The 239845-nt window shown below is 41.8% G+C and overlaps 11 protein-coding genes, 1 long non-coding RNA gene, 2 other non-coding genes and 1 pseudogene across 35 annotated transcripts; 8 read left to right on the top strand and 7 right to left on the bottom strand.

The window, feature by feature from the left end:
- Window positions 1-16043: 16043 nt before the first annotated feature.
- On the bottom strand, window positions 16044-18689 carry hce23 (High choriolytic enzyme 1). Its single transcript, NM_001165111.1, is given in 9 exon segments — window positions 16044-16308; window positions 16497-16621; window positions 16789-16870; window positions 17233-17411; window positions 17579-17696; window positions 17925-18077; window positions 18163-18240; window positions 18448-18481; window positions 18587-18689. Coding segments are annotated over 9 exon segments (864 nt in total). The 5' UTR covers window positions 18656-18689; the 3' UTR covers window positions 16044-16282.
- A 6626-nt stretch (window positions 18690-25315) lies between these two features.
- LOC110506334 (mitochondrial carrier homolog 2) lies at window positions 25316-35579 on the top strand. Its single transcript, XM_021585886.2, has 13 exons — window positions 25316-25493; window positions 26498-26582; window positions 30785-30891; window positions 31215-31241; window positions 31364-31420; window positions 31742-31799; window positions 31922-31973; window positions 32067-32126; window positions 32392-32485; window positions 32905-32952; window positions 33269-33336; window positions 34629-34704; window positions 34846-35579. Exons 1-13 carry the CDS (start codon window positions 25407-25409, stop codon window positions 34930-34932), a joined length of 906 nt encoding a protein of 301 aa, XP_021441561.1. The 5' UTR covers window positions 25316-25406; the 3' UTR covers window positions 34933-35579.
- On the top strand, window positions 33062-33137 carry trnaa-ugc. Its single transcript has one exon. It is a non-coding gene; the product is annotated as a tRNA-Ala (tRNA).
- Window positions 35580-35856: 277 nt separating the features above from the next.
- On the bottom strand, window positions 35857-62795 carry LOC110506332 (26S proteasome regulatory subunit 6A-B). 5 transcript variants are annotated; one of them, XM_021585882.2, is made up of 14 exons: window positions 62718-62795; window positions 61632-61637; window positions 60814-60934; window positions 43376-43456; window positions 43063-43188; window positions 42788-42892; window positions 41394-41456; window positions 41126-41263; window positions 40887-41030; window positions 38979-39127; window positions 38752-38848; window positions 36589-36734; window positions 36363-36444; window positions 35857-36137 (listed from the first exon to the last, which is right to left on the bottom strand). In XM_021585882.2, the coding sequence occupies exons 1-14, from the start codon at window positions 62744-62746 to the stop codon at window positions 36027-36029; spliced, it is 1398 nt and encodes a 465-aa protein (XP_021441557.2). In that variant the 5' UTR covers window positions 62747-62795; the 3' UTR covers window positions 35857-36026. The 5 variants fall into 5 exon arrangements, with proteins under 5 accessions (XP_021441557.2, XP_036820472.1, XP_036820471.1 ...); XM_036964577.1 differs by lacking the exons at window positions 60814-60934; window positions 61632-61637; window positions 62718-62795 and adding exons at window positions 43982-44220; window positions 44563-44673; XM_036964576.1 differs by lacking the exons at window positions 60814-60934; window positions 61632-61637; window positions 62718-62795 and adding exons at window positions 43976-44220; window positions 44563-44672.
- An 18102-nt stretch (window positions 62796-80897) lies between these two features.
- On the bottom strand, window positions 80898-82637 carry LOC100136233 (CD59-like protein; the record flags this gene model as incomplete). The annotated part of the gene is given in 3 exon segments (NM_001124497.1): window positions 80898-81868; window positions 81957-82061; window positions 82556-82637. Coding segments are annotated over 3 exon segments (360 nt in total). The 3' UTR covers window positions 80898-81668.
- A 6534-nt stretch (window positions 82638-89171) lies between these two features.
- Window positions 89172-91123, bottom strand: LOC110506330. The gene is made up of 3 exons (XR_005039669.1): window positions 91084-91123; window positions 90621-90694; window positions 89172-90501 (listed from the first exon to the last, which is right to left on the bottom strand). It is a non-coding gene; the product is annotated as an uncharacterized LOC110506330 (transcript).
- Window positions 91124-98155: 7032 nt separating this feature from the next.
- On the bottom strand, window positions 98156-105557 carry LOC110506331. Of its 2 annotated transcripts, XR_005039667.1 has the most exons (6): window positions 104803-105557; window positions 101328-101484; window positions 101126-101155; window positions 100764-100941; window positions 100224-100329; window positions 98156-99353 (listed from the first exon to the last, which is right to left on the bottom strand). It is a non-coding gene; the product is annotated as an uncharacterized LOC110506331 (long non-coding RNA). The 2 variants fall into 2 exon arrangements; XR_005039668.1 differs by lacking the exon at window positions 100224-100329 and having other exon boundaries at window positions 104803-105556.
- A 2097-nt stretch (window positions 105558-107654) lies between these two features.
- LOC110506328 (synaptotagmin-13) lies at window positions 107655-125152 on the top strand. The gene is made up of 6 exons (XM_021585877.2): window positions 107655-108108; window positions 110447-110669; window positions 113161-113298; window positions 118337-118638; window positions 124489-124609; window positions 124794-125152. Exons 1-6 carry the CDS (start codon window positions 107935-107937, stop codon window positions 125102-125104), a joined length of 1269 nt encoding a protein of 422 aa, XP_021441552.2. The 5' UTR covers window positions 107655-107934; the 3' UTR covers window positions 125105-125152.
- An 8842-nt stretch (window positions 125153-133994) lies between these two features.
- On the top strand, window positions 133995-138431 carry LOC110506323 (zinc finger protein 408). 7 transcript variants are annotated; one of them, XM_021585867.2, is made up of 5 exons: window positions 133995-134013; window positions 135499-135719; window positions 135817-135884; window positions 136023-136291; window positions 136434-138431. In XM_021585867.2, exons 2-5 carry the CDS (start codon window positions 135507-135509, stop codon window positions 138344-138346), a joined length of 2463 nt encoding a protein of 820 aa, XP_021441542.2. In that variant the 5' UTR covers window positions 133995-134013; window positions 135499-135506; the 3' UTR covers window positions 138347-138431. The 7 variants fall into 7 exon arrangements, with proteins under 7 accessions (XP_021441542.2, XP_021441541.2, XP_036819097.1 ...); XM_021585866.2 differs by lacking the exon at window positions 133995-134013 and adding an exon at window positions 134084-134216; XM_036963202.1 differs by lacking the exon at window positions 133995-134013 and adding an exon at window positions 134173-134216 and having other exon boundaries at window positions 135560-135719.
- Window positions 138432-139479: 1048 nt separating this feature from the next.
- On the top strand, window positions 139480-145462 carry LOC100136077 (prothrombin). The gene is given in 14 exon segments (NM_001124384.2): window positions 139480-139619; window positions 139789-139949; window positions 140135-140159; window positions 140475-140546; window positions 141860-141965; window positions 142059-142192; window positions 142372-142680; window positions 142819-142929; window positions 143036-143162; window positions 144086-144253; window positions 144425-144598; window positions 144710-144888; window positions 145060-145130; window positions 145232-145462. Coding segments are annotated over 14 exon segments (1869 nt in total). The 5' UTR covers window positions 139480-139543; the 3' UTR covers window positions 145388-145462.
- A 125-nt stretch (window positions 145463-145587) lies between these two features.
- Window positions 145588-152225, top strand: LOC110506325 (rho GTPase-activating protein 1). The gene is made up of 13 exons (XM_021585874.2): window positions 145588-145895; window positions 147295-147492; window positions 148523-148618; window positions 148718-148805; window positions 148971-149102; window positions 149353-149439; window positions 149528-149626; window positions 149776-149883; window positions 150007-150083; window positions 150304-150381; window positions 150517-150645; window positions 150812-150915; window positions 151225-152225. Exons 2-13 carry the CDS (start codon window positions 147354-147356, stop codon window positions 151393-151395), a joined length of 1308 nt encoding a protein of 435 aa, XP_021441549.1. The 5' UTR covers window positions 145588-145895; window positions 147295-147353; the 3' UTR covers window positions 151396-152225.
- Window positions 152045-164730, bottom strand: LOC110506324 (autophagy-related protein 13). 5 transcript variants are annotated; one of them, XM_021585869.2, is made up of 17 exons: window positions 164587-164730; window positions 164083-164162; window positions 163889-163969; window positions 163662-163781; window positions 163483-163529; window positions 163223-163363; window positions 163064-163104; window positions 161325-161421; window positions 161055-161153; window positions 160820-160910; window positions 158662-158757; window positions 156568-156701; window positions 156287-156407; window positions 156063-156140; window positions 155834-155947; window positions 154552-154680; window positions 152045-154304 (listed from the first exon to the last, which is right to left on the bottom strand). In XM_021585869.2, exons 2-17 carry the CDS (start codon window positions 164152-164154, stop codon window positions 154227-154229), a joined length of 1539 nt encoding a protein of 512 aa, XP_021441544.2. In that variant the 5' UTR covers window positions 164155-164162; window positions 164587-164730; the 3' UTR covers window positions 152045-154226. The 5 variants fall into 5 exon arrangements, with proteins under 5 accessions (XP_021441544.2, XP_021441547.2, XP_021441546.2 ...); XM_021585872.2 differs by having other exon boundaries at window positions 158662-158730; XM_021585871.2 differs by having other exon boundaries at window positions 164469-164716.
- Window positions 164731-165343: 613 nt separating this feature from the next.
- LOC110506327 (putative nuclease HARBI1) lies at window positions 165344-168033 on the top strand. The gene is given in 3 exon segments (XM_021585876.2): window positions 165344-165388; window positions 165390-165987; window positions 166112-168033. Coding segments are annotated over 3 exon segments (1020 nt in total). The 3' UTR covers window positions 166489-168033.
- Window positions 168034-169048: 1015 nt separating this feature from the next.
- On the top strand, window positions 169049-170986 carry LOC118944411 (annotated as a pseudogene).
- A 28-nt stretch (window positions 170987-171014) lies between these two features.
- On the bottom strand, window positions 171015-222800 carry LOC110506321 (PHD finger protein 21A). 7 transcript variants are annotated; one of them, XR_005039674.1, is made up of 19 exons: window positions 222538-222800; window positions 214650-214705; window positions 210059-210157; window positions 208861-208893; window positions 208014-208079; window positions 184854-185027; window positions 184492-184746; window positions 184061-184144; window positions 183081-183401; window positions 182446-182568; window positions 182021-182072; window positions 180304-180383; window positions 179963-180023; window positions 178600-178766; window positions 177892-178047; window positions 175919-175994; window positions 175715-175818; window positions 174661-175596; window positions 171015-174562 (listed from the first exon to the last, which is right to left on the bottom strand). XR_005039674.1 is itself a non-coding variant. In XM_021585856.2 (18 exons), the coding sequence occupies exons 2-18, from the start codon at window positions 214689-214691 to the stop codon at window positions 175207-175209; spliced, it is 2283 nt and encodes a 760-aa protein (XP_021441531.2). In that variant the 5' UTR covers window positions 214692-214705; window positions 222538-222800; the 3' UTR covers window positions 171015-175206. The 7 variants fall into 7 exon arrangements, 6 of the variants coding, with proteins under 6 accessions (XP_021441531.2, XP_021441532.2, XP_036819327.1 ...); XM_021585856.2 differs by having other exon boundaries at window positions 171015-175596; XM_021585857.2 differs by having other exon boundaries at window positions 171015-175596; window positions 222555-222800.
- Between the last annotated feature and the right edge of the window lie 17045 nt (window positions 222801-239845).

Here is a 239845-nt window from a genome sequence, read left to right as displayed (position 1 = left end):
ATGGGTATAACCAATGAGTAGATGGCACGTGGGTACCTGCTTCTATAAACCAATGAGGAGATGGGAGAGGCAGGACTTGCAGCGCAATCTGCGTCAGAAATAGGAATGAGTTCTATTTTAGCCCTTGGCATCACAGACGCTCGTTGCCGCCCGCGAGCAGTGTGGGTGCAATAATTGAATAACATGGATTTCCAAATTTATTTTGCAACGCTCGCGTCCGGTCTGGTCAGCATATTAGAATACTTATGATGAGTAAAGCATGTTGTATGGACACATATTTGGAGAACTGTATTGAAATGGAATTATAGATACAGATGAAGCTTTTGATTTCAATTGATCAGAATTTTTATTGTGATTATTAGAGACAAATTACATTAATAGTTCTACCACTAGAGCTCACTCCACTCCTTCAGCGGAATGATCTTGAGATTATTGGAAGTGAGACCACAGGTATCCAACTGTTTCTATTGGGGGAGGTAAGGTGAAAAAATAGTGATTATTTAACCATACACATAAAGCTATGTCCAGTGTGATATATTCTCCCACCCTCAATGTCACAATTCTTACATTGTTATTAAGCTCTAGATATATTAGAACTGGGGAAGAGGTGTCTAGGGGGGCAGAATGAGGAGGTTTGATCTGGTCACGCATCCTTGGCCTAGATTTGAATCATCCAAACCCATGTACAGTAAATTGTTCAGTGTGGCAGTACTCTCAGCAGCCATACAGCCTGTTCAGCCTGTCGATGTCGTTCTTGCTCATCTGGGTGGCCTCCCCAAAAGACACGTTGCTGTCGGGGAAGAGCACCGTGGTGGGGTGGTTGTTCTTGGAGAAGGCATACAGTGGGGAGAACAAGTATTTGATACACTGCCGATTTTGCAGCTTTTCCTACTTACAAAGCATGTAGAGGTCTGTAATTTTTATCATAGGTACACTTCAACTGTGTGAGACGGAATCTAAAACAAAAATCCAGAAAATCACATTGTATGATTTTTAAGTTATTAATTTGCATTTTATTGCATGACATAAGTATTTGATCACCTACCAACCAGTAAGAATTCCGGCTCTCACAGACCTGTATGTCTCACAGAAACATGAGCAATGGACATTAGACTGGTGGAAATCTGTCTTTTGGTCTGGAGTCCAAATTTGAGATTTTTGGCGGTGTGGGTGAACGGATGATCTCTGCATGTGTGGTTCCCACTGTAAATCATGGAGGAGGAGGTATTGTGGTGTGGGGGTGCTTTGCTGGTGACACTATCTGTGAGTTATTTAGAATTCAATGCACACTTAACCAGCATGGCTACCACAGCATTCTGCATCGATATCCCATCTGGTTTGGGTTTAGAGGGACTATCAATTGTTTTTCAAAAGGACAATGACCCAACACACCTCCAGGCTGTGTAAGGGCTGTTTTACCAAGAAGGAGAGTGACGGAGTGCTGCATCAGATGACCTGGCCTCCGCAGTCCCCAAACCTCAACCAAATTGAGATGGTTTGTGATGAGTCGGACCAGAGAGTGAAGGAAAAGCAACCAACAAATGCTCAGCATATGTGGGCACTGCTTCAAGACTGTTGGAAAAGCATTCCAGGTGAAGCTGGTTGAGATAATGCCAAGAGTGTGCAAAGATGTCATCAAGGCAAAGGTTGGCTATTTGAAGAATCTCAAATATAAAATATATTTTGATTTGTTTAACACTTTTTTGGTTACTACATGATTCCATATGTGTTATTTCATAGTTTTGATGTCTTCACTATTATTCTACAATGTAAAAAATAGTAAAAATAAAGAAAAACCCTTATGAGTAGGTGTTCTAAAACTTTTGACCAGTAATCTATAACACAGGTTTCTAATCATGACCCTCCATCTTCACCTAAAACGCAACGCATCATCCTCCAGTGAATCCAGGTTTAATGTTGCTAAACTACAGTTCCCTGTTGTAAAACCCACCTTCCACCTTAAGCTGCAGAACCGCTTCTCTGTTCTCGCCCACAATATACCAGCCAATCCAGAGAAGATCTTCAAGAACGACATCACTAAAGCAGCTGGAAAGATATTTGGGCACAAAATAACAAAGGAGGACATCTCAGGAGTATACGTGAGGCCAGAAGAGTGTACTGTGGCGTTACAGCAGGTCAGCCACCATTTGGAGACTTGTTGAGGCCTGGTGACAGACGGTGTAAACATCACGAGGCGATGGCCCCATCTGCTGGACGTGCCAGGTCTCGACGGGCTCTCTGCCCAGGACTAATTGGGGCTGATTGGGGAGTTGGTGAGTAATCAAGGGCTGATTGCTCACCACCTGTACAAGCCCCATAAAGCTGCCAGAAGGGCAGCACACAGGAGAAGACTGGGGGAAGTAAGGTGACTTCTGTGTAGTTGGAGACGGTTGTGTGCCCGACAGGATACAGCAAGACCCGGAGCCTAGAAGACGGTATCCCGCAGAGGGCCTCATGGGGGAGACCTTTCCTTTTCTTGTGATTATTATTTAATAAACACCCTTGAAGCCGAGCTAATCATACTCTGTCCGTGTCTGATCTGTGTAAAAGTCTTGACAAAACCCCCTGGTCTGCCAGAGTACATAAATACAGAAGGCTGAACTCCTTGTGCCAGAAGTACAAACAGAAGTGGCATGACACCCTTGCTGATGAAGCCAAGGCTGCCTCTAAGGCAAGCAACTATTGAGCTCTTTACAAAACCCTCCGGGTTGTCACTGGGAAGACTACAATTCAACACAGCCCACAAATGTTTCTGTTTTGGGTTACTGTGAAGATGTTCCATAGTTGCTGTAATACTTGTTCAAAGCATTATTATACTCATGTGGAGTAAAGCGTGTTGTATGGACACATTTTGGAGAACTGTACTGAAATGCAATGATAAACAGATTAGCTTTTGATTTCAGTTGATCAGATTTTTATTGTGATTATTAGAGGTCGCACTGCCTTGATGTTTAGAAGCAAATGTCATTCTAATAGTTCTACCAGCGGAGTGATCTTGAGTCCATCGGAAGTGAGACCACAGGTTTCTATTGGGGGGGAGAGGAGAAAAAAAAGAGTGATTATTTAGTCATACACATAAAGCTATGTTCAGTGTGATATATCCTCCCACCCTCAATGTCACAATTCTTACATTGTTATTAAGCTTTAGATATATTAGAGCTATGTTAGCTCGGGGGAAGAGGCATCCGAGGGGGTGGAACGAGGAGGTTTGATCCGGTCACGCAGCCTTGGCCTAGATTTGAATCATCCAAACCCATGTACAGTAAATTGTTCAGTGTGCCGGTAATCACAGCAGCCATACAGCCTGTTCAGCCTGTCGATGTCGTTCTTGCTCATCTGGGTGGCCTCGCCGAAAGACACGTTGTTGTCGGGGATGGGCTCCATGGTGGGGCGGTGGAAAGGACACTGAGGAAGGGATGGAACGTTACGTGTAATAGGAGTTCATTCCAGAAATATTTGTCAGTATCAGAAAGACATCACATAGCTGACCTCTCGTACTGCATGACAGAGTTGAAGTCATAGGGAGTACCTTGGTTCAGGGGGGCGATCTTGTGGAAGTGGTACTTCATTGTTCATAGAGCTGATAGGCTGTGTTTCACCCCACTTTATGAGCAAGATCAATCAGCTGCAATATTACATATTTATGAACAACAATAGATAACGGAAATGAACAACTCTATGTCTATAGATGACTCAATCAGCTACAATATTACATATTTATGAACAACAATAGATAACGGAAATGAACAACTCTATGTCTATAGATGACTCAATCAGCTACAATATTACATATTTATGAACAACAATAGATAACGGAAATGAACAACTCTATGTCTATAGATGACTCAATCAGCTACAATATTACATATTTATGAACAACAATAGATAACGGAAATGAACAACTCTATGTCTATAGATGACTCAACAGCTCATAAAACAAAAAGCAGATTAGCTGACAAGTATTAGGCAGCCCCCAAAATATACAATTTAACAAATCCATTGTCTTTTGTTAGAATTAGCAGGCAGTTTCTTATCGTGTAAAGTGGACGTCAATTAAAGGCAAACAGGATAAATGCATGGTATCGACCATCAATTATGTTCTCCCAGTAGACATGGTTGTACGGTCGCTGTGGGTCTGCTCGTGCTTAAAGCCTAGGGCATGGAGCGGTGCTGTGGTACTGGCAGCCCTGACGGGCCAGAGACACAGTCTGGGCGTTACCCTAAACGGCCAACATAGGAGTAGCATCTGGGGAGAAGAGCAGAGCAGAGGGTCAAGGTGCACTAATCCAATGCCAGAAATAGGGCCTACCCTAATCATCTAGTTTATTGTAATGGTTTTAGGAAACCTCCGGGTAATGAGTTCATAAGAGATAAAAGTGGTGGGGGATCACCTGACAGTGCAGGTTTGCAAAAACAAACATTTGCATGGATTATGATCCTCAAAGGGAAATTCAACGATGTATGTATTGATGTGATATTCGAATTGTTTAATCGTGTTATTGAAATTTAGACTCAATGCTGAGGTAGTCCCTCTCGTTCTGGCGCTGGAAGAAGTGGACCTTTTTTTGTTTTTATTATTTATATGCTTGGTAATGTGAGATAGTGCCGAAACAGTTTTTTCTCACCTTCGACCTTTGGATGACAACGTGAAAAAATACAGACAATGACGAAGGAGAATACATATAAAATGAACATAGAATATATGAACTCATGAAGAACACAATACATGAATAATACATTGAGCTCCAAAAGTATTGGGACAGTGGCACATTTTTTGTTGTTTTACACCAGCATTTTGGATTTGAAATTATACAATGACTGTGAGGTTAAAGTGCAGACTGTCAGCTTTCATTTGAGGGTATTTTCATCCATGTCACAATTAGTATACCCCCAAGACATGCTAACTTCTCACCATTACAATAACGGGAGGCTAGCATTTTTGTGGGGGTTATGATATTTGTGCGTCTGTAACTTTCTTACTTATCATTATTCACGATTCAGGTCTATCTTTAACCATGGTAGCATCGACATTAATGTAGAAGTGTTTAGAAACATATTATATTCTTATTTACAATAAAAGTGACTCCAACATGACACAATACATTATTTACCATTCATTTCTATTGGGCACAAAATTATCTGAAACACAACCAAAACAAACAGAAAATGCATGCAACAAATCACACGCTTCACAGTGTGCTAGGAATATGGGACCAAATACTTATTTAATACACATAATAGACATTTGGACAAAAAGTGCTGTAAATTCTAAACGGTTCCCCCGATATGGATGAAAATACCCTAAAAGGAAAGCTGACAATATGCACGCTAACCTCGTAGACATTGTATCATTTCACATTCAAAATGCTGGAGTTCATAGCCAAAACTCTAATACCTTTGGAGCTCAGTGTATTTATTGTGTGAAGTATTTTTAAGGTCCCAATGTTACTGGGGTCCAAGTAGGTCCTAGTGTTACTTTGAATATGCGTTGACTGGTCGATTGAGTTTAGCAAAGCAGTGATCTTATGGCATGGTAGCTTCGTATCCTGTGTCACTCACCTCAGTCAGTTCCTCAATCCAGGCAGAGGACACCAGCATCAGGGTCAGGAGACCCACAGTGAACTTGAACACAAACATGGCAGCAAAAGGACTGTAGGATAAATACAACCATATAGGGAAAATCATTAAAACCAGCCATAGTGTTGGTCATTGACAATCACACACATACAGTATGAACACTGAGCACAGTGCTTACCTTAGAGCTCCGAGAAGGAATGGGTGAAATGGAAGTAGTTAGTGTCGTTTTTACACTCTTTCCTCAGGAATATACACGGAGATAGATAACAGACCCCCAAATAAGTGAATATGGGCACAAAAACATGCTGACAGGTAAGGAAATGTCATATTGAGTCGAGGTTGCTGCACGTCATGTGGAAATTCTGCAGGAAATCCTTGAAACGTGTGTGAAACATGACATGTGTGAGGTGTGCATGTTAACATTTTGTACCATATCATGTATCATATCATGGCTAAATATGTTTGACCTTGACGATTTGCAAACAGGTTTGCCCTTCTCTGTGTGTCGTTCTACCTTTTCAGGATGCGTATAAGTAATTCAATTAATGAAGCCTCTTATTTAAAGTTAGATTTTTTTTCCTTTTTTCATTGCATTTTTCAAATTCAGAAATAGTAGCTATACGTTGAGGTGTGACAGGAGTGTTACAAGTGTTAAAATTTATTGATGGATTTTTTAAAATAATTTTCTCATTGAACAGAATTTTTAAAAATCGAATACACGTTGACAATCTTCAAAAGGCCCCTAAAATTACTTTTTTACATTTGAGTAATTTAGCAGACGCTCTTATCCAAAGCAAGTTACAGAAGTGAGTGAATACGTTTTCGTTCGCAATGGTCCCCTGTGGGAATCCAACCCACAACCCTAGTGTTGTAAGTGGCAGAAAAACCAACTGAGCTACAAGGGACCACAATAACATACTGTGAAATCTTCTCATGTAAAATCTGCTGCTGGGAAATCTTTGTTGGCAGCCCACATACTTCATTACGTGTCAGTGGGTTCTCTCATTCAACATAGCTATTACATTAGCTTCATGAAAGAGGCACATGTTGTGCAGATCAGAATAGGGCTTATAAAGTATGGATGGGGGCTGAAAGTAGCTATATCTCCTTACTGTTGTGTTTATATACTCACTCTATCTCTATGGTGGCCTGGTTTAGTCATTTGAACATGTGCATCAAGAACAGACTGGATAAGATTGTGCAGGTTTCCAGCAAGGTCATAGAAGAGCAACCGACCCAATTATCAGAAGTTTTTAAGAAATTGACATAAGTATTGAATTTGTTTTTAACACTTTACAATAAGATTCCATTTATAAAGGGTTTATCAAGGATTTGTTATTCCTTTATTAACGGTTATTTAATCATTCTCACTTTTGTGTGTGATGAATTGTTGCTGTCCCCAGGAACAGAAATGGTTGGTTTTCAGACCAATGGTCAACTCGCATGACGTGCCTTGCCTCACTTTTGAAACTCTGATGATGCATTGGTACACTTATTTGTTCCAGGAATGAAGGCTTCAGCTGAAGATTTCAAGCCATAATATTGGTGTGGTTTGCTGGTTTCGGAGAAATTCCCCCGAATTTGTGAGATCTGTCCATCTGAAGGAAACCTGACACAATCCCTACGATTTTTTTATTTATTTTATTTCAACCTTTATTTAACCAGGTAGGCAAGTTGAGAACTAGTTCTCATATAAAACTGCGACCTGGCCAAGATAAAGCAACGCAGTGCGACACAAATAACAAGATAGAGTTACACTTGGAATAAACAAAACATACAGTCAAAACACAATAGAAAAATGTATATATACAGTGTGTGCAAATGAGGTAAGATGAGGGAGGTAAGGCAATAAATAGGCCATTGTGGTATAATAATTACAATTTTGTGATTAAACACTGGAGTGATAGATGTGCAGAAGATGAATGTGCAAGTAGAGATACTGGGGTGCAAAGTAGCAACAAAAAAAAATAACAGTGTGGGGATGAAGTAGTTGGATGAGCTATTTACAGATAGACTATGTACAGTTGCAGTGATATGTGAGCTGCTCTGACAGCTGCTGCTTAAAGTTAGTGATGGAGATATGAGTCTCCAGCTTCAGTGATTTTTGTAGTTCGTTCCAGTCATTGGCAGCAGAGAACTGAAAGGAAAGGTGGCCAAAAGAGAAATTGGCTTTGGGGGTGACCAGTGAAAATTACCTGCTGGTGTGCGTGCTATGTGTGGGTGCTGCTATGGTGACCAGTGAGCTGAGATAAGGCGGGGCTTTACCTAGCAGAGACTTATAGATGACCTGGAGCCAATTGGTTTGGTGATGAATATGAAGCGAGGGCCAGCCAATGAGAGCATACAGGTCACAGTGGTGGGTACTATATGGGTCATTGGTGACAAAACGGATGGCACTGTGATAGACTGCATTCAATTTGCTGAGTAGAGTGTTGGAGGCTATTTTGCAAATGAAATTGCCGAAGTCAATGATCGGTAGGATAGTCAGTTTTACGAGGGTATGTTTGGCAGCGTGAGTGAAGGATACTTTGATACAAAATAGGAAGCCGATTCTAGATAAAATTTTGGATTGGAGATGCTTAATGTGAGTCTGGAAGGAGAGTTTACAGTCTAACCAGACACCTAGGTATTTGTAGATGTCCGCATATTCTAAGTCAGAACCGTCCAGAGTAGTGATGCTGGTATGGGGATGACCTCGGCAGCTTTCCAATCTTTGGGGGTCTCAGATGATACGAAAGAGAGGTTGAACAGGCTAGTAATAGGGGTTGCAACAATTTCGGCTGATAATTTTAGAAAGAGATTTTCTAGTCCTGCTGATTTGTAGGGGTCCAGATTTTGCAGCTCTTTCAAAACATCAGCTATCTGGTTTTGGGTGAAGGATAAATGAGGGAGGTTTGGGCAAGTGGCTGTGGGGGGTGCAGGGCTGTTGACCAGGGTAGGTGGTGGCCAGGTGGACAGCATCGCTAGCCGTCGAAAAGTGCTTATTGGAGTTCTCAATTATTGTGGATTTATCGGTGTTGACAGTGTTTCCTAGCCTCAGTGCAGTGGGCAGCTGGGAGGAGCTGCTCTTATTCTCCATGGACTTTACAGTGTCCCAGAACTTTTTGGAGTTTATGCTGCAGGATGAAGCATGGTGGTGGCAGAATCATGTTGTGGGGATGTTTTCAGTGGCAGGGACTGGGGGACTAGTCAGGATCGAGGAAAAGATGAACGGAACAAAGTACAGAGAGTTCCTTGATGAAAACGTGCTCCAGGGAGCTCAAGACCTCAGACTGGGATGAAGGTTTACTTTTCAACAGGACAATGACCCTAAGCACACAGCCAAGACAACGCAGGAGTGGCTTCAGGGACAAGTTTTTGAATGTCCTGGAGTGGTCCAGCCAGAGCCCGGACTTAAACCTCATCGAACATCTCTGGAGAGACCTGAAAATAGCTATGCCGCATTGCTCCCCATCCAACCCGACAGAGCTTGAGAGGATCTGCAGAGAAGAATGGGAGAAACTCCCCAAATACACATGTGCCAAACTTGTAGCGTCATACCCAAGAAGACTCGAGGCTGTAATCACTACCAAAGGTGCTTCAACAAAGTACTGAGTAAAGGGTCTGAATATTTATATAAATGTGATCTTTCAGTTTTTTTTGTTTTTATAAAAAGCTAAAATTGTAAAAACCTGTTTTAGCTTTGTCATTATGGGGTATTGTCTGTAGATTGATGAAGGAAAAAAACAATTTAATCAATTTTAGAATACAGCTTTAACCTATCAAAATGTGGAAAATGTCAATGGGTCTCAATACTTTCTGAAGGCACTGTATATGACTAGGCACTGTATACAACTATCAATCACTTGGATCAAGCATTTTCAGGCTCAGGGAGCAACTGCTTTCTATCACTCTCAATCGCCTGTTCTTTCTTCTCTCAGTCTGTGTTTGCTCCGCAAAGACAGGACAAGTTTAAATCACAACACAATATGACAACAACATGCTAGCAACACAACCTGGCAGCAGCCCAACGTGGTCGCAGCACAAAACATGGTACAAACATTATTGGGCACAGACAACAGCACAAAGGGCAAAAAGGGAGAGACAACAATAAATGATGCAAAGCAGCCACAACTGTCTGTAAGAGTGTCCATGGTTGAGTCTTTGAATGAAGAGATCCAGGTAAAACTGTCCAGTTCGAGTGTTTGTTGCAGCTCATTCCAACCCGGGGATGCGTGTGCTTTGGGGACCTTTAACAGAATGTGACTGGCAGAACGGGTGTTGTATGTGGAGGATGAGGGCTGCAGTAGATATCTCAGATAGGGGGGGTGAGGCCTAAGAGGGTTTAATAAATCAGCATCAACCAATGGGTCTTGCGACATGTATAGAGAGATGACCAGTTTACAGAGGAGTATAGAGTGCAGTGATGTGTCCTATAAGGAGCATTGATGGCAAATCTGATGGCCGAATGGTAAAGAACATCTAGCCGCTCGAGAGCACCCTTACCTGCCGATCTATAAATTACATCTCCGTAATCTAACATGGGTACAATGGTCATCTGAATCAGGGTTAGTTTGGCAGCTGTGGTGAAAGAGGAACGATTACGATAGAGGAAACCAAGTCTAGATTTAACCTTAGCCTGCAGCTTTGATATGTGCTGAGAGAAGGACATATAGCCATACTCTCAATACTTGTATGAGGTGACTACCTAAAGCTCTAAACCCTCAGAGGTAGTAATCACACCTGAAGGGTTATAAGACCCATCCCCCACTACATTTATAGGGTCATAGACTACACATTAACAATATAGATATTCATTAGAAAGGCTTAATATTGTTCCACAGTCTTTTCTGTTCTCTGCCTCTTATAATGAAACAGTCTGAGAGATGTGTGAAATATTGCATGGGGTCTGTGAGAAAGCACTTCAAAGATAAGCACAGAACCCGCAGAGGAGTAAAAGAGATAAGAGACTAGTCAGACATACCTCTATAAATCAACTTGGGGGAGTGGACATTTACTGCTGAGCCCTTAGAAAACACTAGAACTATTGTATCTCTCTTGCAAGTTTGTATAGCTGTGTATGCATGGGCTTGGTCTGATGAGTAGAAGGTAATGACGTATGCTGTGACATCACTAGGGCTGAACTTCAGGCTTAATAAAATAACTTGGGACTTTTACTATGGGGCAGAACTCAGGAGAGACATCAGTTGTATGTGTGATATTTGATCTTTGACTTCTGTCTACAGCTGTTTTTTGATTAAAATAGTTATGATTTATAAGTGCACATTTTGAGTGTTCCTTATTTGTTAATTAAATGAAACGGAGCACAGAAAAACGGGAACCAACAAGAAGAAAGTGTCTAAATCATCTGACCCAGATGTTTTTTGGGTCAGGTTTAGGGAGCTCCTTTAGCACCTCGGACTCAGTGACGGCCTGCAGGGAGAAACTTTGTAGCGGGGCAGGGAAAAAAGAGGGAGGAGCATCGGGGCTAGGCACATTAGAAGGGATGGGGGATTGGGACATTTTGGACGGTCAAGGAGGCATGACTGAGTCAAATAGGAATCCTGACTTTATGAAGTGGTGATTAAAGAGCTCAGTCTTGTGCTCCTTGTCAGTAGCAACCACGTCATCAACGTTAAGGGCTGATGGATTGCTGGTTCGGGTCTCTGTTATTGACCTTGTGGGAGATCTGTCGACGTACCCTTGAGCAGGGCATTGACCCTGGTTGCTTCTGTGTGTCTCTCTGGATGGGAGTCTGTTAGATGACTAATGTGATGTAGTTGTTGAGCGGCTTCACTGCAAGTATATGTTATGTTTAAATATTCCATTAAAAAAAAGGTCATTCATAAAAAACATTAAGGGACATGACCAGCTATGAGAAGAAGGGTTTATTCTCCAGGTCTTTAACCATTTTCCAGAGCTTCTTGGGGTTAGACCCACAGAGAGAGAACTGCTCCTTAAAGTAACTAACTTTGGCCATCTGGATAGCCTGAGTGCACTTATTTCTCATTTTCCTGAACGAGAGCCAGTCAGCTTGAGTATGCGTGTGCCGAGCCAAATGGAATTCTTGAGGTGGAGTAACTATGAAAGATCACGGTCGAACCAGGGGAAGAACCTGTTTTTAATTATCATTTTCTTTTTGGGGGCGTGTTTGTTGACAATATCACTGAAAATATCAAACAAGATGGTCGAAGCATCTTCAACAAAGGGGATCAAGCTGATTCTATACCAATTTACAGAGGCCAGGTCATGAAGGAAGGCTTGCTCATTAAGGTTTTTAGCAAGTGTCTATTACAAATCAGGACAAGTTGTTTCACTGAGTAGTTATGTGAACACAGGCGGTAAAACAGTGATCACATTACAGAAAACACAAGACTGATACCTATCAGGATTATTTGTGAGGATAACATCAAGGAGAGTAGCCTTTTCTGGGTGTTTGGAGTCATACCTTGTAGGATTGGTGATAGTCTGAGAAAGATTCAGGGAGTCCCATTGCTTTAGGACTTGTTCAGGTGGTTTAAGCTTGTCCCAGTTTTGGTCACCTAGCAGGACAAACTCAGACTTAGTGTACGGGGCCAGGAGAGAGATTAGGGCAGGTGGGGTACAGGCCGGTGTTGATGGAGGACGATAATAACACCCAGCAACAGTCAACAAAGAGCTATTTGAAAGTTTAATGCTTAAAACCAGAAAATCAAATTGTTTTGGTGGAGACAACCGAGCACTGAAGGTGTTCCTTGGTAAAAAATTGCCACTCCACCACCTTTGGAAGATCTGTCTTACCGAAAAAGGTTATTTTTCGGTAAGTTTTCGGATCTGTCTTACCGAAAAAGGTTATATACTGTCACGCCCTGACCATAGAGAGCCCTCAGGGTTCTCTATGGTGCTTTAGGTCAGGGCGTGACTCGGGGGTGTTTCTAATCGTTAGTACTTCTTTGTTGGTGTGAGTATGGTTCCCAATTGGAGGCAGCTGATGATCGTTGCCTCTAATTGGGGATCATACTTAGTTTGGTTCTTTCCCACCTGCATTTGTGGGATGTTGTTTGTTTGTGTTTCAGTTAGTGCCTATGTGCGCTCTGTACTGGATGTTCGTTGATTCTTTGATGTTTTTGTTAAGTTTCACTTTTGTAATAAAGTATGTGGAACTCTATTCACGCTGCGCCTTGGTACGCTTATGTATACGACGATCGTAACATAAACAAGCAAGTTCATATTACATCGCACAGTTCAGGCTTCATCTGATTTATCTATACAGAAACTGCACATCAAGCTCACTGAAAAAGATTTAACCTATGTCAGTCAATAAGTTGTTTAAAAAATTAAAAATAACCAACGTTTTGGTTAATCGCTCAGCACTACAGTACACTAGTGGTTCCAATTTTAACACTAACTTACTAGCTAGTGTATTAGCAAAAATTGTGATGACTAGCTAACCCCTTTAATCTGTGGTATCTAGATATTAGTGTTAGCAAGTAATGTTAAACAATAGCTAGATATTATTAATATTATTTTTATTAGCTAGCAGTGGATAACATAACTAGCTAAGACTAACTTGTATAAATCCTGATAATGAGGATAAGAGTTATGTGTAGCTGTGCTATGCTAAATTGTCATATATTCCTCTTCTCTCCCACATATTCCCATAAGGTCTCAGACTCCAGGATGGGAAAATGCTTAACAAGAAAGAAACAGATGAAGACACAGAAGGGGACCATGAGACCCTATGTTAGTGTTGTATTTTTAAATAGTTAATCTGTTGTCAATTTATAGTCTGACTTGTAATGTTAAAAATGGGAGAAAAAGACACCCCAATGTTGGTCTGAATTAGCTAAGCTACTCACTACCAATGACAGGCTACAGATTGAGACACCGCAATTGAAATCATTTTCCCAATGTATCCTTCTATTAAATTACATTTTGTTCTTACTATGTATTGCATGATTGGGGAGTTTATATGCTGTTATAAATATTTGCATCTCATTCATAAATGGTCAGCAGGTTTCCACTTTCTTTAAAAGTAGTTTTTCAGTAGTTATAAATGTTGGTAACTCATTTGTTAATGGTCAGTGGATTGCCACTTTAAAATAAGTTATACTTTTAGCAGTTATACATGTGGGTAAATCATTTACAGATGATTTGAGAGTTCACTCAGAGCTGAGACAAACAGACACACTTACACATTCAAGTTTATTTTCTTTATCGTTACTATTTTCTACATTGCAGAATAATAATGAAGACATCAAAACTATGAAATAACACATATGGAATCATGTAGTAACCAAGAAAGTGTTACACAAATCAAAATATATTTTATATTTGAGATTCTTCAAAGTAGCCACCCTTGGCCTTGATGACAGCTTTGCACACTCTTGGCATTCTCTCAACCAACTTCATGAGGTAGTCACCTGGAATGCATTTCAATTAACAGGTGTGCCTAGTTAAAAGTTCATTTGTGGAATTTTTTTCCTTCTTAATGCGTTTGAGCCAATCAGTTGTGTTGTGACAATGTCACGTTCGTTGTATGGAGGAGACCAAGGCAGCGTAAGATGAATACATACATTAATGAAGACGAAGAACACTTAACAAACTATACAAAACAACAAACCGAACGTGAAGCTGTAACAATACTAGTGCAGACACAGGCAACTAGACATAGACATAGACAATAACCCACGAAATACCCAAAGAAGATGGCTGCCTAAATATGGTTCCCAATTTGAGACAATGATAAACAGCTTCCTCTAATTGAGAACCAATCTAGGCAACCATAGACATACATAAACACCTAGATAGTAAACAACCCCATAAACCTACAAAACCCCTAGACAGTACAAAAACACATACATCACCCATGTCACACCCTGACCTAACCGAAACAATAAAGAAAACAAAGTATACTAAGGTCAGGGCGTGACAGACAAGGTAGGGCTGGTATACAGAAGATAGCCCTATTTGCTAAAAGACCAAGTCCATATTATGGCAATAACAGTCCATCAATATTTTCAGACATGAAGGTCAGTCAATCTGGAAAATTTCAAGGGCTTTGAAAGTTTCTTCAAGTGCAGTCGCAATAACCATCAAGCACTATGATGAAACTGGCTCTCATGAGGCCCGAAACAGGAGAGGAAGTCCCAGAGTTACTTCTGCTGCAGAGGATAAGTTCATTAGAGTTACCAGCCTCAGAAATTGCAGCCCAAATAAATTCTTCACAGAGTTCAAGTACCAGACACATCACAACATCAATTGTTCAGAGGAGACTGCATGAATCAGACCTTTATGGTCAAATTGCTGCAAAGAAACTCCTATTAAAGGACACTAATAATAATGGGCCACTTTGAAGAATCTCAAATATAAAATATATTTTGATTTGTTTAACACTTTTTGGTTACTACATTATTCCATATGTGTTATTTCATAGTTTTGATGTCTTCACTATTATTCTGCAATGTAGAAAATAGTAAAAAAAAAACCCTTGAGTGTGTAAGTGTGTCCAAACTTTTGACTGGTACTGTAAATGAGAAAAGATTCAACACTTTGTTCAACATATTTCGTCAATGAATGGTGGGTATGAAGACCAAAACATTCAACGTTGTGAGAAGATACCCCCTCCGCTGTTTCACCAACCAAAGGCATTACAGTTACCATTTAACACCAGAGCGTTCGCCACACGTGGACTATCACTGAGCAGTGGTAAGTGTGTTGATATAATCTGGTAAGGGGTAATTTATTAGGAACGATAATTGAATAATGTCCTGGATGTACATTTGGCCAGGTCATCATTTATACCAACCTCTTCTGTTCCTGGGATAGAGCATCAATGCATCACACCCACAAGTGAGAAAATAACTATTGTTCAACTGTGCAACTATTGAAAATAAGGTTGCATAATGATACACAAGGGTTCATCTTATAAGCGTGTGTAAGTGCATTTATAACGTGTTAATAACTGTAGGTAGATATTGGCTCACTATTTGGCAAACACTGACTAGTTATTGCACTATTTTGACCAATGCGATACAACTGTTTATTAATGGTTCATAAATGCATTTTCAAATTATTTAAATAATGATTCATCATGTAATTAGAAACCCTTTATAAACCCTTTACAATTTCAACCTCTTGGTTAAGTGTTACTGAAGAAAATGAATAGGCTACTATCCTTGACTGTACTGGACACTCCCTCTACAATGTTTTTTAAGCTCATGTCATTGTTTCAGACTTCCGAAATGTAAAAGTAACAGAATGTAAAATGATTTTGTTGTCCTGTGTAATAAAGGATTTTCTGTGCATGTGGGAGTTTGGGCGAGTGTTATTGCTGTAGGCTTTGGTGAGATAGCCTTGTTAACTCGACCTAAAAAATACAAAAGGTTTCAGTTTTACTCACGAAACCACTTAGACACCTATGCACATTATATGATAATCACCATCAATGTACCATTTGCAATCAGAATAATAAACATAAGCCCTCAAAAAACAGAGACTATCAAATACACATTACTACACATGTTTATTGTGATAATGTTTCAGTAGTCTGCAGTACATTCTTTTGCCATACCAATGTTCTATCTATGATAAGCCATACCTGATATACAGAAAACAATGCTTATCTACGTCTCAATTCATGCTTTCAGCATAACGTATAGTTTGTTTATTGAGTTCATGTTCAAAGTTGAAAAGCAAGCTATAACTGCAGTTCCAATCCTCAGCAGACGCTCTACCATCGCACTTGTCAAATCAAGTCTAACTGCTGTCCCGCTAGTAAAAGAGAAGGGAAAGAGAAAATACAATTATAATTAGAATACATACTTCATTTCAAATACTATATTCCCAAATATTTGTCATTGATTGAGCAACGGTGGGGTGAAGCTTACAGGCAGGTACAATAATCACAACTTTTATCCTTCACAGTTATAATAAACAGGTATTCCTAAAATAGAACTTACTGCAGTTGTAGAGACGATTGATCCGCAGAATATCAATGGGGCTCATCTGAGTTGCCCTGCCAATAACTGCATTATTGTCAGGGATTGGAAGAATGGTGGGCTGCCTGTTCCTGGAGAAGGCAAACCTGGAACCAGACAACATAGGACAGAAAGCTCTGAAGCTATCAATTGAAATTAGAGGATGACATGAGTAGACTATGAAAGGGGAAAAGGATTTCTCTTATTTTAGCCATGTAACATTCCAGCTGTTATCGCAGTTAAGAAAACCTTTAAATGAATTTCTTTAATTTACCTTGAGTAGTGCATGACAGAATTATAGTCATAAGGAGTCCCCAAGTTAATCGTGTTGATCTTTCTGAAATTGAATTCCATTCCTAGGATGGAAAATGTATGATAAATCCTTTTCTTACACAGTATAATAACATTCACTCTTGTAAAGAAATGTTTTACAGATGATTATGAATAGTGTAAATGCATATTAATTGTAAAGCTTATAATTCTGCTCAATGTTTCTACATGTTTACAAATAATGAAATACTAATGTATTATTATTCTATTCAAATAGTAGTGCACTATAAATAGTTTAATAAGGCTTTCCCATTAAAGTTATAAAAGTGTTACTAAGATTTCTTACTCAAAAGGGTCAGGAAGAATATTGTGCACAATCTAAATTATTATTTCCTTATGAAATTATGTTAAAAAAAAAAAGTATTATAAAGCATTATAAAGCACTAACCAGGAATAATGTTCTCCATCAGGATTTGAACATTGCTATCGCGGTCACTGCGTGTTTGCTCATGGTTGAAGCCCAAGGCATGCAGCAGTTCATGCTGCACCACAGACAGAAAGACACATCCGTTCCTACTCAGAGACACGACCTGGCCATTGCCCCGGCGTCCAATAAACGAGAAACAGCTACAAACAAGGGTGCATACGGAAGACAAATGTTATTTCTAAAAGTGATAAAGTATTATCTTTATGCAATAAAACAGTCAAGTAAATTGTCACGTAAATACTAAGTAAATAAGAGTGGCAAAAGACAAGTATAACAGGCCTAGTAATGGAATGTGCAGTGGTCATACCCTGACTGAGACTGGATGTCCACAAAGTCCCTCTGATTGGTTCGGGGAAAGAATCGGATGCAGGTTGATGCAGCAAAGGTTTGCAGCCCGCCTTCAATTACGGACCTCTCCCGGGCTGCTGCTCAATGGAGCAATAAGAAATAAGAAATCAGAAACTCTATAATCACAGGCACACACACACACACAGACTCACACACACAGACTCACACACACAGACTCACACACACAGACTCACAGACTCACACACACACACACACACACACACACACACACACACACACACACACACACACACACACACACACACACACACACACACACACGTTTCAGAGAACAAAATACTTACAGTATTGATTAGAGATCACAAAGGGCACGTAAACGTTCCCATCAGAGGACTTCTGCCACTTGCATCCGCGAGCTGTGCAGGGGTCAGCGTTCATGAACCCAGTATCTACTGCAATGTCCCCAAACATGACTAGTGGCTCATCAAGTCTTTGTCCTAGAAAACAACACCAAGTGAAGGTTATCTGCTATCCATTCTTGATGCCATTAAATACAGAGTAGGAATGTACAGGCTTCCGTACCAAGATTTCTGTTGGCCTTCTCAATGAGCGTTGAAACAGAGTATTCATCCTCCTCAATGCTGTTGGTGCTAGTGCCGTCTGTGGAATGGAATAAAAAATGTGCTTAAATGCAACTGTGTCCCTAATAACTCACATTTTAATAAGATAATATATGTCATTTACATTATAACAATGAATGATTAATAAAAAACGGATTTCGTTTATGAAACACGATATTTAGATGATACAATGTCCAATACAATGTCATGCAATAGCTCAATGTTTATAAATACAGGATGAGCATACCAATGTCCTCTTCACTCCATTCATATGACGCTTTCTGTATGGCAAAACAGCAGAAGGAAATATGTACAAATGTGTTTAAAACGCACATAATTCATCATCATGCACAGCCGTTTCTCAATAGTCTCGGATGGACCCTTACCCCTGTAGATCGGCCCTGAACTGAGCAGAGAACAGCGATGAAAATGGACAGCACAAAGACAGGTGCCATGGTGAAGGACTGCAGGATGGCCCAGGATCAATCTGTTGTCAACATGATAGACCTGCAGTTTATATAATGTCGGCTGACAGACGCTGTCGTTGCTCAGAATACTGGTAAATTGCAAAATAGCCGTAGATGTTGACCAATTCAACCAAAGTCTTGCTTCAAGATGTTTAAAAAGAAGTGTTTCTCAAATTTTGGGGACTGTGGTTTTGTGATGTCTTGCATACATGTCATGGGTAATTAATAAGATAAATACAATACAACTGTACTAGAACGGAAGGGTGCCATTGAACTAAAATATTGAAAACAATTAAATAAGAGCTTGCATAAAGGAATAAGAGCACTTTTTTTTTATTTATAAAGCCCTTTTTATATTAGCAGATGTCAAAAAGTGCTAAACCTCAAACAGCGAGCAATGCAGATGTAGAAGCACGGTGGCTCTGAGGGGTGGCCAGTCCTCTTCTGGCTGTACCAGGTGCAGATTATAACAGTACATGGCCATTAAGGCCAGATTGTTCTCCAAGATGTTCAAATGCTCATAGATGACCAGCAGGGTCAAATAATAATCACAGTGGTTGTAGTGGGTGCAACAGGTCAGTACATCAGGAGTAAATGTCACTTGGCTTTTCATAGCCGGGAATTCAGAGGTCAAATCAACAGGTTCGGTAGAGAGAGTTTAAAAAAGCAGGTCTGGGTCAAGGTAGCACATCCGGTGAACAGGTCGGGGTTCCATCGCTGCAGGCAGAACAGTTGAAACTGGAGCAGCAGCACGACCAGGTGGACTGGGACAGCAAGGGGTCATCAGACCAGGTAGTCCTGGGGCATGGTCCGAGGGCTCAAGTCCTACAGGAGGGGAAGGAGAGGGAGAGAATTAGAGGGAGCATACTTAAATTCACACAGGACACCAGATACGGTTGAAGTCGGAAGTTTACATACACTTACATTGGAGTTATTAAAACTTGTTTTTCAACCCCTCCACAAATTTCTTGTTAACAAACTATAGTTTTGGCAAGTCGGTTAAAACATTTACTTTGTGCATGACACAAGTAATTTACATAATTTGAGTCAATTGGAGGTGTGCCTGTGGATGTATCATGGGAAAATCAAAAGAAATCAGCCAAAAAAATGTAGACCTCCACAAGTCTGGTTCATCCAAGGGAGACATTTCCAAATGCCTGAAGGTACCACATTCATCTGTACAAACAATAGTACGCAAGTATAAACACCATGCCGTCATACCGCTCAGGAAGGAGACACGTTCTGTCTCTTAGAGATTAACGTACTTTGGTGCGAAAAGTGCAAATCAATCCCAGAACAACAGCAAAGGAAATTGAAGATACTGGAGGAAACAGGTAGAAAAATATCTATATCCACAGTAAAATGATACCTATATCGATATAACCTGAAAGGCCGCTCAGCAAGGAAGAAGCCACTGCTCCAAAACCACTATAAAAAAGCCAGACTACTGTTTGCAACTGCACATTGGGACAAATATCGTACTTTTTGGAGAAATGTTCTCTGGTCTGATGAAACAAAAATAGAACTGTTTGGCCATATTGACCATTGTTATGTTTGGAGGAGAAAGGGGAGGCTTGCAAGCCGAAAAACACCATCCCAACCGTGAAGCAGGGGGTGGCAGCATCATGTTGTGGGGGTGCTTTGCTGCAGGAGGGACTGGTGCACTTCACAAAAAGACACAAAAAAATAAAAGCTGAAATAAATAATTCTCTCTACTATTATTCTGTCATTTCACATTCTTAAAATGAAGTGGTGATCCTAACTGACCTAAGACAGTGATTTTGTATTACGATTAAATGTCAGGAACTGTGAAAAACTGAATTTAAATGTATTTGGCTAAGGTGTACTGTATGTTAACTTCCGACTTCAACTGAAAGACAGGAGAATTACACCAGATATTACAGACTGACCCTAGACCCCCGGCACATAGACTATTGCAGCGTAGATACTGGAGGCTGAGACAGGGGGGGGGGTCGGGAGACACTGTGGTCCCGTCTGACGATAAGGCCAATCAGGTAGGATATAAGCCCATCCACATTGCTAAAGCACAGCCCCCTCACACCTAGAGGGATATCAACAGACCAGGCTGTGTATAGCCCACAAAGATGTCCTCCACCGCACGAGCCCGAGGAGGCGCCAAACCAGACAGGAAGTTCACGCCAGTGACGCATCAAGCGATGCACCCCTCCTAGGGACGGCATGGAAGAGCACTAGTAAGCCAGTGACTCAGCCCCCATAATAGGGTCAGAGGCAGAGAATCCCATAGGAAAGCGCAACCGGCCAGGCAGAAACAACAAGGGCAGTTTGTCGGTCCAGTGCCTTTCAGTTCACCTTCACACCCCTGGGCCAGACTACACTCAATCATAGGACCTACCGAAGAGATGAGTCTTCAGTAAAGACTTAAAGGTTGAGACTGAGTCTGCGTCTCTCACATGGATACAGTAACAAGATTTTTCTCGGGTGGGCATTCCATATGCCCCATGTCTGACATTTGCACTTGGACAGAAGAACCAAAGTTTCTGAGGATGCTTGTGGAGATGTAGTTTTGAAGCAGTGAAGTGGGCCATGCCATGAAGAGCCTTGTATGTGATTACACATATTTTGTAGTATATTTTGATCCTATGTTTTACTGGCAGCCATATTCGTTTTCAAGAACTAATTATGGGGTCTCATTATATGGTCACTTGAGAACTTGGTCAGTAACACCATATACAAACTCTATTGCAGTCCAGTTTGGAGGTTGCATAGGTATCAGTGAACGTTATGCAAAAATGACAGATGCAGATGGCATTTGGCAGGTTGAGCCTGTTATGCAAACTCCCAGAAAGTGGTTTATGTTATGAAATCCATGTTGAAATACTACCCTAAATGTTTGTCTTTGTGGAAACTGTTGCCTAATGTTAACAGCAAGTCTGAGCACATAGTTGCAAAGGCATGCAATCTGGCCATAGGTATTTTCAAGTTAACAATACAGAAGGGAAAATATATTGCACATTATGGTGTCATCAAACCTCTACCATGTGAGAGATAGCAAAAAAAATGCAAGTGAATCTCTTCAGTTAATTGCACATTGTTGTGGTTTCATTGCACACCCACATGAATAAACTAATTCAGACAAAACTCAGGCTTTACTGTCCCGAGATTCTCTTGATCTTGCACAAAAAAAAATATATTAAATGTAAAAATAAAAGAAGATACATTAAAGATCAAATAAAAAATCTATTGAAAACAGTTACGTTTAGCTTGTTAAATAATGCTGAAACCTAAAGTGTTGAGTATAAATGTAAAAAATAAACAGAACTGTACATAAAGTAATAGTCAACAAAATATACATATTTGAAGCTATTTTCCAATGGTCATAACTTAGCTTGATGACTTGATGAGCCACTAGTCATGTTTGGGGACAAAGCTTGTCTTTGTGTTGGAAATGTATCTGCACAACTACACACATTTGGATTGGCAATTATCCTGTTTGCTGCGAACAATAATTCCCTAAAGGAACTAAAACATCAATCTAATAATCAACCCACAGGTAGGGCTTTTATGAATTGTTCTCAATCAAAAATCCATTGGAAGTACATAGTTGTACACTTTCAAATGGATGGGCAGTGTTCCACCTCAACCCCTTCACAAAATCCCTCCCCAACTCCAACCTACATTCTCCAAGCACTCAGGTGACCATTTTTAAAAAAGCATATAATTGTGAGCAGTTCCTTTAGAATCTCTGAGCAAAACAATAAGAAAGTTGTTACCTAACAGCTTGTTAATGTCTAACTACCACATCAACACTGAGCCATTTAGTGTATGTTTGATTTACAACCATAAGCCTATCAAAGCCACAATTGCATCATGTCTGAGTTTTCGTTCATTATGCAAAGTGAAGTAGATAATTATGTAAATGATGTCACTGTGGTTAAAATAACCGTTTCCATTTGAATGTCCTTCTGTTACATTTTTGCATTACATTTAGCCGACGCCAATGGCAACAGCTAGTCTTACTGGGGTCCGACACATAACGAAAAATACATTACAGACCAAAGACTTTACAATTGACATACATTTAAAAACATGAACATGTAGTGTGTCTGTGCATCTATCAGTTACACATACAGGTCAGTACATACACACAACAAGTAGGTCACATCAACTTTAAGGCACTGCATCTTAGTGCTAGAGGCATTACTACAGACTCCCTGGTGTGAATCCAGGCCGTATCACAACCGGCTGTGATTGGGAGTTCCATAGGGCGGTGCACAATTGGCCCACCATTGTCTGGGTTTGGCCGGTATATGTCATCATTGTAAATAATAATTTGTTCTTAACTGACTCGCCTGGTTAAACATAAAAAACATGGGGGCATTGTGAGGTGTTGCTTTATTTGTTTTTTGAAACCAGGTTTGCTGTCTGTATAATACTGTACGTTTCCCTGAATTTGTTCTGGACCTGGGGACTGTGAAAAGACCCCTGGTGGCATGTCTGGTGGGGTAAGTGTGTGTGTCTGTGCTGTGTGTAAGTTGACTATGTAAACTATTTGGAATTTCCCACACATTGTTTCTTATAAAAACAAGAAGTGACACAGTCAGTCTTTCCTCAACTCTTGGCCAAGAGAGACTGGCCTGCATAATATTAATATTAGCCCTCTGAATACAATCAGATGTGCTGCTCTGTTCTGGGCCAGCTGCAGCTTAACTGTGTCTTTCTTAGCAGCACTTAACCATATGACTGGACAATAATCGAGATAAGATAAAACTAGAGCCTGCAGGACTTGCTTTGTGGAGAGTGGTGTCAAAAAAGCAGAGCATCTCTTTATTACGGACAAACCTTGACCCTTCTTTAAAACCATTGAATCTATGTTTTGACCATGCATGACAGTTTACAATCTAAGGAAACACCAAGTCATTTATTCTCCTCAACTTGTTCTGTTAATTAAATGTTTACAGTGCTTTCTGAGGCTACTGTCTGGATTGGATTATGGTTCATAAAATGTGTAGAGTCATTGTAGCCTATAAAATAAATGTAGCCTACAGTGTAGTAGCAGAAAAGCTAGAATAGAGCACAGTATAATAATAACAATTAACGGTTAAGAAAAAATCTGCATAGAGAAAATCCTGTCACCCAACTGGGGATCCCACCCCTAGACTTATGATCAAACCTTGTCATTACAGTTAGTTCCAACACTACCACCTACTGGACCAATTGAGAACAGGGTTGTGTTCAGTATGGAGAAAAAGTTTTGAAACAGTGTGAAATGGGGGGGGGAAACTGAATTTGTCCAATAACGAAGCAATATTCTACAGCAGGTGGCCCAACATAATTGTATTGCTTTTGTATTGCTGGCGATCAGGCCTACCACTGTCATGTCGTCAGCGAACTTGAAGCCAGCAAGTACTCCGCATATGTGGGAACTCCTTCAAGACTGTTGGAAAATCATTTCAGGTGAACCTGGTTGAGAGAATGCCAATAGTGTGCAAAGCTGTCATCAAGAAAAAGGATGGCTACTTTGAATAATCTAAAATATATTTTGATTTGTTTAACACTTTCTTTGGTTACTACATGATTCCATATGTGTTAATTCATAGTTTTGATGTCCTCACTATTATTTTACAATGTATAAAATAGTAAAAAAAATAAAGTAAAAGCCTTGACTGGTACTGCATATCTTAATAAATTACTGCATTTTCAAAAATATTATGATATAATCATCAAGCCCATTCAAAAGATTAGGGGACAGAACCCAGAAGTATGATGTAGGAGGACGTCACTTGCACATCTTATTGAGGCCAAATTCCCTCATCTATGCTGGCAAAGATTGATTTGACTTCTTCATTGAAGTAGCGAGCAAGGGAGGGTTCTTTATCATCCCAGTGAGCAGGTCAATGTTGACGTGGTCGCAGTCGGCTGGTCAGCACTGGTCTGGTCAACAGGTGGTTAACGCTGGTCTGGTGAGGTGGCTCAGCTCTGGTCTGGTCAACAGATGGTCAATGATGGTCTGGTCGGGTGGCTCAGCACTGGTCTTGTCAGGTGGCTCAGCACTAGTCTGGTCAACAGTCAGCTGGTCAAAGCTGGTCTGGTCAAAGGTCAGCTGGTCAACGGTCTGCTGGTCAATGCTGGTCTGGTCGGGTGTCTCAGAGCTGGTCTGGTTGACAGGTCAACACTGGTCTGGTCGGCTGGTCAACGTTAGTCTGTTCTACAGTCAGCTGGTCAACGCTGATCTGGTTGACGGTCAGCTGGTCAGCCAACTGGTCTGGTCGACGGTCGGCTGGTCAACGCTGGTCTGGTGGACGGTCAGCGGGTCAGCCAACTGGTCTGGTCAGCTGGTCTGGTCTGGTCTGGTTGATGGGTCAACTCTGGTCTGGTCGAAGGTCAGCTTGGATACTGCAGAGCTGATGGTGGGTGAGCTTTTTAAAAACTTTTATCTTCATGGTCTTCTTTTCACCTCAAGATTGTAAGACCATAACACTATTCCTTCGGATGTCTAGGCCTACTAAAAATGTATGTGTATGCGCTAAATTGATATAGCCACTAATCTTTCAGAGAGGATGAAAACAAATTATTTAAAACGTCTATATTCCAGCACAGTAGGATCCTATGAAGTCTTCGACAAAGTCATCTGAAGAATCTGCGGCCTGTGCGGTCCCTTCTGTGTCATGTGAGTTGAGTTACTAACCTAGTGAAGCTTCCTTTCCTTCCTCTCTTCCCGGTTGGTGGGAGGAGAAGAATCCTATTAGTTTGCTCCATAATGGCGGACACGTGTGGCCAAGTACTTCTGGGGTCTGGATTAACAGTCCTTTCCCACCCCCTTATGTACATCAAAGTTCTAGTTCAGGTAAGATCTATATATATATATTGAGATTAAACAAACCAGAATCTTTGATCCTGCTAGCTTTACGTCGAGGCCGGTTCTGTAACTGACAGGCTACTGTAGCTAACGTTAGCTACAACAACAGCCATAACGAATAGCTAGCTAACTATAACTAACGTTACTTTCCATACTCCACACAGCTGATAAATTCAAACTGATCTCATGACAATATATTATCTAAACAGCAGTTTACTTATCGTTTCAAACCTTATGTTTCTATAGCTAGCTAGAATTAGTAGCTAGGGGGTTGACGCCACGCAAAGGTTAAGAGCTAAGCTACGTTAGCTAACTAAGGAAGTGGTTTCGACATTTTTGTCGGTTTTGTCGCAGATAAACAATTACATTGTTTTACAATTATATCTAGAGGTTTTGTCTAGGAGGGATGCAGCTTTTGTCAAATTTGACTTTAAGTAGCAGGTTGTGAGAAACAATGACATCTACTGTAACAGGTTGGGAGAATTAGGTTAAATTTAGCGAAAGTGTTAGGGTTAGCTAAAATGCACAAAAAAACAACTAATTTGTACCTAAATTTGACAGTGTCCCAACTAGACATGACCCTATTTAGCCAGCTGTCATGTTAATTTGTGTGACATTATCAATACCTTGAGTAACGACTGGCTAACGTAACTAGCTCTCATTCAAAACGTTCATGACAGGATGGGTGCCCTTTGGCCCACTCACCCGAGTAACGCGGGCTAGCGTAAGGTTATAACACAACCGGGTACTTCGCTGGATCATAATGCATTACCGTGTGTGCTGTTGTCAGATAAGATGTATGGCAATTGTACTGTGTCAAATGTTCGCAAAGAAAGTCAAACATGTATCATATTGTTAATCTAGCTAGCTAGCCTAGCAAATGGTACTAATTCTAACTATAACTGACTGACATTTGGCCTCGTTCACTGCAATGTGTTATATAATTACCCAGAGCCTAATAAATGGCAATTGCACATGTACTCCTTTTCCAGGTTGGACATGAACCTCTCCCTCCGTCCATAGGAAGAAACCTGTTTGGTAGACAAGTGTACCAGCTGCCAGGACTGTTTGCCTATGGTGAGACCCGAATTCCAGTCTACCCACTTGCAAAATGAGTTAGTTGAAAGTGGGTCGTAAACTCTACAGGCCACCTTGGTATTCTTTTTGGTATTGACTCGCGCATAGACAACACTAAAACAGCTGTTGTGAAATATGAAAGATAGTCCTGCTCCCTACTGGGCGTAGTTTATACGCCCAGTAGGGAGCAGGTGTAGGGTGTTAAATTGGTGCGATCTTAAATGATATTCACAGAAAATACTAGCAATTACATTTTTCAAACGTATGTGAGCTCCGTGTTCATATTTCACAACCGATTTTTCGAGTTGCCAATGCGCGAGGCAATAGCAAAATAATACCAAAGACAGTACAGAATAGGGCTGGGCGATATGGCCAAAATATAATATGGTATTAAAAATAAAGACTGCACGTTTGCTTTTATTAGTAGCGCGAGACCGATCCGAGGGTGCCAACAAATACTGTTGACTAACCCCATTCCGGACAAATTTTCGCCACCGCGGCATTCAAATGAGGCTGCAATGAAAACTAATGCGACTGTGTTGGCATAAAAATATGGGGTGTGAACTACGTTTCTATTCAAGCTTTGATTTACATGTTAGTTTTGGAGAAAAGTTTAAAGAAACGGACCGCTCTGACGCCGTACGTTAAATCATGACATAATTTTTTTTTTAAGACCGAACGGAGCTCATTGCCTTCAGTCAAGGTCTCGTCATTGATTTTGCTGGAAAGGGGAGAAATTGACCTGGAAGTATTATGCTTTTTGGGCACTAAAATAAGGTTGATTGTATGTTACAACGCAAAGTATAAAAGTGCGTTAGCTAACTATACATTCTAATTGATTTCAATGGGTCTTTCTATATTTTGATTGTTTTATACTGTTTAACTCAACTTCAACCAAAAATACATTTCAGCATTTATCAATTTCTGCATTTCCTGCACTCATTTCAAATAATTTCCACACTGCCACATAGGGCTGCACGATTTGTGCAAACAATCTAGGCATTTTGACCAAATGTTGCAATTGAAAAAGCCTTCCCAGAAGAGTGGAGGCTGTTATAGCAGAAAATGGGAGACCAACTCTATATTAATGCCCATGATTTTGGAATGAGATGTTCGATGAGCAGGTGTCCATATACTTTTGGTCATGTAGTTTACTGGAGCAGTGCAGAGCTGTTGTGAAGGAAGTTGTCAAGGAAGTGAGTTTCTGTTTATACAGGACCTCCCACCTACTGTCAACCAATCATATCAATCCAGAGCTATACGGATCTCTTTGTTACAAAATTTGGGAGGCCTACGACATTTCAGTACAGACTACGGCACTCAGTTTGGCCTCTGGAGGCTCCGCAATTGTCACACCCTCCATACGGAGCCTCCGAACACATTTTCAGATCAAGCATAATACACTGCTCAAAAAAATAAAGGGAACACTAAAATAACACATCCTAGATCTGAATGAATGAAATATTCTTATAAAATACTTTTTTCTTTACATAGTTGAATGTGCTGACAACAAAATCACACAAATTATCAATGGAAATCAAATTGATCAACCCATGGAGGTCTGGATTTGGAGTCACACTCAAAATTAAAGTGGAAAACCACACTACAGGCTGATCCAACTTTGATGTAATGTCCTTGTAAAACAAGTCAAAATGAGGCTCAGTAGTGTGTGTGGCCTCCACGTGCCTGTATGACGTGCCTACAACGCCTGGGCATGCTCCTGATGAGGTGGCGGATGGTCTCCTGAGGGATCTCCTCCCAGACCTGGACTAAAGCATCCGCCAACTCCTGGACAGTCTGTGGTGCAACGTGGCGTTGGTGGATGGAGCGAGACATGATGTCCCAGATGTGCTCAATTGGATTCAGGTCTGGGGAACGGGTGGGCCAGTCCACAGCATCAATGCCTTCCTCTTGCAGGAACTGCTGACACACTCCAGCCACATGAGGTCTAGCATTGTCTTGCATTAGGAGGAACCCAGGGCCAACCGCACCAGCATATGGTCTCACAAGGGGTCTGAGGATCTCATCTCTGTACCTAATGGCAGTCAGGCTACCTCTGGCGAGCACATGGAGGGCTGTGCGGCCCCCCCAAAGAAATGCTACCCCACACCATGACTGACCCACCGCCAAACCGGTCATGCTGGAGGATGTTGCAGGCAGCAGAACGTTCTCCACGGCGTCTCCAGGCTGTCACGTCTGTCACGTGCTCAGTGTGAACCTGCTTTCATCTGTGAAGAGCACCTGTGGACGTCGGGCCCTCATGGAGTCTGTTTCTGACCGTTTGAGCAGACACATGCACAGTTGTGGCCTGCTGGAGGTCATTTTGCAGGGCTCTGGCAGTGCTCCTCCTGCTCCTCCTTGCACAAAGGCGGAGGTAGCGGTCCTGCTGCTGGGTTGTTGCCCTCCTCCACGTCTCCTGATGTACTGGCCTGTCTCCTGGTAGCGCCTCCATGCTCTGGACACTACGCTGACAGACACAGCAAACCTTCTTGCCACAGCTCGCATTGATGTGCCATCCTGGATGAGCTGCACTACCTGAGCCACTTGTGTGGGTTGTAGACTCCGTCTCATGCTACCACTAGAGTGAAAGCACCGCCAGCAAGTGACCAAAACATCAGCCAGGAAGCATAGGAACTGAGAAGTGGTCTGTGGTCATCACCTGCAGAACCACTCCTTTATTGAGGGTGTCTTGCTAATTGCCTATAATTTCCACCTGTTGTCTATTCCATTTGCACAACAGCATGTGAAATGTATTGTCAATCAGTGTTGCTTCCTAAGTGGACAGTGTGATTTCACAGAAGTGTGATTGACTTGGAGTTACATTGTGTTGTTTAAGTGTTCCCTTTATTTTTTTGAGCAGTGTAAATAAACTGTGCTGTAGACTACAGTCAGATGGCAAACCATTTTTGTTGACGGGGTGCAAGATTTATTTTGCCTAATTTTTAAGATATGTTGGTGCTTATAATTTACGACATTTTGGTAGGCTATTCGGTAGTCAACTTGTCTAAATTTGATACATGCAGCTTATCTTCTGTCATTATGTTTGCCTAGAAGACTAAATAAGCCCTTGCTCACCAGAATGTCATAAATTGTTACAATGAATGCAATCTTGTTGACTTCAGAAAACTTTTCTGCCATCTCTGCTTCTTTTGTGGAGCAAAGACAATTAGGGACTGGGAAGAAAATGCAATAAATAACAAGGAAAGATTTGGCTAACTTTCCAAATTACATTAGTTTGACTGGTTGTAAGGAAATGGAAAGCTGTGAAAGATTTAAGTTAGGCTTGGATGCATATTTTGTGGTTAAAATACAATCAGCTTTTATGATGCTGATAAAGATATCTCTACAGATGGCATCTAAATGTGGATTTGCATGCTCTCAAGATGATGAAAGAAATCAACCATATTTCTCCACTCCTGTTCCCGAGTCAAATGTGTCCTTCACTTGGTGTATAATTTTACTGCAAGAAATGCTTAGTTCTGCAGGAGTTCATATTAAGGCGATGTGAGAGGTTATAGACCTACAGTCAGTGTCCAGATTTCAGCTTTCATTTTAACCCATCTGAACAGTAGGCTACAGTTCTCTTGACATGCCATAGGTCTATTTGAAGTCCCTGTCTTGACTGTCAAATTTTTATAGCACCTCACAATCATCACACACAACATAGCCGGCACTGCCATCATCCTCTTTTACCACTTCACCAAATCTTTTTCAACTCTCCATTTCGTGGCTTTTCTCTGATTGAATTCAACTCCGACATTGTCCTTTTTGCCTCCGTGGATCGATGTTAACTCTTTCTGCCCGTTCGCAAAAGTGTTTTGACGGTTGGCGTGTTGCATATTTGGCTGTTGTACAATTAGGCCCTAAAGCTTATATGCATAGGCACTAATACCAGAGAGCATAAAATAATGAAAGAAAAATATATATTTTGTCTATAGATACATTTTTTTTTTTTAAAGGTATTGTTTTCTCTTTATTCAACCTGGCCTTCATTCACGCAATATTTCATGATACTAAACCAGCCTGCCCAGCGGATATAACCTGCGCAGCACTACTAGTGATGGATTTAAAACTAGACTTATCCTGGTGTTAAACTCCAACTAGTAGGCTACCGGAAATAAGACTGGCCTATCCGTACCATACAGTCTGACTAATGAACATATTTTCTGTGTCCTTTTGATCCTCTAATTTCTGTCTTTTAGCAAAGCACATCATAAAGATTGATGGCAAGGCAGGTCTCTTTAATGGCCTAGCCCCCAGGCTCTGTGCAGGGACCATCGGCACCCTTGTACACAGCAGAGTCTTGCAGGTGGGTCTAGCTAACAAGCTGGCTTAATGTAGCTTCTTAAATAAATGTTATCTGATGTTTCCAGACCTCAGCAGTAGTCTAGCCTCAAACATAAATAAATGGGAAATGTGATCGCATTCTGTATTGAAAGTCATGCTCGTCAGAGAATAAGCTATATGCTGGCTTGGGAATTGACTCTTGACTTGAACTGCATTGGCCTTTCACTGTCTTAGGATGGTGAGTGTGACAAATGCTATTTGTTTCTAAATTCATAAATGGCAATGTGTCAACACACCACTATGGAAATGGATCTCTGTTGAACTAATCATTGCTGTCTTTAACAGAGATGCCAGGATGCAGGCAAATATGAGGTAAATATTTTGGCCTGGTTATGGATTAATTGTATAATTGTCTCTTTTATTTATTTTATTAAATCTTTTATCTTTTAAATGCAGGCTGTGGATATGGGTGGTCAGTTTTCAATCTTTTTTAGGTCTCTGGAACCAGTCAGAAAGCTGAAGAGGGATCCTTGCAGCATGTTGTGAATGAGGTATGAATTCATTTGTTCAGTAAAGCAGATGGTTTGACAGATGTCTTCTTTTTTTTTAGCATGTTATTGCTTTTGACACAACCAAGATCAATCAAAATATTCAGATTTGTTTCACAGTTCTGTAGGACGTGGCTTGAACAGACCTTATTCTGTAAATTGTCACTTAGCTGTCTTTTTTTCACCATACGCAAGTAAGTTAATATCTGGAGCGGAGCTGGTTCTTGGTGTAAGGGGAATTATCCCAAGCTTAAGCTGTCCAAACTGGATTCATGGTTTCTCCCAAATTCTGCATCTCCATTCTTTCTGTTTTTCTTTTACTAGACAACCAAAGAGATGATAGCCCGCTCCTGTGCCACGATCGTCACGCACCCCTTCCATGGTAATTGTACTGTTTGTGTCGAGCAACTTTTGTCATGTCACCCTTTGCCTCAAATGTTCTCATAGGAGAATGACTACTGCATGGATACTGGCTTAATGGTTTATGGTATGTTTGTTCCAAAGTGATCACCTTGAGATGCATGGTCCAGTTTATCGGTAGAGAAACCAAGTACAGGTGAGTTTTTCTTAACCTAAGTTCAATATGTGTTTATACGATTTTATAGCCATGTAATACTGAATATTACAAATGTTTCTTGTTTTCTTGCAGTGGAGTGTTTGATTCCATCGTCACTGTCTACAAGAATGAAGGAGTTCTGGGATTCTTTGTGTAAGTATGATCTTCCTTTGGATACATGACCAATGTTTCATCAAGGGCAACCTTTAGTCCTGACCTGCTAAATTACTAGAATACATTTGACCTCAGTAAATTCAGTCAATCCTTTTTGAAGTTATTTTTAAAAGTAGGTTTATGCTTGCTCCTGAATCTCGCAAATGAATTGTTGTCTAGAGGCCGTTTTCTCTGGATGTCTGTACCATGACCTCTTTTTTCCCTGTCGTCTTAACCTCTGACTAATAGCTGTGCTCTCATGCAGAGGCCTTATTCCTCGTCTGCTGGGTGACGTGCTGTCTCTGTGGATCTGCAACATGCTTGCCCACCTCGTCAACACATACGCCATTGACGACTCAGTAAGTCAGATGGATTTGGAGATTTTTGGCACTTCTTTAAAGGTCCAATGCCGCCATCTTTATCTCCGTGTCAAATCATTTCTGGGTAACAATGAAGTACCTTACTGTGATTGTTTTCACAGGCAGGCCAAAACTCCATCCCACCAAAACAGGCTGAACATTCAGGCGGCCTTTTCAGACTGTTCTTACACTAAAAGGGCATTATAATTTCCACAGTATTATTCCAACCTCAGTGTGGTATTCTATTTTTTATTTTATTTTAAACATAGGAAAACCACATTTTTGACTGCACTGGGCCTTTAAAAGTAGATGTGGACCTCACATAAAAAAGTGATCCTGTACTGAAGTACATTGTCAGTGTAGAATGCATGGGTAAGTGATTATTCATTTTTTATTTATTTTATATCCTTTCCTCACAGATGAGTCACACAGGAGAAATAAAGAACTGCTCTCAGGCTGTGACTGGGGTAAGTGTACAGCATTTGTTTTAAATCTATCATTTATCAATGTAAGGCCATAACACAGGCAACTAGTAATACCATACAGGTAATAAACAGTTGTTGGGATTTTTATTGGGGTCCAGTGTGGCTCAGTTGGTAGAGCATGGTGCTTGCAACACCAGGGTTGTGGGTTCAATTCCCACGGGGGACCAGTACAACATTTTAAATAAATGTATGCACTCACTACTGTAAGTAGCTCTTTATAAGAGCTGCTTAATTACTAAAATGTTAATGTATTTCCTTGGTTGCTGATGTCAATTTGTATCTCCCTCTCGTGTTCCAGTTCTTCGCCAGTATGCTCACATACCCCTTTGTTTTGGTGTCAAACCTCATGGCTGTCAACAACTGCGGGTAAGTAGCTGCATTTGGATGTTTTTTTACACCAACATCACCAGTCGGTGTAAATTCATAGACCAATAACACAAAGCCTTTCAAATAGGTCTGGGCGATTATATCAAATTAATTTGTTTTGGGGTAATATTCTAAATATCTGTATCACAAGAATCCAAGTTTGTTTTTAGGAGCATTTGTCCCCTTGATCTCGTTTCGGTCTCGTCTCCTTCAATCCTTCTGTGCTGTGTATACCTTCCCATTTACACCAGAGATGCGTATATAATGACGAGATGCTCATGTCTCTGCCCCAACAATGGGAGGGAGTCATTGTCCCGAAGGCAGGCTAAGGTCCAAAATAAAACCCATGGAAACGCATTGGTTTGGCGAGAGTGAAACCTCACGCTTTGCATCTTTCTCTGTTTACACACACCAAACTCCTCCCCTGCCACTCACAACAACATAGATGAGATCACTTCTTCCTCTCTGACAAGTGGATTCAACTCTCTATTTGCATTTGAGGTTTGGTTGAACAGAATCGGTCATATGAACACCAAAACAGTTTACTGTAATAGAGAAATTAGCCTGTCTAACAATACCCTTTGTCTCCACTCCTCAAATTGGCTCAGAGCAGACAACTAAAATGGGAATATCGATTCTCTAAAATTAATGATCAGTTTGTTGCACGGTATTGCAGTACTTTAGCCAAAGACTGTCTAGTCGGTTTTCTAAATGTGCAATAAGCTTAAGGTAGGTCACTTGATTTCCAACATCTGACTAGGATGCTGTTCAAACAGTATTCCAAAAAAGCATGTTGAACTAATACAATTATTAGTGGAATGCTTATTTAGCCTATGTATAATTTCATAAGCTCTGAATTCGTTAATTATTGCTGACTGTTTGAAATGTAGTGTATTTTACCTTTTTTTTTAAAAATTGTACAACAAAGCTTATTTGGATAACCTTTTATTTTGGGGGGTTGATAAATTGTGAAACAGCCATAACTAAAGAGAGGTATGTTTGTTAGGCCATATTGCCCATCCATCATTTCAAACCTCTGCCAATGATGGCTAGTTTCCAGGTTACATATCCCTTTGCATATAAGGCTCGTCCAAATAGGTCCCTCACTCATACCACTCCAACAGTCCTAGGAAAACTCTTGCTTGAGACCATTGACCATTTTAAAAACAATTACCCAGAAATCATTTGACAGCGATTTAAATTGCTCCATTGGACCGTTTTTAAAGTTTCCCTGTAGTGAGTGGTTTATGTCTGAGGCTGGCTGTCCACGTAAGCACTCCTGTCTTTTACAGTCTGGCTGGCGGCCTCCCTCCCTATGCTTCAATATATCCAACCTGGGTGGACTGCTGGAGGCACCTGAGCCTAGAGGTAGGTTGCTGCTACACAAAAATACAGATGTAACCATAAGATCCTTAGTTATTCACGTTGGTTAACGTGTTAAATTGAATTATGGATGAATGTGCTGTTTAAGCTGTTCCTGTTTTGTGTTTGTATTCTCTCTATTTATAGGGAAACATGAGCAGAGGCAACAGTTTATTTTTCCGGAAGCTGCCTGTGGGGAAGACTTATGCAACCGACCAGAAGAGATTTTTTTAAGTCTTGAACTACCTGCATAGAATCTAATTGTAATAATATAAATTGACATTGCCTGAAAGGGGGTGGATCGCTGGCATCTAATCCTTTGTATGCACTTGTTTACAAATTTTTTTTTAAACAACCTGTCCGAGTCTGTCATCAAGTAAAGATAAAATTGCATTGTTTTACAGCAATGTGCTGCTTTGATTGGAAATGTGAAGAGCTTTATTTTATTATATAGAAATTTGTAAAACTGTACTGCAGGATAATTAAATGGAGCCGTTTCACATAAATCCAGGAATAAACCAGATTGCAATAGTTCCCAGTTCTTCTTTCTGTGATGGGAGACTAAATTGTATGTCACCTATTGCCAATATACAAACCATCGGAATACCCTGTATATCTGGCTGGCATTGAGTGGAGGCCCTCCCTGAATATAAGATGGAAGTTTTAGCTAATCTGCATGTAATGTTTAATTCAAAAGTTATTGAATTGGGACCTTGTATTGATGTATGTAATCATGCGATAAATGGATGCGTTAAGGTAACTTGGGGCCACACTGAGCTATGGAGAGTGAGTTGACATGTCTATGGCCTTGTCGAAGCAGTCAGGTGCTTGTATTAACTCATTTTTGACTGATCCAAATAAAGATGCTTTTTTGGACTTTTTGCTTTCTTACAGCATTTTGCTTTTGATTTCATTCTCCAGTGTGTAGCTAGTCCCCTGAAACATTGACTCAACTTGCAACACGAATAGAATGGCAATAGGCGATTAGTTTCACAGAAGTACATTGGCCCTCCATCGGAAGTACTCGCAGGTAACAGCCCCAATATTGTGGCAAAATGCCCCTTTCATAATATTTGTAAATGGTAACATCTGAAATAATGTGGCGATGTCTTTTCCACAGCGTGTTAATTGTTTCCATCTAGACAAAGGGCAAATGTATTAATGAAAAAAGCTTTTTTTATTCTTTCATGGACCATTGGTACAATAATAAACCAAAACATGTCTCCAGCCTCGCACCAAAGAGTGAGAAGTGGCAATTAGTGCTGTACAGATTGGTTCATGTTTTGGATACAACTGGAGAGTATCACACACACTTCCCCTGAAGAGCCTTAGGCGTAGTACTGCAGGTTGGCCTTCTTTTTAGCTTGTACTTCCAAGATGCCTTCCATGTAGTCCTCATGATTGAGCTCAGTTGCCCCCCTGCGAAGGGCGATCATACCCTGGGGGAAAGAAAGTAAAATCCTTGTGTGTGCTTGTCGTTCCTAAATATATTGATATAGTTTAAGAAAAAAGGGCAAATTAAGTCTTAATCAAAACCTTGACACACAGGTGACTGAACAGTATTTCACCGGGGGAAAGGAAACAACGTAACTGTACTTTAATTAATAGGGCTGGTTTGTTCTTTCACAAATTTGTGCATGTTTAGTGTGAGAGGTATGACTCACCGCCTCCACACACGCTGCTTTGCACTGGGCGCCGTTGAAGTCATCAGTGCACCTGGCCAGCTCCTCGTAGTTGACATCAGGGCTGTGGGGAAAAGAAAAAAAAAAATCAGATTCTGAATAATGCATGAGGAACCTGTGTATAACTTTGAGCTAGACAGTACATTTAATCATAACCTGCATATCAATTTGGCTAATGTAGGATGAAGCATAGTGGATTGGTCCGAACCTGACGTTCATCTTGCGTGAGTGAATCTGCATGATGCGGGCTCGTGCTTCCTCATTGGGCATTGGGAACTCAATCTTACGGTCCAGACGTCCAGAACGCAGCAGTGCGGGATCTAGGATATCCACCCTGTTAGTGGCAGCGATAACCTGGCAGAAGAGGATCAGAAATTCAAGGTGTCTGCATAAAGTACAGTAGTCTGGCTGACACCTAACTCGAAGTCCTCCTGACCTCAGTTTGGAAATACTTTTGATGTGGCTGATAATGAAGGGGGCTGTGCTTTTTACTGATAATTTCTCCTCTGTGTCTTTCTCACTCAAACACCCACACACAGCCCCCGATCACCAAATCAAAACAATGAGAGGTCTCAACCTCCCAGGAAAAAATAAAACATTTGAGCGTGTTTAAAATAACTTCTCAGTCCTCTTTAGAAAGTGAACTCTGTGGTAAAAGCAAAAATAACATTTTTTTATTCACACTGCCCTTGCTTTTGAATGAGGACTCCGACTCTTTTGCCAGTTCACTTCACCTATTTTGTGGTCCCGAATCCTCTTTGCATTCACATTGCTATGTTTAGAAAGGAACTAACTTCCACTCAATGCACTGGGTTTTCACAAAGTGCAGGACCAGCCATTCCAACAAAACGTGTTATCGTACAGCTAAATATACCTACCTCACAGTTTGGAAGCTAGATTGGATTTAGTTAAATATTAACATAATAAATTGAATAACAATAACTAAAGACTGAATAACGCTGTAATTAAAAATTGTACACCCAATCTGCCCCTTTATTAACTAGCATTGACTTTGTACCCTGTGTGGTCTTCTCACTATTCAAACCCCACAATCAAATAAACAGCTAATGAAACTCAGCCTAAAGTAGCACTTCACTTTATCCTTTTCATGGTTTGAGTGCGAAAAGCATAGTAGGAGTACCGGTAATTCTATTTTATTGCGGCATACATTACAGCTGGAATTTAATTTTTCGAATGAAAATGACTCAACAGAATGAAATCTTCAAAAAGGTTTAACAGGCTCGGCCTATATTGCAGCTATTACCAACAAAGGCGATTACTTACCGTTGGCCTACCAAACGACAGCAATAGGCTAATTCTATAACAAACGTATAATAATTATTAGTGACTAAACAATGAATAATACATTTAAAAATAAATAAATGAAAAGGTATACAATTGTTTCAAACTTGAATAGTGAGTTGCACACAGTCCATTTGGCCGTGCCAACGTTCTTCTCATCTTTGTCCACAACAACATTAATTTGTCCCTGAGGACAACCCCCTTGTCAGCTTCTTTTAGCTATACTCTTTCTCCTCTCATTTTCCTTCAATGAAAAATAACTCCATCTTCGCAATGAACAGTAGCCTAGTCCAAGGCTCCCATTACTCTCCTCAGAGGTGAGCAGCTGGAACCAGTTTCAGCTGGACATAAGCTATACTTTTATTGAGTTGCAATTGGCTGACATAACAAGCTCATGCAGTTATCACACAAACAATAAATTAACAAAAAGGTCGGTAAATCAATTTTACCCAAGACAAAAGTCAAAATTTAGAACACAGACCTGCTCTGGGTTTCAGGTCTGTTAGAATTTCAGATCCGTTAGACCTGTGAAGACCTTTAGTCTAAAGATCACATATTGCAAAAAAAATATATCTGAACATCGTGTCAGTATAAACTCCAGGCATTTTGTAATGTCTGTGTATCCATGACAATCGCTAATCAATATCCAAAAACAGAACACGTCATCTCTCTTTTGTGGCACCCATGTGAGGGGTTATGGCAGGGGAAATGGTGCATTGTGTTCACAATTCCCTAAAAATTCCAACTTAAGTCAGACTGCCTCTCGAGATGGTCTCAGTTTGGTTCGCTTTGGGGGCTTTTTTGAGGGGTCTGAGTTCCTTTGGAGTTCACACTGCACACAAAAAAATTCAGCGATGAGAACCAATCAATAATGCATTTACAACGGCCTATCCAGACCAGTGCATCACCGCTCTCCCTGCGCTGAGTCACGCGAGTCGCATCAGCCAGGCTAACAATATAGGGCCTTCCTCATAGCATAGTGAAACAGGCATTTCTCCTTAGGTACCAGGTATCTTGGGTACCTCAAGTACAGCTGATTAAGAAAAACATGTAAAGAACCGAGCAATACCTTAACTTGCATCTTGGACTGGAACCCGTCCAGCTGGTTGAGGAGCTCAAGCATAGTTCTCTGTACCTCCCTGTCACCTGATTTCTCACTGTCAAACCTGGAGAAATGAAAAAAGGATCAGAGGCGTGTGTCGATGCTATTAAACAGCTATGGAAAGCAACTGTGAAACCTCTCGTGAGTAGCTGGTTTACAGTGTAGGACTCATACAATTTAACTGCACCACTCACCGTTTGGTTCCAATGGCGTCCAGCTCGTCTATGAAGATGATGGAGGGGGCCTTCTCCTTGGCTAGGTTAAAGGCGTCTCGGACCAGCTTGGCACCATCACCAATAAACATCTGGACCAGCTGTGGGCCAGCCAACTTGAGGAATGTGGCCTGTAGAAGGATGAAAAGTACAGTTGAAGTCAGGAAGTTTACATACACTTACGTTGGAGTCATTAAAACCGTTTTTTCAACCACTCCACAAATTCCTTGTTAACAAACTACAGTTTTGGAAAGTCCGTTATGCACAAAGAATATGTCCTGACACAAGACATTTTTCCAACAATTGTTTACAGACAGATTATTTCAATCACAATTCCAGTGGGTCAGAAGTTTACATACACTAAGTTGACTGTGCCTTTAAAAACAGCTTGGAAAATTCCCAGAAAGAGATGTCATGGTTTTAGAAGCTTCTGATAGGCTAATTGACATAATTTGAGTCAATTGGAGGTGTACCTGTAGATGTATTTCAAGGCCTACCTTCAAACTCAGTGCCTCTTTGCTTAACATCATAGGAATATCAAAAGAAATCAGCCAAGACCCCAGATTTTTTTTTGTAGACTTCCACAAGTCTAGTTCATCCTTGGGAGCAATTTCCATACGCCTGAAGGTACCAGATTCATCTGTACAAACAATAGTACGCAAGTATAAACACCTTGGGACCACGCAGCCATCATACCGCTCAGGAAGGAGACGCGTTCTGTCTCCTAGAGATGAACGTACTTTGGTGTGAAAAGTGCAAATCAATCCCAGAACAGCAAAGGACCTTGTGAAGATGCTGGTGGAAACAGGTACAAAAGTATCTATATCCACAGTTAAACGAGTCCTATATCGACATAACCTAAAAGGCCACTCAGCAAGAAGAAGCCACTGCTCCAAAACTGCCATAAAAAAGACAGACTACGGTTTGCAACTGCTTATGGGGACAAAGGTCGTACTTTTTGGAGAAATGTCCTCTGGTCTGATGAAACAAAAATAGAACTGTTTGGCCATAATGACCATCCTAATGTTTGTAGGAAAAAGGGGGTAGGCTTGCAAGCCGAAGAACACCACCCCAACCGTGAAGCACGATGGTGGCAGCATCATGTTGTAGGGGTGCTTTGCTACAGCAGGGACTGGTGCACTTCACAAAATAGATGGCATCATGAGGAAGTACAATGTGTATATAATGAAGCAACATCTCAAGACATCAGTCAGGAAGTTAAAGCTTGGTCGCAAATGGGTTTTCCAAATGGACAATGACCCCAAGCCTACTTCCAAAGTTGTGGCAAAATGGCTTAAGGACAACAAAGTCAAGGTATTGGAGTGGCCATCACAAAGCCCTGACCTCAATCCTATAGAACATTTGTGGGCAGAACTGAAAAGGCGTGTGCGAGCAAGGTGGCCTACAAACCCTACTCAGTTACACCAGCTCTGTCAGGAGTAATGGGCCAACATTCACCAACTTATTGTGGGAAGCTTGTGGAAGGCTACCCGAAACATTTCACCCAAGTTAAACAATTTAAAGGCAATGCTGCAAAATACTAATTCAGGGTATGTAAACTTCTGACCCACTAGGAATGTGATGAAAGAAATAAAAGCTTAAATAAATCCCTCTACTATTATTCTGACATTTAACATTATTAAAATAAATTGGTGATCTAACTGACCTAAGACAGGGACATTTTACTAGGATTAAATGTCACGAATTGTGAAAAACTGAGTTTAAATGCATTTGGCTAAGGTGTATATAAACTTCCGACTTCAACTGTAAATAAATCAACCTCTGCCTGTCGACACAATTGTACCTAAAGCAGAAAAGGAGTTGACACTCCCACACTAACAAATAACCCCTTGCTAAACTGCAAGCCAGAAGGTCAGTGTTTTGTTTTACCTTGGTCTGGGCAGCACAGGCCCTAGCCAGTAGGGTTTTCCCTGTGCCTGGGGGGCCATACATCAAAACCCCCTTAGGTGGCTGAATACCCAGGTTCTCAAACTTCTCCTTGTGGTTCATGGGTAGAACAATTGCTTCCACCAGCTGAAAGTCAGAAGAATAGCACCACGTAATTGCAGTTTTAGTAACATTCATATAGGAGTTTCTAAAGAGATAAGATACAAATGATAATATCGGACCTCCTTGATCTGTTTGTCTAATCCCCCAATGTCACTGTACTGTTCAGCAGGGCGCTCGTCCACCTCCATGGCTTTGACTCTGGAGTCGTACTCCGCGGGCAGAGTTTCCAGGATCAGGTATGAGTCCTTGTTTACCCCCTGATCATCACCACAGGGAAAGAGAAAAATAAAATGCGACACTCAAGCATGGCCAAAAAATAAATCCTTAGCTTGTTGAGCAGAGGGAGCTGCTATTCAAGGACACTCAAGTGAAGGTAAAGGGGCTTACCACGAGGTCTCCCGGCTTCAGTTTCTCTGCATCCACCAAGCCAATGACCGGGAGGAAGTATGCCTGCAAGAGCACAAAAAGGGGCAACCGCTGTCAACTACAACTGCTGAATAACTCCTATTAATAACTGTTTAAATTTACTAAGAATGACACAGGAAAGGTACTGATCAAAATGCAGTTGAACTTGTAAGTAGATCGGACCAGTATTTCCTCTGGGAAAATGTAGCGGAGGGGCTGATTTATTTCATTTTGTTCTAGTGAATTTTAAAAAATACATTTTTGTCCAAAATGAATGCAAATAAAATTACGCTGACATCATCTAAAATATAATTTCAACCTCCAGAAATGAATAAAATAACATATTGGTCAAATTATTTTTTACAATTATTTTTTACATATTGCTAATAGCATATTATCAGGTATTGTCTGTAGCCCAACTGATGAAGAATAGTGGCTAGAAATAAATAGGCTGAAGCATTGGGTTTCCTATCTGCATTTACCCTATTGGGCTAATCATTAGAGTCCTGCATTGGGTCGGATGCCCATAGTCTTTCAACCCGTGGGTCGGCTTACGGGTCAGAACAATTACATGATGGTCGGAAACATTTTTAATCGAGATAATACACATTTTAAAAACCCAGGAGTTTGTTGTGTTGCAAATTCCATTCGGTGAGCGGCGAGACAGACATAAGGCTACCAGCCATGCACCCATTGAGTGTGTGGAGCCGGGAACCGTCCCTTGTGGCAAGCAGGTAGGCCTATTTGATTTAGATAATTCAGTTCATTATGGGCGGCAGGTAGGTTAGAGCGTTGGACTAGTAACCAAAAGGTTGCAAGATTGAATCCCCGAGCTGACAAGGTAAACATCTGTCGTTCTGCCCGAACGAGGCAGTTAACCCACTGTTCCTAGGCCGTCATTGAAAATAAGAATTTGTTCTTAACCGACTTGCCAAGTAAAATAAAGGTAAAAAATGTAATTATTACATTAATTCAGGCATTAGTTCAGTAGACCAGAAGCAGGACATATAAAGTGGTGCGGCTGGTAAAAGTTTGTGAGTAGCCTACTAAATAAATATAGCCTATATTCAATTTTGGGACTGGTAACTTGAATGCGCCTCAAGAGGATTATTCATCTCACATAGAACACAAAACAAGGTAAATAGATAAACTATTATGTGGGTGTCAGACATTTCTATGAATTACTTGTTTTGTTTGCAGAGGAAAAGTACATGTGGACTGTTCCAGCATCTTCAAAGTGCGCCTTGGAATAAATAGTTTTTTCATGTTCCATATTTTGTTGGCATGGCGGCAACGATTTGGCCGTCGCGCAGCGCCACAGCTAAATGACTGCTGAAGAAAACACTGGATTGGACATACTCCTAGTTACTACTTACCTGTCTTGTAGATGTTTTGATGACAGCACATTTGCCCTTCCTCTGGGAATCTAGATCTATATTTGCTCCATCCTCCTCCTGGTCATTTGGGTCCACATCCAGAAGCTGCAAGAGTTTTAAGACATCTGAAACTTAACCTGTGATGACTGTTGTATGGTCATAAACACCCATCACAAAAGTGAGCTCCACAATAATTGAGCTTTACTAAACTGTTCAATACAATAAAACAATGTGACATTGAGACAAAAGTGTACATATTTCTTCATTTCTCCTACCTCAATGACATTGGAGACCAGGTATGGCAGGGTCTTGTTCACTTTGATCTTCTCTGTGTTTTCTTTGATCTTGTCCTTCATGGCCTGCAGCTCATGGGTTACCCTCAATACCTCACTCTTCATGATCTACAACATAAGAGTCCAATTGAATGTATAGACCTAGGCACAACTTATTCATATCGTCATTTCAAAAACGGAACGGTCAAGTATATGGGAGACATAACAGGTAAGTAGCTGAAGAAAATAAAGAATAGTGAGGGCCATCTATTACACCAATAACAGCTAAAATTAGTAGTTAGCTATCTAACGTTACCTTTATTTCATTGTCCAGAAGACGTGTCCGCTGAACGATCTCTTCAGGGGACATGTTGAGGACTTCTTTGCCGATCCCATCCTATTGTTGACAAACAAAATTGTAATTTTGATACAACGTAGCTATCTTACTACTACCGTTAACGGTAACGTTATACAGTAATCACGATACCTAGCTATAAGCTAACTATCCAAACTAGCTAGCGGCTAATAAGACAAGGAAAATAGCCAGGCTAACGTTAGCTAACAACTTGCAGATAGGTTTACGAATCTGTGTGTGTGTAACGTTAGTTATCAGCTAACAAAGTTAAGTGACCAAAAAGTCGATAACTAGCGAACTACCTTAACAGGCTAAACACCAAGCCAAACGTGTGTTTTATGTAACCAAGCTAACGTTAAGAAAAGTTTCCTGTGTCACTCTCCCATCAATTTAACAGGCTAGCTAACGTTAGCTTGTAGCTATGCTAGCTGATATAAGGATCAGCTCTTTAGTTTATTGGATACATGTTAACTTCATCGTGACGATCATATTCAAATAATAGATGTTTTAATCATAATAAATTGATGAACACATTCAAATCAGTTAATTCAAGGAACAAACCTCCACCTCATCCCAAACTGATCTGTCATTCAGCGACGCCATCTTTTCTCTTTTTCTTCTTCTTGGTAGTCGCTTATATACCTTTCTTTGAGGTTTATCGGCAGACTACCACCGATACGGTGTATTGCCGCCCCTTCCCTCCATTGCGGGAATCGGGAGGTAACACATCATATACAATACATTTTAAAAAGCATCCCACTCCTTCAGTCATAGTCCACATCACAGCCCTACACAGGCTTAAGGGCCTGAGAAAACAAAACATTCGTCGACAGGATTCAGGTTAACATTTGCAGGGCCGCAGTGCCAAACGGACTACCAGGACTCCTACTCAAGAGTCCCCGTGCCCAAGAACACCAAGTTAACCTGCCTAAATAGCTATTATCCCTTTAGCACTCACATCTATAGCCATGAAATGCTTTGAAAGCATGGTCATGGCTCACATCAACACCATCATCCTGTCTGGGATGATGGTGTTGATATGAGCCCTGGATCCACTACAATTATACCGCCCCAAAATATCCACAGACGACGCAAACTCTATTGCACTACGCACTTCCTTCACCCACCTGGACAAAAGGAATACCTACTGTATGTAAGTATGCTGTTCTTTGGCTACAGCTCAACATTCAACACCATAGTCCCTTTCAAGTTCATCACCAAGCTCAGGACCCTGGGACTGAACACCTCCCTCTGCAACTGGATCCTGGACTTCCTGAGGGGTTGCCCCCAGGAGGTGAGGGTAGGCAAGAACACATCTGCCATGCGGACCATCAACACAGGGATCTATGCTTAGTACCCTCCTGTACTCCCTGTTCACCCACGACTGTGTGGCTACACACGACTCCAACACCATAATACATTTTTGCTGATGACACCACAGTGGTAGGACTGATCACCGACGGCGATGAGGTGTAACCGGTGTGAAATGGCTAGCTAGTTAGCGGTGAGCGGTAGTGGCATTTCAAATAGTGATGTCACTCGCTCTGAGACCTTGAAGTAATTGTTTCCCTTGCTCTGCAAGGGCAGGGGCTTTTGTGGAGTGATAGGTAACCATGCTTTGAGGGTGACTGTTGTCAATGTGTGCAGAGGGTCCCTGGTTCAAGCCCAGGTAGGAGCGAGGAGAGGGCCGGAAGCAACACTATACAGAGGCAGCCTATAGGGAGGAAGTCAGAGACCTGGCTGTGTGGTGCCAGAACAACAACGTCAGCAAGACATCATGGACTACAGGAAACGGAGGGGCAAGCACGAAGTCATCCACATCGATGGGGCTGTAGTGTAGCAGGTCGAGAGCTTCAAGTTCCTCTGCATCTACATCACTAAGAAATTAACATGGTCCACACAGTTGTGAAGACAGCATGACAGCACCTCTTCCCCCCCAGGAGGGTGAAAATATTTGGCATGGGCCCTCAGATCCTTAAAGAAGTTCTACAGCTACACCATTGAAAGCATCTTGACTGGTTGCATCACCGCTTGGTACGGCAACTACAACGCACCCAACCTTAAAGTGCAAGAGGGTGGTGAGTTCGGCCCAGTACATCACTGCATTGTCCCTTTTTTGCACTAACTCTCTTGCACTGACTCTATGAAAACACTGGACTCTACTCGCACATACTTAGAAACCCAACTCACACACACACTTTTTTGCACCAACTCTCCTGCACTGACTATACAGTGGGGCAAAAAAGTATTTAGTCAGCCACCAATTGTGCAAGTTCTCCCACTTAAAAAGATGAGTGAGGCCTGTAATTTTCATCATAGGTACACTTCAACTATGACAGACAAAATGAGAAAAAAAAATCCAGAAAATCACATTGTAGGATTTTTAATGAATTTATTTGCAAATTATGGTGGAAAATAAGTATTTGGTCAATAACAAAAGTTTATCTCAATACTTTGTTATATACCCTTTGTTGGCAATGACAGAGGTCAAACGTTTTCTGTAAGTCTTGACAAGGTTTTCACACACTGTTGCTGGTATTTTGGCCCATTCCTCCATGCAGATCTCCTCTAGAGCAGTGATGTTTTGGGGCTGTTGCTGGGCAACACAGACTTTCAACTCCCTCCAAAGATTTTCTATGGGGTTGAGATCTGGAGACTGGCTAGGCCACTCCAGGAATTCTAGTAATTATATGTACGCACACCTACACAGACACAAGCACTACAGAGGGCTGGTGGGAATCTAGTCGGGAGAGTGGCCCACGGCTAGACATATGCAGAACGGCACAAAACATCAACTTGCTAAACAGGTGTCTGCGTTCTGCCCAACTCACCCCCAGTCCCCTGTAAGCAATAAATAAATTGTATGGTAATAAGAATAATGTAAGGATTGTCAAATAAATAACGAAACAAAACAAAAATGGGGGAATATAAGTATATCCATTCGAAGGTGTCAGTGATCAAACCTGGAAGTAAAAATATGCATCGCTCTGAGCACAGCCGGGATGAAAGTGAATTTAACGTTAAATGAGAGCTCTGACCGCCATCCATTGGTCGGCTCAGCGTCTTACATGTTCGGTAGCCCTTGTTGAGCCCGTTTACCATAATGGGTGAAACCGTATTATAGTATGGATTCGAGTCCATGAGCAGACCCTAACACACAATGATAAGGCACTCTAACCTGTACGGGGGATTGGCGTATATTCCCAGATAAACTTCTCTGCGTCTAAAACCGAGGAGAGCCAAATCTTCTCACCGGAAGGCGGGGTAATTCTTAGTCTTGTAGGGAAGAAGAGTAAGGCTGGGCAAAGATGGAGTTTGTAGAGTTTGGTCATGATATCTCTGTAGTCGGCGCGATGCTTTGCCACATCGGGCGCATAATCCTCATAGACACGGAATGGGTGCCCTTTATGTGACAGGTTGCCCCTCATTCGAGCTTCACGCAGGATAAGATCCTTGGTCTTGAAACTGTGACAACAGATGATTACTGGGCGAAGACGTTGGCCCGGTCCAGGCACTGGGACAAGGGAGCGATGTGCACGGTCCAGCTGGGGATCCGAAGCCAAAACATCCAATCCCATTGCATCCTTCAATAGCTTGGCGAAGAAGTCGGTGGGGCGTGAGCCCGCCTCCACCCCCTCTGCCAGACCAACAACGCAAAGGTTATTATGTTTGGATCGGCCCTCCAGGTCCACCACTTTCACAAAATGCCTCTGCACACTATCCTGCAATGACATGCATAGCTTCTCTAACTCGTCGATCCTACCAGCGTTGAATTCAGAAGCTTTCTCAAGGTCCACAATACTCTGGCCATGCGAAGCGACCGTTCAAATGATGCTCTCGATTTTGGTGTCCAGTTCAGCAATAGTGGCCTTAAGATTCTCAGCTATAGCAACACGTAGCTCCCCCAAAGCCCGGGTAAGTTCTGTAAGTGTCACGTTGTTGCATGTGCCTTCCGCCATGTCTCGTTGTTTAGTGGGGAGTAGGCCTCCGCTGTGGATTTATTGTCCTTTGGTCGCTTATTACTCAGCATTTTCATATAAAAAGTTACAATTTTGTATTAGAAAGAAACGTTTGTTGTAAAAAGTGCCATAAAGTAGGTTAAATTAGATTATTTCGCAAAAAAGTTGCAGGAGCCTCTCACACACAGCCGTTCACTCCAACATGCTAGCTCCGCCCCACCAAATTATTGTATTTTTCTTGTCTATATTGAATACATAATTTAAACATTCACAATGTAGGTTGGGAAAAGTATGTGAACTCGAAGGGATTTCTGCCCTAAGTTCATACAAGAGATGACAGGAAACTTCTTTGATCAGAGGTTAGTTTGTTTAATAAGGATCTCAAGCCGGATTGCAACCCGGAGTATACACTTACAGTAATTTGCAAGTAACACACTCAGTTCAAAACATGGTCTTTCCCCTTTTTATCCCCTACTGAGGTTCACCCCTCCCAGGGTGATGTCCCTTAACTTTAATACCATATAAGCTCATAATTAATAGTTTCTAATACAAAGATGTTAGATGTTGCAGTTAGTTTCAAAGATGTTGCAGTTAGTTTCCCAATCCTTCTTCCTTCTATTGCTATCATGTGCTAGCAGATGTAAGACTGGAACATAGTATCAACAGGAGACAGCAGGGAGCCTAGTGGTTAGAGCATCAGGCCAGTAACTGAAAGAATGCAAGATCGAATCCCGAGCTGGAAAGGTAAAAATCTGTTGTTCTGCCCCTGAACAAGGCAGTTAACCCGCTGTTCTTAGGCCGTCATTGTAAATAAGAATTTGTTCTTAACTGACTTGCCTAGTTAAATAAAAGGTCAAATAAACAGGAACTGAAAGTATAGTTCACAGGCATATTACAGTTGACCTCTTCATGGACTTACAAAGTGTCTACCACTGATTCTTAACCTCAAGATTAAGCAAAACATGAATCATTGTACTTTTGTAATTACAGGTGTTCCTATAATGGACAGATATAACATTTCTTTCAACCCCTAGGTTAATGACTTCTCCAAAAGCTAATTGGAGTCCGCTAACCTGGAGTCCAATCAATAAGACGAGATTCGTTGACTTGACAAACTGTCAACAGACAAACAGAGAACACAGGTATAAATACACAGGTTGATAATGAGGGAAATGGGCGACACCTGGAGGGGGATGGAGACCCCTAGCCTAGAGGTTCACATACTTTTTCCAACCTACACTGTGAATGTTTAAATGATGTATTCAATGTAGACAATAAATATACAATCATTTGTGTTCTATTAGTTTAAGCACACTAATGTTTGTCTATTGTTGTGACTTAGATGAAGATCAGATCTGTCACACCGGTCTTTGTGATTGTCGCCCATCTCCCTCATTATCAACCTGTGCGTTTATACCTGTGTTCTGTTTGTCTGTTGCCAGTTTGTCAAGTCAAACAGCGTTTTGTTCTCAGCTCCTGCTTTTCCCAGGCTCTCTTTTTCTCGCCCTCCTGGTTTTGACCCCTGCCTGTCCTGACCCTGCCTGCCGACCTGTACCTTTGCCCCACCTCTGGATTATTGACCTCTGCCTACCCTGAGCCTGCCTGCCGTCCGGTACAGTTGCCCCACCTCTGGTTACTGACCCCTGCCTGCCTTGACCTGTCTATTGCCTGCTCCTGTTGGATGATTAAACCATTGTTAATTACGTGTCTGGATCTGGGTCTTACCTTCATACCTGATAAATTGGTCATCAAGTTTGATTTTATGTAGAACTCCAGGTAATTCCAAAGGGTTCACATACTTTTTCTTGCCACTGTATACACTCCTGTATGCCATATAACAGGAACCTATAATTCAGGGGGTGTACGGAATCACCATCGATCAAGCAAATACGAATCTAGTCTTTGACAAGATGACTATGTACATAAAGTAACTAAATGTACATTTTTACAAGGCTTACCTCAACACCGGAAGATCGGGGTCTTCTTCTGAACTTATTGAAAACTGACTTCAGTGATGATAGCCTGTTCCCATATTCCACTGAAACAACTCTCCTGTCTCAGGACCTTTGTGTCCAGGCTTGGAGGTTGGAGCAACGAACCACCCTTGCTGTCTCTGCCTGGCCGGTTCCCCTCTTTCCACTGGGATTCTCTGCCTCTAACCCTATTACAGGGGCTGATTCACTGGCTTACTGGTGCTCTTTCATGCCGTCCCTAGGAGGGGTGCGTCACTTGAGTGGGTTTGAGTCACTGATGTGATCTTCCTGTCTGGGTTGGCGCCCCCCCTTGGGTTGTGCTGTGGTGGAGATCTTTGTGGGCTATACTCAGCCTTGTCTCAGGATGGTAAGTTGGTGGTTGAAGATATCCCTCTAGTGGTGTGGGGGCTGTGCATTGGCAAAGTGGGTGGGGTTATATCCTTCCTGTTTGGCCCTGTCCGGGGGTATCATCGGATAGGGCCACAGTGTCTCCTGACCCCTCCCGTCTCAGCCTCCAGTATTTATGCTGCAGTAGTTTGTGTGTCGGGGGGCTAGGGTCAGTTTGTTATATCTGGAGTACTTATCCTGTCCTATCCAGTGTCCTGTGTGAATTTAAGTATGCTCTCTCTAATTCTCTCTTTCTTTCTCTCTGAGTACCTGAGCCCTAGGACCATGCCTCAGGACTACCTGGCACGATGACTCCTTGCTGTCCCCAGTCCACCTGGCCGTGCTGCTGCTCCAGTTTCAACTGTTCTGCCTGTGATTATTATTATTTGACCATGCTGGTCATTTATGAATTTGAACATCTTGGCCATGTTCTGTTATAATCTCCACCCGGCACAGCCAGAAGAGGACTGGACACCCCACATAGCCTGGTTCCTCTCTAGGTTTCTTCCTAGGTTTTAGCCTTTCTAGGGAGTTTTTCCCAGCCACCATGCTTATACACCTGCATTGCTTGCTGTTTGGGGTTTTAGGCTGGGTTTCTGTACAGCACTTTGAGATATCAGCTGATGTACGGAGGACTATATAAATACATTTGATTTGATTCACAACCTCTCCTTTGGGAATTCACCACCATAACTACTACAGCTATTTCTAAACTATCTTAAAGTAACATGTGGGTTTCTTCAGGGGGACTAAGGTTAAGAACACCTTTGAATGGTCTACAAAGCATGCCCCCAGGTAAAAGTTGTCTTTTTCAGAGAATGTTTGTATTGTTACTCCTCAGCATAATATATTATCACAACTCTATTTAAAGTACATTCGAAACAAGCCGTCACGTCATTCTTGCTATTTGATGGGAACTAGCCTCTGTCCCCCTACATACCTCATTTGCTCTTTCAGGCCCACAAAGACAAGAAAAAAAAGTTACCCCATTAACTGTTCCTCTGGGATTTGAACTCTCAAACCCTCACTTTGGGGATCAACCACCATAACATTTTGACTCTGTCTGGTAGAGTAGTGGTTAAGGGCTACTTGAAAATGCACACAAAGACAGAGGTTGGGGAATGGTGTGGGGGCTTGCACTTCTTGGTTCAACCATTCCTCAAACTTCTGATGACTACAAGCATAGATTATGAATCTTCAAAACCTACACTATAGGATGGATGTTTAGGAATGGGGGACGAAATTCAAAAGGTACGCGTTTCCAATGACCAGCAAATAGAACGCCAGAAATGTTATACCATCATCTTATTATTGTACCTTTTTCCCTTAATTTGCCTACTACTGTTTCTAAGCTATCATAACATGTGGGTTTTTTTCCCATGGGGGACCAGGTATCGGAACCCCTTTGGTCTACAAAGCATGCCCCTAGGTAAAAGTAGCCATTTGCAGAGAAGGTTTGTATCAAATCCAAATTAAAGTTAGTTACACCATCACATAATCTGATGTGTCATTTCAATAGTGTTGTGATATGTTACAAGGTGACTGGAGTCGTCGCCCTTTCTCTGACACCGCCTAGTACAGTGGGGCAAAAAAGTATTTAGTCAGCCACCAATTGTGCAAGTTCTCCTACTTAAAAAGATGAGGCCTGTAATTGTCATCATAGGTACACTTCAACTATGACAGACAAAATGAGAAAAAAAAAAATCCAGAAAATCACATTGTAGGATTTTTAATGAATTTATTTGCAAATTATGGTGGAAAATAAATATTTGGTCAATAACAAAAGTTTCTCAATAGTTTATTATATACCCTTTGTTGGCAATGATAGAGGTCAAACGTTTTCTGTAAGTCTTCACAAGGTTTTCACACAATGTTGCTGGTATTTTGGCCCATTCCTCCATGCAGATCTCCTCTAGAGCAGTGATGTTTTGGGGCTGTTGCTGGGCAACACGGACTTTCAACTCCCTCCAAAGATTTATGGGGTTGCGCACGTCGGCTATGGAGAGCATGATCACACATTTGTCCGGAACAGCTTCATGCTCACTTCAGTGTTGCTTTGCTCGAAGAGAGCATAAAAAGGCCTTTCCACCTTACTCCTGCTTCGATTCTCTTTTGCTAGTCCTCCCATTTTTTAAATTTTTTTTTACCCTTGCCCGTTTCCTGGACTCCTTACCCCACCTGCCTGACCATTCTGCCTGCCTGCTACTCTGTACCTCCTGGACTCCGAACTGGTTGACCTTTTGCCTGTCCACAACCATTCTCTTGCCTAGCCCTTTTGGCTTGTTTAATAAATATCAAAACTCAAACCATCTGCCTCCCGTGTCTGCATCTGGGTCTCGCCTTGTGCCCTTACACTAAATCTGTTTATACTTTGACATTGTTCGCTATTGTGTGTAGACTGATGAGAAAACCAATGTAATCAATTGTAGAAGGCTGTAACATAACAAAATGTTGAACATGTCAAGGGGTCCAAATACTTTCTGAAGCACTGTAAATATTGACAAAGTCACCTTGTACCAAATATTTTTTAAACCATATAGTTAAATTCAGAAATGGTAAGTTGAGACTAATACAGTCGGGATAAGTTATACTATCCTATCATACCCAAGACATTTAGCACAGTCTTTCAATACAATGAAGAGTCAATGACTTTATACCATTATGGTAATTAAGGCTTTTTAATGTCACTGATGGTAAACACCAACTGTGTGCAAATTCCTTTTTCCATCAATATAAAATGGTTAATGTTCTCTGTAGAAGTTGCAGAAAGGAAAATACCTACTGTAGCTATGTTGGCTTCCTGCCAATTGTTACTCAAAATAAAAAAAATAGGTCATTTAAATTCCAAATTAAAACTAGCATGTGCATTTCTCTAAGACCCTAGAGGTTCTTCAGTCAGACAACTGAAAACAAAACATAAGTTCGCTAAAATCCACTATCATTTGCTTATGCCAGCTCAACCATAACCCATCTACACAGTTCAGTATTGCAATATGACATTATCAGGGTACTGTTACTTTAATTACATTTTACTATATAAAAAAAATAACCTACAAGTAAAAGTATCTAAAAACTCAGGATGTCAAATATACTATTAACATTACAAAAAAGGACACTTAAATCAGTTTTACCTAAATTCTATCAGCATGTTAAAAATGCGCAACTAGAGGGAAACAAATTCTAGACCACCTTTTATCTACACACAGAGACGCGTACAAAGCTCTCCCTTGCCCTACACTTGGCAAATCTTACCATACTTAACCGGTATATACCCCCTGTATATATATATATATATAAAATATAATATACACACTGCTCAAAAAAATAAAGGGAACACTTAAACAACACAATGTAACTCCAAGTCAATCACACTTCTGTGAAATCAAACTGTACACTTAGGAAGCAACACTGATTGACAATAAATGTCACATGCTGTTGTGCAAATGGAATACACAACAGGTGGAAATTATAGGCATTTAGCAAGACACCCCCAATAAAGGAGTGGTTCTGCAGGTGGGGACCACAGACCACTTCTCAGTTCCTATGCTTCCTGGCTGATGTTTTGGTCACTTTTGAATGCTGGCGGTGCTTTCACTCTAGTGGTAGCATGAGACGGAGTCTAAAACCCACACAAGTGGCTCAGGTAGTGCAGCTCATCCAGGATGGCACATCAATGCGAGATGTGGCAAGAAGGTTTGCTGTGTCTGTCAGCATAGTGTCCAGAGCATGGAGGTGCTACCAGGAGACAGGCCAGTACATCAAGAGACGTGGAGGAGGCCGTAGGAGGGCAACAACTCAGCAGCAGGACCGCTACCTCCGCCTTTGTGCAAGGAGGAGCAGGAGGAGCACTGCCAGAGCCCTGCAAAATTACCTCCAGCAGGCGACAAATGTGCATGTGTCTGCTCAAACGGTCAGAAACAGACTCCATGAGGGTGGTACGAGGGCCCGCTGTGGAGAACGTTCTGCTGCCTGCAACATCCTCCAGCATGACCGGTTTGGCGGTGGGTCAGTCATGGTGTGGGGTGGCATTTCTTTGGGGGGCCGCACAGCCCTCCATGTGCTCGCCAGAGGTAGCCTGACTGCCATTAGGTACCGAGATGAGAGCCTCAGACCCCTTGTCAGACCATATGCTGGTGCGGTTGGCCCTGGGTTCCTCCTAATTCAAGACAATGCTAGACCTCATGTGGCTGGAGTGTGTCAGCAGTTCCTGCAAGAGGAAGGCATTGATGCTATGGACTGGCCCGCCCGTTCCCCAGACCTGAATCCAATTGAGCACATCTGGGACATCATGTCTCGCTCCATCCACCAACGTCACGTTGCACCACAGACTGTCCAGGAGTTGGCGGATGCTTTAGTCCAGGTCTGGGAGGAGATCTCTCGGGACACCATCCGCCACCTCATCAGGAGCATGCCCAGGCGTTGTAGGGAGGTCATACAGGCACGTGGAGGCCACGCACACTACTGAGCCTCATTTTGACTTGTTTTAAGGACATTACATCAAAGTTGGATCAGCCTGTAGTGTGGTTTTAAACTTTAATTTTGTGTGACTCAAAAAATTTGATTTCCATTGATAATTTGTGTGATTTTGTTGTCAGCACATTCAACTATGTAAAGAAAAAAGTATTTAATAAGAATATTTCATTCAGATCTAGGATGTGTTAGTGTTCCCTTCATTTTTTTGAGCAGTGTATATATATATTTTTTTACTGCTGCTCTTTAATTACTTGTTACTTTTATCTCGTCTGTATTTTTTGTAACTGCACAGTTGTTTAGGGGCTCATAAGGAAGCATTTCACTGTATTCAGCACGTGACTAATACAATTTGATTTGAATAAACAGTACAAGGCAAGCAGGGGTCAGTAACCAGAGGTGGGGCTACGGTACCAGACGGCAGGCAGGCTCGGGTTCTGGGTAGGCAGAGGTCAGAAACAAGAGACCAAGAGCTGTGAGACATGGATTAGACTCTACTCCGGGTTAGACTCTACTCCGGGTTAGACGACAGCGGCGGACAAACATCTCAGCAGTAGGTATGCCGACCTCTTCCTCCTGCTCGGGGAAGAGCGGAGGCTGATACCCCAGTGAACACTCGAACGGAAATAGGCCCATGGCAGAGCAGGGTAGGGTGTTGTGGGCATACTCGAACCCACACCAGCTGCTGGCTCCAGGTGGTAGGGTTGGCGGAGACCAGGCAGCGCAGAGTAGTCTCTAGATCCTGGTTGGCTCGCTCCAACTGGCCATTGGACTGGGGGTGGAACCCAGAGGACAGGCTGGCCAACGACCAAACGAGGGCGCAGAATGCCCTCCAGACTCGGGATGAGAACTGAGGCCCCCGGTCGAATACCATGTCCACGGGCAGTCCATGGATCCGGAGAGACTATATTTCTCTCTTCATTACTCAATGCCTAGGTTTACCTCCAATGTACTCACATCCTACCTTACCTTTGTCTGTACACTATGCCTTGAATCTATGCTATCGTGCCCAGAAACCTGCTCCTTTTACTCTCTGTTCTGAACGTGCTAGACGGCCAGTTCGTATAGTCTTTAGCCGTACCCTTATCCTACTTCTCCTCTGGTGATGTGGAGGTTAATCCAGGTCCTGCAGTGCCTAGCTCCACTCCCACCACACAGGTGCTCTCATTTGTTGACTTCTGTAAACGTAAAATACTTGGTTTAATGCATGTTAACATTAGAAGCCTACTCCCTAAGTTTGTTTTAACCACCAAAAACCTTGACATTTCCATTCCTAACTATAACGTTTTCCGCCAAGATAGAACTGCCAAAGGGGGCGGTGTTGCAATCTACTGCAAAGACAGATAGTAATGCAGAACTCTGCAGGCTAAGTCTGTACCCAAACAATTTGAGCTTCTACTTCTAAAAATTCACCTTTCCAGAAACAAGTCTCTCACTGTTACCGCTTGCTATAGACCTCCCTCTGGCCCCAGCTGTGCCCTCGATACCATATGTGAATTGATTGCCCCCCCCATCTATCATCTGAGCTCGTGCTACTAGGTGACCTAAACTGGGACATGCTTAACACCCCGGCCATCCTACAAACTAAGCTTGATGCCCTCAATCTCACACAAATTATCAATGAACCTACCAGGTACAACCCCAAATTAGTAAACACAGGCACCCTCAGATGTCATTCTAACTAATTCGCCCTCCAAATACACCTCTGCTGTTTTCAATCAAGATCTCAGCGATCACTGCCTCATTGCCTGCATCCGTAATGGGTCTGCGACCAAACGACCACCCCTCATCACTGTCAAACACTCCCTGAAACACTTCTGCAAGCAGGCCTTTCTAAATCGGCGTGGCCGGGGTATCCTGGAATGACATTGACCTCATCCCGTCAGTAGATGGTGCCTGGCTATTCTTTAAAAGTGCCTTCCTCACCATCTTAAATAAACATGCCCCTCAAATTTAGAACTAGGAATAGATATAGTCCTTGGTTCACTCCAGACCTGTCTGCCCTTGACCAGCACAAAAACATCCTGTGGCGTTCTGCATTAGCATCGAATAGCCCCCGTGATATGCAACTTTCAGGGAAGTTAGGAACAAATATACACAGGCAGTTAGAAAAGCTAAGGCAAGCTTTTTCAAATATAAATGTGCATCCTGTAGTATTAACTCAAGAGTTCTGGGACACTGTAAAGTCCACTGAGAATAAGAGCACCTCCTCCCAGCTGCCCACTGCTCTGAGGCTAGGAAACACTGTCACCACCGATAAATCCACTATAATTGAGAATTTCAATAAGCATTTCTCTACGGCTGGCCATGCTTTCCACTTGGCTACCCCTACCCCGGTCAACTGCCCGGCACCCTCCACAGCAACCCGCCAAAGCCCCCACCATTTATCTTTTACCCAAATCCAGATAGCTGATGTTCTGAAAGAGCGGCAAAATCTGGACCCCTACAAATCAGCCGGGCTAGACAATCTGGACCCGCTCTAAAATTATCTGCCAAAATTGTTGCAACCCCTATTACTAGCCTGTTCAACCTCTTTCGTATCGTCTGAGATTCCCAAAGATTGGAAAGCTGCTGCGGTCATCCCCCTCTTCAAAGGGGGTGACACTCTAGACCCATATCTATCCTACCCTGTCTTTCTAAGGTCTTCGAAAGCCAAGTTAACAGATTACTGACCATTTAGAATCCCACCATACCTTCTCCGCTATGCAATCTGGTTTCAGAGCTGGTCATGGGTGCACCACAGCCACGCTCAAGGTTCTAAACGACATCATAACCGCCATCGATAAGAGACATTACTGTGCACCTCAGCCACGCTCAAGGTTCTAAACGACATCATAACCGCCATCGATAAGAGACATTACTGTGCACCTCAGCCACGCTCAAGGTTCTAAACGACATCATAACCGCCATCGATAAGAGACATTACTGTGCAGCCGTAGTCATCGACCTGGCCAAGGCTTTTGACTCTGTCAATCACAACATTCTTGTTGGCAGACTCGACAGCCTTGGTTTCTCAAATGATTGCCTCGCCTGGTTTACCAACTACTTCTCTGATCGATTTGACACACTGAACTCTGAGGGACTGTTGTCCGGACCTCTGACAGTCTCTATGGCTGTGCCACAGGGTTCAATTCTCGGGCCAACTCTTTTGTATACATCAATGATGTTGCTCTTGCTGCTGGTGATTCTCTGATCCACCTCCATGCAGACGACACCATTCTGTATACTTCTGGCCCCTCCTTGGACACTGTGTTAACTAACCTTCAGACAAGCTTCAATGCCATACAACTCTCCTTCCGTGGCCTCCAACTGCTCTTAAACGCAAGTAAAACTAAATGCATGCTATTCAATCGATCACTGCCCGCACCTGCTCGCCCGTCCAGCATCACTACTCTGGACGGCTCTGACTTACGTGGACAACATGGACAACTACAAATACCTGGGTGTCTGGTTAGACTGTAAACTCTCCTTCCAGACTCACATTAAGCATCTCCAATCCAAAATTAAAATCTAGAATTGGCTTCCTATATCGCAACAAAGCATCCTTCACTCATGCTGCCAAACATACCCTCGTAAAACTGACCATCCTACCGATCCTAGACTTCGGTGATGTTATCTATAAAATAGCCTTCAATACTACTCAACAAACTGGATGTAGTCTCTCACAGTGCCATCCGTTTTGTCAAAGCCCCATACACTACCCACCATCGCGACCTGTACGCTCTCGTTGGTTGGCCCTCGCTTCATACTCGTCGCCAAATCCACTGGCTACACTGGCTCCACTGGCTTATCTACAAGTCTCTGCTAGGTAAAGCCCCGCCTTATCTCATCTCACTGGTCACCATAGCAGCACACACTCGTAGCACGCGCTCCAGCAGGTATATCTCACTGGTCACCCCCAAAGCCAATTCCTCCTTTGGTCGTCTTTCCTTCCAGTTCTCTCCTGCCCATGACTGGAACGAATTGCAAAAATCTCTGAAGCTGGAGACTCGCATCTCCCTCACTAGCTTTAAGCACCAGCTGTCAGAAGAGCTTACAGATCACTGCACCTGTAAACAGCCCATCTATCTACCTACCTCATCCCCATACTGGTATTTATTTATTTAGCTCCTTTGCACCCCAGTATCTCTACCTGCACATTCATCTTCTGCCGATTTACCATTCCAGTGTTTAATTGCTATATTGTAATTACTTCGCCACCATGGTCTATTTATTTCTTAACTTACCTCATTTGCACTCACTGTATATAGACTTTGTTTTCTTTTGTTCTACTGTGTTATTGACTATGTTTTGTTTATTCCATGTGTAACTGTTGTTGTATGTGTCGAATTGCTACGCTTTATCTTGGCCAGGTCGCAGTTGCAAATGAGAACTTGTTCTCAACTAGCTTACCTGGTTAAATAAAGGTGAAATAAAATCTAATTAAAAAATTTTAAAAATGGCCCAGCCCATGGTGTAGCACGTCTCCCTGGCCGAGGGTAGTTTGGGGAGAGGAATGAAGTGGGCGGCTTTGGAAAACCAGTTGACCACAGCCAGGATGGCAGTGTTTCCCTCAGACATGGGGGAGACCGTGACAAAATCCAAGGATATGTGGGAGCAACGACGGTGATTGTGACAGGCTAGCCTGGAGGAATTGGCCCACTCCAGGACCACTGAGCGGACAGCGTTAGGCACGAACATCCGGTTATCTGATCCCCCTCCCCCAAGTTTCGGCTAGGACTGCTGGACCGCTGCGCCTCACAGACCTCAGTGCTATCGCCAGGCACGAGGTAGGAAGGATCGTCTCAGGTTCCGGGGTGGTAGCCGCAGGTTTATAGCGGTGAGACAAAGCATCCGACTTGACGTTCTTGGACCCCAGCCAGTAGGAGAGGGAAAAGTTGAACTGGGTAAACAGCGCCCATCTCGCTTGCCTGGAGTTGAGGCAATTGGCGGTGCGGAGATACTCCAGATTTGTGTGGTCCGTCCACACAATGAACGGATGCTCTGCCCCTTCAAGCCTGTGCCTCCATTGCCATCTTCACCGCTAGAAGCTCCCGATTCCACACATCATAATTCCTCTGTGGCGTTGAGGTGGTGGGAGAAGGCGGCCAGGGATGCAACTCCCAGTCCAGGGCAGAACTTTGCGACAGAACAGCCCCCACTCCAACATCAGAAGCCTCCACCACAAACTGACGGGAAGGGTCCGGATGAACCAGATCGGAGCTGTGGTGAATCGCGATTTTAGGTCCCAGAACACCTGGTGGTTTCCAGTTTACATAGTCAAATAAAGCTATTTCAGGGCCGTCAATGTTTCTGCTTGGGGGGGGGGGGGGGGGGGGGAGAATATATACGGCTGTGATTATAAATCGAAGAGAATTCTCTTGGTAGATAATGCGGTCGGGATTTGATTGAAAGGAATTCTAAGTCAAGTGAGCAAAAGGGCTTGAGTTCCTGTATGTTGTTATGATCGCACCACGTCTCGTTAATCATAAGACATACACCCCCACCCATCTTACCAGAAGGATGCTTGTTTCTGCCGGTGCGATGCGTGAAGAAACCAGGTGCCTGTACCGACTCAGATAGCGTATCTCGAGTGAGCCACGTTTCCATGAAACAAAGAAAGTTAGTGTCTGATGTCTCTGGAAGGCAACCCTTGCTCGGATTTCATCTACCTTGTCAAAAGACTGGACATTGGCGAGTCGTATGCTCAGGAGCGGTGTCCCCATCTACGGAGCCTGACCAGAAGACGATCTGTCTGCGGCGCCTTTGTTTTGGGTTGCCGGCTGGGATCCGATCCATTGTCCTGGGTGATGGACCAAACAGAGGATCCGCGTCAGGGAAGTCGTATTCCTGGTGAGTTGACGGTGCTCTTATATCCAATAGTTCCTCTCGTCTGTATGTAATAAAACCTAAGATTTCCTGGGGTAACAATGTAAGAAATAACAAAAAAATACTGCAGAGTTTCCTAGGAACGCGAAGCGAGGCAGCCACCTCGGTCGGCACCTGAAGTTCTAGAATAAAGGACAGACAATGGGAAAAATATGTCTACCATCTATAGGGCCATTGGGAAATATAAGATGTGAAAGCAGGCCTCCACCTGCCTTGTCATGTTAACAATAGTAATAATTTGATTCATTGTGATATTCTTACACTTTGGAAAACCTTTGTTTCTTGGCTGTAATCATGAAAACAAGGCAGCACACTGGTGATGTTGAAGCTCCACTGATTTGATGATATTACACCAACATTTCATTTAGAGTTTGTCACATAGCAACCAAGTTCCCTATTGACCTGGGTCATATTCATTAGTGGACACCATAGGACATCGGTTAGCAACAGAAAAAAATGTTTTCTTCTTGAACACATACACATGGGTCCCTTCCTGTTCCAGACCATTTTCTTAGGCGTGCACATGACAGGTGTGAAATGTATACTAATTTGTTATGCTAATCTAATCCTTTCAATGGAATGACTTTGGCTAAACCCTCAAAGATCTCTTCATGTGAACATTGGGTGCATTTGCTATTGACCCAGTTGTGGGTGTCCTACCATTAAAGGCTACCCACAGATTTCTAACATAACAGATTTGCCTACTGAATTATCCTGGGAACTAATTAGCATATGAACTCACCAGCAGCACATAAACGCCACAATTGTAGACGTCGCTTTGCGGTATCGTTGTCGCCTGCCAGGGAACATTGCTGAACACAGATTCTGTCCCAGTTCTGCGGGTTCGTTCCTCAAACCAGTATCTGTTTGGGGAGGAAAACATAGTTTTTACATAGGCCATGACATTCTCTCCTCCCTGTTATACTTCCAACATTCATACACCTGCATAACACATGAATGGCTGCTCAAGATTGAAAACGGCATGCCTGAACAGAAATCAATAATGCTTCATAATTCTCTTCATAGCATACAACATTCATAACATGAACACATAGGCTAATTGAGTCAATATGCAACCGGACCATAAATGTAAAAGTAGTCTCAACATTGACAGGTCAACATGCCAGATATTGGAGAAATGGTCAAATAATATTTTTGCCTGACTATACAATAGATGTACTCAGTGGTGGAAAAGTACTGGGGTGGAGAAATCAGAAATAGCTAAGTAACATAGATAATTAAGATGTTTATGAGAATATGCTTTTATGATTGAACTGTTGAACTCGTCATTAGAATGTCTCCTTTCCGACTCTGGTGTTGGCAGCTGCACTGCCTCCCTCATATGGGCCTCAGTCACCTGGGGCCCAGAGAGGGGAGAAGTCAGGCTTGCTTGTCTTTCACATGTCCTCTTTGCTATGCAGAATATCAGCAAGGAATATGGCAAAGGAGGTAAGAAGGAAACATTGTTTCCATATGTGAACTGTGTCTTTATTGCAAACCATGTGTGGCTTGAGTAATGGGGAACCAATCACTTGTCTCCACAGTGTGTGCACCAGTCACCTCCTCCTAGGGGGAGAGAAAACAAAGGGAGAGAAAACAAATTAACAACATATGTCCTAAGTTCTTAGTACTCCACAAAACAAGTTATTGGTATGGCACAGGATGTGTGGGGTTAGTGTTTGGAACCATTGTACGGCATCGGAGGTTGCACCTATGCTGAGATCGCTTCTGGGTTATATACTAACTTCACTCAGTGGGTTCTCACTATATCCACCTTGTGTGGGTATCCCTTGTCGATAAGTTATTTGAATAAAGAGTTACACTACCGTTCAAAAGTTTGGTGTGACTTAGAAAAGTGCTTGTTTTTGAAAGAAAAAGAGCTTTTGTCTATTAAAATAACATCAAATTGATCAGAAACAGTGTAGACATTGTTAATGTTGTAAATTACTTTTGTTGCTGGAAACAGCAGATTTATTATGGAACATCTAAATAGGCGTACATAGTGCCATTATCAGAAAACCCATTTGGAATTATGTTAGCACAGCTGAAAACTGTTGTTCTGATTAAAGCAGCAATAAAACAGGCCTTCTTTAGACTAGTTGAGTACCTGGAGCGTCGACATTTGCGGGTTAGATAACAGGCTCAAAATGGCCAGAAACAAATAACTTTCTTCTGAAACTCATCGGTCTTTTCTTGTTCTGAGAAATGAAGGCTATTCCATGCGAGAAATTGCCTAAAAACTGAAGATCTCTTACAACACTACTACTCCCGTCACAGAACAGCACAAACGGCCTCTAACCAGAATAGAAAGAGTGGGGGGCCCCGGTACACCACTGAGCAAGAGGACAAGTACATTAGTGTGTCTAGTTTGAGAAAGATGCCTCACAAGTCCTCAACTGGCAGCTTTATTAAATAGTAGCCACAAAACACCAGTCTCAACATCAACAGTGAAGAGGACTCATTTTTCTGTCATCTAAGCATTCAAAATGTAACAAGTACTTTCGGTGTCAGGGAAAATGTATGGAGTAAAAATAACATATCTTTAGGAATGTAGTAAAGTAAAACTGGTAAAAACAAAATAAACAGTAAAGTACAGATACCCCAAAAAACTACTTAAGTATTTTTACACCACTGGCTTGACCATACCTGATGTGCTTCACCAGGTTCTCACACATATGGCTCTCTGCGTTAGGGGAACCAGTGGGGTCCAGGACAATGGCAGAGTGGGTCCTGCAATTGACATCCTAAACGCAAGCGGTAATTTCAAGTCAGTATATCAAAATGGCCTCAAACATAACATATTCAAGAATAGTACTGTCCAATCTCTCACTAAAATGGTCAATCTTGTGCAGTTTACCAAGAGTATCCAGTGGTAGTTTCCCACGTTGCAAACTCCAATCCAGCAACTGTGCTGCTCCAGACTGGTCTACAGGAATAGGAGTGAAGATACATTTATACAGTGTGGCTGGCAATATTTTGTCAGGAAGGTGGCAGCTCTCCCTACATTGACCCCTCTAGCCTCTTACTTAGAACCATGACAAAAGCAACTCTGCGGACATGCCTTTACCTTTGACAAGGTGTTATTGCGCATCGCCAGCCACCTTATCCCCATGCAGGATAATCCCTGCCACAAAGTGATCCAAAATAAAAAACATCCCCCTCCACTTGAAGGTCAATCCTCTTCAGTTGGAATTAGAAGTCAATTACCTACAGCAGAATGACATATGGTTGGTCAAAGTTGACATGATGCCCAGGCAATACAGTCAGCTCAGTCAACAACTCTAATTGTACTTTATACCAACTGCACGCATGGAAATGTCATACAATTCAACCATAACATGTGGGGGACCTTAACATACCTCCCCACTAAGCCACTCATTGGACTTCAACGTAAGGAAGGTGCAGGATGGCAAAGGATCCCTCCAACAAAATTATTGCAGTTGCCCTGTCCACTCCATCCGACGATTGCCCACACTTGCTTCACCTTCACCTACACTGGCTTTACTGGGGCTCTCTCATGCCGTCCCTGGAGGAGGTGCGTCACCTGAGTGGGTTGAGTCACTGATGTGGTCATCCTGTCTGGGTTGGCGCCCCCCCCCCCCCCCCTTAAGTTGTGCCGTGGCGGAGGTCTTTGTGGGCTATACTCAGCCTTGTCTCAGGATGGTAAGTTGGTGGTTGAAGATATCCCTCTAGTGGTGTGGGGGCTGTGCTTTGGCAAAGTGGGTGGGGTTATATCCTTCCTGTTTGGCCCTGTCCGGGGGTGTCCTCGGAGTGGGCCACAGTGTCTCCTGACCCCTCCCGTCTCAGCCTCCAGTATTTATGCTGCAGTAGTTTATGTGTCGGGGGGCTAGGGTCAGTTTGTTATATCTGGAGTACTTCTCCTGTCCTATTCGGTGTCCTGTGTGAATCTAAGTGTGCGTTCTCTAATTCTCTCCTTCTCTCTTTCTCTCTCTCTCGGATGACCTGAGCCCTAGGACCATGCCCCAGGAATACCTGACATGATGACTCCTTGCTGTCCCCAGTCCACCTGACTGTGCTGCTGCTCCAGTTTCAACTATTCTGCCTTATTATTATTCGACCATGCTGGTCATTTATGAACATTTGAACATCTTGACCATGTTTTGTTATAATCTCCACCCGGCACAGCCAGAAGAGGACTGGCCACCCCACATAGCCTGGTTCCTCTCTAGGTTTCTTCCTAGGTTTTGGCCTTTCTAGGGAGTTTTTCCTAGCCACCGTGCTTCTTCACCTGCATTGCTTGCTGTTTGGGGTTTTAGGCTGGGTTTCTGTACAGCACTTTGAGATATCAGCTGATGTACGAAGGGCTATATAAAATACATTTGATTGATTGATTGACCTATACAAACAGATGTTGGGCATCAAAAAAATGGGGTCCAAACTGCCTGACAGTACAGATGTGATCAACATGCAGTAGGAAAACATGCAGAATGTAACCAAAACAGTCACATTCCACTTACTCTATTCTCCAATTCGTCATCCCTGCTGGGGTGTTTGTCAGACAGACAGGTGACCCTATTGAATAAACGGTGACAGTTCAGTTTGGGACAGATCTGCATTTTGTGTTTCCAGATATACATAAAACCCATGAGGACCACATGGCATACCCAAATAAGACATGTAACTAAACAGCAACACATAAGACCAACCTGTTGATGAACGGTCGATTGTTCTTCCTGGTGTTTGGCTCCCATCTGGACATGCTCCTTGGTGGCACACTTATGGCCAGAGCGTTTTGCAGCCAGATGCCTTGTTCTCAGCTTTATTGGCATAGGGTGGTACACTTCCGCCAATGGCCAGTACAACTGCCCGTCAGCGGACACACCTCTGGGAACTGTCAAATGCAGAGCAGGAGCACGTCTCCATTGGCAATAGAGTAACGACATGCTGCTTGTCTGAGAAGCCCTGGTAGAGGAACCAGGAGGATACGTCCTTTTTGACAAAATCATCCTGGCTAAGGCTGCTACTCCAAGTTCTGCCATGACAACCTCTTCCTTGTGCCACACAGGACTGGATGCCTTCAGCAAAATACACCATGTCTTCCTCTGACATGTGGTAGGGGAAACTGGTGGTGAGCATTCACCTGGAAAATTGCTCATGGCACTCTGGGGTCAGGTAGAAATTCCCTAGGTTACAGTAGCCCCGCTGCACCTCCCTCAAGGCTTTGGTTTGGAGTTGGTAGAGTAGATAAACCACTGTCTACTCTGACCTTCCATCCAACTAATGCCTTGAGGACAGCATTGAAGCTCTCTGAGCAGTTGTTGGTAATTTCATCTGACTGGATGCCCAAGCTGTTGAGCACATATTGTGCACCCTTGTCCATGGCGTCAGAGAGCAACTGATGGAAATAAGCCTCGAAATCAAGGCTCCAGTGGAGGCACACACTCTCCAGTGTGCATTCGTAGTCACTCCTTGATTTCGAGGCCAAGAGCTCTTTGATGGCCTGCTGGTAATCGGCCACACCTTCGGCACCCTCTGACCCCCATCTTCTGCTTCACATTGTTCGAGATGTGGTTCCAACAATTGACTATCCTGGCTTGCGGCAGCACAGACTGGATTGTTCCCTCAATAGCCGCCTCATGGTCTGTGCAGAAGATTGAAGTTGATAGTTGGGGAATGAATGAAAGGATGGTGCGAAAGAACTGTGGTTTTCCATGTGCCGGGTGGTGTGAATGAGGAATGCCAGGGGAAGGACAGGTACCTCTTGAAATGTTACATGACGGAAAACAAGGGGTGAAACAAAAATTGCCGAGGTCAAACGCGGTGTCATAGTGAAAAATGCGTGCCCCTTGGTGTTTACTTTTAATAACTGCCTTGGCCTCTTCAACCATTTCTGGTGCTACCACTACCAGAAGGGTTGCGGGTTGAGTCCCCATATGGGTGACAAATCCAGGGAGAATGTCACCCATCATATGTGTTGCCACCAACTCGTCCCGGTCCAAAACAGTGACGTCCCTTGCTCAACGAATTGTGTTCTTCACTTGTGCCAAGTTGCGAGGTCGGTAAACTGGCATGAATGATGCATTTGGGGGTGGTGGTGGGTTATTGGTCATATCAGAGTATACTTTGCCAGGTGTTTCAGTCTTTCGCCGGGACATTTCATCTATAATTGAGGTAGCTGATCGGATGAAATCCCTTGCTTGCTGCTGTTGGCGTGGGTTGGGGGCATTGGAGAGTGCCTCTTCACCAAAGTAGTGAATTAGCACAGGAGTTTCAGGCTGGTGAAGCAACTCATACTCCCTTTTTTGGCACCCTGGTGCTTCCTTTCCTGCATAGTACCGCACCCTTAGTTTTGGTGAACGGCGAGGAAGGCTGTGAGATCCCTTCTGAATCCATCTTTTTTGGTCCGCCTTCCAGTTCTCACATGACGAGGAACTACCTGCAAACAGAAAAATGTATCCAGGCTTGGGTTGGAGTGGTGGAAGGTGGGATACCTTAGCGGGATCAACCGTTTCAGCTGCTTGTGCTGGTGTTAAAGGCAGCTGCCACGTGGTGTATACTTGCTGGGGTAGTGATTGATGGGACCTGGGGGTAGTGAATGGGAAATCTGGGAGATGGAGTGGGGTTATGCATTGGCCATCCTTCCCTTACTCCACATGTCGTATAGTTGACGGCGATAGCTGAGGGTGTTAGACCTTTCCAGTTCAATGACCATCACAGAAAATAATAAATTTTCCTGATGGTCGCTCGCTGCTGTAACTTCCTCTGGTGAGAGGCCTAGCCTTTCAGCAACTGAGGCAATGTCATCAAAAGTTGGGGCCCTCTTTCTCTTTGGCATTCTGACAAGGAAATTTACATTGGTATAAGTATTGAGATTACACTTAGTTAACTGTCTTAAACTTGTCCTAACTATATGGAATGTTATGGAAAAATATCCCGAAGTGCATCAAATAGTTTACCAAGCCAGACTCGGGTACATTCAGAATGAAATTGAGACCTGTTACATTCTACATAAATTACATCATTTTCAATTCAAATCTGCATGCAGAATTTGACATTGAAGGTAAAGGAAATGGATTTAAAGTGAATTCTATTCTTTGAAAAAAATGCAACCATAATCAATGATCATTTCTAAATACATGACTTGCCAAATCATGTCTAAGCAATGATTACTTCCAGGGAGGATGGAATTACGCTAGCATTCATAACCAGTGGGCTGCAGGTATAAGCGACATAAGCAGTAGCTAGGGGGCCACCTACCAATATTATTATGATTTATTTTTTAAAGAATTCAGTCACTTACTATTGTATTAGAGTAGTAAAATACACAAGGTGAAATTGAAATTTGGTTATGAATCAGCAGTTGGTTATCAAATAAAAAGTTTGTCACATACACAGTAATACCTAACAAAACGTTTGTTTCTAGCTCCCACAATGCAGTAATACCTAACAATAGAAAACAATCTTTAAAATGTATATAATAAATATCAGAACAAGTTGTGTAAGTCACATGTCAGCTACAAAAATGTAGATTGTCTAGCCAGTTTTCTAAACTTCTAGTAATAAAGGCCCAACACCGATTTTGTTAAGTCACTCTCACTCAGATATGGTTAACATACATAAGTCTTGACAAAACAGTGTAGAATTGCAGGAAATTCCCTATAATACTGCTCCATGGCAAACTGAGTCTAATTGCATGACATGTATTCTAAATGTCTATTTCTCTCCACTGTCAGGGGGAGCTAAAATGTTTTGACAGCGAGGTTGGGGGGCACCCCAACAAAATCTCAGTTAGGGGCCCCAAAAGGCATGTTAAGATCCAAATGAACATCCGAACATGGACAGAGGGGGACGTGGGACTTCATCCACAAATCATCTCAGAGTAATTGCAGATCTAGGATGTGTATGAGTCTATAATCTTGTTCTTGTTGTAAACTGTAAAACTGATCCGAGAGGAACACTTCTACTCTGAGACACTTGATACGTAAGGCCCCAGGTTAGATTGAATGTTGACACTTGGCCCCTGGGTTGAGTGGGGTCATATGGGTATCAAACTTCATGCTAATGAATTTACCTGGAGTAGGAGTGATGAGTTATTGCTGATGTGGATGACGCAGAGGCTCAAGTGTCTCCACTGTACGAGATATCTGTGGAATGGTACAGACAGTATACATGTCAGAGGTCAAAAGTCTATTATATGCAAATAACACGATTGGGATTTCGAGCTGACAATAGTGGCTTGCTCAATCTTTACATATACCCCTCCTTTCTTCCTCCCTAAATGTAATCACTGATTATAAATAACTAGAAGGGTTGTAGTGGAGTGCATGTAGTGGAGCCCTTGGTTTGACCTGCCCAATCCTGTCTAAGCAGTGACTGCTTCATTGAGGGAGGAAGGAGTTGTGCAGTAATTAGTGCCAAAATTCTCAGTTCTCCCAAAGTGCACCCATTAAATTCTCAGCATGTAGAGGAAATATGGTGCAAACTCATTTTAGCCTAGCATATGCCAATCTAAAACTTTTACATTTATGGAAAATAGTGAATAATATTATGTGCGCCCATCTGCAGAAGTGAGTGTTTGATGTTATTAAACTAAATTGAAATCATGACCATTAATTATTTCTTACACAGACATCCGACCAAATGATTGAAAAATATTTACAGGCCACTCAAAACTACAAATTAAGAAGACTAGAAATAAATGCTTCACCCACGTATTAAACATGTTCAAAGTATGTCGCCATGAACAAATATAGCGATGTGCAGAAAATATTTGCCATTTCAGTTGTCATTGATTGGCATTTCCCCTCATCCCAATTCACATGTCATGGCTACATCTTGTTGAACCTTTCAATTTAACTGCATAATAGGCCAGCCAACATGGGACAAGTGCTGGGGGAAAAAAAACAGTCACATGCTAGATCAAATAGTGAAATACCAACAAAGTTTGGCATGATGTCATCCAGAATGTGGAAATTTAAGACCATGTGCAAGGGGTCAAAGGTCACAATTGGGCAGAATGGGTAGTATCACCAATAACCAGAGACTGGATGCATTATTAGTATATTTGTATACAGTTATGCATAAAGACAGACACATGCACAGAAAAGACCCGGTTCATTTTTCACCCGTTAGATGGAATTTCTCTACCCCAAACTGTCAGATATAGTTTTAGTAGTTCATGAAGGTCTTCGAACAGGAAAGTTGTGGTTAGTTAATGGCCCACTTTCACCAAAATGGAGAAATGGCTTGTTTTTTGTATAAAAGCAAAAAGTTACATATTTTCTGATAGGGTCTACTACATCATAGGAGAATGGTCCTTAGTGGTGCTGCAGACCACCAAGGTAGCAGACCCACTTTCAACATTTGTGTATTTCCATAACTGTAAAGGCAAAAAACTATTAGGGTAATGCATGCATGTTTGTCTGATATTGACCAGAATGACTGATTGCATTTACAGGGTATTTCACCTGCTTGTGTTACTAGTGCCATTCTGGGCCTAAAGATATATTGGACCGTGGACCCCTTGAGTATTCTAAATTCCGGATGTCCTCCACCCATATGGTGTTCGTCACCCTATCATTTCATATAGCCTGGATGACTGACTGACTGCAACAACCCTTTTTCAAACAGTTTGTCAGTGGCTGATCTAATATCCATTCAAACACAGGAATAGTCACAGAATTAGAGCAATCCTATTTCAATTCCTATTGTGCCCCAAGGCCCTCAATAACCTACCACAGGATTTTCAAATTCAAGATATGTAATTTAAGGGACACTACACTCAAATAAAATTGTGAAATGTTTTCATTAAACTACTTTTGAAATGTGAAGATCAATCTAAAAATGTAAGACTTGAGGGTCACGTCCTTTCACGTCAATTAGATGGTTGATGTGAAAGCGCTGGCTTTGAAGGAGTCTGGTTGAGGCACAATGGGACGTGACATTGGTATGTGTATGTTAAAATTATCTTTATATGAATTTTGGAATGTCTTGTGTAAAATGTGATGCTAGAACAAATAGCCCTTACCAGTCACAGCGGTGTCAATTAATTGTTGGAGGCACGTTCCACGTTGCAGACGACTTTTAAGGCGAGTCGAGACTGATTTAGATTAACCTCGATTTATAAATAACCGCTTAATATTATTTGCAGCTCAGTAATTCAGTCACAATTCACCCTTGATCGATCACAGTCTTGACGCTCTTGAACACGGCAAAGGCGTCAATCTATGATTTCAAGCACTTATAACGAGCACCTAGACGACAGACACCTGTGTAGCATTGACGACACTTCAACTTGCAACAAAGTGTGGTCATTAGACATTAACGACCAGGAATGACTAGACACCTTGTAAATATTTGACTTAACCCTTGTGTAGTCTTAACATCCTGTTTACTCAAAAATGACTCACCTTCACTAAACCCTGAAAATAAAGCAGCTTAATTGAATTGTAAAGGCCAAATCTATTATGCATGAAGAAACAACCAGTCATTCATCAAACTTTATGAATATCTGGGTTTTCCAGAAAGACTGCATTTAGTCAGTGGACACCACTAATTTTTTATTACAACACACCTGTCATAATAGTTTTCTTCACTAAAGTAGAGGTTTCTTATCATTGCTAAAAGGTAATGCATAGGTATAAACATGTTTTTTTTTTCAAGAGATAGCACTTGTATAGTGTAAAAAAGTAGCAGAAATGTGCAGAAAGTATTTTTATTAAAGGGAAACAATAACAGTCTTGAACTTTTTGGGCAACATAGTGATATGAAAGTCCATGGAGAATAAGAGCACCTCCTCCCAGCTGCCCACTGCACTGAGGCTAGGAAACACTGTCACCACCGATAAATCCACAATAATTGAGAATTTCAATAAGCATTTTTCTACGGATGGCCATGCTTTCCACCTGGCTACCCCTACCCCGGTCAACAGCCCTGCGCTCCCCACAGCAACTCGCCCAAACCTCCCCTACTTCTCCTTCACCCAAATCCAGATAGCTGATGTTCTGAAAGAGCGGCAAAATCTGGACCCCTACAAATCAGCCGGGCTAGACAATCTGGAACCTCTCTTTCTAAAATCTGCCAAAATTGTTGCAACCCCTATTACTACCATGTTAAAACCTCTCTTTCGTATCGTCTGAGATTCCCATAGATTGGAAAGCTACCGCGGTCATCCCCCTCTTCAAAGGGGGAGACACTCTAGACCCAAACTGCTACAGACCTATATCTATTCTACCCTGCCTTTCTAAGGTATTTGAAAGCCAAGTTAACAAACAGATTACCGACCACTTCGAATCTCACCATACCTTCTCCGCTATAAAATCTGGTTTCAGAGTTGGTCATGGGTGCACCTCAGCCATGCTCAAGGTCCTAAACGATATCATAACCGCCATCGATAAGAGACATTACTGTGCAGCCGTATTCATCGACCTGCCTAAGGTGTCACGACTCCAGCTGAAGTCGGTCCCTCTCCTTGTTCGGGCGGCATTCGGGGGTCGACGTCACCGGCCTTCTACCCACCGCCGATCCACTTTTCATTTTCCATTTGTTTTGTCTTTGTTTTACACACCTGATTTCAGTCCCACAATTACTGTTTCATTATTTAACCCTCTGTTCCCCCATGGATTTTTGTGAGTGATTGTTTATTGTATTTTCGGTCTGTCATGGTGTGCGTGTATTTGTTGCTTTGTATATTTGACATTTTGAGTAAAAGTATGTTGATTACTCATATCTGCTGTCCTGCGCCTGACTCTCTACACCAGCTACACATAGGACCCATTACATAAGGCTTTTGACTCTGTCAATCATAACATTCTTATTGGCAGACTCAACAGCCTTGGTTTCTCAAATGATTGCTTTGCTTGGTTCACCAACTACTTACATGCTGCCATCCTGCCCTGGTTGTCATATGGTGACAAGGACCATGTTCTTTAGCTGTTCTTTGAATTTTTTGTATCTCTTTCACCTTGGGGGGTTTCTTCTTCATCTGAAGATGATGCATTGTACTCTGGGTTGTATTATTCTCCTTCTTCAGATTCCTCTTCCAAATCATTGTTCTATTGATCCTCCTGGACAGTTGAAACAAACATATCTACGACCTGTTGGGGACTGAAACGTGAAAGAGAGCAAAGAGAGAACTGGGGGGACTGTAATCTGCGGCACCTTTATAGCCTCTGACTGCATTCCCCACCAGTAAACAATGAATGGTTTTATTTCAGACCAATAGACTTAGTTTATTTTGTCTGATTTTTTTTACATTTTGTCTGTGACTCGTCTGGGGTCGTCTGGGGTCGTGGAGGGGAGATGCTGCACATGCACAAGAAAGTTCTAGTTTTGTCTGAGTTAAATCAGTAGCACACAATCTAAATGTCTCATTGTGTGTCTGTGTGCGTGAGAGAGAGTCTTTGTGGTTTTTGTGTTGTGAAAATGATTGTATAAATGCTGTGTGAAAAATGACCATAAGACAATCTTTGTACTCTGGTGGTGTACAGTTTTCATGGAAATATTAACAAAGGCAATGTTTCACTTTTTCTAATGTTGGGGTCACTCTAGGAAAAGTAATCAAATATAAAGTTGAAAAAACATGATTTAGGGGGTTCTCTCTGCTGTTAAACATAGTGGATCATTTGTTTTACCCTTAAGACAACACAAGGGTTAAGAGGTAGGGTTGGGGTGAATTCCATGTCACTCATCAATTCAGGAAGTACAATGAAATTCCAATTGACAACATCTTCAATGCTGTCAATAAGGATTTAAAAAAAAATGGAATTGGAATTTGGTTTACTTTCTGAATTGAGCGGAATTAAAATGGTATTGAAACCAATCTGGCAGGAATACAACCCTTGTCTGCAAAAGACAACTTTTACCTGGGGGCATGCTTTGTAGACCATTCAAAGGGGTTCCGATACCTGGTCCCCATGAAAAAACCCACATGTTATGATAGCTTAGAAACAGTAGTAGGCAAATGAAGGGAAAAAGGTACAATAATAAGATGATGGAATAACATTTCTAGCGTCTAGTTGCTGGTCATTGGAAACGCGTACCTTTCGAGTTTCGTCCCCCATTCCTAAACATCCATCCTATAGTGTAGGTTTTGAAGATTCATAATCTATGCTTGTAGTCATCAGAAGAAAATTGAGGAACGGTTGGTGGATCCAAGAGGTACAAGCCCCCACACCATTCTCCAACCTCTGAAATGTTGTCTTAGGTGTGTGCATTTTCAAGTAGCCCTTAACATTTTGATTCTGTCTGGTAGAGTAGTGGTTATGGTGGTTAAAGGAGGTTTTGAAAGTTCAAATCCCAGAGGAGCAGTTAATGGGGTAACCTTTTTTTCTTGTCTTTGTGGGCCTGAAAGAGCAAACGAGGTATGTAGGGGGACAGAGGCTAGTTCCCATCAAATAGCAAGAATGACGTGACGGCTTGTTTCGAATGTACTTTAAATAGAGTTGTGATAACATATTATGCTGAGGAGTAACAATACAAACATTCTCTGAAAAAGCCTACTTTTACCTGGGGGCATGCTTTGTAGACCATTCAAAGGTGTTCCTAGCCTTAGTCCCCCTGAAGAAACCCACATGTTAGTTTAGAAATAGTTGTAGTAGTAGTTACGGTGGTGAATTACCAAAGGAGAGGTTGTGAAATAAAATTCTTGCAAGAGCATGCCAACTTGCTTTTGTTGCCTTGACAGAACAATGTTGAGGTGGTGTTCCGGAAGGACATTAGACAGCAAAGGAAATTGGATTATAAAATGTTAGGTTACAGCAACTGGTGTTGAGTAGGAGTGCTGATCTATGATCAAACTCACCCCTGTCCATATAATCTTATTCCAAAGACTGATTCAGTATGGTCTAGGCAAAGCTGATCGTAGAACAGTACTCCTCTGTACGCATTTATGAAATGTCTCAGGCTAAGAATGCTGAACTGGAATCAGTACCCCCCCCTCCCCCAATTACCTCGACTAACCGGTGCCCCCACACATTGACTCTGTACCAATACCCCATGTATATGGCCTCCCTATTTTTCATTTTACTGCTGCTCTTTAGTTATTTGTTACTTTTACTTCTTATTTTTTACTTAACACATATTTTCCTGAAACCTAAATTGTTGGTTTAGGGTTTCTAAGTCAGCATTTCACTGTAAGGTCTACACATGTAGTATTCGGGGCATGTGACAAATACAATTTGATTTGTTACACATGAAAACATGTTGTGAACCTGGTGTGATATTATTGAAACTGTGCTGACACCTAGTGGACATCAAAAGGAACTACATCACACACTATAACCTTAAAACAAATGGGATGCTTTATATACGTTGCTCTTTTTTATTAGACGCTAATATATATGTCCAATAAACAGACGTTCAAAAGTCGGAATGTGAAGCACAAACGACTGGAAATTTATTCAATAGCAGCTGTAGTGAATCAAGCATCTTGAGGTTACCTGAAATAGGTCAAAGCATATATTTGAAATGTTCTAATTTATTTCATCTTTATTTAACTAGGCAAGTTGAAGTCAACAACATCGACACAGACACAAGTTACCTGCTATATTTGGGAAACAGGTTTAACACAGAGAACTTGTCAAAATACAATGTATGTTTCTGTAGTACGAGTAGGCTGGTGTATGCAGTATCATCGGTAACAATTGTGTACAAGCCACCTAGCTAATAAAATACTGGAGCTAGCGGTCATTAGTTACATTTCAACCATAGCGATTCCCTAATCGAGGCGCAACAGAGTTCAGCGGCGAATGCCGGAAATAATAACTAAACGGACGACAAAATGGTGGAGGCTACCAGAATGAAGATACATTTTTCAGAAAAAACGTGGTGAGTGAAAAACGTAATGACATAGCTCACTCCCAAACCAGTATCTCATTCTACCGTTATACGACTTTGTATGCGTTGTTTGTTGGCAACCTTGATATTTACGTAGTATTTGGAACGGATTCCTGTTGGAACGTTCCACAAATTATACCCTCCCGTTGTACGAAGACGCAAAGCGTTTGATGAGGTGAAGGCTCGACTCAAGAGAATGAAGATGGACTACGCACTGCTGTAGCCAGACAAATTGAAGATTATGGTCAACGGTTCGCCTAATAAAACTCCACACACCTGAAGATGCTGCTGTGTTAGACTCTCTCGGGTAAATAACTGTAAACTGCTCCTCCGCAGCATTGGATAACTTTTTTATTTGAATCTGATCATGAAGCAGTGGTGTGAGTTCTCACGTGCTCCTGTTCAGTAATATTCGTATCGTTATTCTTTTTCTTGCTAAAGTAACTGCCGCTTTTAGCTCAGACTGAGATATGTGTTAATCTATATTGGTGCCCAGGCTTGGTTTTAGGTGGAAGATCCTCAATCTTCTTCTATGGATTTTCATTTCATTATATATATATATATATATATATATATACTCCTAAAAAAATAAAGGGAACACTAAAATAACACATCCTAGATCTGAATGAAAGAAATATTCTTATTAAATACTTTTTTCTTTACATAGTTGAATGTGCTGACAATAAAATCACACAAAAATTATCAATGGAAATCAAATTTATCAACCAATGGGGGTCTGGATTTGGAGTCACACTCAAAATTAAAGTGGAAAACCACACTACAGGCTGGTCCAACTTTGATGTAATGTCCTTAAAACAAGTCAAAATGAGGCTCAGTAGTGTGTGTGGCCTCCACGTGCCTGTATGACCTCCCTACAAAGCCTGGGCATGCTCCTGATGAGGTGGCGGATGGTCTCCTGAGGGATCTCCTCCCAGACCTGGACGAAAGCATCCGCCAACTCCTGGACAGTCTGTGGTGCAATGTGGCGTTGGTGGATGGAGCAAGATATGATGTCCCAGATGTGCTCAATTGGATTCAGGTCTGGGGAACGGGCGGGCCAGTCCATAGCATCAATGCCTTCCTCTTGCAGGAACTGCTGACACACTCCAGCCACATGAGGTCTAGCATTGTCTTGCATTAGGAGGAACCCGGGGCCAACCGCACCAGCATATGATCTCACAAGGGGTCTGAGGATCTCATCTCGGTACCTAATGGCAGTCAGGCTACCTCTGGCGAGCACATGGAGGGCTGTGCGGCCCCCCAAAGAAATGCCACCCCACACCATGACTGACACACCGCCAAACCGGTCATGCTGGAGGATGTTGCAGGCAGCAGAACGTTCTCCACGGCGTCTCCAGACTCTGTCACGTCTGTCACATGTGCTCAGTGTGAACCTGCTTTCATCTGTGAAGAGCACAGTGGCGAATTTGCCAATCTTGGTTTTCTCTGGCAAATGCCAAACGTCCTGCACGGTGTTGGGCTGTAAGCACAACCCCCACCTGTGGACGTCGGGCCCTCATACCACCCTCATGGAGTCTATTTCTGACCGTTTGAGCAGACACATGCACATTTGTGGCCTGCTGGAGGTCATTTTGCAGGGCTCTGGCAGTGCTCCTCCTTGCACAAAGGCGGAGGTAGCGGTCCTGCTGCTGGGTTGTTGCCCTCCTACGGCCTCCTCCACATCTCCTGATGTACTGGCCTGTCTCCTGGTAGCACCTCCATGCTCTGAACACTACGCTGACAGACACAGCAAACCTTCTTGCCACAGCTCGCATTGATGTGCCATCCTGGATGACCTGCACTACCTGAGCCACTTGTGTGGGTTGTAGACTCCGTCTCATGTTACCACTAGAGTGAAAGCACCGCCAGCATTCAAAAGTGACCAAAACATCAGCCAGGAAGCATAGGAACTGAGAAGTGGTCTGTGGTCACCACCTGCAGAACCACTCCTTTCTTGGGGGTGTCTTGCTAATTGCCTATAATTTCCACCTGTTGTCTATTCCATTTGCACAACAGCATGTGAAATTTATTGTCAATCAGTGTTGCTTCCTAAGTGGACAGTTTGATTTCACAGAAGTGTGATTGACTTGGAGTTACATTGTGTTGTTTAAGTGTTCCCTTTATTGTTTTGAGCAGTGTGTATAAAGGATGAGGCTATAGAGTGGCAATGCAGACTTAGAGTCTACATTGGAAAGTTGAAACCCCCCCTTTAAGGTCTTTACATGTTTAATTTTCGTGTTTCGTATAGTTCGGGTTCAGATCGTTTGTTTATACTAGGTGAGATTGAAGAGTTGAACACATGGGGAAAGGTACCACCCCATTTTTACATTCGGATTCAGTCTGGATATTGGTTGGGTTAAGTGCAATGGCAGGTAACAGACTGCGTGTATGTACATGGAACATTAGAGGGAGCCAAAATCCCATGAAAAAAAATGTTTTTTGATTTTGCAAGAAACTCATTTGGATGATAAGGAGCATCTGAAATTACAACATGATGACCTCTTTGGTCAAGTGTTTTTCTCATCATTTACATCCAGAAGTAGAGGTGTAGCAATTCTTGTGAAAAATAACTTACCCCTTAAGGTGTTGAATTGTGTGAAAGATCCATTAATTATTACAAAATGACCAAATGTTACTTTACAAGGGCAGAACATTTCCATAATGAATATTTACTCCCCCCCCCCCCCCCCCCCCCCCCCCCCCCCCCTGATTTCCTCACTAAGGTATTTATAGACTTCTCAGAATTAAACTCAGACACTGCAGTGATTTTAATTGTTTGTTGAATCCCCTTATTGAAAAGTTTCCCAGCAGTATAGCTTCACTCTCTCCTCAAGCTAAGTCACTTAAAGCTATTTGTGATCTGGGGTATTCTGATGTTTGGAGAACCTTTCATCCCTCCAACAGAGAGTTCACTTTTTTCTCTGCACCTCATGGATGTCAGACTAGAATAGATTACTTTTTTTATGCCCAGGACATCTTTGCAGTCTGTTTTATCCGCTAGGATAGGAAGCATAATCATATCTGATCATGCGGAGGTGATCCTGGACATAACTCAATGGGGCATCCAATCTGTCAAGACATTGGAAGTTGAATATAACCATTCTTAAAGACCATACATTTACATCATATTTTATTACAGAGTTTAACTTCTTCAGGGTAGGGGGCAGTATTTAGAAGTTTGGATGACTGAGGTGCCCAAAGTAAACTACCTGTTACTCAGGCCCAGAAGCTAGGATATGCATATCATTGGTAGTATTGGATAGAAAACAAAATAAATGTCTGAGTATAACAGAACTGATTATTATGGCTGTCTATGGGAATATATAAGGGATACCTCCCAGATTGCAGTCCCTAAGGCTTCCAGCAGATGTCAGTCTTTAGAAAGTGTTTCAGGCTTGTTGTTTGAAAAAAATAGCTAGAATTTGTAGTTTTTGTAAGTGGCTCCCATTTTGGCTTTAGTGTTGTGTGTGTGTCGGCGAGGGCGCGCACTTTGTTATTTATCTCCGGTAATGAATATACTATTCATCATCTTAAATATGATAGTTTATTTACATATTAGGGTACCTGAGGATTGATTAGAAATGTTGTTTGACTTGTTTGGATGAAGTTTATTGGTAATTTACGGGATTCATTTGTATGCATTTTGAACGAGGGAAAACGGTGGATTACGGAGTCAAGCGCGCCAACTAAACACTTTTTTGGGATGTAAAGGGCTTCTTTATCAAAGAAAATTACCATTTGTGATGTAGCTGGGACCCTTTGGATTGCAAACAGAGGAAGATCAAAGGATGCTGGCCAGATGGGACGCTAGCGTCCCACCAGCACCAAAGAGGTTAAAGCATTTTTCTCTAACTCTCAATCAACAGATAACCCCTCGCTCCTTTGGGAAACCTGTAAAGCATACACCAGGCAGAAAAAGCATGAAAAGCAAAACAACTTTAGAGGGTGAATTAGAAACTAAAGAGAAGGACTACATTAAAACTGCCCTATTAAAAGGAAATATCAGTCCTTAGATCAACGTTGGACTCTCTCCTAACACAGGGTGCTGAAAAGAAAATGAGATTTGTCAGGCAAAAGCGATAAGCCAGGAAAGTACTTGTTGTACCTAGCTAAAAAGAGAGCTGGCTCAGGGAATTGGTACTATTACTGATTCTGATGGCAATAATTTATATGAAAAATTGATAAATGCATGATCATATGTATATATACAGTGGGGAGAACAAGTATGATACACTGCCGATTTTCCTACTTAAAGCATGTAGAGGTCAAATTTTTTTATCATAGGTACACTTCAACTGTGAGAGACGGAATCTAAAACAAAAATCCAGAAAATCACATTGTATGATTTTTAAGTAATTAATTTGCATTTTATTGCATGACATATGTATTTGATCACCTACCAACCAGTTACAATTCCAGCTCTCACAGACCTGTTAGTTTTTCTTTAAGAAGCCCTCTTGTTCTCCACTCATTACCTGTATTAACTGCATCTGTTTGAACTTGTTACTTGTATAAAAGACAACTGTCCACACACTCAAACAGACTCCGACTTCTCCACAATGCCCAAGACCAGAGAGCTGTGTAAGGACATCAGGGATAAAATTGTAGACTTGCACAAGGCAGGGATAAGCTACAGGACAATAGGCAAGCAGCTTGGTGAGAAGGCAACAACTGTAGGTGCAATTATTATGAAATGGAAGACGTTCAAGATGACGGTCAATCACCCTCAGTCTGGGGCTCCATGCAAGATCTCACCTCATGGGGCATCAATGATCATGAGGAAGGTGAGGGATCAGCCCAGAACTACACAGCAGAACCTGGTCAAGGACCTGGTCAATGAAAACCATTAGTAACACACTACTCCGTCATAGATTAAAATCCTGCAGCGCACACAAGGTCCCCCTGCTCAAGCCAGCGCATGTCCAGGCCCGTCTGAAGTTTGCCAATGACCAGCTGGGTGATCCAGAGGAGGAATGGGAGAAGGTCATGTGGTCTGATGAGTCAAAAATAGAGCTTTTTGGTCTAAACTCCACTTGCCGTGTTTGGAGGAAGAAGGATGAGTACAACCCCAAAGAACACCATCCCAACCGTGAAGCATGGAGGTGGAAACATCATTCTTTGGGGATGCTTTTCTGCAAAGGGGACAGGACGACTGCACCGTATTGAGGGGAGGATGGATGGGGCCCATGTATCGCGAGATCTTTGCCAACAACCTCCTTCCCTCAGTAAGAGCATTGAAGATGGGCCGTAGCTGGGTCTTCCAGCATGACAACGACCCGAAACACACAGCCAGGGCAACTAAGGAGTGGCTCCGTAAGAAGCATCTCAAGGTCCTGGAGTGGCCTAGCCAGTCTCCAGACCTGAATCCAATAGAAAATCTTTGGAGGGAGCTGAAAGTCCGTATTGCCCAGCGACAGCCCCGAAACCTGAAGGATCTGGAGAAGATCTGTATGGAGGAGTGGGCCAAAATCCCTGCTGCAGTGTGTGCAAACCTGGTCAAGAACTACAGGAAACGTATGATCTTTGCAAACAGGTTTCTGTATCAAATATTAAGTTCTGCTTTTCTGATGTATCAAATACTTATGTCATGCAATAAAATGCAAATGAATTACTAAAATCATACAATTAGATTTGTTTTAGATTCCGTTTCTCACAGTTGAAGTGTACCTATGATAAAAATTACAGACCTCTACATGCTTTGTAAGTAGGAAACACTGACGATTGTGCAGCTTATCAAATACTTGTTCTCCCCACTGTATATGTAGCAAAAAAAATGCAATTTTCACTTATAAAATACACAATTAGTTCACCACTAGAGGGAAGGAATCCTAGACTGGAGATAAATGAATCATGGTAATTATGCCAGTCTGCACAGCTCCTTTCTAACCAAAGATGCTGAGGACTTTTACAAAAACTCCATTCGTCAATACTAATATTAGTGTAGTCCACGTTCAAACAATGCTAGACATTCCTGAATCAAAACATGTAGGTAAACAGAATAAACACAAACAGCCTTCTGACAAATATGGCTTTTTGGTAATATTTTATTTATTGTCCAGAGAATAAATATTTCACTTCTTCCCCTTCATTTGAATCCTAATAGGTCTATACTGTGCCCTTTAAAAAAGACAGATTGGTTTAACATACCTATAAAACAGGCAAAGCAATGCTATGTACCAGGGTAAGCCACTACACAGTATAAGAGCGGTGAAGGCATTGTATGTGAACAAATGTCTCTCCCAAAATGATCAACATTTAGTTCCAAATTCCACATCATTAATTCTGCAGTATTTGCATTTTTAATTATACAATCAATACTTTGTCCACTCAATCACAGACCCACAAACATTTCTCAAATTATCCCTTACATTTAAGCACATTATAGTAACTTTGGGTCAACAAACTATAGACAACCTATTGGAGCAATACTTGGTCATAATTCTGAGCAAACCCCCTTAGATGGAAATTGTTAGTCTATTTTACAAGCCTCAAAATAGGATTGGTTGAATGATATACCTTTTCCAAACTCATGACCTGTGAGCACATTTCCTATTTTCAGCCCTTGGGCTGAAGCACAAAGCATTGGTAATCAACAAATAGGTTATCATAGAAAGCTTTAAAATCCAATTAAGTGCAAAGTGTCAAATTCAATATTGCAAATGTGCAGCAGTAAGTCAGGCAAATAAGGCAGAATTTCAGCATGAGCTTTTAGATCATATCTTCCTGTTGCCGTTCCATCAGTGGCTTCTGTTGAGTCGAATGGCAGCATTAGAGCTTCTAAGATGTAAGTGTGAGGAGAGGTTACTGCATACACCACCACATCACTGCCAATGAGGCAAGAAGGCCCAGCAAGGGCTTGCCAGTGCCAATGGATGTGGCTCCGTTGCATAGGTGACTGCTGCAACAATCGAAGGTAAATTTTGGTACAGATGGAAACATCTGGGCCAATCGATTGAAGTCGCAGTCAGAGACCTTGATGCACTGCCGAGTTGTCTGTCCCCCTGTGCCAAATAACATACGAGTTACAGGGTAATGCAGAGAAATGGGAGGATTTTCATAATTTGATTCAGATTACACATTTTACGGCACCTCTCTCAGCTAGTGTCAGGCAGGCATCCTCATCAACACGGCAGTCCTGTGTAGTTGTGCAGCTCCCGGTGTCATCCTTGCATTTGACACAGCGGATGGCAGAGCCTGAGAAAACCAGGTGAGACACTTAGCCCTTCACATGACTCAAATCATTCCACTTCCATTTTGATTAGCTACTGTGACTTGGTCAAATGTGAAATGCTCCATCCTTGATTGCGATACAGTTTTAGAAAACTTGAACTCAACTTGAATATCATCCAAAAATAACTTTACATATACAAATGTCCACTCATGTTTTTGTTTCGGAAGCTTTTCTTTCCTCCTGAGTTTATTAGCTCAGGAAGTGCAATGCAAAATAATTCTGTGAGAATCTGTTAAAACGGCACACAGTAAATATATATTTTTGTATTTGTAAAATCATTTTTGGGTGCTATGAACGTAGAGTGCGGTTTCCAAAAATGTATTGTATGCAGTGATTAACGGTTAGACAGAGCATTGTAAATGTGAACCATGTGGCTATATGACCTTCAATTTTCAAGCGCAAGGCGAGACGCAACAGTATCAAAGAAGCAACTTTAATGGCAGAAATTATTACTTACCCAATCCAAATATTGCAAAACAGAACACTAAGCACATCCCAGGATAATTATTCATGATTTGGATTTCTGCTGACTGTCACGTCTGGATAAAAAGAGACAAGAATCATTTAAAGCTATAATCCCTAGTTGCTAAATCCATTTTTGGGCTTGTAAATTAATGATATATACCCATTAATTTTTGAAGAATAACTTCAATGCCTCAAGCTTATTTCAACTGTTGTATCCCATCAAAGCCCAAAATATAAACTTGTTTTAATCTAATGTATAGCCTCAAAACATAGTTTTAACCATCATTTTGATAGCAGTTTATGAATTAGAGTTACATTTCTCCAGGCCCATCCCTCAGCGTTTTACCAAAACAGGGTGACTTATTGTTTCAATGAAGGACTGGCTTTAACTAGTGATGGGGGTAAAAACCTATACAGTTACATATCGGGATATGTTTGACGCTATATCATATCGACAATATCGCAATATACAGTTTGCGCTAGTTGGCTGTACCGACACCAACACTCCTGTTAATCCTTCATAGTTTGTTCTCCATCTTTTTAAAATAGGGAGCCTTTGTTTTCAGCACTTGTATTTCCCTGACTGATCCAAACTAGTTCTCATGGCTCTCTTGTCCCTAGGCAGCAGACATATGGGGAGATATGTTTGAAACATCGAATCACAATACATATATTGGCACCGGCTAAGTAGTGTGACAATGGGTGCGTTCGTAAAGTCACTCTGGCCATCTACTCCGATTTCAGAGCACTCTCGTCTGAATATACCAGAGCGCAGAATAACTGATGAATTTACAAAAGCTCAACACCCGTTGAATAAGACCGGTGTAGGTAAACGTTGGCATAAAAAAAAGCGTAATTAAATTGTTGCCGGCAGCAAAGTTGCAGTCACCAACGCTCTGCATAACATGAAAACAGCACAACCAGCTCTGCAAGGGCGAGTAAAATGGTCAGTGCTCTCTCATTTGTGTCTGGAAGTAGCTAGCCAACGTTAGCCAATTAGCTCGGGTGCTTGACTGCCGTTGAGGTCAGAACGGCCAGAGCGTCCAGTGTGCGTTCTGAATGCTCCTAGGGCAAAACTCTAAATCTACGAATGGACAATGTGACAACGCTCTGAATTTACGAACGCACAGTTCTGGCACTTCATATTTAATTTACGAACACACCAAATCGTGAGATCACTGGCAAATCACATGACTAGGTAAAATCCAATGACACCACTTTCCGGATTACGTCCAAACGCATTCCTCAATGAAAGACATGACACATTTTTAAACAATGCTTTTTTTCCTGATAAAAATGAGTTCATTGCATCCGCCGTGGAGCCCAGTTTCATAATATTACCTACCATATGTCCAAGCTGCCTGCCATAGTTTAAGTAATCACGAAAAAAACACCTTATTTTAAGGCCTTTTTCACGCTGAAATATCCTATTAGTTAAGGCCTTCAGAACGTTATATTCCCAGTTTACTGTTCTACTTCACAATGCTTGCTTTGCTATTGTTGGCAATGAGACCTACCCACGTTGTTTGTAGTTAAAATTATAAAACAAATTACTAATGGAATTTCCTATAGGGAAATCTAGGCATGTCTGTCTCTCGCAATGTGTATATTTAGAAAAATTATTTTGGGACATTTTAATCATGAGAATCCCCTCTAATTATTTAAGGCTGGGCAGTGTATTACGCTGTCAAACGCTAGACCAGAAAGTGTCAGAAGTTGCCATTTGCTACTTCTCGTTATGCAGACATAAACACACCACTGAGGTGCGGATGTTTACTTTCTGCACAAGTTGGTATTATTTAGTTTCGTCCTAAGAACAGATTGTTGTGGTAAAATAAAAAGGGATACATATTTTGGTGCCATTTAGGTTCAATGAAATTCTATGCATCACTCCAGTCAAAACAGGGTTTGCGAACGTTCCATTCGTTTGCTATGGGTTAGTGTTCCAGCTTAGCCAACGTTATTGTGCCATTTTCCAGCTGTATCTCTCTATATGCATCTGCCATGGCTTTGGTTTACAGTAACCTGACCAACACGGTAATTAGTGATGTCCCAAAGAGTCCAGACTTGGTCAACTGGCAGGACTAAGGTTACGTTAGCTACAGTAGCTAACATTAGCTGTGTAGCTAAAGCTATGCTAGATAGCCAACCACACCACATTAACTCAAATAGTTACGTTAGTTCATACAGTGAACATTTTTGACTTACCCTGATTCCTCGAACAACGAAAGCAAAATGGCAAGCAAGTGCTTAGGAACTCAGAAATATCAACCATGGCCCCTCCCTTTCAGAAAAATAAACAGCCGACTGCTGGGGAACGTAGTTTGTGATGACACCAACCTATTAAGTAAATTCAGTATTATTTAAGGTGTGGTGTTATATTCAGGGTACAACAATTTACATTTCATAATACTGTATGACGAAGCATTCATAATTTAATGACTGATTAATTCCTTAATTCCAAATACAGCCTGGTTCGAATCCAGGCTGTATCACAACCGGCCGTGATGGGGAGTCCCATAAGGCGGCGCACAATTGGCCCAGCGTCGTCCGGGTTTGGCTGGTGTAGGCCATCATTGTAAATAAAAATGTGTTCTTAACTGACTTGCCTAGTTAAATAAAGGTTAGATTTAAAAAAAAAAAAATACAATAATTAATCGACACATGACATGAGAGATACCAAGTTGGAGGTTGAAGTGCATTTCAAAATGGCCAACTATTTGAACTGAAACGTATCTTCAGGTAGACTAACTGATTACCCCACAACTGCCTACACCGGTTTGTTTCAGAAAATGAATGTCAGGGCAAAATTTAACAGCTGGGTTTAACAATGCATCCTTGGAATGTGCTATATTCATTGGAATAGATAACTAAATGAACTGAATTGAGAACTGTAATACAGTTGTCATAGACTGAATGCTAGTCATAAATAAGACCAGCTTACTGCACCCTACTTTACATTAGTTATCATGACATGAATGGGTGAAATGAGGCTATTGGTTTACACCAGTAGGCCAACACAACTCAACAGCTGAACAAAGGAACATTGGTCAGGCTACAACAGAGGCCACTTTTTTATTATTTTAAAAAATCTTTAACTAGGCAAGTCAGTTATAATACATAACAGCACACATCTTCCTGGCAACATTGTCAAAGAAAAAACATCTCTCTGAAAAAACTGAATTTGCTCTGCTAAGCCAGGGTATTTTCATGTCCAGTTACGTACAGTTGAAGTTTACATACACCTTAGCCAAATACATTTAAAATCAGTTTCTCGCAATTCCTGACATTTAATCATAGTAAAAATCCCCTGTCTTAGGTCAGTTAGAATCACCACTTTATTTTAAGAATGTGAAATGTCAGAATAATAGTAACGAGTGATTTATTTCAGCTTTTATTACTTTCATCACATTCCCAGTGGGTCAGAAGTTTACAGACACTCAATTAGTATTTATAAGCATTGCCTTTAAATTGTTTAACTTGGGTCAAACTTTTCAGGTAGCCTTCCACAATAAGTTGGGTGAATTTTGGCCCATTCCTCCTGACAGAGCTGGTGTAACTGAGTCAGGTTTGTAGTTCTCCTTGCTCGCACACGCTTTTTAGTTCTGCCCACAGATTTTCAATAGGATTGAGGTCAGGGCTTTGTGATGGCCACTCAAATACCTCAACTTCATTGTTCTTAAGCCATTTTGCAACAACTTTGGAGGTACATTTGGGGTCATTGTCCATTTGGAAGACCCATTTGCGACCAAGCATTAACTTCCCGACTGATGTCTTGAGACATTGCTTCAATACATCCACATAATTGTCCTTCCTCAATATGCTATCTATTTTGTGAAGTGCACCAGTCCCTCCTGCAGCAAAGCACCCCTACGCTTCACGGTTGGGATGTTCTTCAAAAGCCTCCCCCTTTTTCCTCCAAACATAACAATGGTCATTATGGCCAAACAGTTCTATTTTTGTTTCATCTGACATTTCTTCAAAAAGTACGATCTTTGTCCCCATGTGCAGTTGCAAACCGTTGGACTGGCTTTTTTATGGTGGTTTTGGAGCAGTGGCTTCTTCCTTGCTGAGCGGCCTTTCAGGTTGCGTTTCGATATTGGCCTCATTTTACTGTGGATAAATATACTTTTGAACCCTCCAGCATCTTCACAAGGTCCTTTGCTGTTGTTCTGGGATTGATTTGCACTTTTCGCACCAAAGTACGTTCATCTCTAGGAGACAGAACGCGTCTTCTTCCTGAGTGGTTTGATGGCTGCGTGGTCCCATGGTGTTTATTCTTGCGTACTATTGTTTGTACAGATGAACGTGGTACCTTCAGGCGTCTGGAAATTGCTCCCAAGGATGAACCAGACTTGTGGAGGTCTACAATTTTTTGTTTTCTAAGGTCTTGGCTGGTTTCTTTGGATTTTCCCATGATGTCAAGCAAAGAGGCACTGAGTTTGAAAGTAGGCCTTGAAATACATCCACAGGCTAATTGACATCATTTGAGGTGTACCTATCAGAAGCTTCTAAAGCCATGACATTTTCTGGAATTTTTCAAGCTGTTTAAAGGCACAGTCAACTTAGTGTATGTGAACTTCTGACCAACTGAAATTGTGATACAGGGAATTATAAGTGAAATAATCTGTAAACAATTGTTGGAAAACTTACTTGTGACATGCACAAAGTAGATGTCCTAACCGACTTGCCAAAACCATAGTTTGTTGACAAGAAACTTGTGGAGTGGTTGAAAAACTAGTTTTAATGACTCCAACCTAAGTGTATGTAAACTTCCGACTTCAACTGTACATGCTGAGATGAGTGATACACTTGTACTCAAAGCTGAGATAATATCCATCTAATGACCTGAAATTGCATCAGAAAGCATTATAAAACATAATATACACTTCCCACCGTATTTACTTAGACAGTCAAGCAACATTTTTTAAATGTGGCTCTATACTCCAGAATTTATTATTTAAGATACGTTTAATATGAGGCGACAGCACAGAATGTCACCTTTTATTTTAATACATCTCTTTGACTGTTTAGAAATGAAATAACTTTATGCATCTTTTTTTTTTATTCACTTTTATTGTATCAAAGTAGTCAATAGTTTAGTATTTGGTCCCATATTCCTAGCATGCAATGAATACATCAAGCTTGTGACGACATAGTCATATGAAAAAGTTTGGGCACCCCTGACAATTTCCATGATTTCCATTTATAAATAATTGGGTGTTTGGATCAACACTTTCATTTTGATCTATCAAATAACTGATGGACACAGTAATATTTCAGTAGTGAAATGAGGTTTATTGAATTAACAGAAAATGTGCAATATGCATCAAAACAAAATTAGACAGGTGCATACATTTGGGCACCCCAATAGAAAAATCACATAAATATTTAGTAGAGCCTCCTTTTGCGAAAATAACAGCCTCTAGACACTTCCCATAGCCTCTAATGAGTGTCTGGATTCTGGATGAAGGTATTTGTTTTTGAAGGTATCCATTTGGGGCGGCAGGGTAGCCTAGTGGTTAGAGCGTCGGACAAATAACCGGAAGGTTGCAAGTTCCCCTGAGCTGACAAGGTACAAATCTGTCGTTTTGCCCCTGAACAAGGCAGTTAACCCACTGTTCCTAGGCTGTCATTGAAAATAAGAATTTGTTCTTAACTGACTTGCCTAGTTAAATAAAGGTAAAATAAATTTTGGACCATTCCTCCAGCCCCGGTGTAACTTCAACTTTGTGACTGATTCTTCAACATTTTCCCAAGAATCTGCTGATATTGAGTGGAATCCATGCGACCCTCAACTTGAACAAGATTCCCAGTACTGGCACTGGCCACACAGCCCCACAGCATGATGGAACCCCCACCAAATTTTACTGTGGAGAGCAAGTGTTTTTCTTGGAACGCTGTGTTCTTTTGCTGCCATGCATAACATCCCTTATGACCAAATAACTCAATCTTTGTTTCATCAGTCCACAGCATCTTATTCCAAAATGAAGCTGGCTTGTCCAAATGTGCGTTTGCATATCTCAAGCAACTGTTTGTGGCGTGTGTACAGAAAAGGCTTCATCCGCATCACTCTCCCATACAGCTTCTCCTTGTGCAAAGTACGCTGAATTGTTGAACGATGCAGTGACACCATCTGCAGCAAGATGATGTTGTAGGTCTTTGGAGGTGGTCTGTGGGCTGTTTTTGACCGCTCTCACCATCCTTCGCCTCTCCGATATTTTACTTGGCCTGCCACTTCTGGCCTTAACAAGAACTGTGCCTGTGGTCTTCCATTTCCTCACTATGTTCCTCACAGTGGACACTGACAGCTTAAATCTCTGCAATAGCTTTTTGTAGCCTTCCTCTTAACCATAATGTTGAACAATCTTTGTTTTCAGGTCATTTGAGAGTTGTTTTGAGGCCCCCCATGTTGCCACTCTTCAGAGGAGAGTCAAAGAGAACAACAACTTGCAACTGGCCACCTTAAATACCTTTTCTCATGATTGGACGCACTTGTCTATGAAGTTCAAGGCTTAATGAGCTCACCAAACCAATTGTGTGTTCCAATTAATCAGTGCTAAGTAGTTACAGGTATTCAAATCAACAGAATGACAAGGGTGCCCATATTTTTGCATAGCCTATTTTTCACATCTGATTTAATTTCATACAACTTAATATTGCTACACTAAAAATCTTTGTCTGGACAATACCCCAGTACTCAGCTTTTATTAGAAAATGAATGGCATGCCACTGTGATCATTTTCTGTGACGACAGAGTAAATTATTATGCAGCCTCAGAGGGGTGCCCAAACATTTTCATACGACTGTACTTGTTGGATGGATTTGCAGTTTGTTTTGGTTGTGTTTCAGATTACCTTTCACCCAATAGGAACTGAATAGTGAATAATGTATTGTCATTTTGGAGTCACATTTATTGTAAATAATAGATGTTTCAGAACACTACATTAACGTGGATGCTTCCATGATTGTGGATAATTATGTATGAATCGTGAATAATAAAGACTATGAAAGTTACAGAAAAACAAAGTTCATACCCCTGCAAAAATGCTAACCTCCTCTGTTAATGGTAATTGTGAGAGGGGAGCATTTTGGGGGGTATTATCTTTGTTCCTCTAACTTTCTCTCTCTCTTGTTCTTCCTCTGTAAATTCTTTGAATTTGTCCAGTCTTATGAGGGGGAAAAAACAAATAAGTGAACTAGATACAATGCCTTCAAAAAGTATTCATACACCTTGACTTATTAAAAAAAATGTTTTGTTACAGCCTGAATTCAAAATTAAATAAAATATATTTCTCACCCATTTACACACAATAACCCATAGTGAAAACACGTGTTTAGAAATACATTTACATACGTATTCACAGTCCTGAGTTAATACATGTTAAAATCACTATTGTTTGTACAGATGAACGTGGTACCTTCAGGCGTTTGGAAATTGCTCCCAAGGATGAACCTGACTTGTGGAGGTCTACAATTTTTTTTCTGAGTTCTTGGCTGATTTTATTTTCCCATGATGTCAAGCAAATAGTGTAGAGGGTGGGTCCCAAAGACAGTCAACTTAGTGTATGTAAACTTCTGACCCACTGGAATTGTGATACAGTGAATTATAAGTTAAATATTCTATAGTTTGTTAACAAGAAATTTGTGGAGTGGTTGAAAAATGAGTTTTAATGACTCCAACCTAAGTGTATGTAAACTTCTGACTTCAACTGTATGATGAAAATTACATTAGTAATCCGTTAGCTGCAAATCATTCTTAGATCGTAACAGGTTTTTGTCCACTGCTACCAAAAGGAGACAACTGAGAATGAAACATTACGCTAAGTCCACAGAATCATCTCTAGTCTAGTCACCTCCTCCACATTCACATTAGCATTGGTGATCTTCCAATAACGACAAGCATTCTCAGGGAGGGCATCATTTGCCATTTCAATCCTGAGGGTAAAATGTAATGTATAAGGTTAGGGAAGTTATGACAGCTGTAGTATGATCTATTTACCCATATCATTTTAATCATGATCAGGAGCTGAAATCAGTAGAGGAAATAGTGGTACCTGCGGTAAGAATGAGGTAGACACTGAAACAGTAATATCCCGTGGCAGAAACACACTGCTTATCATGGACGTACCTGTGAATAGGGACAAAGCTTAAACCTTCAAAATCTTTTGGAAGCCTTGATTTGAATGCATGTTAACTACATATTAGTGGTGTCCCCACCAAAAAAAAAAAAAACTTGGTCAAGAGTTGTCTCTTTTCTTTGAAAAATAATGTAAACATTATTTTTCCATTTATAGACACATCCTATGTGTTTTAATCAAATCAACTACAGTGCATTCGGAAAGTATTCAGACCCCTTGACTTTTTCTACATTTTGTTACTTCTAGACTTCTAAAAATGATAAAATAAGATTTTTTCCTCAATCTACACACAATACCCCATGACAAAGCAAAAAAAAACAGGACATTTTAGTAAATGTATTAAAAATAACAAATACCTTATTTACATAACTATTCAGACCTTTTGATATGAGACTCAAAATTGAGCTCAGGAGCATCCTGTTTCCATTGATCATTCTTGAGATGTTTCTATAACTTGATTGGAGTCAACCTGTGGTAAATTAAATTGATTGGACATGATTTGGACACACAGTTGACAGTGCATGTCAGATCAAAAACCAAGTCACGAGGTCAAAGGAATTGTCCGTAGATCTCCGAGACAGGATTGTGTCGAGGCACAGATCTGGGGAAGTGTACCAAAAACGTTCTGCCGCATTGAAGGTCCCCAAGAACACAGTGGCTTCCATCATTCTTAAATGGAATAAGTTTTGAACAAGCTGGCCGCTTGGCCAAAATTAGCAATTGGGGGAGAAGGGAGGTGACCAAGAACTCAATGGTCACTCTAACAGAGTTCCAGTGTTCCTCTGTGGAGATGGGAGAACCTTCCAGAAGGACAACCATCTCTGCAGCACTCCACCAATCAGGCCTTTATGGTAGAGTGGCCAGACAGAAGCCACTCCTCAGTAAAAGGCACATGACAGCCCACTTGGAGTTTGCAAAAAGGCACCTAAAGACTCTCAGACCATGAGAAACCAGACCAGAACAGTAAGAATCTATACATCGACGGAGGGAGGACTCCAAGAAGCGCCAAGAGGCTGGGACCCACCTGAGCGCCTGCGATAGGCTGAGCAAGTCTAAACCACGCTCAGCCACTACTGTGATAGGTTGGAACAATGTCTATCACAGTATAAGAACACTGTTTATGTACATCCTATCAGTTCCCTGTTCTGCCCTGCGTGGTATTACAGTGAGCCCGTATATACGAAAGTTGCATTTGCCATTTATTACTTAGCTAATAAAAAATACATAGTATACAATCGGTGACTCATTGTTATATTTATCCTGATACCAGATTCGAATTTACGAAACTCTAACAGTATCCACCTCCGACCGGTATTCCCCAACAAAAACTAGCCAGCTAACTAGCTAACAGTCAGCTAACCACTGCTAGCGGTCATCAGCTAACCTTTAGCTCAGAAAGCTCTTGCCAGTTTGTACAACGCGATTCAAAAGAGCATACCGGACCTATTTTCTCTCCATATCCCCAGTTTCCTACCGCAAGCTCTGAACCTCTTCACCTGGATCACCACAGCTAGCTAGCTGCAATCCGAGTGACTATTCCTGGTTTAAAAATTCTTATGGATAGGGGGCAGGATTTTCACATCCGGATGAAAAGCGTGCCCAAAGTAAACTGCCTGTTACTCAGGGCCAGAAGCTAGGATATGCATATAATTAGTATATTTTGATAGAAAACACTGTTAGAATAATGTCTGTGAGTATAACACAACTGATTTGGCAGGCGAAACCCTGAGCACAATCCATCCAGGGAAAAAAGTTTGAGGTCATTGTGTTTTCCAATGCTTTTCTATGGGAAACCTGATTTATTAGGGCCCAGATTGCAGTTTGTGGTGGTTAATTTCCTTACTATCAAATGAGGAGAGAAACTTATTACACAAGCCAGAGTTATACTTAAACTGCATTTTTAATAATAAGAGCTTTGCAATAGCAATGATTCTCAATGATTCACCATTTCTAATGATCCGTTGAGAGTGATAAAATAAAAGTACAAAGGTCTTTTATAGCCAAGATACACCCCTTTCAAACTACATGACAAACAACAGATACATAGAATGGTCACAAGGTCAAAAGTCTTTAAAAATTGTTCGATGTTTTTCTTTTGAAAAATGAAGTAGTGCTATTCTTTCTACGTGTCACTCAGAAGGTCTCTAGTATTTTGTTGCGCGTAAACAGGAGCGCGCTCCGTGTTGTTTTTCTTCTGTATTGGAAACTTCTTAAATTTGATAGATTATTTACATTTTAGGATACCTGAGGTTGGATTAAGAACATTGTTTGAAATGTTTGGACAAAGTTCACAGGTAACTTATTAGTCATGTTGGAACTGGTGTATTTTTGAATCAAACACGCCAATTAAATTGACATTTTGGGGATATAAAGAAGGAATTTATCGAACAAAACGACCATTCATTGTGTCACAGACATTTGAGATTGCAAAAAGATGAAGATCTTCAAAGGTAAGGCATTTATTATATGGCTATTTCTGACTTTCGTGTTGCACCTGCCTGGTTGAAATATGTTTTTCATGATTTTGTATGCGGGGCGCTGTCCTCAGATAATTGCATGGTGTGCTTTCACCGTAAAGCCTTTTTGAAATCTGACACAGCGGCTGGATTAACAAGTTAAGATTTATTTTGATGTATTACACATGTTTTCATGAATGTTGAATATTTATATTTCTGTAGTTTGAATTTTGCGCTCTGCAATTTCACTGGATGTTGTCAAATCTATCCCGCTAACGGGATTCGAGCAGGATTCGAGCTTAAGGGATCCCTAAGAGGTTTTAACGGCACGTCCCTGTCCCGAAGCTAGCACCAATCAGCCTGGAGCTAGCCCATGCTAGGCCCATATCCCGGCTAGCAGAAGAAGCCCAACAGCGACTCCTGGGCTATAATACCCTTTTTGCCAACTGGCCCGGACCCCCTTCTACTGCCGGTACGGGGCATGGAACCCCGCCGATCCTTCACGACTGGACTACCGACGAAAGCTGCTCAAATTGGCTCTGCGGCTAGAACTGCCAAAGGGGGCGGAGTTGCAATCTACTGCAGAGATAGCCTGCAGAGTTCTGTCTTACTATCCAGGTTTGTACCCAAACAATTTGAGATTCTACTTTTAAACATCCACCTTTCCAGAAACAAGTCTCTCACCGTTGCCGCTTGCTATAGGCCACCCTCTGCCCCCTGCTGTGCCTTGGACACCATATGTGAACTGATTGCCCCCCTATCTATCTTCAGAGCTCATGCTGCTAGGTGACCTAAACTGGGACATGCTTAAGACCCCGGGCCATCCTACAATCTAAACTTGATGCCCTCAATCTCACACAAATTATCAATGAACCCACCAGGTACAACCCCAAATCTGTAAACACAGGCACCCTCATATATATCATCCTCCCCAACTTGCCCTCCAAATATACCTCTGCTGTTTTCAACCAAGATCTCAGCAATCACTGCCTCATTGCCTGCATCCGTAATGAGTCCGTGGTCAAACGACTACCCCATCATTGTCAAACGCTCCCTAAAACACTTCAGCGAGCAGGCCTTTCTAATCGACCTGGTCCGGGTATCCTGGAAGGATATTGACCTCATTCCGTCAGTAGTGGATGCCTGGTCATTCTTTAAAAATGCCTTCCTCACCATCTTAAATAAGCATGTCCTATTCAAAAAATGTAGAACCAGGAACTTGGTTCTCTCCAGACCCAACTGCCCTTGACCAGCACAAAAACATCCTGTAGCGTTCTGCATTAGCATCGAATAGCCCCTGTGATATACAACTTTTCAGGGACGTTAGGAACTAATACACACAGGCAGTTAGGAAAGCTAAGGCTAGCTTTTTCAAGCAGAAATTTGCAACTCAAAAAAGTCCTGGGACACTGTAAAGTCCATGGAGAGTAAGAGCACATCCTCCCAGCTGCCCACTGCACTGAGGCTAGGAAACACTGTCACCACCAATAAATCCACTATAATTGAGAATTTCAATAATAATTTTTCTATGGCTGGCCATGCTTTTTTATGGCTGGCCATGATTTCTCCTTCACCCAAATCCAGATAGCTGATGTTCTGAAAGAGCTGCAAAATCTGGAACCCTACAAATCAGCCGGGCGAGACAATCTGGACCCTCTCTTTCGAAAATTATCTGCCGAAATTGTTGCAACCCCTATTACTAGCCTGTTTCAACCTCATGTCGTCTGAGATTCCCAAAGATTGGAAAGCTGCCGTGGTCATCCCCCTCTTCAAAGGGGGAGACACTCTAGACCCAAACTGCTACAGACCTATATCTATCCTACCCTGCCTTTCTAAGGTCTTCGAAAGCCAAGTTAACAAACAGATTACCGACCATTTCGAATCTCACCGTACATTCGCCACTATGCAATCTGGTTGCAGAGCTGGTCATGGGTGCACCTCAGCCACGCTCAAGGTCCTAAATAATATCATAACCGCCATCGATAAGAGACATTACTGTGCAGCCGTATTCATCGACATGGCCAAGGCTTTCGACGGCCAATCACCCGATTCTTATTGGCAGACAACTGCCTTGGTTTCTCAAATGATTGCCTCGCCTGGTTTACCAACTACTTCTCTGATAGAGTTCAGTGTGTCAAATCGGTGTGTCCGGACCTCTGGCAGTCTCTATGGGGGTGCCACAGGGTTAAATTCTCAGGCCGACTCTCTCTTCTCTGTATACGTCAATGATGTCGCTCTTGCTGATTCTCTGATCCACCTCTATGCAGACGACACCATTCTGTATACTTCTGGCCCTTCGTTGGACACTGTTAGCTAACCTCCAGACGAGCTTCAATGCCATACAACTTTCCTTCCGTGGCCTCCAACTGCTCTTAATTGCAAGTAAAACTAAATGCATGCTCTTCAACCGATCACTGCCCGCACCTGCCCGCCAATCCAGCATCACTACTCTGGACGGCTCTGACTGAATATGTTGACAACTACAAATACTTAGGTGTCTGCTTAGACTGTAAACTCTTTCCAGACTCACATTAAGCATCTCCAATCCAAAATTACATCTAGAATTGCCTTCCTATTTCGCAACAAAGCATCCTTCACTCATGCTGCCAAACATTGCCTTATCTCCCTTATCTTACCTCATTTGCACTCACTGCATATATACTTTTTGTTTTATTTTTTTCCTACTGTATGTTTGTTTATTCCATGAGTAACTCTGGGTTGTTGTATTTGTCGAACTGCTATGCTTTATCTTGGCCAGGTCGCAGATGCAAATGAGAACTTGTCCTCAACTAGCCTACCTGGTTAAATAAAGGTGAAATAAAAAATAAATTACTTAGGATCATCATAATAACAACAACAACAACATCAAACAAATGTAGTATTATTATAATAATATTTTTCTGACAATTTGGAGTACTGTAGACACTAAATCGATTATAAATAATACAGGAGAGGCTGTTCTAACAAAATAAAGTGTAAAGCCTTTATCACAGCAAAGCAAAGATTTTAAAAAGCTGAATTTGTGAAATTGTTTACTTGACATGTCGTTGCATGGGGCGGCAGCGTAGCGTAGCTCTAACTATTAACCGAAAGGTTGCAAGGTTAAATCCCCGAGCTGACAAGGTACAAATCTGTCACTGAACAAGGCAGTTAACCCACTGTTCCTAGGCAGTCATTGAAAATAAGAACTTGTTCTTAACTGACTTGCCTAGTTAATTAAAGGTAAAATAAAAATTTTTAAAAATTAGGCTTGGTGCTCATGGAATCAGTAGGCTATTAAACAAACACTCAAACAGGCAACAGAAGCAGGATCTGTCTTATTTCTGTAGATAGAGGAGCAGCCAAAAGTTGACACATCTACTCAATAATTTTAATATGTAAATAACAATTGTAGAATAATTGTTTAGACATCAAAACTATGAAATAACACATTTGGAATCATGTAGTAATGAGAAAAAAAAAGTTAAACAAATCAAAATATTTTATATTTCAGAATCTTCAAAGTAGCCACCTTAAAAGCTTTGTACACTCTAGGCATTTTCTCAACCAGCTTCAAGGTAGTCACCTGGAATGCATTTCAATTAACAGGTGTATCTTAATTTGTGTAATTTATTTCCTTCTTAATGCATTTGAGCCAATCAGTTGTGTTGTGACAAGGAAGGGTTGGTATACAGAAGACCAAGTCCATATTATGGCAAGAACAGCTCAAATGAGCAAAGAGAAATTACAGTTCATCATGACTGACTTTCATGTGTTAAAGTAAATGCGTAAAATTAAGAACTTTGAAAGTTTCTTCAAGTGCAGTCGCAAAAACCATCAAGCGCTATAATGACACTGGCTCTTATGAGGACCGCCACAGGAAAGCAAGACACAGTTACCTCTGCTGCAGAAGAAAAGTTGAATTACTGAAAAGAAACCACTACTAAAGGAAACCAATAATATGAAGACTTACTTGGGACAAGAAACATGAGCAATTGACAGACCGGTGGAAATTTGTCCTTTTGTCTGATGAGTCCATATTTGAGATTTTTGGATCCAACTGCTGTCTTTTTGAGACGCAGAGTAGGTGAACAGATGTCTGCATGTGTGGTTTCCACCGTGAAGCATGGAGGAGGTGGTGTGATGGTGCTTTGCTGGTACACTGTCTGTGATTTACTTAGAATTCAAGGCACGCTTAACCAGCATGGCTACCACAGCATTCTGCAGCGATAAGCCATCCCATCTGGTTTAGGCTTACTGTGACTATCATTTGTTTTTCAACAGGACAATGACCCAACACACCTCCAGGCTGTGTAAGGGCTATTTGACCAAGAAGGAGAGTGATGGAGTGCTGCATCAGATGACCAGCCCTCTCTACAAATCACCCGACCTCAACCCAATTGAGATGGTTAGAGATAAGTTGGACCACAGAGTGAAGGAAAAGCAGCCAACAAGTGCACAGCACATGCGGGAACACCTTCAAGACTGTTGGAAAAGCATTCCAAGTGAAGCTTGTTGCGAGAAAGCCAAGAGTGTGCAAAGCTGTCATCAAGACAAATGATGGCTACTTTAAGATTCTCAAATATAAAATATATATTTTGATTTACCACTTTTTTGGTTACTACATGATTCCATATCTGTTATTTCATAGTTGTGATGCCTTCACTATTATTCTACAATGTAGAGAAAAAATAAATACAATTTTTTTTTAACTTGAAAGAATAGGTGTCCTACATTTTGACTGGTACTGTATATATATATATATATATATATATTTTTTTTTTGCCTGTGCTCGACTAAAGAAATCTCAGTCAGCCCTACTACATATTGTAGAGTTTTGCCATCATGAGACAGAAACTACGACCTCCCTGCATGTGCCATTTAGGTATTTCAGAAAGGGAAAGTTAATGGAGGTTACCTGGAGGTCTGATCCCAGATGATGTGGTATTCTCCTGTTACCACATTATGGACGTACGAGGTAAACCACTCAGTAAAGCTGGACCCTGAGGTGAGAAATTAGAGTGAGAGGAAGAAAAATAATGAGTAAGTGAGACACTGCATAAGTTCAAATCCATTTATGTTGAGGAACTAACATTGAATATCAACAAATATTATTTTAGCAAATAATCCAGACTTTCATTTTTTTTATTCCATTAATGAAGTGCTATGTTGCAATACAGCAGTTTATATTTCACATCTCCCATCATGCAGTTAGTCCACAACCTCAAGAATGGGAGCAATGCCAGAATCCTCTGTACCTTGAAGAATTCCTGGACTTACATAACCTAGTTGTTAAGCATCCAAATAAAAGTTGCTTTTAAGTTTGCTTAACTTGCAGTGAGATGTCGCCATGATACATCTTCACACAACCTAACTGAATATTTTTATAATATATGTAATGTTAGAGTTGCGTAAATTCGAATCTGGTATCAGGATAAATATAACAATGAGTCACCGATTGTATACTATGTATTTTTTATTAGCTAAGTAATAAATGGCAAATGCAACTTTCGTATATACGGGCTCACTGTAATACCACGCAGGGCAGAACAGGGAACTGATAGGATGTACATAAACAGTGTTCTTATACTGTGATAGACATTGTTCCAACCCGTCTGTTGGCCTATCACAGTAGAGGCTGGGCGTGGTTTAAACTTGCTCAGCCTATCGCAGGCGCTCAGGCAGGTCCCCGCCTCTTGGCGTTTCTTGGAGTCCTCCCTCCGTCGATGAAAAGATTCCTACTGTTCTGGTATCACCCCCTGGTTATAACAGTTGCTCAGTTCCTGCTATTGTGTTGTTCAGTATTTTTCCATCTCAGTTAAACCTCATGATGACCACCCCTCCCTATGCCTGCTTAACCGCAACTTTGTAAGATACAGCAAGTCACACCATGTGCTCAATATTGTTACATACAAACACAAGGACAAAGCATCTGCTGGGCTGTTATCTACAGTTTTGCAACATGTAGGTCACACCATGTTACTCAGTTCTTGTCACACACACAAACAGGCAAGTAGCAAGCAGTTGTTTAATCTCATAATGATGCTCCAGTGCACAAATGCAGATACCTCACACAACCAACATCAGATAATATTTAATCATATATATGCTAATGGCTATAATGTAAAATACAGAATCCCTCAGTAACAAACTAATATCTCATCATACCTGTGATGAACATGTCAATTGCAGATGGATCTTGTGCCATTTGATCCTATAATAGAAACATTTAGAACAATCATATTAGTCATCCATTAGTGTAAAGTACTTCAGTAAAATAATTTAAAGTTGTTTTTTGGGGCACTTGTACCATTTATATTTTTTTATAACTTTTACTCAAGTACATTCCTAAAGAAAATGTACTTTTTACTCCATACATTTTCCCTGATACCCAAAAGTACTTGTTACATTTCGAATGCTTAGCAGGACAGGAAAATTGTCAAATTCACACTTCTCAAGAGAACATCCCTGGTCAGGCCTACTGCCTCTGATCTGGCAGACTCACTAAACACAAATGTTTGTTTGTAAATTATGTCTGCGTGTTGGAGTATGACCCTGACTATCCGTAAATAAAAAATAGAAAATCATGCAGTCTGGTTTTCTTAATATAAGGAATGTGAAATTATTTTAACTTTTATTTTTGATACTTATGTATATTTTAAATCAAAGACTTGTATACTTTTACTGGGTGACTTTTACACAAGTCATTGTATATTAAGGTATCTTTACTTTACCTCAAGTATTACAATTGGGTACTTTTTCCACTACCGCCATTAGTTCATTTCCATTATTCAACATTTTCTCCTGCCTGTGGTGAGATACCATAGCTAGAAAAGGGCTGCCCCCAGTGGCAAAGAGTTGTCCTTGCTCCAATTTATGAAACGTAAACACTGGAAGCTGTTTGCAATTGACGTGGTGAGAAAGCTAGAAAATGTCTCCCCCCAGATGCAGTGAGTTGTATCTGTCAAAAATAACTTTCAGTATTTAGCTTTCGCCAAACCCACTGGCTCCAGGTTATCTACAAGACTCTGCTAGGTAAAGTCCCCCCTTATCTCAGCTCGCTGGTCACCATAGCAGCACTCACCTGTAGCACGCGCTCCAGCAGGTATATCTCTCTGGTCACCTCCAAAACCAATTCTTCCTTTGGCCGCCTCTCCTTCCAGTTCTCTGCTGCCAATGACTGGAATGAACTACAAAAATCTCTGAAACTGGAAACACTTATCTCCCTCACTAGCTTTAAGCACCAGCTGTCAGAGCAGATCACAGATTACTGCACCTGTACATAGCCCATCTATAACTTAGCCCAAACAACTACCTCTTCCCCTACTGTATTTATTTTGCACCACATTATTTCTCTCTACTTTGCACATTCTTCCACTGCATATCTACCATTCCAGTGTTTTACTTGCTATATTGTATTTACTTAGCCACCATGGACTATTTTGCCTTTACCTCCCTTATCTCACCTCATTTGCTCACATTGTATATTGACAAATTTTTCTACTGTATTATTATGTTTGTTTTACTCTATGTGTAACTCTGTGTTGTTGTATGCGTCAAACTGCTTTGCTTTATCTTGACCAGGTCGCAATTGTAAATGAGAACTTGTTCTGAACTTGCCTACCTGGTTAAATAAAGGTGAAATAAGGGCCATGTATTGGCTGAGGCCTGTGTGGAAGCAGAAGGTGAGGGGCAAACATGGCCTCATGACCTTGCGCTGCTTAAAGCCCCCTGCTTCCGTTTCATTATCCAGCAGGTCCTCTGAGCGCTAGTGGTTAGACAGGGCCATGCTTCCCATTAAACTGAAAGAAAATAGGGGTAGGTAAAGTATACTTGTGGTAAAAAAATTATGTACATTTGTTAGTGTAAATTCATCTTATTCAGCTCAGCAGCACAACAAACATTATCATAGCCAGGAACAACCAGCTTCTGCCCATTGTGTATCCGGTATGAGCACCGGTAGTCATTTGAAATCTTGCAACCCACCTGCGCCTCAATGCCATCCAGCTCTTCTTCCTTTGCTCAGGGGAAATCATAAAATTGACTTTGGCAAACAAATCAAATTTTTAAAATCCATCAACATATTGGTTGAGGGTTTTATGATAATAAGGCCTAATTGTGAGATGGAACCATCTCACTGCTATCAAATCCCCTAAAGTGGTGATGTGTATGCCTTGTGGAGGCTTACCTTTGACAGAGGCGATCATCCTGGGGTCAAGGTATCCCTTCAGGTCATCCCAGGCTTTATTCAGGGTGCCATTAGTGATCAATGTAGTGACCCAAGTCAGTATAGAACTCGAGGAAGAGTTCCTTCCAGGTTTGAACCTTTTTGGATTTTGTCAGACCTGCTCAACAACAAAATATTAGCTAAATAAAAAACGTATCAATACTATTCAGTTTGCCAAATAAACACATTGAGTAATCAGTACAAACATTCCTGATTGATACATCAAATGAGAGATCAAAAGAATGTTGGTACAAGCCATTTTGAACCTTTTACAATTTGAAACGTTTTTATGTGAATGTTTTGCTGTTACTCTTCACCACAAACCAGAGGAAGTGAACTACAACTCTACTCTTTGCTACAGACAAGATTCTAATACACAGGCTTTGAACTGTTCATATGCTGATGAGATCACATATCATACAGGGGAGAATCATTTGAGGGTTATAAAATAACGGACACGGATGAGCATTAGCTAGCTCGGACGCTAATAGCCTGGCAAATAAGTAGCTCTCAAGAACCCAAGGGGTAGACCAAAGGTGATCGATATACTGTCAATATACATGTCTCTCCGCCCTAACAATATCCACAAAGCGGCACGGCGGGCTGTGTTGCAGGGATGTAACTTAAATGTCTTATCAGTACACTACGTAACAATATAAGCTTTACCAAACTTCTATTCGATCAAATAAATCTCACGTAGCAAATAAGCCATTCGTTTTATTGTTGAACAAATTCGACACGCTCACTGACAAAAACTCCATGCTTGGTGGGCTAAACGAAATAATAAAAAAAACACCTGCTGGAGGGGAAAGATGTTCAGCCGAGTTGGGTCTCTCTCTTCCTCTTTGGGTATATCCAGTTTACCCAAATAAGGTTTTGGAAAGTTTTGGAACTTAACTTTCTTACTAGCGAGAAAGAATCTTTCAAATACAAAATATACACTTAATATGCGAAGTTTTTTCATGTAAATTCATCTTATTCAGCTCAGCAGGACAAAAACATTTAGACAAACAATTATTTGGATTCAAGTACTATCATACCCAAGAAGGACCAGCTTCTGCACAGTGTAGCTCTTTTTCACGTGTTCCCTCCCTACAACTCACACTTTTCTTCGATTAGGTTTAACGGCGGTTGGCATCCAATATGTTGCATTACCGCCACCTACTAGATTGGAGTACAACTCCCTTATACTTTGCTTGAAAAATAAATATAAATACCCTACCATCTAACTGTAAAAAAAATAACACCACCCTACTCCACTATTTAAATCTATTTAGTCCTACCTCATGCCAACAACCTGAAAGGATGTGACATCACCACTTAACACACGGGCTCCAAAGTGGCGCAGCGGTCTAAGTCACTGCATCTCATAGCTTGAAGCATCACTACAGACCCCCTGAATCGAATCCAGGCTGTATCACAACCGGCCGTGATTGGGAGTCCCATAGGGCGGCGCACAATTGACCTAGCGTTGTCCGGGTAGGCCGTCATTGTAGAAGTCTTTGCTAGGTAAAGCCCTGCCTTATCTCAGCTCATTGTTCACCATAGCAACACCCACCCATAGCACGTGCTCCAGCAGGTATATTGCACTTGTCATCCCCAAAGCCAACACTTACTTTGGCCGCCTTTCCTTCCAGTTCTCTGCTGCCAATGACTGGAACGAATTGCAAAAATCTCTGAAGCTGGAGTCTTATATCTCCCTCTCTAACTTTAAGCATCAGCTGTCAGAGCAGCTTATCGATCACCGTACCTGTACACAGCCGATCTGTAAATAGCACACCCAACTACCTCATCCCCATATTATTACTTACCCTCTTGCACCCCAGTATCTCCACTTGCACATCATCCTCAGCACATCTATCACTACAGTATTAATGCTAAATGGTCATTATTTCACCTCTATGGCCTATTTATTGCCTACCTCCCTACTCTTCTACATTTGCACACACTGTACATAGATTTTTCTATTTTTATTTTCTATTGTGTTATTAACTGTATGTTTGTTTATGGGTAACTCTGTGATGTTGTTTTTGGTCGCACTGCTTTGCTTTATCTTTATCTAAATGATAACTTGTTCTCAACTGAACTACCTGATTAAATAAAGGTGAAATAACATTTACAATAAAAAAAAAAGTAATAAAAAAAAAAAGATTGTTCTTAACTGACTTGCCTAGTTAAATAAAGGTCAAATAATAAAAAGTAAAAACACACCCTGTAACTCTTCTGATGTCAAGTCTCGCACACCCAGATACTTCTCTGCAGCTGCCACCACAACCTCAATTTTCTGCGACTTACGTGCCATCCCTGCAGTACAGTTGATAACCATTGCAATAAATGCTAAAAATCCAATCTTACTGAAACATATATTACTTGTTGGCCTATCCCTCTGTACTGGTACAGATCTACTACTCATACCACTCCTCTCATGATCCCTCCCCCTTGATCCATCTTCCTCTACTTTCTTCACTGCCTCGGCATATGACAACTTTAAAATAAAGCATCACGAAGGCCCGCGGTGGGTGTTGACGCAATTTGATTTCTGCCCAGTGCTCTAAATGTCAAAGTGAAGAAATTCAATGAAGCGTGGGTAAACGACGGGAGTAACTTCTGCACTACTCTAACCCTGGAAAACTCAAACTGCCTCTCTCGCACGGTACATTTCTGATCCCCAGCCCCATGGGCACCCCTACAATTAACACATACCACTACTTTCCCCAATGCTACACATTCCTTTATCTCATGCCCATCTGCACACTTCTCACACCTAGGAACCTCTCTCCTACACGCTGCTGCCACATGCCCATAAGCTTGACATCTGTAACAACGTAATGTATTTGGTACAAAAGCTCGTACAGGATAACTTATATATCTTAACATCACTTGTCGGGCAAAGACTCAACATCAAAACTTAAAAGAACAGACAATGACTGTCCTCACTTTGCACGCACATTTCCATTGGACCATTCCATTCCACCTTTCCTGTTTCTCAGCCAGGTGCAACTTTCCTAAACTGCATACATTAAGTGTATCGTTTGCATAAATATAAACAATATTTTTTTATTGTTTATATTAAAGTTAAAGCTGCAATATGTCACTTTTTGGGCTATGACCAAATTCCATAGAAAAGTGAGTTGTAGATCTGTCATGTCGTCTTTAAAGCAAGTACAAGAAGCGGTAGATATGTTCTATGCATGCTATTTCTATGCTTCCCCTTCCTAAATTTCGTTTTTGAGTCTTTTACTTTTGTATACCAGGTTCAAACAGCTGAAAACACAATATTGTTGGTTATTGAAAATATATTTCACAGCGGTTTAGATTGTACAATGATTCTCAACACTATGCATTGCTTGGGGAAAAAACTATGCATTGCTTGGTTTGTCACACAAACAAAAAAATTGCAACCAGGAAATGGCGGCGCGAAAACTGCATACTGCACCTTTAAGTTCCAAACGTTTAAAACATTGTATCTCGTGCTGGGCTCTTTTTGTTTAGACTACGTCGGAGTGTCTGCAAAATCTCCCCAGGCAGCTTTGTGAATAGACACTGTATAATGTTTAATAACATTTCCCGTCTAATCTGAATGGGACAGCGGATTAGTAACGTTAGTTAGATACAACAACAAGGATTCTGAAACCAAAACAAACTATTATGCTGCATTCATATCCAAGTGGGAAGGTGGTATTTACCCGTTGGCGGCATTCAAGCTCTTTGAACTCGCTGAAAAACACTGTACATTTTACTGCCAAAAATGCTGTTATCGAGGTTATTTCTTAGTAGGTGACGTCAGAGATCAGCATGTGGGAGATGTCGGAGAACATGAATAATAGACACGTTTCTTTATGTAACTACTAAATACCACCTTCCCACTTGGTTATGAACGCAGCATTAGCCTGGCGATACTAAATTAGCCAACGGCTAATTGGTAGTTACATTTTATGCAATAAATATTCCTGAAACTGTCAAATTAAATAAGACCCATGACCAAACAACCAGGAAAGATTAAAACATGTCATGCGATAGCATGCTAGCTAGTAAACAAAATTTAATTATTTGCCTTGCTAGCCAACAAATAAAATTAGATTTGAACAACATATTGAGAACGTTAGCTATAGCTAGCTACTGTGGCTAAGCATAGTTCTATTACACAGCATAACGGTATTTTGTGCACAGGCATTTATCCATCTGAAGCGAGTTATACATACCTGATCAAATCTCTAAAGTCAAGAAAGAATAACATTAACAGCAAAGGATCGGAGGACAAATTGTTCAAATTTAGCTCCATGGACAGTGCCATTTTGGAACCTGGAGTTTTGATTATTATAGCTGGTAGTGCAGTGTTCATACTATGTATGCTTGCTTGTTCAAGCCACCTGTTAAAGCAGGAATCAGCAGTTGCATCCATAGACAGAACTATGGATGCAGGGACTGACAATCCATGATATCAATTATCATTTTCAAATCACATTTTATTTGTCACATGCGCCGAATACAACAGGTATTACAGTGAAATGCTTACTTACAAGCCCTTAACCATCAATGCAGTTTTAAGAAAATACCTAAAAGTAAAAGTAACAAATAATTAAAGAGCAGCAGTAAAATAATAATAGTGAGGCTATATACAGGTGGTACCGGTACAGAGTCAATGTGGCTTGGGGGTAGAAGCTGTTTTAGAAGCCTCTTGGACCAAGACTTGCCATGTGTTAGCAGAAAGAACAGTCTATGACGTGGGTGGCTGGAGTCTTTGACAATTTTTACCATGTTTTGAGGCTATATAGTGTTTGTTTACATTTACTTTGTTTATTTACAAACATTGGAGTAAAACAATCTTATATTTCGGGTTCTGATGGGATACTACAGTTGAACTAAGCTCACGAGGCATTTATAAATTGTATTCTTCAAAAATCAATGGGTACATATCATTAAGTTACACATCCAAAAATGAGTGTAGCAACTGCATGTTGCCCCTTAAAACTGCTTATAATTTAGGCCATCCTCAAGATGGCATCAAAGATTAGGCCTATATTCTACATTGGGTTATCCTTCAATTCACATATTGTGCTCTTGCATGTTCAATTCACATTCATGAAAGAGTATTGTCTTAAAAGGGACTTCCCTCACTGTCTGAAATAATAATACTGTACTTATTTATTTAACCTTTATCAGTCAGTTAAAAACAAATTCTTATTTACAATGAAGGACTACCAAAAGGCAAAAGGCATCCTGCGGGTTTAACACTGGATGTACATTGCTGGATACATGTAAACCTATAGAATGCTATCTTTTTGTTTCAATTGTATAGATGAGCTGTGTTAAAAATGAGAATTATGAACCAGTATTGCCTTCTGAATGAAAGCGGCCAGGAAAACCAAACTGAGGCAGCATATGTCATACCTCATCACACAGTTTGGAGAGATGGCCACTGCCCTGGGGGAAATTTCAGGATGTGATTCATCTAGACATGGGGATGGAATGTAAAAGAAGACTAAAGTGTTATTAAGTTATCCAGACAGCCATGGTGATGGCTTTCATTATACAGCATGTTTCCAGAAGAGCTTGCAAAATGGAACTACTTGCAGTCAGCTACTGTTGTTAGTAAATTAGCCTTTGAGACTTTTTATTTGTCATGTTCAAGTGCTGTACTTTTGGTTACAGCAGTGCTAAGAACAGTGCTTGGCCTCAAGATGTTTTTACAGGTTTTGGGGGTCTGTTTGTACTGTGGGTTATGTTGTTTCCATGGAAACTGCATATGAAGGCAAGGTTGGGGGACCAAATATAGAATTTGATGAGCGAGAATATATATTTTTTACTGTTCATGTGGCTAAATTAAATGTCTTCATACTCTAGCTATTTCAGATTCAGAGATATGTTCAATTCACAGAGATATACTTTGCCTAGCCATGAGGAATAAACATAAATATTGTGGTGGTGCACATTCTCATGGCTGAACAGCATAATGGGGATAGTGCATTGAGAGAAGGGGAATGAGTTCAGCTGGGGAGTTATTCTGGGGAGCAGGATTTTTTCAGATGTCAGACATGGATGTGTCTGAGGGCAACAGGAAAGTGGTAGTGGGGAAGAGAAGGAAGGAAGAGAGAGAAACTTAGAGATAAAAAGCAAAAGAGAGACAGGGAAGGTAAGCATAAATGAAACAGACATAATACATGAAACAGACATATTCTGTCCTAACCAGCTAACCAGACAGCCAGCCTGTACCCTCCCACTCATTTCTCTCCCTTTGTCATTAACCCATCCCTCCTCTCACTGAATATATGCAAGTAGACAATGCAGACTGCCTCTCTCTTGCGCCATTCTCTTCTGCAGACAGGAACATTCTCCCTCTGTCTCTGGATGAGGGAACTGCAGATTGAAAGTGCTTGCAACCAACTGCTGGTACCCGAATGAAGTGTAGCCTGTCTCCTGAAAAAGCATCCTATTTTTGTGGGACATTTGCTGCAGACTAACCAATCAGCATCTTTATTTGTAATGCTGCCTGAAGAGTAACTTGGACATTTTTAGTTTCCTTCCTTCTTCCTTTTTATTTTTTCCTGTGTTGCCCTTCTTGACCAGCATGATTTTCACCACAGCTGCTATCCTTGGAGCTACGCTGGGCACTGCGTCAGGCATCCTCACTCTCTGTGGGCTCTCACTGATCTGCAGGTCCTGTAAGAAAGGCAAGTCGGAAAGTGGTGAAGATGCAGACCCAGAGAAGGCTAAACCCAGTGTTCTGCACTCCTCAGAGAAGGTGAGCTGCCCTACTACAGTACTTGGACATGGACTCAGATCTTAGAGAGCTTACTTTCCTGGGAGGGTAACTACCATCACCGCAAGGGACTTGGTGAATCTGTGTCACTAGGTTTATGTGGCGTGGGACTGGAGTGAATGCCATGGTTATTGAGTGATAACATTGACTAAATGTCATATCACATGTAGAGCTGTTTTAAAAAAAATATCTCATATGTGATCTATAATTGTAGTGCAAAAAGCTTTGTCCTGTATGTTTGATTTGAGCAACTACAGTTTCACTGAGTAGTAACTACTCTGAGTGGTAACTAACTTACTTTGAGTAACTACAGTTTCTCTTGGTAAATAATATAGCTAACTACAGTTGTTTAATACACTGACACAACAACTACTCTTGATTTTTGAACAGGCTAAGATGATTACAAATATCTGCTTATGCCTGCCTTTGATATCTCCCTTGACTGATATTAAGATTGTAACACAGGAAATGCAGAAGTAAAAAAAAAAACATCAGATAGGGGTTACATTACAATAAAGGACTGCGTTAAGATAGAGCCCTTCAATTGGCTCCTCTGATGACCATTTGTTGTAGTCTTTTTACTGTCATAGGCACTGGAGTACAGTTAGTATAGCACTCTATTCTTGTTCCTATGGGCTGCAGGAGGCTTAACCTGTGACTTGGCTTGTGGCATTGTATCACAGTTCTGCTCACAAACAGTGTCCTTTCTGTGGGAAAGGTTGATTGTCTGTTGCAGTCCCCTTTACAGTGAACCCACCCATCCTCTCTCTGAGCCAAGCGAAAGGTGTTGCACGTATGTCCACATTTGACCTTGAGTAATTAGTCATAGAGTGAGATCCCACAGCTTTGAAGCAGACTTAACACCTCAGCAACCACTTTGAAGAGCGACAGTGTGTTTAAACAAACTACAGTGTGTTTAATTCCTATGGCCTAATGATCTGTGTAGTGTTCCTGAATATGGGTCTCATTTGAAGATGGCTAAATAATGGTGTTAGAAGCAGATAATGTATTTTTTTTAAAGACACGCATATGTTCGCACCCAGCAATCCGATGAGTTTGTAGGACGAGGGGATGAGTGATTCAGAATCTTTCAGAACGGGAAAAAAAAACTGCTAGGACTAGCCTAATAAAGAATGCATGGGTTCCCTGCACATCTGTGTCAGTGTAATTTGGGGAGCAGGATACCCCTGCAGCTCACGCTACAACCTGGAATCAGGCGTAGACTTAATATAGTAAATGTAAATCTGGGACACTCCAATTAGTATTGTATGTTAAGTTTCGTTTGGTATGTATTCATTTCTGGATGTCGATCATCCATTTCGTATGATATGTTAAGAATTACAATTGGTTGTGGCTAACGTTAGCTAGGTGGCTAACGATAGCTAGGCTAGGGGTTAGGGTTGAGGTTAGGGCTAGGAGTTAGGTCAAAGGATTGTTAGGGTTAAGGTACGGAGTTAGGTTAAAGTTAAGCTAACATGCTAAGTAGTTGCTAATTAGCTAAAATGCCGAAGTTGTCCGTGATGAGATTCAGACACGCAACCTTTGGGTTACGAGACGTTTGTGTTAATCCTTTAACCTAACTCCTAACCTTTGTCTTATGTAACCATACCAAACGTGACATATCATTCTGATTTGATCGTCCCAGATGTACATTTACTATGTTACGTCTAGTCTATGCACACAGCCTTCCTTTCCTCAGCGTACACAAGCCCTCGCACATGATGCGTGCACCAGGGGGACACCACGTTCCAGTCAGCTTGCTTTTTGCAGCACTTCAACTGTGCTGCTAAGGAGGTGAAATAACACTTGTTGGGTGGATAGATTTAGTCCTCCTCTGAATTGTTTATATCCCATTATGGAATGTAACTTAACGATGTGCAATTTATTCCACAAGCATAAATAAAGTTCTATACCTTAAAATAATAGCTTCCAGTTACCAGTCAATGTTATCATTGAGAGTTTGATTTGGGAGAGTAATGATGCATGCCCAGGAGAATCGATGGAAATTCTTAGCAAGCATAACCATAACTCACCCATCTGAGTGGCCCACATTTAGCTGACTGTCAGAGAGTAGCATTCACTGTAAATTGGTGTTCCATGTTTTACAGTGAATTGCCAGACTGCAGTGATAATGGACTGCTATGGCCTTAATGAACCCCTCTGGGATTGATAGCATACAGCAGGCTTGCTGTCTTTGAACTGCACGACCAACACTAAATCTTCATGAAAGCAGTCTACAAACTAGCTGTGATTTCTCACCACACCTTGTATCATAGTACAGTATTATTAGCCTGTGTTTAACCATCTCTTCCTCCTCTAGTTCAGTGTGGAAAAATCCACAGAGCCCATCCAACCAAGGACATTGTTGAAATTTCCTAAAATATACAAGCCCAAACCATCTGTGACCTCATCTGAGGTCATCAGCTACCCTGATCATGCCTCAGAGAAGGGGGGCGAGCCCTCTCCCGAGGGACCCTCGACTGAGCCTGATGCTGGTAACCAAGCAACTGACAGCTCTGACACATTCACGATCCTCAGACAAGGTAAACCCCAACCAATAACATACACCCTGAATTAAACAAGATAAATTCCTTTATCATTTCCTATTCTTTTCACAGCTACTATGCCTCCATCATATACAATGCGTTATACTCTTCAGTTATTTAGATTCAACATTTTACATGTGAATTTTTGGACCTAGATTGAAACCACTTTTTCTCTGTAAATCCGGAAAAAAAATCTTGGCAGTTTCTTGGCAGAAACAAATGGTGTTGCTAATTACTGTAGTCAATCACTTCCTTCTATTGTATTAGAGTTACCACTCACTCAGTCTAGATAATTGTGTTTGAGTTACTTAACTCTATTGGGCTCCCAAGTGGTTCAGCAGTCTAAGGCACTGCATCTCAGTGCTAGAGACGTCACTACAGACGCTAGTTAGATTCCAGGCTGTATCACAACCCGCCGTGATTGGGAGCCCCATAGGGCAGCACACAGTTGGCCCAGCGTTGTCCGGGTTAGGGTTTGGTCGGGGTAGGTCGTCTTTGTAAATAAGAATTTGTTCTTAACTGACTTGCCTAGTTAAATAAAGGATAAATACAAATAAACTCACCTCTCCTCCTGCCAGAGCATTGATCGAAGGCTTTGCCCCACTCTCCCTTCTTCCCTCCCTCGTCCCTACACTCATCCACTTAGTGTTATTGATGTGTCCAGTCAATGGAACCTAATGCATGATGGATAGGACTGGTCCCAGAAGGCTAAGATCTTCCTACTGCTATTCTTGGTGCTTTCTTACAACTGAATGCGGTAACTGAATTCTTACAACTGAATTACGGCAACAGACAGTTTGGCTATACATAGTTTCTGAAATAATTGTTTAAAAAAAAAAAAAATGTACGATGCACTGATTTTCATGGTTTAGTTGATGCACACATTTACCATTCAATGTCCCCAGGAAGACAAGCAGACGGTAATTTCCATATAAAAGGACCCATGAGCACCAACCTCTTAAGTTCATAGGAGCATATCAAATTGGGTGTCAAATGAAAGCTAAGGGTCTATATTTTAGAGAAATGAAAATGTATATACACAATTTGGAATGAGCAAAGCCTTCGATTTCTGGTCAAACAGATGGAAAAGGGGTCTTAGGAAACATCTTACAGAAAGTCTGAAAAGGAAGTAGAAATCAATCAAAACACAATAATGTTGGAAGTAAAGATCCCTGCCAACTAATATCAAAACTTATATTTAGTTTTGCGAAATTTTTCTGCTGTCTGTAAGTTTAAGGAAAATTGCCTTGTGCCTTGATATTACGTTACCAAAAACCCATACATCTTTAATATATTTTTAAATTTCTCTTCCTCTCATGAGAAATTACAAGTACAAGTAACAAGTAAAGGTAGACCTATCAATTAGTTGTAGTATTTTTACTGATACCAATTTTGTTCATGAATTATTAAGTGATTAAAACTTGAAATTGTGTTACCAAATCGATCATTTAATTTCCGAAACATCGGTAACAGAATTTCTGCAATTGAATTGGCTACAATGGGAAATCATAGTCACAAACCACAGTTGGGTTCACAAGTTTGGAAAGTACGGTACATTACAGTAGAGTACAGTACAGCAAGGAAAATTAGAGTACAGTTCAGTACAGTACTGGGGTAGAGTTCAGTACAGTACACAGTAGAGCACACTAGAGTAGAGCACACAATAATGTACTGTATTGTACTGTACTGAAGTCTACTGCACTCTACTGTGCTGTACTGTACTGTACTATGCTGTACTGTACTGAACTATACTGTACTGAACTCTACCCTACTGTGCTGCACTTCGATTTCCAAACTTGTTGAACATAGACGTCTATGATTGGTTCAGATTTGGTCTGGTCTGGACCAAACCAATTTGGTCTTGTCTGGGGGCAGAGCTCATTAAAATAATAGCCATTGTGAAGAATAATACCCAAATATGCAAAGGAGGATATTGCATATTTATACCTTTGTGTACCGATTTAGGATACATCACCATGAAAATAATGACATTCATATGCATAATTATGCATTTCTGTGTAGTACAGATCACAGACCCATGAATAAATTCCATTAACACAATTCCGTTACCGGGTGTAAATCCACTTTACTTACTGTAGTTCAATAACCAAAATAAATGTTTTTTTTCAAAGTCAATGTATCATGTCATAGCTGACACCCCATTCTTTCTGCAGACATTGTTAAGACTTAATACGGAGCACATGTTTAACAGAGTTTTTGGAAAACGTGGACACATAAAACAATTGAGGGAGATTTTACCAAAATTCTGTTACCAAACTTTGCATCTGCATATTTCTTCCAGTAAATGTGTTTTTTTTTGTCAAATGTTCAGTGTAAATTGTTAAAAGTAGTCCTTGTGCATGGAGTTGTAGCGTTTGTTGAACTTTGAAATCAATGGTTTTTGTTTGTCATACATTTTAAGTGAAAAATCTCAGCGCAATTCCGTTACCAAGGAATTGACCAGCCCTAACGCCGTCTCCTTTCCCAGACTCAAAGGACAAAACCCCCTGTGCAAGGGCTCTAACCAATGGGATGACAACAAGCAGCTCCATCCTCCACCCTAAGCTGCATTTCTCTCTCACCTATTATACAGACCAGAACGAGCTACACATCACTGTGATAGAAGGTAAGGCAACAATCTCAACAGTATGATCTGCCAGTATGTCCACTTCATGGAAGTTATGAAGGGTGAGGTATCACTAAACATGATATTGACCCTAGTTTACCTATTCAACATACAGTTGAAGTCGGAGGTTTACATACACTTAGATTGGGGTCATTAAAACCTGTTTTTCAACCACTCCACAAATTTCTTGTTAAGAAACTAAAGTTTGGCAAGTCGGTTAGGACATCTACTTTGTGGATGACACAATAAACTTTTCCAACAATTGTTTACAGACAGATTATTTCACTTATAATTCATTGTATCACAATTCCAGTGGGTCAGAAGTTTACATACACTGACATACACTAAGTTGACTGAACTTCAAGGCCTATTGTCACGAATATCACCATCTAATTGTTTTCACCTGTTCCTTGTTGAGTTTTTTGGTTTTAGCCCGTTTGTGTGGGCTTGTTGCTGTGTATGTAAGAGGTGTTTTGTTTATTGTTGGGTTTTCGCTGTCCGGGTATTACCAGTGGTTCTTGGGTTGTGTTTGCGCCTGTGTTTTGGCTTCACCCATTTGTACGTGTTCCTGGTTTTTGGACATTAAAGCGTTTTTTCCCTCGAATCTTCTACTTTGGTGCGAAAAGTGCAAATCAATCCCAGAACAACAGCAAAGGAAATTGTGAAGATGCTGGAGGAAACAGGTACAAAAGTATCTACATCCACAGTAAAACCAGTCCTACAGTGCCTTGCGAAAGTATTCGGCCCCCTTGAACTTTGCGACCTTTTGCCACATTTCAGGCTTCAAACATAAAGATATAAAACTGTATTTTTTTGTGAAGAATCAACAACAAGTGGGACACAATCATGAAGTGGAACGACATTTATTGGATATTTCAAACTTTTTTAACAAATCAAAAACTGAAAAATTGGGCGTGCAAAATTATTTAGCCCCTTTACTTTCAGTGCAGCAAACTCTCTCCAGAAGTTCAGTGAGGATCTCTGAATGATCCAATGTTGACCTAAATGACTAATGATGATAAATACAATCCACCTGTGTGTAATCAAGTCTCCGTATAAATGCACCTGCACTGTGATAGTCTCAGAGGTCCGTTAAAAGCGCAGAGAGCATCATGAAGAACAAGGAACACACCTGGCAGGTCCGAGATACTGTTGTGAAGAAGTTTAAAGCCGGATTTGGACACAAAAAGATTTCCCAAGCTTTAAACATCCCAAGGAGCACTGTGCAAGCGATAATATTGAAATGGAAGGAGTATCAGACCACTGCAAATCTACCAAGACCTGGCCGTCCCTCTAAACTTTCAGCTCATACAAGGAGAAGACTGATCAGAGATGCAGCCAAGAGGCCCATGATCACTCTGGATGAACTGCAGAGATCTACAGCTGAGGTGGGAGACTCTGTCCATAGGACAACAATCAGTCGTATATTGCACAAATTTGGCCTTTATGGAAGAGTGGCAAGAAGAAAGCCATTTCTTAAAGATATCCATAAAAAGTGTTGTTTAAAGTTTGCCACAAGCCACCTGGGAGACACACCAAACATGTGGAAGAAGATGCTCTGGTCAGATGAAACCAAAATTGAACTTTTTGGCAACAATGCAAAACGTTATGTTTGGCGTAAAAGCAACACAGCTGAACACACCATCCCCACTGTCAAACATGGTGGTGGTAGTATCATGGTTTGGGCCTGCTTTTCTTCAGCAGGGACAGGGAAGATGGTTAAAATTGATGGGAAGATGGATGGAGCCAAATACAGGACCATTCTGGAAGAAAATCTGATGGAGTCTGCAAAAGACCTGAGACTGGGACGGAGATTTGTCTTCCAACAAGACAATGATCCAAAACATAAAGCAAAATCTACAATGGAATGGTTCAAAAATAAACATATCCAGGTGTTAGAATGGCCAAGTCAAAGTCCAGACCTGAATCCAATCGAGAATCTGTGGAAAGAACTGAAAACTGCTGTTCACAAATGCTCTCCATCCAACCTCACTGAGCTCGAGCTGTTTTGCAAGGAGGAATGGGAAAAAATGTCAGTCTCTCGATGTGCAAAACTGATAGAGACATACCCCAAGCGACTTACAGCTGTAATCGCAGCAAAAGGTGGCGCTACAAAGTATTAACTTAAGGGGGCTGAATAATTTTGCACGCCCAATTTTTCAGTTTTTGATTTGTTAAAAAAGTTTGAAATATCCAATAAATGTCGTTCCACTTCATGATTGTGTCCCACTTGTTGTTGATTCTTCACAAAAAAATTTGGCAACAATGCAAAACAATGCAATGCAAAACGTTATGTTTGGCGTAAAAGCAACACAGCTGAACACACCATCCCCACTGTCAAACATGGTGGTGGTAGTATCATGGTTTGGGCCTGCTTTTCTTCAGCAGGGACAGGGAAGATGGTTAAAATTGATGGGAAGATGGATGGAGCCAAATACAGGACCATTCTGGAAGAAAATCTGATGGAGTCTGCAAAAGACCTGAGACTGGGACGGAGATTTGTCTTCCAACAAGACAATGATCCAAAACATAAAGCAAAATCTACAATGGAATGGTTCAAAAATAAACATATCCAGGTGTTAGAATGGCCAAGTCAAAGTCCAGACCTGAATCCAATCGAGAATCTGTGGAAAGAACTGAAAACTGCTGTTCACAAATGCTCTCCATCCAACCTCACTGAGCTCGAGCTGTTTTGCAAGGAGGAATGGGAAAAAATGTCAGTCTCTCGATGTGCAAAACTGATAGAGACATACCCCAAGCGACTTACAGCTGTAATCGCAGCAAAAGGTGGCGCTACAAAGTATTAACTTAAGGGGGCTGAATAATTTTGCACGCCCAATTTTTCAGTTTTTGATTTGTTAAAAAAGTTTGAAATATCCAATAAATGTCGTTCCACTTCATGATTGTGTCCCACTTGTTGTTGATTCTTCACAAAAAAATACAGTTTTATATCTTTATGTTTGAAGCCTGAAATGTGGCAAAAGGTCGCAAAGTTCAAGGGGGCCAAATACTTTCGCAAGGCACTGTATATCGACATAACCTGAAAGGCCGCTCAGCAAGGAAGAAGCCACGGCTCCAAAACCGCCATAAAAAAGGCAGACTACGGTTTGCAACTGCACATGGGGACAAATATCGTACTTGTTGGAGAAATGTCCTCTGGTCTGATGAAACAAAGATAGAACTGTTTGGCCATAATGACCATCGTTATGTTTAGAGGAAAAAGGGGAGGCTTGCAAGCCGAAGAACACCATCCCAACCATGAAGCAGGGGGTGGCAGCATCATATTGTGGGGGTGCTTTGCTGCAGGAGGGACTGGTGCACTTCACAAAATAGATGTCATCATGAGGCAGGAAAATTAATTGTGTGTATGTAAACTTCTGACCCACTGGGAATGTGAAGAAAGAAATCAAATCTGAAATAAATCATTCTCTCTACTATTATTCTGACATTTCACATTCTTAAAATAAAGTAACTGACCTAAGACAGGGAATTTTTACTAGGATTAAATGTCAGGAATTGTGAAAAACTGATTTCAAATGTATTTGGCTAAGGTGTATGTAAACTTCCAACTTCAACTGTATTTAAGTACTTACATGACAGTGCATTTCTTTCTGTCAAACCTCATTAACATTATCAAAGAGGTCAACATGCAGATAGATGTCTTCTGCAAATGAAAACAAGGATAAAGGAAAAAACTAAGAGGCAGTTGTCTGCAAATAGAATAAATAAATGTGAGGCAACAGTTAATCAATAGTGACAAATAGATTGAAACTGTAAATGGAGACCTCACAACCCAATCCCCTCAGTGCATCATGTCTTGTGGAGCAATATTCCGAAGCCAATAGAGTGGCAAAGTGATGACGCACCAACACTGTCACACTGGCTTAATCTATTTCAATATTCTACCTTGCTTTTTTTATGTCCTCCATCTACAAAATAATTGATTTCATTTGTGGTGAGACAAAGCAATCCACCGGCCTCCCCCCTTCATAAGACTGTGGGGGATTTGATAAGGGGTTGAGTAGCTTGGACGCCTTTGCATTTGCCCTCTATTGGCTGGTCCCCGTATGTCGATGCTTAGCGACTAGATGCTGATGCGTCACCCAATGAAAAGGTCAACAATGCATCTACTTTGCCTGGCGGGCGGTTGGGTGGGTGGTAGTTGGTGGTGGGGTCCGGGTGCAAGCTGTCACATTGTTCATACCAGCATCATACGCCTATGGAGATATGCTAACGGAGGACACAGGTTCTCTGCAGGCCAGCTATCTGCGAGTCCTGCCTCTTTGGTTTGTTTATCACCTGCCGAGTGCTCAATTATATCTCATTATATCCAAGCCTTTAGCTTCATTAATTACTGTTTTTATTCAAGGTGTAGCGTCTGCTTTGCTGTTAGAGAAACTGTTGGGAGAGACCTATGCCGGGTCTGCAAAGTGCTTCTGCATTGTTTATCATAAACACATCTACTAGACATGCGCATTCTCTCCTTATAAATACATAGCCTATAAAGTTCTAACTTCAGTGAATTTGACATAATAAGATATTTTGCAGACCTGGTATTTTGCAGAATTGGGAACAGCTAATGAGATTCTCTCCTCCGCACACTCCACTGGCTTCGAGTCGAAGCTCGCGTCTGCTACAAGACCATGGTACTTGCCTACGGAGCAGCAAGAAGAACTGCCCCCCTCTACCTTCAGGCTATGCTCAAGCCCTACACACCCAACGTGGGCATTTCGTTCTGCCACCTCTGTTCTCTTGGCCCTCCCACCCCTACGGGAGGGCAGCTTCCGGTCAGCCCAGCTCTTCTCTGTCCTGGCACCCCAATTGTGGAACCAGCTTCCCCCTGAAGCTAGGACAGCAGAGTCCTTGCCCATCTTCTGAAAACATTTTAAACCCGATCCTCTTCTAAGAGTAGCATCTGCTAAATTACTAAAATGTCAAATGTAAAAATGTAATTAAAACTACATCAATAGACTGCTATTCTCAGGGTTCGCTCCCCCTCTCTCTGTTGCCTTCCTTCCCTCTCTGTCTTCCTCTGTAGCGGAGCATTTGAGTGTGGGGTCAGGCTGTGAGGGCTATGTGGCCGGAGTCCTGACCTTAGCAGCAGGACAGAGGGAGGCCCAGACTTCGTTGCGACGCCTGACCAGCCACACCCGCTGGGAGGAAGGCCTGGTGTTCTCCCTACCAGGGGGGTATGAGGTGGAGGGCGAAGTGGCTCTCTCCCTTCACAGTTGTGACCACTTCTCCCAGAACACCAACCTGGGCGTCATGAGGTTCAAGCTGGTTGATGTGGGCATGATGTCCAACGCAGACTGCTGGGTCGACCTACAACCACCAAAACAGGTAGGCTACCCTGTTCTTATCATTGATATATAGTAGACAGCATTGGCCGCAAAGTTAAAGAGCAACTGCTCCTAAAAATGAACTAATCCTTTTGAAAATGGCCTATTGGCAGAACATTTATTATATTGTCAAAATTGACTACAAAGTCTAAATAGGGTCATTTTGGTCATAAATTCAGTTTGGAACTGAAGGGTGGGTTTGGATTATAATTATGTCAACAAATCCTGCCCCGTTTTGCCAAGCTCCACATGCAAATCATCACTCCTCCCACTTCGCTTCCCTTCTTTAAATGGGGCTCCGTTGTTTAATCGCCCCCAGCCAACATGTTCAAAGGATCACGGCCGTTTGAGACTGAAAATATCTATATGGATTGACCATGCAATGCATGCGTCCAGCAAGAAGCATAGCCAACAACTATGGTTTGCATGCCCTGCCGAAGGACCCTAATCATGCGGAATAGGTGGTTGGAGTTTGTTGGTCCCCAGTGGTGGTGAGTATACCGGTAACTAGACCATAGACTGCTGGTTATGTATCTGGTTATGTTTACTGATAATCATTATCACTATCATCGCTAACATAGCTGATGTTAGCTAGCTAGCTGGCTAGCGTTAGCCTACCTAAATCCAACTCAGATTTGGCATGGAGAAACGTTAACATTTCAAAAGAAGGCAAATAATTAGTAGGAAAGCCTTTTGTCATGACTGATGTTCTGAGATTGAGGGGACCACCGTATTTTAGTTAGCTAACATTAGCAGTGCTAGCTAATTTTTCTTTACAAACTTTGCTCGTAACAGAAATGGCAACATTGCCATCTCTCTAAAGTTGATTTGACGACACCATACTATGGCAAAGTTGTATCATACTAATTATTTGGTTACTTTAGCGATGTAATCATATTTCCATGCCACTCTAAGTTAGTGTCCAGGTAGGGCACAAATAAATATGGTTGTTCCAGAGATGTTAGGTTTGCAGCCAAACATGCAGCATAGAGACCAGCAAGAGGGCCCTCATCAGCATCATGCAGACTTGCCCTCGCTGTGAGCATTCCTATGGCAAGTATCCGGCCAGCAACCTTCACCTGTCGGCGGCAACAGCTTTCACAGGCTCATCATTTGTACAAATACAGAAGGTAACCCGTTTCGTTACTTTGATACATTCTAACCCAATTGTGAAACATAATTGATGTAAACTGACATTACTTGTTGCTTATTTTCTACCTTTTTAGATGCATATAATGTCCGGGGCATAAGCGATCTGAAGTGAAATAGAAAGATGAACCCAGCGTTCAGGTTGGATCCACCAGGCTAATCATAATCAGTGCTCTGTGTGTGTGTGAACGACCAGTATCTTTGATGAGGGGCCAGGAGCTGATCTACGCTGCTATGCCCATCAAAGGGGCTCTGGCAAAGACCTCACCTCCAGCCTCACCTCTTGCCTGCTCACCAACGGTCGTTGATAGAGAGAACAGAATTAGGTAGGTCTAGTCTGACTTGTTCAAACTTCAACATAACACCCGTTTGTGTGTCAGATATTACCTATCCTAACTGCCATTGGTAATAGAACAGTGACTATGTGCATGTGTTAACAGAAACATGAATGGAGCCAGCACATGAAGACTTGCAAGATGATGGGATGAAGTCCAGACTGACAGATGAGCTTGATACAGATGTCTCTGAATGGAGAGAGATCTTGCACTCTGCATAAACATTTTACTAGAAACAACTTTTACTTGTATCGTCTTTTTTTAAATGACTGAATTTAATGGTGTCAGTCAATATGGGGAGGGAGAAACCCTGTGTATTCTGCATCTGATCAGGGAACTCCTGTTGCATACGGGATATCACACAGGAAGGTATGACCACTCTGACATGTTTGCCAAGGTAGCCCCACTACCACTTGACAGGCTTATAGGCACAGTATCTGTATCGACTGGGAATGACAATGAAAGGTGCTCATTGTTATGTTAGCAGAACACTGCTTCTACGGTATTATGTAAAGGGTTGTTTATTCTACATGGAACTGTTGCTACATTTTAAACGTTATCAAAACACTTAGTTTAAAATGTATACATGCATTCAGCAATTGCATTCTTCTCATTATTACTCTGTAGGCTACTGACCTATTCAAAGTTTTCTCCGTCATCTCCTCACGCATCTGTAGTTATTCAACTCAACCTCCGGGAGGTTTGTTGAGATTGAGTGGGAGGAAACGGCTGCGGGCAAGGTTCTGACAGATGGTTGTGTCCTGGTGGTGGAAAGGGCCCACGTAAGAAACACCCACATCAAACCACACCCCCAAGCCAACTCAAGTTTGTTTTCTGTCATAGCCGCAGGCATTTCTTGAGGAGTGTCACGAATACGCGGGGAGTCAGGAAGCAGGTGCAGAACGTGAGTTTAATAATGATAAATGCAGATAAATAAAACAAGTGTACAGAACGTGAATCAAATCAAACCAATACTGCCTGATGACTGAGGCTACCGAGGGCTAAATAAAGGGACGGTAATCAAGGTGATGAAGTCCAGGTGTGCATAATGATGGGGAGCAGGTGTGCATAATAATGGGGAGCAGGTGTGCAAAATAATGGTTGCCAGGGCCTGTGGTTAGTTGACTGGTAATGTCAATCACTGGAGAGGGTGAGTGGGAGTATGCATGACAGTACCGGGCCCCTCCCCCTATCGGTCCTGGCAGTGACTCCTTAAGAACCTCCCCAGCTCCTGGTCGGTACTCTCCACCTGCCCGTTGGACCAAGGCCGGTACCCGAATGCGAGGCTGGCCATGGCCTCCAGCTTCTCCATGAAGGCTCTCCATACCCGCGATGTGAATTGGGGGCCATGGTCAGAGACGACGTCCTACGGAAGACCATAGTGCCGGAAGACCTGCTGGAACAGTGCCTCTGCCACCTGGAGAGCGGTAAGGAGACCAGAGAGAGGGATAAAACGGCAGAATTTGGAAAATCTGTCCACAATAACCATAACAGTGGTGAAACCATCAGATGGGGGGGAGATCAGTAACAAAGTATATGGACAGATGGGACCAAGGCCGCTGAGGCAGAGGAAGGGGAAGTAGTTTCCCTGCTGGAGCGTGCCGGGGAGATTGGTTTGTGCGCATACATGGCCGCCCCTCTGCCATAGTGGACCCTGGGTTGGAACGCACCAGACACCACTGAAGCTGGTGCCCCTCCTGGCCGCAATAGGAACAGAGCCCCAGCTGTCTCCGGCAACGCCGCTCTTCCGTGGAAAGGTGTGTGGCCCCTACCTGCATGGGTTCAGGCTCTGCCTCAGGACAGCCAAAGCAGGAGGGCTAGGAGAGAGGTAGGTGCTGGTTATCCAGACGGATGGCCATCTCCGGCTCATTCCATCTGCTGGAGGCTGACACAGTCCGAAAGGTGAGGGCATACTCCACAGAGGTCTGGGCACCCCACTGGAGAAGTATCTCCCCTCCCTTTCTGCCCTCTGGGATGATAGTCGAAGACTGCCTTGAACAGAGCCATGAACCTCTCAAAGGATCCCAGCTCCTCCTTTCCTCTCTCCCAGAAGGCCGCAGCGAGCCATAAAAGGAGCCAAATCAGCACGTGCAGTTTCTCTTTTAATATTATTATATTTTTGTAAATTGAATTGTATAGGACTGTGTTCCTCTTTGAGACCATCATAGATATAGTTTGAGTACTGTAACTGTTTATCTTCTTTTGAAGATTGGGTGGTATGATGAGGGATTCTGAATTGGGGTGAGATGTATTGGCTGAGTCACTGATATTTTGTGTTTCCACTAACTATCTCTAACCTGTGCTTCTCTGGGCTGTCAGGTGTTCGTTATAAAAAAGTAGGCGTTGCCATGGCGTCCTTCGAGAGCCCTTACCCCTCGGTGATCTGATAGTGACTTGAGCCATCCCAGCTCTCAAACTGGACAACTGTTCTGTGGATCTGGTGAAACTGAATACTAGGCACTGTGATCAAAATAATTTTTACTCAAGGCCAAACTCATTTATCTCAATGGCTAGGTTTGGTCTGCCTGTCTGTATGGCTACCCTGTAACAAGCACTGTCAAGCCTCCTCAAGATACAGCGACAATGTTATGTTAACCTAAAGAGGATTTAGGTTAAAAGGATAGCTACTCAAACCGCTACAGAAAAAGGAAATCCATTTCACGCCTCATTCTCAGTGGCACAGGGAGTATTTGTATATAGTGTTGAAAGGGAGATTGTTGTTGGACGTTTTGATAGAAATCTCTGAAAGGATTGAGTACATACAGAGACTACATTTATACTGCAAGTTTATTCAGTCTCTGATCCATTTGCAAGGCTGGGAAACCTTTAAAAAAAAAGGGAATTATAAGAAACCCCAATATGATCTTGTTTCTCTTTTCTTTCGGAACAGCTCATTCTGTCCACCCACAAGCTGTTCTTCAAAACTTCAGCTACAAGGACACCTGAATGCAAATAGGGATTTAATAAAAAAACAGCCAGCTCTCCAGTTCTTCCTGGCAGCTCCATCGTAAGCCTCCAAGCTAGGCAGGAGATCAGAATCTACGTCATCACAAACCCTTGGGACTATCTTTCTTCTGGGATGCGCAAGTGAGCATCCCAGTCCTGCCAGGAATCACAAACCGGGATGATGCACGAGAGGGAGATGACGGAGAGAGATACGAGGATGACACGAGAGAAATCAGTCTTTGCCAAAGACAAAGAGCAGATAGAGGAGATGGAGAGGACAGGAGGAGGCTGAGAAATGCAGGGAGGGGAAGGTGGCAGTTTTGTCTGATGTAGGCTGTGACGCAAGTGATACACCTCCGCGAGAGAATAGCTATAAATGATTTTTAATTGAACACAGTGAGAAGTTTTTCAGCTCTTTATTTAATGGTCATAGCTGCATAAAGAGAACACAGGGGGCAGATGGGGCTGACAGAAGCCAGTGATGACACACACAGCAGTAGACTGTGCTGTAGCTCCTCAGGAGATTACACACTATGATACTCCACTGAAGAAAGAGAGAAGATCTTTGATTTATCAGACGTCCACTGAAAGAGAGAGAAACATTTTCACAAAACTGTTGATTTGGATGTGGATGTGCAGAGTTATGACTCAGAGAAGAACATTAATTTAAAAAAAACAAGACTAGTGGGCTCCCTATTTTTGTGTGTGGCCTGTTTGAACATAATACGAACCTCTTCCTCATATGTGCACTACTGGATGACCAAAGACCCTAGATATCAATTACTTTCACAAATCAACCCTCCACACAGTTTGGTTGTGCATGATAACAGTTTGACAAAAGGTGGCGTGTTGACTGTAAAGCCTCCTACACACATATTACGTATTACGTTTATATGATATTACTTTTACGACAGACTCTTTCCTGGTTGTAAGAGTCTCTGATATTCCACTTAGTAAAGTGACATATTGGGGCATGTTGCAGTATGTGTAGGAGTTGCAATGCCCCTAACCCACGCAGGAAGACCATTTACCAAAGTGGCACAATTTCAGATCAATATGAGATTCACCAGTAGCATCAGAAGCATAATGGCAGGGATTATAAGGATCTGTGCCTAATGAATCCTAGTCTTCCTGAGGCACAGAGGTGACTCACTCAGCCATTCATCCAGTCCATTTGATTACTAGTGAATCAGAACTTTGTGTCCGCTAATGATGGTGTCAAGGTAACAGGCGTACCTTATTGTCATTCATAAATGGACATTGCTTGTTGATATTTGTTCTAACCTATGTATATTAAAGTCTGCTATGTGTTGAAGTTTCCCGCTGTGTGTTTTTGACATTATTTGCAGAGGAAACGTTTTCATGTGACCTGCTCTAATCACAGTGAATTGGTGTAATTGACTATTGACTACAATCGGCAGGATGTCCAGGCAGCTGGAGAGCTCCTGCTGTCTATAAGTTACCTGCCTGCAGCCAACCGGCTGGGAGTAGTGGTGATGAAGGCTCGAGGACTACAGTCAGACAAGCTGAAGAACTCCATAGGTACACCCTGTTTATTCATTTAACCCATTGCCGCTCATACTGTATGACGCCTACAACTGCTCATTAAACCATACAACCGTGAATGGGTAGTCCATCCACAGGTTGACGCTAGAGTATGTTAAGATAGAAAAATATTTTTGTTGGTGGATGTCATTGTAGTGAAAGCCTCGTTCCTTGTTCCTAGACCTGTCTGTGAAACTGGCCCTGAAGCACCAGACTACCAAGCTGAGGAGGAAGAAGAAGCAGACGCGACGGGTCAAGCACAAGATGAACCCAGTGTGGAATGAGATGATGATGCTGGAGGTTCCCCGCGAGCTGCTGTCTAAATCCAGTCTGGACTTGGAGGTGTTGAACCAGGCAGGTCCTAGTGAGCAGGAGTCCCTGGGCCACTGTCAGCTGGGTTTACAGGCCTCTAACACTGGCCTCCAACACTGGCAGCAAATGCTAGACAACCCCCGTAAGCAGATCGCCATGTGGCACCCGCTGTTTGACTAAGATAACCACCTGTCCGCTTTGCCCTTCCAAATACCCAAATGGGGGGGGGGGGGGGGGGGGGGGGGGGGCATGTCAACTGCCTTCCTGGATCAGGATTTAAGAGCCTAAATCTATTTATCCACTTATATTGAAAGTATCCCAATACCTGCGATTAATTAACCCACAGCATCCCATGACAACAGTAGCATACACCAAACTGAAATGTCACTGAATATCACAGAATTTCCAAAGAATACCAATTATGAACACATTTTATATATTCAATGAAACTCATCAATGCAATGTAATACTTTGCCTACAGTACCTATACTTAACCACCTCTATGATCTGTTTTTATAGCTGAACAGAATAAATATGATAATGCCTGTGTTTTTGTGTTATAGGGGATTGTGTATATGGTATGTAAGGGTATGATAAATATCAGTGAATTATTCTAGAGTAGAGCTGTCATTTTATTTGTAAAGGGATGTATTCACACGCTTGGAAAGCAATCGAGAAAATGCACCTGGCAGAAACTTAAAGGCCAGCCAATATTGAACGGATAGGAGATTCAAAAGCCCGGTGTACTACTGAAAGGACAAGTATTAGTATTCATAGATATACTGTAACAGTGATAAATTACACTTTAAACCTGTAGTCCACTGTATCTTATTACACAGGGTCTAAAAACGGCAGCTAAAGTTTTCCAGTTGATGTATTAAAAAAATCATGCAGTGTTTAATCTAGTAATATACTGTATTTGTCATTTTTATGAATATGTGCAGCTATATTCTATCTTAGGAGAATACGAGAGTTGATATACATGTTATATTTAAAGTAGTTACAATACAACTATCAACTCAATTTCACACCTGTTTCCATTCAACCCACTTTGCTTCAGTTATGTACAAAAGGTATTTTTCTCCATTGTGGTTTTATTTTTTACATAGCTTTTGTCAAGTGAACTGCTTATAGACTGTGCCAGTGAGGAACACACTGTGTAATTTGAAAATGTACACACTGACACACAAAATGTGTGAAAATAAAAACATCTTCAAAATATATCATGCAAAAATCTGATTCTCGTCGAGTTGTACTGAGGATGTGCAAATACCCGGGCATCCAGAGAGCACTATGTACAGTATCAGCACCTAACACCACATCCGGGCAGACATTGATGTAATATATCTATTTATTGATACTTCCTATCCTCAGAGCTCATTTTGCGTAACTTATATAACCTTGGACCTGACCTACTATACAGTAGCTAGCTTTTCATAGCTGAATGAGCTACCGTTATCACGTTGAGATGAAGTTACATATTAATATCACCGGTCCAAGCCATTTCACAAAAAAACAAAGATTTACTGTAACAGACCGGAATATCATCAACCTATTACATGATAACTTATTGACTACTAAAGTGTATGGCTGTTTCACATGCACAGTGTTGAATTTACAAGAACACTGGTAATAATGTATGCATAGTTTTTTGTTGTTGTAAAGCATATCACCCTTAAAGGGGAACAAGGGGTTAATCTCAGTCAATACACCTACGTAAATCCTGCTCACAGTACGTAGCCTTCTCCTTGACTCACAATCACAGGCTTATCATTTCTGATAGCCTAGTGGTTAGAGCGTTGGACTAGTAACCCAAAGTTTGCAAGTTCAAACCCCCGGGCTGACGAGGTACAAATCTGGCGTTCTGCCGCTGAACAGGTAGTTAACTAACCCACTGTTCCTAGGCCATCATTGAAAATAGGAATTTGTTCTTAACTGACTTGCCTAGTTAAATAAAAAAAATGTATATTTTTTTTCTAGGAAATATTTTCAACAAATGTCTTATTTTGTGTGTTATTGTACTTAGGCCTTAAGTCATCGTTTGTAGATATTTTAAAAAACAAATTTACATCTTCATGAGATTCTGAATGATCATTTGCCAGATTGTTTTAGCATGGCTATTATATTCCTTCCTATTTGTTAAGATATGAGCTTGTGTGTAAGTAGTGCAATCATTATGCATGCAATGGTGTGCAATGTGCATACACTTTATAGCCCTAAACAACAGCACTTCCAACTAATGATGTAGCTACATTGTTATGTAAATTAACTGATGCAGAGGCAGTGGTTGGATATAAGGCAACAATAAATCATCCAGCGTCTCCAGGCAGTTGTCCTTTTTAATAAATATATATTTTTAAATTTAACAAGGCAAGTCAGTTATGATACAAATTCTTATTTACAATGACCGGCCTAGGAACAGTGGGTTAACTGCCTTGTCCAGGGGCAGAACGACAGATTTTTACATTGTCAGTTCGGGGATTTTTATCTAGCAACCTTTCGGTTACTGGCCCAATGCTCTAACCATTAGGCTACCTGCCACGCGTTCTGTGGACTATCCATTACAATCTCCCTGCAGCTGCAGACATGGCCAGAATGAATAATGAATGTGGTTTCCAATCTGCCGGTTATATAACATAACCAATAGCACAGTTCATCAACCTCAATATCCGTCATGGCCAGGAAAGAGAGAAAGAACGATGGGACATTTTTTATCCATTGCCTGGCAAGGACAACATGAACCTGGAAGAATAATTGCATGAACGAGAACTACGAAATAAACCCACTGATTCATTAATAAGTAAAACGTACTGACTAGATCAGCCTGTCCCATGGGTCTGATACTTCTCTTTTCAACTTAAAATGCAAATGCTTTTTGCTGCCTAGTTGTGTCAGCAATGGAGCCATTGTTTTGGCCAGAGTCTAATCTGACATAGGACAATGTGATGAGGCGAAACAGCTGTGACAGGCACTGAGTTGAAAGGTAGACCTTGAAATACATCCACAGGTACACCTCCAATTGACTCAAATGATGTCAATTAGCCTATCAGAATCTTCTAAAGCCATGACATAAGTTTCTGGAATTTTCCAAGCTGTTTAAAGGCACAGTCAACTTAGTGTATGTAAACTTCTGACCAACTGGAATTGTGATACAGTGAATTATACGTGAAATAATCTGTCTGTAAACAATTGTTGGAAAAATTACTTGTGTCATGCACAAAGTAGATGTCCTAACCGACTTGCCAAAACTATAGTTTGTTAACAAGACATTTGTGGAGTGGTTGAAAAACGAGTTTTAATGACTCCAACCTAAGTGTATGTAAACTTCCGACTTCAACTGTACATACATACGTGTATGTATATACAGCTCTGGAAAAAATTAAGATACCACTGCAAAATTATCAGCTTCTCTGTTTTTACTATTTATAGGTATGTGTTTTGGGTAAAGTGAACATTTTTGTTTTATTCTATAAACTACTGACAACATTTCTCCTGAATTCCAAATAAAAATATTGACATTTAGAGCATTTATTTACAGGAAATAATACATATGGAATCATGTAGTAGCCAAAAAAGTGTTAAACAAATCAGAAAATATTTTATATTTGAGATTCTTCAAATAGTCACCCTTTGCCTTGATGACAGCTTTGCACACTCTCTCAACCAGCTTCATGAGGTAATCACCTGGAATACATTTAAATTAAAAGGTGTGCCTTGTTAAAAGTTAATTTGTGTAATTTCTTTCCTTCGTAATGCGTTTGTTTTGGGGTGAGTCGGACCACAGAGTGAAGGAAAAGCAGCCAACAAGTGCTGAGCATATGTGGGAACTCCTTCAAGACCGTTGGAAAAGCATTCCAGGTGAAGCTGGTTGAAAGAATGCCAAGAGTGTGCAAAGCTGTCATCAAGGCAAAGGGTGGCTGTTTGAAGCATCTCAAATATGAAATATATTTTTTATTTGTTTAACACTTTTTTGGTTACTACATGATTCCATATGTGTTATTTCATAGTTCTTATGTCTTCACTATTATTCTACAATGTAGAAAATAGTAAAAAATATATAAAAAATACCTTGAATGAGTAGGTGTGTAGGTGTGTCGCAGCTGATTAAAGCGCTCCTCTGCCCTCCTTTCCCTCTCCTCTTGCAATCGTTTGTTCTCCTCCCTATAACCCTGAAAGACATCCAATATATCTGCCATCCTCCTTATCTTCCACCCACTGGTTCTAATACGGAGGTGGTTTTCTCTATGTGAAAAGGAGAAGGTGGCAGAAGTGGAGTGGGGACTGACAATGTCAATGGGGCTCCCCGGCACCTCCACAATGTGTAACAGATTCTGGCTTATGTCCTCAACCCCTGCATCTGCCTCAGCATCTCCCATGCTGCCATCAGGCTCGGGGGAGTCTTCAAATAGTTGAAGGCTAAGCCGGTGGCCTATGAGGTCCTAGAGCCTGTTGAAGTAGGCTGGAAGCTTCCTCTTGGCCATGTCAACATTCTCTGACCACCTCCCCTTTTGGAGTTGATTCTCTGCCCTCTTCTCCTCCGCATTTGACTGGCGTATCTTGGGATGTGGGAACTGTTTGCTCCTGGACTTCCTGGCTAGCGCTTCAGGCTCAGTGGTGCCTTCATAGACTCCAATCTCTGACTCTGGGGTGGAGGGGATACGGAGGTTGACTGGATGGTCCGATGGGACTACAATAGCATAGAGGGGCAGGCTTGGAGTTGGTGCTACAGCTTTAGGCTTCAGCTTGGTCAATGCCCTGGCTGGGGTGTCAGCAGCAGCCAGCTTGGAGCTCAGCCTCTGGCCCATGGGTGCATGGAACTGGTCAAAGAACTCTGGCTGTTTCCTGCGTCCAGCGTCAGTCCTCTTGGACGCCAGCACATAGTCTTTGAACGTGCGCTCCATGTTGTGCCACTTTTGGAAGCATCGCTTGCCAGCCTGCCAGGAGTTCTCACTGATCAGGAAGCCCTGTGCCTCTATCCGACTGGCAATGATCTCAAATCATTGGTTCTGGTTGTCCGGTCGATCAGTTAGGCCCTGGATCTCTGGGGACCCGTAGTGCTCGATGAGGGCCTGGTTGGCCTCCCGGTCCCGGGCTGTAACATTCCAGGGGCTTGACCACACTCGTGAATCCTTTTCAACTGTTGTGGAGGGAGACACGATGATCATTCAAAACCCCAAGTTTAACTTGATCAGCCTCTGACGGGTAAGCACCTTAAAACTGCTTATAATAATATAAACAAACATGTAATCAGTCTTACATAATAAAATGACAAAATACTCTTTATTAACTATATTTGAGTGTAAAACGACATGCTGATATATGAAGTATTAATATGAAGTATATGAAGTATTAATTTCAAAAGGTTTGATTTTGCCATTCATTGTTTGAGCTTCTGCATGTATTTTGGAACATGGCTCCCCCTGGTGGTCAAAATGTCATACTATTGAATTTCTTAGAATAACTATTTAGGAGCTCTTAGATCAGGGATATGGGTAGAAAAGTACACACATTGTAGCACTCTGGAAAGCAATAACAATACGTTTGGTAGTTAACTCGAGGGCTGGCAAAGGGATTAGTTAGGAGTGTTACCTGTGGCCAAGTTGCTGTCAATGGTGTCCTGGGCCATGCGGTGTAATCGGTCCATGTAGTCATCACTGTACCATACCCGAAGCCTCTCTCCCACTGACAGGTCACAGCACACCCGGAAGTAGATGTGCTCACCATGCTGGAAGGCTGTCAGGTTTTGCTCAATGTCCTCTGAAGAGTTTCGAACATACCTCATCCAGTTGGCTTTGGTTTCGTAGCTACCATCAATGGATTTTTATGAGTTGTTTTTGTCCACCAACTAGGAATAAAAAAAATCATTGACATAAACACATAGATGCGAGAGCCTTAAAGTTACACATGGTGCATGACGTTAAGAAGACAATTTCATGAGTCCTACCATATACAGTGGGGCAAAAAAGTATTTAGTCAGCCACCAATTGTGCAAGTTCTCCCACTTAAAAAGATGAGAGAGGCCTGTAATTTTCATCATAGGTACACTTCAACTATGACAGACAAAATTAGAAGAAATAAATCCAGAAAACCACATTGTAGGATTTTTAATGAATTTATTTGCAAATTATGGTGGAAAATAAGTATTTGGTCAATAACAAAAGTTTATCTCAATACTTTGTTATATACCCTTTGTTGGCAATGACAGAGGTCAAATGTTTTCTGCAAGTCTTCACAAGGTTTTCACACACTGTTGCTGGTATTTTGGCCCATTCCTCCATGCAGATCTCCTCTAGAGCAGTGATATTTTGTGGGCTGTTGCTGGGCAACACGAACTTTCAACTCCCTCCAAAGATTTTCTATGGGGTTGAGATCTTGAGCTTCTTACGAAGCCACTCCTTCGTTGCCGGGCGGTGTGTTTGGGATCAATGTCATGCTGAAAGACCCAGCCACATTTCATCTTCAATGCCCTTGCTCACGATACATGGCCCCATTCATTCTTTCATTTACACGGATCAGTCGTCCTGGTCCCTTTGCAAAAAAACAGCCCCAAAGCATGATGTTTCCACCCCCATGCTTCACAGTAGGTATGGTGTTCTATGGATGCAACTCAGCATTTTTTGTCCTCCAAACACGACGAGTTGAGTTTTTACCAAAAAGTTATATTTTGGTTTCATCTGACCATATGACATTCTCCCAATCTTCTTCTGGATCATCCAAATGCTCTCTAGCAAACTTCAAACGGGCCTGGACATGTACTGACTTAAGCAGGGGGACACGTCTGGCACTGCAGGATTTGAGTCCCTGGCGGCGTAGTGTGTTACTGATGGTAGGCTTTGTTACTTTGGTCCCAGCTCTCTGCAGGTCATTCACTAGGTCCCCCCGTGTGTTTCTGGGATTTTTGCTCACCGTTCTTGTGATCATTTTGACCCCCCAGGGTGAGATCTTGCGTGGAGTCCCAGATCGAGGGAGATTATCAGTGGTCTTGTATGTCTTCCATTTCCTAATAAATGTTCCCACAGTTGATTTCTTCAAACCAAGCTGCTTACCTATTGCAGATTCAGTCTTCCCAGCCTGGTGCAGGTCTACAGTTTTGTTTCTGGTGTCCTTTGACAGCTCTTTGGTCTTGGCCATAGTGGAGTTTGGAGTGTGACTGTTTGAGGTTGTGGACAGGTGTCTTTTATACTGATAACAAGTTCAAACAGGTGCCATTAATACAGGTAACGAGTGGAGGACAGAGGAGCCTCTTAAAGAAGAAGTTACACAGTAGGTCTGTGAGAGCCAGAAATCTTGCTTATTTGTAGGTGACCAAATACTTATTTTCCACCATAATTTGCAAATAAATTCATTAAAAATCCTACAATGTGATTTTCTGGATTTTTTTCATCTTTTTAAGTGGGAGAATTTGCACAATTGGTGGCTGACTAAATACTTTTTTGCCCCACTGTACTAGTGAAAAGTGAATTGCAAAACATAGTAAGGAGGTTTGTGGATTCAACTTACCATCCAGGGGAAGAAACCAGAGGACTTGTCCTGTGACATCACTTCACCCTGGTAAGGACCGAAGAGTGCCCCACCTGGGAATGTCTTTGTCTACGCAGTACACATCCACCTCACTGCCTTCCTGAATGACCTCAATGCCACTAGGGATAGTAAGGGCGGCACGGTTTGGGACAACCCACTGGCACAGGGGTGTGAGGCACAAATACTGGAGGGCCATGTGTGGGGCATTCATCAATAAAATTGTCTTTGCACTTGTCACAAACTGTCCATTGATAGGCCTAGTGGCATTGGGAAATGTATCAAAGTATCAGAACAAATGAAACAGTAAAACACAGTTCAGCTGCTCTTAGTCATAGTCTAAGGCTCTTAGTGCGAGTCTGTGTGTAAAGGCACTGGACGGAAATATCTAATAATCACACCAGAAGTAACATTTTTGGTGTCTTTCAATGGTGAAAAGCAAGTGGTCGACTTTCAATCTCTGGTTGGCTCCTTGTCTCAAAGGACTCAATGTCTTTTATTTCACTAGAAGATTATAGCATATCAAAATTCAATCAAATCTAATTGTATTTGTCACATGCGCCGAATACAACAGGTGTAGACAGTGAAATGCTTAGTTATACAAGCCCTTAACCAACATGCAGCTTTAATAAATGAATAAATCTTTGTTTTTACTTAACACTTATTTTTCTTAAAGAGCAGCAGTAAAATAACAGTAGTGAAGCTATATACAGAGGGTACCAGTACAGAGTCAATGTGCAGGGGCACAGGTTAGTTGAGGTAATATGTATGCAGGTAGAAGTAAAGTGACTATGCAATCTCTGGATGAGCGTCAAATGTTTTATTCGATTTTTCTTACTGCACCTGATTAGCATCCATTTATTCAACTAACCTGCAAAGATGGGCTATCAAGGCAACAGATATCAAAACAGACTAGGCTATATGAAAACCAGTGGAGGCTGCTAAGGGGAGGACGACTCATAATAATGGCTGGAATGGAATGGTTTTCATGTGTTCGATTCCTTTCACTCCATTTCAGCCATTATACTCTATTTCAGGCACATGTTACGAGCCGTCCTTCCCTCAGCAGCCTCCACTGATCAAAACAGCAGATCATTGATTAGTAGAAGATAGAACACGTAGATACTACTAGGCTATCCAGCAGATCCAACCCGCTTGCTTACAGCTGCACTAGGGTCAGCTTTCTGTGTAGATTAAGACACATCAGAGCCAAAACGTACCTCAATCCAGGGATGAGGAATGTGTTGTACTCTGAATTGTTCCATTATCCCAACTGTTACACTGAGACGATTGAACAACTGCTATTTGATCTTCTCTGTGTAACAGTTGGGATAATGGGACAATTCGGAAGTTCAATGTATTTATCATCCCTGGTTTGGGTTACGTTTTGCGAGCCATATCTCGCGCCGGCTCCGCTGTTATTTTAGCAGTCGTTCAATCATCTCGGTGTAACAGTTGGGATAATGGAGTACAACACATTTCTCATCGCTGGATTTGAGGTACATTTTCGGAGCCGGCGCTGTGTCTTAATTTACACAGGAAGACTGTCCGACGCTAGCCTGTCTGCAGCTGTAAGCAATCCGCTGGCTACTAGGCCAAATTGATTCATATTACTACTTGGTGCATAGTTCTGCTTCTGTTGAATGGTCCTGGATGCCAAGTGACTCTGCCATAAGTGCATAGGTCCCCAGACTCCCCACCTCAGCATACCATGTCAAGTCTGTTGGTAGAAAAAGCATAATATAATGGCAGTTCATGAATACAAGTGGATCAGGTAATACAATTAGTCCTAGTATTTAAAATAAACTCGACATTAAATTTCAGTCTGGCAATGGCAAAACCATAAATGGGACAACGGCACTTGCTCTACGAGATAACGTACATGAGTTCCTATTGCCGCTGACAAATATATGTTGAAGTTGGAAAAAAAACTAAAGCAGCAAGGTACGATAGCTAAAGATCCATGACTATATCTGGCTTTTTAACCATTCTAATTAGAATAAATATAGCATTTAAGATGTGGGTCAAATGACATATTTCCTGTCGGAATGTTTCGATAGAAAGGAACTTGAGGATTTCCGGATTCTGTCCTCGGCTGGAGAACGATGATTTTCCCGGAGTTTTCAAATGGAAAAAACGAATGATACAAATTGGCCAAGACCCTGTGGAAATCCTGAGTTAGTTGAAATATTTTCGTGTTATTGCCGCGAATCGAACGTCTTGTTGAAATATGTTTGATATCCTAATCGTAGTATCATGTTCACACTGTCGTCGACTGGTTAGCCAGACAACAACAATGTAGCATGCAAGGTAGCAAAAACAGGTGCTTGAGTTTGTTAGTTAGCATCATCAGTGCCACCGAGAACAAATAAAAAAAGCTTTAACGTTCGTTATTAATTAGCTATCAAGCTAAATAACCACTGTTTCTAGAGTTCTGATATATACTCAAGCCTGCTCGAGCTAACGTTAGCTACTGAAAGCATAGCTTGCTAGCTCGCCAGTTAATAGTTGGCTTGTGCTTCTTCACAATAATTGGCTGCCTGTTTCACAATTCATTGACACACTTACTCACGGTCCCTTGTCGACGTGTACTGTTTCCAGTTAAGCAGGCCAACTTTTGTTAGTGAGAACATTCTGTTAACGTTGGCTAATGGTTTTGACAGGGGCTTACATTAGCACTGAGATGTGTTGCCTTGTCGGCGCATGTACACATAAGTTGTCACGACAAAGCTTGCCACCCGCCAGGTCCACGCAATCACGTATGCATGTCACATACAATTATTGATCAACGATGGCCATAAAGCTCAGCTAGCTATATTCCTATGGTATATACATTGTATATGTGGCTACTGTTTCGTATACAGTACTGTCACATTATACAAGTACTGTATCAATGACAGCTTGAAACACAAATCAAGGAGATACTTCCAATGTAGCTAGTCATTGTAAATGACATCCAAAACGTGCATTTTTTTGTGTGCCATTGTAAGCTAGTCATTGTAAACGACGTTCAAAACATTTGCATTTTTAAGAGTCTCTACATTTTGTGGCTACAGAGAGTAGGATGGACTCTCTGGGTATGAGGGGCCCATCCCTAAACCAGGACTTCCTACACAGTGTGCTGAATGCTGTTCCTCGTGGACTGACAGTGGGCCCCTCTCTAGCAAATGATGGCCAGTTGGGGCTCTGGTGTGTAGGACATGCACTGCAGAAAGGGATGCTTCTGGGTGTGGAAAACCAAAGCAACACCTTTGACCAAAGTGAAGACTTTACAGAGGTGTGTATCAGAGTGGTTGTGATGGCGGAGGCACGCACTTGCTCAAGTTTCTATAATATTGCAAGTGTATTGAATGTAACACATTTGTTGTCGTCAGAGCTTGATGGAAGAAGCATATCATACGATAATCAAGGGGCATCTTTGGGACAGGTGCTATTGGATTAGGTAGGTGTCTCTAGGTAAAGAAGAATAACACAATGTTTTTTGTTGTTGTTGTAGCGCTCAGCAGTATCAAACACATTAACATTACTGTCACGTTTAATTTGGTCATTGGGAGAGAGAAACCCTCTTTGTTTTATGCAGATTTGCCTGCAATGCAAGGAGAAAGGATGAACAGAATGTTACTGTTCATGAGGTGGATGGAAGTCTCTGTCTAAGGGCCTACAAAGACATCAACCCAGGGACAGAACTTCTGCTTTGGAGTTTCCTAGCTGATCCTCCGGAACACGATGGAAGCCAAGGAGGGCCACTAATAACACCAGGCAAACCTCGCAAACAAGTTACACCTCGCAAGTCCAGGGAGGATAGATCCCCAGGTGTAAACTTCATGGAGCAAGAGCTCAAGCTTACAGGTAAGCCTGACACCCACATTCTTAATACACACTAACTAATAAATATTTTTACTAATAAGGATGATGTTATGAAATGATGACATTTTATATTTGGATAGTTGTTTCCGAAATGTTACGTGGAAGATGTTTGTATGTCTTACAGAGCCTGAGGAGCACACTGAAGATTCAGACATGTCAACTTCTCCACTGGGGTCGATGGTGGCGGAGGAGAAAAGCCAGGCTGGAATCAAAAGGACCAAACCTCTTATCTACAAAATGAAAAAGAGAGGTGTGAGAGACTCTCATTCCAGGGGTGATAAAACAATGGAACAGAATGGAGAAGTTGACTCAGGCAAAATAATAAAAACAGAAAGTTTCATTCCAGAACTAACCAATGTGCCATGCTCTAATGAGGACAAACTTGTGAGTCCTGCAGACGAGCCTCCAAAGAGCAGTGCAGAACCAGGTAATGTGGTAAGAAATCCCCAGGAGGAACAGGGGCCACAGGTGGTCAGGGCCAGTTGCAGACTGGCTGCTAAACCCAGGAAGGTGCATTCATTAGTCAGCTGCATCCACAAGCGTCTTCAAGGGTGCAAAAATAGGTATCTGGATCGTCAAGTGACATTGGAGGTTACGTCCAGAGTTGGTGATGAAAATGGACAAGCTTGCCAAGAAACAGACATAAAAGATAGAGAAAATATAAGTGCAGGTGAAATCCCAAAGGATAGTGACAAAGGGACAGCTCCAGACCTCTTTAACATCAGGGAAAGGCGGTATACATGTGACGAGTGTGACAAGAGTTTCTTTCAGCTCTGTCACCTGAAGAAGCACAAATTCACTCACTCGGACCTAAAGCCTTACTTATGCACAGAGTGTGGTAAGAATTACAGCTCTCAAGAGAACTTCAGGGCCCACCTTCTGATGCATAAGGGAGAGAGGCCATTCAAGTGCCAGCAGTGTGACAAGAGCTATGGCCTGAAACGGGATCTGAAGGAGCATGAAGTTCTTCATACAGGAGAGAGGCCTTTTGTCTGCGATATCTGTGGGAAGGCTTTTGCCCGCCGGCCTTCATTACGTATTCATAGAGAGGCCCACCGCGCCAAGGAAGAAAATTACCATGCTCCTAAGCTCAAGTGCCCTGTCTGCGATAAAGAACTGGCCAATTCGGGCTCCCTTAGGAATCACATGCGCTTGCACACAGGAGAACGGCCTTATGCCTGTCCCCACTGCAGTAAGACATTCCGACAGCGGGGGAACCTTTTGGGGCATCTACGCATCCACACAGGGGAAAAGCCTTACAAGTGTAACCATTGTAATCAGTACTTCTCACAGGTGCCTGAACTCCGCAGACACCTCATATCACACACAGGGGAAGTCTACCTCTGCCCTATATGTGGCAAAGCCTTGCGGGACCCCCACACCTTGCGGGCCCACGAACGTTTACACACAGGGGAGAGACCTCACAAGTGTGAGGTGTGTGGGAAGGCCTACACCATGGCCACCAAGCTACGCCGGCACATGAAGTCCCACCTAGAGGAGAAGCCCTACAAATGTCAGGCATGTGGTGCTGGCTACACGCTAATGCAGAGCTTGGTTCGCCACCAGCTCTCCCATAAAAAGAGAGACGATCGGACATCTGGGGAGCTAGCTGACGCTCTGGCAGCTCTGGAGTCTAGCCACTCTGCCCCTGCTAGAGGCAGACCTAGAAAGACCCCTCGCAAGACAGAGGTCAAGCCATGGGTTGATGTCACTGAAGAGAACATGGAGAGTCAGACAGTAGTGTATGTTCAGGCCATCGAAGACTTAGCCATGCCTAACTCAGGGGAGGTTGTTGTCAGCACCTATGACTCGTATCATGATAATGCCATATCTTCTGTGGTAATAGAGGAAGGGTTGGAACAGGATTTGGGCCAGATCCAGCTAAATGAGAATGTCATTGAGATAGTTGTCTCAGATTCTAATGATAAGTGCATTGTGGTAAGGGAGCACAAAACACACAGCAACCTGGTGATTCTACAGGAAGAGGATGGACTGAGCTCTGTGGCAGAGACAATAGAGATAGAAACAGGAGTTTAAAACTGCAAGTCACACCGTTTTGCTTTCTGATGCTGTTTTTATTTTTTAAAATCTTCAAATAAAACCAAGAATGTGAAGAAAAAAATGTTGTTTTGCCTGCTAGATGTACTTTACCTAAAATAAGACAATAAGCAGTACTTAGTAGGAAAATACATTTGTCATGAATATAAAACATGTTATCACCATCAGGATACTCCATTTAGATTACTGGAGAAGGGAGCCATAATTGTCAACGAGTTAAAGATATCAGCAAATATTGACTCACATCTATCTTGGATCTTGCCTAGCCACTATCTACAGCAAATGTTATTTTCAAGGACTGTACTAAAACTACCTGCCCCTGTATTTTAGGAAATATCTTAATGGTTACAAAGAGAAATCCTCATGAATAGTTTTCTTTTTTATCTGACTAAAATATATTTGATGTCTAAGAGAATGTTTATGAAGGCTTTTTAAATAGCTTTACTGTATTTTAATACACTGTTGTAAATATGGTCCATCAACAAGACGATCATTATTGTTGAAGACTCCAATTAAAATGGAGAAGAACCTCTGTGGTGGCTTTACAACAGTTGTATGTGTTTTTGAACACGACTTTGACCATTCACTCTTTATCCAATGCGTCATTCAATATTTGGGTGCAAATATTTAGATGGTTGGGACAGTCCGAGACTGAATCAGCAAATATTCTGGTTTGGAGCAACTTTACTGTGTGTTTGCTATGCTTGTCTATGCAGCACACACTATCATATTCTAAATTAGCAAATGGCAGTATTTAAAAGGTTGATTTATTGTGTGTGTTTTTGACATGGCCTTTGTCTTTATCATTTGATATTCCTCTTGTAATGACTTAATAGCAAACATTTTTTTTATAAAGTAATCCATGAGTAGGCCCTGACAGAAAATAAACCATGGAGAAAGCTATTCTTGACATAGTGTGGAAAGCGTATCCATGGCTATAGGTAATAGTTCAAACTAGTTCAAAACTAATGGAAATACTGAGTGCAATTTTCTGTTGTTGACATGACCCAGGTGGGAGGCGCAGCCCCTAGTCTTAGTACAGTGGTTCAATATTAACCAGGTGGTTCAATGTAACAGAAAGTGGGGGGTTTCAATGAGTACTGGATTTTGAGGGGGTGAGAAGGTTTGGTGATGTCCTAGGTTTTGCAAGGAGTTCTGTCTTAACCATCCGCAACAATGGGTCGAATACCCGCAACTCTCATTTTCACTCTACTATTTTCTTCTACTCTTCAGATCACCCTTTGTGAAAATGGTAAGATACCAGTTATTTACCAGCCCTGAAAGCTTAAAAGCAAGCTTCAAAATATCGATATTCTGAAAATGTATACTCCTTAAATTGTTACTCCTTGATGTGAATTAGGCTATTTGTCAGTTATAATTTCACTAAACAATAGGTTGAGTTATCAAATATTTGTTTATAGTATTTCTTAACAGCAAGGAGGCCTCACAGGTTTTTATCCGTGCTAAACGGGCAAATTCCTTCCTTGAGGAGTTGAAACCTGGGAACTTGGAACGGGAGTGCATCGAGGAGATCTGTGACCATGAAGAAGCCCGTGAAGTCTTTGAAAAGCCTGACAAGACGGTGAGAATGTCTGGCTTGTTCGATTGAAGTATCATGCAAAGCACATTAATATTCACCTTGGTATACTGGTAACTAAATCATGAGCTTTCTGTTTACCTGGGTAACACTATGTTTATTTGTGTAATAAAGTATGATTATAGTATTTCTCCCCAAATAACTGTCTAAATTGATCTTTCTTAATTTAGAAAGCCTTTTGGACCACCTATTTGGGTAAGTATTTGTTTTTTATTCGTTATTACGTGTGTTTTCTATCAAAACCTTATCCATGGAATATGCAATCATCAGAACACCCAATGTAAATAGATGGTATTGAACCAGAACAAAGTGCAACTGAGATGTGAGTCGACTTGTTTGAGGAACAGGCTTTAGCCCCCGTGTCGGTGACCCCACACGTTTTGCTCTTCCCACACATGATATGCTCTTTATGCTTAAAATACAAACATTAATATCGGCTTTGGCAATTATAAGCAAGTAGAGTCAAGTATTTCCTCATGTTTTCTAATTCTTGCTCTGTCTTCTTCACAGCTTGCAAAGGCACTTCACTGCTGAGAGCCAAGGACAGTATAAAAAAATTGAGAGGGTGTATTGATGCCAGTGGTAATAATTATGGCCTGATTACACTGCACATTTCAAATACAGTGACTTGCGAAAATATTCACCCCCTTTTGTATTTTTCCTATTTTGTTGCCTTACAATCTGGAATTCAAATAGATTTTTGGGGGGTTTGTATAATTTGATTTACACAACATTGCCTACCACTTTGAAGATACAAAAAAAACAACATTAGCGTGCATAACTATTCACCCCCCCAAAGTCAATACTTTGAAGACCCACCTTTTGCAGCAATTACAGCTGCAAGTCTCTTGGAGTGTCTATAAGCTTGGGCACATCTAGCCACTGGAATTTTTGCCCATTCTTCAAGGCAAAACTGCTGCAGCTCCTTCAAGTTGGATGGGTTCTGCTGGTGCACAGCAATCTTTAAGTCATACCACAGATTCTCAATTGGATTTAGGTCTGGGCTTTGACTAGGCCATTCCAAGACATTTAAATGTTTCCCCTTAAACCAACCGAGTGTTGCTTTAGCAAAATGCTTAGGGTCATTGTCCTGCTGGAAGGTGAACCTCCGTCTCAGTCTCAAATCTCTGGAAGACTGAAACAGGTTTCCCTCAAGAATTACCATGTATTTAGCGCCATCCTAAAACTCTGACCAGTTTCCCAGTCCCTGCCGATGAAAAACATCCCCACATGGTGTTCTCGGGCTGATGAGAGGTGTTGGGTTTCCACCAGACATAGCGTTTTCCTTGATGGCCAAAAAGCTCAATTTTAGTCATATCTGACCCGAGTACCTTCTTCCATATGTTTAGGGAGTCTCCCACATGCCTTTTGGTGAACACCAAACGTGTTTGCTTATTTTATTTTTTAAGAAAAGGCATTTTTTTCTGGCCACTCTTCCGTAAAAGCCCAGCTCTGTGGAGTGTACGGCTTAAAGTGGTCCTATGGACAGACACTCCAATCTCCACTGTGGAGCTTTGCAGCTCCTTCATGGTTATCTTTGGTCTTTTTGTTGCCTCTCTGATAAATGCCCTCCTTGCCTATTTTTATTGTTATTTTTTTTCATTTCACTTCACCAATTTGGACTATTTAGTGTATGTCCATTACATTAAATAAAAATATAAATATATTTATGTTACAGGTTGTAATTCAACAAAATAGGTGAAAGGCCAAGGGGGATGAATAATTTTGCAAGCCACTGTACGTCAATGATTGATTGATTGACTGAATGTTAATGTTTGTGTTGAAATCAGCTAAAAAGTGTGAGGAATCTACCAGGAAAATGTTATAATGTAAAGATAAATTTTTTGAGCAGGACATCCTGTTTCTCAAATATTATGTGGGCCTGCGTCTTACAGGAGAGTGCTCAGTGGGCAATGGTGTGAACTACAACGGTACCATCTCCACTACTTCCTCAGGAAAAACATGCCAGTACTGGCGCAGTAACTTCCCACACAGAATTACGTATGTATTATTGACCCCATAACATGAGGAACGTAATTTCAAAGTTGTTCCATTCATGATGTGTTGTTGCTGAGGGGTAACATCTCTTCTTAGGGAGTTCAATTCTTCGCTGGATGAGACCCTGTATGAGAACTATTGCAGGAACCCAGACAAAACTCCTGAAGGACCTTGGTGCTTCACCAGGGATCCCACAGTCAGGAGAGAGCAATGCACCGTCCCAAAATGTGGTATGATTTCACTACTTGCATAATAACCAACATTTGGTTACATGTTGTTGCTGAGCTAGGTGTACTTTTACACTGACAATCGGTGGTTTATATGCCTCCTTGTTCAACAACAAAGTGCAGAGCATGTTGCTTGTTGCAATATGTCTTAGTGGTCCTCTATTGTGATTGTTCCCTTACAGGTGAGCCTTGGGTACCCCCAAAAGTAGCTGCTACAGTGGATAGGAAAGCCAAGTACACTAAGAAGGACTGCCTGGCCAACAATGGCTTGGATTATACAGGTGATCTCTCAGTTACCATGAATGGCAAAACGTGTCTGCCTTGGGCCTCCCCAAAGGCATTGGCACTCAGCAAAGGAAAGAATTTCATCCCAGAGGTCAAACTTGTGATGAACCACTGTAGAAACCCTGACGGAGATATGGAGGGACCCTGGTGCTATGTGGACCAGCATGGAAATACCACTGTGGACTACTGTGACCTTGAGATGTGTGGTGAGCTGTTTCAACACTTTTTCTCGTTTTAAATGATTAACTTAAAATATTAGGACACTGGGGGGAGGGGGGAAAGGATATCTGACAAGTATCATAAATGCTCTTTACTGTGAGTGCTGGACTGTTGTTCTCTTTCAGATGACCCAATAGATAACTATGAGGAGGCGGCTGGCGGAAGGGAAAGAACAACACTCTCTGGGCCCAGACAATCCTTCTTCAGCCCTCAGAGCTTTGGCAGTGGAGAGCTGGGTAAGTAGTATAATTTTGGTTAGGATTTATTTTTTATTTTTTTACATAAAGTGTAAGGTACGGCAAACAGAGGAGTAAAGAGTCTATTTCATGACTTTGTTTTCAGTGTGCGGAGAGCGACCCATGTTTGAGAAGATAAGTAAGAAGGATGGTAGAGAGCAAGAACTGATTGACTCCTACCAAGGAGGCCGTATTGTTAAAGGGATTGACGCAGAAGTGGCCAGTGCACCATGGTAATGAAATTAATAGATATTCAAAACACCACATGTATTCTATTGCATTTACGTAGGACCGGCACTCAGGATCATGGTCGTCATGTTTGACCATATACACGGTGGGTGCGGGAAAGGAAGTTATCTGTGTGTCTGTCATTTAGAGGATGTGTTTTGGGGTTGTCGATGCATTGCCCAATTTAAAAGAATGGAGTGGCTACAGATCTGACTTTTCTGCACCTTTCTTCCAGACAGCCAAGGGCCCCCGAAGCTTTTGCACATGCAAGGTTCTCTACTTTGCACACAGTCTCTGTTCTACTCATAGACAACAGGGCTACTCTGGCGAATGGTGCCCGTTTTAATAAAGTTAGATCAAAGCTGAATCGATGTCTTCAAGATCACATAATGATGGTAGCCTATTCTACATAGCATAACCAAATATAATAGCACAGTAACGTTACTCTAAGACAAAAAAACACCACCTGATTTATTTTGATATTTTAGGATGATTGCGATCAAATTGTATTTTTTTCCTCATGTGGCCAAAACTCAAAAGCGCACCACTAGGCAAAATATGTGCTTTGATTGAAACACGACACAGGTTGGCTATACTACAGTTCGTTAACACCATCTGCTCTAAAATACACTCACTGTACATTAATTCAAAATAACACTGTAGGCTTCTTTGAAACGATAGCCTAAAACTCAAGAAGATCTAAATGCTTATCCCCATGAATCTGATTGAGATGAAATGGTTGGTATGCAGATGCTGCATGGACGTTTCACCAGTAAAACCTGAATAATTATCATTTCACGATTGACCGTGAGAAATGCACAAGGCCGGAAAAGTCAGATCCGCAGCCTCGGCCTAAAAAGAAAGGCACAGATGTAATTTGGCAGAAGAAAATGATGATACCTGTTATTCATGGATGCTTTGATGGTAGGCAGGTGATGTTGTACAAGAAAAGCCCACAGGAGCTGCTGTGTGGGGCCAGTCTAATCAGTGATGAGTGGATCCTCACTGCAGCCCACTGCATCCTCTATCCACCATGGAACAAAAACTTCACCATTAATGACATCCTGGTCCGCCTTGGCAAACATAACAGAGCTAAGTGAGTGGCCATCTCCTATTTTCCCATTTTATATTTATTAAACAAGCGACACGCATTGACTTTTGCACAGTTCAACAGTGAACTATGACATGCCATAAGACTTAAGACAAAACAATAATATAGCCATAGCAAAATATTCTTGGCTCATACCGTATTTCAACCTAATCCCAGGTTTGAGAAGGGCACAGAGAAGATTGTGGCTATTGATGAGATAATTGTCCACCCCAAGTACAACTGGAAGGAGAACCTGAACCGGGACATTGCTCTGCTGCACATGAGGAGGCCCATTACTTTCACAGATGAGATTCATCCTGTCTGTCTACCAACCAAGCAGGTTGCTAAGACGTAAGAGAGTTTAACGTAGCTAGCAGTAATGATTAAATATGAATTATTAACATTTCTGAGCTTTTTCCCTTACTAGCAATGGTAGCATCTTTTTTTGATTTCTCCTTCAAGACTGATGTTTGCTGGCTATAAAGGCCGTGTGACAGGCTGGGGGAACCTATATGAGACATGGAGTTCCTCCCCCAAGTCTCTACCCACAGTTCTCCAGCAGATCCATCTACCCATCGTTGAACAGGATATCTGCAGAGACTCTACCTCTATCCGCATCACTGACAATATGTTCTGTGCTGGTGAGTAGCAGTTCTCAGCTCTTATCTCAGTGTGGTAATTGCTGTATATTGCAGCTCAAGTCCATCCAATATGTTAATCAAAAGTTAATTGGTGACTTGATAAACAATTTGGTGAATCACAGGTGTTACCATTAGTATGATGCTTCCTCACAATGCCAATGTACTTTTCAGGCTTCAAACCAGAGGAACAGAAAACTGGTGACGCTTGTGAAGGGGACAGCGGTGGTCCCTTTGTCATGAAGGTATACAACTAGAGAAACACAAACTTCACTCATTAAATGTCTTGCATATCCCCCACTTTATTTGATATACTCATGAGAATGACTTATATCCTCATTCACAGAGCCCAGATGACAACCGTTGGTACCAGATCGGCATTGTGTCCTGGGGAGAAGGATGTGACAGGGATGGGAAATATGGATTCTACACCCATCTTTTCCGTATGAGACGGTGGATGAAGAAAGTTATTGACAAAACAGGCGGCGATGACGATGATTGATTGTTATTTCTTCTCATTTTTCTCTACATGCAAAGGAAACTGATGTAATATTGGAAATAAACATGCGTTCCTGATCATGATCTTCTTGTTATTACTCGTAGACTCAGCAATAATACTTTTTACAGAAATTAATCAAAACTAAATTCAGATCTGAGACTGCCAATAGAATTCTGCATGTTGTTACACAAGGTTTTTCATACATTGTTTTGATACAGATCTAATGAAGTAAAAGCAAGCACCGCTGGAGAGCTATCAGACAGGAAGTTTGGAACCTGCTATCATTAATCAAAGCTAAGCCTAGTTCACACAGCACTTTGCCCCTTTCTCGTTTCGGAGTCAGAAAGAGTGGTGGCCTAGGCAAGGAGAGCTCTTCTCCACCCACGGAACGAAAACCGGATGTTTGTGACTTGTGAAGCAAGCAGCTGTCACTGACCTAGCTAACGTTGGTAGCCTAGCGAGATAACTTATAGCAAGCCTTTCAGCGGGGATCAATTTCACAGCTTTTACGGTAAATCCACCAATTTAATGATTTAGGTTTGAATGAATCAATGTATTTTGCGTGTTCTATAGCTAGCTGGGACATAAACGTGAGACGAGCTCATTTGGATTAGCCTCATATAACCGAGGATTAGCCTCGTTAGATAGTTAACGTTAGCCTAACCAGCCGAGGCGAATGGTAACGTACTGTACCGTGCTAGCTGACAAGCTGTTAGCTAAACTATTGTTAAGTAGCTAGCTAACCACCGTTAAACAGGTTAGCTGCTGCTGGTAGTTGACGCGTTAGCTAGCTAACGTTTGTTTTAATCTATCGATATTTGTAAAACATTGAGTAGCTAGGTTACCTACTACTGTAAAGTTACCGTCCGGCGTTAGCTAACGTTTTTTTTTATTTTTATGTATATATATATATATATATATATATATCTCTCGACATCGCAGCGTAATGGGGCATACGTTAAATAGTTAACTAGAGGAGTCGGGACAAATTGCAGCCTTGTTTTGGGTAACGTTAGCTGTTTCTCTAAGACACGAATCACCTTATTTCGGTAGCTAAACTATATGGCAGTTGCAGTGTTTCGCAATATACCATATTTTGGCTAGTTTATCTACTATAGATGTATACAATTATTGCACTTTGCCTGAATGCAGTTATCCTCACGTGGACTGCGCATACATGAATGTGTTTCTGACTCCAGTCGTGATATTTTAAAGAACCAACATGTCAGAGCATATTGCATCTCATAGCTGGGGAGGACTGTATTTGAGCCTTCCCACAAAACGAAGAACGGGTAACACAACAAGGCTGCTTCTTCAAACACAGCCCCTGTGGTGTTGTAAGATAAATTGGGTCATTTCATACGAAAATGTGTGTGTGTGTGTGTGTGTGAAATGTGTAGAACTTCCACAAACAAACCAGCCAATCAATTGTTGCTTCATTGCACAGACATCTCCTCAAATTATTACCAAATGCTAACCTGATTGCAGATGTGAATTAGGCCTTGTCTATTTTTCATTTAGGTTGGACTTTGAAAAGAGTGAAGGACAAGAGTTTATAGACCTATTTGTTTCTTCAGTCTATGTTTCATGCATTGTCCTTTCTGGCCCCATTGGAGTGGCTCATCTGCAGTTATGATGTATCAGTACAGCTTTAAAGTATTTTTTTGTTTGTGTGTCTAGGGTCCATTATAGCAGTGATAATTTACCACAAAGCACAATAGAAAAGACATCTTACATTTTTTTGCATCTGTGCCTGTTAAACAATTGTTAGCTGTTTTATTTGTCTAAGTTAAGCTATAGGGAAGGGACTCTGAGGAAGACGCAAAAAAAGATCCTGAAAGTGATCCCACTGCTGAGATAGCACCTTATCTATGGATGGATGTTGATGAACACACTTGTTTCTGTGACAGGAGGCTGGCTGAGCACCTGACCAGATTTTGTTCTGTGTGGAGTCTCATAGTTCACCACCATGTCTTCAGACCTTCTGGTTGACCTCAATGATGACCTTGGAGTAGATGATCCCCCCAGCAATGCCCTGGACCAGCTCAAACTGTCTCCAATGGGGGACAAGCTGTGGCCCCCAGATGACTCCAGTATGAGCAAGTCTGGTAAGAACCTAAAGGCTATTAGAAGGACAGCTGGACCTCTCTGTGCTGTCAGATGTGGACAGCTGGGTAACAATGAAAAAAATAAAAATAACTTGCTGAAATTTGAGAATTGCGTAAAAAAATTATATTGTTCTATAAGCCACCTAATCCCTTGAGTAAAACAAAATCGTGAGATCACTGTTTTAAAACGCCACATTCCTGGCAAAATGTTTGCCCTTGTAATATGATAATAATCAGCCTGTTGTAAGATCAGTTGAGTTTTTAGAAATGGAACGTTGTTGTAGGGCTATCACTGTTATTTCCCTAAAAATCGTGCAGTTTTATGTAAATCTGTCATCAGTCCAAGGGAAGAGTAAAAGAGAGCCTTATTCACAGCCCAATGCAGTGAGCCTTTTGTTACTCGTGTCATATTATTACAACTTGATTGCATATTGCCCTCTGATGCAGTGTGCGTACATTAGTTATGCATTCTATTTGTAGGCACAGTCAAATTTCTGGTTCATTTCTGTTTTCACAGCAGATCTCCAGCCCCTTGTCTGATTGGAGGATGAGGACTGTGCCATTATTTGTGACTAATAGATGCATCTACAGCACCATGATTTAGAGTTAGAATTATTCTCAGAATCGTTATTAATGAACGGACGATTAAAGAGAAGGGTACAAGGGTTCATCTTATGAGATATCAAACGAAGCGCACACTGTCTGACCACGCCTCGAGCAACTGCATGTTAGTGACTTACTCTGTGAAAAGGACTTTGGTTTACTAAGTACACAATGCAGTCGTGTGTGTGTGGGGTAGCCTGTAAAATGCAATGTTTCGACCAACTAATTATTTTGGTATGCATTGAGAAGAGGCTCAAAGTGTGTTCGCAAACTCATTCTAAGAGTGCCTGAGCAGTGAGCAAGTACTGTCTGTGACGGGGCAGAGCCGAAACATTGAGTTGTAAAATTCTGAGCACTCTGCCCTCGAAGATATGAGCTAGTGAGATACGCGTGACGTGGTTGAATGTTTCCCCTTTCCTGTCAACAGAGACGGACATATCCAAGCGGTTGGGGGAGGGGTCACACCTATCCTGGGACCACCCATACTATGATATTGCCAGGCATCAGATTGTCGAAGTAGCAGGTAAGAACTTTGTCTCTACATGTGTAGCTTATCTGACCTCGATTTCCTGTTCGTCTTGAATCCAGTTGACACTGTTTCCTCTCTCACTCTGCTGTCAAGGTGATGATAACTTTGGCAGGAAGGTGATTGTCTTCAACGCCTGTCGGATGCCCCCCCACCACGAACTGGACCACCACAAGCTACTGATGTGGGTGTTGTTGTTTTGAGATTACTGAGACATTTTCATCCTGCCAAATGTCTAATAAATAGCTTCTTGTTGTGCTTTGATTCCCCCGCTGCTAGTCAAGTCGATAGTCGTTGTGTTTTCATAAGTGATGAGGATTGACTTCTCAACTATCATACTATTATCCAGGTACCTGAAGGCTACCCTAGACCAGTATGTTGAGAGCGACTACACCCTCATCTACTTCCATAATGGCCTCACCAGTGAGAACAAGCCATCTCTCAGCTGGCTGAGAGACGCCTACAGAGAATTTGACAGGAAGTGAGTCCCACCCTACCTCCAGCCAGACACTGGAGACCATAGTCGCAAAGCACATTTTGATCATTTGATGATGATGCACTCCATTTCACTAGAGCTCTGAAAACTAAAGCCAAAGAGGAAGTGGACTTTGCCCTCACCCATATTTATGTCTATGAAAAGTACCATGTGCTTTATTTGTACTTATGGCTTGACTTCTCAAACAAGTGAACCGATTCAAGTTTACTTTTGCTGACTGCTCTGCTTTCTTCAGGTACAAGAAGAACATCAAGGCACTGTACATTGTCCACCCCACCATCTTCATCAAGACTCTTCTCATCCTCTTCAAGCCTCTCATCAGGTTAGCATTCTAGCACCAGGAGATGCTCTTTATTCCTTTCAACTGTAAAGTGTTTGCCATGTGTGATGGAGTCTCCTTTCTTGTCTAGCTTCAAGTTTGGACGAAAGATCAACTACATCAACTACCTGAGTGAACTGGAGGACGTTGTTAAGTGTGAGCAGCTAGTGATACCCACCCGGGTGCGAGAGTAAGAACATTTTTACACACGTTTCATGTAACTACTGTATCTCAACATTGCCAATGAATTGATCACGCTCGCGTAAAGGATGTCTATTTGTGATATCTGACTAGTTTGTTAAGTGCATTTACTTTGCTTTCTCACACACAAACCATTAGCTATGATGAAAAAATCAGAGCCTCACTGAAACCATCAGTTCAGGCCCAGATGTCCCCCCCTCGCAGTCCACCACTACCCAATCAACAGTTTGGAGTCTCCTTGCCGATGTAGGTAGTTGGATGAGGGCTGTTTTTTATTTGACTCTACTTCCTCAATATCCGACCTTGACGTTACATACGTAAGATGTTTCAAAGATTTTCAGTTTTTTTTGTTGTTGTTGATTTGTCAAGGCTAAGAGCGAGAAGTTCTGACAACGAAGCAGTTCCATTGGTGATGCGAGACACTGTGGCCTTCTTAATGGAACAAGGTAAGCACCATTCTTGCATATTTTTACCAGTGGTCATTTTTCTTGATGATGGGTTAAACTTTTGAGTCTTTGTTCTGATCCGTTTTTTTTGGACGATTTCATGGATACTGGACATGGATTTAGTATTTGACTTGCAAAACAAGGATAATTCTGCTAATTGATTCTGTTTTACAAAAGGTTTTTGTTTTCATGGTTTCCCCCTTTTTCGGTCCTGTCTTAGGTCTTGAAATTGAGGGGATATTCCGGCGGTCAGCCAACGTGACGCTCGTCAAAGATGTTCAGCACAGATATAACTCGGGTGAAGCATTTGCACTCATTACTCTTAAACAAATGTCTAAAAATTCATGAAGTCCCTGGGTAGACCTCATTTATCTCTTTGGCTGTAGCTGTGGGATTTGTATGGCTCTGTGATTGTGTGTGTCTGTGGCTGCAGGTGAGGAGGTGAGTTTTTCCCAGATGGAGGACGTTCACCTGGCAGCTGTCATCCTCAAGACATTCCTCAGAGAACTACCAGAGCCCCTCCTCACATACCAGCTCTACAATGACATTGTCAACTTCCACAGTAAGTCTGGGGAACTCTCTCTTATCCTCCACACAGTAGATGGAGATCTATTTTTTATGTTTGTTGCTAAAGCTATCAATTTGTTTTTGTAGGTCATAATCCTGAGAGGATAGTTCTAAGTCATAGCCACGTAACGTTAAGGGTCTATTTTATGCTCATTCCTCAGATGTTGACAGCAGTGCCAAAGTGACTGCGATCCAGAACATGCTGGCAATGCTCCCCGAGGAGAACTATACCTCCCTGAAGTTCCTCATTGAGTTCCTGGTGCAGGTATGTTTGCTGTCGTATCATATCCCCAGCTGAATACTTATCAGAAGCTCGGGCATACATTCCTTGTTTTGTCTTTGGACGCCTGTTGTTCTATGGTTCTGTCTAAATAAGCATCATTCTGGGCATTTAGTACTGCCCGATGACACTGGCCCTTTAGTACTGCCCGGTGACACTGGCCCTTTAGTACTGCCCGGTGACACTGGCCCTTTAGTACTGCCCGGTGACACGGGCCCTTACGAGTTTGTGTAAATTAACCAGTGAGTCATTTTCTTATTGATATTCTACAAACATGCATGCTTGCCCATGTAGGTGTCCGCACAGAGTGAGATCAACAAGATGAACAACACCAACCTGGCAGTGGTGTTCGGACCCAACCTACTATGGGGACAAGACGCTGCCATGACACTCAGTGCCATCGGCCCCATCAATAACTTCACCAGAACTCTGTTGGACCAACACTACGAGGTCTTTTCCCCCTAAGACGTCTCCTGTACAGCTATCTCTAACCACGCCCCATTCATTCGGTGTTTAAATCCCCATCTCTGACCCCGTCTCTGTATTGGTCTAGTACAGTGTAACTGTGTCTCTCCCAGTGTCCCCTAGTAGTGTTGCCAAATGCATGTGTGTATTGTGACTGTGACTGAGGACACAGAGAGAGGAAAAAGACAGGGGAGACGAACCATTGAAGATGCCAAAAGTCGGGTTAGAAGTCCGGTATGAAGAAGGCTTTAATGTCTCCGCCAGATATCTTATCACTCAGGAGAAGTTCAACACAGTGTACATGATTTGGTACTTTAAAACAATTGGAATAACCGAAACCAGTTCACATCTGTTCTGGTTTGAATCATATCAAATATTTATTTTGATGGTACAGATTTCAGAGAACATTTATGCAATGTTTTGTATCTGGGGAGCAAGATATATTTCATATTAATTTACTTGGTATGTCAAGTCCTATTTGCATTGGAACAAATCATTTTCGAATTTCATAAATGATCGGTCGCTGCAGTCAGTGAGCCAGTGTACTCAATTCTATCGGGAGTTTATATTTTGCCACAACTTGTTTAAGAATCATGGTTATGTGTAAAGCTACAGAGTATATAGCTAAATAAAACCATGTGTATTTACGTTTTTTTCGGGGGGGGGGTCACATATCGCCTTACTTTTTAAATGTTTACTCATCTGATAAAACATACTGGTATCCCCTTTAAACATATCCAGCAAGCCTTTGTTCCTTTCTGCTGCATTACGTTTGATCATTTTGTACAGGTCAACTATAAAATAAACTATTCTTAATCATTTAACTTCTACATTTCATGTTAAGCCTGATTAGCTTTCTCAATGCAGGACAGTCTTTTCATGACACATATTCTACTTTCATTTGTGTTTTATTACTCTACTTACAGCAGTTATTCCTTGAACATCACCATCCCTCTGTAAAGACTGATGGCTAGTGTCATTGCTGGCAAAATATCTTTCTGTAGCCTTAAAGTCAGTAAGGGGTATTAGAAGGGCTTCTAATTATGGATAGACTGAAATGCTGTGTACTTACAGACCCGGGGGCTCTCAGGCTCTGCTGTATTTCATTTGTTTACTGTGAGGCGAGTTGTTTCTCTGCCTTATTTTGCTCATTTTATTGACGGTCGTTGCATTTTGTTCAATACTAAATTCAACTCAACCAAAGAATTATGGTTGCATTGGAGAACACTAAGATGGTTCCATTTAGATACTTTTTTTTACCTTAACATTTTTTCCATTTGCAATGGCCAAACTTTTGGGGGTACAGCTCCTGTGCTTTGTAATCCTGAATGACTTTGTAATGAACATATCCTGAACGAGAACCGTGCTAATGTTAAGACGGAATAAGTAAGAGTTCTGTTGTGCTTCGATGTTTTGTCTATTATTAAAATTAATTTGTTTACGGTGTATGAAAACTTCCTGGTCATGTCAATGAAACAATTGCATTGACATGCGGATCAGTGGCTTAGTAGAGCCTTTACAACCCCATTTTGCGTCTGTGTGCCTTAAGGAAACAAACAGGCGAGGAACCAACTCCAGTCATATCTCCTTAAAAAAATTGTGCCCGTTTGTCCCACCTTTATTGTACTGTTTATCTGTATTGTCAAATAATAGTATTTCCTGGTTGCTACAGTGAAAATGAAATTTCTCGTTGAGTATTTTACTGCAATCATTTTTTATATGTTGTGAATATAAAGTATAAATAAAAGGTGATGGTTAAAAGTGCCTTCATTTGATTTATTCAGATGTGTGGAGGAGCGTACTCACGTGACAAGTGTATTGATGCTCTATTGTATTTTAAAAGCTTCAAGAAGGACGACGAATACGATCCCTCGTGTTGTGCTGGTATAAATCACAAATGACCACAATCAGAAATATATAGGGCCTCTGGCTTATTCCTTTCCCATAATACAAAATAGGCCATTTGAGATCAAATGTATTACACATGACCATGCTACTGTATATTCAAGCGTTGGGGGAAATCAAGATGACTTAAGATTGATACATTGAAAGTGCAAATAATGTTTACCCTCTTTACAGATAGGGAAAAGGGAAGCTTGCTTTATATGGCGATTCAGAGGTGAGCAGTGACTGTACATCATTTGTAGTGACACACAGTGATGTATGGCCTAAAGTTGGTCATCTAGAGAAGGAAAGCAGAAGACAACTCTTCTCCCCATTTACAAAAAAACAACCACAGGAACTTCTCTTTCAACATACAGATTCAGCTACACAGCATGTTTTCCGTTTCTTGGATATAGATTCACTACTATTGATCAATTTCCATACATAGCTTCTTCCTATCTACTAAAACATGGCCACGCCTGGCTGCAAAGTTGCTATGAGCGTTCTCAGTGTCACACGGGACAGCAATAATCCAACGCCTCATGACCTTTAGACAACAGCTTTGATGAACTGAACGTCTTAATTATTACGTGTTAAGCTCTATAACAGCAAGGTGAGAGGGGATCTGGTATTTACATTACGACACAGTCTGCTCAACACTAAAGCAAATGTTGCAGTTATTCACGTCAGAAAAGAAACGGTGCAACTTTTTTCTTTTTTAAAGATGTCTTCGGTTGTTGGGTACAGGCTCTCTTACTCTACAATACATCAACCAGTGAGGTTTGAAGAGAAACATTCTGATTACAAATCAATAAGGAATTTAAACTACGAGAAGAAAGAACAGGCATACACAGGCTGAATGCAAACAAGCTTGAAAGACAACAGGACCTTGCAGATGGACTAAATGGGATCATTTGTCATTGCAGACAGTGGATCCATTTCTATCCCTACTGCAATGTGTCCACAAATGCATCAAATTCATCAATGTTCTTCTCGTATACTGCCAGTTTTTCAGGAAGAGAGTCCTGTAGGGAAAATGAACAACATCATTACAAACATAGAATTACTAAGATATTGATTTATTAGACTAAAAAGCACCACAGAAAAGAGACATTCAAACACACAGTAAATAATATAATGGTAACTACTATGTTCCCCTTTCACTACTATCTGTAAGCCGTTTAAATTCCAACAGGACCACTTCATAGACAACACCCCCCCAACCTGGCAACAAAACAGAAACCATCTCTCTTTGGGAGTCAGAGGTCTCACCAGGTCTTCTGCCATGGACTGAGAACTGACATCAATAGTGAGGCTGGTGAGCTGTGGGGGGTTCTGGAACTCTCTGTAGAATGTGCCAAGGTCCATGGGAAGGAGGTCATCCTTGGAGAACGCAGGCTTCTGAAGAACAGAGCACGCAGAACACAATCAGATGTGCAGGGCAACAACTGTCACAGCCCCTTCCTTAATAACAGACTTCTCCCTATGATTTTTTTGGTCAGCAGCACATATTATTCTCAGAGGTTCCGTTTTTTAAAACATTTTCTTCCCAGCAACATAGTCCTAATTCATTCTCAACTGTTAACCACAAGATAAGGGGTCCGAGGTCAGAGATTTGAAGTAAGAACGCTCATTCCCATAAGCTTAATTTTCTCGACATCAGAAGCGTTTATCTAAAATGTTCAAAGCTGACATCTCTCCCTCTGTTGCTTTAAAAAGCCAGCTCCTTTGATCGATTTTGGTTTTCATTAGGTCTTTGCTATGTGCTTTGTCGCATTCGCCTTTGATGTTTTGGATTTGAATTTCTCATGGTCACTCTACAGCCCAGATACAAGTCAGAAATAAAAACTGTCTGAAGCAGTTTGTTAATGTTGGTCTTTTGGGCAAGGGTTATTTCGGCTGTACATATGCACACAATAAAAATGTTCCTGAGGCAAGCCGATGTTTGGTAGCCGAAGTCTTCGCTCCTTCGCCGGTGACTGGTCAAGAGTAGGGATTCTTCAATGGAGTGCTTGATGTCGTTCAACGAGAGAGAGGACTCGTTTTCATGCAAATTGTTTCAGTTGAGAAATACTGCACCACACATCTCAGTTAGTTGTAAAATTGCAAGACTACGACTGAAAACTTGTATACTGTAATCTTGAATACTGCTACGGCATCTAAAGAGGGACAAACAGTACCATTGCTGCTTTTTAAAATAATTTTTCAAGCCAAGGTCTTTAAAGGGAGGATGTGAGGCACAGACATTCACTTCGTCTAGCCGAGTTCTGCTAGGAGCAAATCGAACCTAGTATGCAGACACATTAATGACCACTGCTAAGTGACGTAAGTAGTGCTCTTTTCTATATGAAGAAAATTAACGTTTTCTTCCTCTGCAGATAACATCCACAATTGACAGACATAAACAGACATTTGTTCGTAGCAGCATTTGATACAACAAAGAAATGGGGTCAGATTGATTGAGTTACTATCTGTCCTTGACTAAAATGTAGTCTCTGTTCTCCTCTGGAAAACAAAACAGAGCAATCCGTGTTACCGAAGGCAGGGTACTTACAAAGTCCACCATTACAAAGTCGTCCTGTGCCGGGCCTCCACTCTCACCAGAGCCTTGGGAGTGCAAACTGCCCTGCAGGGGAGAGGACGTGGCTGAGGACTCCGGAGGCTGAACCTTGGATAAAGGAGAGGTAATATCATTACCACGTCTGCACTAAAATGACTCCTAACCAGGTCCCAGAAAATAGTTACTTAAGGCTGACAATTATTTATGTGAATAATTGATTTACCATAGGGTCATTTTCCTCGAGGTCATATGCTCTGGGAGCAAACGCTGCAAATGGTAAGTCCAGGCTTGCCGTGGTTACCTGCAATGGACATAGATTAATACTGCAGTAATTACAAGGGTATAACACTCACTGGTAATATGTCCTTTACTCGTAAGAATGGGTACTTCCAGGAATAAATATCTAAGCTTTGTACTTAAACAAGGACATAAAAGGGCTGTCGCTACCTGTGTGCCTGGCTTGTTGACAAAGGCACCCACTTTCCTGGTGAAGGTGGTCTCCAGTACACCCCAGGGAGAGCCACTCTTCACCCCAACGCTCCTCGACGAGGTCTCTGCGTCCTCACCACTTTGAAAGATCACACGGCAAAGCTGTAACAAACAGGTTTCTCCCAAGCAAGCGTCACCTAAGGTGATCCTGAGTTCCACAGGGTGCTTCGCTTTGTCACACGGGGGGGGGGGGGGGGGGGGGGGGGGGGGGGGGGGGGTCATGGCAGACTGGGGTTTACCTGCTGGAGGGCGTGGCGGGAACATGATCAGCAGGGGGGCATGAGGACACTCGTCGATGCTCTGCCTGGGCTCCATGACAAGGCTGCACAGGCACCTGCTGGGGTACGCCGCCCTCCTTCCCTGGAACTCCCATCTACATAGGACGTGTGAAAGGCCATAGTTGGCACTGGCTGAGTCATGTTGAAACACCTGTACAAAGCTTTGTTTCCCTCGTTGGCCCTCAAATCTATTCATTTAGAGCATCTTGACTGGCTGCGTCACCGCCTGGTATGGCAAAGTGCTTGGCATCCGACCGCAAGGCGTCATCCATGACCTCTATACCAGGCGGTGTCAGAGGAAGGCCCTACAAATGGTCAAAGACTCGAGCCACCCAAGTCATAGACTGTACCGATGCAACAAGTCTGGAACCAACAGGACCGTGAACCGCTTCGATCCCAAGCCATGAGACTGCTAAGTAGTTAGTTAAATAGGTACCTGGACTATCGGCACTGACCCTCTTTGCACTAACTTTGACTCATCACATACGCCGCTGCTACTGTTTGCTATTGGTGAGTCTCTGATCCACCTCTACGCAGACGACACCATTCTGTATACTTCCGGCCCTTCTTTGGACACTGTGTTAACAACCCTCCAGGCAAGCTTCAATGCCATACAACTCTCCTTCCGTGGCCTCCAACTGCTCTTAAATACAAGTAAAACTAAATGCATGCTCTTCAACCGATCACTACCTGCACCTACCCGCCTGTCCAACATCACTACTCTGGACGGCTCTGACTTAGAATACGTGGACAACTACAAATACTTAGGTGTCTGGTTAGACTGTAAACTCTCCTTCCAGACCCATATCAAACATCTCCAATCCAAAGTTAAATCTAGAATTGGCTTCCTATTTCGCAACAAAGCATCCTTCACTCATGCTGCCAAACATACCCTTGTAAAACTGACCATCCTACCAATCCTCGACTTTGGCGATGTAATTTACAAAATAGCCTCCAATACCCTACTCAACAAACTGGATGCAGTCTATCACAGTGCAATCCGTTTTGTCACCAAAGCCCCATACACTACCCACCATTGCGACCTGTACGCTCTCGTTGGCTGGCCCTCGCTTCATACTCGTCGCCAAACCCACTGGCTCCATGTCATCTACAAGACCCTGCTAGGTAAAGTCCCCCCTTATCTCAGCTCGCTGGTCACCATAGCATCTCCCACCTGTAGCACACGCTCCAGCAGGTATATCTCTCTAGTCACCCCCAAAACCAATTCTTTCTTTGGCCGCCTCTCTTTCCAGTTCTCTGCTGCCAATGACTGGAACGAACTACAAAAATCTCTGAAACTGGAAACTCTTATCTCCCTCACTAGCTTTAAGCACCAACTGTCAGAGCAGCTCACAGATTACTGCACCTGTACATAGCCCACATATAATTTAGCCCTATCAACTACCTCTTTCCCAACTGTATTTAATTTATGTATTTATTTTGCTCCTTTGCACCCCATTATTTTTATTTCTACTTTGCACATTCTTCCATTGCAAAACTACCATTCCAGTGTTTTACTTGCTATATTGTATTTACCTTGCCACCAAGGCCTTTTTTTGCCTTTACCTCCCTTCTCACCTCATTTGCTCACATTGTATATAGACTTGTTTATACTTTATTATTGACTGTATGTTTGTTTTACTCCATGTGTAACTCTGTGTTGTTGTATCTGTCGAACTGCTTTGCTTTATCTTGGCCAGGTCGCAATTGTAAATGAGAACTTGTTCTCAACTTGCCTACCTGGTTAAATAAAGGTAAAATAAAATAAATAAATAAAAAATTGATCCTGTTGCCAAGTCACTTTATTCCTAGTTATACAGTATGTACATATTTACCTCGTACCCCGGCACTGGTACCTCGTGTATATAACCAAGTCATCGTTACTCAATGTGTATTTATTATTACTTTTCTATAATTTTGCTATTTTTCCCCCCCCTCTCTGCATTGTTGGGAAGGGCCGGTAAGTAAGTATTTCACTGTTAATATACAACTATTGTTTACAAAGCATGTGACAAATAAAATGTGATTTGACTAGCTCAACACCTGGGTGGTTACCTGGTGTGGGTTGGCAGTGTTTAAGGTGGAGGGGTGGCAGAAGTCAGCAGCTCCAACAAGCACAGGAGACTGATAAGAAAGACGAGAGCAGTAGAGCTGAGAGAGAGCGAGAGAGAGAGAAAGGGCGAGAAAGAGAGAGAGCGAGAAAGAGAGACAGAGAGAGACAGAGGAAGGGCGAGAAAGAGAGAGAGCGACAGAGACAGAAAGGGCGAGAGAGAGAGCGAGAAAGAGAGTGACAGAGACAGAGAGTGAGAAAGACAGCGAGAGAGAGCGAGAGAAACAGAGAGTGACAGAGACAGAGAGTGAGAAAGACAGCGAGAGAGAGCGAGAGAAACAGAGAGTGAGAGAGAGAGAGGAAGAGACAGCGAGAAAGAGCAAAAGAAAGAAAGAAAAGAGAGCGAGCTAAAACATGAATGAATCCACAGAGGAGAAATGGGCTGATGGGAGGCGGGCAGCAGGATTTAGAAACTATAGCATTACAGAGGACAGGGTAAACGTTTTAAGCACGGCTCTTCTAAACAGATTTGACTTACCCTGACAATGAACGTGATAATCTATTAAACATATTTATGTGATGACTAACTACTTGTTAAGGAATCCTCGTCAGCAAACCAATGTAACCATGTGGAAAGGATTAAGGTTAGGAATCCTAGGGCAGTCCGTAGATAATGTAGTCAATTACATAAGCACTTCCGCAGGTTATAAAATAGCTTTTTACCAAGACAAACATGATTATTCATGTTCTGAATCGTTCAGTGGAGTCTCTCTAACATATCGTTAACATTACATTACAAAATGTTGGATTTCTTAACATTATACATACGATAATACGCACAGAGCTCTGTTGACCTAGCGACGGAAGGTTTCTCGTAACAACTTTTGAGCATTTTACATTTTGTGGTCCTTGTCTTTCAAAGTTGTTTCCATGGGTGGCAAAAAGCACAATTAGCCCGACACGAGCTGAATTAAATCTAAAAGGCTTTGGGAAAAGAAAAGCTTGGAAAAACGCTCAGTGCCCCGTTGACATTTCAGAGATACACTTGTTTTTGTGAGAAATCTGCAAAAAAATAACAGGAATTTCAAATGAATATGAAAAGGGTATACTAAAATATGAAAATTCTACATGTCATGTCTCAAAATCGGTGTCCATCTTACATCTATATTGTTTTATGTCCTGCGGATTTGAAGAAAGATGAGTTCAATGGGAAAGTGAGCCTGCCAGGTAGCCACAGTAGCCTTATTTCTTGCACAAAACCCAGCATAGCTGACTCAATGCAATTGTCCTGATTTTTTTACCACTTTTTTGTGTTCTGGCCTCCATTGTTTTAGTCCATTCTACAAGGGTTAACAACACCGATAACTTTTGAACTGATTATTATAGAGAGATGAGGTCAGGACCATTGGTTTTATTAGAGGAGTATCTACACAACACACATATTATTTTACCCATTGGGTCAAAAGATGTGTTTTTGATTGGACACCCTAATGTAAGGGATAAAGAGATGTCCCATTTGATTGCTTCATTGATTTGCTTTTAAGCGTTCTATACTTCTATTACTTTTAAAGAGGTATCTGAAGACAGGCCAAATAGTCCTGGAACACCTCAGGCATTGTGAGTGAGTGAGATACATGCCCACACAGACAAGACTCACTTGGTGTGAGAAGGCCAGGCCCATCATGGGTCATTTCAGAGTTTCCATCACTGCAGGTTTAGGGGTCTTTAAATGTGCCTTATGTACAGTGAACACGCACTACACAGACAGCACAGAAAGAGGGAGAGAAAGGGGCTAAGAAATTAAAGCACCTATACGGAAAAACGGAGAGGACCCATTTGGTACGGGGGCTTGGTAATGTCTCCAACACAGTGCTTTCCCACTGCCAGAATTGTGACATGAGCTTTGGGTATGAGAATAGCAAACCACCAGATAGATACACAACTACACAACAGTTGGATGTATGGTCATCAATATAGGTCAAATGTTTGAATATGCATATCTATTTGAACGCGGTGCAGGACAAAATAGCTTAAGAAAACACCTGACCCTTTTGGTAGTGAAGTCAGTCACAAATCTCACCGTGGACACCACATATGAAGTTACACGTTTGCGAAATTTGCACAGTTGCAAAGTTTGACTTTGCTAAGCAGTGACATACGTACTTGTGAGGGTGGAGAAGTGGAGAAGGACGTGGTGCACACTTCCTGAGAATCCTCCACCCCATTGTATGCTCCTTCATCTTCTCCGGGTGCTCTGGAGTATAGGGAAGGCAAACAAACATGACCGGGTCATTACACAATCCTTTATTTTAGAACTTCATTAAAGATGATCATAAATAATAGGCATGCACAAATCTGTATTGGGTCGGTATAGGTGTTTGGGCGCGGGCTAACCAACCTGTAGTTACATGGATGCATGTGTCCCACGTTGCCAAAGGGGCGCTCAACGAAGTGGTCAATGATTATGCCCATAATCGGAGCCGTCCTCTCAAACTGCCTGTGAGAATATGAATATAGAATTAGGAATAAATGTATAGATAAAACCAGTGGAGAATAAGGAGGATATGGAAGAAAATGAGAAAACATATAGTGGCAGATTTTACAGGCAGTGCATTTGAGACCGCTGAGTGAGCACATGCAGTGCTGTGAACAACTTCTGTTTCTGTACCTGGTGGACATGAAGGCCAGGTTTGTCCTGTAAGCACAAGATAAGGTGATGGTTCCAATAGGAGTTCCCACAACTCCTACACGCACTGTCTGGAACGCTGAAAAACAGCATTCAGAAACAACAAATATCAGAATCTTCACAGCCCTACACAACACTTCCAAAGACCCAAACGACCGACAAAATGTGTACAGTGCGTTCGGAAAGTATTCAGAGCCCTTGACTATTTCCACGTTATCATATGTTACAGCCTTATTCCAAAATGGATTAAATAATTGTTTTCCCCTCATCAATCTACACACAATACCCCATAATGACAAAGCAAAAACAGGTTTTTAGAAATCTTTGCAAATGTATGAAATAATAAATAACAGAAATACCTTATTTAGGTAGTATTCAGACCCTATGCTATGAGACTTGAAATTGAACTCAGGTGCATCCTGTTTCCATTGATCATCCTTGAGATGTTTTGCCAACTTGTTTGGAGCCCACCGCTGGTATATTCAATTGATTGGACATGATTTGGAAAGGCACACACCTGTCTATATAAGGTCCTACAGTTGACAGTGCATGTCAGAGCAAAAATCAAGCAATGAGGTCGAAGGAATTGTCCATAGAGCGCTGAGACAGGATTGTGTCGAGGGAAGGGTACCAAAGAATTTCTGCTACATTGAAGGTCACCAAGAACAGTGGCCTCCATCATTCTTAAATGAAAGAAGTTTGGAACGACCAAGACTCTTCCTAGAGCTGGCTGCCCGGCCAAACAGAGCAATCGGGGGAGAAAGGCTTTCGTCGGTGAGGTGACCAAGAACCCGATGGTCACTCTGACAGAGCTCCAGATTTCCTCTGTGAAGATGGGAGAACCTCCCAGAAGGACAACCATCTCTGCAGCATTCCACAAATCAGGCCTTTATGGTAGAGTGGCCAGACAGAAGTCACTCTTCAGTAAATGGCACATGACAGCCCTCTTGGAGTTACCAAAAGGCACCTAAAGGACAAGATTCTATGGTCTGATGAAACCAAGATTGAACTATTTGGCCTGAATGCCTACGGTGAAGCAGGGTGGTGGCAGCATCATGCTGTGGGATGTTTTTCAGCGGCAGGGACTGGGAGACAGAAACAGAGCAAAGTACAGAGAGATCCTTGATGAAAACATCCTCCAGTGCATACAGGACCTCAGACTGGGGTGAAGGTTCACTTTCCAACAGGACAACGACCCTAAGCACACAGGAAAGACAAGGTAGGAGTGGCTTCGGAACAAGTCTCTGAATTTCCTTGAGTGGCCGAGCCAGAGCCCAGACTTGAACCTGATCGAATATCTCTGGAGAGACCTGAAAATAGCTGTGCAGCGACGCTCCCAATCCAACTTGACAGAGCTTGAGAGGATCTGCAGAGAAGAATGGGGGAACCTCCCCAAATATAGGTGTGCCAAGCTTGTAGCGTCATACCCAAGAAGACTCAAGGCTGTAATCGTTGCCAAAGGTGCTTCAACAAAGTACTGAGTAAATGGTCTGAATACTTATGTAAATGTGATATTTCAGTTTTTTTTTAATACATTTGCAAAAAATCCTAAAAACCTATTTTTGCTTTGTCATTATGGGGTATTGTGTGTAGATTGATGAGGGGGGGGGGGCAATGTAATCAATTTTATAATAAGGCTGTAACATAACAAAATGTGGAAAAAGTCCAGGGGTCTGAATACTTTCCGAAAGCACTGTAGATAATATAACAGGCATGGTTACCTTCTCCCAATCCTGTAAGTTGAACCTCTCCAAAATATATCCTGCAAAAGAATGTATCTATTAGTCAGACTGTTTACTAACACGATATACATCATCATTAGCAATACTGGTCAAAATAATGATAACACATATACACTGTATACCATAAAACAAACAAACCTGTACAGTATGACATAGTCGTGCCCTTGCTTTCGTGAGAGTTTGTAGGCTGGGGTTACCCTTGTGATAGCCAGTAGTGACTTGAGCAGTAATGACATGCGGTTATAGACAGTGTAGGACACTTTAATATCTTTGTCACACCTGCAAAAAAAAGAATCATACATTTTACAATGAGTGTTACGGTCCATGAAATGTAAAAAGCAACTACAAAACCTGGGGCACAAAAATAAGAAAATGCTAAACTTATCCTCATTACTTACTTCTCGTTCATTTCGAGACACCATGTCTCCAATTCCATCGAGTCTCCCTGGAAAATATGACAAAGACATTATGTTTTTCTAACCTTTACAGTGACTTGGACTTATTGACAAACAAATGCCCAATGATCCAGACCACTGGTCTCAAGAACTGTCTGTGACACCAGTCTGTGCTATCTTACCTCTGAGGTTTTGAGGGAGATCTCAACACACATGGACCGTTCGATGCCAGGAAGCTGCCCGGCCAGAGCTTTCTTTGACTCATGTGTAACTTCTGGGATATCTTTGATTGCCAGGTTGAACTGGTGAAAATAATTTAGTTTAATGAGACTTGAATCTACAACTCTTTCAGGGAAAAAAAAATGGCACCGTTAAATTAATGAGAGAACAAGAATGAATTGTGACATACCCAATCAGAGCCAGTAGGTGAAGACAAGGAGCGTGTGCATACTTTTTCCCCAAGTCGAGCTTGGACTATCACCTGTACTGTCTGATGACAAATTAGGAAATGATCAACCTCAGCGAATTAATCAACTCAGGAATACTATAGAAAGTGCTTGATAATCTAATTGTGGCAATATTGTGCATAATTAAAGACAGTACCTTCAAAGCGAAAAACTTTATGAACTTGTCCAAGTCTTTTTTATCCTGAGGACTTAGATCACTGTCCATCATGGAATGCCCTTGTAATGTAAAAACACATTCTGGTGAGCAAGGACAGCCACATTAATCTAACTGTTGGCAGGCTATATCAATTGCGTGTCAGTCAAAACAATGCTAGATTTTGTCTAGCCCCATTCTATAGTCATCTTTGCTAAGAACTCCAGTGTGTCCACATTAAGCTTGTGTGTGTTGACAAAAAACAGCGAGCTAACTTCGACTCTAGCTAGGTAATACTTGACTAAAACATATTGGCTGTCAATGACAAGAAAATATTCAAGATTGGTGGTAGCTATCTAGATAATTAATTTGATAGCATGGCTAATTACCGCGTTTAGCAACATAGCTAGCTAGCTAGCATGCACGTACTTAGCTCATCACATCAGAAATTCACATGTAATTTCAATGTTGCGCTGATAGCGTACTGAAAAACGTAGTTCTGGTTACCTATATGTCTAAATGTTATATATTCTTATATTGGCTAAGTTACACCGTCGCATTATGTTATTTGGACACCAGCCTTGTCCACCTGGCCCATTTCTTGTTTATTTTCTTTGAGGGTATGACGTGTCTCGAAAGAGTTGTATTTTGAGAAGCACTTTCATCTCCAACGCTGTGGTCTATAAAATGTGCAAAATCCCATCTATCGTCATTTCAGTGTTTTAATATCAATAAAAACACAGTACAAGTTGTTTTGAAAACAATAATTACGTTAATTTGTTTGTTTTAAACTCGAAACTGCGTCTCACATATTTTTGCTAGATATCAGAAAAGTGACATGCGCAGTGTACTTTGCGCAGAAGAGTCACAACGACAATAACAACAAACGCCGGTAGGTTCAAATTCGACGTGTTTTTCAAATATTTTTTTATAATGAATGATATTTATAGTTCGTATTATTCTAAGTTAGCACCATCTTGGGTGACTCTGGTTCACTGTTCCCAACTAAATGTCTGATAAGGAAATTGCTAGGCTAGCCGCAAGCCTTAATGCTAGCTAGCTATACAACAAAGAACACCGATCATCTTTATATCAAGTAGAGACTATCTCCGATTTATCTAACTGGATATTTGGTTAGAGATTAAGCATATCAGACCAAAACATAATATTGAAAGAAACAGACCATGCTGAAAACATAAGGCTCTGTTTTGATGCATTCAAAAATGGGGCATCCTCCCTCCCCCTACAGACTATTCATAACGAAATGGCTACACAAATAGCCATTCTGGATTGTGACCTGCTGCTCCATCCATGGTCGTGGACATACATTTCTCGACAGGTTTGATATAGAGACTGTTTCAGATGAGTTCCTATTAACAACATTTGGATTCCCTCGATATTTCATCTACTACCCGGTGGATCTACTGCGTGACACTTTATCACGATGTACGCAACGGTCTCGAGCAATCAGCCCAGAAGTTCAGATTCTTGCTGCTTTAGGATTCTATACCTCAGGATACTTCCAGACGAGGATGGGAGATGCCATTGGCATTAGTCAGGCTTCCACGAGTCGCTGTGTGACAAATGCAACCAAGGCACTGGTTGAGAAAGCTCCAGAGTGCATAGGATTCATGAGAGAGGAAGCCACAAAACAGCAATCCAAAGAGGAGTTTTTCAGGGTAGCAGGAATACCTAACGTCATGGGGGTTGTAGACTGTGCCCATATAGCCATTAAGGCACCCAATGCAGATGATTCTTCATATGTCAATAAGAAAGGCTTCCATTCAATAAACTGTCAACTTGTGTGTGATGCCAGGGGACTTTTGCTCAGTGCAGAGACTAACTGGCATGGCAGCTTACAGGATAACTGCATAGCAGAGCAGGAAATTCACAAAGGCTGGTTATTAGGTAATATAGCTGATAATCTTCCATTTTAAACTTTCATTGTTAAATACTTTTTTTTGAATTATTGTCTTGCTCTTCAAGCTTCCCTCTTTCATAATGTCTAACCTAGCCATGCCTTTTCTTGTAGGAGACTGCCACTATCCTTTAAAGAAATGGCTGATGACACCTGTCCAGTACCCAGAAACTTCAGCAGACTTTCGATACAACCTGGCTCACACTGCCACTCATGACATTGTGGACCGCACGTTCAGGGCCATTCAAACCCGTTTCCGTTGCCTGGATGGGTCCAAAGGCTACCTTCAGTACTCACCTGAGAAGTGCTCTCGCATCATTCTGGCCTGCTGCGTCTTGCACAACATGTCATTGCAATCAGGCTTGGATGCCTGGACGTTTGAGAGGACTGATATACCAGACCAGTCAGACGACGGCAGTCGAAAGCCAGAGGCTGTGGACTCGGAGGCAGTCCGAATCCGCCAGGAGCTCATTCTTAGTCACTTCAGCTAGGTCTGCATGCTCAGAATCAACAGGGAAAACACTATGTTCCACAGAGACACTGCCAGCAATAGAGAAGTGGTTGACACCAGATTCTGTATAAGCAGAAAGAAAGATGATTTTGTGACTAATATAGGTTTTAGTAGGTGTAGATGTACAGTTTCAGAAAGTATTCATACCCCTTGGCTAATTCCACATTTTGTTGTTGGATTCATTATTTTTCTCACCCATCTACACACAATACCCGCTAATGGCAAAGTGAAAACATGTTTGCAAATTTATTGATAATTAAATGTGTATCCTAAAAAACTCTGTAGTCCTTTCTGATGACAAGCATACCCATAACATGATGCAGCCAACACCATGCTTGAAAATATGGTGGTACTCAGTGATGTGTTGTGTTGGATTTGTATGTATATGTAAAATGTATGTATATGTAGCAGAAAAGCTGTAAAAAAAACTTTGAAATATATATTTCTCCTCCAAAGAGGGGTGGTGGTGGAGGGGTTAATACTTTTTTTCTCAACATGCTCACAACATGCAATTGGATCCAAATTATAAACATTTGGATACAGGGAAAAAAATGGTGCAAGTCAAATTCTACTCAAATAGTGTATTTGGCGGGTTGTGAGCATGTTGAGAGATGTGTCCGTTCTTAGGGCTTGATTCAATAAGATTTTTTTTAAAGTGCATGTTTTGGATTATTTGTATTCTGTACAGGCTTCCTTCTTTTCATTCTGTCATTTAGCTTAGTAACTACAATGTGTTCGATCCATCCTCAGTTTTCTCCTATCACAGCCATTAAACTCTTAAAGTCACCAGTCTCACGGTGAAATCCCTGAGCGGTTTCCTTCCGATCCAGTAAACTGAGTTAGGAAGGACACCTGTATCTTTTTTTAAATTTAACTTTTATTTAACTAGGCAAGTCAGTTAAGAACACTGAGCTCAGCACGCACTGAGCCCCAATTGCGCGCCGCCCCAATGGGACTCCCAATAACGGCCGGTTGTGATACAGTCGGATCAAACCAGGGTCTGTAGTGATGCCTCTAGCACTGAGATGCAGTGCCTTAGACCGCTGCACCACTCAGGAGTGACTGGGTGTATTGATACACCATCCAAAGTGTAATTAAAAACTTCACCATGCTCAAAGGGATATTCAATGTCTGCTTTTTATTTTATTTTTATCCATCTACCAAAAGGTGCCTCTTTGCGAGGCATTGGAAAACCTCCCTGGTCTTTATGGTTGAATCTGTTTGGAATTCACTGCTCAACTGAGGGACCGTACATATAATTGTATGTGTGGGGTAAAGAGATTAAGTGGTCATTCAAAAATCATATTAACCACTATTATTGCACACAGAGTGAATCCAGCAGCTTATTATGTGGCTTGTTAAGCAAATGTTTACTCCTGAACTTATTTAGGCTTGCCATAACAAACGGGTTGAATACTTATTGACTCAAGACATTTCAGCTTTTCATTTTTAATTAATTTGTAAAAAAGAGGGCAGGGTGTGGTGTACAAGATGTATATGCTCCAATAAATACATGTGTAAATGACTGGTTCATTTATTTTACTCATTATACGCATAACTATGCACAACTATTTTTTTTGAAACGATACAGTTTAAAGTTCATTCCAAAAACTCTTTGATAGAAAGTTAATTTGCCATATCAAAGGTTTGTTTGAGTTAACGGTGAAAAGGCCAAGCTGTCTCCATCGCACAGCATGCTTGGCTATCAACAGCAATGAATCAAATCAATTTAATGAGACTTGGAAGGGGCGCACCCTTACAGATTGTTTCATTTTGAAAAGGGAAACGAAGGCAATGGATGGACTGGACTGTGAGCTGAAAACCTGAGCAAATGATGGAGAACAAATATATTTCTGTCTCCCAGCATCTTATTGAGTAATTGGAGGACCAGACATAGCGAAGTGATCGAAGAGAGCGAGTAAGGATAGACAGTATTTCATATACTCTCATATTTCATATACTTTCCTATATTACATCCAGTGTGTGTTGAAAATATGCATGAACAGATGTAGTAGGAGTTCTCAGAACTCTGCTGAATCCTGGTTTTGAACTACCTGTTGTAGACTAAATAAAAAGTGTTCAACTAATTTAGACGAGCTGTGATTATTTGTAAAGTAAGTTTATTAATGTTTTAGTGTTTCTAAAGAATTAATCAACATATCTCATTGGTTGAAACTGTCGATGGGACATGCAATTGATTTTGGTGATATCGAGACACCTGTGGAAAGACAGATATTGAAAAATATTTTTAAATGGAGACTGATGGCTTCAATTGAGTGGGATATTATATTGGTCATCCAGGACAGACTTTTTTTTTAAGTCTGAAGGTGAGACAAATCTGTAATACAAAAATGAATGTAAAATAATAATACTCTGAATTGTTGATACTATGTTCATTTAGTATGATGTTTACTATGCTATTTACTAATATTTACTATCAGTAGCCTGGGCTTAGCTAGTGTGGGGAGGTCTATGCAAGGGGAAATATTTAAAATACCTGAGTGCTCATGGTCTGCTTTGTTTGAACCTCACCCCTGTGTGTTAGATACATCACCAAGCGGTTCATTGGAGAGTATGACCATCAAAAGGGTAAAGACTGCATCTAATTTTACTGTCCCTTATGCAAGTTGTCACTTGACTATATTAGGCTGACAGCATTCTGTCTGTGGTGTTCTCATACAGGAGTAATTTACAGGTGTTGGAAAACTGTGGACAAGGAGACCATCGATTTTGAAATATTGGACACAGCCAACAAGGTACTATCCAGAGACTGAGGTCATCATCCTCTCGGCTTTAATCGACCTCAGAATGAAGTCTATATTTTTACTGTTTTGGGGATTTGTTTCTCTCTGCCCTTGTGTCAGGCCTCTATAAACCCAAAGAGGACGATTACTCTCAGGCTCAAACAACCAGACCCCCATACCATTCTAACAATTGTAGAGAACAAAACAAACTGGCGTATGCTCCCAAAAGTGCTAGAGTTCCATTAAATGGGCCGATGGTTTCCAAATTATGTATTCCATCACAGACCGGAGCAGCTCTGAGTCGGTCTCACACTTAAAGAGGATGAGTATTGATCACGTCACGTAGACCCTGGGTGAGATGACAACTTTAAACGTGTGGAAACACCAGGAAAGGGCAATCAAATTGAGTCTGGAATGGAGGGCATCTCATTGTTGCAGAGGTTACATCTTCTAAGAGGCTATAGGACAGCCTAGAACCCAACCCACCCATGACTCTTTTCAGAACCTACTTTACATAGGCTAGTCCAGCTCTCTTTTCATTGGCGGATATTACGCTTTTGTATAATGTTTGTCTAATTTATCATAATGATTCCATTAAATCACTCATGACTAGGGGAACAGGTTTTATCATGGCTGTGTTAAGCTGAGTTTGACTGCTTACAGCTTTTGCTGTAATAAAATATGCAAGCCACTGTTACACACCAGTGCAGTACAGTGATAAAACAGTAGGTCTGCTTATTGTAACTGCAAACGTTATGTGGTGGTTGTCTTTTCTGCATAGCAAGATAGACCATCTTAAACAAGATCATCTCTGTGTATTTTCTGTATTGTGTGTGTGTGTGTGTGTTTTGTGTCCCTTTAATAGGTTTCTAAACTCTGTTTCGTGCTCTTTCATCAGGTATACCTACTGTGATAGTTGTGAATAAATGTGACATGGAGAATGGTGGTGCGGACAGGAGAAGGAAAGGCCCCTGCCAGTGATCTGAGGTGACATGTTTCAATTGATTCACTTGTCTGGTGCCATCAGCAACAACTTCCATTCGGCTATATTCCTATTAGCCTTGGAACACTGAATCATACTACATTTTGAAGATGTGTGAACTAAAATGTAGTAAAAGTTTTTGCCGACACAAGTGAATTAAAATATAATCAGCCGGTGGTGAATGATCCATGCTGGAAAACCATTTCTTTGTCCCTCAACCATATCCATACATTAAATTGACACTGTCCAATTGTTTTCAGTGGGTGATGAGGAATGGAGAACTGATCTATAGCCTCGTGTATGTTCAGGTGCAGCTTCTTTGAGTTGTCTGCGGCGGAATGTTCTGTGGCTGTGGAGGTAGCGGTTGAGAGGTTGGTACGAGAGGTGCGTCTGGAATACCAGCGCCACCTACTGGCCATGGACAGTCACTCAAGCTCCCTCGCAGCAATGGTGATGAAGGCATTTCACAGAAAGTATACACACACACACACACACACACACACAGTGTGTCTATGGCATATTTGGTTAATGCACAATTGCATAAAGGTTCACACAGCTTTGATATGGCACTTGACAACATCAATGGGAGTTTGACAGAAAGCAGCTGAAAATGGATCGGAAGTTGCACTTTGACCTGGAGGTATTATCTCTCACTACCATCTGTTTGACAGTGAATTGATTGCTGTCTACAGTGTTTGTAAGAAGAACTGTCACACACTACATCTTGATGGCTGTTCATAATCCGGATACGTTTATACAGAGAGAGAAGAGACGCCACAATTACAACTTTGTAATTTTATTTAAAAATGGTCAAATAAATAAATACAAATTGATCGAATGCTCCAAAAAATCTTGACTTACTCTGACACTGCAATGGAATTTGCCAAACACTGCATACAAATAGCTGCATAAAATAACTCAAGTACAGGAAAGAGGTCAAATGAATCAGTGGATCACAGGCAACAAAAAGGATTGGTAACAAAACCGTAGTAAAAAATAAACAAATACTTCTTTTAAAAAATTATTGTGAAAAAATACAACCGACAAATATTACAAGAGAGTATGCAGTCTGTGCAATAAACCATTTACACTATATCCAGCACATTAGTGCCTTTGACTTGCTTGATCTGCTACAATGCATCTTAACAAAGAGGAAGAATACTTTACGTTGAGAAAAAAAGCCTTCTAAATGAATGAAATGATACGAGTGCATGAAGTAAGAGGTGGGACAGAGGTTTACAAGAAAGGGGGGAGTCTCCATATTGATGGCAATGAAATGCAACTAAAATACTTGAAGGCCACAGATGTGACGTGATTTCGAATGAGAATAACTGTTTTCAGAACTAATCAAGATATGCCGAGATGAAGAATCTAATCAATATTGGTTTCCTAATTGGTTGCTCTCGTTGTGAATATTATTTAGCTGGTGTAGATCATAAATGGAAATAAAAAAAATCTTTAAAATCATTCTTTGGATATTAACTTTGTTTCTATTTTTTTTTCTTACCACAACATGACATTTACTTTCTTTCACAGCACAAAGCACTAGACAATATTTGAGTTGGCCATACCACATCATCCTCCCTAAGTCAGAAAATAAAAACAATTCCGCCCATAATATTCAGCACTTTGCCTTCAAAGTTATGATCCAATAAAAAAGTCACTAATTGAGAGGGACATTTAATTTCCTACGTGAGTCATTGGGGTACGTATACAGTACATTAAACATTTAATGGTACAGCTGTAGCTTTCAATATACTGCTGTAACACTTTACATTAAGGTAGCCTATACCCTGGTTACTTTTGTGTTACTTATTCGTTATAATGGGTTATAAACTCAAATCTGTAAACTACTAAATAACAGTCTATGAACGACTTGTGAATATTTTATGAAAGGCACCTGAAAGTAAAGTGTTACCAAGGTTGGAAAGGTGAAATTCAGTTCTATATATGAAAAGTAGGAATGTTTTTTAAAAGTATAATCATGTCCATACAATCTATTTGCATATGTAGACATAGGTTTGTTGAGGTTTCGACAGCTATAGTTTTGTTTTTGGGCTCATCATGCTGAGCACAGATGGGGGAGTGTATTTGCTGAGATGCTTATTATTTCTATTGCATTAGAGGCACTGAGAGCCACATTTTTCTAAGCTTCTGCACCAAAAAAGGTCCAATAAAAACACATCAAAAGGATTATAAAGATAAGATGGAGAATATGTCAATTATTTAACAATATTCAGAAAAAAAATCTGGCCCTAAATTATACATTTTCATGGTAAGTATGTGTCATTGCTGCCACTTTTATCATTTGCATCTTGCCCCGTGAAGATGGCAAGTCAGGAGAGAACTACAGGATTTAACACTGTTGAGTGTTCAACCACAAAGGTGCATTATAATATTTGCGAATTGCTTGTATTTGAGGGACTTGGTGGAGGGACAACTCAAATAGTCGTTCAAATCACAATCCTTATTTTTCATACACTGGCAAGTCAAGTCAAAACGAATCGGAACTCTCTTACACGACTCAGAGCAACTGACCCCCTTGTAAATACAATAGGTTCCCATTTTAGCCTATCATCTCAGTTCTGTGCAAAGAGAAGTAGATTTCCTGAAGTGGTTCATCACAAATAGACAAGATTTCCACAATTCATTGAATTTTTTGTGTGACACTCAAACAAGACCAACAATACACCGAACAGTTTGTTCACGAGGCGCAACATTTTCTTAAGGCAATTGCTACACAACGACAAGTACCCGCAGGCCAAAAGGAAGAGTGGCCTCAACACAAGACACTGGACTGGGCCATCACTTATCCTTTAACTAATGCTCTCCTTTTGATCTGGCGATAGATTAAAAACCCGATCTTGCATCTTCTCTTTGTGCTTTCCAGTTAATTGCATTATTGTGATGATTTGTTTATGTATTTTCAAACATAAAACATTGCCATGGTTTGGGTGCATTTCATGTCAAGAGGAAATATATAGAGCCCTGTAAAAGCCTTCAAACTCTCTAGACAAAGGCACCGCCAGGGGGACCCATACCGTATGATGTAGTACAGCAAGTAGGCCCTGTGATGAAATGATATGTTTACCGGCAACCTATTCCTTCAACGTCCCTAATTTCTCAAGTGCTTCACAACTAATGTATCGACATTGCATTGCAACTCTTAAGGACTTACACATGTAAAACGGCAGGTTATGAACAAAAGCTACACATACTGTACAAAAGTGTCAAATGAAAAGTGACTTGTCAGTGTGGTGGTGTAAAATATAGTTGTTCAAATGTTCATATTTACTTTAGACATGTTTATGGCAGGATGAGGGTATGTGGTTCGGTTCCAGTTTTTTTTTTTTTTTGCCATCAAGTTTGTGCTTTTCCTATAGCGTTCCTGACCATTTTCCCAAACAACATATGGTACAATGTCATTGCCACGCTCTCTTTTGTACGTCTGTAACTGCCATGCTAAATTTGTGCCTATCTACGGGGACTCCTAATTGAAACCTTAAAAACATTATATAAGAAAATAGGACTGTTTCCCTGCTGTATTTGGATACAATAGCATTTGGCAGTTATGAATTGAGCATATTGAATAAAAATTCAATTGCAAGGAACATCTAAAAAATAAAAATAAAAGCTATTTACATAGTTTTTTCCGGTTCAAATATAATTTATAAGAAACCAAAGTAATGCGAAAGAGAAAAGCACGTTTGAAGAAGCATATCTTGATGTTCGAAAACTAGGAAGACGTGAATAGAAATATATTCCCCCAGAATAAATGGTTTCCTTTAGCAACAGATCCCAGGGGCATGACAAACGGACACAAAAAAAAACCTCTCAGACAATATCTGAACTGATAGTCGCTAAGTCCCCCGTGCATGCCTAGAGCTGCATTCACATGGAATATTGATGCAGCCGCTTTCCGTCTATGCCTCCGAACGTATCAATCAACAAAGTGGTCAATCATATTCTCAAAATAATACAAAAAGAACGCTAGGTTCAGCAACAATGGATAACGCAAAACAAGTCATGATAAGGTGACCTCGTAAAGAAAAAACATCTTCATTGTCAATGAAGCCTGCAACGAGTCCATGTGATGCTGCTGAAGACCACAGACCGTAAGCTGAATGCTGGGCTCCTCCCACTGTAGCCGGTCTGTCTGGCTGTCTGTTGGGCAGCACTGAGGTGACAGTGGATACAACTTGAACGTCAGGCTGACCTATGTTGATCCATCATCTGTCCTGTGATGTAGCTTTAAGCTGTACTGTCAGAGTTGTTGGTGGTCGTAATGGGGGCAGGTGGGATAGATGGATGGAGGTGAGCTGGAGCTCCTGTAAGACAAAAAGTGTGATTTGGGACTAATCAGATCCCTCAGGCAATACTTCAGTGATTTTCAAAACTGTTGACAAATACTGCAGCAAACAAAAACCTCGTCCCCTGGTAGTTTATAAATTCCAAATGGCTGTTATGGTGTTTTGGTTGATCCAATTGTTTCTGGTGTGGTGTAGGTGGTGGATCTTCAGGCGAGCGGGCAGGTCTCATCTTTGGACATCTCGGATCCATCTCCCCTGAAGCTGCAGACTAAGACACCCTAAGAAACCATCCCCACAAAGAGGCGCTATGGCGACTATTGGAGGCACACATTGGTGTGATGTTTATTACTATTAACAATATCGTTATTATGAGTAAGAGTGTCAACATCGTCAGACTTGAATAATAATCTTTGACCTCGATTGGCATACCACTGGTACATAAAGTCACCCTCCTTCGTCCCTTTCCCTTTCTCCATCTGATAATCATAATGTCCTCTCGGACAATCCAATAATACACAAACTAACAATAACAACGACCCCAAAAATATATATGTCGGTGTGTGTGTTAATCGATTGGCAACTTTGGGCAACTTCATGGGGTGCTTTATCTTTTTCTTTCCCTCTCTTTGGGGGTTCCTGTCCCTGGACTGGGTGGGTGGGTGTTATTTGGCCCCCTCTGCTACATCCACAAGGGCCGGTGCTATAGTCTGGGGAGGCTCAAAGGTTTTGCCAAGGCTGCTGCTGTTGAGGTTGTCCATCTCTTTAACGTCCTCTTTCTTCCCTTCCTCCTCGGTCGCCCCGTCCGCGTTGTTGTTCAGGTCGTCGCCACTATTGTTAGTCATGTTCTTGTGCTCCTCGGGACTTGTGTCGTCCGTGTGGTCAGCACTGGCACAGTCTGCTCCTCCATTTGTCAGGAGCGCTGGCGGTGAGGCCTCAGGGGATGGGCAGAAGTTGATGCCCTGAATGAGACGCACCAGGCCCTTGACCTTCTCCAGGGAGTTGTGCATGTCCCTCTGACGGGCCAGGATAGTGTTCTTGTTCTCCATACATTTCTTTAGAGAGAAATAGGGACAGGCTCATTAGTAATTAACCATCCAGTTCATCTATTGTTCTGAGATGACTTCACACGCCTTCAGGGTTAGCATCAGTGTCATGCAGTGTACTGCTTACCGTTATGGATTGGCTCAGCTGTTTGACCCTTTGTTCTAGCTGTTCTCTGTCCTGCTTGAGTTCCAAGCTCCACTTCACCAGTTTCTGCTTCTCCTCCTCTTTAGCTGTCAGATAAACCATTACAGTCAACATTAAAGTGTTACATTAGATGAACACAAATTCATTTGGAGGTTAGCTCTTTTTAAGATCTGGCTTCTCCTGTACCTGCTTTATATGCGATGTAGGAATGAACAATAGCGAGGGTTCCAGGCCATGGGATTGCCTCATCTTTCATCAAAATCTAAAGAAGAAAAGGGAAAACAATGGAATCCATGTCAACAATAGGCTTAAGTTCTGCTTCTTTTTTTAAATGTTTGAATAACCATTCAACCATCCATTATGTTTCATTCGTTTTTGGGGGGGGAGGAGACAAGTGAGCGGAGAAATACAATATAATTCAAATACTGAGCTATATAGTGTATGCCCCCCCCCCCAAAAGTTGGGATATAATACGAATATAATTGTTTAGAGAAAGAGATTTCCGTTTAACAAGTTATACTTTCTTCTCTCAAAAAAGGTAGCGCTCAAAAATGATTGACACTCCTAAAGATTCTGATAAATGAAGTCGTCAAAAGGTTTAGTATTTGGTCCCATGTTACTAGCACTTGTCATTCTACAAACCTGTTGGACGCATTTGCAGCTCACGTTAGTTTTGGTTGTTTCAGATGATTTCGTTCCCAATAGAAACTAATGGTAAATAAATGTATCCTAGTCACTTCTATTGTAAATAAGAATAAAATATGGTTTCTAAAAACACTTCTACATGAATGTGGATGCTAACATGATTACAGATAATCCTGCATTAATTGTGAATAATGATGAGTGAAAAAGTATCAGAGGGTCAAAGATCATACCCCCAGCCGCATGCTTTTAACCTCCCCTGTTATTGGTAATGGTGAGAGGTTAGCATGTCTTCAGGGTAGGATCTCTGTCCCTCTGACTTTATCACTCATCCTTATTCACAGTACCATCCACATTAAATGTACAAGCGTTTAGAAGCATATTAGATTGTTTATTTGCAATAAAAGTGACTATAAAATGACGCAATACATGAATCAGCATTCATTTGTATTTGGCACAAAATAATCTGAAACAACCAAATGAACTGCAAATGCATCCAACAAGTTTGTAGTCACTTGCCTGGGTAAATAAAGATGAAATTAAAATGTTTAAAAAAAACCCGAAATAAACAAGCTTGATGTAGTCCTTGCGTGCTATGAATACGGGACCGAATGCTAACGTTTTGACTACTTTAATTCTACCAGTATTTATGAGTGTCAATCATTTTGATGGCTACTTTTGAGAAAAAACATTACTTGTTAATAAAAATATTTTCCTAAACAATTGTATTAGTTTAAAATAAAAAATAAAAATTTGCATAAAACATAGCTCGGTATTTGAATTATTTAATTTATACAGTTATTATTGCTCATCTTTATCAAGGGTGTCAACAACTTCGGGCCGCACTGTATATACTTTAGTTGAAATTGCCTGAATTCTTCGCCCCACTTTTAGATGTTCACACAATCATGGCTCTGAACGCTGTTGTCAAGGAGTTTAGGACAGAGAGACAAGGCCGTGAATCAAATGATTATTGGTTACTGTAGGTTATCATACTGTATGTTATGGAAACATTGCACAGAGGGATATCAACATAACGCGTCTTCCCTTTCAACCAAGCTACCAAAAGTCCAGGGACACATACAGGGCCCCTTTGGAGCACTTCCACATTAAGTGCACAAATCTTTCATAGACCAGACAAACAAAAAAAGAACAAGATGACAGTGCAAGAAGCATTTTGTACAAATAATGAAGTGAAATGCATGGCGCTTTCTCGTGCCTGTTCAAAAACGTTGTTTGGAGAACATACAAAGCTAGGAAACAGTCTTATCGCTCAGACCCCCTACACTAAGACAAGCTCTGAGATTCCTGAGAGCACCAGGACAAGGTGGCACGAGTGGTTCTCACTGAGGTTTCACCCTTCTAATATCTCACTCTGAAAAAACTGGCTTGGATAAACAGGGGTGGCTGTGGCTCAGCTGGAGCTTGTATTAGCTGCATTTAGTTTACAACTGGCCTGGGAACTGCTGGGGGAGCTTCTAAGAGGCTGAGACTGCAGGGACAGGTGATGCTGTTACCTGGTCGTGACATTTGGGGCAGATCCACATGCCCCTGGGAATGGTTTTCAAGGGTGGAGCGAGGCAGTCCAGATGGTAAACACGTGCACATGTGTCACACATGAGCAACTGACCACTGCGCCTGCACACAGTGCAGAAGTCCTCATGGATGTCTCCCTGTCAGGAAGAATTGCATCAATCAGTATTGTGGCCCACTACGCCCAACCGATCATACCTGGATATGTGGGACTAGAGGAGAGGGGAGACGCCCTTCACTGAATGACACCTGCCCAATCTGACTGTGCTTTCAAACTGTTCACATTGTAATTGTGTTTGTGGGCACTGGGTGTTGTTCACACGAGCCAGTTTTCACTGGATGACCGCGAGTAATGTTGCTGGTCACGGTACCCTACCAAACCCCAAACACCACTGTCAACAGCAATGACGTGCGATGCGTTGATCCAAACATCCTCAGCCAAAGGAGTGAGGGACTTTTCACTTTGTAAGCTTATGGACACCAGGACACACATAGATTGTCACACATAAATGAATGATGGATGTAATGGCATGTAGGGTGTAAAAGTGAATGGATGTGGATGTTTCATGTTGTAAGGAGGGGTGGTCTGTCCTGAAACCATAGGGCCTCAGGGAGATACCACTGAGGGGGGGATTTGGGGGAGGCTTCCTCTAGTCCTGGTAGGTGCAGTGGGCTCTCCATCATCTACTTACATCCCCAGAGCTGGGTCTAGGCAGAGGGAGGGTGTGGGGGTGGACGGGGAAGTGAGAGCCCCCCCTCTCTGGCCGGTGGTTGGCCGGGGAGGCGGAATGACTGCTGGTGGGGGATGTTGGGGTGTGAAGACCCAGCTCAGGAACACTGCTGTATTTGGGTGGGCGACCTGGGTGAGATGAGACACGACAAAACAAAACAAAAACAAAAGAAAGGGAAATGGGAGAACAAAATAAAAAAAACATTCTTATGACATACCTGTGACAATGGGTCCTCATTGGCTAGCGCATAAGGAAGAGGAAGAGGAGGAGCACAGACAGAAGCGTTAGTACACAGCGAGGGGGAACAGCATGAAGTCGGGTCAAGAGGAAGGGTGAGCTGGGCAAAGCTGACAGTTAATTGGGACAGTAGTTCCGAGAACAAAGCAGGTCAAAGCAAGACATAAGCCACATCGAATCGACCCGCAGGGCAAGACTTTGTTGAAACAAATGTAAAATCTAATATCTACATTATTTCAATGTACTCTATGAAACAATAGGTCAAATAGAGCTGCATTCAACATTGTCAGTCAGAACGTGGGAAGCAAATGCTTGGTTCATATGAGGATTCATTCTCCCAAATGTTCTGCTCACAGAACCGCAGTGTACCACTAAATATGTTGCATAACAGGCCTCTTAAGTCTGTTGCAAACAAATGAGCAGTGAGATCTGACTTGGCTTGGCATGCCATACTAGCCTGAGATCCACGAACCTGTTTGGTTAACATTCCACTACATATACTCCGTGTAAATGCTAAACATGAGAAAGAGTGGCAAGGAGTGGAATGCTAACTCAGACTGGTACCCAGGCTAATACCATACACATAGCATTCAGACATAGACATGGCGCAAATCCACATGGGGGTGTTTTACTTGGTGGAGTCCTGGGGTTGAGCAAATACAGTACAGAGCTGTGAAGCCATCCTCAACAATACATTCAGAGCAGGGTGGGAAGGCATCTTACTGAGAGGGCAAAGAGAGCTGGTTAAGTAGCATGAATTACAGACAGGGCAAAAGCACAGAGTCAAGTGGTATTAAAAGCAGGAAGTGCAAGGAAAGAGCCAGCTCTATTGCACTAGCATGATAGCACAACCAAAAGAGCTCCGACAAGAAGTCTGTGACAGGGCAGTATCACAGTACAACAAAATGATGTATACTGGTCTCCACCGTTGTATGAGATATGACAGCATAGACTTCCTCGAGGTGTCTGGGAGAGCAGGGTTGTGCGGTCCAATTGACATTGTGTTAGCAAGGTTACAAGGTGGGACACTCCACACAACCCTGAGTAGCTAGATGTTTCCATAACCTGACAGGAGATTCATACTGACCTCTCTTCCTGGTGCCTTGGTGTAGAGGAGTGTTCAGGTAGGTGACGCCGTTCTTCTTACGCTGTAAATATAGGTTGTGTTTACTACTTAGGTCTGGTTCTCGCACACAGCAGACCTAGAACAGGTACAGTATCCAGAGTTGGGGTCGGTTCCATTTCAATTCCAGTCCATTTCAGAAAGTAAACCAAATTCCAATTCCACATTTTTTAACCATTGAAGAGAATTGGAATTTCAACGTACTTCCTGAACTGACTGGAATGCATAAGTGGAATTGAGACCAACCCTGACAGTATCATCATAATGCCATAATAATAACAACGTTAGTGGTCTATGTACAGCACCTCAGGCTCAAACACTGCTCCACTGTATACTGGGTTTGCTGTTGTTCTCCTCTTGCGCTCCTGCCTCCGACTCTGGATCTCTACACAGGTATAGAATAGACCAGGTCAGTATAACACACTGGACATATCTGATGTTAACCTGTTAGATCTCTAGGGGCGCTATTTCATTTTTGGATAAAAAACGTTCCCGTTTTAAGCGCGATATTTTGTCACGAAAAGATGCTCGACTATGCATATTCTTGACAGTTTTGGAAAGAAAACACTCTGAAGTCTCAGAATCTGCAATGATTTTGTCTGTAAGTGCCCCAGAACTCATTCTACAGGCGAAACCAAGATGATGCATCAACCAGGAATTAGCAGAATTTCTGAAGCTCTGTTTTCCATTGTCTCCTTATATGGCTGTGATTGCGCAAGGAATGAGCCTACACTTTCTGTCGTTCGCCCAAGGTCTTAGCAGCATTGTGACGTATTTGTAGGCATATCATTGGAAGATTGACCATAAGAGACTACATTTTCCAAGTGTCCGCCTGGTGTCCTGCGTGGAATTCGGTGCGCAATTGCCAGCTGCTCGTACTTTTCCATTTGATATAGGGGAGAAACCATGTGTCCAAGAACGATGTATCAATGAAGAGATATGTGAAAAACACCTTGATGATTGATTCTAAACAACGTTTGCCATGTTTTCAGTCGATATTATGGAGTTAATTTGGAAAAAAGTTCACGTTTTGAGGACTGAATTTTCAGATTCTTTTTGGTAGCCAAATGTGATGTATAAAACGGAGCTATTTCTAATACACAAAGAATCTTTTTGGAAAAACTGAGCATCTGCTATCTAACTGAGAGTATCCTCATTGAAAACATCAGAAGTTCTTCAAAGGTAAATGATTTTATTTGAAGGCTTTTATGTTTTTGTTGAAATGTTGCGTGCTGGATGCTAACGCTAATGCTAACGCTAAATGCTAACGCTAAATGCTAACGCTAGCTAGCTACTTTTACACAAATTATTGTTTTCCTATGGTTGAGAAGCATATTTTGAAAATCTGAGATGACAGTGTTGTTTACAAAAGGCTAAGCTTGAGAGATGGCATATTTATTTCATTTCATTTGCGATTTTCATGAATAGTTAACGTTGTGTTATGCTAATGAGCTTGCTGATAGATTTACACAATCCTGGATACAGGGGTTTTTTCATAGCTAAACGTGACGCAGAAAACGGAGCGATTTGTCCTAAACAAATAATCTTTCAGGAAAAACTGAACATTTGCTATCTGAGAGTCTCCTCATTGAAAACATCTGAAGTTCTTCAAAGGTAAATGATTTTATTTGAATGCTTTTCTGTTTTTTTGTGTAAATGTTGCCAGCTGAATGCTAATGCTAAATGCTACGTTAGCCATCAATACTGTTACACAAATGCTTGTTTTGCAATGGTTGAGAAGCATATTTTGAAAATCTGAGATGACAGTGTTGTTAACAAAAGGCTAAGCTTGAGAGCTAGCATATTTATTTCATTTCATTTGCGATTTTCATGAATAGTTAACGTTGCGTTATGGTAATGAGCTTGAGTCTGTATTCACGATCCCGGATCCGGGATGGGGAGATCAGAAAGGTTAAATTGTCTTCATGTAGGCGCAGACATTGACAAAACGTATACAGAATAGGGTGGGGGGCATGCTATATAAAAAAAATATTTTAAAAAGCTCCATTTGGGTCTTCCAACCTTCCAGATGGTCATATGTCACAAGTCCCAAGGATACCATGAAGGCAAGTTTCTGTGGGAGAGAACAAGAAATCACATTTTCATTAAACGTGTCAAAGACTGCCCCACAAAGCTGACCATATACAGTACCAGTCAAAAGTTGTAGAATACGCTAGTTGAGAGAATGCCAAGAGTGTGCACAAAGCTGTCATCAAGGCAACGGGTGGCTACTTTGTCTAACACTTTCTTTGGGGGGGGGGGTTACTACATGATTCCATATGTGTTATTTCATAGTTTTGACGTCTACGCTATTATTCCACAATGTAGAAAATAGTCAAAAAAATAAAGAAAAACCCTGGAACGAGCAGGTGTGTCCAAACTTTTGACTGTTACTGTACTTTTATTTTCTTGTTGTCATTGCATCTGTGTATAGAGTATAGGCCCACCTGGGGGTTGTCCTCTCTCTTGTTCCTCAGCAGGGGTGGAGCGTTGCTTCTAGCGGTGTGTGAAGGGGAGGAGGGCGCACTGGCCGAAGTCTTCGGGTCTGTAACACCCCGAGCTTTAACAGCCTGGAGGGCGGAAGTAACAGAGTTAGCCACACACAACAAGAGCCACAGTCCCTCCGCGGTGGATGTGACGCCCCCCCCCACGAGAGACACATTTTCACACACAGCAAACCAGGACAGAGGGTGGTGATGACCTGGCTTATGTAGGTGGAGGATTCTACATTCGTGAATGTTATTTGGAGGTCTTCCAATATTCAGTGTATCTACAAATTCACTCTCTGGAATAGAGTTTGTGGCAGCTGCTCAAGTACCTATCCATGCACATCAACAAAGCAGGGTGTCTACGCCGACCAAATTGAGTTAAGTAAGAAGCCTGTGATGAACACAAAATAGCAAGGCTAACAGCTGGGTGCTTCTTGGTTTAACAGCAATGAAAATGGTAATTCCACTACCGACGGCCCTACTGAAAATATTATCTGGAAGCTAATAGATTTCATTTGATTGGGTCCACGGAGAAGACTGTAATTTAAACAAATCAAGTTTGCCCGCCCCCTCTTTGTTCCCCCTCCTCTCACCTTGGTGTCAGGGCTGAGGCTTCTGATCTGAAGGGTCTGATGAGTTGCCAGGGTGGCTGTAATGGTGGCCGGCGAGGTGATGACGATGCCAGTTAGCTGGGCAGAGGGCAGGGTCTTGGTGATGCTGGCGCAGGGCTGGCCGTTTACAACGCGTACCTGGTGGATGGGCCCGGTGGTGGAGGCCAGTGAGGTGGAGGTCAGCTTGGTGGTCAACATGACAGGCCGCTGGAGGAGCTGAGGAGCAGCCAGCATGGGAGGAGGGGGCGCAGGGGCGATGGGTACCATGGAAGTGGGCGTAGGCGTGGCTGGTTTAGGTCGGACCTGGTCCACAATATAGACAGGAGGATAGTGAGTATACAGTATGTAAGAGCCCATGTCTTTTAAACAGTAAGAAAAAGTGCATACCAAATACACAGCATTGTCATTAGCCCTCTGTGATCAACACACAGAGCAGCAACAACAGAGGGCATGCCACATTCACAACAAAGGTTAGTAGGAGGTGGGTTGGCACTGGGCAGGTAGATTGAAGGAACAGCCAAAGCACGTGGTAAGGAACAACACCGCTGACATAGATAGTGAAGCCAGGTAGTTAGCAAGGGGTTACGAAAATGCCACTGAAACAGGTCTTGGGCCAAGCCTTCGGTCCTGAACAAAAAGCATATGAATGCAGGAACACACACACACACACACGTCACAAAAGGACACGAGACAAACACAACAAATTAGAAAGAACTTGCTCCAACAGTCCCCTCCAGTAGAATCCCTATTCAGACCTCTGAATAGAAAACCCATTGTAGTCTGGTAGGCTATCCAATCAAACTGCCTCAAATGGAGTACATTTGACATTATAGGACGTCAGATGATAGCTAACGAATTAAAAGCTGGCCATTCTAGGACTGATATCCAGTCTAAACGCCCCCTGCTAGTGTTACTGGAGAGAGGCTGCGGGGTGAGGGGAGGGGAGATCCACGTGGACGAACCTGCGTTAGAAAGGTAGGTCGAGGCGTCAGTCTAGGCGGAGGGATAAACTGAGGAACTTTGATAGGCTGGGCAGTGGCCTGCACCTGCGATGAAACCATCCGTTTACATTAGAGAATGCGGAAAACCACACACAGTCTCAAGGAGATAGACCTTCACACAGTGAAGAAAAGTTGGTCCCAGATCCGACTCATTCCTTGTGAAATCTGCATTTGCAGACACTCTTCCGGCGACACAGAAAAGGGCGATACGTCCTCCTTATCTAAAGAACACGGCAACCCCACCTGTGCCCCGTGATTTAAAATGTTTGTTTACAAAATCAGAAATATACTATTAACACAATCGGGACTTCAGGGACACTTCCGTGTAAATGAATTGTATGTGCAGACAATGAAGCGGAGTGAGTGACATGCCGGACATACAGTATACTTACAACAATAGTGTTCTTGGGGACTATCCGAACCGGCTCCATCCCCTGATGGGTCAACTTGCTGGACGTCTGAAGGTTGATAGGTGCACTCAGTGAGTCAGGGTGACCTATGCTGGCCTTGGGCGTGTTGCTGATGGCTGTGACCTTGGCGACGGAGGGTCGCGGCGTCACGGCGGAAGCAGGCATTGTAGCGGTGGCAGCTTTCAGTACCAGAGGTAGAGTCTTAGTGGCGATGACCGGCGTGACCGTCATCGTGTTCTGTCCAGGAGAGAAGCTAAGTTGAATATGGGGCTACCCTTCAACAATACATACGAAAATATTACTATTACAGCAGTGTGCGTGTGTGTGTGTGTGTGAGCAAGTACCTGTGGCGTGCTCAGTTTGTCAGGTGAGGGCAGGGAGGGTGGGGTGTGGAGGTTAGGCAGGGCAGAGGCCTTCCCATCAGGCTGCACTGGGTGCTGGGGCTGCTGATGGGCCTGGACCTCCAGATGATCCTGTTTCACCAGCAGCTCTTTCCTCAGCTGCTCCACCACCTTCTTCTGCAAGACAGCGGAGGACAGACAGATTTAAGTCGACAGAAGGAATTCTGAAGTTTTCATATGGATCGTGCTGTCCTAGAGAGAGGTACATACATTATGATGACTCTAACAAAACTGTCCAGTACCAGGATATCAAAAGCACGAAACAAAAGTAAAAAGAGACAAGCAACTGTCCTTGTCAAATGTTATTCTTTACCTCATACAAACTCAATTCCCTTCGTTGCTGATTCAGTCATTAAAAAAAAAAAGATATATAAAAAAGTATCTTCATAGGCAATAAAGGCATTTTTTGCTTAAACGTAATAGAAATGCTTTCTGCTTAAGGCAGAGGGAGGTGGTGAGGTAAATGGGAACAGAAAGAGCGAGAAGAGAGAGGAACAGCATCTGCTTCAGGTTAAATTCACATTGAAGAGAACAGCATCTGCCTCAGGTTAAATTTATACCCCAAAATAGACGACATCAGCTAACAAACCAAAAAATGGCCACATCGCGCACTGAACTAAAGAATCCAAACGGTGTACATTACCCAGTTGATAGTTGAACAAAAAACAAATGTTCTATGTATCCACATTTTTATTCGGACTAGACCTTAATAAAATGACATGAGGATTCTTTTCAAACGCATGTAGGCCTAAATCCTGTTCCATATACATGTAACCCTCACTGGGCAATACCAGGAAGTGTCCTGGAGACTTCTAGTTATCCCTTTGTTATGGCAAAAAGGCACAGATTCAGTATTACATGTGTATATATTAACCACAACCAACTACTACAGCTAAACATTAATACAAAGTAAATGAGGATGAACAATCCTTCTAGCCTCCTGCAGAATCAGTTCTTGAAACTCACGTTTGGAATTTGGTCCAATAAAATACCGCCTGGAACCGTTTTACACACACTGTGACAAAGACACACAAGGCTGACAGCAAGCGAAGTGGCAGGTGTCCCAGATTCCCCCTGGCTACGGCACATAGGGCACCTACCCCAGTTATGAGCAGCCTGCTTCTAGGCAAATCATCTGTGCCATCCCCCAACAGGTTTATACTGGTTCTGACACAGCAAATCACAAACATTCTCAACGATCTGTAACCTTACCCACTCAGTGAGCATCCAGCCTTATCTGGTAGGCTCATAGAATGCTTTGCGGTTTATAATATTTCCTGCTTTCTTTTATGCCCAGAGAGCTAATTGCTGAACCCTGCACACACACACACTTTCCAACTGGCTTGGCTTCAGACTAGTTCGCATTGACTGTGGCACTGGCACTGCCCCTCGCGGGCCAGCCAGGAGATAGGAGAGGACACGTATGATGAAGTCAGCACAATGAGACGCAGTTCATTCTTCCCTCACATTCACTCTATTGACGTATGCATTGAAAGCCGCCCCCCCCCCCCCTGCTGCCTGTGTCTGATAAGACAGAACAGAGTCCGACCGCTCTAGTTCACCTCATTCCATTCACTCACACTCACTGCAGTGAAAAGTGAGCCAACGTCCTCTCAGCGGGCTGAGCCAAACTTTCACTTTCTGGAGGGGAACTGACTGGCTACGTACATTCTGTCAGAGCAAGTAAAAACACCCAACTGTAGCTTTACAGTGAAAATATAACCATTCATTAATAAATATAAATCCCAATCATGTATGTTCTTTCTTACCTTTTATCTGACTTTTATCTGCTCTTTTTTTGTGGGTATATATATTACTGGCATTGACAATTGTTAGATTCATACTACACTGTTGAGGGAAGAGCTTGCAAGTAAGGATTTCACTGAAATACCATTTCCACTTAATTTGATCCCCAATAGGAAAACAACCTTTAAGTTTCTTCCTATTCATCAAAATACAATATTTTTGTTGATCAATATCAAGCAGTAGTACAATACGGAACAGCCTATTTGGAAATAGATCCGACACGCATGAACAAACTCTCTGAGACCACATGGCAACTGCAACATCAATTAACAACCAAACACATTCGTGTCTGAACAAAAAGGCCAACCTGTCCATGTGAAATACACAGCTCCATGGAAGAGCAACAAGCATGAGGCTTTCAGAAGTGTTGTTGTGAATGGCATGTGTTTGTGTGTTAGTTTAACAAGAGGGGATGTGTCAGAATTAGACAGTGACTTCCATTCATGTGCTACATCCCCCCTCTGGTCCACAATTCCACCACTGCACACCTCTAATGTAATCTTTCATTGGTTTTGAGGTGAGGGTCCTGTCAGCTCTACATGGTGATGCTGCTCACATTCCCTTATCTCCTCTTAAACCAGGCCTATTTAACTGCTACAGGCACTGCACTTTCCACCCCTCAGTGCAGCTTTCCAACCCCCAATTTTTTTTGACATACATTTTTTTACAGAGATTTCCATGTACGCATTAATTCATCAATTATAAAGTCAATTTGATTTTTACCAATCTAACTACATAATGGTAATCATGTATTTGGATGGCAAATCTCTGTTGATAAACTGCGTAAATCGAGATGTAGCCTAGGCCTATCCACAATACAGGTGAATGCATATTCAATAGCAGTGTGTGCGTGCATTGAGATCTAGAGCTTGTTTTGACTGACTTCATGGGGCTACAGATGACAAAATCAGTTTTCCTTCCATTTGAGATAATAGCAGTCAGTTAGCATGACTTTTATGAATTGTAAAGCCTTTATATGGTTTATTACATGAATTTTGAAGAATTCACAGCTGGTGACGTTAGCTGATGAAGATGATCTCATATAACAAAACGTACAAGATCTCCTAAGCCTGCTTTCACCACAGACCTGATTTCCTGCGTTTATTCAAAATCCCTCCAAAAAAACAGCATTCATTTTCTCCATAGGCTTTGTCCAATGAACCATGGCGGAGTTAGTGCCTACAAAAAGACGCCATTAATTTTGCTCTCTATAGATCATCTTTGGGAGAGACGTGGGTGAGACCAAATAAGTGAACGGAACACTCGAGGACCACTTTGAAAATAAGCGCCTTAATGAATACTTTCAAGTGATATCCTCTGGGTCCACATTGTACATGTTGTTGTATATGTCTGTTACACAGACATTCATTGAATTGAAATCAATTCAACGAATAACGTTTTTGGTGGCAATCAGCTTGGAAAAGCTGCATATTTTGCCTTATGGTTGCATATTATCACAAACAAGGTACTAGGATAGTGAATTGACGTATGTTAGCTTTAGCTCTCAGCTAGCAAGGACATTTTGCTAACAAAGCTGGAAGCCACCAGCGTCTTCTTCCATTGTAAAGTGTTCTAGCCTGTAATGTACTAGCCCGTTTTGCAAACAGTAATTAACAGTTGCAACATTTCTACATGCCGTGTCGCATTATTCAAGTGGGTTAACTTCTGTGCAGCATGAGTTGGGAGCGAACATGACGCAGCCCAGACTCCAAGTGCAGGTTAGCAGTGAGTAAGTGGGGTCGGCTACGCTGATAGACAGGCTTGATTCGTGAGACACATTTGACAGAAGGACTGAAAATAACACAAATTCTAGTAGCGGACCGTTTTTTAAAAATTTTATAGTATCGAAAAAAAGTACAGACGTTTAGGTATACCGTGCAACACTACTAATAAGGACTAAAGGCTCAACATTGGAATGTCATAATCTGCTCAGTGCACGCACTCCTGTTAAGCCTTGAGGACCGATGCAGTGATTTCTATTATACTTTTTGTTTAACCAATGATTTCGTTTTAAACCAGCCTTTTTACCGTCCGCTTATTACGGAAATTCTAATTAGATGATCGTGTAAAATGATTAATCGCTTCTTCTTTTTTTTTATCAGTGTAACGCTTCAAATTTTATTTGGCAATGTCATTGATGCATATGCACGAGCTGCCCTTTAGTGCTCCGCAAAGAAGAATTGGGCACGTTCAAGCTTTTTTTGCTGTTATTGCCATCAGTTACATTGAGTCAATGGACAAATAACTCTGTGCCACGCACGCGCACACTACCACAAAGCACGCAAACACAAGCACGCAAAGCAGGACAGCTGCCACAGTGAGACAGGTTTCATCAAAGACCACCCTCATGATTCTGACAGTTGTTCTTCTCAGACAACAGCTATCAGCCACTAAGGTCTTGGGACATCTTGGGCGAATGCAAGACATCTTGAATCATCCTCAAATGTTCCACCTCTCTTACTCCGCATACAGCTACAGTATGTGAACTACTGTCCTTAGGTACTTTTAAAATGTACCTCATCTTTTAGCATAACCGTTCAGTATTATCTGATGCTCAGTAATAGCTAGACCAAGCTAGCAGCTTTTCAGAGACCATTTTTACAGCAGGATGAGTTTCATTCTGCAGAAGTCCTTGGGGGCATACGGTAGTTCAGACAGTTACATTTCCTTTTGGGGTCTCCTTAGTGATGGAATGCTTTTTGTTGAGGGAACACAGCCCAGTAAGATACAGTAAGAAACCTGCACAGGCAGACATGACCCCCCCGAGGGCCCAATATGGTCACAGAGCCTCGAATGACTGAAATCAAAGCGTTTACTTATTTGATGGGGGACACTGTTTATCAGTTGCATGCACAGACAATGTGGTCAAGGCTTACATGATAAATGATGAATAAATACGAGGTCAAAAAGACACAAATCTCTCGAAAGCCAAAACAGGAATGGACAGTAACTACATTTTACACACAGCCTAATGTACTTTCTTAAAATCATTTGTTGAGAGACCATAGCAACAATTCCTTTCCAGTTATAGATTTGAACCACAAGTGAGTCATCTCCAGATGCGTGTTGGCGTGTTTCGGAGGCCTTGCAGAAAGCCCCGTGTGTCTGCTGAAGTGCTGACTTGGCTGCTGAACATACGGCGCAAAGCAGTGGTTGGCTAATCAAAGGCCCAGTGCTCACTCAGCACGCACAGCAGGGCGCCCTATAACTGGCCCCCCTCCCACTTTCTCTGGGAGGGTCTGTCGTTCACAAATTATACATGGTGGAAAGTCCAAAGGCTGCCTGCCGGGGAAAAAATCTGAACCAATGCTCTGCTAAATGGTCTTTAGTCTCTGGCTTCAAAGCATCAGCTGTTTCCTCTGTGAGCTTTCCTCAGGGTGTGTCAAAACCCATAGCGCATGTTAAAAAAAAAAAAAGCCCTTCCGTCATTGGCATTGCCGTTACTAGGAGACCTCTTTGTCATGAGTCCCCGACTGCACGTCGATCACTCACTGGGATCTCTACCGTGTGAGTGACGGGCGAGGGTAAATTGCACTTCATCACTCAGCCTCCGATGGCCATCCCCCTGTCAACGAGGACAGAATGCTGTCATTTCAAATGGAAGGGGAAGCAGGGAAGCAGTGACTCACAGATGAGGTTGACTTTATAAAAGCACAAGCTCCTTTATTTCCCCATCTCATCTCAAGGGAGGGATATAACAGATGGAATGAAGGGGTACACTCTGTTCAGGCCTACTCCTCCTCCTCATGTCATGCTGTGCCATGGAAACCGTGTACAGCAGACCTGGGTCAAATACTGTACATATGGCATATATACCGAACAAAAATATAAAACGAGCCAGGCCCAGCCCATTAGAATTAGTTTTTCCCCCACAAAAAGGGCTTTATTACAGACAAAAATACTCCTCAGTTTCATCAGCTGTCCAGGTGGCTGGTCTTAGACGATTCCGCAAGTGAAGAAGCCGAATGTGGAGGTCTTGGGCTGGACAGGTGGTCTGCGGTTAGGAGACCGGTTGGACATACTGCCATATTCTCTAAAACAACGTTGGAAATTAACATTAAATTCTCAGGTAACAGCTCTGCTGGACATTCCTGCAGTCAGTATGCCAATTGCACGCTCCCTCAAAACTTGAGACATCTGCGGCATTGTGTTGTGTGACAAAACTGGACATTTTAGAGTGGCCTTTTATTGTCCCCAGCACAAGGTGCACTTGTGTAATGATCATGCTGTTTAATCAGCTTCTTGATATGCCACACCTTTCAGGTGAATGGAGTATACTGGCAAAGGAGAAATGCTCACTAGGGACGTAAACAGATTTGTGCAAAACAATTGCGAGAAATAAGCTTTGTGTGTATAGCAAATTTCTGGGATATTTTATGTCAGCTCAGGAAACATGGGACCAACACTTTACATGTTGCGTTTATATTTTTGTTCAGTGTACTTTTAAATGACTAACATGCACTTGATTTAATTTGCCCGGTACAAAGAAAAAAAAACTAATAGTCCAAACATTTTATTTAACTTGGGAGTTATAAATATTACATTGGTACTGACCCTGGAACTGACCCGGTATATAGCTTACTTATGTTCTCCTTATTTCTATTTTCTTTGTTTGTTTTTTTCAACTTTTTTTAATAGTACTACTGATATAGATTACTGCATGGGAAAGAGAAAGCAAGAAATGCACAAGTACAGTGAAATGCCTGTGACAACAAAAACTAGAAACTTCAAGATAAACAGACTTATAAATGATGGCATCCAGTACTAACCATCAACAAGATGTATCTCTTCCCATAAAAGCCAGATCCTGTGTATTGGTACTCAGCTATCATCATTGGCTTAAGACCTGCTGACTCTGGCTTTCCTCACCCTCTCATTTTTATATTTTCATTTTTTATCTTCCTCTGAAACAGGATGAAATGTGAGCGGCACATCTGGCACTTCCCAGCCATGTGGAGGGAGGTCTGGTAGGGTTGGGGCTGCCTGCCTCCTCTCAGCCTCTCAGGTGTGAGGATTTATCCCCCCCGACAGTCTCCCCTCCCCTTTTGTGCTGATGGTATTTAAACAGCATGTTGAGCCCTTGATTGAAATTCCTCTCACACTACCTCTTGCCTCACAGTCCTCCCTCTCTCGCTCTCCCTCCCTTCTTTCTCGCTATCTCTCGACGCTAGAACTAAACCCACCACAGGCACACATTAACACTCTCCTCTCGCTCCATCTGGGCAGATCCATGACACATACAAAGCCTCCCTACTGCAGCCAGTGTGTGTAATTGTAACACATACTGGCATGCTTGCACGCACACACACACACACTACAGATTACATTGGGCTGTACACACAGTAGCAAGGGGTAGGCAACCCTGTTCCTGGAGTGTTGCAGGTACTGCAGGATGGTTGTTCCAACTAGGCACCATTGATCCGCTAATTGATCAGTTTAGTGACGGCCTAAATTCAACATGCCTGGTCTTCCAGGTCGGTTCAATCGAAACCATGAAGTGCCTGAGGAACTCCAGGTCCCCGCAGCACTGCCTACCGCTGCAGTAGACTCCTGTTGCCGTCCTCAGTTGGACAAGGTCCCCCCCCATAAGTTTCACATTTTTTGGTTTTAACCCTACTGGCACACCTGATTCAATTAGTCAACTAATCATCAAGCCTTTGACTAATTGAATCAGGTGTGCCAGTTCAGGGTTAAAACAAAAATGTAAAACCTCTGGCGGGGGGAGGGTTGGGAAACCATGAGTTAGAGGGAGTGAGTCGTCCATGTCCTTTTGTTTCGCAGCAAAGATTCGTGAGGGAGTAATAAACACCGGAGGATGCAATGCGTCAGCTACAATTATTCACCGCTCAAAAGATCCTATCGCCACACATAAATACACACACACACACACACACACATATATATATACGCAGTTACCCACACGCAGCCAATTCAAAAGTACCAAGTGTCAGGTAGAGCTGTATTGTCATGAGATTATTTTCACGCCACAGCGGTCTAATGAAGGCAAGGTCATATCTCCTTCACTAAAACAAAAGCACATTTTCAACAAACTGACAGAGATTGTGGGGCAAAATACTGAGAACATGAAAGAGTAACAGGGATCCTGTCCTAGCCTGACATCATGTCGCTCCTCCACACAACCTCTTTCCACCGTTTGCCCTTTCCCTGTGCCTTTCATTATCACCCGTTACAGTGAAAGTGATAGTCAATTCCCTTAACTGTCAAACACTCTGCTGCCAAGACAACGCTCTTCACGGAGGCAGAGTGACCAATGCATATTACAGTAAGTACGAGTGTGATTTAAAAAAATATATAATAAATGAAAACGCAGCCAGGCCGCCTCAGTTGCACTAGATTGTGGCAATTTCATACCGCGTCCATCTCTGTCTACTCTGTTACTTGACATTATTAGTTACATTATTGCTTGGCAATAGTAAACGGTAGACATTTCTTACAAAGGGTCAAATACAAGGAAAAAAGAGCTGGTCATCCCGTCAGTTTCATCTTCCTCTCACAGGAGCCTGAGTTTAAAGTCAGAGCTACCTCGGGATGGCGTCATTGTCAAGCATTGTAAGGGATCCTGGGATATTTACTATGCTGTTGTACTTTAATGGTAGTCGTTAATATCAATTAGCTGGGGGAGTGTTAAACACATTGCAGCTTCTTTTTTTCCCGTATTTTAGAGATAGGAGTGGAGACAAAAGAGAGGTTGAACAAGAGGGTGCTTAGGTAATTATCATAAGGCCTCTAAAAGCATACACAAGCATATAAGTAAATGAAAAAAAAAAAAAGAAAGAAATTGATCAATTACATCCGATGAACGTGCATGGTAGATACGTGTCACTACTATTAATGCAACCATGGCTGGCCACAGTAGAGGTTGACCTCGGGAGGCACTTTCACGTGTTGTCGGCCTTAAAGCTAAGCATAACCCAGCAGACTTAGCTCTACCCCCCTCCCATCAAGCCCACCACACCTAGAGCTAAAACCCAGGGAGGAAACAGTAAAAGCTGTACAGTCTTCTAACACACACACACACACACACACACACCGTCAGAATGAAGTATTTACTCAGCAACTACATGCATTATGGGGTATGCGCTGCTCTCTTTTACTCAGTCAGTCTCACAGTCAGCCACAGAGCGCTGTGAAAGTGGGTTAAGCAGGTATAAAACCTCTTCTCTATCCAGACAGCCCTGCTCCCTGCAGATACGCTCTAGCGGGGTGGGAGGAAGTGCAGGGCACTGAATACAAATCTACTTTCAAAGTACAAAGTGCTGAACAATGTAAACTGCACCCCGAGCAGGAAAAGGATTAGCATTTCCATGAATGTGTGTTTAATCTTCAAACTTAATTTCTAAATCAATTTACTAAGTCCACCAGGAGCAGAGCTTTACCTGCTTTGATATAGATAAAGCAGTAGTATTAACAAAATTGGTATTAACAAAATTGGGTGATTTCTCAATTTTCTTCTAATATTTACCAAATAAATGATTTTTTAAATTTTATTTTACCTACAGCATTTCTCATGACGCATATTCTAAATCCTTCTCAGTACAGAATAGAAAACGAGAGAAAACAGAATCCCCATCTACCCAGATAGTTAACAAGCTCGTTGTCTGTGGTCACCGTCAAAGCGTCCTATAAAGCACATGGCACTCGGATGTGTTTTTGGAGGAACTTTCAATTGAGTCAAAGACCTTGGCCTGGTGGCTTATTCAGCCTGAGCAAATGTTAATCTACCGAGAGATTGGTGATGGAGATTTAAGTATCAGTGAACTAGCAGGTGGGGGTCATTCGTTTTAAGAACACGCCGAGGAAAGCACACCCCAGGAGGGAGTCTATGAGGCTAATTTTCACTGTATTAGTCAGGCATATTAGTCAGGCATCAAGGAGATTATCCCGGATTGTAGTTTAAGGTTTCCGGGGGTCGGACAGGACAGACCTGCAGTGGAACAGCGCGGGGGCATGTCTTAGTGAAACTCCTCCCCACACGGCTCTCAGACAGCATGGTAGTTGGGCCCCACTCTCCCAGTGACAGCCAGCCAGGCTGCTCCCTTTCTCCTGCTCTCCTCTGGCCTGCCACAGTCTCCTCTCCAGACCACAGTGCAGGGAGCCAGAGGGCATCTGTGTGGAAGAGTGGAGCTGACATTCTAACACAGAGAGGCACCGTGCTGCTGGATTAAAGCACATCTTTCTGGCACACACACACACTCCCTCCCTCCCTCGCTCGCTCTCCTTTCAAAACAGTGACTTAGCAACGCCACAGCACTTCTCAGGAATAGGGATTTTCTGATTCTTTTCAGTTTAAAGAGAAAAGACAATGATAGAGATTTGATAGAGATAGAGATGCATTCTTCCCCCGTTAGCTTTTAAAGTGTTGAGGGTGTTCTTAAAAGGGGCTGTAGGGTAGAATGGAGGTGCATCTACTCCACTAACCTTTGAACTGTAAGGGTGAAAAGTCAGTGAGGGGGCTGGCTCTTTACTCTCCTCTCTTGAGACGGAGCTAGATGTCTACTGGCGCACTCTGGGAGGTGACCGGGAGATCACTGACATACAGTACACCTGTACCAGACACAAGTGCAACCCTAATCACCCCACAAGCACCAGCAGTACAAAAAAAACTCAAAGTTCTAGCCAGCTGCTCACGAAAAGACTGACTGTGCCAGAAACGACCATATGGCTCACCTGTTGCTAAGGAACAGTGATCACTGAACCCTGTGCAGACTGACTCCAACACAGGTACCTAACACAGAAGAAATAGGAGTCTACCTGGTGGGCTGAATGTAATATGTATGCCTCTACTGTGTGTGTTTTCAAAGTGTGAGGAGGGGAAAGCACAACTTAATGTGTGGTACAGCCTCAAGAGTGTGGTAATAATTAAAAAGTACATTAAGAGTCAGAAAACTTAATTTGATGTATATTCAATTGGAAATTGTGTGAAACAATACTTGTCTGCATATAGAAGAGTGCAGCCGAGGACAACCATATATTGTATGCAGGAAATATCATTTCAGGGCAATACTGTGAATCATCCCTCAACAACACTAAAGCACTTTTTAGTTTTCAGCTCTTTTTATGCCCACCCATCTCTCTCCTCCCTACCTCCCTCGTCTCTTTCCTGGGCACACAGCAGAGACGCACATCCAGACTCACTCAATTGTTCCACGCATGGAAGAGCAACGGTGGGTGATAATAACTGGGCCTCGCAGCAGGGACTCTCGTTAGAGCCTGCAAATACAGCTCAGACGGAGTGCCAGATTAACCAAGCCCAAACCAAACTTGCACCAGTCTTGAAACCAGCCCTGAACCATTCCTGAAGTAGCCATAAAAACAGCCCTGCCCAAAAATGCCCCACTAGCAAACCTGTGTCCCTAGAGCAATATAAGGGTGATAATAGTATCAAGAATACAGAATGCTAAAACTTTACTCCACTGCTTGACAGTCTGTGTTAATCCATTTGCATCTTCATAACGTGTGAGATTATAGAATAAAAGCATTGACAAAAGATGCAAAGTGCAACTAAACTCAGCAACAAAAAGAAGAAAATGTCCTCTCACTGTCAACTGCGTTTTATTTCAGCAAACTTAACATGTGTAAATAATTGTATGAACATAACAAGATTCAACAACTGAGGCAAACTGAACAAGTTCCACAGACACGTGACTGACAGAAATGGAACAATGTGTCCCTGAACAAAGGAGGGGTCAAAATCAAAGTCAAAAGTAACAGTCAGTATCTGGTGTGGCCACCAGCTGCATTAAGTACTGCAGTGCATCTCCTCCTCATGGACTGCACCAGATTTGCCAGTTCTTGCTGTGAGATGTTTACCACACTCTTCCACCAAGGCACCTGCAAGTTCCCAGACATGTCTGGAGGGAATGACCCTAGCCCTCACCCTCTGATCCAACAGGTCCCAGGCGTGCTCAATGGGATTGAGATCCGGGCTCTTCACTGGCCATGGTAGAACACTGACATTCCTGTCTTGCAGGAAATCACGCACAGAACGAGCAGTAGGGCATTATCATGCTGGAGGGTCATGTCAGGATGAGCCTGCAGGAAGGGTACCACATGAGGGAGGAGGATGTCTTCCCTGTAACGCACAGCGTTGAGATTGCCTGCAATGACAACAAGCTCAGTCCGAAGCTCAGTCCTCAGTCCGAAATCAGACAATCACCCCTGGTGAGACAAAACCGCTACTCGTCAGCGAAGAGCACTTTTGCCAGTCCTGTCTGGTCCAGCGACAGTTGGTTTGTGCCCATAGGCGACGTTGTTGCCGGTGATGTCTGGTGAAAACCTGCCTTACAACAGGCCTACAAGCCCTCAGTCCAGCCTCTCTCAGCCTATTGCGGACAGTCCGAGCACTGATGGAGGGATTGTGCGTTCCTAGTATGACTTGGACAGTTGTTGTTGCCATTCTGTACCTGTCCCGCAGATGTGATGTTCGGATGTACCGTTCCTGTGTACGGTGTTGTTACACGTGGTCTGTCACTGCGAGGACGATCAGCTTTCCGTCCTGTCTTCCTGTAGCGCTGGTCTTACGCATCTCACAGTACGGGCATTGCAATTTATTGCCCTGGTTACATCGGCAGTCCTCATGCCTGCCTACAGCATGCCCAAGGCATGTTCAGCAAGATGAGCAGGGACCCTGGGCAACTTTCTTTTGGTGTTTTTCAGAGTCAGTAGAAAGGCCTCTTTAGTGTCCTAACTTTTCAAAAATGTGACCTTAATTGCCTACCGTGTGTAAGCTATTAGTGTCTTAACAACCGTTGCACAGGTTTATGCTCATTAATTGTTTATGGTTCGTTGAACAAACAATAGGAAAGTGTTTAAACCCTTTACAATGAAGAGTTGTGAAGTTATTTGGATTTTTACAAATTATCTTGGAAAGACAGGGTCCTGAAAAAGGGAGGTTTCTTGTTTTGCTGAGTTTAGCTGCAAGACTTTTACAGTGAGCCATAATGTCACGTCACAGCCAGTCTGTCGGATTCCCCTCTATTCAGTACTGGGCAGGCCAGTTGAGACGAGCCCAACCATCCAGCGCAGTGCCATTTCTCTGGACCCACAGGGTTCCTCTCCTCATAAAATGTCTCGTACTATTCAGACCATTGAGGCAGTCAAAGAAAGGACAGACTGCAGATAAATTGATTCAATTGTGCCTAGTGTCAGTGCCATGGGTCATTATTTCTACAGTGGAGGAGCTCAAGGTGTTTTATTATCCCGGGGTGGGAGCCACACAGACAGACAGGTATTCCGAGACAATAGAGATCCCTCATTTAAAGGAGGGCCAGCAGCCTTTTCTTCGGAATTCTGCAGACCAAATTGAATAGCACACCTCTTAAGAGGAAGGGACCGCCACATAGTATCATAAATACAGAATGCTGGAATCTTCTTCTACTGCTTGAAACCTGCTTGAAAATATGGATAAATCCTGGGCCAACCCACAAATAGACATAAGACACCAGCTCACTGACACAGTCTCCCTGGAGTACATTATCAGAGAAGGTAGGTTCAGCACTTTCTGCCCCCGTGTGTCCCAAGTTTATCAGGCCAGATCTGACCAGTGGTTGAACCCCTTTTATTCTCACGGCCATCCTCAGCGGTATACCTCTCAAAAGCCAATAAAATGTAAACTCGACAACAGAGCTACCATAACGCTCAGAAAGACAAGCTACTGAGTCTCTACAAATAACAACGGAAAGCGACTTTCCTTATCCAGAGTAAAAAGGATTTTCAGAGAAATATTCAGATTATTTACCATTTATTTCAACGGGGAAGTCATATTGAGACTAGAGTCTCTTTCGCAAATGAGCCCTGCACCATACAAAAACAAGCACATAAAACAGGCAAGTATAGATAAACATAAATATAGACAATATACACATTACAAAAACACATTCATTTAAAACGAACACATTCTTCATTATAAATAAATCTGCTGTCTGAATTGTCCTAGGGACTTCAAAGCATCCAATCAAAACATCTTCTGGAGATTATTTGGAGAGCTTCCTGCACAGCTGCAAAATCAGACTGTAGCGTTGTCACAGCCAGGGCAGCAGTCGGGGAAATTGCATACATAATCGTATCACCAGCATATCCATGAAATGTAAACATTTTAACAGATTGCCCAATAGCGTTTATATAAAATCGTAGAAAAACAGGTCCTAGTATCGACCCCTGCAAAACGCATGGCAGTTTATTTTAACTCCAAGAAGTGAGCCTTATGTCTGTTTTTTTTTACTACTTTGTTACTTCTTATCAAAATGTTGAAAGAACTGTGCTGTCAACTCTGATTATAACACTTCACACTGACACATAGATACAGTGCTGAGAGACAAGTGTGGAAAAAAATACTGTAAATGGGGGACAGGGAAGAGTTGGGGGGAAAAAAATAAATACAGGAATCAATAAAAAAAAAACACATTTTTAAGGGTTTTCAACTGTGCTAAAGACGAACCCAGTCTGAAATCGACGGCTGGATCATTGCAGCATGACTTATAGAAGCACAGCATGGCTGCTTCCATAGCCCCGATGGGGGTACCATCCCCGGAGTTGAGCCTTTTCATTAAATGTGAGAGAGAGTTTACATCTTTTCAGTCCACATAATGAAAACTGCTGATGTGTGGAACGCTAATCGTCCAGGACATTTTAACTAAACGGTTTCTGGAAAAGTTTCTCCACTCATAAAACAAGTCATCCGTGCATTATGGGGGCTAAGCGAAGGTCCTAACAAGAATGAATTGCTTATAATGACCTTTTTCAAAAGCTTGTTAACAAAACAATTTAAATAGCGATTTATACGTTTATAAGCTGAACGTCAAATGCTGTGTTACACAACTTATGTCAAAAGTATATTCCTCAAGAGCATTGCAGTATCTAACTCCCAATCAAGCCAGTCCAGCAAATAAGTCAGCTAGAATCCTCTCGAACAGTGTGAAAAACTAGATGAAAACAGCTCAGGTCCATGAAATGGCCTGCAGGTTTCTCCACACACACACACACACACAACCAACCTGACCTTCAGTCAGTGCTTAAATATTTCATTCTTTCTGGTTACAATGCAGTGGTGGAGGTCGTGTGGCCAAAAGCACACTGGTGTGACTAATTTCAGCGGAAAATCCTCAGATTGACTATTTGTCTATCACACATAGTGCTGAAATGAAGTAATCCTCTCAAAGGACCTCTATTCATACAGACAACGAGTAGTTCAGTATGATAGAAAAATGTAAATGCTCTATGGAATGATAATCTAATCGTTCCTGTGATAAGCTACGCTCATCTGACATCGACTTAGTGGAGGCCCCACACGTCATAGAATATAAAATCGGCTGCTCGTGTGAATTTACAGAAAACACTTTTAAAAATTCATAGCTGAGCTGCTGAAATACTTGGCCTGAGCAGCCTGCCACCCTTGTTAAATGAACCCGGTATTATTCACACTCCGTCAGCAGGTGTCCTGTCTTTCAGCACCGGGCAAGAGACAGTACAGAGAGTGCCATGCCTGAACTGTGCGATGTAGTAGGGAGTTGTATTTTCCAAAAGGCCAATATTCTACATAGTTTAGCGCAGAAAAGGTGGCAATTAACTACAGTGACCATAATACATTGAGCGCCTACTTCTTTTACGCTTGCTACGTTAGTGTGGGGAAGACACGGAAAGAGAGAAGAGAAGAATGTGCAATCGAGACGGCTAGAGAGCAGTTGTTTAACTTCTCTAGGATAGGGGGCAGCATTTGGAATTTTGGATGAAAAGCATGCCCAAATTCAACTGCCTGCTACTCATCCCCAGAAGATAAGATATGTATATTATTAGTAGATTTGGATAGAAAACACTCTGAAGTTTCTAAAACTGTTTGAATCATGTCTGTGAGTATAACATAACTTATGTAGCAGGCGAAACCCCGAGGACAAACCATTCAGATTGTTTTTTTAGGTCACTCTTTTCAATGGGTTTTCATTGGGAATCCAGATTTCTAAGGGACTTGGTCGCTTCCACTGGATGTCACCAGTTTTTAGAAATTGGTTGAGGCTATTCCTTTGTGTAATGAAGAAGTACGGCCACCTTGAACAAGGGTCACTTCATGTGTACTGTTTGATAGAGGCGCATGACCAGAAAGATAGCGTCAGTTTGTTTTCTTCCTGTATTGAACACAGATCATCCCGTCTTCAAATTGATTGATAATTGCTTTAAAAAATACCTAAAGTTTTATTACAAAAGTAGTTTGAAATGTTTTGGCAAGGTTTACAGGTAACTTTTGAGATATTTTGTAGTCACGTTGCGCAAGTTGGAACCGGTGTTTTTCTGGATCAAACGCACCAAATAAAATGGACATTTTGGATATATATGGATGCAATTAATCGAACAAAAGGACCATTTGTGATGTCTATGGGACATATTGGAGTGCCATCAGAAGAAGCTTGTCAAAGGTAAGGCATGATTTAAATTTGTATTTCTATGTCGCGCCTGCAGGGTTGAAATATGTTTTCTCTCTTGTTTATGGAGGTGCTATCCTCAGATAATAGCACTGTTTGCTTTCACCGAAAATCTGACATGTTGGCTGGAATCACAACACGTGTAGCTTTAATTTGATATCTTACATGTGTGATTTCATGAAAGTTAGATTTTTATAGGAATTTATAAAGAATTTGGCGCTCTGCATTTTCTCTGGCTTTTGGCCAAGTGGGACGCTACCGTCCCACATATCCCAGAGAGCTTAACGAGGTATCTCTACCTGAAAATACATGAGCTAAGTCAGGGATGGGCAACTAAAAATGAAACTCCTTATGAGGGGTCGCAGTTGCTCGCAGGTCTGCGTACCTGTAGCACATGAACACGTGTGAAACTTACTCCTCAGCCTTATGTGTCCCACTTGTGTTGCCTCATTCGTTAGCTTTTGAGATGGCGCGATCGGCTAAGACGCTTGAGGGAGGACGATCACATGTGCTAGCAAGGCAGAGGTCCCGAGTTTGCACCGAATCGGGAGGAAGTGGTACTCACTAAGCAGGCAGCGTGACGTCCACTACATACCCACATGTGAATACCCCCCCCCTCCTACCGCATTGAAAGCTCAATATTTTAGTAGTCTCCTGCTTGACAGACGAGAAAATGTTTACGTTTTAGAGTTAATTTTGTACAAGTCTACACATTTTGCCACGGGACGTAGAGAAAATGTAGTAGTTTTAAAGCAAGTTTGTTGCAATACTACACATTTTGCCATAGGGGGGAGAGAAATGTTTGCAGTTATTTGTATGACATTTGAGTGAGGCTGACTAACAAAATCAAATGGGGGTCCCCAGGCTGGTAATTCGACCATGATTACTAAGTTTAGATAGCTGGCCACTTGACTTACCAATCAACATTTTTTCGCTGACATGGGCTAATTGAGTGACTATCAGTGACTGACATAAGAGAAAAACTGCTAATGGACAGCCAAATTTCGAAAATTGCACCTTGTGTATGCTACTATTCTAACTTGCAACAACAGTAAGTTGAAACTAGAGGCCTTCACTGGTCCAAAAAAAGTTGGACCCGTTCTGAAATGGACCTGGGGCTTTCCCAACCGGACCCAATATGAATAAGTACATTTTTACAATATAGAGACCCATTCCAGACAGACCTGAGGACAACTAGACTCATTCCATATTGGCCTGGTTGGATCCAGACCCAGTCCGATCTGAGTGAGGGAAGCAGCAGAAAAGTAAAATGTTATGCCACTTTATTAACCAGAGCGGATAAAGTGCGAGGGAGAGGAGGTGGAGAGAAGTGACGCTCTAGCAGGGGCCGTGCTGTGTGTGTAGGCTCATACACAGGGAGGAGGAAGGGAGAGATGAGACTGCAACCAACCAAGCCAGCTCACGCTACAGTAGACTAATAGCTGCCCCAGCTAAGTTATTCATCATCTAATATGATTACATAGTACTTGTCTTCAAACCGGGAGAAGATATTTAAGCTAGCTAGGTAGGCTAATTAAGGCTGCATGTGCTTTTTTTGTTCTACAGTTAAACAACAACAACTCCATTCAGAACATAGTAGTAGCAGCCTACCTTTTTGGCTCTTGGTCATTGTAGCCAATCCTTCTCCTTAAACTTCCAATTCCATCATTTTAATTCCATCTTCCATTGAATAGATAGCTCCTAACTTATGCCCCACACAGAGGCTCTATGACTAGCCTATTGCCTTTTTTGACCTACGTGAGAAGCAAAGAGCAGCAACATAAATTATACAATTTCTCTCTCGCTCTCTCTACTGCAACAGTCACAGTTTTTAACTATATGGGTCCTTCTGGAAAAGTCATTTTAAATTACACGTACCTCGAGAGATTCATATCTGATTCGACCCGTGACATTATTTAGAATTCTGGATCGGGACCCGCTTGTGTAGTCGGGAACTGGCCCATCCCTAATCAGTTGCCCATCCCTGATCTACTGTAAGTGGTTGATAATTGGTATTCAGTTATGACTTATTTACTTTAAAGAACTACTAAAAATAGTGACTTTGTCACAGTACAGGCAGTTCTACAGAGATGACTAGGAATGAAATAATAAAGCAATCAAATAAAACAAATGTAAAAAAACACAAAATGTTTTATGAAATTAAAGTAAGGTGAATAAACAATGGTTAATACGTGATCAGCAGTAATGGGCAGTCACTACCATCATGGGCCTTTTATTAACTCAAAAATCTAAAAGCACTAATCGCTTAGCACTAATGTGCACACACACACGAATGACAAATATATTTCAAACATGTTTCCCTTGCGGAGCCGCAAGGCGTGGATTCATTTCATGTAAGTTAAATAATGAAGACATTGACTCCATGTAAAGTGAATACAGGAGAGACTGCAACAGCAACCTTGTTATTAATAAGCATATCTTGAGGGGGAAATAAGAATAGATTGAGAAAGTGCACCGCCACAAGCAGTGTCTGGATGGGACTATGGGGATGCAGGTTTGATGCTAATTCCAGTAGAATGTTCTCCTTGATTCTCAAATAACAACTCTCAATAGGTGTTAAACTACTCTTCAGATCAGATACCCATGCCTCCACAGTGAGTATATGACCAACTGCTCGCATAGCACAAACCATTAAACAAACATAAAGCTTAAGGGTTCTCAAAACTAATACAGCAACACAAACAGCCTCAATTAAGGTACAAAAAAAGTGCCGGCCTCTGCACAAATACCATGCCAATTATTTCTCTTTTTGAAAGTGAATACAGGCCCTTTCCCAAACAGCATTTAAATTTGACGTTTTAAAAACTTCGTCGGTTGAGCCGACAAAGGGCCTGGAGAGAGGACGATCGATAAGTGACAGGCGGAAAGAAATGGGACACGTCTACAGAAATCACACCCCTTCCTTTAGTCTGTAAAGAAAACGAGACAACAGGGACATTGTAAACAGAGTTCAATAGAAACCTTTGTCATTCCCAAGACTTATCCACAATAACTGGGTAAGTATATATGCAGCAAAGTGATTAAGAGGAAAAACATCATCTCCAAAAGCCAGGTTCAGTTCAAATCACCAAAATAAAGCCTCTTACAAGAATATGCTAATGAGGGTTGAGGGGCAAATTCACTAAAACACTAGCCTACATGCATGCCAGTTGTACTTGTAAGTCAATAACAAATATACTGTATATTAGTGGTGGAAAAAGTACACAATTGTCATACTTGAGTAAAAGTAAAAGGTACCTTAAAACCTGTTATGGCTGCAATCCCGATACCGGGATCGATATGACAACTACCAGTGAAAATAGAGGGCGCCAAATTCAAACCACAGAAATCTCATAATTACAATTCCTAAAACATCCATGTGTCTTATATCATTTTAAAGCTATTCTCATTGTTAATCCCACCAACGTGTCTGATTTCAAATAGGCTTTTCAGCGAAAGCACTACAAACGGTTATGTTAGGTCTCCACCAAACCACAATAAGCACAGCCATTTTCCAGCAAAATATAGCATTCAGAAAAATCCGAAATAAAGATAAGATTAATCACTAACCTTGAATTATCTTCATCAGATGACTTATAGGACTTCATGTTACACAATACATGCATGTTTTGTTTGATAAAGTTAATATTTATATATTTTTTAAAATGAGTTTACATTGGCGCGTTAGATTCACTAGTTCCAAAAACATCAAGGGATTTTGCATAGCCACATCATTCAACAGAAATACTCATCATAAATGTAGATGATAATACAAGTTATACACATGGAATTATAGATATACCTCTCCTTAATGCAACCGCTGTGTCAGATTTCAAGAAACTTTACGGAAAAAGAAATGCATGCAATAATCTGAGACGGCGCTCAATTTAAAAACACCACAGCCGCAAAGATGGCGTCAACATAAACAAGAAATTAGAGGATAAATATTCCCTTACCTTTGATGATCTACATCAGAAAGCACTCCAGGAATCCCAGGTCCACAATAAATGTTTGTTCTGTTCAAAAATGTCTGTTATTTATGTCAAATACCTTATTTTGTTAGCGCGTTTGGTATACATGTCCAAACGCTAATTCTGGTCAGCGTTATATCGGACAAAAACTTCAAAAAGTGATATTACCAGTTGAAGAAACATTTCAAACTAAGTACAGAATCAATCTTTAGGATGTTTTTAACATATAGCTTCAATAAAGTTCCAACCGGAGTACTCCTTCTGGTCATCGTGAGCAATGGAACGCAAGTGACGACCAGGAAAAAGCACGATCACAAAATGGCTGCTTGATGGACATCTGATATATTCTGCTCTCATTCACTCCCACAACAACATAGAAGCCTCATTATAATTTATATTGATGGTTGACATCTAGTGGAACCCCTAGGCAGTGCAACATCATTCATATCTCAAGGGGATTTCATTTCGGACTGTGGTGAATACATACAAGCTCAGATTTCTGACTTCCTGTTTTGATTTCAACTCAGGATTTTGCCTGCCAATATGAGTTCTGTTATACTCACAGACATCATTCAAACAGTTTTAGAAACTTCAGAGTGTTTTCTATCCAATACTAATGATAATATGCAAATATTAGCAACTATGACTGAGGAGCAGGTCGTTTGATATGGGCACCTTTCATCCAAGCTACTCAATACTGCCCCTGCAGCCATAAAAAGTTAATAGAAAACGACTCAAGTAAAAGTCCCCCAGTAAAATACTACTAGATTTACGGATAGCCAGGGGCACACTCCAACATTTACAAATTAAGCATTTGTGTTTAGTGAGTCCGCTAGATCAGAGGCAGTAGGGATGACCAGGAATGTTCTCTTGATAAGTGTGTGAATTGGACAGATCTTCTGTCAAAATGTAACGAGTACTTTTGGGTGTCAGGGAAAATGTATGGAGTAGAAAGTACATCATTTTCTTTATGAATGTAATGAATTAAAAGTTGGCAACAACAAAATAATATATACACTACCGTTCAAACGTTTGGGGTCAATTGTTTTTGAAAGAAAAGCTCATTTTTGTCCATTAAAATAACATCAAATTGATCCGAAATAAAGTGTAGACATTGTTAATGTTGTAAATGACTATTGTAGCTTGAAACTCGAGGTTCTACTGGACCGGGTTATGTTGTGACGCTAGCCACAATGAGCATTACGCACAATAGTGGAATTTGCGGTTTGCCTTCAAAATAAAAGTATGTCACTGACAGTGATGCAAATTAATACAAATTGTAGAATTATGCCATACTTTGATTTTGAAGGCTAACCGCAAAGTCCACTGTTGTGGCTAATCCTTATTGTGGCTAGCTTCACATAGATGGGTCCGACCACCATTAATCAATTAAAAACGGTCTTATAAATTAGGGTTATTGTAGATGGCACCTAGCTATATAGTTAGCTAGCTAACTATAAAGCTACTGAAACAGATTATGTCGTTTTCCTATGTTTTTGGGGATGAACATTATTTGCATCCATGAGCTAGCTAGCTTTTTTTTATGACTAGCACTGTAGGTGCGCGAGACAACTTTACCAGTATCATAGCATATGTATCGATGAATCGTTGTGAAATATGAAATACGAGTGATAGTGTAATCAATGTGTAATAACTACGTAAAAAGTTAATGAACGCGTTAAAGTATTATGTGGCGTGCAGTCATATTCAGGTCCGGATGGGTCAAATCGTGTTATTGGACACGTCAAATCATGTTATTGGACACGTCAAATCATGTTATTGGACACGTCAAATCGTGTTAAATAGTATACTTTTTGACACGCAAAGACCCAAATGCCATTCCATAGAAATCCTGATTGCGAATGTGACGACTGAACAACGAAACAGCACAGCAAGTAAGTGAAAGAAATAGGTTTGATTATGTTTTGCTGGTAATGGGGACAAACGTAAATGCCAACGATATAACTTTTTGGTCAGTGTGGTGTGTGTGTGTGTGTAACCTTTATTTAACTAGGCAAGTCAATTAAGAACAAATTCTTATTTACAATGATGGCCTAACCCCGGCCAAACCCGGACGACGCTGGGCCAATTGTGCGCCACCCTATGGGACTCCCAATCACGGCTGGATGTGATACTACAGTCCCTGGTTCGAATCCAGGCTGTAACACATCTTGCACTGAGATGCAGTTCCTTAGACTGCTGCGTCCATTTGTGTGTTTGAACTATTTACCTGTACTAGAATGTTTAAAAAGGCTGCTAAAATCTTAAATATTGGTATCGTTTTTTTAGGCAAGGAAAATATCGGAATCGGCCAAAAATATCATATCGGTGCATCACTAACAGATATTCCCAAAAACTACTTAAGTAGTACTTAAGTATATTTACTTAAGTAGTTTACACCACTGCTGTACATCGGTCTGATAAACTGTTAAAGTCTCAAATGACTCTTATCTCTGCCTATCCCATGGTTGTCAATGGATGTGAATGTTAACAGCGTCAGAGTGCTGCTTTTTCGTACCATGAAACTGGATCAGTCAGAAACCTACTCTAAGCCCTTAGCCTCAAGCAGGAGACAAAACCCAACTCAAAGTGATCCCAGGCTCACACCCTCAACTCTACAGAAATCATCCATCATGTGCAGTGGCATGCAGGACTCTTAGATCTGCCACATTGACTTGTCTAGGCCCACTCAAGAAAGAGACAAGGACAGAGAAGAAAGAAAGGATAGCTCTGGCAGGAAGTGAAAGTAGGCTCTGTCATGCGAAGAAACCTCTAGCATTTTAATACACAGTGCAGTAATGTAAGAGTGGGGAAGACCTTGGTGTGTTTCAGTGAGATGGTACATGAAATCCCAGAGCCACCCACAGGTCTCCTCTCCTGTTTCAGTTGCCTACCTGCTTCTCACTCAGTGCTGTGATCGTTGCTTGACGTTCATGGAGCTGCTTCTTCAAATCAGCATTCTGCAACAATAACAAAAAGAAGAAAAAAAAAAACAGAGAGCAACAAGCTTGTTATAGCTCCCTTATACATAGCTGTGAAGAACTGCTCATTTGTGACAGCTGAGTTGGATGTGCGTGCTATGTGGGGAGTGTGCCAAGCTCGGGGTGCTGTGTTTGTGTGCGTGGGTGTAGGTGTAAAGAGCAGAGACAGCAGCTTTAACTAGCATGAAGTCCAAGCTAAAAATGACTGTGCACACCGTTTTTCCACGGGACGAAGAAATGAGGTGGAAAGAGTAATCCACTCCCCTCCCGTCACTGGGCTACCACAGCCACAGCTGTCAGCCACATGAGGGGGAACTCAGAGCTGGGATGTAGGGACACCACTGAAATGTGGGATGGGCTGCTGCTACAGCAGAGTCCCCGTAAAAGGGCTGCAGGATGATAAAGTATGGTGGGCGGATACTACAGAGATAACAGAGCTCTGGGGAGTTTAAGGCTGTTCTCAAAATTGACAGCGTGAAGTAAAAGAGGTGGAATTTGGAGCACATCTAAAACCTCTGAGCCCCAGTGACAAGGACATCATATCTTGCCTTTTATCCGGTTTTCCTCTTAGGCTGTTTTAAATCCTATTTTTCAACTGTGTAGACTGAGTAATAGGGATACTACATTCTTTCAAAAGATTGAAAACCTCTGAACAGACGGAACTGTTCTGTAGTAATTACACTAATGTCAACCCCAAAACGTATACTGTATTTGGGCCTAGCAATCTGGTACAACTGCCTTGGAGACAGGAGGGGCTTACCTGTGGATCCTGCTTCATCTGGGACACTAGTTTCTGTGAGAGAGAAATCATAGAACGTTATCAACAACCACATAACAATTTCATTGATACACATAATATATTACAATGAGAGAGGCTGTGCCACTTGTTCCTAACATGTCACATGCTTCGTAAGGGTTTGAGAAAAGGTTTTGCAATAGGTTTTTACATGTTTCCTAAGAGAACGTTCCTTTCGCTCACCCTCCCCCTTTAAACGTTGCAGTACCTAATGCCTTCTTGTTGTCACAGCCATACAAACTGTAGACACAGTGGCCCCCAGAGGCACCTTCCAATACTGCAACCTTGGAACACATTCATGGCTCCCCACTGTACAATCCATTCCAGACAAACAAGGAGGTTCATGCTCAACTGGATGGGCCACACCAGTGGTTGCGAATAGGAGCACTATACGGACTACACTGAACATGTGGGTCTATCTAATGTGATCAGTCTCATAACAATGAACACATGTTTCTAGAAAGGAGCACATCTGGCTAGTGATAGATGTGTGGGGATAAGTTTTCTTCATGTTTCTGGTTTCTGCATTTGGGTTGAACCAGATGGAGGGTATCATGCACCAAACCTCAAAACAGAAACATTATGGATGGCAGGAAAATACAACTCATAAGACTACAGAGTATACACTCTTACAAAAAAAGTGTTACAAAAGGGTTAGTCAGCTGTCCCCATAGTAGAACCCTTTTTTATTCCATGTAGAACCCTCTTTGGAAAGGGTTCTGCATTGAATGACATGCATTGAGTGCATGTCTCCTACGGGGACAGCCAAAGAACTCTTTTAGGTTCCAGATAGCACCTTTTTTTCTAAGAGTGTAGAGTATACATTAACAGGTTGAAGTATATTTTTCTGACCCAAACCCGACACTAAACCATACTTAAAAGGACAATCGCTGAAGGAAGAGGCTGGGGGAAGCAGAGTAGAGAAGGACGGTGGATAAGCAGACATATAGGATGAGTCTAAGGAGGAAGTATTCATGCAGCAGTCTGAGGGCAAGAATCTGATGGAGTGAATTAACAAAAAACCCAACCATATTCTGTTGCACAGTTTGGTGTGTTACCAACTTTCCTCCCGAAAACACCTCTGATGATAATTTCCAGGTTAAAGAAGTAAACAACTGGTGGTTAAATGGCAGAAAAGCAGAGAAACGCATAGTCCCATTACCTGATGAACCTGTATTTCCGCTTTCAGGGCCTCTTGGAGGGTCTGTAATTCCATCATTGATCCTTTCTGTCGGAAGCTCAGTCCTGGACAGCTTTCAGCCTGTTCAGCCAGGAAGAAGGATATTTTATCCCTTCATTCAACAACAATACTAATATGTCAACATAAAGACTTGTGACAGTGAAATCAAGTTGTGCTGACAACAAAGCAATGACATGGCATCAGGCCATAGAACACTGTAAAAATGGAGATGTTATCTATCACCTTGAGTAAAGGTGGACGTTAATTTCCAAAACACTTCACATTGAACATTTAATTATTGGTTTATTAACCTGTATATATATATATATATATATATATATATATATATATATATATATATATATATATATATATATATATATATATATATATATATATACACACACACACACACACACACACACACACACACACACACACACACACACACACACACACATACAGTTGAAGTCGGAAGTTTACATTCACTTAGGTTGGAGTCATTAAAATTTGTTTTTCAATCACTCCACAAGTTTCTTGTTATGGCAAGTCGGTTAGGACATCTACTTTGTGCATGACACAAGTCATTTTTCCAACAATTGTTTACAGACAGATTATTTCACTGTATCACAATTCCAGTGGGTCAGAAGTTTGACTGTGCCTTTAAACAGCTTGGAAAATTCCAGAAAAGTATGTCAAGGCTTTAGAAGCTTCTGATAGGCTAATTGACATCATTTGAGTGAATTGGAGGTGTACCTTTTGATGTATTTCAAGGCCTACCTTCAACCTCCGTGCCTTTTTGCTTGACATCATGGGAAAATCAGAAGAAATCAGCCAAGACCTCAGGGAAAGAAATTGTAGACCTCCACAAGTCTGGTTCATCCTTGGGAGCAATTTCCAAACGCCTGAAGGTCCCACGTTCATGTGTACAAACAATAGTATGCAAGTATAAACACCATGGGACCACGCAGCCGTCATACCACTCAGAAAGGAGACGCGTTCTGTCTCCTAGAGATGAACGTACTTTGGTGCGAAAGTGCAAATCAATCCCAGAAAAACATAAAAGGACCTTGAAGGTGCTGGAGGAAACAGGTACAAAAGTATCTATATCCACAGTAAAACGAGTCCTATATCGACATAATCTGAAAGGCTGCTCAGCAAGGAAGAAGCCACTGTTCCAAAACCACCATAAAAAGCCAGACTATGGTTTGCAACTGCAAAGTACAAAGATGGTACTTTTTTCAGAAATGTCCTCTGGTCTGATGAAACAAAAATAAAACTGTTTGGCCGTAATGACCATTGTTATGTTTGGAAGAAAAAGGGGGAGGCTTGCAAGCTTGCAAGCTGAAGAACACCATCCCAACCGTGAAGCACGGAGGTGGCAGCATCATGTTGTGGGGGGGCTTTGCTGCAGGAGGGACTTCACAAAATAGATGGCATCATGAGGAAGGAAAATTAAGCAACATCTCAAGACATCTGTCAGGAAGTTAAAGCTTGGTCGCAAATGGGTCTTCCAAATGGACAATGACCCCAAGCATACAAAGTTGTGGCAAAATGGCCTAAGGACAACACAGTATTGGAGTGGCCATCACAAAGCCCTGACCTCAATCCCATAGAAAATTTGTGGGCAGAACTGAAAAAGCGTGTGCGAGCAAGAAGGCCTACAAACCTGACTCAGTTACACCAGCTCTGTCAGGAGTAATGGGCCAAAATTCACCCAACTTATTGTGGGAAGCTTGTGGAAGGCTACCCGAAACATTTGACCCAAGTTAATCTATTTAAAAGGCAATGCTACCAAATACTAATTGAGTGCATGAAAACTTCTGACCCACTGGGAATGTGATGAGAGAAATAAAAGATTATCTCTAGTATTATTGTGACGTTTCACATTCTTACAATAAAGTGGTGATCCTAACTGACCCTAAGACAGGGAATGTTTACTAGGATTACATTTCAGGAATTGTGAAAAACTGAGTTTAAATGTATTTGGCTAAGGTGTATGTAAACTTCTGACTTCAACTGTATACACACACACACGTGACAAATATATATATTTTTAAAGTTTAAAACAACCAATCTTTTCGCGGGTTCCCATTAAAACGACAAGCAAATGTCATTCAAATTCCACGTGAATTCACAATGCAGCTGTGCTGCTGCCGGCAAAGGTTTGGGTCTCCTGGTGCGTCCCTTTCTGATGATTAAGGCTTTGCACCTGTACTACCATTACCGTACCTCAATTCCACCAAAGTTTGCATTTCACCACCTTCTCGTTTAACTTCTCTATGTACGGCCATACAGGACTTCGCTTTTGTCATTTGCCTTTCTAATTTTTCCAACGGGTAACGGCGAGGACGTAGAGGTGGAAAGTTGACTCCAAAATAATTGATTCCTCGACTCCTTGCATGTCGACATCCCGGTGTTGACTCCTATCGCTGAGTGTCAAGATTGTGACAGCTAAGTTGGGATGTGCGTGTTATGTGGGGAGTGTGCCAAGCTCGGGGTGCTGTATGTGTGTGTGTGTGTGTGTGTGTGTGTAGGTGTGGTGTAAAGATCAGAGAAAGCAGCTTTAACTAGCATGAAGTCCAAGCTAAAATGACTGTGCACACTGTTTTCCAAGGGATGAGTGAACACATACGCTCGCATCTTTCAAAGCGAACTAGCGAGGGACGATGAGAGAGGGGAGGGGCACAGTATAGGCAGGTCGGACACCAAGTAGACGAAGTCAGAACTATTGCACTAGGCAATCAAAAGCTGCATCTAGCAAATGGTATGCTGTATCTCGCATCATTAGCAAAGAGAAAGAGCAGGCGAGCCAGCGTGTGGGAGAGAGAGGTGTGCATACAGTGCCTTCTGAAAATATTCAGACCCCTTGACCTTTTGCACATTGTTACATTAGAAATTTGTGCCAATTTATTTTTAAAACATAACTGAAATATCACATTTACATAAGCATTCAGACCATTTACTAAGTACTTAGTTGAAGCACCTTTGGTAGTGATTACAGCCTTGAGTCTTCTTGGGTATGATGTTACAAGCTTGGCTCAACCGTATTAAGGGGAGTTTCTCCCATTCCTCTCTGCATATCCTCTCAAGCTCTGTCAGGTTAGATGGGGAGCATTGCTGCACAGCTATTTTCAGGTCTCTCCAGAGATGTTCGATTGGGTTCAAGTCCGGGCTCTGGCTGGGCCACTCAAGGACATTCAAAGCCATTCCTGCATTGTCTTGGCTGTGTGCTTAGGGTCGTTGATGGAAGGTGAATCTTCGCCCCAGTCTGAGGTCCTGAGCACTCTGGAGCAGCTTTTCATCAAGGATCTCTGTACTTTTCTCTGTTCATCTTTCCCTTGATCCCAACTAGTCTGCCAGTCGCTGAAAAAGATACCCACAGCATGATGCTGCCACCACCATGATTCATTGTAGGAATGGTGCCAGGTTTCCTCCAGACGTGATGCTTGGTATTCAGGCCAAACAGTTCAATCTTGGTTTCATCAGACCAGAGAATCTAGTTTCTCATGGTCTATGTCTTCCGGTGCCTTTTGGCAAACTCCAGGCGATCCGTCATGTGCCTTTTACTGAGGAATGGCTTCCCTCTGGTCACTCTACCATATTGGTCTGATTGGTGGAGTGCTGAAGAGATGGGAGAACCTTCCAGAAGGACAACTATCTCCACAGAGGAACTCTGGAGCTCTGTCAGAGTGACCATCGGGTTCTTGGTCACCTCCCTGATCAAGGCCCTTCTCCCCGATTGGTCAGTTTGGTCGGGCGGCCAGCTCTAGGAAGAGTCTTGGTCGTTCCAAATTTCTTCCATTTAAGAATGATGGAGGCCACTGTATTTTTCGGAACCTTCAATGCTGCCGAAATGTTTTCTTACCCTTCCCCAGATCTGTGCCTCGACACAATCCTGTCTCGGAGCTCGATGGACAATTATTTCGACCATATGGCTTGGTTTATGCTCTGACATGCACTGTCAACTGTGGGACCTTATATAGACAGGTGTGTGCCTTTCCAAATCATGTCCAATCAATTGAATTTACCACAGGTGGACTCCAATCAAGTTGTAGAAACATCTCAAGGATGATCAATGGAAACAGGATGTAACTCAGCTCAAATAAGGTATGTTTTTTATTTTTAATACATTTGCAAAAAATCTAAAAACCTGTTATTCGCTTTGTTGTTACAGGGTATTGTGTGTAGATTGCTGAAAAAATGTATATAATATTGAATCCATTTTAGAATAAGGCTGTAACGTAACTAAATGTGAAAAAAGTCAAGGGGCCTGAATACGCACTGTATGTCTTGGTTATCTGTATCTTTCAATGTCTTATCTAATATGCCTCGCAAATTCACCAAAGTAGCCTAAAGTTTACATCATCCTCTCTGGATTTATTTAAATTACACAACTTTCCCGAGGCCTTTATAGCCTATCGTCTAGTTAGACTATAACATGTAAAATCATATGTTTTGTGATAACTGCACTGTGATTAAAATGTTCAGTTATGTGTTAAGGATCCCAATTGTATTTAAACGTTCACACCCCTAACACACACACACACATCATAAATGTTCAAAGCTTTACCTTCACACAGTCTTCAGTTTTGAACACCATCCAATTTTGCATTGAGGGGGTGGCAGCTGTGACACACAAAAAAAAGAATGAATCAGATAAGCCACTCCACTTAAATAATGTCGCAGTACAACGTCCAGCAGCATGTCATAGTATGGGCTTTCCTCACACACAGCAGGGGCACAAAACACTTGCTGTCCACTCTCTATTCTCTCTCACTGTAGAGCCCATTCAAAGACGTCAGGGCCCAGGGCTACTCCACTAAGTCGTTAGATTGTGATATGCCAGAGAAGATTCCGCATAATGTTTTGGAATTGTTTTTTTCTGGTTTTTGTTTTACATCATCTCACTCTACTATGTTTTGGATAGTATGGACTACCCTCTCTTCTCTAGGCCTGGTTGGGCCTTTAAAGTATTAATAGTACATTAGACAATTGTGTGGTCCAAAACAAATGCAGTATTTTTTTTTTAAAGACTGTTTGATAATCAGAAAATAAAGAGATGAATGTGCAAACTAACATCCTGCTAGTTTTGTACACTGTGTGTAAGCAACTCATAGAGAGTGAAAACTGGGAAAGAGAGCGAGTCAAATCGCAGCAGTGTTACAGCCTCCCAGCCGGCGGATTGATTTCCGGCCAGGGCCTTGTGCCAAGAGAACAATAATAACATTGGAGACATTACATGGACTCACCACCTGGCTGAGTGGACTGGCTTCCTCCCTCTCCCATTTTTCACTCTCTCTCTGTCTCCTGCTCTCCTCATATCCTTCCCTCACTATCCTTGAGAACATGCCAACTTCAAGGGAAAGAGTATATAGGTAAAACACAGTCCAGGTGTACATTAGTGATGGGGGAATAAATCGATAGTTACCTATCCCTAGGCCACATTTATTTGGGGGAAATAACTGTATACTTAAGCCTGCAAATGAGTTTGATTTTGTTCAGTAGGTAAATATGATATATTATTTTTGGGCTACTATACAGTGTCTTCGGAAAGTATTCAGACACCTTGACCTTTTCCTTGACTTTGACCTTGAACTTGACTTTTTCACCTTGACATTTTGTTACGTTACAGACTTTATTCTGAAATGGAATAAATAGTTTCCCCCCCTCATCAATCTACACAAAATACCCCATAATGATAAAACAAAAACAGGTTTTTAAAAATGTATGCTAATTTATGACAAATAAAATAAGTATTCAGACCCTTTACTCAGTGGGTATGATGATACAAGCTTGGCACACCTGTAGTTGGGGAGTTTATCCCATTCTTCTCTGCAGATCCTTTCAAGCTCTGCCAGGTTAGATGGGGAGTGTCGCTGCACAGCTATTTTCAGGTCTCTCCAGAGATGTTTGATCGGGTCTGGGCTCTGGCTGGGCCACTCAAGAACACTCAGAGACTTGTCCCAAAGCCACTTCTATGTTGTCTTGGCTGTGTGCTTAGGGTCGTTGGAAGGTGAACCTTCTCCCCAGTCTGAGGTCCTGAGTGCTCTGGAGCATGTTTTCATCAAGGATCTCTCGGTACTTTGCTCCGTTCATCTTTCCCATGATCCCGACTAGTCTCCCTGTCGCTGCCGCTGAAAAACATCCCCACAGCATGATGCTGCCACCCCCATGCTTCATTGAAGGGATGGTGCCAGGTTTCCTCCAGACGTGATGCTTGGCATTCAGGCCAAAGAGTTCATTCTTGGTTTCATCAGAGCAAAGAATGTAGTTTCTCATGGTCTAAGAGTCTTTATGTGCCTTTTGGCAAACTCCAAGCGGGATGTCATGTGCCTTTTACTGAGGAGTGGATTCCATCTGATTGGGGGAGTGCTGCAGAAATGGTTGTCCTTCTGGATTGTTCTCCCATTGCCACAGAGGAACTCTGGAGCTCTGTCAGAGTGACCATTGGGTTCTTGGTCACCTCCCTGACCAAGGCCCTTCTCCCCCAATTGCTCTGTTTGGCCTGGCGGCCAACTGTAGGAAGAGTCTTGGTGGTTCCAAACTTTTTCCATTTAAGAATGATGTAGGCCACTGTGTTCTTGGGGACCTTCAATGCTTCTGAATTGTTTTGGTACCTTTTCCTCTGATCTCTGCCTCGACCAAATCCTGTATCGAAGCTCTACAGACAATTCCATCCACCTCATGGCTTGGTTTTTGCTCTGACATGCACTGTCAACTGTTGGGACCTTATATAGACAGGGGGGCGCATTTCCAAATAATGTCCAATCAATGGAATTGACCACAGGTGGACTCCAATCATGTTGTAAAAAGATCTGAAGGATGATCAATGGAAACAGGACGCACCCAAGCTCAATTTCGAGTCTCAGCAAACGGCCTGAATACTTATGTAAATAAGGTATTTCAGTTATATATTTTATATATATATATATATATATATATATATTATACACACACACATTTGTACAAATATCTAAGAACCTGTTTTCACTGTAATTATGGGGTATTGTCTGTAGATTATTGAGGAAAAAGAACAAGGCTGTAATGTAATGTAACAAAGTGTGGAAAAAGTGATGCGGTCTGAATACTTTACGAATGCACTGAATGTAGCGTTAGCCAGCGCTAGCCGGGTGTACCTGCGGAAAAACTATGGTATTTTTCATCCTATAGCTTGTTGTCCATCTTCTTTTTAAATAGTGATCAATGTATTTTCAGCACTTTTACTTCCATGACTGAACAAAACGTGTTTTCTCATCTCTCGTCTCTCAGCAGCAGACAAATAGTGAGCAATATGTTTGGAACATCAAAACGCCAATAGAATCGCAGTGTCGCATCGCAATACATATCCTATCGGGAGCTAAGCATTAAGATAATATCTGGAGGTCCCTGGCAATTCACAGCCTTAGTGTACAGGAAGCTGATCTACGATTCAAATGATCTAGGAGTACACTGCTTTTTCATACTGTAGGTTACTAAAAGTCTGTAAGAGTTCCAGTAATTTTAATTAGGGAAATAGTCTGTATCCCTTGATTTAGAAGAATATAACATGATCAAAACCAAAAAACTAAAAAGCACTTAGTCCATTGTTTTTGGTATCACAGAAAACTTTGTAAACAATACTGTTATAGCTTCAAATTATGTTTCAAAAAACGTTACAGTTTGCATGCACAGTGTTTGTGTTTGTCTTTCATTATGATTAAACCATGCTGTCATGGAATGTCATTGCTTGAACACCATAGCCTACAGACATATAATAAAAAACAAGTGATATTTGCACATAACAATGTCATGCATTAAATGCATTTGCACCGTTGTTTTTGTTTTGTTCGTGGTCCACTCTTTGATGGTATGCACAATTTATAGTGCAAGGGTTAAGACATTGCAATGAAAAATCATCAACAGTTACAGTGGCTTTATTTTCTAAAAACCTGTACTTTCTGCAGAAATCCTTGAAATGATTCATGACGAGCATACTAAATGTTAATACTATAGGTATAACAGTTGTAGGCCTACCAACCTGGACTCAGGGGTCTACGTAACATAGTAAATGTAAATCCAGAACACTCCAATTAGTATGATATGTTTCGTTTCATATGGTATGTATTAATTTGTGGATGTCCATCATCCATTTCATATGATGTTACGAATTTCAATTCGTACAATAAGTTACAAATTGCAACTCGTACAATCAAATAAAATTGTATTAGTCACATGCACCGAATACAACAGGTGTAGGTAGACCTTACAGTGAAATGCTTACTTACGAAACCCTAACCAACAGCGCAGTTTCAAAAAAAATATGGACAAGAATATGAGATTAAAGTAACAAGTAATTAAAGAGCAGCAGTAAAAAAAATGACAATATATACAGGGGGGTGCCGGTACAGAGTCAATGTGCAGGAGCACCGGTTAGTTGAGGTAGTATGTACATGTAGGTAGAGTTGTGACTATGCATGGATGACAACAGACAGTGGCAGTGGTGTGGAGAGGGGGGGAGGGGGGGGTTGGAACTTAAAAATCGAATAGTTTCATTCAGAATCATTATTTAATCTGTATAGGAAAGTCGTTATGAGCTAATTGTATTTTGCTTAACAGCATGGCTTAATCATAATGAAAGACAAACACAAACACTGTGCTGCCAGTCACTACGGACAGACCAGTGTAGATAGCTGACAAGCTTGTGTGTGCAGAACAGCACTAGAATGAAAAACACGTCTTACCTTTTTGAAGTTAGTTAAATCCAATGTGAAACCTGATAACTATAGTATCCTTAACTAGCATTGAAAATGTTAATCCCTTATTCTCTAATTAAACATCTCTCCATAATATCGAAATCACGCTTGTAACATCGTCAGTAGGCTAGTAACCTATACTTCAGAGTGGAAGGGGCTGGTAGCCTACACCTACACACAAACTGGCAGGCCGACACAGGAATACGTTTCTGAGTGACAGAGTGAAAGCTTTGCATTGGCACTTCGTTGGATTTTTGGGGGACTGGAAAAAAAATGTCAGGAACGTAAAATAATGTAATTAACGGGTACAAAGCTTTTAAAATAACAGTTCTGTTCCGGAACAAGTATAGATCGCTTTCATTTACAGTTCTGTTCGTCAAATAACATTTGAACACCACAGCATCTCTGAGCATAGAATCCATGCCCCGAAGAATGTAGGCTGTTCTGGAGGGAAAGGGGGTCAGACCCGGTACTGGATGGGTGCTAATAAGCTAAAATGCTATTGTTGTCCGTGATGAGATTCGAACATGCAACCGCTGGGTTGCTAGACGTTTGCGTTATACACACACCCTACTTTTGTTTTTGCCTTAACTTCTTTGGGGTAGGGGGCAGTATTGGGTAGCTTGGATGAAAAACGTGCCCAAATTAAGCTGCCTGCTACTCAGCTGTAAAAGCTAGAATATGCATATAATTAGTAAATTTAGATAGAAACTTCAGAGTGTTTTCTAAAACTGTTTGAATGATGTCTGTGAGTATAACAGAACTCATATGGCAGGCAAAAACCTGATAAAAAATCCAACCAGGAAGTGGGAAATCTGAAGTTTGTAGTTTTTCAACTCAGCCACCTTTGAAGATACAGTGGGGGGCCTCCCGGGTGGCGCAGTGGTTAAGGGCACTGTACTGCCTGGGTTCGCGCCCAGGCTCTTTCGTAACCGGCCGCGACCGGGAGGTCCGTGGGGCGATTGGCCTAGCGTCATCTGGGTTAGGGAGGGTTTGGCCGGTAGGGATATCCTTGTCTCATCGCGCACCAGCGACTCCTGTGGCGGGCCACTGACACATTGGTGCGGCTGGCTTCGGGGTTGGATGCACGCTATGTTAAGAAGCAGTGCGGCTTGGTTGGGTTGTGTATCGGAGGACGCATGACTTTTGACCTTCGTCTCTCCCGAGCCCGTACGGGAGTTGTAGCGATGAGACAAGATAGTAGCTACTAACAATTGGATACCACGAAATTGGGGAGAAAAAAGGGGGTAAAATTCAAAAAAGAAAAAAAAGAAAAAAGAAGATACAGTGGGATATTAGTTATGTTTCACTTCCCAAGGCTTCCACTAGATGTCAACAGTATTTACAAACTATTTTGAGGATTCTACTATAAAGGAGGGGCTCATAAGAGTTCTTTGAGTGAGTGGTCTGGCAGAGTGCCACAGCCTCGGTCTGGCGCACTCACATGAAAAGTAGCTACGTTCCACTTCATTTGTACAGACATAGGAATTGTCCAGTTGGAACATTAATGAAGTTTTACATCTTATAGATTGATTCCATACTTAGTTTGGCATGTTTCTACGGGCTATAACGGAATTTTTTAAAACTTTTCGTCCGACGTTCAGCGCAACCTGAACGTGCTTTTAGATTTGTTTACAAAACGCCCTAACAAAAGAAGATATTTGGACATAACTGATGGACATTATCGAACAAATCAAACATTTATGGTGGAACTGGGATTCCTGGGTGTGTATTCTGATGAAGATCATCAAAGGTAAGTGAATATTTAAAATGCTATTTCTGAGTAATGTTGACTACCCAATATGGCGGGTATCTTTTTGGCTGCTTTGTTGTCTGTACTCAGATTATTGCATGGTTTGCTTTCTCCGTAAAGTTTTTTTTAAATCTATATGAACTTATATATGAACTATATTAAATATGAACTTTATCAAACAAAACATGCATGTATTGTGTAACATGAAGTCCTATGAGTGTCATCTGATGAAGATCATCAAAAGTTAGTGATTAACTTTATCTCTATTTCTGCTTTTTGTGACTCCTCTCTTTGGCTGGAAAAATGGCTGTGTTTTTCTGTGGCTTGGTGGTGACCTAACATAATCGTTTGTGGTGCTTTCGCTGTAAATCCTTTTTGCAATCAGACACTGTGGCTGGATTAACGAGAATTGTATCTTTAAAATGGTGTAAAATACTTGTATGCTTGAGGAATTTTAATTATGAGATTTTTGTTGTTTTGAATTTGGCGCCCTGCACTTTCACTGGCTGTTGCAGGGGTTCCGCCAGTCCTTGACAGGTTAAGTAACCGTCTGTCTTTAGTAACAATACCAAACGTAACATATACTAATTTGAGTTTCTAGGTTTACGTTTACTATTTTTACGTCTAGTCTATGAGACCAGGCTGGGCCTACATACGGTTTAATCAAATAAAATTATATTGGTTGCATACAAATATTTAGCGGATGTTATTGCGAGTGTAGCGAAATGCTTGTGCTCCTAGCTCCAACAGTGCAGTAAGTGAGTACAACAATGAGTAGCGTTCCTACATTGTAATTCCGCTGCACCTGTCTAAATACATGATGTAAAGTGGGGCCAAACATGAACGCCATGCAAAACTAGAAATGTAAGCTACAGATGGGTAAACGTATACGTCCTACTCCTAAAGTGGCCTGAATTGAGGACACGTCACTGCACCTGTCTGTCACTCAAATAAACTAATAATAAAGACATCGTTTAAGAAAAACTGATACAATATCAAGCGTTCCAATCTCAGCCGTTCGACTGGAATAGGGCCTACAACTACCCCCACTATTTCACCAGCTAGGCCACATTTATTTGTGTGTGGGGGGGGGGGGGGGGGGGGGGGGGGAATAACTGTATAGCGAATCCTGCGAATTAGTTATATCTTGTTCAGTAGGTAAATACTCTTATTTCTCGGAGTAGGCTAGTATGTGGGGCACCAGGAGAAAAACTATCGAGTTCCACTTGATGCAGGCATAACTAAATTAGCTAAAGATCATTCACGAGCTGGAGTTACTCCTCCAAATAGCAAGTTGGTTGTCCAATGAGAATCGGCTTAGTTCTTTTACACTATTAACTTAAATATCACATGGTATAAACTTGAATCAAAAAAATTAACTACGCAAGAGCAGGGGATGCACATGTCAACCCTCTTTTGGAATAAAATATAAGAACTTATGTGATACGTTTTTTTTCTTTTACGTGAAATGGTAACCTACTCAATAGCATTCACTAACGCTTTTGTGGCGCTATTACGTGTTACTCGTCGCGAAAAAAGAAACAGAGGGCAAGCAACAAAGCATTCGCTCAACTAAAAAGCAGACACATTGACTTATTAACATCTTATTATCCACCTGAAATGGATGACTGCCCGGCAGTTGCCCACGCAATAAAATACATTAGAATTGTGCTTTGAAATTCTTTGCAAACGTTGTTTTTATTGTATAACAGAGGCGTAAAGCTTAGCGCAAGTTAGAATCAGCCCCTTTACGCACTACGTTCAATACCCTCCAATAGCAAGGCACTTATAAAATATCACCCAACTCCTAGAATATGGATATATGAACAAAACGATTGCTCGGCGACTGCTTTCCTTCGACTAAAATGCGAATACACTTGATCTAAAACAACAATATTAATCAGATAAAAGAGAGTAGCGGAGATGGAAATGAAAGTTCTTATAATAATAGAAAGATCCCGAGATGTTCTTACCCTCCTCTTTTACTCACTTGAGCAGCAGCCAACCCTGCTCTTCTCACACAAATTATTTAAATAAATATTTACAAACACCGTAGTACTTCTTCACCGAAAAACGCCCAGAGCGTGTATTTATCCACTTAATATCCAAATACACTCCATTGCATATGATGTGATTTTCCCGATAATTTTTCCCACTATTTAATTTGAGTATAAAGAGAAAAACTGAGATACAGAACAAGAACTCTTCGTCAATCTCATTCACCCCCCTATCCTGAGCACATTGCACATCAATGCGCGTAGGAAGAGTGAGCGAGAACGGGGCAGGGAAAACTAAGGGGCACTTAGCACAAAACAAGTCACCAATGGCTCTGATTGATTCAATAATATCATTAAAGTATTAAATCGATTCAGTATATTGTGATGCTATGTATAAATATAGATGAAATCGCATTTAGTAGAGGATCTACTTTATGTGACGGTGCGGCGAATTTATTTCCCTTTGCCTAAGGAACGGAGGTGATATGCCTCCATTGCCTAGGAAAAAAACCCGGATGTAGACTTGATGAAACGCTTCGTATGTAAAGTAACAGACCACTTTCACGAATTGTCGGACACAAATACCCCAACTCTTTGCAATGATATACCACATTCAGAAGCTTTGATCATAGTCAGACAGACAAACACGTACAAATCAGATATTGTTACTTACTAACGTGAATAAATGTAATTGTAAATAATAATGTTCTTAACTGACTTGCCTAGTTAAATAAAGGTTAAATATATAGAAGAAAAAAAATGTTTTGTTAGAAGAACTGAGGTTGATAATGATGTAAGACTATCTGACAGGCACAGACTTTTTCTACATTTTGTTGGCTTACAGGCTGAATTTAAAATGAATTAATTTGATATTTTGTGCCACTGATCTACACACAATACCCGATATTGTCACAGTGGAATTGTGTTTTTTTTTTTTTACACAATAATTTTTTAAAATCTGAAATTACTTGAGTCAACCCCTTTGTAATGCCAAGTAAAAATGTGCTTCACAAGTCACATAATAAGTTGCTGGACTCACTCTGTGTGCAATAATAGTGGCTAACATGATTTTTGAATGATTACCCCATTTCTGTACCCCATACACATACAATTATCTGTAAGGTCCCTCAGTCGAGTAGTGAACTTCAAGCACAGATTCAACTACAATGACCAGGGAGGATTTACACTGCCTCACATAAAAGGTCACCTATTGGTAGATGAAAACTATACTAAATATATTCACATCACAAAATAATTGATTAAAACACACTGTTTTGCAATGAAGGTCTATAGTAGCCTCAACAGCACTCTATAGGGTAACACCATTGTGTAGCCGAAGGACAGCTAGTTTCCGTCCTCCTCTGGATACATTGACTTCAATACAAAACCTAGGAGGCTCATGGTTCTCACAACCTTCCATATACTTACACAGTAATTATGACAACTTCCGGAGGAAGATTTCCAACCTAACAGAGCTATTGCATCATGAACTGACACATTGTCCACCTAATCAAAGGATCAGAGAATTGATCTAGTACTGAAAACATAAGCTTCATCTAGCTAGCACTGCAGTGTATTAAATGTGGTGAGTAGTTGACTTAAAGAGAGAGAAAGACGATTGTTGAACAGTTTGGAACAAATGTATTTATTTAAAAATGAAGGAGAAGCGAGAGAGAGAGAGATTTTGTTGTATTTGTTCTCTCACTTTCACTTAACTAGCGAATGCAGCTAGCTAGTTTAGCATACTCAAACACCCGGCTCAAACAGAGAGGGATGCTACATTATGTTAGCTAGCTGGCTATGGCTATCCAACACTGTAATGCTACCAAGTCAAGGTAAGCTTTTGGTTTTATTAATTTATTGCCACCAGGGTCCGCTGATGTAACTGCTAAACTGCTTGTTGACTGTACACTGTACTGCATGACTGTAGCAGTTTTACTAGCACATAATTATTTTTGTAAATAAAAATAAAAATGTCATATCCAATTACGATCTTGTCTCATTGCTGCAACTCCCCAACGGGCTCGGGAGGGGCGAAGGTCGAGTCATACGTCCTCCTAAATATGACCCTCCAAACCGCGATCTTTAACACCCGCCCGCTTAACCTGTAACCCAGCTGCACCAATGTGTCGGGGGAAACACCATTCAATTGACAACCGAAGTCAGCCTGCAGGCACCCAGCCTGTCACAAGGAGTCGCTAGAGCCAAGTAAAGCCCCCCCCCCCCTGGCCAAACCCTCCCCTGGGCTAATTGTGTGCCGCCCTATGCGACTCCCAGTCACGGGCGGTTATGACACAGCCTGGGATCAAACCTGGGTCTGTAGTGACGCCTCAAGTACTGCAATGCAGTGCCTTAGACTGCTGCGCCACTCAGGAGGCTGCTAACGCGCTATTTCTAGTAGCTATGTTGACTTTGACAGTCTTTTTATTGTTGCCTGGTCACAGACAGCTGTTGTGTTGTGCACTGAAGTCCTGTGGAATGCTTTCAACACCTTGTCCGTGTCCTGACGAATTGAGGCTGTTCTGAGGGCAAAAGAGGGGGGTGCAACTCAATATTAGGAAGGTGTTATTAATGTTTTGTACACTCAGTGTATTTGAACCGAATTCATATTCTATCAGGCAGATGGAGTTTTGTGACCATGGTGATTCCAACATTGTTTGTTTAAATAGATCAAAAGTAAAGAACTTTAAAGACCATGTGTGGTCTTGTTGCACTACATGTAATTAAGAAATGAAAAAAGGGTCCTTATGATACAGTATAGCTGACCCTGCTCATTCCTGATTCATTTTAGACAAATCTGACGGCGCTGACCAAATCACATTTTTGAGAGAAATATTAAAGTCACAGGGGGCTATTGCAAGAAACTATATACATAAGATAATTTTCCAGTTAATAATCATTATTGCCAGTTTTTAGAATTTTGAACAGTTTGAAATTGGGATCCTTTGAGCCAAACAAATGCATTTCCAGGCATAGAGCCAACATGAATAATATTGAAAGTATTTAGAAAATACCAAAATAAATATTTTCCCTTATCAAATTCTCCTAAATGTACATTTTAAGCTCAAATAACACAACAAAATCAATCATTTGTGTAAGGTTCTGTATTTATTTTCTTAGTCAACCTTGTGTTCTGTTTCATTGTGTTTGTAGCCCTGTTTCTTTGTGTTCTTGAACGTAGCCCTGACTTTCATTTTTGTTCATTGTTAGTTACTCACCTGGTCTCATCAGCTGAGGTATTGTTTGTTTTGACTCTACTAAGCCTTTTCGTAGTTCGTTTGTGAGAACCAATTATAGCCTTCAGTCCTAGTTTTGATTCACCTACTTTGCCTACTTGTGTATAATCATTATCTGCCTGTAACCATGATTCCTGCCTTCTGTGAAGGCGTAATAAACACCTGCCGCGCTCGACATGTGAATCTACACCTTTTTCTCCCTGAGTATTCAATACAATTTTCTACTATAACAATAACGTTTCCCTGCTGGAGAAGGGTTGTCCCAACTTTCAAGAATCTGTAAACAAACTTTCTGCTTATTCTGCTAATTTTGACATGAGGCTGAGAGCAAATTTAGTTGTTTTAAAGCAAATTCATTTTGGGGGGTTGGGGGGTTGGGGGCCCCAAAGCTTGTGGGCACCCCTGTCAAGATTGGGAATTGAATGCCAGAACAGTCCCATATCTAACAGGCCCCTGTCCTACAGCCTAGATTAAACCCCACATTAGCCCTGTATCACACAATTAGACAGAACATGACTACAAAATAAAATATGCCAATTTATTTGAAAGCAAATGACTAAGGCATATTAATAATATCCACAAAACATGTGGATATTATCATATTCAACATCTGCAAATTCTAGAGTGAAACGCTTAGAATTCCAGATCCTTTGTATTTTGTTGGAACACCACGAAAAGGATCAAACCACTCTTCTCAAAATGTCAATGTTTGTATGCTGAAAGGGTGTGCACATTTGCCCGTAGGCTAACATGCGAGTTGGGTATTCTACTTTTATGAAAAATGTCCCGTTCACACAGTATGGAAATTACTATTGTGATTGAAGTAATATAGGATGTTTGAACATTACTAATGAGACGAGTTTGTAATTGAAAGATGTACCATACTTTTAGAGATACAGTGCCTTGCGAAAGTATTCGGGCCCTTGAACTTTGCGACCTTTTGCCACATTTCAGGCTTCAAACATAAAGATATAGAACTGTATTTTTTTGTGAAGAATCAACAACAAGTGGGACACAATCATGAAGTGGAACGACATTTATTGGATATTTCAAACTTTTTTAACAAATCAAAAACTGAAAAATTGGGCGTGCAAAATTATTCAGCCCCTTTACTTTCAGTGCAGCAAACTTTCTCCAGAAGTTCAGTGAGGATCTCTGAATGATCCAATGTTGACCTAAATGACTAATGATGATAAATACAATCCACCTGTGTGTAATCAAGTCTCCGTATAAATACACCTGCACTGTGATAGTCTCAGAGGTCCGTTAAAAGCGCAGAGAGCATCATGAAGAACAAGGAACACACCAGCCAGGTCCGAGATACTGTTGTGAAGAAGTTTAAAGCCGGATTTGGATACAAAAATATTTCCCAAGCTTTAAACATCCCAAGGAGCACTGTGCAAGCGATAATATTGAAATGGAAGGAGTATCAGACCACTGCAAATCTACCAAGACCTGGCCGTCCCTCTAAACTTTCAGCTCATACAAGGAGAAGACTGATCAGAGATGCAGCCAAGAGGCCCATGATCACTCTGGATGAACTGCAGAGATCTACAGCTGAGATGGGAGACTCTGTCCATAGGACAACAATCAGTCGTATATTGCACAAATCTGGCCTTTATGGAAGAGTGGCAAGAAGAAAGCCATTTCTTAAAGATATCCATAAAAAGTGTTGTTTAAAGTTTGCCACAAGCCACCTGGGAGACACACCAAACATGTGGAAGAAGGTGCTCTGGTCAGATGAAACCAAAATTGAACTTTTTGGCAACAATGTAAAACGTTATGTTTGGCGTAAAAGCAACACAGCTGAACACACCATCCCCACTGTCAAACATGGTGGTGGCAGCATCATGGTTTGGGTCTGCTTTTCTTCAGCAGGGACAGGGAAGATGGTTAAAATTGATGGGAAGATGGATGGAGCCAAATACAGGACCATTCTGGAAGAAACTGAGACTGGGACGGAGATTTGTCTTCCAACAAGACAATGATCCAAAACAGAAAGCAAAATCTTCAATGGAATGGTTCATAAATAAACATATCCAGGTGTTAGAATGGCCAAGTCAAAGTCCAGACCTGAATCCAATCGAGAATCTGTGGAAAGAACTGAAAACTGCTGTTCACAAATGCTCTCCATCCAACCTCACTGAGCTCGAGCTGTTTTGCAAGGAGGAATGGTAAAAAATGTCAGTCTCTCGATGTGCAAAACTGATAGAGACATACCCCAAGCGACTTACAGCTGTAATCGCAGGTGGCGCTACAAAGTATTAACTTAAGGGGGCTGAATAATTTTGCACGCCCAATTTTTCAGTTTTTGATTTGTTAAAAAAAAGTTTGAAATATCCAATAAATGTCGTTCCACTTCATGATTGTGTCCCACTTGTTGTTGATTCTTCACAAAAAAATACAGTTTTATATCTTTATGTTTGAAGCCTGAAATGTGGCAAAAGGTCGCAAAGTTCAAGGGGGCCGAATACTTTCGCAAGGCACTGTATATTAATACTCGTTCATAAGGACAGTAGGCAAACAATTACCTGATCAGAACTTTCTATTTCGGCCCTATTTTGTTCTCCACGAATGCAAATGATTTTTTTTACCCTGTTGTCTTTTTTAAGAAAGGGTAGCCTCGGACTTCAGTTAACGACATGGGATTGGAAGGATTGCAACGCAAGACTTTTGTAGTCCTATAAGATTGACCTGTTGAAATGATCAAGCAGATGCGTTATGTTGGAGATTGGATTGTCCACAGTGAGTGCCTGCAGCATGGTCATTGTGTGCACCCGCAGTAGTCCTCTTTCTCCTTGACCTCCTATTTGGCACAGAGCATTCTAAATGCACAACATCTCATGGCTGTAGACTAAAGTCTGTTTGCTCTTTGGGTTTGAGATTGATCTTGCAGCCACTTCAGTAGTGCTCATCAAAAGTGCTACTGTGGCCCTGACATCTCATTTTTGAGCCACTGTCTCCACCACTGTAACAGCCAGAGAGTGGTGATGATTAGTGCAGACACAGCATGCCTAAGGACAGAATCTGCACAAGTAGAACCTATAGGGCACAGGTGTCAAACTCATTCCACGGAGAGCCAAGTGTCTACAGGTTTTCACTCCTCCTTTATTGATGAATTAAGGTAACTAATTAGTAAGGAACCACACACCTGGTTGTCTAGGGCTTAATTCAAAGAGGAAAACAAAAACCTGCAGACACCAGGCCCTCCATGAAATTAGTTTGACACCCCTGCTATAGGGGATCACTGGAGACAGTCTTGTGTAGCCTACTGAAGCAAGAGCAGGGTTCTCAGTTGGGGTAAAATCACATCAAATCTTGACCCTGGCCTGCAGCATAGTAGAGTTTATGAAGAAAGGTCAAATGTACTCAATGTACTGCACATCTGCAATTTAGGACACTAACATGTATTATATGTCACGTATGAATGGCTTAAAATACAGTATGATGCAACATAATGGCACACAATATGACAGTGTTAGGCAACTACATTCAGCCGAGGGCCGATTTATGAGCCGAGGTTCAGGGAGGGGGAATGTTTTGATATTGAAATAAAAATAGCTGCATTGGGCCTTTAATAATTTATGGATGCAGTGCTATGTGAAATATCAAGTTTAGTTATCATCACATAATATAAGTAGAGCTATTGCAAAAGTTATTGTGTGGTAAACATGCATAGAGGAAAGTCTTTCACAAAAAGCAGCAGTTTTGGGATCTCAGCAAGGTCACAGCAGCAATCAGGTGAGTGAGTCATAGAGTATAGTACAGCCCTCAGCTCAGAGTCACTCTAATGACATAGACTGTTTCAAATAGTGCCTTCAGAAAGTATTCAAACCACTTGACTTATTCCACATTTTGTTGTGATACAGCCAGCATTTACAGTTGATTAAATTGAGATTTTCTGTCACTGATCTATACACAATACCCCATAGTATCAACTTGGAATTTTGTTTGCAGAGCATTTTAGATTTTTTTTATTTTTTTTTAATTAAGCTGAAATGTCAATAAGTGTCAATAAGTATTCAACCCATTTGTTATGGCAAGCCTAAATACGTTCAGCAGTAAAAGTGTGCTTAACAAACCACATAATAAGTTGCATGGACTCATTCAGTGTTTAATAACAATGGTTAACACGATTTTTGAATAACTACCCCATCTCTGTACCCCAGACATACAATTATCTGTGAGGTTCCTCCAATTGAGTAATGACTTTCAAACACAGATTCAACCACAAAGACCAGGGAGGTTTTTCAATGCCTCGCAAAGAAGGCCACCAATTGGTAGATGCATAAAAGAAGCAAACACTGAATATTCCTTTGAGCAAGTTATTAATTAGGCTTTGGATGGTGTGTCATTACACCCAATCACTACAAAGATCCTTTCTAACTCAGTTGCCGGAGAGGGAGGAAACTGCTCAGGGATTTCACCATGACGCCAATGGTGATTTTATAACAGTTACAGAGTTTAATTGTTGTGATAGGAGAAAACTGAGGATGGATCAACAACATTGTAGTTACTCCACAATACTAACCTAAATGACAGTGAAAAGAAAAAGAGTGAAAAGAAGGAAGACTGTACAGAATAAAAATATTCCAAAACGTGCATCCTGTTTGCAACAAGACACTTAAGTAATACTGCAAAGAAATTTGGAAAATAAATGTACTTTTTGTCCTGAATACAAAGCATTATGTTTGAGGCTAATCCAACATCACTGAGTACCACTCTTCATATTTTAAAGCACGGTAGTGGCTGCATCATGATATGGGTATGCTTGTCATCGGCACAAACTAGGGAGTTTTGTAGGATAAAAAGAAACGTAATACAGCTATGAGCATAGGCAAAGTCCTAGAAGAATTGCAGGGACGCAAATTCACCTTTCAGCTGAATAACCTAAAACACAAGGCCAAATCTATGCTGGAGTTGCTTACTAAGATGACATTGAATGTTCCTGAGTGGCCTAGTTGGTTCTGACTTAAATTAGCTTGAAAATCTATGGAAAGACTTGAAAATGACTGTCTAACACTGATCAACAATCAGCTTGACAGAGCTTGAATAATTTAAAAACAAAACTTCCTAGTCCTTGCCGATGACAAGCATACCCATAACATGATGCAGCCACCACCATGCTTAAACATATGAAGAGTGGTACTTTGTCATTATGGGGTATTGTGTGTAGATGGGTAAGAAAAAAATCTATGTAATCCATTTTGAATTAAGGCTTTAACACAATAAAATGTAGAATAAGTCAAGGGGTATGAATAGTTTCTGAAGGCACATATTTCTCACCCATCTACACGGTATTCACACCTATGAGTCAATAGATGTTAGAATCAACTTTGGCAATGATTACAGCTGTGAGGTTTTCTGGGTAAGTTTTTAAGAGCTTTGCACACCTGGATTGTAGGATATTTGCAAATTATTCTTTAAAAAATGATTCAAGCTCTGTCAAGATGGTTGTTGCTAGTCAGCCATTTTCAAGTCTTGCCATAGATTTTCAAGATGTTTTAAAACAAAACTCAGGAACATTCAATATCGTCTTGGTATGCAACTCCAGTGTATATTTGGCCTTGTCTTTTAGGTTATTGTCCTGCTGAAAGGTGAATTTGTCTCCCAGTGTCTGTTGGAAAGCAGACTGACTCAGGTTTTCCTCTTGGATTCTGCTGTGCTTAGATCTATTCCATTTATTTTGATCCTTCAAAAACTCCCTAGTCTCTGCCAATGACAACTATACCCATAACATGATGCAGACACCACCATGCTTGAAAATATGAAGAGTGGTATTCAGTGATTTCTTTATCACATTTTTTGCAATTTTACTTCAGGATGCCTGTTTTGGAATATTTGTATCTGTACAGCCTTCCTTCTTTCCATTCTGTCATTTAGTTTAGCATTGAGGAGTAACTACAATGTTGTGGATCCATCCTCAGTTTTCTCCTATCGCAGCCATTAAACTCTGTAACTATTTTAAAGTTACCATTGGCCTCATGGTGAAATCCCTGAGCAGTTTCGTTCTTCTCCGGCAACTGAGTTAGGAAGGACGCCTGTATCTTTGAAGTGACTGGGTGTATTGATACACCATCCAAAGCGTAATTAATAACTGCACCATGCTCAAAGGGATATTCAATGTCTGCTTCTTTTTACCCATCTACCAATAGGTGCCATTTTTTGCGTGGCGTTGGAAAACCTCCCTGGTCTTTGTGATTGAATCTGCACTTGAAATTCACCACTCGACTGAGGGACCTTACAAAATAATTGTATGTGTAGGGTAAAGAGATGAGGTCGTCATTCAAAAATCATGTTAAAAACTATTACTGCACACAGACTGAGTCCATGCAACTTATTATGTGACATTTTTACTCCTGATTTTAGGCTTGCCATAACAAATGGGGTGAATACTTATTGACTCTAGACACCTAAGCTTTTAATGTTTAATTCATTTGTAAACATTTAAAAAATATATAATTCCATTTTGACATTATTGGGTATTGTGTGTAGGCACTATAAAGCATTAGAAACTTTATTCATGCATTTCATTTGTATTTCGCAGTCAAACATATCAGAGAACAATATCTTCAAATGTTCACTAATGCAAAGGCACTTGAGTGTTCTAATGAAGCTGTTCAGATACAGAAGTGCCTCTATTATGTTCTTTAATGATGGAGAAAGGAAGGGAGAGGTCAATCCACAGATCTGGGTCCTATCAAATTGCTCATGCCCTATTCTCTTCTGCACAGATTCCTATCTACACAGGAGAGAGTAGTTAAAATCTCAGTCACTGAAAAATGCACACCTGAGAGAAATGACAGGTCTCTCACAGCTATATCAGTAATCTAAAAGGAGCTCAGCTGCTGTCTTCTTTTCTCTGTCCTGTAACCGTGTTCTCACCAAGTTATTAAATCGTTATCTCTGCTCTTACAGTTGAGGGTGGTGTTCAATGTTTGTTCTGTAGATGAAGCAATGGAGTTACATTTTCGGCTCTGCCAAGTTTTCACACTGAGAAATGTGTCTACTTGTATTTCTAATATTTCAGTGACTGCTTTTCAAAGCCTACTGATAAAATTGAATTCTGAAGTTTAATTGTGAAGATTTAATGACTTAATGAGAGCTTGCTGTTCATGTGCAAACGAAGCCAGATCAAGAGTATTGGCTAATTACTACAATACTCATGCCAACAAGAATGGGATCTATTAGCCAAAGTCACTTTGAAAACGATCAATAATGTTTACTAGTGTTCTGGGACATGTTTTGAGACCTTGTCTGGGTACGTGAGAGCATCTAGTGTCAGTCTGAAGATGCTGTATCTTTGTGGTTGTGTGATTGAGAGTGAAGGTGTGGTAAACGTGAGGATATGCATTGTTGAGCTGCAAAGAAAATGTATGACAATCCGTGAAATGTTTCCCTTCTCGTGTATAGACCCGATATATCAATCCGATATACTGTAAGTCAGTGAGACTTTGAAACATTGCTGTTGATTGATTGTTTCGTGCTACAGAATATTCCCTTCTGAGCGCAGAGCATTGAAAGGGCCACTAGAGGGTAGTAATGCAATGGCTTTTCCTTAGAAAAAGTCGAGATCCTAGTTGAGAGCAATTACATTTTTATACATTTTCAAAGTATGGCTTTGCAATTACTTCCAGTTACTTTTTTCAATAAGTCAATCAATACAATGTATTTATAAAGCCATTTTTACATCAGCAGATGTTACAAAGTGCTGTACAGAAACCCAGCTTAAAACCCCAAACAGCAAGCAATGCAAATGTAGAAACACGGTGGCTAGGAAAAACTCCATAGAAAGGCAGGAACTTAGGAAGAAATGTAGAGAGGAACCAGCCTCTGAGGGCTGGCCAGTCCTCTTCTGGCTGTGCCGGGTGGAGATGGTACAAGGCCATTAAGGCCAGATTGTTCTTCAGGATGTCTGCCGGCAGAACAGTTGAAACTGGAGCCGCAGCACGACCAGGTGGACTGGGGACAGCCAGGAGTCATCAGGCCAGGTAGTCCTGAGGCATGGTCCTAGGGCTCAGATCCTCCGGGAGGGGAGGGAGATAATTAAAGGGAGCATACTTAAATTCACACAGGACACCAGATAAGACAGGAGAATTACACCAGATATAACAGACTGACCCTAGGTTCAGGGTACACTGTGGCCCAGTCCGACGATACCCCCGGACAGGCCCAACCAGGCAGGATATAACCACACCCACTTTGCCAAGCACAGCCCCCTCACCACTAGAGGGATATCAACAGACCACCAACTTAGTACCCTGAGACAAGACTGAGTATAGCCCACAAAGATCTCCTCCACCGCACAAGCCCGAGGAGACGCAAAACCGGACAGGAAGTTCATGTTTCTGACTCAACCCACTCATCCCTCCTAGGGACTGAATGGAAGAGCACTAATAAGCCAGTGACTCAGCCCCCGTAATAGGGTCAGTGGCAGAGAATCCCAGTGGAGAGAGGGGAGCCGGCCAGGCAGAGACAGTAAGGTCAGTTCGTTGCTCAAGTGCCTTGCCGTTAAACTTCGCACCCCTGGGCCAGACTACACTCAATCGTAGGACCTACTAAAGAGATGAGTCTTCAGTAAAGACTTAAAGGTCAAGACCGAGTCTGCGTCTCTCACATTGATAGGCTGACCATTCCATAAAAATGAAGCTCAATCATATTTAATGTATGGTCTCTATATTCTTCGTTATTCCTGTTTCAGTTCTTTTGTAGCCCTGGTTTCATTTATATTTTAATATTTTGTATTATTATTTATGTATGTTGTAGCCTATGCCGACGTACTCTATATCCCAGTATAACTGACCCACGGAATAGATTTAACATGTCCATGAATGAGTTCAATAAGTCCTTTTAATCAATCATCTCTGCTGCTGGTTTACGTTCTTCATCTGTTATAACTTTGATGATATGCCTATTGATTTTCAGGCCAAGTGCTTGTTTTCATTCGTAGGAAGTCATTGATGTCGTCTTTCAAGTAGCAACACACAAATATCCACCTCTCAAGTTGAATTCATAGTCCTGTGAACTTGCTGGTTGTGAAAATGTAGTACTGTACATTCGCTGTGGGTGGAGCCATACTCCTATCTACATGGTCTTGGCTGAATTAACTTGTTTTCACATCTTATTTTTTATCAGACTGAGCAGAGGTGAATAAAAAGTCATGAAAAGTAATTACTTTGGCATAATAACTTATTTGGCTAAGCGGTTAAACAAACATCCAAATTGTGAAGCCAATGTTCAACTTGATGTTTGATTTGATGTCTCTGCATCTTCATCCAGTTTCAATAAGATTTAAAAAATGAATTGAAACAAGCCAATGGGCTCGCAAAGCTTTTCTTCAGCCATTCTTCAACATGTCAACATTCAACTTTAATCAGGATATTTACTTCATACTGAGATATTCCAAGAAAAGCACATGTTCAAACTAAGAACTATGTTTCCACAAGAACTTTTCAAGAAATGGCAACACACAGTCACCAAGTTGCATATCTGGCAGGTTTTATAACATCAATCTTCTTGTATGTAAGGCCTTCAGAAAAAGCTAGTCGTTACAATGCTTATAATCTCTTCTTGGTCTTTTGAAGGGGATTTAAACTGAAAGAGTGTACCTGTGGATGGAAGGGAGTATCCTTGAAGTCTTCAATAAACTGAATTACATCTGGCTGGATGGGCATGACCACACAATGAGGACAGAGAGCTTCAATTCCCAGACCCAAGGCCCCCTGCTGGCATTTAATCCGTAGCTCACCCTGGGATACAGCTTACCTTTGTCCCTTTGCAAACGCCACTGCCCTTCACACACTTTCACCTTCAAAACACTATCATCTAAACAAACATATTAATCTATTTTACTTGCCTGTAGTGTAAACTTATGGTGTAACTCATCTTTGCGGTCACACAAGATGGAGAGGCCTATCACTCATGCTGCAGTATTCTCCATGGTATGGTCTTATGGGCAGAATGAGACAATGAGCTCTCTGAGACAGGTTGAGATGGAGAGACAAAAGGAGAAAATCTTCTACATTGGATTAGACTATTCATCAGAGTATGGCATATTAAACTGCTGGAGATTTTCAGGTCAAAATAATACATGTTTTCTGTATAAAATATTAGACAATTCAAAGCACTCATACAATTTGCACAATCCGGTCAAATTTCTTACTTGACTCATCGTGAGGCATGCTTTTAAGTGACGATTTAGTAGTCTCAACATTCAGCAAATTTCAGCAAATTTCAGTATGCAATTCAAAGCTTGTACTTCATCTTTTATATTTAGAACAAAAAAAGGAGGCTTGTTAAAAAGAGACCTCAATAAAAATACTATTTTACAAGTTTTATTTTTTAAAAGTTCACATGAGAAGCCCTTGGTGTGTAGTGGGTTTGTGGGCGGTTCTCAGTAACCCTTTAGAGTCAGAAGCTCAGCATGTCATACACACAAACTTATTATCGTGGGTGTATGATGCAACAGTGTGTAATGATATCTGTTTGCCAAGCCAACCCCCTTCCCCCTTCCCCTTGCATAACTCATATTCCACTCCCCTTCCATTCTCTGATACTTTCTTTGGCTTGACGACCATGTTAAGTCAAAGAAATCCAGCCTCAAGCTTCCCAGTGATGCGAGCCTATCAGGCGAGCTAAAGGCTTCTATGCTAGCTTCGAGGCTAGCAACACTCAGAGCACCAGCTGTTCCAGACAACTGTGTGATCACACTCTCTGTAGTTGATGTGAGTAAGACCTTTAAACAGGTTAACATTCACAAGGCCGCAGGGCCAGACGGATTACCAGGACGTGTACTCGGAGCATGCACAGACCAGCAGGCAAGTGTCTTCACTGACATTTTCAAACTCTCCCTGACCCAGTCCCTATGCCCAATAACTATAGCACTCACATCTGTAGCCATGAAATGCTTCAAATGGCTGGTCATGGTTCACATCAACACCATCATCCCTGACACCCTGGACAGACTCCAAATTCGCATACCGCCCCAACAGATCCACAGATGATGCAATCTGTCTTGCACTCCACACTGCCCTTTCCCACCAGGACAAAATGAACCTACGTGAGAACACTGCTCATTGACTACAGCTCAACGTTCAAAACCATAGTACCCGCAAAGCTCATCACTAATCTAAGGACCCTGGGACTGAACACCTCCCTCTGCAAATGGATCCTGGACTTCCGGACAGGCCGCCCCCAGGTGGTGAGGGTAGGCAACAACACATCCGCCACGCTGACCCTCAGCACGGGGGACACTCAGGGGTGTGTGCTTAGTCCTCTCGTAGTCCCTGTTCACCCACGACTGTGTAGCCGTGCACGACTCCAACACCACCGTTAAGTTTGCTGGCGACACAACGGTGGTAGGCCTGATCACCAACGACGATGAGACAGCCTATAGGGAGGAGGTCAGAGACTTGCTGCTAATGTGGTGCCAGGACAACAACCTCTCCCTCAATGTCAGCAAGACAAAGAAACTGATTGTGCACTATAGGAAACAGAGGGCCGAGCACCAACCAAATCACATCGACGGGGCTGTATGGTGCGGGTCAAGAGTGTCAAGTTCCTCGGTGTCCACATTGCTAAGGACCTATGATGGTTCAAACACCAATACAGTTTCAGTCTCCTCCTCACTCACTGGACTCTAATCACACACACTCATACTACACTGACACTCCAACACACAAATACACACACACTATGTAACGGTTTTCTTCCGTTGAAGGAGAGGAGGACCAAAATGCAGCGTGGTTAGTGTTCAATAAGGACAATAAATGAGAACACTTGCAAAAAACAAAACAACACATGTGAAAACCGAAAACAGTCCTATCTGGTGCATAGACACAAAGACAGAAGACAACCACCCACAAAACCCAACACAAAACAGGCTACCTAAATATGGTTCCCAATCAGAGACAATGACTAACACCTGCCTCTGATTGAGAACCATATCAGGTCAAACATAGAAATAGACAAACTAGACATACAACATAGAATGCCCACTCAGCTCACGTCCTGACCAACACTAAAACAAAGAAAACACAAAAGAACTATGGTCAGAACGTGACAGTGCCCCCCCCCCCCCCCCCCAAGGTGCGGACTCCGGCCGCAAAACCTGAACCTATAGGGGAGGGTCTGGGTGGGCATCTGACCGTGGTGGCAGCTCTGGCGCAGGACGTGGACCCCACTCCACCATAGTCTTTGTCCGCTTTATCTCCTCCTAGGAACGGCGACCCTCCCCGCCGACCTAGGATTGGCAACCCTACTAAAGGGCCCCACTGGACTAAACAAACTCCTCCGGACTGAGGGGTAGCTCAGGACCGAGGGGTAGCTCAGGGCCAAGGGGTAGCTCAGGGCCGAGGGGTAGCTCAGGGCCGAGGGGTAGCTCAGGACCGAGGGGTAGCTCAGGACCGAGGGGTAGCTCAGGACCGAGGAGTAGCTCAGGACCGAGGAGTAGCTCAGGACTGAGAGATAGCTCAGGCTGGTTGACGGCTCTGGCAGATCCTGGCTGAATGGCGGCTCTGGCGGATCCTGGCTGACTGGCGGCTCTGGCGGATCCTGGCTGACTGGCGGCTCTGGAGGCTGGCGGCTCCTTGCAGACTGGCGGCTCTGGCGGCTCCTTGCAGACTGGCGGCTCTGGCGGCTCCTTGCAGACTGGCGGCTCTGGCGGCTCCTTGCAGACTGGCGGCTCTGGCGGCTCAGGACAGGCGGGAGACTCTAGCGGCTCTGGACAGGCGGGAGACTCTAGCAGCTCTGGACAGGCGGGAGACTCTAGCAGCTCTGGACAGGCGGGAGACTCTAGCAGCTCTGGACAGGCGGGAGACTCTAGCAGCTCTGGACAGGCGGGAGACTCTAGCAGCTCTGGACAGGCGGGAGACGCTAGCAGCTCTGGACAGGCGGGAGACTCTAGCAGCTCTGGACAGGCGGGAGACTCTAGCAGCTCTGGACAGGCAGAAGGCTCTGGCAGCGCTGGAAAGATGGGAGCACCCGTAGGGATGAGACGGAGAGACAGCCTGGTGCGGGGGGCTGCCACCGGAGGGCTGGTGCGTGGAGGTGGTACTGGATAGACCGGACCGTGCAGGCGCACTGGAGCTCTTGAGCACCGAGCCTGCCCAACCTTACCTGGTTGAATGCTCCCGGTCGCCCTTCCAGTGCGGCGAGGTGGAATAGCCCGCACTGGGCTGTGCTCGTGAAAACCACCCACAAAACCCAACACAAAACAGACTACCTAAATATGGTTCCCAATCAGAGACATTGACTAACACCTGCCTCTGATTGAGAACCATATCAGGCCAAACATAGAAATAGACAAACTAGACATACAACATAGAATGCCCACTCAGCTCACGTCCTGACCAACACTAAAACAAAGAAAACACATAAGAACTATGGTCAGAACATGACACACTACATAATGCTCACACACAAATAAAAACACACACACAAATAAAAACACACACACACACACACACAAATAAAAACACACACACACACACACACACACACAAATACACTGCTGGTACTCTGTTTTTTATCTATCTTGATTGCCTAGTCACTTTTACCCCTACCTACATGTACATACTGTATTACCTCAATGATCTCGTACCCCTGCACATTGACTCGGTACCGGTACTCTTGTATGTAGTCTCGTTATTGTCACGTTCTGACCTTAGCTCCTTTGTTTTGTCTTTGTTTTGGTATGGCCAGGGCGTGAGTTGGGGTGGGCAGTCTATGTTTGTGTTTTTATGTTGCTTTTTGAGTTTGGCCTGGTATGGTTCTCAATCAGAGGCATGTGTCGTTAGTTGTCTCTGATTGAGAATCATACTTAGGTAGCCTTTTTCCACCTGTGTTTGGTGGGTGTTTATTTTCTGTTTTGTGGTTCATCACTAGACAGGACTGTTTTGTTTGTTCGTTCTTCCTAGTTGTTATTTTGTTTAGTGTTCAGTTTTGATTATATTAAAAATCATGAACACTTACCACGCTGCACCTTGGTCCTCACCTTATTCCACCGACGACGGCCGTTACAGTTATTGTTATTTTATTGTGTTATTTCC

This window comes from Oncorhynchus mykiss, chromosome 26, assembly GCF_013265735.2.
Source record: "Oncorhynchus mykiss isolate Arlee chromosome 26, USDA_OmykA_1.1, whole genome shotgun sequence".
NCBI lineage: Eukaryota > Metazoa > Chordata > Actinopteri > Salmoniformes > Salmonidae > Oncorhynchus > Oncorhynchus mykiss.
The sequence above is the reverse complement of the archived record's forward strand: the minus strand, read 5'-3'. Positions and strand labels throughout refer to the sequence as shown.

What these genes read in the sequence shown, in the direction of transcription:
- LOC110506334 (XM_021585886.2), top strand. Translation starts at nt 25,407, where the DNA reads ATGGCGGACACGTGTGGCCAAGTACTTCTGGGGTCTGGATTAACAGTC. An exon ending in ACATCAAAGTTCTAGTTCAG is followed by an intron (nt 25,494 to 26,497) that starts GTAAGATCTATA and finishes CTCCTTTTCCAG; the next exon opens with GTTGGACATGAACCTCTCCC. An exon ending in TGCAGCATGTTGTGAATGAG is followed by an intron (nt 31,421 to 31,741) that starts GTATGAATTCAT and finishes TTCTTTTACTAG; the next exon opens with ACAACCAAAGAGATGATAGC.
- LOC110506332 (XM_021585881.2), bottom strand. Translation starts at nt 60,972, where the DNA reads ATGGCCTATGTAAAAACTATGTTTTCCTCCCCAAACAGATACTGGTTT. An exon ending in TAGACAAACAGATCAAGGAG is followed by an intron (nt 41,031 to 41,125) that starts GTCCGATATTAT and finishes TCTGACTTTCAG; the next exon opens with CTGGTGGAAGCAATTGTTCT. An exon ending in AAGCAGCGTGTGTGGAGGCG is followed by an intron (nt 36,138 to 36,362) that starts GTGAGTCATACC and finishes TCTTTCCCCCAG; the next exon opens with GGTATGATCGCCCTTCGCAG.
- LOC110506328 (XM_021585877.2), top strand. Translation starts at nt 107,935, where the DNA reads ATGATTTTCACCACAGCTGCTATCCTTGGAGCTACGCTGGGCACTGCG. An exon ending in ACACATCACTGTGATAGAAG is followed by an intron (nt 113,299 to 118,336) that starts GTAAGGCAACAA and finishes CTTCCTCTGTAG; the next exon opens with CGGAGCATTTGAGTGTGGGG. An exon ending in ACCTACAACCACCAAAACAG is followed by an intron (nt 118,639 to 124,488) that starts GTAGGCTACCCT and finishes TACAATCGGCAG; the next exon opens with GATGTCCAGGCAGCTGGAGA.
- LOC110506323 (XM_021585863.2), top strand. Translation starts at nt 134,583, where the DNA reads ATGATACAAATTGGCCAAGACCCTGTGGAAATCCTGA. An exon ending in AAAGTGAAGACTTTACAGAG is followed by an intron (nt 135,720 to 135,816) that starts GTGTGTATCAGA and finishes TGTTGTCGTCAG; the next exon opens with AGCTTGATGGAAGAAGCATA. An exon ending in GACAGGTGCTATTGGATTAG is followed by an intron (nt 135,885 to 136,022) that starts GTAGGTGTCTCT and finishes TGTTTTATGCAG; the next exon opens with ATTTGCCTGCAATGCAAGGA.
- LOC110506325 (XM_021585874.2), top strand. Translation starts at nt 147,354, where the DNA reads ATGTCTTCAGACCTTCTGGTTGACCTCAATGATGACCTTGGAGTAGAT. An exon ending in CTCCAGTATGAGCAAGTCTG is followed by an intron (nt 147,493 to 148,522) that starts GTAAGAACCTAA and finishes TCCTGTCAACAG; the next exon opens with AGACGGACATATCCAAGCGG. An exon ending in ATACCCACCCGGGTGCGAGA is followed by an intron (nt 149,627 to 149,775) that starts GTAAGAACATTT and finishes ACAAACCATTAG; the next exon opens with CTATGATGAAAAAATCAGAG.
- LOC110506324 (XM_021585869.2), bottom strand. Translation starts at nt 164,154, where the DNA reads ATGATGGACAGTGATCTAAGTCCTCAGGATAAAAAAGACTTGGACAAG. An exon ending in TCTCCCTCAAAACCTCAGAG is followed by an intron (nt 163,530 to 163,661) that starts GTAAGATAGCAC and finishes CATATTTTCCAG; the next exon opens with GGAGACTCGATGGAATTGGA. An exon ending in ATGCATCCATGTAACTACAG is followed by an intron (nt 160,911 to 161,054) that starts GTTGGTTAGCCC and finishes CCTATACTCCAG; the next exon opens with AGCACCCGGAGAAGATGAAG.
- LOC110506321 (XM_021585856.2), bottom strand. Translation starts at nt 214,691, where the DNA reads ATGCAAAATTGGATGGTGTTCAAAACTGAAGACTGTGTGAAG. An exon ending in GACATATGACCATCTGGAAG is followed by an intron (nt 180,384 to 182,020) that starts GTTGGAAGACCC and finishes ATACCTGTGTAG; the next exon opens with AGATCCAGAGTCGGAGGCAG. An exon ending in CTACATCGCATATAAAGCAG is followed by an intron (nt 175,819 to 175,918) that starts GTACAGGAGAAG and finishes TTTATCTGACAG; the next exon opens with CTAAAGAGGAGGAGAAGCAG.